The 288,358-nt window shown below is 44.6% G+C and overlaps 4 protein-coding genes across 10 annotated transcripts; 1 reads left to right on the forward strand and 3 right to left on the reverse strand.

The window, feature by feature from the left end:
• Nucleotides 1–19,512: 19,512 nt before the first annotated feature.
• KCNG3 (potassium voltage-gated channel modifier subfamily G member 3) lies at nucleotides 19,513–52,152 on the reverse strand. 2 transcript variants are annotated; one of them, XM_084901536.1, is made up of 2 exons: nucleotides 51,118–52,152; nucleotides 19,513–20,415 (listed from the first exon to the last, which is right to left on the reverse strand). In XM_084901536.1, exons 1-2 carry the CDS (start codon nucleotides 51,771–51,773, stop codon nucleotides 19,770–19,772), a joined length of 1,302 nt encoding a protein of 433 aa, XP_084757662.1. In that variant the 5' UTR covers nucleotides 51,774–52,152; the 3' UTR covers nucleotides 19,513–19,769. The 2 variants fall into 2 exon arrangements, with proteins under 2 accessions (XP_084757662.1, XP_084757661.1); XM_084901535.1 differs by having other exon boundaries at nucleotides 51,079–52,152.
• Nucleotides 52,153–53,241: 1,089 nt separating this feature from the next.
• MTA3 (metastasis associated 1 family member 3) lies at nucleotides 53,242–219,913 on the forward strand. Of its 5 annotated transcripts, none has more exons than XM_084901524.1 (17): nucleotides 53,242–53,395; nucleotides 106,496–106,563; nucleotides 112,888–112,981; nucleotides 135,270–135,396; nucleotides 147,780–147,843; nucleotides 150,605–150,722; nucleotides 158,985–159,087; nucleotides 161,122–161,221; nucleotides 172,164–172,352; nucleotides 182,229–182,303; nucleotides 184,060–184,118; nucleotides 187,989–188,113; nucleotides 191,522–191,673; nucleotides 192,594–192,816; nucleotides 200,612–200,698; nucleotides 203,805–203,951; nucleotides 216,121–219,913. In XM_084901524.1, exons 3-17 carry the CDS (start codon nucleotides 112,960–112,962, stop codon nucleotides 216,144–216,146), a joined length of 1,617 nt encoding a protein of 538 aa, XP_084757650.1. In that variant the 5' UTR covers nucleotides 53,242–53,395; nucleotides 106,496–106,563; nucleotides 112,888–112,959; the 3' UTR covers nucleotides 216,147–219,913. The 5 variants fall into 5 exon arrangements, with proteins under 5 accessions (XP_084757650.1, XP_084757647.1, XP_084757648.1 ...); XM_084901521.1 differs by lacking the exon at nucleotides 53,242–53,395 and adding an exon at nucleotides 104,441–104,550; XM_084901522.1 differs by lacking the exon at nucleotides 53,242–53,395 and adding an exon at nucleotides 104,441–104,550 and having other exon boundaries at nucleotides 187,992–188,113.
• A 5,772-nt stretch (nucleotides 219,914–225,685) lies between these two features.
• On the reverse strand, nucleotides 225,686–226,681 carry OXER1 (oxoeicosanoid receptor 1; the record flags this gene model as incomplete). Its single annotated transcript, XM_084900955.1, has 1 exon — nucleotides 225,686–226,681. One exon carries the CDS (start codon nucleotides 226,679–226,681, stop codon nucleotides 225,686–225,688), a length of 996 nt encoding a protein of 331 aa, XP_084757081.1.
• Nucleotides 226,682–229,348: 2,667 nt separating this feature from the next.
• On the reverse strand, nucleotides 229,349–243,892 carry HAAO (3-hydroxyanthranilate 3,4-dioxygenase). Of its 2 annotated transcripts, none has more exons than XM_084901541.1 (10): nucleotides 243,522–243,892; nucleotides 240,414–240,492; nucleotides 235,767–235,850; nucleotides 235,364–235,470; nucleotides 232,627–232,716; nucleotides 232,265–232,308; nucleotides 231,844–231,989; nucleotides 230,319–230,387; nucleotides 230,069–230,151; nucleotides 229,349–229,966 (listed from the first exon to the last, which is right to left on the reverse strand). In XM_084901541.1, the coding sequence occupies exons 1-10, from the start codon at nucleotides 243,602–243,604 to the stop codon at nucleotides 229,888–229,890; spliced, it is 864 nt and encodes a 287-aa protein (XP_084757667.1). In that variant the 5' UTR covers nucleotides 243,605–243,892; the 3' UTR covers nucleotides 229,349–229,887. The 2 variants fall into 2 exon arrangements, with proteins under 2 accessions (XP_084757667.1, XP_084757668.1); XM_084901542.1 differs by having other exon boundaries at nucleotides 243,590–243,655.
• Nucleotides 243,893–288,358: the final 44,466 nt, after the last annotated feature.

The raw sequence follows: 288,358 nt of genomic DNA on the forward strand, positions 1-288,358 counted from the left end.
TTGTCCTTCCTCTTTCATCATTTGATCTGGGTTCCCAGAGGGCCACCATCCAAGTGACAAATCATTCTGACCTTTCCAACAACTGATCAGTTTAGAAGATTTGACTTTAAAAACAAACAAACAAAAAACCTGAATAACCAACTATGTAAATCCTCTAAGTCCCAGCTTGTATCTTTAACCCAGACCAGCTATGATTCATGTGTGTGTTGTTAGAAACAAAGGGGACTGTTGCATGAATAATAGATCATCACAAGACTATACGCGGCCATGCAAAAAATGACTCAATCAGAGTGAAAAACAAACAACAAAATGGTAATATAAACTGACCTCCCTTTTGGAAGGAAAAGTCATTTTTATATACAGATATACACACAGAACAAAACCATAAAAGAGAATGCGCCACAATGTTTTTAAAAAGGGATTATCTGAGTTGATGCACTCAACTACTGAGCACCAATTATGTGCTGGCCTCTGTGCCATGTGTTGGTGGTACAGCCATTCATTATCCACATAAGGTGACTGCTCTAATGAAGTATATAGAGTTCAGGAGTGATTATAATAAAGGAAGCCAGTGAGATGACAGGAGATCTAATGAACCTACTCAATTACGGGTTCAACAAGGCCCTCTGAGAAAGGGACATGGACACTCAGCCCTGAGGGGTACGTGGACATTGGCTGAAAAGCAGGGTAAAGGTACAGTAACAGCCATCGAGATGCCTTTCGTTTTCTTCTGATTTTTAAACATAAACATAATACTTAGAGTCCTTATTGTTCTAGTGGTAATATCTTCACACTCCAAGGCAGAATGTGTTCTGCCCATACCCAAGGTTGGTCAATTTCCTGGTGTTTATTTAGGGCTAAGCTGATAGTCTCTACACTCGTAGGCACTGGAAGAGGCAAAGGGAGAACAAAGCTAAATCACCCTGAGTCTTAGAATTGGAAAGAACCTTGGAAAACATCGACTTAATTGTCTTAGTCCAGAAACAGGCCCAGCAACATTAAGCATTTAACCAGGACCACACTGCAAGAGCTGCTGCCAGCCCCGTGGCAATGGTCCACAGGACTCGACCTTTGTTTTTGTTTCATTTTAAAATCACCAGCCTTCCAATATGTGATTTTTTAAAAAAATTTTTTATATTTTATTTATTTTTTACAGAGAGGAAGGGAGAGAGATAGAGAGCTAGAAATGTCGATGAGAGAGAAACATCGACCAGCTGCCTCTTGCACACCCCCTACCGGGGATGTGCCCACAATGAATGTACATGCCCTTGACCGGAATCGAACCTGGGACCTTTCAGTCCGCAGACCGACGCTCTACCGCTGAGCCAAACCAGTTTCGGCTGATTTTTTTTTTTATCTGACTGGCTAGATACTGACTGCGTGAGACATGCCATTAGGAACCAAGGTATTATTGCAACCGACACAGTGAGAAGTCACTGCTCATTGACTGTGCTGGGAAAATAATGCTGATGAGGATGTGGTGAACCTGACGCCATCAGTTTATGGATGGTGATAACACTGCAAATTGTCATCGCCCCCAAGTGAAAATCAGTAGGACAGTGTATTTCAAAAGCCATAAAAACAGAATTCTTTGGCCCAGTAATTCCATTTGTACCCTAAGGAAATGTGTTCTGGTACATCCATAAGGAAAAATTAAAAGTAATGGCTATGGCCCAGCTGTCATAGCTCAGTGGTTGAGTGTCAACCTATAAAACAGGAGAACATGTTTTATAGGTTGACTCTCAGGGCACGTGCCCAGGTTGTGGGCTGGATCCCCAGTGTGGGGCGCATGCAGGAGGCAGCGATCAACAATTCTCTCTCATCATTAATGTTTCTATCCCTCTCTCGCTCTCTTTTTCTCTCTGAAACATATATATATATATATATATATATATATATATATATATATATATATATGGTAATGGCTATAGATATCCAATAAGAATGGGGGAAATTTACAAACTAATTTTGAAGCCATTCTATGTGTCCACTATATTTATTAACATATTTATGAAGGAGCCTATAGCCTGCATCTGTGCCCTAAGCCACCAGAGCAGCTTTCTCCAAAGTCCCCTAAAATTCCTAGTTGCTGAATCCAATGACTACCTTTCAGTTTTCCACTCACCTGAGTGTTGGGAGGTAGCCAACATCCCCACCTCCCTGCTGGGCCCTACAGCCTCTTTTCCTCCTCTTTCCCCGCTGGGTAGTCTCCTGAAACCAAGCTCAACTACTTCATCTGCTATTATTCCCTCAGCATTCTCTTTCAGAGGGATTTCCTGCATACCCTAATTCCAAACTAGCTTCTAGTTCATTTACATGCCAAGAATTCCCAAATTCTGACCATTTGGATAGCTAGATTGTACTCTCGCCAGGCTCAAGGCACAGGTCACTAGGCTGTTGCATATTTTCATGTGGCTCCTGACATTTAGTAAGTCTCAAATGGAACTAACTCTTCCCCACCAAAAGCTGCTCACTCTCCCCATTTCTTTCCTCTTCGCTACCGGATCCTCTCTCATCCCTCCCTCCTACAGGAGGACAACCACAACCATTTCTTAAATGATCTCCCTGTCCCAGGGCTCTCTCTCTACCCTTACCTTCCTTGAATGAATGATTCCCCCTTCAGGACAAATCCCTGCCAGGTCAGTCCCCTGACTTCGTCCTTCCATGGCTCTCTGCGTACAGCGGAGAGCCCGCCTTCTTGGTCCGCCTACAACACAAGGCCTTTCCTATTCTGGCCTCTGCACCCCCAATAGCTCCGTTCACACACTCTTTTCTCTGTGTCCCTGCCCGACCAAGTGCCATCGCCAGAACAAGCCACGCTCTATTGCTCTGGTACTTGCTGAACCCTGTGTCACCAATCCCTGTTTGTCCCTCTCAACTGAAATAAATGAAGCATCACTCCGCCAGGATGCCTTCCTTGAGTCCTGAGCTAAAGGAGGTGACGGCCCTCGGGGAACCACAGCAGCCTTTTCTCGCCTTTACCCTACTCCCAGACCTCTTTCCTGTTGTATTACTGTCTTTTTTTTTTTTTTTTTTTTCCCCACAAGGAGCTCTCTAAGGACAGAGTGTGTCTTCCACGTGCATGTCCAGAGCCCAGCTCAGAGAGAAATGAGGCAAGAGGGAGAAAATAAAAGCCAAGCAGTGACAGTAATGTGTTACACTGATGGGGGCATATGTTGCTTATTTTTCTCTTCCTGTTTTCTCTATTCTCCAAGATGTGGATTCTTCCACTATTTTTATACATTTTTAAAACTCAGCTCATTTCTTAAGATGTGTCCAATCTCTCCTACAGAACGCTAATAAAAGAATTCACTGCCTCAGTCAAATCCCTCTCTCCTGGAGACCTCTCTAGCTCCTCAAAACCCCCCACCTCAACCTTCAGAATTTAGCAAAGTAGAAACACTTCCTTCACCACTTTTAGCAGACAGAAGGACCACCCACACACCAAAAAATTCCTTGGCCTTGAAAAGGTTACATTGCTCTAGTAGCTAAGTGCCAAAAAACCATTTTTGGCCAAACGTTCCTTAGAACCTCACTGTATTTACAGCCTAACTCAAAGGAGGCAGGTTCACCGAACCTGCCCAAGATGTAGAGCAGCTGGAGATGATGCAACTTCTGAGAGATAGATCTTTCACCACGTCAACGGTGAGACATCAATGAAAGAAGAGAGGGGAGGTGTATCTGAAAATTCTTCCCATTTCTGGGGCGGTTGTTGTTTACCAAAACATTACCTTCTTGGGTATCAAAATTTTCAATCAAAAAAAAAATTTTTTTTTCTCAATCATACACTATGGCTTGTAATTCTTTGAAGTTTGTGAAAAACAATCCAACCATATATTATTTTTCAGGCGGACATTTGCTGTTATTTTTTCCTTAAAAAGAAAACAAAACCCTAATGATTAGTTAAAAAAAACCCAAAAAACAAAAAACCCCGTGGCTTAGCAATCATCACTCTCGTTAACAGCACGTAAGTGTTGCCTGACAAATGGACTCCCATCACAAATGCAATTAACACAATTTCCTTGTGATTCCCCACTGTCTTTAGAATCTGGGCCCAGCTCTTGGAGCAATGACTATAATTGCAGCAAATCAAAGGGATTTGGGCAGAGTACACTGTTTTCCACCTCAACAGAGACCCTGGACTGAAAGGTTGGGCCCTGGTTCAACAGCTGTCCGAGAAGGTACCTAACTCCTACCCTCAGAAGTCCTGGCATCTGCACCAGGAGGCGTGCTTTTCCCAATGAAGCCCATTGTCAGGGTCTACCGGGATCACCAGGACAAGCAGGGTCTCTGCCCTCAGGAAGTCCCTGCCTGAGGCACTGCTGGCCCCCATCCTGGGGATGGCTCCACCACGGCTGGTGGGGCCAGAGCAAGGCATTTCTGGCAGCAAGAATGGAACACGGTCCAAATTAAAGGGCCAGTGAAGTGCGAGAATGTCAAATCTGAGCTCACGGCCTACGGTAAGTCAGGGGTGTGGAGGAAGATGGGGGATGAAGGAAAGTCATGTGGCCTTTTCACTGAGAACATACCTTACACAGGCAGCCGCAGTTAGAATAGATGCTTTCCAAGGTTTTGATTTAACTCAACACACATTACATGCCTACAGGTGCCCATGATCATCACCTGGGAACTTACCTCACAGAGATATTTCATGTTCTTTTGACAGAGGAGTAGTTAAAAGGGAGGAAAAAGAGGATGTGAAAACAGGCCAGAGGAAGATGAAATGATTGATTCAAAACCACGTGATCATTGGAGGCACTGTCACAGCCAGGAGACACATGTCGTGCTTCATCCACCATTAGTTTATTGCAAAGTGAAGTTCTGGCAGAACAAAGGGCAAGTAAGTCCACTAAGAATGAATTACACTAATGAATGAAGTCAACGCAACAGAGAGTACTTGTATTTAGTATCAGCTGTAGGTGGTTTGCAAAGTCAAAATTTATTAACTATTCAAATGTTCAAGCTGTACAGATTTCTTTCCCAGATATACATACAACATATTTATAACATAACAAAGTTAAATTTTTATAAAATATTTCCTTAAGGACTGGAGATCCTAAAAAGCTTCAACCACCAGTGAATTAAATATCTGATATACATTTACAGGTACTATTAAAGATCTGACATAAATACATAATTCACACTGATGAAAAAGAAGAGCTGTGACTCATATGATTGCACTTTTGACCTATCCCATATTAAAGCAGAAAACAAAATTTTGCCACATAAATTGAGCTGACATTAATAACCTTTTTGTTAGGAGATAAAGCATCATTGTGTCCAATTAAACCATCACTCCTAAAAGAGCTACCAAACAATAAAATTATTACCTTCAATCCCAATCTACAGTACAATCTTGACTGTTCTAATTACCTTCCCTATTGGTTGATACAGGACATCTGATCCCTCCCTGACATACGCAGTGGCAACTAATGAGGACAATTAGCAGTAGTTTTGTATAAACAGTGGAAGTAGTAGAACTGATCCTATACACAGTTGAATCACTACTCCCACTGAGAATAGGGTCAATAAAAATAATGGTTAAAAGCAGTACACACTTTGCCTACCCGATCACTTGCAGTAAATCCCACACAACCAGCTTATTATTTGTTCCATAAAACCTTTCCATGTCAAAAATACTTTCTAGTTCAAGTTCAGATTATTAACAATGAAATACGTCCATCTTTTTTCTTACCTCCATGGACTTTAACTGCCCCTCATTCACCAGATACACAGAAAGACGAGTAACTGGTCATTTTGACCACAGAATGTTTGCAAAACAGAAATGCTCTATTTTAAGGCAAGGATCTTTATCACATACATACATAGCAATTTCTCCAGTGGTGAACTTTATCACATAACAGTACAAAATTCAATAAAAAAAAAACTGAGGTATAACTTTAGTTAACATATATACAAGTGTCAGAAGTGTTAAGACATTCTCAATATACTTCACATATTTTACCCATAACTAGAGAACTTTTCTCAAAGTTCTTATGTCCAGAAATACCCAAGATTCTGTATTCTAAAAATAATACTAGGAATTAAATACTCTAAAATCTGTGCAATAAGGCTCTCCACATAAGGCTAACCTTTGATATAAGGCTATGTCAACTTGGTTCCTGAAAACAGCACAAATGTGTGCAAAATTCAAGCTATTCTGAACTAAAGTGAGAGGACTTGGTCTCATGAGAGATAATGAACTGATGCGTTTATTGAGCAAAATTAAACTTATGCAATAAGCAAAGTTTAAAATACATCAAAAACTTTTCCTATCATATTTCACCATAAAACTGACCTAGTGTGTTATAAATATGGTTGAATATGTAAGGTACTTTTTAGTATAAAGCAAACATACATTTACTTCTACATAAATAATTTAAGTGGCTTAAATCCATAGCTTGGTATACATAATATACTTAAAAATCTACATTCTATGACCTTTATAAAAGTAGATCTATTCTTTACTTTCAAGTTAGAAATAGTGTAACAGTTGATCTTTGGATATGTCCAGTCAATAGCTATATAAAACAAAAGATAATACAAATCTAAGTCATCACCATTCAGTGCACTAATATGTAAGCCATCATCAGTTTTGGGCCCTGAAAGTGAAAAATTATTGACACTACATAAAGTGGAAAAATATAAACACCAGATTTCTGCTCTCATCCAGAAACTTACTGTCAATATGTATTTTTAATTATTGAGTAGTTTGATGCAATGATATTCAGTGAAAAAAATCTGATTACTGATTATACTCATGTTAAAAATGTTGTCCTTAAAATGAAGGTATTCATTATGCCTATATAGAAAGGTAAATTAATGACAAGGTAGATTTTTTTTTTCTAATCTTCACCCAAGGATATGTTTAGAGGAAGGGGGGGGGGGGCGGGGGGGGGGAGGAGGAGAAATATCGATGTAAAAGAGAAGCATCAGTTGCCTCCCATGCATGCCAATGCCCACCAAGGATCGAACCCACAACCTAGATAAGTGCCCTGTCTGGGATAGGAATCTGAAACCTTTTGGTGTATGGATGACACTCCGACCAACTGAGCCACCAAGCCAGAGCTAGATTTTCTTAAGTATGAAAATTACTGCACTCGTTTCCTTTGCCAACTCCCAGGAACATCAGGAGACCAAAAAAATCTAATTTTGTTTACCTAATAATTTAATCAAGCACTCTAGAAAACTATTGCTCTGAGGAGAAGTTAAGCAGGAATTGCTCATTAAATTTCCAAATGAAAGCAAAGTAAGGGATTCCAAAAATTAGACTCTGTAACTGAATAACTTACCACATCAGAGACAAATTGATATACAAAGATTTGGAGAACTCCAGAGCAAACATTTTGGTAACTTCATCCTTGTGATTGAACATGATGAAAAGGAACTCAAAATTGTAGGTGGGGAAATGGAAGTTCCCATTAAAACAGCCGCACACAGCCGAAACTGGTTTGGCTCAGTGGGTAGAGCGACGGCCTGTGGACTGAGGGGTCCCAGGTTCGATTCCAGTCAAAGGCATGTACTTTGGCTGTGGGCACATTCCCAGTGGGGGGTGTGCAAGAGGCAGCTGATGGATGTTTCTCTCTCATGGATGTTTCTAACTCTGTCCCTCTCTCTTCCTCTCTGTAAAAAAATCAATAATATATATATTTTTTTAAAAAAACAAAACGCACACAGAGTAACCAGAAAGATCCACCATCTGAACTCCACTCCCATGGTGATGTCAGGCAGCAGGCGCCCGTGGCTGTGGGGGTGCCTCCTGACGCCCACAGAACAGGCACGGAGCCTGACACGTTTTCACCAAACTCAGACCGTCGCTCCTTTGCAAAGATGTCCGAATGCGTTGGTTAATAGTGGAGGTGGGGAAAGAGCACCCGTGAGAGTAAATACCTGCAGGGCTCCTTCCTTTCGAGGGATCTAGACTTTCTGTTTGGTTACTGACTCCACACACCTGCCCTTCTAGAGACAGCCGCAAAGCGGCCCCAGCTCCTGCCCACAGAGCGAGGCGCTCTCGTGGTGTCTGTGACTAATCGCTAAAGCCACTGGGTGAAATCCGTTTTCTGCTTTGAGGACACCAGACAAGGCCGGGCACAAAGTCCTTGCTTCTGCCGGCTCATCGTGTCTGATCAGCCAAATGCCACACACTTAGCGGCCCAGGGGGTGGTTCTGTGCAATGTCTCTGCAAACCACGTCATGGCCGTTCCGACTTTTCCTTCTATAGCAGTGGTTCTCAACCTTTCTAATGCCTCGACCCTTTAATACAGTTCCTCATGTTGTGGTGACCCCCCCCAACCATAAAACTATTTTCGTTGCTACGTCATAACTGTAATTTTGCTACTGTTATGCATCGCAATGTAAATATCTGTGTTTCCCGATGGTCTTAGGTGAGCCTGCTAGCGGTTCCCAACAGTTAGGAAGTAGCAACGAAAATAATCTTATGGTTGGTGGTCACCACACCATGAGGAGCTGTATGAAAGCGTTGTGGCATTAGAAAGGTTGAGAACCACTGTCCTATAGACAACTGCCCTCCATCCCCCCACCTCCAAGAGATTGCTTGGAAAACTGTCCCCCGACCCGAACCGGGAGAGGGTAAGACTCGTCTGGAATTTGAATAGGCGAAGAAGAAGGAGAATCAACCAGTGGGTAGGAAGTGGAGAAGATCCTGGAAGAGGTGCAGGCAGCAGAGATGCCCACTGCCAACCGTGAGGGGCAGGAAGAGACCATCAGACCCACAGGCTGAGGCAGGCAGCTGCTGTGCTTTATAATAAACACCCATTGCCTCTGGGGACCTACATGTTCCCTGTAACACATGCACCTGTACATACCATAAGAATGGTGTACTTTTGAGTCACTGCTGGCTATACTTTTTTTTTTTTTTCCTCAGCAAATTTTATTTTTTAAGGATAACCAAAGAGGGTCAGATTTACTTTTAAAATTCTTAATAAAAGTATTAAGCAAAAAATAAATAATTATAGAACATCAGGACATTAATTTTAATGAAAAAGTTGCCATAATTTCCATTGCTCTATAAACTTTAGGAATTGGGACCATTTTCCAAGCATTCGATGAATGACTAGTAACGGGGAATCATGCTATTCCTAAGAATGGTTGCTATGAGTAGTACTGAATATACATTTATTTTATATTTATAACAAAGTATACCTCTCTTTGAAAGCTTTTTTCCCCCCTCTAATATTTTAGCAAAAATGTAGCATACCCAAATCTTGGATCATAACTCCTGTAGGCTTGAAGATTATGAACATTTGCATGAAAGCTTATTAATCTCCACCTAGCATATCCATGTGATTTATTTAAAATATAGCCATTAGCCAAGACCTTTGGGGTATAGGTACAAAATTAAAAAACAGTAAGTATTCAATCAAACTCTGTATTAGCAATACTAATGGGGGGGAGAGGGGGAGGAATACCAGTGGGGCTCTATCCATTAAAAGTTAGTCAGACAAAAAAACTCGATCTTGCAAGGTGATCTTCTAAGCCACTTGGGGAAGTGTTGTTTACAGCTAACACTGGATTTTTCTCCAATTATTTTAACTGACATACTTTCCTGGAGGAATTGCAGAATGATTCTTTTCATGGAGAAGGATTACATTTAAAAAAAAAAAATCAGGGCTTAGTATTTGTACAAAGCACCCTCGGGTTAAATCAAAGAATGGATCTTCTGCCTAGAATTTAGGAGGTTTTTCAAAGGGCATCCATTAGGGTGAGACCAGCCGGTAGTCATCTCTGTGTACCCCACAGCACTGACCTGTATTATTATAATTAGGTAAAGGCTCCTGCTGTGTGCACACAAAGGATTAATTTTTCCCCTATAGCAATACTAGGTTAATCCACTACCAAGTCTTGTGTTTTTTGTGGTTTTTTTTTTAGTGAATGGCTTCTTCGCCCAGAAATTCAGTGATATTTGCACTTTCCAGAAGATGCAGACTTTAAAACACTAGGAAAGCCAATTCCAGGGAGCTCAGACAGGCCCTGTGTTTCTCCAGTTTTTCTACCCAGGCATCTCCAAGACAGACAGAGAAGAGAGCTGACTGTCCAGAGAGACAGCTGCGTTTCTCCACCGCCTGGCATCCTCCTGGTGCTCCTGGGGGCATCTGAGTATGAGAAGCACAAGGTCAGGGAATAAAGAGGAGTCAAAATGAACCGACGAACAGAAACAAAGCATCTCATCTCTTTTGTGTCCGTGTGTCTCCGTGTCTTTAGGCAAGTGAATACAAACTTAAATTAACTTGGGTTAATGAAGAGGATCCGTTTAATAGTCTTAGAATCCATTAGATGTCTACCAGCCGACAAACTGTAAGAAACCACCCAAGAGCACTGCTGTGGCTTCGAGCTGAGTAGTATCCTGTCTAGATTTAGAAACGCATTTCAACGAAGTTTATTTCCTCACACACACACACACACACACACACACACACACACAGTACAACAACTCAACTCACCACAAAATCTGTCCATCTCTTCATTGAGACATTTCATTAGAGTCCAACATCCTTTCATGACGAAAACACTCAACAAACTAGAAATATAAGGAACTTCTTCAATAAGATCAAGGGCATCCATGAAAAACCCTCAGCTAACCTCATGCTTAATGGTGAAGACTGGCGGTCTTACCCTTAAGATCAGGAATAAGACAAGGAACATCCCCTCTCACCACTTCTCTTTGACGTTGTACTAGAAGTTCTAGCCAGGGTAATTAGACAAGGTAAAAATAAAGAAATAAATAAAAGAGAGGAATAAATAAAACTTTCTCTCTTTGCAGATGATAATGACCTTAAACATGGAAAACTGTAAGAAATTCTCAAAACTACTTTTAGAGCTAATAAACAAGTTCAACAAGGTCACTGGATGCAGTATCAATATACAAATACACTAGCAATAAACAATCTGAAAATAAAATTAAGAAAACAATTCCGTTTACAATAGCATAAAAAATAAGAAATACCTAAGAATAAATTAAACCCAGGAAGTGAGCAGTTTATACACTGAAAATTATGAAACACTGGAAGAAATTAAAGAAGACTTAAGTAAATGGAAAGACATAGTGTGTCTAAGGATTGGAACGCTTAATGTTGTTAAGATGCTAATACTTCCCTATCAAAATTCAAAGTGCCTTTCTCTTGTAGAAATGGGAAAACTACCCTACTTGGTTTGGCTCAGTAAATAGAGCGTCAGCCTGCTGACCGAAGGGTCCCCAGTTCCATTTTGGTCAAGGGCAGGTATCTCGGTTGCAGGCCCCTCCCCAGCCAAGGCCCTGGCTGGGCCTCGTGCAGGTGGCAACCAATCAATGTGTTTGTCTCACATTGATATTTCTGTCTTTCACTCTCTCTTCCACTCTCTCTAAAAATCAATGGGGAAAAAATCCTCAGGTGAGAAAAATAATAGAAATGAAAAATTTACATAAAAATGCAAGGGACCCAGAATAGTCAAAACGATCTTGTAAAATAAAAGCAACTCCCAGTTCCTAGACCCCTACCTCACACCATATCACCAACCTGAAAGAGCTAATACTATAAATTCTTTATAAGGAAACATAGGAGTAAATTTTGAATTTCTTAGATACAACACCAAAAGCACAAGAGAAAAAAATATATTGGACTACATTAAAAAGTAAAACTTGTGTGCTGTAAATTATATCATTAAGAAAATGAAAAAATAACCCTCAAACTGAGAGGAAAATATTTGCAAATCATCTATCTGTTAAGGACTAATTTTTAGAATATGTAAAGCAATCTTAGAATTCAACAATGAAAACACAAATAGCCCATTTTTAAAAAATGGGCAAAGGATTTGGATAGACATTTTACCCAAAGAGATATACAAATAATCAACAAATACATTAAAAAATGTTCAATATCATCAGTCATTATGAAAATACAAATCACAATGAGACAATACTTCATACCCACTACAATGGGCATTATACCCCCAAAAAGGAAAATAAGCATTGGGGAGGGCATGGAGAAAATGAGACTCTCACATACTAGTAATGGGAATGGTAAGTCGTCAGCTACTTTGCAAAATGATATGACCTTCCTCAAAAATTAAACTTATTGTTCCCAGTAACAGGTAATTCCATTCCAAGGTATATACACAAGAGAATGAAAGACGTATGTTCACACAAAAACTTGTATGTGAATGTTTATAGCAGCATTGTTCATAACATCCAAAGATTGGAAATAATCCAAATGTCCAACAAAAGAGAAATAAACACAATGTGGTATATCCATACAACAGATTATTTAGCAGTAAAATTAATGAATTACTGATACATGCTACAATATGGATGAACCTTGAAAACATGTTAAGTGAAAGAAGCCAGACACAAAAGACCATGTGTTTCCATTTATGTGCAGTGTCTACAGGCAAATCCATAGAGGCAGAAAGTCGATTAGTGGTTACCAGGGTGATGGGTGAGGGGCGAGTAGGGAGTATGAGGTACATTAAGCCTCCTGGAATTAGATAGTGGTGATGACTGCAAAGATCTGTGTATATACTAAAAGCACAGAATTGTACACTTCACAATGATAAATCTTATGGTATGTGAATTACATCTCTCTCTCCTTTTTAAAAATATATTTTTTCCATTGATTTCAGAGAGGAAGGGATAGAGATAGAAACATCAATGATGAGAGAAAAATCACTGATCAACTGCTTCCTGCATGCCCCACACTGGGAATCGAGCCTCCAACCCAGGCATGTGCCCTGACCGGGAATAGAACCATGACCTCCTGGTTCATAGTTCAATGATCAACCACTGAGCAACACCAGCCGGGTACTCTCTCTCTCTCTCTCTCTCTCTCTCTCTCTCTCTCTCTCTCTCTCTCTAATGCATTGTTAGGACTGCCTCTTATTTACTAAGTTTCATTTTTTTTTAACTTCCCTAAATGGTATTCCAAAATAGCCTAAAACTTATCAACAAAATCACAATACTAACAATTGATTGATCAATTTAGCCAAATATCCAGTAACTATTTCTCACTCCCTTCCCTAGCCACTCACTTGCCTTTTGGCATGGTGGAGACATACCTAACCTCACTTGTGTGGTTTTCAACAGAGTAGGATGTGGGTCACTAATGTGAGATAAGGAAAAGCAGCAAAGATCTAGAACAGGTAATAGAAAGAAGGTATCCATCTACCATCCCCAAATTACCCCTTAGAAAACTTTTGTGAGGACCAGAAAACCACACGTTTTATTAGTTGAAAAAAGCCTGGTGATTAGGACAAGTGTTATGATAACTTTTCAAATCTGATTTGATACATAGAAGCTTTTCAAAAATTTGATCTGATTCTGATCCCCATGCAGGTATGCCCTTCTCAAGAAGACATCTCATTCTTAGGTACTTGAAAAATCAAATCCAAAAATCATACACTTTAGGGGATAGTAACACAACAGAAGGATGGCTCACAGATTAAACGGATTCCCTAACTGAGATCTTGTATATAAAGTGTGATGTTTCCAAACCTTTTCTTTTTCATACAAATGTTTAGAAACCCATTAAAAAGTGGGATGCACCTAATTATTTCTGGCATGCCACATTATTCCTATCTCTGCCTGGTATTGCAGCACAGAAAAAAATCACAAATTTAAAAATGTTAAGAAAAAGACACATACATATATTCAATTTCTATCTGATATTTTGTAAATATATTTTTATTTATTTCAGAGAGGAAGAGAGAGGGGGAGAGAGACAGAAACATCATTGATGAGAGAGAATCACTGATATGCTGCCTCCTGCATGCCCCCCACTGGATATCGACCCTGCAACTTGGGCATGTGCCCTTGACCAGAATCAAACCCGGGATCCTTCAGTCCATAGGCCGACACTCTATCCACTGAACCAAGCCAGCTAGGGCTCATCTGATCTCTTAAACTGAGTTGACTGGAAGGTAATAAAAGGCAATTTCCCTTAATTACAAGATCACAAGCCATATCTTATCAAGAAGGGGACTATGACCCATTATCCTAACTTTACAACTATAATACTTATATTATTTGTGTATGTTTTTTTTTAAAAAAACAAACAAACAAAAAAACTTCCAAATGGTAAAATTTTCTGACTAAAGATACAAAGTTAGACAACTTATCTAGAAATTTAAAAAAACCTAAACTTTCCACTTCTGTCCTATGAACCAAAACAAACAGCTTTCACATGGACCTGGAAGCTAAGCTTCACAGTGATTTCATAATGTTGCATTTTACCTCCAAGTGTTTCATATGAAAGAGTAGCAATGGCTGAACACCTAAGACAAAAGAAATATGTGCACAGCTATGGACACACACATTTCTCTAGGATCAGAGTTTCAGTAACTCAAATACTGCTCTCTACGAAGGACGTGAAGGTCTGCTGCCCTCTGTCCATGGAGAAGGAAAGCACGGAACTCCATCACAGCTGCAAGGTCAAGCTTGTTAACATACAGTAAAAAGCAATATGTGAGCTAAAAAAAAAAAAGTCCTTTCTAATACAGAAAAAACACCTGTCATTACGTATGCTTCCTTTCCTTAAAAAAACAAAAGCACTTTATAACAATACACCTTACAGATGGCCTGCTGGGTCATGGGCAGAGTCACAGAATTATTTCAAAACAAATTAAACCTACGGGAGAAAAAACAAAACAAAACACCTACCTGATACAAAATCCTGGGAAATTTCAGTTCTAGTTTTAATACAAGGTTGCATCCATAAAGCAAGAGCAACGCTTCAGATATAAATGACATGGCATCACTTAGTCCTGGTTGGTGAAACCCAAATTATACTTATTCCCCCTGGCTTCTAGAATCCACTACATGTCATTTATGCTTTCACTGTACGTGTTACAGTATTGATATTTAATATAATAGAAGGATTCTCGCTAACATTACTTAAAATTAATTGGTTTCAATTGCAGCATAGGTGCAGATGATCAAGTTCAATCCCCTAAGTAATTAATAAACTGACAACTGCACCTGCCCTGATGGTCAACAGTAGAAGTGCTTATTGGGATAGAATTGGGAAAACCTAAATGTTTAGCTTTAGTGGGGAATTGCTAAAGGAAACAAACGTTAGTTCACAGAATGGGACAACATAACTGTGCTTTGCCGATGGCATTTCCCCGAGCCTTTGGAAAGCTTTGGGCACAGAGCAGTAAATCATTAATTTACTCTCAGGGGCAGCGCTGATAGGCCATGCTCTGAGTGCAGATGGGACTGGAAAGGCAGGAAGCAAAACACCATATGAAACACGCTGAACAAACAGAGAAGTGCATGCATGCTGACCAAAATGGAACTTCTCCAGAACATTCCATTCAAGCTCCAATCCATGTTATTTACCACTCAGCTATGACATTGGCTCAACCTGTGCCTTCTAAATGCTTCAATGATAACCAGCAACTGCACTTGTTTGTGTATATGTACATGGGCACATGACTGAGAATGTTTGCAATGTAAAAACTCTACTGCAAATTTGGATTCCCTGTACACTGGTCCCAAGCCCTCCTTCCTGTCTTCTAGGGTGCCTAAAAGCAACATCTGCTTTTTATTTGACCTTTAACAAGGTGTCCCAAAGAAAGTACTTTAAAACGTTAGTCACAGAATGAAAAACAAAAAAAGAAAGAAAATAATCCTATCTAATAAAAGGCTAATATGCAAATTGCCCCCTTGATTGGGATTTCGACCAGGAGTTCAACCTGGAGTTTGACCAGGGGGTGGAGCCAGCCGGCCAACTGCCCATGGCCCCTCCCCCCAGCTGTCCCTGCCCTTGATTGCCCCCCTCCCCCGCAATGAGGGGCGGGTCCGGCCCTCCAACTTCCCGTCAACTACCCGTGGCCCCTCCCCTCTTCTAGCCAGGCCCCATTGCCTGATTAGGGTTGGCTGGCTGGACTCCACCAGTGCACGAATTCATGCACCAGCCCTCTAGTATGTAATAAAATAAAATAGAAATATGTCCAGAGAGCACTGAACAAGAAGTCCAGAAGCGAGGTTTCTGGATCCTGCCCTGACATTAGGATGCCAGCTCGCCTTAGACTAAGGGGTTTCCCAGGGTGGGGCACTGTCAGTGCTCAAAGTCGCAGGCGAGCAGGGACAAGTTGGTCTCCCTGTGGGTGACAATGGCTAAATCACAACCCGTTGGAAACACAGTGCCCTCACTGCTAACATCTGGAGGGGACCAGAGATTTCCAGGGCCCTTTAGTCTAATTTCCTATGGCCCTGTGCAATGTTTACTCCCTATTTGATTGTATTATACATTGTATTCCGTAAGTGAATAAATATACCTTTATGTAGGGTCAGGGGGCTCTTGAAATACTTTGGGAAGCTAGGCATTGTTTGGCATTAAGCAAGCTTAATAGTAAACAGAGCTAGGAGTTTTCAGCTTCTTATTTTTCATTTCTATAGCAAAGAGGAAATAAGCTGCTTCTAGAAAATATCAAACCAACAAAGAAAATGCTTCCAACATCAGCATTCTATTTAATCCGTCCTCCCTCACCCCCTAGCTTCACTGCTCTTGGGAAGACCTTGGCAAGACACGGGGACAAAAGCTTAAAAACAGGAAATATCACTTTAATTTACTGACAGCCACTGTGAAAGGATGTATTTCTACATCTTCAAGAAAGTAAAAGCTCACAAAGGTGTGGCCACAAGTAACTGCAAAACCCAAAAGCAAAGCAAATGCAACCGTTTCACTCGCAACCCACAATGACAACAGTCATAACAGCGAAAGATAAATAAGCCCTTGAATACTTTCAAATGTGTTCTCTAGTTTTAGCTTTAATCCTGGAGGGGGGAAAAATATCCTATTTTAGAGAATAAACAACAAGTCCTACATAAAATCAGTACCATTCCGGCCTCCTCTTTCCTCTTCGGGCATTTTAATTAGGACACTATCTGACTTCTTGCTACTAATAAAGACCCTAAATGAAAGCACTTTGTGCCAGGAAAAATGTCTAAAAGCACAACCAAGAAAGAAGTCCTATTAAATGATTTTTTTTTTCAAGGTAATAACATGTAAGGGAAGTTCTAAAATGCCTCTGTCCTAAAAAAGTTACATTATCCATTATCTAGATTACTCATTAGAGAACTACTCTACCATGTTCTCGTCATCATCCTTAGTAAATAGGGAGCGGAGCTGTCTTCAGGATTTTCCCCACCTGCTCCTTTAGGAGAAGTCTGGAATTCCCCAACAAGAGATTTCTTACTTGTTATTTAAGAGCAGCCTCCAAGTCTACCTGTGTATCTTCAGGTACATGTGTAAGGGTTTGCTTCTCCTTGTCTCTCTACACACAAGCTTCTCCCCCCACATCAGTGCACAGATTCTGCCTGAATCTGTCATAGACTCTCTGGGAATATGAAATTGTGTGCAAGAAGGAGGATCCCAGTCCTCAAGACACCTCTAATTTAACGTGGGGAAGATAAGACATAGTATTCCCAGAGTTCCCTGTGCCAGCAAAATGGATGGCTATCATATCTTAATTAGGGATGCTGTCACCTGCATGTTATTTGTATGACTCACAAAGCCTTAATCCAAATAGGTATGGAAAAATAAACCCATGCCATGTATTTCAGATATATTAAAATACAATAAATGTACAATAACGAACGGACTTTATTTTGAGTAGCGACAAATAGCATACTACTAGTAGTAGGGAAGATGGGTTGAGATTCTCTTTTTTTTTTAATGTATTTTTATTGACTTCAGAGAGGAAGAGAGGGAGAAAGATAAAACATCAATGATGAGAATCATTGTTCATCTGCCTCTTGTACTCCCCCTACTGGAGATCGAGCCCAAAACCTGGACGTGTGCCCTGACTGGGATTCACACCTTGACCTTCTGGTTCATAGGTTGACGCTCAACCACTGAGCCATACTGTCTGGGTGGGGTGAGATCCTTAAAATATATTTTTTTCATTGATTTCAGAGAGAAAAGGAGAGAGATAGAAACATCAATGATGAGAAAGAATCATTGATTGGCTGCCTCCTGTTCACCCCCTACTTGGGGCTGAGGGAGGGCGGATGGAGCCCGAAACCTGGGCATGTGCTCTTAGCAAGAATAGAACCTGGGGCCCTTAAGTCCACAGGCTGACATTCTATCCACTGAGCCAAACAGGTTAGGGCTGGGTGGGGTGAGATTTTTAATGGCCAAAATATCACATAAACTCAGGAAAAGAAATAGGGAAAAAGGAACAGTTTTGCTATTATTACCTCAGTAATGGCACTGCCAAAGAATTGTGGTTTCTCAAAACCCAGAATGTGTTAAAAATAAGCTGCTGGACTCCATTTCTAGAGATCCAGATGTTAGCCCTCACTCCTTCACAATCATATCCTCTCTTGCCCTGGTTTTCTACCTAAACCAGATGATGGCTAATATCCCTTTAATGAACACTTCTGGTGATCCTTTCTTTGATAAATGTATCAAGGTCCCATCCTCTTCCTGCCCTCACCCTGATTTAATTACAGTGTACATTAAATTATTCAATAATCAATGACTTTAACTTTTGTGTATATATACTGACTTTTTTATGGCAGCTAATTAACAAAGCAAAAGTATTAACTCACTTTGCTAGAGTTTAGCACTACATAGTCATCAGTTTTACATCTAGGCCTAATAATCTGCCAAATTAATGTGGCATATTATTCAGTATTTATTGCAAGAAGCTTTGGTGTGGCCGTTATTTATGATGGTGAAGATCAGATCAAATGAGTATGTATTCATTGCTCTCAGCTGGCTTAAAATGGCTTAGCTATGCAGCAACCAAGAGTAAGAAAATATTTCATTTCTTTTTTTATGTTAATCCAGTGATAACATCTATGTATGACTTTGGTATATATAAATATCCTTTCACCTGACAAGACTTAACCCATGTTGTTTAGGTGAGGGCGGGGGGGGGAAGCAGAAGAAAAATATGGGTTGTAATATCAAACCACTTCTATTATTTCTGATGTGGAAATCTTGTTTGGACATCTGAATGTTAGGACAATTATCACCTAGTAACAGCAATGAATTCAAATACAATGAACTCCAATAAAATACTAAATAACACTAGCTCTCTTCATTCTAAAATTCTTGTTTAGTCATTTCAGCAAAGAGGTAAAAGAAAAAGTAAGGACATACTCAAGCTTCTATGAAGCTGCATGAATAAAGTGAATACTAGGAACAAAAATAAATCCGAGAATTGAGAAATGCTGGAAAAAGTTTTCCAAATATACTATTCTTGCTTGTATCTATTATAGCTCCGTTGTACAGTTTAAATTCAGCCAATTTTTTAAAAGTATTTGTTAAACAGTTCTTGCATGTGACATATGTTTCCAGGATACTTCTGACATTGATATGAGAGATTATACAACATTTAGAAACGAAAATGTTACTCTCCAACAAAAAAACACCATAACTCCCAAGACTCGTCCAAATTCATAAGATAGAAAAACATTTGGAAAATAGTAGCTTTTCATTTTAAAATGTTCAAATAATACACTTCAAAACAAAACAAAAAAAAGTGTGTCATTGTTCAAGGCAAGGAGGAGGAAACAAGTCTCAATAAAATCAGATATTAAAATCAAGTCTAGAAATCATTACTTTTTCCTTTGCAGTCTCAATCTTGTTTACTCCATAATAAGTAAATTGCTTTATCCCTTCAGCTGGGAAGGATAACGTTTACCCTACCAAGATGACAACAGTACTCCACTGCAGTGTGCTCACCGAGCAAGGAACACATGAATACGAAGCAGCATTAAGTCTTCCTAACAAACGAGGTGTATGCAAGACTCGGTGTGCAATGCATTAATTTAGGAACTCGGTGGAGAGGCTCCTACTATATCTAGCTGATCTAAATTTGAGCTCATGATAACACTGCACAAAGCTATGGTAGATGAAAGTGATAGGCAATGCCAACAGAACAATCCCGCTGACAACACAAACTCCTCCAAGGATTCTTCCAGGCATTGTGATAGGATACATATCTCCATAGCCAACTGTAGTCATAGAGATAATCACCCACCAGCAGGCAGCAGGGATGCTGGCGAAGTCCTTGTTGGATGCTTCCAGGTCCAACCCATGTTCAAGAAGCTGAGAAAGTGCGCTGAAGATTGCCATGGCAACACAAATGAAGACAAGTAGCATAACCATCTCTCGGTAACATCGTTTGAGAGTCAAACCGAGTGTCTGAAGACCAATGAAGTGACGGGCAAGCTTAATCACCCAAAAAATCCTCATCATTCTAAGCACCCTCAAGGTGACTCCGGCCCTCTGGAGCTGAGAGTTCTCGCCCGTAAACACGGTCATCAGCACGGAGATGTAATACGGCGTGATTGCCAGCAAGTCAATGATGTTCAGGGGTCTCTTGACAAACTCACACTTGTTTTTGGAAATGATGAACCTCACGATGCACTCTGCAGTGAACCACCCTATGCAGATGGCTTCAATTATCCTGTCAAGAGAACAAAAGGAGAATTGATCACTTTATTTTTAAGCGTTGTAATAGCTCTTTTGAGTTCTTCAGATAGTACTACACTGACATGTTAATTCACTTAACTTATTCCAGAAGACATGAAGGACGGCATCACCAACACCATCAGACCCACCAGGACGTAACAGAACAAATATCACCGTGCAAGTGACAACTGAACCTGATGAAGCTCTTATTTACATACTGCATTGCACTGTTTTTTTCGCTTGTCACTAATACTTAACATCTCCTACTTGGCGAATTGAAAGTGAGCCTGGACTCGGCGAGCCACAATGCGAAACGGGACGTCGGTTATGAGCGAGGTCAGAGGACTCTGCTCCCACAGAGCCGGCATACCCACGTTTTCAATCGTGTATTTCTCGGTACATTAGAGGGAACGCCACGATCATCTCCTAAAATGTGACTCTGCCTCCTTTTCTGGCTTTGTGTGGGAGACACTCAAGCTGAGCCTGCTCCGGGGGCTTTGCAGGGAAGGAGTGCCAGCCGCCTCCCCACACAGAGCCTCCATCCATCCTGAGTGTCACAGCGGGGAAAGGGCTGAGGAGCCAAACCATCACTGGAGTTTTCCCAAAGACCCCACTGGCTGGTTTGTTTGTTTATGGCTATTTTATGCAACAGACATTTTAAAAATACAAGGCCGCATTTTAGCCAGAGCAGTATTTCCCAACCTTTCCACATCACTGCACACACGGCACCGAAGATAATAGTATTTACACAATGTGTGGGCCTCGAGGGGTTCTATTCTGGAAGCGGAAGCCACCAGCCTGGGGGGCTCTGGCCACTCTCGCCCCTGACCACAGTCTCCAAGGCTGAGAAAAAGGAAATCTCAGCACACCGGTCAGGAAGCCTAGATCCACAAGGACAGGTAATTCAGAGGTAATTTTTTAATTAAATTGCATTTTTTAGATTCAAATGAAAAGTTATCATTATTATACCATCATTCACTTTTCTTCACATAACTCTTTTACCACCACTGACCTAGACCCAAACATCGGAAGTACAATGGAAAGAAGACACTGGCGAAGGCAAGAGGGTAAGGTCCGTGGGGCAACATTTTGGGAAGAATTCCTCAAAATGCAGGTCACAGAGCACAAGCTGTACCGGGTGTTACTCAGGGGAATAGACACACGGAATTAATCATATTCTCCTACTGTAGGATTCACAGGGCTGTAAAGATTACTTTCATTTATTCTTTGAATAGGTAGCACATTCACATAGTTCAAATTTAAAAGGTGAAAAATGGGGGATATAAAGAAAATTCTCACTCCCACCCCATTCCCCAACCATTGTTCCCCAGTCTTCACTCCAGCCACCAAGTCCTCCGGGCACTGGTTATAACAGCAAATAGCCACTGATTACCAAGAAGCTGGGAACCCGTCCTAACTGGTTTGGCTCAGCATTGGCCTGAGGACTCAAGGGTCCCAGGTTCGATTCCAGTCAAGGGCATGTACCTTGGTTGCAGGCACTATCCCTAGTTGGGGGTGTGCAGGAAGCAGCTGATTGATGTTCCACTCTCATTGATATTTCTATCTCTCTCTCTCCCTCTCCCTTACTCTCTGTAAAAAATCAAAATACATATTTTTTTAAAAAGAAACTGGAAACCCAAGTACATGCCTCCTATGGAAGCTATAAAAAATTACCACAGCCCAGCAACCGTGGCTCAGTGAGCATTGATCTATGCTCATAGAGCATTGATCTATGAATCAGGCGGTCACGGTTCTGTTCCCAGGATTGAGTCCTGGTGTGTGACGTGCAGGAGGCAGCTGATCAATGATTCTCATTAACGTTTCTATCTCTCCCTCTCCTTTCCTCTCTGAAATCAATAAAAAAATATTTTTTTTTAAATTACCATAAACTTGGTGGCATAAAACAACAGAAAATTACTTCCCCCTCGTTCTAGAGGCCAGACATGCAAAATCAATGCCACGAGGCCAAAATCAGGTGTTAGGAGGGCCACACTGCCTTCGGGGCTCTCAGAGAGAGTCCACTCCTTTTCTCTTCCAGCTTCTGCTGGCTGTCGGCATCCCTTGGTTTACAGCCATAGCATTTCAGTCTCTGCCTCGGCGGTTCCCCTGCGTCCTCCTCTCTGTCACTGTGTGACATGTCCCTCCCTCTTCTGAAGTTGTGACAGCATTTCCAGACCAATAACCCAGCATAACCCCACCATCTCAAGATCCTTAATGTAATCCCATCTGCACAAGCCCTTCTGCCGTGTACAGTATGTACAGTAACATCCACTCGTTCCAGGGATTAGGGCCTGCTATCTTGGGGGGGCCGAGGAGGGGCATTTTTCAACCGACCACACAAAGTAAACACACGATGTCAGCGGATGAAGGCACAGCTGCCCCCACGGTTCCTCTTCTCTGCCTCTCTGCTCCCGGACCCCTTCACCCTGCGGTTGGCAGCCGCTCCCCTGTCCCCACCAGACAATCAGGAAAAGCTGCTGCCCTCAAGGCCTCTGTGAACCTGGAGGCTTAGAAAACTGGGAGAGTGGTCAAACTTAATAGATGTGGAGAATAAGAAGCTACATTTCCACCCCCCCCCCCCCAATCTACAGTTTTAACATATATAGTACCATATTATCCCTCTCCCAGGAAACGGTCATCAAATACTCCATAGGTGCCCCCTGCCCCCCACAGTTCCAACCCCTTAGCGATCAAGAAGGTTCCATGACCATTTCTGACAAGTGAGCCCTGAGCAAAATGACTCTATCACCTCTGGGCAGAAGCTCAGAGGAGTAAGCATGGATCCCCCACCATAGCAACTGGGAGGCGTGTGTCCTAAAAGGCGACAAGATGCAGCCCAAGCCCCTGGGTGTCTGCATGGAGAAGAGCCTGCCTCGGATCAAACATGGTACGTGAGCAGCAGATACAGCTTTGTGGTGTGAAGCCACGGAGAACTCTCGGTGGGCTGCACTCCTGGGTAAGGAAGGGATGCACGCAGTCAGGTCCGCAGACAGACGTAGGAACATTCTTCTTCCTTTGCCTATGGCTAACAGGTCTCCAGGTCTCCGGCTCCCCCGGGCAGGAGCGCTGGCTCCAGCTCAGAAAGAGGACCCCACCAGTGGCAGAGTTGCATTGTCCTCCTAAGGGCTCTCCCAGCAATAAAATCCTAGGATTCTATTAAATTAAGAAGAGTAGCCGAAACTGATTTGGCTCAGTGGATAGAGCAGTCGGCCTGCGGACTGAAAGGTCCCAGGTTCGATTCCGGTCAAGGGCATGTACCTTGGTTGTGGGCACATCCCCAGTAGGGGGGTGTGCAAGAGGCAGCTGATTCTCTCTCATCAATGTTTCTAACTCTCTGTCTCTCTCTCTTCCTCTTTGTAAAAAAAATCAATAAAATATTTTTTTTAAAAGAAGAGTAAAAATAATGTTAATTGTGCCAGAAATATCAGAACACTTTCTGTTTAATTATTTCTACCAGCAGCCAACGTTGTTCAGATGGGGGGGAAAAAAGGAGGAAATCCAAATGGTGCAGAAGAATTCCTCAGGAGAGGGGATTTCAAAGTGGTGAACTCCTCCATAATGAGGCCCTCTGGGCTCCTCCTGCCCACCTCCCAGTCAGATGCAGTTTCGCCAGAATTCCGTGCGAAGGAGAGGAATCGAAGAGAAACCCCAGGCATCCCTCTCTCGCCTAGGATGATGCCAAGGCAGACGCCAACAGCAAACACCACTAACCCTGCCAAGATTCCCCATGTTTCCGAGGAGCGCTCTTGCCAATGCCACCACCGACAACTGTTGGCAAAATGAGTGCTTTTTACTGAGCGCTAGTGCCAACGATTGGGCCTTCCCAAAGGTCACTTCCATAAAAAACAAAAACAAACAAACAAACAAAAACAAGTAAGAAAAACTAAAGAAGGGCCGAAATCGGTTTGGCTCATGGATAGAGCATAGACCTGTGGACTGAAGGGTCCCAGGTTCGATTCTGGTCAAGGGCATGTACATTGGTTGTGGGTACATCCCCAGTGGGGGGGGGGGGGGGGTGTAGGAGGCAGCTGACCGATGTTTCTCTCTCATTGATGTTTTTAACTCTCTATCCCTCTCTCTTCCTCTCTGTAAAAAAATCAATAAAAATATATTTTTTTAAAAGAAGAACTAAAGAAGGTACGAGGGAACAACATACTTGTTGAAGCCCATGCTGATTCCTTTGAGGCCCAAACACAGAAGTTCAGGAATTCCTGGCTAATAAAAATATGTACCACTGCCGGGACCGGTTTGGCTCAATGGATAGAGCGTTGGCTTGGGGACTGAAGGGTCCCGGGTTCGATTCCGGTCAAGGGCATGTACCTTGGTTTCGGGCATATCCCCAGAAGGGGGTGTGCAAGAGGCAGCTGATCGATGACTCTCTCTCATCGATGTTTCTAACTCTCTATCTCTCTCCCTTCCTCTCTGTATAAAATCAATAAAATATATTTTAAAAAAAATATATGTACCACTTATTGAGAGCTTTCGTTTGGCCATGGGGCTCATAAGCACTTCACAGACACCATCGAGTTTCATCCTTTTCGAGAAGCCGATGAAAGGCGTGTGGCCCTTACGAGCTCCATTGTTCAGGGGACACAACTGAGGCTGAAAAGCTAAACATCTCTTCCAAGGCCACACAACTAAGAAGCTACAGAGGAGCCTGTCATGGAACTTGACTCTACTGAGCTTTGAAGTTCCAAGGAACATGTGGAAACGCTAATGATTTTATGACAGTGTGCACTGTTAATACTAAATGAAGTGTGTCAAACAGCAGCATTTTTCAACTGTCGGTTCTTAACCCACTGATGGATCAAAACCGACAATTTTCAGAAATGAAACAGAAAATATTAGAGTGCATCGAAGTATAGATTCACGAAGCCTTGTTTCATGTAGATGTAACTGTATACCAAGGTATGATGTAAAATGTATTCCTGCCAAAACTGGTTTGGCTCAGTGGATAGAGCCTACGGACTGAAAGGTCCCGGATTCAATTCCGGTCAAGGGCATGTACCTTGGTTGCGAACACATCCCCAGTGTGGGGGGGAGGTGTGTGTGCAAGAGGCAGCTGATTGATGTTTCTAACTCTTTATCCCTCTCTCTTCCTCTCTATAAAAAAAAAAAAATCAATAAAATATATATATTTTAAAATAAAATGTATTCCTTTCTGAGGTTCTGGAGGACCTCAGCAATGGCAATCATCAGTTACTGGAATTACTCTGATCCGTCAGGACTGAAGGTACATCTGGGAATGACTCAGAGGTTTACAAACAGGCTCCAACGGGGAACAAGTGCTTTTATTGCTAACCAGACCTTCTCCCACAACCTAACAACCTCCTCAAAAAATAAAAAAAAATAAAAAAGAGTAGGACAGGATACAAGAGGCCGTTAACTGGGCTGTGAGGGTCAGTCTCCCTATCTTCTCATCTTTTTCCATCAACATTTTATTATGAAAATTTTCAAATGTGAAGCAAATTCATTCACATTTTAAATATAGTTGCTTATCACCTATTCATCTCTCTCTCCATCTACTAACCTATTTTATACATTTTTAAATTGATTTCAGAGAGGAAGGGAAAGGGAGAGAGAGACAGAAACATCAATGGTGAGAGAGAATCACTGATAGGCTGGCTTCCACATACACCCCACACTAGAGATAGAGTCTGCAACCCGGGCATGTGGCCTGATCAGGAAGTGAACTGTGGCCTCCTGGTTCATAGGTCAATGCTCAACTGCTGATCCATGCCGGCTGGTTTAATCTATTTTTTTTTGGATGCATTTTAAAGTAAATTGTAGCCGAAACCAGTTTGGCTCAGTGGATAGAGCGTTGGCCTGCGGACTGAAGGATCCCAGGTTCAATTCCAGTCAAAGGCATGTACCTTGGTTGTGGGCACAGATTTGGGGGGGGTGTGCAGGAGGCAGCTGTTCGATGTTTCTGGATATCTCTCTCCCTTCCTCTCTGTAAAAAATCAGTAATATATATATATATATCCCTTTGCACTCCGAACCATTCTGGACATTGGCTACCAGCTACTCGACGTTACTTTGCGGCGGAAACGTGCGTTGAAATAACTCAATTCCCCGTAATCACTAATAAACTGCAATGTCCCCTGAGAGGGGACATCCGAGTGATATGCTAGAATTCCCATATTCTCTGAGAGGGGACAGCGGAGTGCAAAGCGATATATATATTTACTTTTTTTTTTTAAAGTAAATTGCAAACATCAGTGTACTTTCCTCTAAAAACTTCAGAGTACATACCATTGGCTAGTAATTGTTTCTAGATTCTTTTGATGCAAACCTTACATGCAATGAAAGTACAAACCTTAGTGTACATTCACTGAGTTTTGAAAAATGCATAACCTCTATAACCCAAACTCCTATGAAGCATTCACATCACCCGAGAGAGTTCTCTGCCTTACTCCTTTTTGTATCTCCTGCCCTTATTTCCCAAACCCATCGGACACTTAGCGAGTGCTTAATGGGTGCCTGTCCCGCACAACGTAAGTGACTTTGACAGAACCTAAAGCCCTGGGTTAACCACAGCCACCAGAAGCCTCCTTGTTCTTATGGAACCTTTAAGGGATCATTGAAGCCTGCCATTAACTCCAAATGGATTCAAGACCAATATGTAAGACCCAAAACTATAAAACTCCTAGAAGAAAACATTAGAGGAAGACTTCATGACATTGGTTTGGCAATGATTTTTTAAAATATATTTTATTGATTTTTCACAGAGAAGAAGAGAGAGGGATAGAGAGTTAGAAACATCCATGAGAATCATCGATCAGCAGCCTCCTGCACCCCCGACCCCACTGGGATATGCCCACAACCAAGGTATAATACATGCCCTTGACCAGAATCAAATCTGGGACCTTCCAGTCCGCAGGCCTATCCTCTATCCACTGAGCCAAACCGGTTTTGGTGGCAATGATTTCTTATTTCATTTTTCCAATGACTTCTTGTATATGACACCAAAAGGAGAGGAAGAGGGGGTGGAGTTTACTGACAATAGGCTGGGATGGGAACCAGACGGAGGGGATAGAGAGGAGGGAATGGGGGCATCTATCATACTCTCAACAATAAAAATATTTTTTAAATGTAATTAGACTAAAAGAAACCTCATTTTTCTACTTCATTCCCTTTTATGCTGTTAAATGCTTTGCCATGTCACATATTATTTTTTTAATTTTAAAAAAAATTTGTTTTTGAGAAAAAGTGAAAAGCATAATCAACTAGAAGAGCAATCACCATGATGGAGTTGTCAGCAGCTTGGATCAACCCCAGAAGTGCCACCACAGAAAACGTGACACCCTTTTACCCCAAACTTTCAGACTTAAAGGTACAGGCCCTTCCAATCACATTTCTCACAGGCACGTACAGTGTGGTGATAGATGGTGTGATAAAAATGCCCAGGAGGTGCGGCCGCTGTAGCTCAGTGCTGAGTGGTTGAGCGTGAACCCATGAATCAGGAGGTCACGGTTCCCAGTCAGGGCACATGCCCAGCTTCCAGTCTTGATCCCCAGTGGGGAGGGCATGCAGGAGGCAGCTGATCAATGATTCTCTCTCTCTCGTCATTGACGTTTCTATCTCTCTCTTCCTCTCCCTTCCTCTCTCTGAAATCAATAAAAACATTTTTTTTAAATGTCCTACCAATTGCACATCAATGTCCACCGCATTACCTTCAGCCTCTTTCATGTCCGTACCTGAGTTTTCTCCACAACTGTAAATTAAATGGGAGAAAAGGCAAGTTTTGTTTTAAAACTTGATTTTTTTTTTCAACGCACTTTAATGACCTTACAGAAAGAGGCCATACCACTCATCTTCCAATCTAGATCAATTACGAGAATAAAAACGCACATGAAGCATTTACTCCAGTACCAAGCATCTCTTCCTATAAGCTTACATGCATTCATTCAAGTCTCCCAACTGAAATGAATAGGCTTTGTTATTTCCTCCCCATTTGCATGAGGAAACTGCAGCAAAGAGAATTTCCTTGCTCGTGGCACACGGCTAATAAATACATGGCAGATTAATAATATATACTCATTGATTATATAATACACTAAACCCTGGCTGGGATTTATGTCTTCCTTGTAGTTGTAATCAAGTTGTTATTTTATGCTCCTTGCTTGATATATTTGGTTTGTTCACGGCCCTACGTGGATGGCCATTTCTTAAGGATAGATGTGTGCAGGATGAGGACACTGGGGAATAGAAAGGTCACCCTTCCACCATGGAGGACTGGCTGCGAGGACTCGGGAGTTTCTGCGGGGCTGCTATTATTCTGCAGGCTCTCTCCTCCCTATAACCACCTCTACGCGGCTGTGCTTACTTTTCTCACGGTCCCCTTAGCAGACAGGAACATATAGGTCTCCCCCTTGCCTGGGTGAACGGGGCTCTACCTCTTGACTGCGGTTCTTCTTCTGACCTCTGTTTCAGCAACACAGGCACCAGATCCAATGCGGTGGATATTGATGTGCAATTGGTAGGACATTTTTAAAATGGATATACAGGGACCGATGACCCTCTGCAGAGAAACTACTAAGTTCTTGACTGTACATCCAAGGACCACAACACTTGCCCTGCTAAGGCAGCGGCCATGCATAGAAACAGCCTTTAACACTGTCCTACACTAGAGACTGAGAGGAGTAGAGGATCTACCTAATACGTAGTTACAAACCCGGACACCCAAAATAAGGAGACAAAGAAAACCCACCCCCAATGAAAGAACGAGAGAATTCTCCAGAAGACGGGACAAATGAAGCAGAGATAAAAAATTTATCTGAAACAGAGTTCAGAATAATGACGGTAAAGATGCTCAACAGCATGAAAAAAGATATAGTAACTATGAAAAAAGAACAGACTGAGATAAAGAATGATATAACACAAAGAGCATATTGGGAGGAATACACAGCAGAACAGGGGAAGCTGAGGATCTAACCAGTGAATTAGAAGACAGAGTTGAAAACATCACTCAATCAGAGAACCAAAAAGAACAATTAAAAAACTGGAAAGACCAGCACAAGTAAAGTCATGAAAGTGCTGGGTAAATCTGAGGTAGCGAAAGCAGTTACATTTTAAAAGAAAAAAGAAAAAGAAAAAGCCTAAGGAAGGGAGCAGGTGATAAAGATAATAAAGATGGAAAGGTAAATTGGAGCCTGAAGTTGATTTGATGGCAATAATCATGGGTACCATTTATTGAAATAACTGCTTTTGAGGCTGATGCTTTAAATATATAAATATATACCGTGTCATATTTATAGGCACATATGTACCCTGAAGAAAAACCAGGTTATTGTTAACAGTGGTTGCTCAAAGAGAAGGAGGAAGATTAATAGGTAGAGCATTGTAAAGGTAGAAATCCTTTTTTTTTTTTTTTTTTTTTTTTTTTTAAGGATAAGCATCTATGAATAGTAGATTTTTCCACAATTGGAATGTATTCAAGTATTAACTATGTGGTTTTTAAAATAACTTTCAATTTTTAAAACTGCATTTTACAGAGAGAGGAAGGGAAAGGGAGAAAGAGAGAAACATCGATGTGAGAGCATAACATTGACTGACTGCCTCTTATACAGACCCTACTGTAGTCAAGCCTGCAACTAGGGCATGTGCCCTGACTGGGAATCAAACCAGCAATCCCCAGGTGAATGGGACAACACCCAGCCAACAGAGTCACACCAGCCAAGGCAAAAAAAGAAAAAATAACCTTTAAGTATATATTATTATTACTCTTCAGGGCCCACAAGTTGGTCACCACTATTCATTATCCCCTAACTTATAATCAAGCTCCAGGCGAAGCCAGCGGCATAAGCTGGGGTGCTGGGTTGGCAGCACGAACATTTCTGCTGGGGGAGAACCTGTCAACAGGTCTGGTTAGGGGACTACTAAAAAATTCAAACACGAAAATAAAGGACAGCCCAGAGCAGTGATCCTGGGGAAAGGAGACGAGGGGCCAGGTCAGAAAAGGGACCCTGGCAGAAAAGAATCATGGTGCTCAGAGGACATGGAGCCTTGCTGGGCTGCCAAGGGAGGTGTGCAGGGGTTACGGCTGGGTGTGTACACTGAAGCCTCAGGGGAAAGCGGATGGGTTTTGAGGGTCGAGTTACAGCTTTCAAGGCAAAGGGAACCCATTAGATTTGGTGACAGGTGGGTTCATTTTCTCAATCAGCATTTCTCAAAGAGGTTCCTGTGTGCCAGGCGTATTGCCAGGCCGGCCAGCAGCGAAGAGGCCAAGGGTACTGTGGAAATAGGCATCAGGCAGAAGTTTGTGGGATGGCTGGAAGGTGTGAACAGTCAGGAGGCTATGGCATGGGCAACAAAAATGGGCGGTCCCAACTGGTGGAGTGGAATGAATGGAATGGAATGAAATGAAATGAAATGGTGACACATAGAAGCCAGAAGCCTTCACCAAGACCCTGCCACTAGTTGAGAGCAGCCCAGAGCCATGGGTACAGGATGCAAGCAGACACCTAGCACTCAATAGACATTCCTCGCCACTTCACATCTCCCGGAGAGATGCGAGGGTCGGAGGGAACCAGACAGACACCCCCCCCCCCCCCCAGGGTGTCCCTAAACCAAAAGGCACGTGAAGAAAGGAAAACCACTCAGAAAGACCTTGTCATAAGAGATGGCCACTCTGCACCATTCTCTTTCCTTAGCGGCATCTTTTCGGAGTGAAATTACATAAAGAATGGCATCAGCCCTATACTCCAGTGTTCTGAACCATCCTCTCCTTAGCAGCCTCTTCTCTTCAGAGTGAAATTACATAAAGGATGTCACCAGCCCCGTACTCCAGTGTTCGTGTGTATTCCCCTCTCATCGGGGACTCTGACTCTGGGCTGGCTGGGAGGAAGCCATGCGTGGTTCTGTGTGTGACTCACATGAGGCTCTCAAAGTCAAAGCCATCGGGGTAGCTTCTCTTCACCAGATGTTGAGAAATTTGGTTTTAGAAGACTACCATCTTCTAGGTGGACATACACATACATGGGAGAGATGAGTCCCAAAATCTGGGGCCCGGACTGTCCCTTCTAAAAACTTCCCAGAGAGGTGAGCAACTGAAACCCTGTGACCCATCAGCATCTGCCGGCCATTTACGAGAGGTGCTACGATCGTGCAATCTCCACTCCAGGGGAGCCCCCCTTCCTCCTGCAGGGGCAGTGACCTCCCCCAGCACCTTCGCCACTGCCCCAAACTGACACGAATTCATGTAAATCATGCTCCGAGGAAATCAATCTCTTAGTGAGAATTAACCTGTTCCCAGGTATGACTATCAGACGGGTTCTACTCCCTGTTCACTTAATTGGCAATTCGTTAGTGAAAGAATTAAGAAACTAGAAGGAATATCAATAGACCATCCTCCAGCCCTGGCTGGCGTTGCTCAGCTGGTGGAGCATCATTCGTGTACCGACAGGTTGCCTGTTCAATTCCTGTTCAGGACACATGCCTGGGTTACAGGTTCAATCCCTGGTCAGAGTGTACAGGCTCCAACTGATCAAAGTTTTTTTCTCTCTCTCTCCCTCCTTTCCTCCCTATCTCCCTCTCCCTTTCTTTTCCTTTCTAAAATCAGTACAAACATATTTATTTTATTTTTGGTGAGGCTTTTTGTTGTTAAATATATTTTTATTGTTGATAGTATTACAGATAGCTCCCATTAGTACAAACATAGTTTTTTAAAAAGGCTTTTTAAAAAAGAGAAAGAAATGGCAAAGATTGGGCAACAGTACTCTTATTCACTACTGGTGAGAAAGGAAACCAGTACAATTACTCTGCAGGTGGCCTGGGCATTTAGCACCATCCAGGAAAGGCGCTCACACCTTTCCACAGAGCACCTCCAGTGCTAAGAGATACATCAAAGACACTTTCTCCTAAGTACACTGAGACATGAACAGAGCTATTCATCACAGCACTACATAATAGCAAATTTTCCACTGACAGAAGAACAAATAAATCAATGCTTATTATGTTATAGTTCAAATGAAAGGGCTATTGGTACAGATGCCGACATGCACAAATCTCAAAAACATCAAGTTGAGCCAAAATTCCACTGATGATACCATTTTACAAAACTGGTTTTAATTAACAAAACAACCCTACAGTGTATGTGCAGATACATACATGTATATGCAAGCATGCATAAAAAGTATTGTTAAACATGTGGAAATAAACATCAAAGTCAGGAAGGTGGCTATTTCTGTGGAAAAGGAAGATATTTCACTGGGAGAGAAGCTGAACTAAACTGTATTTTTAAATCTCTGATTTCTTGTGCGCCGGCACACAGGTGTTCATTGTACTAGAATCTATATTTCTTACATGCCTGAAAGACTTTGTGATGGCTTTATGAAAAATTTCCTCTCCTACCTTCGCAGACTATGTGTTTCTTTTATTTCACAGATTGATTTGTTCTGCTTCTTACATTTTTGGTAGTTTTAATCAAGGAAAACACATTTTGACTGGCATAAGGAATTCTACTCTTTTTTTTTTTTAATGCTTAAGTTTTGCTTTATTTGGGAGGGGAGATGACTTTGATTTTAATAGTCTCATAATTGGAAAAAAATTCCTCAGAGTATTAGCTGTAATACCTTAAAACACCAAAATTTAAATATATTAGACAGATTAATTGAGGAAGAGGGACAAATTATCTTAAAAGCCTTTTGTACCTTGTACTGTTACCCAGTAAAACTTTATTTTTATCTTTATAGAGACTGGAAAATTCTGGCTCTTTCATTTACTTGTTCTTCAATGACATGTGTAAAAATAACTATCAATTAAATCCAATGTGATCCTTAATTTAGTGCTTGGGATGCGAGTCAAAGTCCCCACACATCATCTACACGCTCCAAGGCTGAGTTACTGCCGCACAGAAAGCAACAGAGCTTCAGACAAGCACACAAGCTCCAGAAACAACCTCAGGCGATTCCCAACTCTGCCGTTCTGTGACCCACAGTAAGTCACCTGACCTCTCCACGGCCTTACCTGTCACCTGACAGACTAATAACCTCAGAGTGCTTTGTCTAAAGAGGTCAACTCATGTGTTGCCGGTTATATAGCAGGGAGCTCTGTGATATTTATTTCACCTGCTCCCATCTCCTGCACACAAGGAAAGACGCACCTATGCAAAGGGGCTCACGAGTCGACACGCAGACTAGTCACCCTGCTTCAGTTTCCTTTAAAGTGACACACATGAAAATGTTTGTTTTCCTTCAAAACATCTGACATCAGCTCTGACTGGTTTGGCTCAGTGAATAGAGCATCGGCCCGCGGACTGACGGGTCCCAGGTTCGATCCCTGTCAAGGGCATGTACCTTGGTTGTAAGCACATCCCCATTGGGGGAGTGTGCAGGAGGCAGCTGGTCGATGTTTCTCTCTCATTGATGTTTCTAACTCTCTACCCCTCTCCCTTCCTCTCTGTAAAAAAAAAAAAATCAATAATATATATACATATATATTTGGCTCAATGGATAGAGCATCATCTTGGGGACTGAAGGGTCCTGGGTTTGATTCCGGTCAGGGGCGTGTACCTTGGTTGTGGGCATATCCCCGGTAGGGGGTGTGCAAGAGGCAGCTGATCGATGACTCTATCTCATTGAGTTTCTAACTTTCTCTCTCTCTCCCTTCCTCTCTGTACAAAATCAATAAAATATTTTTTAAAAATAATATATATATATATATATATATATATATATATATATATTTAAATTTTATATCATATCATACAACCATATACTTGGTGACCATAAATTAATACACATTAATAGTAAATAAATAAATGGGTGGATAAAGTCCAAACTTAACGTTGCTCCCAGGAATTTCAGCATTGTTAGGGTTTAAATGCTTCCTTGGCACCATGTGTGAAGGTAAAGTTACTGTGTCACTTGGGTGGCTATTGCCCTGCCTGACACCCACTCCTGAGCATCTCATGAGACTTCATGACACTATAGCAATTCGGCCCCCCAAAACCATCCTAGCAGCTGTTTCTGCCTCTAGCCCACTTGAACACAGGGGTCCCCAAACTTTTGGCTCACATGACCCGAGTGTGATCATTGTATTGTTAGATGGGGAGATGTCCAGACTTTTAGAAATGCTTAAGTACTCAGAAATGAAGGGTCAAGATGCTTGTAACCAACTCCTAAATTTTTCAACAGTGTAGTAATAATTGTAGCTAGACAAATAGAACAAATGAATAGTAATTATGATTATACTAGTGGCCCGGTGCACAGATTTGTGCACATTGAAAGGAAATTAATTAGAAGAAATAATTTAATATTTAGTTGGCCTTCAGATACATTTTGTTGACGATGCCAGCTTCTTTCAGTTCAGAGGTACATTGTGCCAATAGCTGGTCTTCAGACATATTCTGTCCACAATTCTGCTTTCTTTCTTTCAGCTTCAGAATGTCAACAAAAACAACCAAATTCATGCTCAGCAATGACAGGTCGAAACACGTGTGCGATTGGCACCAGCAAGAGCTTTATATGTATTGCGCATGCATGAGTCAACGTTTATTTTTAAATTGCCAGTGCATGTCATAGGTACCAGCCAGTCAGACAGACGGATGGTTGGACAGATGGGTGGTCAGTCACTTAACCTTTTCTATAGAGAGATTATGATAGATGATAGAACAAATGAGAACAACTGATGAATCTGGGTGAAAGATATAAGGCTGTTCATTGCATTTTTCTTGCAACTTTCCTAAAGGTTTGGTATTTATACAATTAAAAATTGGGGGGAAATTATTTGTAATGATTTATCTACTGTGAAATCAATTACGTTCTTCCAACTTGTTAAAAGCACAAATTGACAATCAACTAATTTGCAATCAAATTTGTTGCCCATAATTAGAATTATCTACTTTCTCACCTCCTGCGAGGTACTGCATGATAAAAACAACACTTAGACCAAGACTTACCCAGTGACCGCTAAATATACCAGTTACTCTTCTACTCTGGGCACCAGTTCTAAATCTGATAATATTAGAAAAAGTTGGGGTATTAAAATATTTCAGTTCAACTTTGTCAACACAACGTTTTAAATTAAATATGTGTTTCTTATCATGTGCTTTCAATATATTTTCATCAAAACCTTGGAACTGCACATCTAGCTTATTCAGCTTGTGGAAAAATGCTCACCATGTAATTATGCAAAATCAATCCTCACTGTCAAACCAATCATTCAAATTAGATGTATTTTCTTAAGAAATAGACTTATTTATTTATTTTTTTCCATTCAAATGAAGTGTAAATATCATAGTACATTTCCCTATGACAAACCTTCTCATGTTTGAATTGTACCACGCAGAGAGAAAGAGAGGGCGACAGGGGTAGGGGGAGAAGAGAGAACTGAAAGAAAAAAAAAATGATTGATATAAAAAAGGAAAAAAGACAAGAAGGCAGTATTGGATTATCATTTCGAAAAGAAAGAAGAGAAGATTGAACATTGTCATGACTGCTGCCTAAATGAAATAAGGTACTTCTGGAAACTTTCTCACAGATCTTACTGTGTCTCTCAGTATTTCTTACCAAAGTTCTCTTTGTTTTGCTGTCAAATGACTCTGTCTCAGAGAATGGCAGAGGCATTATTATTATTTTTTAAAATATTTTGAGTGGTCTCTTTTGGTAGCATCCATAGGTTTTGACTTAGTAAGACTCAGGATGGTAAGAGGAATGCTCTTTTTAAAACGTCAGAAGGAGTTGTGAGAGAATATTGCCTCACCACAGGCATGTTCTCAAGCAGCCTGGCTTTAGGAAAGTGAACATATTGAAGTGGAGGGCTTGGAAACTGGTGCCTTTAAAATTGTGGTTCTCAGACGTTTTGCTCTCAGGTGATCCCTTTACACTTAAATATTGCTGAGGTCCCCAAGAGCTTTTGTTTTTATGTAGGTTATCTTTATCAATAGTTACCATGTTAGATATTAAAACTAGCAATTTAGCCCTAGCCAGTTTGGCTCAATGGACAGAGCGTCGGCCTGCAGATTGTAGGGTCCTGAGTTCGATTCCAGTCAAGGGTTCACACCTGGGTTGCAAGCTCGATCCCCAGTCGGGGGCGTGCAGGAGGCAGCCAATCAATGATGATTCTCATCATTGATGTTTCCGTTTCTCTCTCCCTTCCTCTCCGAAATTAAAAATAAATTTAATTAAAAAATATATATATACTAACAAATTTTAAAGTATTTATTTATTCAACTTAAAACAACAAATATATTATATACACATGCCATATTTTTATGAGAAATAAGTATATTTTCCACACACCAAAAAAAGCGAGTAAAGATAATCTTTTACCTTTCTGCAATTCTCACTGATGTCTGGCTTCATATAGGAAGCTGAATTATCCTATCTGTTTCCACATATAATATGTTGTGCTATGATATTTTAAAATATATGAAAAGAATTTAGCCTCACAAAAACAAGGCAATTGAAAAAGGGAAGAACCCCGTTAATAGCCTTTTCTGATAAATGTGGATACTTTTTTAGACTACACCAAAACTCATAAAGTGTTAGTTTCTTAAAGGTTAGTAGCAATGTGGAAACTGAAATCACATCACTGAACTTCTGATATTTGGTTACATTAAAGCCCAGGGTCCCTCTGACAGACTGGATCTTCTGCCCTCACATTGGTTTGTAACATCCAGTATCAGTCATTCAGGATGGCTATTGAATGATGGATGCAGACCTTCCGACGTTAACACATTTCATCCTATGATATTTTACAAACCACAATGATTCATAGCATCACCAATCACATAGGAAACGTTGTTAAGGACTGGGAAGCTGGCAAACATGCAATGGCAGAGTCAAGTTTTTTAAATGTCTATGTCTTACTTGAAATCTCAAGTTTTATCATTGGCAACCAATACCGTCCGTTGTTTTTCTGGAAGTGACAGATTCACCCAGTTCACTTACGAGAAGACGTCTGCTCTATACTCCGGTCTAAATAACCACAGTTTGTCTGTCATCCTTTCAAATGAAAATGGTGTTTCATGCAAAAGCTGCCAGTTTAGCTTGCACCTCACCCAATGGCACCCAGAGCTTTCCCCCGAGACAGCCTCAGTAGTTCTGTCTGCAGCAGAAGCGCTTTCTGCAACTTCCCACTTCATCACACAGAGGGATTTGCGATATAGAGTTAGAAGTCAGGGTGTGATACAATGAACAGTTTTGATTGCTTTGTCAAGGGCATTCTTAGGCGAAACTTTTTTTTTTTTTAACTGTAAGTGGTGGTGGAGAATACAACTCTGAACACGCTTTAGTGCCTTTGCCACATCCACTGGGTGGCTGTGCCTGGCACTGGGAAAGCAGTGCAGACTTGCATGAGGCTATACATCAGAAGCCCTTCCATGACATCCACCCACGGTTGCCCTGCGCCCACACCTGTGCTCTCCCCGTACAGCCGCATCACCTCACCTTTCCCTCATTCGGGATGCTGACCCTTCCTCCCGATGTACAGGAAGCTGCTAGAGAGGGAGGGCAAAGACTGTCTTGGTTATAGAACCTCAAGACGTTATTCGTGTGTCAGTAAATACGACTCACTTCCTACTTTTAAATGAACTTCCCGTTTTACTTCCTATAAAATCATGAACATTTAAATGTTAGAAAAAAACTCACTCCCCAATTTAATAGGACCTATCTGACGAATCCCAGTTTTGATGATCCATCCCGTCCCACCCACCTCTCACATTTAACAATTCAGAGTGGACAGGTAACTCTAAACCTGTAATCTGAAATCAATACAGTGCCTGATTTATAAGCACTTGATTTCCCACACCAACCGTAAAGATTGATAAAAGCCTCCGCTCACCATGACTGAACAGCACAATGGGGTTAGGGAAGGTTCTTGGGGAAAATAGGACAGTCTGCGTCAGCGTGGGCCTCACTGAGGCCCAAAGGCAGAGTCTGGGGCATCAAGCTGGTGAGCAGACAAGGATTAGTAATCAAATCCCGGATCCTCGGTTCTCAAAACAGAGGTACTGCCACCATCCCTATTCTACAAATAAAGAAACCCGGGCTCAGAAAGGCATGTGCCTGAGGGAGCACAGCTGGGAAGGCCAGGACCCGGTGACAGACCATTATACACCAGGGCGGGGGATGCTCTTCTCCTGCGAAGAACCAGATGTTGTAAGCTTTGCAGGCCATTCCGTCTCTGTTGCGACTATTCAACGCTGCAGAAGTCGCCGGAAAGCTGCCACCGACGGTATATAAATGAATTAGCGTGGCTGGGCTCCAGTGGAACTCTATTTATGGGACACGAAAATTTGAATGTCAGATAATTTTCACAAGTCATAAAACGGTATTCTTCTTTTGTTTCTTGGGTGGGTGTTTTTTTTTTTCTTCTTCTTCTTCTTCACCATTTAAAAATGGTGTTTACATTCTTAGCCCAGGGGCTGCACAGAAACAGGCAGAGCATCTGAACTGTATGCAGACCGTGGTCTCTGGACCACCCACCAGTCCTGCCACATCAGGGTGTGAGTGACAAGTAGGGACCCGAGTCATGGAATGATGTAAAAAAATAAGATAAAAATGAGAATGTCAGAGGCAAACTTGGACGATTACAATAGGATCTTTTAGGATCTTTACCCAGAAAATGAAGGGGAGATGCCTGTCCCCAGGACCCGAGGCAGCCCTGGGAGCGTCAGGGTGACACGGTGCCCTAAGGACATCCCTGGTGCCACAGCGGCCTCCACACCAGGCCACCGTGATCTTTCAAAATTAAGTCAAATGATGTCTTCTGCTTAAAGCCCACATTCATATGCAAATCCAAAGTACTTACCATTTTCTCTTTTAAAAAAGAAGACTATCAAAAATAAACCCTTTTAGCCGAAGCCGGTTTGGCTCAGTGGATAGAGCGTCGGTCTGCGGACTGAAGGGTCCCAGGTTCTATTCTGGTCAAGGGCATGTGCATTGGTTGCGGGCACATCCCCAGTAGGGGGTGTGCAAGAGGCAGCTGGTCGATGTTTCTCTCTCATCGACGTTTCTAGCTCTCTATCTCTCTCCCTTCCTCTCTGTAAAAAATCAATAAAATATATTTAAAAAAATAAAAATAAATAAATAAAAATAAACCCTTTTAGTTGGTGTGTCTCGAAGGCTGTACAAGATCTACCTCCCCCGACCTGGCCCTCAGTTCCCTACCACTTGCTTCCTTGCTATGAGATCAGCGGCACACCCAGCTCAGGGGGTGGCACCCTGTGCCTGGAACTCTCTCGCCCAGATATCTTCCCAGGCACCTCCTGCGTCCCTCTGGCCCTTGTATCCCCGTGTCAGGCAGGCCTTTCCTGACCAGGGCTCATCCTTAATCTGGAAACCCCTTTTTCTGCTTTATTTCTTCATGCCATTTATCTCCACGTATGATATATTTATTTATTAGAATAGCTGGTTCTTGCCGAAACCGGTTTGGCTCAGTGGTAGAGCGTCGGTCTGCGGACTGAAGGGTCCCGGGTTCGATTCCGGTCAAGGGCATGTACCTTGGTTGCGGGCACATTCCCGGTGGGGGGTGTGCAAGAAGCAACTGGTCGATGTTTCTCTCTCATCGACATTTCTAGCTCTCTATGTCTCTCCCTTCCTCTCTGTAAAAAATCAATAAAATATATTAAAAAAAAAAAAAAAAGAATAGCTGGTTCTTGAGGGCAGGGGCTCTGTTTTGTTCACTGCCATATCCCTAGCACCTAAAAAAACGAGGATGTGGTATATATGCACAGTGGAATACTACTCAGCCATGAGGAAGGATGAAATAGTGTCATTTACAACAACATGGATGGGCTTGGAGAACGCTGTGTCTGAAATAAGTCAGACAGAAAAAGCTAAGAGCCATACGATTTCCCTGGGATATAAAACTGAAACCTAGGAGCACAAACAGCGGTGAGGTGGTTGCCAGGGGATGGGGGGAGAAGAGGGTCCTCATATGAGGTGACAGGAGAAGCCTTGGCTTTGGGTGGTGGACATATGGTGCTATGTACAGATCTTGTAACTGACAAATCCACACAGGAAACCTGTGTGTTCTTGTTGGCCAATGCCACCCTGATAAAATTTAATTTAAAAATAAAGAAGATATATTAAATAATTCTATGTGTAAACAAGCATATTCATCGATAGTGTGAGATAAGGACACATTTTAGGGTTTAGTGACTCAGAAAGGGGCAAGAAAGAGGCCTCGGCATGCTGGTGGTGATCTAGTTCTGTGTTTGAGCCCGGTTACATGGATGTGTTTACCAAAATTCATTCAGCTGTACCCTTACGTGTGCATGCTCCTATAATTTATGTTTCAATAAAAGTTTACTAAAAAAACAAGCAAACAAAAAAACAACAACATAGTCTTAGATACTTAGTAATCACTCAATAAATGTTAGTTGAACTTAATGAATAAATGACTGGGGGGCGGGCATAAAACCAATTTCAATTGAGTTCTCAGGTTGAAGACAGTTTATGAGTTGTCTCCTATCAAAAATGAAGATGCTGCCGTATTTGCATGGGTATTTTCACATGTATAATCCATTTAAAAATATATGTGGAGCCAGTGGTTGAGCGTCGATCTATGGACCAGGGGGTCACGGTTTGATTCCAAGTCAGGGCACGTGCCTGGGTTGTGGGCTCAATCCCCACTGTGGAGCGTGCAGGAGGCAGCTGACCAGTGATTCTCTCTCAACATTGATGTTTCCATCTCTCTCTTCCTCTCTTCCTCTCTGAAACTTAAACAAATAAATAAATACCTATCCATGTTCAAGTGCCTATGCATTGAACTATGTGTTGTGAAGCACATAATTTCCTTTCTCAAGAGCTTCTATACTAAAAGGGAGCTAAGATATAATCATATGCAATCTGAAGAAAAGACCGACAGTGAGACAGGAAAAGACAAAGACCTAAGGAAGTTTAGCTTCCTATTGAGGGCTCATTCTTCATTCTTTCATTTGACCCTCGGTATGCTACCACCACTTAACAGGCGACAGGACAGGCCCAGAGAAGGGCAGTGAATTAAATGTCCAGGGAAGTCTCCGAACTTCGATTTCTGGGTTCTTTCCATCAGAGCCTTTTCCTTTTATATCTTTTTTTTTTTTTGTCTGATAAAGTTAGATGGTTGCCTCAATCGTATACCTCCTTTTGCAAGTAAAAGCAAAAGTTGAGGACTCCTTGAAATTCTTAAGCTAAGAAAATCTTAAATGTGCATAACTATTCCAAACACTCCAACAAAACGAACCAGCTCACAAATTAATAATTCAAACACAAATGTTTTGCCTTTTGCTTTGTCAGATTCACCTGCCCAGCCAAAATGCCCACATCCCTTTATTAGCCATTCATGTAAACATTTTATACTCCTTCAAACACACCACCAAACCATTATGTTTAAGACAGTATGGGTGGTGATGGCTATACAGCTCCATGAATATACAAAAAGCCACTGACTTGTGCACTTTAAAATGAGAGCTTGGTGGTATGTGAATTATATCTCAAAAAAGCTGTTATATTTTTTAAAAGGTTATTTCCAAATGTTTGGCATTAAAATATTAGTAATATTAGTATCCTATTCGGTATTAATTGCATGATTACAATGGCTATTATCTATAATAATACAAGCATAATATGCTAATTAGACCAGATGTCCTTCCAGATGACCTTAAAGATGAAGCTGGTTTATCAGTTTAAAAAATATGTTTTTATTGGTTTTTAGAGAGAGGGGAAGGAAAAGGGATAGAGCAATAGAAACATCGATGAGAGAAGAACATCATTGATTGGTTGCCTCCTGCATGTCCCCTACCAATCAATGATGTTCCTCTCTCATCGATGTTTCTATTGCTCTATCCCTCTCCCCTCCCCTCCCCTCTCTCTAAAAGTCAATAAAAAACATATTTTTAAAATGATAAATGAGATTATAGAATGATCCCAGTTATACATTCTTTTAAGTCTACATAATATGTAAATATAATTATACTAGTGGCCCAGTGCACAAATTCATGCACATTGAAAGAAAATTAATTAGAAGAAATATTTTACTATTGCTATTCACCCTTCCTCTATAATACAGTATCAACCAAATTCCCGACCAACAATGACAGATAGAAACACACGTGTGTAATTGGCACCAGCAAGAGCTTTATATGTATCATGAATGTGCTAGTCAACTTAGCCTTTTATAGATATAGAGTAAACTTGCTTAATTAAACCTGCTTTCTGATATAGCCAAACTTTTTCCAGCCCAATGAAGCACCAACCTTCTCTTTCAGGTAATTGTTAGCAACACAGCAGTAAATATCAACATTAAGCAGATTATTACTGTAGATCACACAGGGAGAACAAAGGGTAAAATGTTTAACTGCAGCAGTGTTTGACTATTTATCTGTGCAGTGAGAAAACCTGAAGTCATTTTCAAGGTCTACCATTTCTTACCTCTTTTCAGTAAGGTCAAGTTTCTAAGCTTTCTAAATTTTCATTTTCCAGCTAATGAAAAAAAAAAAAAAAGGATTCCACCGAGTTTCCTATCTACCTACTCCAGGACTTCTATGAGGCTCAAATGAGATGAGGCACGTGAAAACGCTTCACAGACATTTGGTTATAGTGTGAAATGCTTCCACCTGGCTATAAAGCAAGTCGTGTTCCTGGGCTGAAGAAACTGCATGGAGGCTAGTTGATAAGGGAGAGGAAGGCTGATGTTGCTACATGATGTGATGTTATTATCCGGATGGACACTTAGCACATTAGCCTTTTCTATACATAGATATGCATATGTGTGAAAGAGTGTGTATGTTTGTACGTGCATAGAACATTTCTGGAAGAATATTCAGAAACTGGGGAATGGGAATGAGAAGAAAGGAGTATGTTTACTCTTCACTTCATCACCCTTAGAACCATACTTTTTTTCCAATGAGCAAAGTTTTCATTTTTTTTTAAATCAAGAGAAAAATGTTGACAATGTCTTGCCTACTAAAAGAGAGGGGGAAAAACACTCTGATTAAAGAAAGGGTATTGACAAAAGAAAGCTTGCACGGAACTCTGAAATTGGCAGCAGCTAGAAAAAAATCTATCGGCATATTAAAAGAAACAGTCCACTGTGAAAGAATAGAATTTAACTGAGGTCTGGGTTATGTTCAATACTATCAGAGATCTTTTAATTACTGGCTTCTGAAAATATCCACCTTATCTGCAAAGTAAAAATCTCTAAGACTTCCATCTTCAGGTTCAAAGACTGCTTTTTATTTTTAAAGTACTTAAAAACCTATTGGATTTATGTAACACTGGCCTACAAGGCAACATAAATAATACGATTGGTTTTTTAAAATTTCCATCAGCTGGTGTTTCATTGTGATGATTTCATTTTCTTAAACGTGGGCTTGAAACAACATTACAAGAAATCTTAACATCTTTACATCTCCTCAAATTCTCACCACCACAACATAAAGCAATACAAATTAAAGATCAAAGTGCCAACACGAAGCAACTGTTGGAAATAATTTCTGGGGAAAAAACAGATTAAAACAACAGCAAGACCTTGCATGCTACAGAGATTTAAGACTCAAAAGAGAACACTGCCGCTGAGACTGACTGAGGGGACAGAAGTTCAGGGGCAAAACGGACCAAAAAAATAAAAAGGATAACTACTTTACATCTCACCCTCTTTCTCAGAGTTCTGACAAGCAAGCAGCATCTTTTCATGAAACAGGCAGCAATGCCTCGTCACTTGAAAAGATGACTATGTGTGTTCAAATACCAAAAGAACATTATTCTCCCTGACAGTGTTGAAATGATTACTCAAATGTTACTAGAAGGCAAATTGCCTGAATAATCTTTAGTTTGTCTTATCAATGAGATATAACATGAAGAGCATCGTCATTCTAAGATTGGTTGTCAGAACTGTACATGAAGGGACGCTGTGAGTGTCTTCACCGAACATCTTTTAAAATATATATATTTTATTGATTTTTTTACAGAGAGGAAGAGAGAGGGATAGAGAGCTAGAAACATCGATGAGAGAGAAACATCCATCAGCTGCCTCTTGCACACCCCCTACTGGGGATGTGCCCGCAACCACGGTACATGCCCTTGACCAGAATCCAACCTGTAACCTTTCAGTCCGCAGGCCAACGCTCCATCCACTAAGCCAAACCAGTTTGGGCTTCACCGAACATCCTTCACAGAAGGGGCCGGCAGTCTTCTCAATGAGATGCTTTTGGTGGTACAAAAAGGAAAACAGTACAGGATCCCTCCTCTAGCGCCTTCATCCCAAATGGGAAGCAGACTCTATTATATAGAAAAGAACTGGATTCCCAGCTCACTACATGTGGGTCCTAATACTCCTTCATCTTATAAAGGATTCCTGGCATGCTGTCTGGCACTGGCAAACGAGTCATCAATAGCCACATCCACATTTTTACCGAAATCCAATCACTCCTCACCACCTTCAGTGCTACTCCCCTTCTACCAAGCCCCACATCATCTCTACCTGCCAGAGCTTGCCACCTCTACTGTTGCCCCCCTCAGGGCATTCTCGACCCAGGGGTCACTAGTGTTTTTAAAACACTTCAGATCCTATCTTCCTTCTGCTTTAAAACCTTCCAAAGGCTTAGCTGTCACACTTGGAATAAAAGCCAAACTGCTTCCCAGGGCACATAGGTCCCTGCCTGATAGGTCCCTGCCTCCTTCAAATCTATCTCATCTACCCCTCTCCCATTCTTGGACTACATGCTGGCCCACACGGGCCTTCCTTTTCTGTTCTGTTCACAAGCCAAGCTCGTTGCTATCTCGGAGCCTGTGCATTCGCTGCTCCCTGTGCCCTGAACATGTTTCCTTACCTCTTCCATGGCCAGTGTTTCTCATCATTCAGATCTCAAGCCACGTCGCCTCCTCACATCCTATGCATTCTAGACTAGTTTTCTTTTACTATGCAAAACTCTTTTTTTAAAAAAATATGTTTTATTGATTGTTTTAGAGAGAGAAACATCAACATGAAAGAGCAACATTGATCAGGCTGCCTCCCCAACTGGATCAAGCCTGCAATCTGGTCATGTGCCCTCGCCAGGAATCAAACCAGTGAGCTTTTGGTACAAAGGATGGTGCTCAAACAACTGAGCCACACCAGCCAGGGCACTATCTGAAATTCTTATTTGTTTGTTGACTTTGTTGTCTCTCTCTCCTCTCATTACCACTAGCCCACCAGCTCCCATAGAGCAGAAACCCTGTCTTATGTACCTCTGTATCCACAGTTCCTGGCACAGGGACAGCAGTCAAGAAATTATTGACAGATGTTTAGAATTCACAGTTCTTAAAAATAATTTATGAAATTTTTTTCTCAGTGAATAGATATTACAAGTACAGCTACTATGTTCTAGGTAAATATGGTTTGCTTTTAATGGGATCTTAAAGTAGAGAACAAAATATTTGCAATTCATATAATAAACAAAGGGTTAATTTCTTTTTTTTTTTTTTCTTTTTTTTTTTTTTAAGCTTCTAACTATGAAAGTCAAAAATGAGCAAGAGGTAAAATAGCTCACCAAAAAGTAAGATAAAGGACCCCCTGAATAAGTGTTAAGATGCACAATTTGCCCTGACTAGTGGGGCTCGGTTGTTTGGAAATAGAGAGGTGGCTGGTTCAATTCCAGGTCAGGGCACATGTCAGGGTTTCTGGCTCTATCCCCAGTAGGGAGGATGTGGGAGGCAGCAGATCGATATTTTGCTTTCACATCAATGTTTCTCTTTCTCTTTCCCTCTCCCTTCCTCTCTCTCTAAAAGAAATCAATAAAAGTATTTTTTAAAAAAAAGATGTACAACTTTTATTCAAAATAAGGCAAAAATAAAGTATAGCTACTAGATATCATTTTTCACCTTTACAGCATGATAAAGAATAAAAGTATAATTGACACTATGTAGATTATGAAGAAATATGCTCCCTCACACATTACTGGTGGGAGTATAAACTGATATAATATTTTTGGAGAGCAATTTGGAATTACCTATGAAAATTAAAAGTGTATATGACTTAACATTCAGGAAATTAGCCTATGGATATACTTTCATGAAAGCAAAGTAATGCACATGCACAAGGATATTCACTACAGCATATCCTACACACAAGAAACAATACAAATTATCTAGAAGTTATTCTACACAAGGGAATATTATGCAGCTGCGTAAGAAAATCAGACAGCTCTTTATACTCATACTAGAGGCCCTCTCGTAATCCGAGACTCCTCATGGGATGTCAGATGGCTGGTTTTGGCCTGATCCCCGCAGACCAGGCCGAGGGACCCCACCGGTACATAAATCATATGTGCACTGGGCCTCTAGTATGCATATAAGATCTTTGGTTAATCGCTTCTTGTCCTCCCCGCTCCCCCCTTCCCTCTGAGATTCATCAGTCTGTTCCACGTTTCTATGCCTGTGCATTGAGCATCTGCCCCTGGTGGTCAATGCACATCATAGCTACCAGTTGAATGGTCAAATGGTCACTTAGGCTTTTATATATGTAGGTGGAACCAATTCCATGACATATTGGTTAGTTAATAAAGCAAGTTTCAGGACAGTGTTATCATTCTGTGAGGTTTTTTTTTTGTTTGTTTTTTGAAAATATATATGATATGCCTTGTAAATATATAAAATGTCTTTGAAATGACAGAAAATAACTTTGGTAGCATGAAAGAAGAAATGAATGGGTGGGTAATGGAGAAAGGCTTGCTTTGATAGCTTATGGGCTTCAAACTATTATTTATATGATTATTAATCATCTAAAACAAATCAATGTAAAAGACCATATCCACACACAAATGTTTTAAATTACTGATTTGAAAAACCTCCCAAGATTTCTTCCAAACTTCAGATTGTGTGCCATTCCACAATTTCAAAAGGCCGATAAAAAGAAATCATATTGTTATCTTTTACTTCTTTTGCACAGTGAGTACATCATAAATAACTGTTCTTTGATTTAATAGACTTTTCTCATCCTGGCACAGGATCCCACTGTCCTCAACTAAGACGTGGGCCGTCCGAAGGCCACAGCCCTATCCCACACAGCTCCTCAGTCTCTGAAAGTGAAGATATATCCCTGGAAGCTTGTATTCTGAAAAGTAATATAAACAGTAGTATTTATTGTGCTGGGATAATCATTTTTCCCCCCCTAGAAGATGCTATCATAATAAATAGTATAAGAGAATTTAGCTGCCTCCTAGGGCTTTTCAACTCTTCTAGTTTAGGAGCGAGGACGTGTTTATTTGAAAAAATAATGACCACGCTAGAAAGGATATTATAGATGCCAAATAAGTAGCACAAGTAAGCAATCCCTCAAGAAATTCAGGAGGAAAAATCACATTTACTAGGTAATCAGAAAAGGCTTCACAAGAGAAATAGCATCTGAGCTGGGCTTGATATATGATCCGGTTTCAATAGGCAAGGAAATGCACAGTAAGGAATGGCTTGGGAACAGGGGAGCAGGCCAGCCTGGACAAATGGAGCCTGCAGGGGGCGGAAGTGCTCCTAGCTCCTGGAAATCCATTTCACCAGTCCCCGAGCCTGTCTCCTTCCAATGCCCTAGATTAATTTTGAGCCTTCCTAATATCTCCCCGAGTTGTCATTTCGTCTCCATTTTCACTACCTCCAAGCAATCCAAGCTCTCCTTCCCCCCCTCTGGATAGATCTCTAAACTTATTCTCCTGTTTTCAATCTCCCCCACCTTCAATCAACAGTGCAAAACTCATGACGTTATTTTATACTCATAACCAAGTCCCCCCAAACACATAAAAGACTAACCACGGCTTGTAAAATAAAACTATCCACCCTCTCATGCCAGCCCTCCTAGCACCTGTTCTCTATCTACCTCTCACTCCTTCACTGGATCCATACCCACTAAGCATAATATGCAGATTTCAAGCCTATGTCCATGCCATTTCTTTCACCTGGAAAATTTTCCTTATTTTGTTCCCTGGTGGCACACATTATTTACACTAGTTTATATAATAAATAATACCTCTGCAACCTTCCAAAGACGGCTTGTGTCCATCTTCCCATCCCTTGAAGGCCTTCTCAGAACAACTCAACTCAAACAGTTGGTCAACTCTCTGCTTCCTACCTCACCAACTTGACACCTTTTCTTTAAAAAAAAAAAAAAAAAAAAAAAAAAAAGTTACTATATTTGAAACACCTATGTGCCTTGAACACAGCAGATACTGACAAGTTCCTTGCAAATTACCATGGGCTAAGTTAAAAAAAAAAAAAAAAAGACAAATTCTGACATAAAGAGCCTGGTAGGCCAAAACAGAAGTTTTGACTTTATGTGGTAGATGTCAAATATAACCAGTGATCAGAATGATGTGTTATAAAGACTAACTTCATCAACCACAAGCGAGCAGGAGTTGAGAGGTTAAACTCCAAGGGCCAGTTTAGGGCCCTCTTGGTTGGAGGAGGCTGTGGGAGTCTCCCTCTGTAATGTGCGACCCCTGGTCATCCCGTCATCCCTTGGTTTACCTGCCTGGAATTACAGATACTGATTTCCATATACCTATCATCCAAATGAAGCTCAAAACTGGGCCATTAAGCCAAGAAAAAGATGCTTTTGCCTGAAATATCTGCGTATCTAGGAAACAGTTCTGACTTGAGTAATTATATACATACATAAAATACTTATACACAAATTAAGCAGTACTCTTATCTTCTTTCTTCACTTCTTTTGCAGTCTTCTCCTTTTCCATCTGCCTCTTCCCTTTTTTGGTCTCTCTCTCTCTCTCTCTCTCTCTCTCTCTCTCTCTCTCACTTTCTCTCCCCCCCCATTATTATTATCCTTGTCTCCTATTTTTTCCAAATGCTTTACATTAAGATGTCCAGACTGCCCTTCCCTTCTCCTCAAACATCCCCCCCCCAAAAAAAATTATTATTCAGCTTATTTGACTGTTTGCTTATATACTGATTTAGCCAACTCCCCTAAATATTCGTAGTAATAACTCATTTCTCCTGCTTCCTTTGCTAATGTAGCTTAAACCTTCACTAACCGTAGAAGTCTACAATTACTAGTGAATCCTTTCAAGGCCAATTATTTTCCTATGGCCCACTAAAAGAATCAAAGGCAAAAAAAAAAAAAAATCAAAGGCACTTATGTATTTATGTGTCTAAATTAATTTAATCGTACTGTTGTAGTACCAGATAAGTAATTCTTATTGATAAACTCAAAACTCAAAACCTAATACATTAAACAAAATTAGTTTTCTAATGAATATCCTTCCAAAGCATGCATCTTGGATTTCATGCCAACGTGGCATAGCAGTAATGGACTCCACGGTACTGGACGATTTTATTTACTTCTCACATTTATAAGAAAACGATCTTTCCTCTCCAAAGGAAGACTATTATATGGAAAACACCCACTGCAACAGCAAGGCAGAGAAATGACAGCATTAGAAACACGCACATGCCTGTCAGGAGAAGATTAAAGGCGGCATTTTAAAAAAGGGTTGCAGGGGCATCTCAAAACAGTATCAAAGGTAAAACAAAACAAGCAATTTTGTATGGTGCCCAAACAGGCAGTCTCCCCTGAAAAGTCCACCTTTACCCAGGTAAGAAGGATCCAAGGAAAAGATTTCTATATTTCCCTTTCATCCTAGTAAAGTTTTTTGTTTTGTTTTTTAATTAACTATTCAAACACTGGTTCTGGGTCTGGAGCAGTTTAGATGTTTCTCCTCTCCCAAGGTAATAATGTTTCCCCCTCTCCATACGGAAGACCCCTCTGAGTGCCACAGGGTGAGTCTTTGGTACCCACCGGTGGGCAGGTGCCCCGTGAACGCCACACTTTGCAGGAAAGAAGGGGAGAGAAGGACACGACGACATCCATTCTTTAGATTGAGCCTATAGATAAGTCCATCTCCTCCACAATATAACAACCCCATTACGGTACATGTTGTGCAGCGTGCATAGCAAGTGCGGACAGTGTCGAGCAGACCTCCTTCACCATAGCAAGACCACCATCTTTTCAAATATCACCCCCAAAGGGCAAAGAATCCACAAACTGCTCTCGGGTTCAGTTTCAAATTGTTGCATACTTACCCGAGAAAAGTTTACAGAAATCTAACGCTAACCGGTTGGGAACTGCCCAAAAGTAAACTACAGCCGAAACCGGTTTGGCTCAGTGGATAGAGCGTCGGCCTGGGGACTGAGAGGTCCCAGGTTCGATTCCGGTCAAGGGCAATGGACCTTGGCTGCGGGCACATCCCCGGGTGTGTGTGTGTGTGTGTGTGTGTGCAAGAGGCAGCTGATCGGTGACTCTCTCTCATCGTTGTTTCCAACTCTCTCTTCCTCTCTGCAAAAAAAAAAATAATAAATCAATAAAAAATATATATTTTTAAAAGTAACTACAAAGGCTTGTCTCTAGCTACCCCTCTCCAAGCCTGGCGATTCACCCAAGAGAGGGGCGGGGTGTGTGTGTGTCTTAGTTGCACCAGAGCCGCTTGTGCCAGGGGGAAATGGGGATGGGGATGGGGAGTGAGGCTCCATCCACCTGTCCCTTGCCTTGCCGGCCACGCCTTGGGGATGTGAGGGGGCGGGGGACATCGCTGGGCCCCCAACACCTAGATGGGCCGGCCTCCCAGAGGCAAACAGGACAGAGAACGCGACCCGACCGACGACGACGACGACGACGAGGAACGGGGGACGCACAGACTTGGCGACAGGACGGACGGACGGACGCCACGGGCAGAGAAGCAAGTGCGTCCTACCCGGAGGGCTCCCTCCCAGGGCCGGCGGCGGCGGAGTACCTGCTCCGGTCCTCCAGGCTGCGGTTGTCGGCGGCCGCGGCGCGCCAGTCGGGCAGCGTGCTGGCGCACAGCACCACCATGGACACGATCACGAACACCACCGACACGCTGGCCAGCACCTGGGCGGCCAGCGACGACGTGGGCTCCTCGAAGGTGAGCCGCATGCGCTCCAGCCAGCGCCGGGAGGGCGCCGCCTGGCCGGCCCGCCGCCGCGGCCGCTCCTCCTCCTCCTCCTCCTCCTGGCGGGGCCCCGCGCCCGGCTCGTCGGCGGCCGAGTAGAAGGTGTAGGTGTCGGACATGCGGTCGTCCAGGCGGCGCTGGCAGCAGTACTCGAGGTGCGCGCCCTCCAGGCCCCAGTAGATCATCTCGTTGTAGAAGGACAGCTCGCACATCCGCGGCGCGAAGCGCAGCTTGCCGTGGCCGCGCACGTACAGCAGGATGAAGCCGAAGGCCTCCGAGTGCCGGTCGAAGAAGTACTCGTTGCGCTCGCGGTCGTAGTCGTCGCACACCTCGAGCACGTCGCGCTCCGAGCGGCAGCCGTGCAGCCGGCTCACGCGGCGCAGCGGGAAGTCCTTGAGCAGGTCCCGGGACAGCGAGTACCGGGCGCCGCCCACGTTCAGCACCACCGAGGCCGCCCCGCTGCGCCCCAAGGTCATGGCTGGCCGCCCCGCCGCAGCCCCGAGGCCCGAGGGCGCCGCCGCCGCCGCCGCCGCCGCCGATCAGGGTCTGCGTGTGCCGCGGGCCGGCCCAGGAGCGCGCCGTCGGGGCCCGCGGGCTGCCCGGTCCGGGCTCCTCCGGGCTCCGCTTCTGCGCTGCGCCGACCCGGGGACCCCTGGCTCTCGCCGCCTCCGCTGCCCAGCGTCGCTCCCTCCGAGGGCCGCTCCCTCCGCGCAGCGATCGGTACCTGCAAGGTGTCCCGGGAGCCCCCTCCGGTCAGCGCTGCACCCCGCTGGCGGAGGGAGACCGAGGCTGGCAGCCGCCGCCCCTCACGCCCGGGAGATGCCCCCTCGGAGGCCGGGGTGTCTGTCCTCTCCAAGGCGGGGTCGCTGTTCCCCCCGGAGGGGTGCGGGGGGCTCGCCGGTGCGGGATGGCTCCAGGTCCTCTGCGCTCCTTCCCTGCGATCGCGGATGTGGCAGCCGCCCCGCCGCCGCCGCCGTCCGTCCAGAGGCGAGGAGCGAAGTGAGCGGCTCCGGAGGCGGCGGCGAGGAGCCGGCTCGGAGGCGGGGGCGGGGCCTCCGCGGCTCCCGGCTCCGCTCGGCTCACCTCCCCGCGCGCCGCCCTCCCCTTCCCGCCCGCACCTCCCGGGCTCGCTCGCTCCGGCTGGGATTCCCCGGCGCCCCGCCCCGGACCGCGGGCTCCCCGCCCGCCTCGTGACGCCGTCCTCCCTCTCCGGCCTCCCTCTCCGTCCTCCCTCTCCGCCCCCGCAGCGGCCGGGAGGGGTCCGCGGGGCGGGGAGGGGGGGAAGAGCGGGGAGCCCCCGGGTGGAGCAGGGGAAGCCAAGCCCCGCGGCTGGGATATACCTGCTCCCGCGCGTCCCGCCCTGGGGGCCATCGGGATGACTTGGACAGAACCCCAAAACCCTTGATCAACCTCCCCCGCAAAGGGAGGTAACCCGGCCAGCGCGGGTGAGGACTAGGGGTGCGGGATTGGAGGGGCTGGGACAGACGGCGTTTGGAGAGCTTTTTCCAGAAACTGTCCAGAACCCAGCCCGGCGTCTGAGGCCGCCTGAAGGATGTCTCGGAGAAAATGCCCCAGCAGCTGCTTTTTTCTTGCAGACTCTTTGCTCTGCCTCTCCCGAGGAGATCACGGACCGCGTGCTCCGAGGCGGCCACACACCCCAATGTGCCCCACCTCGGAGCCACTCCCCCGCGGAGGAGAACGGCCCCAGCCCCCCGCTTTCTGGGGGAGGGGGTCACCGGTCCTAAGAGGGCGCCTACATGGAGAGCGCCTGGACCCCATCGGGACTCTGGGGCTAATCGCCTTTGCCACTGGCAACAACAGATTGCTCGTTGCCTTCGTCTGCATCCTCTCTTTTTCATAAAGTCTTGATTGCTCCCCCCCCCCCCCACGTGCACCCACCCCGCACGCTGGCTGCAGCACCGGCCTTCGGAGCTTTCAGAACCTCTGAAGCTACGCAGAGAGAACTGCCCTGTGCTCTGCCCTGGTCCATGCCTGGACAATGGGTTCCGCTCGGCCGGGATTATTTGAAAACGGCTGCTGCCAGCAAGTCACAGCGATGTCTGACACCGGCAGCCCAGCCCGCGCAGAGGTGGAACAGGTGAGTGGTAAAGGCACACTCTGTGACATGCAAAACAAATGCGGGAGGAAAAAAGAAGGGTGGAGCTGGGTGGGAGGTGCGGTCATCTGACCTGAGAGGAACCCAGCTGGGTTACTAAGGAGGGTTTTTGACTTGGCCCTTCACTTTTCGTAATTTTGTAGGATTGTCTCGTGCCCACTAGAGGTCACCAAAAAGAGTCATTTTGCTCTAGGTCTATTGATAGTATGGATCTAAGGCGGGGAGACACCTGAAAATGGGAGTATTCTCTCACCAAGTAAAAAACAAAATAAAATAAAATCACGGCGTGGTTTCTTCCCCCCCCCCTTTTTTTTAAATTAAATTATTGGGCATTGGTCAATAAAACCATGCAGGTTTTAAGTGCACAGCTCAGTGACACACTGCATACTGCATCCTGTGCTCACCGCCCCAAGTCTCTTTCTGCCACTATTTATCCCCCTGTGCCCTCTTCCACATCCCCCTGCACCCCCTTCCATTCTGACAACCACCATACTGTTGTCCTTGTCTGTGGGGTTTTTTGTTTGTTTGTTTTTCTAATCCCTTATCTTTTTCATCCAGCCTCCAACTGCCCCCACCCTCTGACAGCTGTCAGTTTGTTCTATATATCTATGATTCTGCTGTTTCTATTTTGTTTGGGTGGTTTTTCTTTCCTTTTATTATCTTTTTTTTTTTTTAGTTTATTGGTGGGTGTTTTCTCAAAGAATGAAAATCTGTAAGTTGTTTACCCCTAGATGTGAATAATTTATCCTAAAAGTATTTCATATGATTGAAAGCTCAAAAGTAGGCGTTATTTCTTTGCTAAGTAGCTACTAAACCAGGAAAACATCTGAAGGAAGTGAGTTTCAGGATGGAATCAAAGGAGGTGATGCTGGTGAGCTGGTGGAGAGAAAGAACAGAGCATTCCAAGGAGAAAGCTCCCAGATGGGAAGGATGGAAGTCTAAAGAAAGCGAATGAATGCATTCGCTTGGCTGTCACGGTGGGCATCTCAGCTGCACAATTTAGACCTCATCCTATAAGTGATGGAATCCTAGCAGGTTTTTATTATGTAAATGGCTTTTATCAAAGGAAGATTCCTTTGCCTGTTGGGTTATTCTGAGGAGACATCCATTTGTACAACCCAGGAAGGAAAACCCCATCCCCACATCTTCATAGATGAGAAAGGAAACAGGGAGGCAGAGGACTCAGCAGAGCCTGGACACTGATCTGTTATAACAAAGGAGGATGGGGATGTTTGCAGTCCTGACTGGTTTGGCTCAGTGGATAGAGCGTCGGCCTGTGGACTGAAGGGCCTCGGGTTCGATTCGAGTTAAGGGCATGTACCTTGGTTGCGGGCACATCCCCAGTAGGGGGTGTGCAAGAGGCAGCTGGTCGATGTTTCTAACTCTCTATCCCTCTCTCTTCCTCTCTGTAAAAAATCAATAAAATACATATTTTTTTTTAAAAAAAAAGTCTGCAGATGTGAGTTGAGAGAAGATTCGGGCTTCAACAAGAGCCAATTCCTCAGGGACTTATTAAAAATACTTTCTAGAAGCATCTCAAGCCACAGAACACAGACCAGCTATTTTGTTGATTATGTTCTGTATTTACTGTATTTATTTCCTGTGTTCTCCATCTATAAAAATCGCTCTAAACTCTGTTGATTGGTCCAGTTAAAGGAATATCACATTTTAAATTAAGTATGAGCTCAGAAAAACAAATTAATATGATGGCAATACAATTTGTGCCTGCAACATTTCTTAGAGATGGGTTTCCATCATTTCATTTGTTTCCAGAGTAATATTCCTATTTGATTCATCAACCACTGCGGCAGCAGCAATACCCAAATTATTTTCTTACACAGAGGAAGCGGTAAGGTGCAGAAACAATTGGCTTGTCTGGTTTAGAAAACCTTCTTAAAAGCAATTTTACTCTTTTGCACTTTGAAAAACTATGTTAAGAATTATGACATCTAAATTCTTTCTTGGATCCCAGATGATATTTAGGGCCTTGATATATAAATCTTTAGAATGCATTAAAATTTAAAGGCATCAGACAGAATTTTAGAATTTGAAAGAACCAAGAGATTTTGTCATCTCAATTTATCAACCCATTATTTAGGGATGGATAGGAAGGCTCCAGAGATGTGGTGCTGAACGTGCCTGAGGTACCCCAGTCAGCAGCTTCATGGTAGAGAGGGGCTGGAAGCAGGTTTCCTGGTTCCAAACTCTAATCACTCCATCTGCAGGGTCTGCATTGCTGCCACAACCTTCTATCTGATCTTCCTGCACTCTGGTTCTTTCCTCCTGTGAATCCTGTATTATGCCACCGGACAGCTCTTCCTTCTGTTCATTTTAACCAAGTCATTCCTGAGTTCGAAAACCCAAAAAGATCTATTGATCTACAAAATTACAATATTATCTATAATAATAAAAGCATAATATGCTAATTAGACCTGACGTCCTTCTGGACTAAGCAGCCTCCACAGCAGCAGCAGGGGGCCGATCCCCTTGCACGAATTTTGTGCACCAGACCTCTAGTATTACAATAAAGTCCAAACTAGTTATTTGGGGCCCTCCCAAGATTGGAATCCTGGCTGCACAACTTGTTTGCTAAGTGACCTGGATCAAGTTCCTTAATCTCCTTAAGCCTCCATTTTCTCCTCCAAGCAAGTAGAGATAATGATAGCTACATCAAAGGGGTGATGTGAGCATTAAATGAGATAATGTGAGTGTGGGCTATAGCTCAGTGCATGACACAGAAAAAATATCTCACTTCCTGTATGCTTCCACAAGCCCAAATAGGCCATTCTCATTCTCATTATAGGATTCTAAATAAATACAAATTGGACAAGTGAATTGATTCATCAAAAAATGTGACCAACCACAAATAGGTAACCTTAACCATCAAAAATTCAGTGTAATGCCCTAGCTGGTTTGGCTCAGTGGATAGAGTGTCAGCCTGCAGAGAGAAGGGTCCCAGTTCAATTCTGGTCACTGGCACATGCCCAGGTTTCGAGCTCAATCTCCAGTAGTGCAGGAGACAGCCAATCAATGATTCTCTTTCATCATTGATGTTTCTATCTCTCTCCTCTTTTCTCTTCCTCTCTGAAAACAATAAAAAAAAATATTTTTTAAAAGATGTTCAGTGTAAAGTTGTGACCCTTACCCTGCTGACCCTCCAAATTGAACACAGACTCCTCTATCACTTTGCATTGCAGAACTAGATGTGGTCAGGGACTCTGAACACCTTCCCGGAAGCTTTATAAATTGAAATACCCTGTGGGCACCGCTGGTCCTTGCAGCTTGCTTATCAGTTTTGCTTTAGAAAGCTGTCAATTCATATTTCCAAGTGTTAAACCAGTTTATTTCTCAGCATCTGCAGAAACAGTAGATGCTTTAAGAAGTTAGATTTTTAAATTTTTTTTTATTGATTTGAGAGAGAGAGAGAGAGAGAGAGATCAATTTGTTTTTCCACTTATGCATTCATTGGTTGCTTCTTGTATGTGCCCTGACTGGGGATTGAACCCACAACCTTGGTGTGTCTGGACAACACTCTTAACCAACTGAGCTACCTGGCCAGGGCCAAAAAGTTGGCTTTTTGAATGGAAATGGAAACTGCACATGTCTCTATTTTCATGTTTGGAAGGCTCTGTTGACATCACTCGCCATTACCCCTGTAGAAGGCAATCTTGTAGCTTTCAATCAACTGCCCTCAGAACCATCCCACCACATGGCCCCCATTCTTAAACATGAGACGCCTCCAGAGGGTCATGTCACCCCATCCCACACCAACGTCCCTGCCTTTTTCTCAGCTCCAGGACGCTGATTGCTCTTACTCAAGCGAAAGGGGCACTGTCTTCCTTACATTTCCAGCTCTGAGAGGGTCACTGTGTAATCATTCTAGGGGAGGCAACACTTTACCTCTACTCCCTTAGGGTTTTCAACTGGGGCCTAAGCATGAGATGGACACAAAACATATTAGCAAAAAACAAACAAACAAAAATAGTAGTAGGAGAAAAGCATACAAGTGCATTTTAATGTAAGTCTTATGTGACATGGCGCCCTCGTAAGGAAATGAAGACCCAAAGAAGTGGCAAAACCTAAATGCTTTTATACCAGGTTGAAGAAGGAGAGGCAATTGTAGAAAAGTAAAATAGATGGGAGACTAAAGGAAGGTAAATATTTTAGCAAGGTGTTTTTGTACAGAATTCTCTTTGCTTCAACTTCCCATATCTTTTTTTTTTTTTTTTTTAATCCTTACCCAAGGATATTTTTTCCATTGATTTTTAGAGAAAGTGGGAGGGAGCAGGAGAGACAGAGAGAGAAACAGTAATGTGAGAGAGAAACATCACTTGGTTGCCTCCCACGGAGGCCAGCCTGCAACCGAAATATGTGCCCATGATTGGAATCAAACCTAGGACCTTTCAATCCGAGGGCTGACGCTCTAACCGCTGAGCCAAACTGGCTGGAGCTGAACTTCCTATCCTTGATGATAGAACATCTTCCATGTGAGACTTTTACTTCTTGCTTTCAGGGGGGGAAAGGGAAGGATCAAAGTACCTTTTTTCTTCTTCTTTATATATATATTTTTTTTTTTAATTTTTTTTTTTTTTTTTTTAGTTTTTACAGAGAGGAAGGGAGAGGGACAGAAAGCCAGAAACACCAATGAGAGAGAAACATCGATCAGCTGTCTCTTGCACACCCTCTGCTGGGGATGTGCCCTCAACCAAGGTGCATGCCTTTGACCAGAATCGAACCTGGGACCTTCCAGTCCTCAGGCCGATGTTCTATCCACTGAGCCAAACCGGTTTCGGCCAAAGTACCTTTCTTATACCTGATGAAGTTCTTGTGATTGTAGCTCAAAATAAGCCTCATGCCGAAGTGACATGTTTTGTCCCTTTTGTGACATCATTCATTAAGAGCAAAAACATTCTGCGCCATTACAGAATGGCCCCTCTTCTTTGTCATCTTTACCCAAACCTCACTCCTGTCCTGCTGCTCTGCTGGATGGAGATGGCCCTTCTCCCCACCACCGCTACATGTCCCTTGCTCCTTGCAGTGACTAAGAGCCCCTCCGCCTTCCACAAAAGCAGTCTTATTAGAACCCCCATTTTCCAAATGAGGAAATGAGGCTTCAAGAGGTTAGACTTGCTCAAGGTCCCACAGCCACCGAGTGAGTGCCGGACCCAGTCCTAAAACCCCAAGTGCACAAAGCCCCTCTGGCCTCCCAGGCTGGTTCACTGCCAGCTGTCCTCTCTGCCAAACATCAAACACCCCTGGGGAGGGAGGAGCACGTTAGGTAACACCAGAGAAAGCAATCCGGCAACTCTTGGATGTGGGTCATTCTACAAGATAACTAATCTTCAAAAAGCCACTTTCATATCCCGAAATATTTGAGGAGATGATATAATATCTGATACTTGCTTCAAAATAATCAAAGGTAGCCCTAGCTGGTTTGGCTCAGTAGATAGAGGATCAGCCTGTGGACTGAAAGAAAGGTCCCAGGATTGATTGCAATCAAGGGCACATACCTGGGTTTTGGGCTCCATCGCCAGTAGGGGGCGTACAGGAGGCAGCTGATCAATGATTATCCCTCATCATTGATGTTTCTATCTCTCCTCCTCTCCTTTCTGAAATCAATAAAAATACTTTTTTAAAAAAAAATACTTTTTTTTTTTTAAATAGTCAAAGGCAGGGGCACGTGGATAGGGAGGGACATAGATGAAACAAAATTGGCCATGGGTTGATAATTGTTGAAGCTGAGTGATAGGGGGTTATTATATTTATCTCTCCCCCTTTTATTTAATTTAGGTTGTCCATAATTAAAGAGTAAAAAAAAAAAAATTCAAACCTTGAGCTTCATTTAAGCCTATTTTTAAATGTTGACCGTTATTCCTCCAGACTAGACCAAAATGAACTCTTTTACCATATCTGCAATGAAGATCCCATCCAAAGTGTTCCTGAGTGTAAGAAAGGTCAGCACACTTTTCTTTTTATCCTCACCTGAAGATGTGTTTATCTATTGATCTTTAGAGAGAGTAAGGAAGAGAGAAAGAGAAATCAATGTGAGAGAGAAATATCCATAATCAACTGCCTCCCATATGCACTCAGCCAGGGTGGTCAGCACACATTTGACCACAGCTATTAAAATCGAATAGTACACACACATCTAGTGAACCAGCAATTTTAACACCATAAATTTACTTTACAGATGTTGTCATATATTTCACAAAGATGTACATTTAAGGATCATGGTTTTGTTTTCATCACCAAAGCCTACAAACAACCTAAATGTCCATAATCAAGAGACTGGTCATTTAAATAATAGCATACCCATGGACTTAATGCTTTTGTCTATAAAGGCTCACAGAGAACCATTTTCCAAGCCAAACTGCTAAGCAGAAAGAGCCTAGGTCATGAGCTGTGGGCTAAATTATTCCTTCCTCATAATAAAGATATATGAATATCCTATATAATAAAAGGGTAATATGCATATCGACCAAATGGTAGAACAACCAGTCGCTATGGTGTGCACTGGCCACCAGTGGGCAGACACTCACTACAGGAGCTGCCCCCTGGTAGTCATTGCGTTCCTACAGGGGGAGCGCCACTCAGCCGGAAGCCCGACCCTTGAGTGGCAGCATTGAGTGGCAGGAGCCTCTCCCACTTCCACCTCCAGGGCAGGGCTAAGAACCCCTCGGGGAAGGCGGACATCCCCCGAGGGGTCCCGGACTGCAAGAGGAATGTCATGCACCAGGCCTCTACTAGACATATAATAAGACTTTTGAAAGGATACATAAAATACAGTTATGGGGTGGTTATTTGTTCGTTGAGGGACTGGGAAGGTTGGAGTAGATAGGAGACCTACTTGTTATTGGTTATTGTAAACCTCTTGTCCTTTTTATTTATTTTATTATTTCACCAAATGTAAGAATTATGTTCTCCGTTTTGAAAAAACTAGTTTGTTTGTTTGTTTTTTTAATATCACAGCACATACCATTCTACCAAATTCTCGTTCTCTCTTTTTCCTCTGCCCGTCCTCACGGTGGCCTGCCTCCTCCTCTGCTCAGCTACGCCGGGGGCCGTGCACCTGCTGCTCCCTCTGCCCGGAGCATGCTGACCCAGGGCACTGTGGCTGACGCCTTGTCAGTCAAGTCTCAATTCGAATGTCACTTCCTCAGGGAGGCCTTCCCCGATCATTCGTTCTAGCATGCCAACCTGTTTTCTTTACCCCCTTGCCGCTATTTTTGAAAAGTCATCTTGCTTGTGCACCTGCTTCTTGTTTACCATTAGTCTGCTCCCTCCGTTTGAGAGCAGGAACCCTGGGTCTCGTTGACAGCGGTGCCCCCAGCTCCTGGAGCAGCGCCAGGCTCCTTGGTGAAGCTCTGTCACTACTGGTTGAAGGGATGAGTGACGATCCCTGTGGACGGTCATAAAGTTCTCGGAGTGCTGAACCAACAGTACCCATGTATACGTATAGTGAGGCAGGAATTGATCAACTTGGGAAATCCGGGCTCTTTCTGAAAAACCTCCTCCATTATGTTCAATGGTTGGCAGAGGAGACCTTGGCACTGCTTTCCCTCTGTACCTGCTGTACATGCCAGCCTCCTGGCATTTAAAGGCTCTGCAGAGCCCTCCTCATCGAGTGGGGACCCTACCCTGAATCAATGAGCACCCCTTTAGTCCTGATCTAGCAGGTGCTTTAGTTAGAAACATTCCTAGAATCAGCGCCAGTGGTGTCTGGGTCCCCTCATCCTCTCCTTCTTGTACCCAGAGGAAAGAGACAACGCGGAGACAGGGCTACAAGGAAAGAACAGTTCATTATTAAATCAAATTGTTTCAAAAAAAAAAAAAAACCCTCACAAAACTGCCCTGACTGGTTTGGCTCAATGGATAGAGTGTCGGCCTGCATACTGAGAGGTCCCAGGTTCGATTCCAGTCAAGGGCATGTACCTTGGTTGTGGGCACATCCCCGGTGGGGGGTGTGCAAGAGGCAGCTGGTCAATGTTTCTCTCTCATTGATGTTTCTGGCTCTCTATCCTTCTCCTTTCCTCTCTGTAAAAAAAAAAAAAAAAAAAATCAATAAAATAATTATAAATAAATAAATAATAAAATTGTCCAGAAAGAATTGGATGTGGATCCAGAAGGTTCTGTGTGTCACAGCTCAGGAACTACAGGAACTATGGAAAGAAATGTGAAAGGTTGCCAAAATTGGTTTGGCTCAGTGGATAGAGCATCGGCCTGCGGACTCAAGGGTCCCGGGTTCGATTCCAGTCAAGGACATGTACCTTGGTTGCGGGCATATCCCCGGTAGGGGTTGTGCAAGAAGGTGGCTGATCGATGTTTCTCTTTCATCGATGTTTCTGACTTTCTATTCCTCTCCCTTCTATCTGTAAAAAATCAATAAAATACATATTTAAAAAAGAAAGAAATATAAAAGGTCATTGTTCCGGTGGTAGATTGACATCTCAGGGACCCAATAGCCTGACTGGGTGCTCCAGACCAAGAAGAGAAGCTTTTCAGCAAAGTGGGTCTTGAGCACAGGCAGAAGGAAGCGGGAGAGCCAAGCAGAGACGGGGATTCCCCCACTCTGCTCCTGATCACATCCAAGGGCAGAGTCAGACAGCCTGAGGGCGGGTTCTACTCACAAGAAAAATCAAAGACATTTTTAAATTATGGAAGTTGCCAACTCTGTTCCATCCATTCTGCAAAGAGGACAGCTGTCTTATCAATATAATGAACCAAAATTAACTACTTGAAGAGTCAGTTTTAAAAAAAAACACCCGCCGTTCTTATCCTTCTGTCCCAACAACAATCAATTTCCCTGACCTACAGTCCCCGTCCCACCCAACCCCCCATGCCCAGTGCTGTTATTTCTGTCTGGGGAAAGATTGGGGCTGGGGTTGACTGAAATGAAGCATAGGGTATTCCTGGAAATGATCTTCTCATCATAGATACAACCAAAATAGCACTGGCTCCACACTTAATAATTGATATACTCTTCAACAGCAATTGCATTTTTCTCCAAGATGTACAGAATTTAAAATACAGAGTTTTTTTCTCCAGTTCTTAACTGGAGATAAAATAATCCAATTCTGGTATGTGTGATCCCATTACCCTTCTATGGCAAAAATTCCAGGCATTTTTCTGTTTTTTCCTTCAACCCATGTTCTTACAGAAGAGAAAAAAATAAAGCAAAAAATATGCTTTCAGTAGAAAGCTGAGAGGTACAGCAATCTGGAAGATTTGTAGCTTTTAAAGGCAGTTTGAAGCAGAAACAGTTAGATTGGTAAAAGTCTGTCTCAGGCCTGGGTCAGAGAACAGAGCCAATGGCTCAGAAAAAAAAAAAAAAAAAAAAAAAAAAAAAAAAATGCTGAGCCCTAACCAGCTTGGCTCGGTGGATAGAACATCAGCATCTGGACAGAAAGGTCCCGGGTTCAATTCCAGTCAAGGGCGTGTACCTCAATTGTGGGCTTGGGATTGCTGGCCTCGGTCAGGGTGCACGCAGGAGGCAGCCAATTCCTGTGTGTGTCTCTCTCTGTCACCCTCCCTTTCACTTCTCTCTAAAAAAAACAATGGGAAAATATCCTCGGGTGAGGATTAACAACAACTGTAATTCCACGTGGCCACATGACCCAGAAACATCCTGCCCCCAGATAGAACCTTCCTTTGTCTTCAAGGAACATTTCTCTCTATTTCCCGTTTGCTAGTGTTGCGGGATACATTAGTGGGCCAGATTTCCCCGTCGCTCGCTCGTGGGGTAGGGGTTCTTGAGGCACTGCTGAAATGAGCATGAGATGTCATAAAGACTTGATTTGCCTGGAGTAACATTCCTCGGGTTTCAAAGTCCCATGTCCCTTAATCCAGTCTTGGAAAAGGTGCAAGGAACCCCAGTAGAGCCAAAAGCAAGGCCAGTGTCCAAAGTCTCCTTTCCATGTTGGAGCTGGGTCTGGCAGAGCATCTGGCTATATTCAGCCCACCAGTCCACTGTGTAAGTCCCACATGGCTGTGAGTCACACTGGGGGATGCAAGGGAATGCGCTCCATGCAAAGGGAGTCCCAAGAGAGCCAGAGGACCAAGAGCCAAGACCAAGAACTCCCTTTGGCCCAAAACGGTTTGACTCAGTGGATAGAGCATCGGCCTGCAGACTGAAGGGTCCCAGGTTCGATTCCGGTCAAGGGCATGCACCTTGGTTGTGGGCACATCCCCAGTGGGGGGTGTGCAGGAGGCAGCTGATTGATGTTTCTCTCTCATTGATGTTTCTAACTCTCTAACCCTCTCCCTTCCTCTCTGTAAAAAATCAATAAAATATTTAAAATAATAATAATAATAATAATAATAACAACAACAACAACAACAATAATAATAGAACTCCCTTTGTCTATCTAGGAGTTTAACTACTCAGTTTTCATGTCCATGCAGTGGCCACACCTATTCTGGCCTCTGACTTGTTCCCAGGTGTGACCGACAGGTAAACACCTTCCTGCCTCACCCGGACCTTACTGGATGTGCATCTATTGTCTAGTCCCCATCCATCATCAGGGAACAGACGCAGAGAGTGTGAACCACAGCTTTCTGGCAAAGCCATATACAATAAATGGCATTCCTCTATTATCTACTCTTCTCTTTGCTCCTTTCTTGTTATATAACCATCAGATTATTACAATAGTATCTATCACCAGTACTTTAGGTTTTCCAAGTAGGATTTTTCCCCCTTCCCGCAGGAAAGTCATCACAAATAAAAATCTTTGTATCAAAGGGCTCGGAGAAGCTTCTTATCCTTTCCCTAGCTTCTGTGGTGATGTATGAAACTGCAAGAACAATTAGAGCAGATGTCAGTGTAAATCTCCAAGGAAAGAAGAAAATAGGCTTCCCAAGTTTCCTTTGAGGGTGCCAAGGCATTCTCTTCTCTAGTTTCAGTGTGTGTGTGTGTAACTGAGTGTCCAGGGATTAGCAGACACTCAATGACTTATACCAGTGGCCTGTCTCAATAGCCACAGATGCTTATAGAAAGGAAGACATAGCGAATATAATTTTCATTAATTCAACATTAGTCAAGACTTTCAATTTATCCTCATTGTGATTCCACAATAGTAACCACCTCTCGAGTGTTGTTTGCATTCTATATAAATTACACATTGCTGAGACTTCCCCTTACGTACAGGACCCTTAAGGAAACTCCAATTTTAACGGTGTCACTCAAACCAACAGTTTTCTCCTGCTGTGAAAATGTGAGCTATACTAGTAATAGTGCCAATTCATTCGATGCCATCACTGTGGGATCCCCTAGATTCTAGGGCCTAGAAGAATGTTCACTCTGCCCTTACTTCTCACTTTCTAAATAGTCAAATAGACACATAGGAGAGGCTGGCATTTGTTATTCCTGCAGCGGGCACCCAATTTCATCTCTGCCTTAGCAAGTACCTTGCTTAATGCATTTTTTGGATGTCAAACTGTAGTGGTTTATGTTGCAAAACCAATTGGGGTCCTAGCTGGTTTGGCTCAGTGGACAGAGCATCAGCCTGCAGATGGAAGGGTCCCAGGTTCGATTCCAGTCAAGGGCACATGCCTGGGTTGGGGCTTGACCCCAGTGGGGGACTTGCATTGATGCTTCTATCTCTCTTTCCCTCTCCCTTCCTTTCTGAAATCAATAAAGATATATTAAATTAAAAAAAAAATTTGGGTCATAGGGATTTTAAGGGATAAAATGAGAACCGCTTGGAATAACTTGGTTCCTCTTCAGAACCAAGATCCTTTCAGACTGAGAAAGGATCTTGCCATCATTGAGCTTGAGTAGGCCAATCTTCTTAGTTCAACAATACCCTTAGAACTGAACATTTCAGGGGCAAAAAACAAAAACAAAAACAAACAAAAAACAAAAAAACACCTTCCTGAGAGGGACACTAGGAGGCATAGGGAGGAAAGGGTGGTGACAGCATCCGAGAAAGGGGATGGACTCTTAAGTTAAGAAGACAGCCACCTGGTATTCAATGGTGACACTGTACCTAAAGCTAGCAGGCCCAGCTCCATGAAAGAGTATAACCAGGCTTTTCAAGATCTTCAGAAACATTCTTTGGATCGTCAGATAGGACAGAGAAAGGGTAGAACTTCCAGGGCAGAGAAAGAGGGATACCAGGAGGGACATTTGGAAAACTAGACTCACCTGGCTTGAAGCCCAGAAGATGAGTGCTTCTTGAAGCCCAGAAGGTGAGTTGGGGAGAACCGGAGAGGGAATTGGGGAGAAACTGTGAGGACCAGAGAACCACCAGGGTGGGTCCACATCCTAGGCTAGTTTGAGGGGCAAGTGGGGGCTCAGGCCCAGGAAGGCCCAGGAATGATCTCAGATTCCTATCAGACCCAGCAATGCTGGCCCTCTCCTCCACATCAGGTTGAGAGACAGAAGTAAGAGCATGTAGAATCCCAGGTCTGCAATAAAGACAATTGGGCAAAGCATGGTTATCTGAAGACAATAATACTGTGCTTCATTAGCTCACCATTTCTAAGCTGCTTATAAAAAAAAATCTATATTTTACTTATCATTTGTGTGTATGTGTTTATTTTTAAAGATTTTTATATAGAAAGTTCAGTCTATTATATGTTAAGCTGAAAGGAGAAGGATTTGGGGTCATCGGGGTGGTAGCAGCAGATATAAATGATTTTAAAAACATAAATACGCCCAGGCAATGCAGCTCAGTTAGTTGGGTGACGTCTTGAGTACCAAAAGATTGCCTGTTTGATTCTGTCAGGGCACATGCTCGGGTTGTCTGCTTCATCCCCATTGGGGGAAGGGGCAGACAATTGAAGTTATGCTCTCACATCAATGTTTCTCTCTCTCTCCCTCTCTTTTCCTCCCTCTTTAAAAAAAAAAAAATAGGCTTTTTGTTATGCACAGAAAATAGACATATCTTCATGAGATTCAAGTCTTTTCTGGTTAGGATCACAGCTGACTCCAGTTTCATAGGTGGCTCCCTCTTTCCTACCCCAGAAATGGTTTCATAGAATTCTAATTTTTACAGAGTTACAAACTCAAGGCAAACGTCATAGTTTCATTTTACAAAATGTTGATACCCTACATTCAGAAGGGAAGAAATGGATGCAGGAGCTCAACTCTATAGACGTGAGACAGGAAATCTAGTGGTGACAACCGTTGGACAACTCCAACCAAAGCTGATGTAAGCAGCTTTAAATATGCAGAGACAGCAAAAGAGAGAATGAGTATCAAAGTACACAAAGAAATTAGGAAACCAAAATGGAAACAAAAGCATAGCACACTGTACCCTAGGTCAGGAAACAGTAGAGACAGAAACTATAGTTGAGCACACCCAGTGGCCAGATCCTGGCTTCTAGTGAGAAGTGGCAGATTCTAGGGCTGGGGCACAATGGATCTGGAGTATCTGACAGTGCCAGAAAGCAAGGAACTGCTACTGAAACAAAACCACCACAATGATGGCAGTCTGTCCAGGCAACAGAGGAGCCAACTGAAAATTGAATCTTTTTCCAATGGCCAAAGCTGGACTGTTTCAGCAAAAATAATTAAGTGGTATTGAATTATTACACAGAGTATAAAATACATATCCATTAGTCCATACTAATATAAATAAATGATTGAATGGATGAATAAAAAATTAAATAAATAAATAAGAGACAGGCGCCTCCAATCTTGGAGTGATACTACGTTGTCTCAGACTGTGGTAGTTTTAAGGCCCTATCACCTTGAATTTTGGCACTGGTGGAAGAGAAAAAAGGTGTGTGTTAAAGGGTACCTGCAGTAGCCAGGATCTGGCCACTGGGTGTACTCAACTATAGTTTCATTCTCTACTATTTCCTGGCCTAAGGTAAAGTGTGCTATACTCTTGTTTCCATTTTGGTTTCCTAATTTCTTTGTGTACTTTGATACTCATAATAATTCAATATCACCCTCCAGGCCTGATAGCCAAACTGACAGACCTACTATTCCATGACATACAAATGGATTACCAAAACCTGAATCCTCTTGGGTCTCTTAAGGGTGAGATACAGCAGGTGAATTGAATCCTTTTGCTTCTGAATTCTCATGGAAACCTGTCCTTTGCCACAGAAAAAGAATGACCATGTCATGTCAATCAATATTTTCCCAGGAAGCCAGAATTCATAGGGACTCTAAATACCACCTGAAGAAATCTGTAGCCAGATAACCCCACCCAGAATTAGAGATCAGTGCCCAGAATCACCAAAAAATTGAATGGAAGAGCGCCAGCTGGTGTGGCTCAGTTGTTTGGGCATTGTCCTGTGCACCCAAAGGTTGCTGGTTCAATCCCCAGTACGAGGTGTGTAGGAGGCAGCCGATCAAGGTTCTGCCCTCACATCAATGGTTCTCTTCCTCATCCTTGCACTCTCTTTAAAATTAATGAAGTCCTAACCAGTTTGGCTCAGTGGATAGAGCTTCAGCCTGCGGACTCAAGGTCCCAGGTTCAATTCCAGTCAAGAGAATGTACTTTGGTTGCAGGCACATACCCAGTAGGGAGTGTACAGGAGGCAGATGCTCAATGTTTCTCTAACTCTCTATTCCTCTCCCTATCTGTAAAAAAAAGAAAAAAATATATATTAAAATTAATGAAAACATATCCTCAGGTGAGGATTAAAAAATACACACACAGTAATGACAATTGTTTTAAAAGTAAAATATACTATGTTAGATGCTGATGAATGCTATGAAGAAAAAGCTGATCAGAATGATGGGGTACTCTTTTATTTTTATTTTTTAATATATTTTTCTTGATTCCAAAGTGGAAGGGAGAGGGAGAGAAAGATAGAAACATCAATGATGAGAGAGAATCACTGATGGACTACCTCCTGCATGGCCCCCACTGGGGATCAAGCTCACAATCTGGACATGTGCCTTGTCTGGGAATCAAAACTTGATCTTCTGGTTTATAGGTCAATTCTCAACCACTGAGCTACGTTGGCCGGGCTGATAGGGTTCTCTTTTAGATAGGGTAGTCAAGGAAGGCCTCTGGCCAAAGCCAGTTTGGCTCAGTGGATAGAGCGTTGGCCAACGGAACTGAAGGGTCCCGGGTTTGATTCCAGTCAAGCGCATGTACCTTGGTTGAGGGCACATCCCCGGAGGGGGGTGTGCAGGAGGCGGCTGATCAATGTTTCTCTCTCATCCATTTTTCTAACTCTATCTCTCTCCTTTCCTCTCTGAAAAGACCAATGAAATATATTTTAAAAAAAAAAAAAAAAAAAAAGGAAGCCCCCTGCGTTCCGCACAGACCTCAGTGAAAGAAAGGAGTAAGCTGTGAGGGTTTCTGGAGAACAGAAAAGGAGAGTGCAAAGGCCCTGAGGCAGCTACATGCCCAGTGTGTGGGAGGAATACTGCGGCCTGCTTGGCTTTGTCTCCCTCCCCGCCTCCATTTTTCTCCTTTCTTCTTCCTCTTCCCTCTTTTCTTCCTCCCTCCCTTCCTCTCTTCTCTGTCTTCCTCCCTTTCTTCTTTCTCTACTGAAAATATGTGTTTTCATGTTCAGTCTAGAGGGAGAATGGCTGGCTGTGGTCCTGAGATGATGCTCATGAGCAGGAGAGAGCCCTGTAAGACAAAGCCCTTCTGACTTCCATGGTGCTACAGACAGATGGATTCAGGCTTGAAGAGCCTGGGAAGGTGTTTTGACTGAAACATTTCAGTTTTTATTTTTCATAAAAAAGAGCTGTTTTTTTATTATTAATTATTATTATTATTTCTTTTTTTGGCATCTTTTTAAAAAATTCAAGTACTGGCCCTGGCTGGTTTGGCTCAGTGGATGGAGCTTCAGCCTGGGGACTGAAGAGTCCCAGGTTCGATTCCGGACTGGGGCACATGCCAGGTTGCGGGCTTGACCCGTAGTGGGTGGCGTGCAGGAGGCAGCCAATCAATGAGTCTCTCTCATCATTGATGTTTCTATCTCGCTCTCCCTCTCCCTTCCTCTCTGAAACCAATAAAAATATATTTTAAAAGAATTCAAATACCCTTCTGATCACCCATGGTCCAAGAACATTAAGATAACAAACCAAAAGGAAACAGGTATTAAAGATTGGTCTTTAGCTCAGTTGGTTGAACATCTTCCTGTGCACCAAAAGGTCACAGGTTCAATTCCTGGTTAGGGCACATACTCAGGTTGTGGGCTTGACCCCCAGTAGGGGGCGTGCAAGAGGCAGCAAATTGATGTTTCTTCCTCTCCCTTTCTCTCTCTCTCAAATCAATAAAAACATTAAAAAAAAAAAAAAAAAAAGATTGATCTTCAAACATTATAGCAAATGATGTCACTCGCTTTCCTATGGTTTTGCCGACATAAAACAATATCCACACTTCGGTGGTTACCAAACCATTCAGCAGAGCTTCCTTAACTTTGAGCATTGGAAGCTACCAGTTTGAATACTACTATTTTTTAAAATATACTTTATTGATTTTTTACAGAGAGGAAGAGAGAGGGATAGAGAGTTAGAAACATCGATGAGAGAGACTCATCAATCAGCTGCCTCTTGCACACTCCGTCCTGGGGATGTGCCCGCAACCAAGGTACATGCCCTTGACAGGAATCGAACCTGGGACCTTTCAGTTCGCAGTCTGACGCTCTATCTACTGAGCCAAACCGGTTTCCGCAACCCTACTATTTTTTCAAGCTCCGAATAGCTTTAGGGATCTCAGCAAGAGCTGGAGGAACCAGCTCAGCCTTGGCATAGTGCCAAAGTGTGGCCAGTCTACATTTCAGGTAAATCACAGCAGCATTTACCAGGGCAGATGCCTTCTCCATGAGCTTACCGACAAACAGGGCCGTGGTTCTAGGAGGGAAAGTCTGTGGCCTCGGACAACCAGCAGAATGTCCTAAGAGCTGTTTCTTAATATGTAAAAATGTCAAAAATTCTTTGTAGAGTCCTAAGACTTCTCTCCTTATTAGGGCCACATTCTCAACGGGAGTTCGTTACACCCAGATATTATCACTGAATGTTAAAGATTCATTCTCCCATCAGATACCAAAAGCTCTCTTCTTGGTCTCATGACTCTGTAGGAGCCAAGAGAACTGGCTTTTTTTCTCTTGTAAAAGGGCCTTAGCTTTAGGAAACAAGGCCTGGTCATTTGAATCCTGGCTTTACCACTGCTTAGCTGTGTGATTAGGAAAATCACCTACCCTCGGTCAGCATCGGTTTTTTTTCATCTATCTCAGCGATGTTCCATTTTTTGTTTATTTTAGGTAGAGCCACTAAAAAAAATAAACAGTGCTTGGCCGGCATGGCTCAATGGTTGAGCTTCAACCTATGAACCAAGAGGTCACACTTCGATTTCCTGTTAGGGTACATGCCCAGGTTGCTGGCTCAATCCCAGTGGGAGGCACGCAGAAGGCAGCGTATCAATTATCTAATCATTGATGTTTCTATCTCTCCCTTTCCATTCCTCTCTGAAATCAATAAAAATACATATTTTTTCAAAAGATATAGGGGAGGGTGGGGGTTAAGGGGAGAAAACAACCAAAGGACTTGTGTGCATGCATATGGGCCTAGCCAGTGGCCATGGACAACAGGGGGGTGGAGGGTGGGGGCATATGTGGGGAGGGGTTTGGGATGGGAATGGGGGGATGAGGACAATTATGTGATACCATAATCAATAAAAATTTTTAAAAAGATGAAAAAAATTAAATAGTGCCCTGGGGTTAGAGTGTCAGACTGAAAGGTTTCAGGTTTGATTCCTGGTCAAGGGTACATATCTTGGTTGCAGGTTCAATTCCCAGGCCTCATCTGGGTGCATGTGAGAGACAACCAATCCATGGGTCTCCCTCAGATGGATGTTTCTCTCTCTCCTTCTCTAAAAGTCAATGGGAAAAATATTCTTGGGCTAGGATTAAAAAATCCTATATAATAAAAGGGTAATATGCAAATCAACTGAACAGTGGACTGATTGGTTGCTGTGATGCACACTGACCACCAGGGGGCAGACACGGGGGTGGGGGTGGGGGAGCACACAGCCACAAGCCTGGCTGACTGTTGGCGATTGCAGGGGCCCATCTTCACACAGCGCCAAGGATGTCTCACTGTGGCTTAGGCCCGCTCCCCAGCGAGAAGCGGACCTAAGCTGTCAGTTGGACATCCCCTGAGGGCTCCCAGACTGCTAAAGGATGCAGGTCAGGCTGAGAAACCACCCTTTCCCACCCCCACCCCCGCCCCGCATGAATATTGTACACTGGGCCTCTAGTAAATAAATAAATAAGAAGTAATATGCAAAACCTCGATGTATAAATAGATTAAAGATACCCTGCTCAGGCTGAAGGGGAGCGTGGGAGCACAGATTTCTATCCACTGTGCCTCCCCTTTGTTCCCACTCTCTCAGACAGCCCCCAGAGGATCTCCACAAACCAGGGACCTCACAGGGCACTGTTTGAAGATCACTACTCGTCCCACAGGAACTGGCACAACTTTACCAGCCCCTAGTCTTGATCCCTCATGCTCCAGACCCTCACATTTCTTTAGGTGCCAACAGCCATGCGAAAGAAAGTCCTTCTGTACCTGCTTTTGCCCTATTCCCCAATTTTCATTTCTGATATGAAGACTTGTCAGTTTCCCAAACGATTGGCAATCAAGAATAACCTTACTCAATAGGTGACTCTCTCTCCCACTCTTTCTGTTTTCTTCCCAAGACCTTGGCTCTTGGCATTTGGGAAGCTGTGATGTGAAATTGCCTATGTGAAGTGTTATCTATGCATATGAGGAAGCACCAAGGAGCTTCACCCATCTGACCTTTTTTTTATTTTTTTTATTATTATTTTTTTAAAATATATTTTATTGGATTGACTGCTTGTCTCCCATATGCACTGGGGATCTGTGATTGAACCTGAAACCTAGGTATGTGCCCTGACTCGGAATCGAACCTGCAACCTTTTGGGGTACAGGACAATATTCCACCTGGTGGCTAGGGCTGTTCTTAAATTTTTTACAAGAAAAATATATTCACGGAGGATCCAAGATGGCTGCTCGGGTATACACCTAGCCGCAGCAGCTCACAACAATTTCAAGGGAATACAACTAAAATGTAGAGTGGACATTGCCCAGAGCTACAGGTAGTCGACTGACTGAAAACTCTACAATAGGAAGGAGGGAGAAAACCAGAAGGAAAATCAGAGGAGCTGAAAAAAAGCCTAAGGTACGGAGACATGTTGCGCGCTCGCACGCACGCGCGCGCGGAGAGGTCGCAGCCGGAGAGGAGGAGAGGGCTGGGTGCTGCCTGGCGTTCCCTAGCAGGAAGGAAATAGAACACCCAGCCTGGGCTGAACCCCCAAACCGGCAGCGCTGAGCCCCAAGTTATGTGCCAGACCCTGGGGACCCAGGCTCCGGCAGGGGGAGACAATCCCGGGGGACGGCGAAATGCAGGGCCCCCGGAGTCGCGCGCACATGGCGCGCAGAGGACTGAATGTTGACTCTGATGCTAGATTACCCTAGCCGGAAGAAACAAAGCCTCCGGTGGCAGCTCTGAGCCTCAGTCCAGACCGCCCAGAACTCCAGGTCTGGCCCAGTCCCTGGGGACCCAGGCTCGGGCAGGGGGAGACGGAGCTGTGAGGTGGAGTCCTGGGAGCGCGGCGAAAGGCCGAGCCCCCGGAGTCGCGCACACTGTGCGCAGAGGACAGTCTGTTGACTCTGATCCTGGACTCCCCTAGTGGGAGGGAGAAAGAAAGCTCCAGACTGGAGGAACGCCACGAGGAGCAGGAGCCCCTGCCGGACACCGGCCAGCCGGGCGCCAGCAAGGAGCCGGGCGACGGGGCCCCCAGTGGGGGGGGTGCCCCTGAGCCTTCGACTGCTGAGCGCTGGCAACGGAGCCAAGGACGGGGGCTGCTTCCTGGGCGGCGCCGACCCTGGCAACAGGCTGGAGCAGCGCGGGAGCCCACGGAGAACAAAGGGGTGCCACAGGCCAACCTGCTGAGCTCCCAGGACAAGGAGGAAGAAACCAAAGAAGTTCTCAATGTGAAGAAATCAAGTGAGAGCAAATGATAGTAAAATTACTTAAGAAAGAATACAAAGAAGATCTTGAAAAATCAAAGACTAAGTCAGAACTCAACGCACCAGCCAACATTGCAACATAAATGCGTTTTGTTTTGTTTTTTTTTAAAAAGAAAAAAAAAAAGGAGAAAAAAGGGACAGAATGTTGGAACAGCGGCGACCAGGCCTAGAGTGGCCAGGCACAAGGCAGTGGCAGCTGGGCCCGGAGCAGCAGTGGCCAGGCCCCAGAGCAGCAGCAGCCAGAACAAGAGCATCAACGGCCAGCACTGGAGCAGCCAGACCTGGGGCAGTGGCAGCCAGGCCTGAGGCAGAGGCGGCCAAGCCCAGGGTGGCCAGTCCAGGAACACCCAGACACGGAGTGGCCGGGCCCGGAGAAGCCCGGTCCAGAGCAGCCGGGTTGGGAGCAGCCAGGCCCAGAACAGCAGTAGCCAAGCACGGAGCATCCAGGCTGGGAGCGGCCAGGCTCGGAGCAGCCGGGTTGGGTGCGGCCAGGCCTGGAGCAGCGGCGGCCAGGCTGGGAGCGGCCAGGCCCGGAGCAGCTGGGTCTGGTGTGGCCAGGCCTGGAGCAGCGGCTGCCAGGCTAGGAGCGGCCAGACCCGGAGCAGCAGCTGCCAGGCTGGGAGCAGCCAGGTCCGGAGCAGCCGGGTCTGGTGCGGCCAGGCCCGGAGCAGCGGCTGCCAGGCTGGGAGCGGCCAGGCCCAGAGCAACAGCTGCCAGGCTGGGAGCGGCCAGGCCCGGAGCAGCTGGGTCTGGTGCGGCCAGGCCCGGAGCAGCGACTGCCAGGCTGGGAGCGGCCAGGCCCGGAGCAGCCGGGTCTGGTGCGGCCAGGCCCGGAGCAGCAGCTGCCAGGCTGGGAGCGGCCAGGCCCGGAGCAGCCGGGTCTGGTGCGGCCAGGCCAGGAGCAGCGGCTGCCAGGCTGGGAGCGGCCAGGTCTGGAGCAGCAGCTGCCAGGCTGGGAGCGGCCAGGCCCGGAGCAGCCGGGTCTGGTGCGGCCAGGCCAGGAGCAGTGGCTGCCAGGCTGGGAGCGGCCAGGCCCGGAGCAGCGGCTGTCAGGCTGGGAGCGGCCAGGCCCGGAGCAGCCGGGTCTGGTGCGGCCAGGCCCGGAGCAGTGGCTGCCAGGCTGGGAGTGGCCAGGCCTGGAGAAGCGGCTGCCAGGCTGGGAGCGGCCAGGCCCGGAGCAGCCGGGTCTGATGCGGCCAGGCCCGGAGCAGCGACTGCCAGGCTGGGAGCGGCCAGGCCCGGAGCAGCCGGGTCTGGTGCGGCCAGGCCCGGAGCAGCAGCTGCCAGGCTGGGAGCGGCCAGGCCCGGAGCAGCCGGGTCTGGTGCGGCCAGGCCAGGAGCAGCGGCTGCCAGGCTGGGAGCGGCCAGGCCCGGAGCAGCAGCTGCCAGGCTGGGAGCGGCCAGGCCCGGAGCAGCCGGGTCTGGTGCGGCCAGGCCAGGAGCAGTGGCTGCCAGGCTGGGAGCAGCCAGGCCCGGAGCAGCGGCTGACAGGCTGGGAGCGGCCAGGCCCAGAGCGGCCGGGACCGGAGCAACCGGTCCCAGAGCAGCCGGGTCGGGTGCGGCCAGGCCTGTAACAGCAACAGCCAAGTCCAGAGCAACTAGGTCGGGAGCGGCAGTGACCAGACCCGGAGCAGCTGGTTGTGGAACGAACCAGAGCAACAGAGGCCAGGCCCGGAGCAGCCAGGCCCGAAACAGCTTGCTCCTCGCCTGTACCTGCCCACGGCTGCCTCTCAGACATGGCTGGAAACTTTTGCGGGAACTTGAGGGTCTGCTGAATCAAGTGATGAAGGCTTAGATCTGGATGTGTTGAGTTAGTATAGCGCTGGGGTGTTGATCTGTGAGTGCCTTGGGTGGGGCCTGGATGAGGCTGGTTGACCTATTTGAAAATGTCTTTTGTGTGAAGTGTATCATTGGGCATGTGGAGGTATTATTGATATGAGAAAATGCTAAGTAACAGATTTACTATCTGAAAAGGGATTTACTATCGGGGAAAGGGAGGGAGGAAGAGACTGAACATAAACTGTGCACCTATGGATGAGGACAATGGGGGATGGGGAGGGGGCAGAGGGTGGGGTGGGAACCTGGTGGAGGGAGGAAGAAATGAGGAACCTTTGTAATAATATGAACAATAAAGATTGATTTAAAAAAAAAAAAAAATATATATATATATATATATATTTTATTGATTTTGTACAGAGAGGAAGGGAGAGAGATAGAGAGTTAGAAACATCGATGAGAGAGAGTCATCAATCAGCTGCCTCTTGCACACCCCTACTGGGGATATGCCCGCAACCAAGGTATATGCCCTTGACCGGAATCGAACCCAGGTCCCTTCAGTCCCTAAGCCGACGCTCTATCCATTGAGCCAAACTGGTCTCGGCTGACCTTTTCTTTTAGACCACTGGGGTCGTCCAGGCTAGGCACGGAATGGTGATGGGCTGGTCCGTGACTGTGGACCAGGAGAGAAAGATCCGAATGATCCAAGAGCATGCCAAAAAAAAAAAAAAGCACTAATCCAAAAGGGTCAGGCTGAGAGGCAAAACCTTACAATGAGAAACAGGAAGATGGACTGGCTGGCTTGGGAGGAGAAAAGAAGCAGATTTTAAACTTGCTCTCTACAATGTGCCACTAGCCACATGGAAGCATTGAGATGCACTGTCAGTGTAAAATATACACTTTGGATGTCAAAGACTTGGAACAAAAAAGGAATGTAAAATACCTCACTTATAATTTTTGATATTATGTTTGATCCAATCTAATTTATAATGATTCTGTTTATGTTCTGTTTATAATGGTTATATTGAAGATGATAATATTTTGTATATATTTGGGTTAAGTAAACTGTATTATTAAAATTCATTCCACCTACCTTTGTACTTATTTATGTGTTCGTTTGTATTTATTTTAAAACATGAGTGCTTCATGAATTTGTGTGTCATCCACGCACAGGGCCATGCTAATCTTCTCTCTATTGTTTCAATTTTAGCATATGTGCTGCCAAAGTGAGCACCCTTTTTACTTTTTTAGATGTGGCTACTAGAACATTTTAAATCGCCTATCCGTCTCACATGATTGGGCAGTGGTAGTCTAGACTCTAGGCTCTCAACTGGAGAGACATCCTAAGACAAGGAAACAAAGAAGCAGAGACATTATGGCACCTGAAGCCTTCCCCTCAATAAGGAGGCAAAGGTAACCAGCTCACCCCTCTCAGACTTCCTCCTCTCACAAGTCGCTAAGATGAAGTCTCTCTACCCACTTTGCTGGGTGAAAGGTTTAACAAGTTTGGGAGGGTGCTGAAGGTGGGATCAGATTCCCTCAGGGCCGTACCCTTTACTCACAGTGGGCCTGGAACCGGCCCCATCACAGACTCCAAAACACACTTCAGTGCCAACCCTAGGTTACTTAATTAGGTTCAGTTACATATAACGACAAAGCCTTGTGAAAATTAATAAGCAGAGACCTCATTTTCAATGGTGTTATGTGGCGGAAGGGCCTTGAGAAGACCATTTGCAGGCACATATCACTCAACACACACACTACTGACCCCCACAGGAAGAGAGGCACCTTGCATCTCTGACAGGAAGTGATACTACTTGTCTACCTCAGCAGGAGGAAAAAAAGATTCTTCCCTGCCCGGTAACAGCTCAGCTAATGGGAGACTTCCATAGCTCAAGCCAATGAAAAGTCACTATACTTTGACCTTTCAGTTTCCTTCAATGGACTCTACCTTTAAAATATATATATATATATCTTATTGATTTTTTACAAAGAGGAAGGGAGAGGGATAGAGAGTTAGAAACATCGATCATCTGCCTCCTGCACACCCCCTATTGGGGATGTGCCTGCAAACAAGGTACATGCCCTTGACCGGAATTGAACCTAGGATCCCTTCAGTCTGCAGACCGATGCTCTATCTACTGAGCCAAACCGGTTAGGGCAATGGACTGTACCTTTTACAAAAGCTCCTCCCAAGTCCACAAAAGAGCAGTTTCTCTGGACTTGTGAGTGGTTTGCCATTAGACCTGCATGTTGCATATTGCAATTCTTTGTTGTTTCTGAATAAACACATGTTGCTGGAGAAATATAGGGCAGTCTGTTTAAGGTCAACAGCCCAAAATAACAGTCGCATAAACAAGAGAGAACTTTATTTCTCCCTTAAGGAGAAAGAAAGAAAAAAAAACTTGAGAGAAATAAACTTCTCTTTTGTTTTGCTACTGGTGTTTGGACTTAGTCTATTATATGCAACTGGACCTAATGAGAAAGGAATGCATGAGTTTCTAGCAGTCACTTTGGACCAGTGAGAAATGAGCTAATGAGGACAAAGAAGCAAGAGAGAGGGAACTTGGGACCTGGATGACAGAGGAGCTATCATTGGATTATTGTACCATGATTCAGGAAGGCTATTTGGGTTCCATGTTCCAGGCAGAATAAAAGTGAAAAGGGCAGGAGTAAGACCGTTTCCTTCTTTTTAAGAGACTCCCAGGAGCAGCATACAACGCTCTATATTTCGTTGGCCAGAACTTAGTACAGGGGATAGGAAATGGTATTTAGATAGGTGAGTTGGTGTCTTGAATAAAATCAAGATCTACCACTGAGAAGAAAGGGGAAAAATGAATGTTGGCATGGGCAATACATTTGTACCCCTCGGGTACATGTGGATGACCTATATTACTCTGAAAGGGCCCACAGAATGGTTCTGCAGCTTCCAGCATGGGCATGCGGGTAAAAGATAAGCCATAGAGCACTGACTCTCCAAAGATCTCCCCCTGGTTCTCACAAATGAAGGGAGCATGGAGCAAATCAAGTCTGTGCACAGGGACAGGCGGAAGATCATCTCTAGAGCAATCCTACTTCAGTCGCAATTGGGTGCTTAGTAGTATTGGTTGTTTTTTTATTTTGTTTTTGTTTTGTTTTTAATATATATACATTTTATTGATTTTTTTTTTTTTGAAAGGAAGGGAGAGGGATAGAGAGTTAGAAACACCAATGAGAAAGAAACATCGATCAGCTGCCTCCTGCACACCCCTACTGGGGATGTGCCCACAACCAAGGTACATGCCTTTGACCAGAATCGAACCTGGGACCCTTGAGTCCGCAGGCCGATGTTCTATCCACTGAGCCAAACCAGTCAGGGCTTTGTCTCATGTATGACAGGTGTCCCAATTGGTGGCTTCATGGGCTCATGTAACCAAACTGCAAGAAGGGCAGGTGCAGCGGGCCTCAAGGGCAATTGCAGTCACTCAAATGGCACCGTCTCCCTGCATCACCTGCAGCTGCGGACTGGCTTCTGCTCAGCTGGGAACCAGTAGCCAAATCAGCCTCATATCCACCCCCAAAAAGGAGCTGCCCCTTCCTCCCTGTCTCCAGGTAGAAATTTTAAAAATGCCCAAGGGAGAGTTCTGATTGGTCCAGCATGCATCACATACCCTGTCCAGACATTAAGATTGAGTGGGGCACGAGGAAGGATGAGCCTGACTGTGGATGGACAAAATAATGCTTTGTAGAAACCTTTATTCAAATGAGAGATGAACCCTGACTGGTTTGACTCAGTGGATAGAGGGTCAGCCTACTGACTGAAAGGTCAAGGGCATGTACCTTGGTTGTGAGCACATCACCAGTGGAGGGTGTGCAGGAGGCAGCTGGTTGATGTTTCTCTCTCTCTCATTGATGTTTCTAACTCTCTCTCCCTCTCCCTTCCTCTCTGTAAAAAATCAATAAAATATATATTTTAAATAAATAAATAAATAAGAGAGATGAAAATACATAGAAAAAGTTTTGCCCTTTGTTGTGAACGTTTCTCCTCAATTTGATGTTTGCATTTTAGTTTGATCCATGCAATAAACACTGCAAAGCGCTCATTTTGTACTGGACTCCTGTACCCCTTGGTATCTTTTGGTCACGGTAGCAGATGATTAAGTTATAGTTTTTATTAAACCCGTTTCAGTCCTAAAGATATACTCAGCCTATTGATAGTATTTAGATCTCTCCCGAGTCCTCTCAATAATATCTATTCTAACTGCTGCTCTCCTGGGTTCCCTTGCCCAAATGGCTACTCCCAATTACTTAGGGGTCCTTGCTGGTAAATAATAGAAGCCTGCTTAGGTCGGCTTAGGGAAAAAAAGATGATAGAACCTGTGGGGTTCAAAAAACAGGTGTTGGAGAGATCAAAATCTGAAATGAAAGGCGGTAAGGTACCTAGGTAGCCATTGTCTCCGTTTTTTCAGTTTCTCTACCTGCTCCTGCCCCACCCCAATCCCGCCTGGGGCTATGCTGATGTTCCCCCTGCTTGGATGCACTTTCTCTGCAGATTAGCTTTTCTTTGTGTTCACGGGGAAGAGAGCTGCCTCACACCCACACCGTTCCAAAATGAGTCTATACTCCCACATCAAGTCCACAGTCTCCCAAGGACCCGTCCCACCCCCAGATAGTAACCGACCCACTTGAGCTAGGGGTCTTCCTCTATTTGTTTTTAGGTTCACCAACTTTATTTTTTAAATCATAAAGTGTTTATTTATTATTAAATTATTTTTTCTTCCAAAAGATCTTCCCTTACTCCAGTCGACTATGGTCAGGGGAATAGAGTCTCAAATGATAAACATGCCCCTGGACCCAGCTGTGCAGGGGGTGGGAATGACTGTTGTTAGAATCTTCCTGAGAACTTCCTGAGACGGATCCCCAAGTGGGAAGAGCGTGGTAATGAACAGCCAGGACCACCCTTTTTACTTCTTGCCTAAAATACCTGGCAACAGTTGGCAGTCGACAATCAATGCATATGTTACCGTGAACAAACTATTCTTTGACCAATATAATGGTTTATTTTGGTCCCACAGAGAGCAGAGGCCTCTAACACTTGGAGTCCAGGTGATGTTAGAAGCAGAAAACAGCTTGTCATGACACCATCAAGATTTTTTGTTTTTGTTAATTCTTACCGGAGGGTATTTTCCCACTGATTTTTAGAGAGAATGGGAGAGACACAGAGAGAGAAACATAGATGTGAGAGACATATCCATCACACATCGATTGGTTGCCTCCGCATGCACCCCATCTGGGGCCAGGGGATGGAGTCTGCAACTGAGGTACAGAGGTACAGGCCTTTGACTGGAATCAAACCCAGGACCCTTCAGTCCATGGGCCAATGCTGTATCCACTGAGACACATCAGCTAGGGCCCACCAAGATTTTTAATCCCAAAGAATGCTGTCCTCCAAGTGTAGTCTCAAGTAGATGAACTAATGTCACACGAATTTGTGACATTATAACAAGAAGAGACACGTGAAAAAATGCTAGTCTTATCTCCCTCTACAATTTTCCCTTCAGTGACCCTCTCCACTTCTATGGTTTTAACTGCCATAGAGTCTTCTAGAGAAGACTCATAAATCTATACTGTAGTCCTCCCCTCTAGACTCAGCTCTATATGTATTTCCAAGTGCACTGGGTATTGTTATAAATATTCAAAATTCATTGTGACCAAAACAAAACTATCTTTCCCCACAAATTTGCTCTCAGCACATTACCAAACAAGCACTCACTGGCATTTCCTTACAACTGCTGCCAAGCTCCACGCCTCCCTGCCTCCTCTCCATCTGTCCCTTTTGGGTAAACACTCATGTCTTATCTGGACAACTACAATGAACTCCTCACTATCTTACTTTTTCTCTCCCTGTCCTCCAGTCCGTTTTTCATGCTAGAATCAGATTATCTTTTTAATTCCAGACTCTGGCCATTGCGGCTCAGTTGGTTGAGAGTTTTCCATGTACTGAGAGGTCATTGGTTAGGGCATATGATTGCTATAGGGATTTCAAGGCTTGGTCCCCAGTAGGGGCATGCAGGAGGCAACTCATTAATGTTTCTCTCTCCCCCTTTCTCTCTCTAAATTCTATAAAAACATTAAAGCTGAGACCGGTTTGACTCAGTGGATAGAGCGTCGGCCTTTAGACTGAAGGGTCCTGGGTTCGATTCCGGTCAGGGGCATGTACCTTGGTTGAGGACACATCCCCAGTGGGAGGTGTGCAGGAGGCAGCTGATTGATGTCTCTCTCTCTCGTTGATGTTTCTAACTTTCTATCCCTCTACCTTCCTCTCTGTAAAAAAAAAAAAAAAATCAATAAAATATATTAAAAATAAAAATAAAAAGTCCAGTGTTGCTCCCCATATGAAAAGCTCCTGGTCACCTCCCAAAGCTGCTTAGCAATCTAAGCTCTTAAGATTTTTTCTAGCTTTTACTTGTCCAGCTGTATCCCCCATTATGTGCCAGGCCTTACACCTCAGTTCCTCTTTACACCCTATTAATGTCAATCTCTCACCCTTCCAGAAACAAGTGTTTTCCAACCTAGATGCCAGAATGCATATTCCAGAGCAGTGACCGGGAATGTAATGTGCCTTAATGGAGCCACGCGCAAATCCTAAGGGAGCCCGGAGCAGGAGCATCCATCAGTCTGGGTGCTGGGGGAAGAAGCATTTTAAGCCCGGAGTAGGAATGGCCAGGTGGCATCTAAGGGGAAAGGATCATCAGAATAAAAGGCTAGGAGACGGCAGGAGCACAGGAGCAGCTTTCAGTGCTTAGCATCTCACTGTAGGAGAGTGTGTGTGGTGGGGGAGGGAGGCAGGGCACTGGCAATTCCGGCCCAGCTAAACTGTAGACGGGGCGGTACAGCCTATTAGCGGAGCAGCCTCCAGAGATCTGCAGGACAAAGAGATCCCTCTGGAATATAGAAAGAACCTAACAAAATGCAAAGCTTTGCCAGTGATTTCAGGAGAGAAATGCTTGGGCAAGAACTAGGGCAGTGAAGGCCGTGGTCTCCTGAGAGAATCAATGAGTTGGATTTAATTTAAAAAAAAAAAAAAAAAAAAATGGGGGACGGGGTAGCCTTGCCCAGGGAGAGGTCAAGGAGGAATCTGGTTACCTATATATGAAAGGAATCTGGTTACCTATATATGAAAAGGAGGAATCTGGTTACCTATATATGAAAAAAATGCAATGTTTTTACTTAAAACTTTTATTGTTGACACTATTGCAGATGTCCCCCGTCCCCTCCCCCTTTGTCCACCTCCACCAGCTCCCGCCCTCTCCCCTCCTTGGCCCTCACCACACTGTTGTCTGTGTCCATGGGCTATGCATACATGTTCTCTAGCTAATCCCCTCACCTCCTTTATCAAACTGACATTTGTCAGTCTGTTCAAATTATCCACGCCTCTGGTTCTATTTTAAAAACAAAACTCAAAGGAGTGCATGTGAAGATTCGGTTGACCTTGTTAAGCATATCATGAATCGGGAGCATCGCATCGAGCCACTAAAGGGGCACTCCAGCCAAAACCGGTTTGGCTCAGTGGATAGAGCGTGGGCCTGCCAACTCAAAGGTCCCAGGTTTGATTCCAGTCAAGGGCCTGTACCTTGGTTTCGGGCACATCCCCGGTGGGGTGTGTGTATGTGTGTGTGTGTGTGTGTGTGTGTGTGTGTGCGCGCGCGCAGGAGGCAGCTGGTCTATGTTTCTCTCTCATCGATGTTTCTAGCTCTCTATCTCCCTTCCTCTCTGTAAAATAAATCAATAAAATATATTTAAATAGATAAATAAGGTTTTTATAGGCAGAAGGGCGGGGCAGGCTTCCAGTTAGCATAGGATTATTTTTTAGTCCAGGTGTGTGTGGGGGGGGGGGGGGGGCGGGAACAGTAAGGGTTTTATCATGCAGATTGCCTCTTCATCCTAAAGGGAGGTGGGGGGGAGAGGTGGATAGGACTCACGTGACAGATTACCTCATCAGTGTTGGCCAGGACATTTTAGACTGGTTGACGAAGATTGCATTTCTGGTAAGGATTGAAACTACCGTGAAGTGAAGCATGAAGTCTAGGTTTGGTATCATGGGCAAACGTGACACTATTTTGGGCCTGCGGTGTTCTTTTTAACAGTAGAATCTCTTCCCCGCAGGAAAAAAACAACGTGTAAAGCCTCTAGTTGTTTGTGCCTGGTGCATGGCAGGTTTTCAAGAGGGTTTAAAGCTTACAAACCATGTGGAATACATTGGGTGAAACGATCTCAGAAGCGTGGGATACCAGGGCAGACAACTTACCAGCATGAAAACCAAGGCCCAGGGCTTCCGGCGCTTCCAGTCAGAGGGGGGTGGAGCTGAGATTCCAGACAAGGCCTTTGGCCTGAAACCGGAGCCTTCCACAGTGCCTGGAGGCAACTGTAAGGACGTTCGGCCTGGTATTACGGCAGCTGGAATTCTTCTAAGCGGGCTCTCTTAATTCCCCGCCCCAGAAAGATTCCCAGAAATGAAAGAAAGGACATCAACATTTTAATGGTACACCGTGACACTCCTGAAGCCGAGATTGGCGGATGCGGGAATTCATCCCGCACGTAAGCTGGTGGGTGGGGGAGGGAGGCTGATTGTGGACCCTTACCTTGTAAATGGCAAACAGGAAGGCACCCAGGGTGTCCTTTGTCATATGCTAATGAAGTGGCTCTGCTCACACAAAGGCTGGAGGGAGATGAGAGAAGTGTGTTGCCTGTTCCCACCAGGGGCTGGCAGTCCTGGACCCGGAAGTAGGAGGTCTTCCTCTGCCCGACTTGGCCTTCTGACCTAGAGCAAGACCCTGGTTTCCCCAGACCTTTGTGTGTTTTTAGTGAAATGTATATAGTCAAATCTAGGGGTGGCTGCTGCCTACCGTCCACTTGGCAAACAGGTCATAGATCATCTTCTTTCCTAGTCAAATCAACCAAGAACTACCAGCCTCTAAATAGAGGGTAGTGTTTGCAGGAAACTTAGGAGCTTTTCCTGCTTTATGCATGTTGCAAATCCTTCCCAGGCATCCATGTTCATGGAATCTGTGGTGGTACATGATGGGGTCCCTGCCCTCAACGACTCACCTTTGGATATGACACAGGACTCGTGGGTAGACCGAAAGCTGGGTGGGCCATGTAGACAAATAACTATGCAATATGACAGAATGGGTCCCACGTCACACGGGTTCGATTGTTACCGGAAAATGGACTGAGCCTGAGGGGGTCTGCTTCAGGCCGGCCTATAGTGTGTGGGTTCTTGACTCTGTGCAGGAAACATTTCACAGCAGGTTTCCAAGTGACTTTGAGAGTATGGTTATTAAAGCCGGGGACAGTGAGACAGGAGAGAAAAGTCAACAGGAGAGCCTGCTTTGGCTCTTTAGAAATACTGTAGGAACTGAATCCGGTTTGGCTCAGTGGGTAGAGCGTCGGCCTGCGGACTGAAGGGTCTCAGGTTTGATTCCGGTCAAGGGCATGTACCTTGGTTGCGGGCACATCCCCAGTAGGAGGTGTGCAGGAGGCAGCTGATCAATGTTTCTCTCTCATCGATGTTTCTAGCTCTCCTTTTCTCTCTGTAAAAAAATCAATAAAATATATATATATATATATATATATATATATATATATATATATATATTTTAAATATTTTTCTGTAGTATGTTTTTTTAATTTTTTAAATTTTTTTAATATATTTTATTGATTTTGTACAGAGAGGAAGTGAGAGAGAGAGTTAGAAACATCAATGAGAGAGAGTCATCGATCAGCTGCCTCTTGCACAGCCCCTACTGGGGATATGCCCACAACCGAGGTACATGCCCTTGACCGGAATCGAACCCGGGACCCTTCAGTCCCCAAGCCAACGCTCTATCCATTGAGCCAAACCAGTTTCGGCAATAAAATATATTTTTTTAAAAAGAAATATAATACTATAGGAAAGACACGAGCCTAAGTGGGGCTGATTTGGTTCACTGAGAAGTCTGAGAAAAGGGGCCTTGGAGACAGTTACCCAGGACAAGCTGCCACTGCCCGTTCCTCTTCAGGTTGCAAGTCTCCGGGGTCCCTTAGCGTTTCGGAGTTGCCCACTTGTGGGGGAAGAGAGGCAGAGGCTAAAGGGTCAGGAGTGCTCCTGGAAGGGAGAGTGTGAGCTAGGTCCTCAATGCTGAGGGTTTTTAAAGGCTGGGGATTTAGGGAGGTCTTAGGGGAGAATTCAATAGAATATTGGTGGAGACCAATTCAGCTTCTCCAGGTGTGCCCTTTCAGGGTCTTATTCTCAGCAGATTCGTCTTTGCAGCCAGTCCTGGCCTCGCCAGCCTGGCTCTGCTGCTTTTCTGAGGCAGGTGCTGAAATACAGCTGAGGCGTAGAGGTGATTTCTAGGGAGGTGACCTTCTGTATCTGGCTGTAAATTCCTTTGCCAGTTTGCTCAGCTGTTTGCCTCAGTTTCCCCATTCTACCTGCCAAGGAATTTTCCTAGCTTCTTGCTCTCCTGCCTCCCCATCACAAGAGAGGTACAAAGGTGGGAACAAAGCCCTAAGGGAGGGGTTGGTTTGGGAAGCTTCACAGCGATGTGTTCTATGAGCTACAGAGGCCTCCCACTCCTGGCTGATGACTTCCAAATCAATGGAAGACTCTCTATACCACATGTGTCAAACACAAGGCCCGAGGGCCAAATCCAGCCCGCCAGGCCTTGCAATGTGGCCCGCACCGCGCTGTCATCACTGCACTCCGCTGTCAGTTTATGACATTGTCAGTTTATGACTGTTCAGTAAACCATTCGGCCCACGATTTAGGCTGGATTTTAGATTTTGGCCCCTTCTCTGATTGAGTTCGACACCCCTACTCTATATACAGATCGCTGCGCCCTTTCCCCAGAGACACAGACTTTGTGGATCTAGGGTAGAGCCTGGGGGTGTCTAGTAGAAAAAACAAAACAAAACAAAAAAAACAACAACAACAATGAGAAAGCAAAGTGTCCTGCCCGTCCGTGCTTCTGTGGAACAGCCAGTTTTGGAGCCTGTCGGTGCAGTGGGTGGACAGGCCCAAATAATCATGTTGTTACAATAGAACCATTGTTAGTGCTCTGGGGAGGAGGTTTGTGTACAAGCCGAGAGGGTCACCCAATGAGGAAGGAGGGTGGGCCAGATCCTGAGGATGTGATTGTGGAGACCAAGCCCCCCCCGCTAAAAAGGCCATGTCCTGCTCAAGGAGCAAGAGTGGCTCTGAGATGGTGGAATAGACAGAGAGAAGGAGGGCAGGACATGAGACTGAGAAGGGGAATTTGAGGACAGCTTGTAAAGGACTAGCCTTGATTATTATGCTAAGGAGTATGGACTAGATTGTGGAGATACTGGAGGACCAGCCAAGGTTATTTTTATGCTCATGATAACCTTGATAGAATACTATAAGGTCCTGTAGTCGGTGTAGGGATTTGGTTATTTCTTCCCTCACTCTCTTGTATAAATCAGTGAATAATTAAGAATTCCAGTGAATTTCAATCAGCAAATTTAGAGCAGAACAGGAGGAAGCCTGTCTTGAAACAACCTCTCACTTGGACTGTTGAAATAGCTTTTTGTGATTGGACACCTTGCTTCAGGCTTGTCTATCTCGGGTTGGTCCTCCTTGCTGCTTCTGAGAGGTACTGTTTCTAAAATGCTTGTCACATCCTTGCTTACAACCCTTCAGTGGCCCCCTGTGGTCTCCATACAATAAATTTTACGTTAGCCTGGGGACATAGGACACAGGCATTCGTGATGGATCTGGTGGCATCTTCTTATTGTAGGAGTCTTGTTTCCTTTTGGTCTATGTAAGCTAATTTAAGTTATTTTAACCAAAAGAGGGGGGGGGGGGGCGAGGGATTGTTGTTATTGTTAAGGAGAGGAGTGTCGCATGAACCTGGAGGTAGAATGAGGCTGTATCTCAGGAAGGCACTGGAACCGGAGGAACACTGCAAAGTTGGTGAAGTTTTCTGCCTTTCCCTCTGCCTCCTGCCTTCCTCCATGTTTTCTTTCTTTCTTTTTAATATATTGTATTGGTTTTTTTTTTTAGAGAGGAAGGGAGAAGGATAGAGAGTTAGAAACATCGATGAGAGAGAAACATTGATCAGCTGCCTCCTGCACACCCCCCACCGGGGATGTGCCCACAACCAAGGTACATGCCCTTGACAGGAATTGAACCCGGGACTCTTCAGTTCGCAGGCCGATGCTCTATCCACTGAGCCAAACCGGCTAGGGCTCCCTCCATGTTTGCTTTCTGCTCAGCAGACAGCCTGGTTGGCTCTGGGTTTGGTGTAAGCAAAAGGTCACACAAGACCCCCCAAGAGAAGGTGACCATCTCTGCACTGATAAACTTGGCTCCAGAAAGTTCTCCTCTTTGATTCTGTGTCTCTGTTGTTTATCCCTCGATAAAAATAAATAAATAAATAAACAAATAAATAAATAAATAAAAATAAAAAAATAAATGGTTTTGATGAAAATCTAACACATTCTCATTGGAAAAAATTGCAAAAACAGCGTTTAAGTACACAGAAGAAAATTAAATTTTTTTTTTTAGAAATATGTTTTTATTGATTTTAGAGGGAGAGGGAGAGAGTCAAAAGGAAACATTGATGTGAGAGAGAAACATTCATTGGTTGCCTCTGTACGGGCCAACCCACAACCTGGGTACGTGCCCTGACTGGGAATTGAACCGGAACCTTTGGGCGCATGGGAGGGTGCCCAACCAACTGAGTCACACCAGCCAGGGCAGAAAATCAGTTTTTCACGGGCCTGCCACTTCCTGCCCTCAGAGTTAAATACTGTTGGGCGCCAAGCTTATAGCCAATCTTCTCACCTCTGTATCCCCTACATGTTTATACTACTCACCTGGTAATGCATGGTAATATATTTTGTAGCTTTTTGTCAGTCTTTTTAAGTTATTTTGCAAATGTTAAGCCTTGTCTCTATGAACAAATTAATTTTTAAAATGTGTGTTTCTGTACTTGATTCAGGAAAGTGGATCAGAGCTTCACTACCTGGCATTGCAAACTCACCTATCTTTAGTGCCCACAGAGAGACAGCAGAGGGAACATAGGACCACATCCTTGGGACTATTATAAATTTTGGTCAACCATTACCCCTCATTTCTTTTCAAGCTGCTTAATGTTTCCTTTTTTATTTTTATTTTTTTAAACATATTTTATTGATTTTTACAGAGAGGAAGAGAGAGGGATAGAGAGTCAGAAACATCGATGAGAGAGAATCATCGATCAGCTGCCTCCTGCATACACCCTACTGGGAATGTGCCCACGACCAAGGTACATGCCTTTTACTGGAATCGAACCTGGGACCCTTCAGTCCGCAGGCTGACGCTCTGTCCACTGAGCCAAACAAGTTAAGGCAATATTTCCTTTTTTAAAAAATATATTTTTTATTGATTTCTGAGAAGTTAGGAGAAAGAGAGAGAGAGAGAGAGATAGAAACATCAACGATGAGAGAAAATCGTTGATTGGCTGCCTCCTGCATGCCCCCTCACTGGGGATGGAGCCCTCAACCCCAGCATGTGTCTAGATGGGAATCAAACCATGACCTCCTGGCTCATAGGCTGATGCTCAACCACTGAGCCATGCCAACCAGGCTCTTTTTTAAAAATTTACCATCTGTTATCTCTTCATTTAATTTTTCAAAGGCCTGGACAACTTCAATCTTCAGATTTTTCAAATGTGGATGATCCCAGGTTCCTAAAAAGCTCCAAGCTCCCATCATCTAAAAGTCTCACAAGCCTGAGTAACTACCTCTCTCAAGTTCTTCAGCCTAAATAATCTCCTCTCTCAGGAGCCCCCATATTTTCATCTGTTTCCCCTTGATAGAATTCTCTAGGTCCTGGGTTGATCTCATCCTCCAGGACTCCTGAAACCTCAGACATCTGGGATATCTGAAGTGGGGACCAACCTACAGGAGGGGTCCTCTGGTAATAAATACCACTTCTCCTCATGTCTGGGTCATTTTGGCCTTCCCCATAGAATGGGTGGCTTATAAACAACAGAAATATATTTCTCACAGTTTTGGAGGCTGGAAGTCTGCCATCAGGATGACAGCATGGTCAGATTCTGGTGACAGCCCACTTGTGGGTTGCAGAGTGCCAACCTCTTGTTGTACCCTCACATGGAGGAAAGAGTGTAAGAGAACTCTCTGAAGTTTTTTTTTTTTTTTTTTTTTTTTTAATATATCTTATTGATTTTTTTACAGAGAGAAAGAGAGAGGGATAGAGAGTTAGAAACATCGATGAAAGATAAACATCAATCAGCTGCCTCCTGCACACCCCCCACTGGGGATGTGCCCCCAATCAAGGTACATGCCCTTGACTGGAATCGAACCTGGGACCCTTCAGTCCGCAGGCTGATGCTCTATCCACTGAGCCAAACTGGTTTCAGCTGAAGATTATATATATAATAATAGAGAGAATATATATATATATATATATATATATATATAGAGAGAGAGAGAGAGAGAGAGAGAGAGAGAGAGAGAGAGAGAGAGAGAGAGAGAGAGAGAGAGAGAGAGAGAGAGAGAGAGAGAGAGAGAGAAAAGGAAAGAAAGAGAGAAAGAGAGAAAGGGGGGGGTGTAGTAACCCCATTCCTAAAGACTTCACCTTAATGTAATCACCTCTCAAAGATACCCCTCCACACACACACACACCTCCTAAGACCATCACAATAGTATTAGAGCTTCACATTGGAATTCCAGCATACAAATTATGGGGAAACACAAACATTCAGTCCATAACAGCAATATAAAAGAATGGAACTTTAGCTGTAGTTCTAATTGATCCCTTGTCTTCCCAAATACTTTTCTCTGTTGAAATTGTCTTGTTGGGAGCCTACCTGTTGTATAGGATGGCAGTATTTTTTTTTTTTTTCAGAGTCCAGCTCTTTTATTGAATGTGTTACACAAGAGGTTTAGTAAAAGAGACCAGAGTCCGTGTCATCATCAGACTCCTCAGGTGCATTTTTCTTTGCTTCCTCTTCTCCTCAGCTGAGGCCGCAGCGGTGGAGGGGGCAGGACCTCCTGCGGGTGTAGCACTAGCTGCGGGGGCAGGTCCACCAGCCCCTACGTGGCAGAAAAGGCTCCCAGTGTTGACATTGGCCAGAGCCTTTGCAAACAAGTCTGGCTGGAAATGTTCAACATTTACCCCGGCTGCTTTAATGAGGGCACTGATCTTATCCTCCCTCACCGCCACCTCATCCTCATGCAGGATAAGGCTGAGTGGATACAGGTGAGCTCCTAGATGGACGCCAAGGTGTGGGCAAGTGCTGGGCCAGGGTTGCCCTGAGCGGTGCTGGTTGCCAGATGAAGGGAGGGCCTCACCCCAACGTGTCCTTCGCTTCATCAGAGAACCGAGCACCTTACCAGCAGCTGGGGAAAGGGTGGTTGGCAGTATTTTAGCTCATGCTGTATTTATTGTCAGCTCTGCAGGTCTAGAAGCATGATATATTTATGCCAAACTCACAGGAGACTCTTACATAAATCAACATGCCACGTTAGCCACTATACTCTTTTTTAAAATTTTTTATCGATTTTAGATAGAGAGGTAGGGAGAGGGAGAGAAAGAGAAACACTGAAAGAGAGAAACATTGATCCTCTGGGGATTGAGCCTGCAACTCAGGCTTGTGCCCTGGCTGGGAATCCAAATGCAACCTCTCGGTACATGAGGTGACACTCAACCAACTGAGCCACACTGGCCAGGTGATTATACTTTTTTAAATTTTTTAATTTATTGATTGATTTTTAGAGAGAGAAAGGAAGGGAGGGGGAGAGAGAGAAACAATTTGTTGTTCCACTTATTTATGCATTAATTGGTTGCTTCTTGTGTATGTCCTGACTGGAGAGCGCATCTGCATTCTTGGTGTATTGGGAAGACACTCTCACCAGCTGAGCTACCTGGCCAGGGCACTACTATGCTTCTTAAATACAAATACAGGGTGTCCCCAAACTGTATACACACTCTGAATAATTAATTCCAATGGGTTAGTTCAGAAAAGAAAGACCTACAAATGAGCTATCCTCTGTTACAGTGTGCATACATTTTTGGGCGACACCCTATGTACTCTTGTTGCCTGTAAGTCCCTGTAGGCTTAGGTCACACTCCTTAGCTTGGCACTCCAGGCCTTTACAATCTGGCCTTGAACCAACTTGCTATTGGTTCTCATAGGTCATGCATGTACTACCACCTACATGCAGTTCCCTTTGTCTGGAATGTCCTTTCTGACACATTCCCAGACAAAGTCCATGTTTTAATTGAAGGTCCAGATCAAATATTACCTTTTTTTCAGTCCTTCTCTGACATACCCTGCCCTTACAGCAACTATATTAATTGCTTCCAGCTCAAGGGTATTATGGCCCTTATTCGGTTATATCTTATCTATCCTCATGCCTGCCTCTCCCATTGGATAGTGAACCCCTTGAGAACCAGAATGCTATTTCATCCAAGGTAACCCAGGGTACAGCACATTGACCAAGTACAAGAACCTCAAAAATATTGACCTGAACTTATCCATTTATATTTTCTGCAATTATTTTATTTTATTTCCCCCAAGTCCTTGTAAAAATTAATTTTGAAAAGGAGGGCCTGTCTCAGCTGTCGTTAGAGGAAAGGAGGGAAAGGGCACTTGTTCATGCTGGGATGAGAAAAAGGCATCTCTGGGGGGCCGGGGAAGGTGACGACTGTGGAAATGCAAGTGAGGAACCCCACGGGGAAGGAGAAAATGCAGTGGGAAAAGCTAGAGTAAACAACCGCTGTTTCTTTCCACCGGGAAATCTCCTTTTGGGATCTTGTCTTTCCTCAGATCGGGGGATTTCTGGTCTCTGTAAAGGGGGGCCAGGTGTCCTTGTGTCCTCTCTGGAGGGTCTCCTCCGTGTTTGTGTGCAGTGGGTGGACATCGTCTTCCTGACTGAGACTTGTCTCAGGTGGGATAAGAAAACGCAGGACAGCCCTGGCCGGTGTGGCTTAGTTGGTTGACTTTAGACCCATGTGCCGAGAGGTCTCTGGTTTGATTCCTGGTCAGGGCCCAGGCCCAATTGTGGGCTCAATCCCCAGTAGGGGGCATACAGGAGGCAGCTGACTGATGTTTCTCTCCCTCTTTCTTCCTCTTTTTCTAAAATCAATAAAAACATATTTAAAAAAGAAAAAATAATAATAAAATAAAAAATAAGAATCAAGACAAGAGTTTTAGTTCATGGTTGCCCAACATCCACCCATCCTCCTTCCAGCTAATCTAAAGGTAAGAGTGATAACGTGGGTGAATGCCATAGAACAGATCTTGTAAGACAAGGAAATGGCAGTCACTGGAGAAATAACAGCCAGAGGCACGAATCCAACCTGACTTTGTTCTGGTTTCTCCTAATCTCATTCCCACAGTGGCTATGACCATTACTCTGCCTTCCCTGTCTCCCCTCCCCTGTTCTGACTCCCAAGTAGCCTGCAAACCTTTCAGATCCGCTCAAGAGAGGGAGCTGGGTGGGACTGGCCGTGCAGGAGAGCCACAGATCAACTCTCCCAGCCTTTCCTCATCATCTGCGTGGTATTTACCAAGTCCCCAGCCTCGAAGACATTTGTGGCGCTCTCTGCCTTACTGAAGAAAAACGGATTTTGCCTCAATTCCTGATTCCTGTTTAAATATTTAGTTTAATCAGCACAGGCCCAAGTGCCTTTTCCATTTCCCCTGGTGCCTGGGAGCCATGCTGACACCAGCATCATAAATAATGCATCCACAGGCCGCCGGCTGGGAGTCGCTCCATCCCTCAAGTCTCCGGGCCTGCCCTCTGCTGCAGCTGCTGTGGGAGAGGCTGGACTAAAACAGAAAAGTCAGTCTTGAAGGCTCTGCCTCAAAGCCACTCCTGGAGGGTGCCATAGCGACAGGCAAGCAGTCCCACTGCAGCCCAGATCCCCATGGGGCCATGGAGGTGTGTGTGAGGGTGGGTGTTCAAGCTCTGGCTTCTAAGTTGCTCTGACCCGGTAGAGAGACCTCAGGGCCACCTAGAGAGGTCTGACCTAGACTCCGAGTGAGTGTGCATCAGAGGACAAGGACACCAGAGAGAGAAGGAGGCAGCTGGGTTCGAGGGCAGAGAAATGAGGAGACTTTATGAAATGCTGGAACCTTCTCTTCTCCCTCTGCCTCCAGAATTCTGGCCTTCACAGGGGCTCTGCCCTCTTGTCTAGGGGTGTCGAACTCAATCAGAGAAGGGGCCAAAATCTAAAATCCAGCCTAAATCGCGGGCCGAATGGTTTACTGAACAGTCATAAAATGACAATGTCATAAACTGACAGCGGAGTGCAGTGATGACAGCGCGGTGCGGGCCACATTTCAAGGCCTGGCGGGCTGGATTTGGCCCGCGGGCCTTGTGTTTGACACATGTGCTCTAGTCCAAGAACTTAGTTCAGATTTCATCCCATTACGTGGGGAGAAGGTTGGGGCTTCCAGGAGGTGGACACTTTGTCACCTCTTAAAGAAAAGAAATGATGATGACGGGATTTGACTGGACAGGTCCTGGGTGTCCTTTGCCAAAACCTCAAAAAGGTTAAACTGCCTCCAGGTGCCCTCTCCTTGGAGCAAGCTCCTCAGCACGCTGAGCCGTGCAATTAAGTGGGCAATGCTGTGTTGGTTGCCACTAACGATGTGGTCCTGGCCAGGCTTCATAAAAGTTTTCTTGGGACAGCTCTGTAATAGTCATGCTTTTTTCTTCCAAAACTTTGCAGGGATAAAAGAAGACTTAAACAACTATTTATTTATCCAGTAAATTCAAAGTTTATCTTCGAGTCCTCCAATATTTTCTGTCCTTTTTGAAATCAAGAGGACAAATAAACTCCCCTCTCAGTCCCTTTTTGAAAGTACAGCTGCTACAAACCTACAGATAGAGATAAAAGGATCTGATGAAAGGAGCAAATTTCTGGCCCTAGTCCGTTTGGCTCAGTGGCTAGAGCGCCAGCCTGTGAACTGAAAGGTCCCAGGTTCAATTCTGGTCAAGGGCACATGCCCTGGTTGTGGGCTCGATCCCCAGTGAAGGACTTGCAGGAGGCAGCTGATCCATGATTCTCTCTCATCATTGATGTTTCTATCTCTTTCTCCCTCTTCCTTCCTATCTGAAATGAATGAAATATATATATATATATATATATATATATATATATATATATATATATATATATATAAAATTCTCCAGCCCTCAGTCTCTGGAGTGTCATGAGCCCACCTGCCTGCCCTTGTAGTCATCTACACAATAAAATACATATTGCCAGCTGAAACTGGTTTGGCTCAGTGGATAGAGCGTCGGCCTGCGGACTGAAGGGTCACAGGTTCGGTTCTGGTCAAGGGGGTGTACCTTGGATGCGGACACATCCCCAGTAGGAGGTGGGCAGAAGGCAGCTGATCAATGTCTCTCTCTCAACAATGTTTCTAACTTTCTATCCTTCTCCCTTCCTCTCTGTAAAAAATCAATAAAACATATATTTTTTAAAATATCTATTGTCAGAACCTATCAATTAGTTTCAAGCTGCCTAGAACCTGGACAGTCAGGAGCCACCAAAGGAAAGGTGGCAGGGGAGTCGGTCTCCAATGACTGGCACTTTGCCATGCCCAAGTTTACTTGGCTTCGGGGGTCTGTATTCCTCTGGCTTTTCTCTGCCTCCCTCATTGCTCCCACATTCCCCCTTTGTGGCTCTCCTCTTTCTGGTCACTACATGAGTAGCTCTCCATCTTGGCTGCACACATGAGAATTGCCTGAGAGTTTTCTTTTAAAACTGAGAATGGGGGCCACTCCAAGCTAATTAAAAGGGGATGGGGCTCAGTTTTGTAATAACTCAGGTATAGACAGGGTACAGAGCCAACCTCTGTTCTCAGTGCTGGCTTGTCCCTCCTCTCTCCATCTACACTATCTCCCTGGTGATCTGACAAGTCCCCTGCTTCATAGACTGCTTACACAATGGTAACTCCCAAATTTGCATTTTTTTTTTTTTTTTTTTAAAGTTTGGGCCTCTGTGCAGAGCTCCAGAACCCAGATCCAGTTGTCTGTTTGATTCCTCTAAACAAATATTTATTTATTTATTTATTTATTTATTTATTTATTTATTTACTAGAGGCCCGGTGCATGACATTCGTGCACTGGGGGTGGGGGGAGTCTCTCAGCCTGGACTATGCCCTTTTGCTGTCTGGACCCCTTGGTGGACATCCCCTGAGGGGTCCTTAGTGCTGCCCTGGAGGCGGGAGAGTGCTCCTCAGCTGTGAGCCCGGCTTCTGGCTGAGCTGCGCTCCCCCTGTGGGAGCACACTGGCCACCAGGGGGTAGCTCCTGCGTTGAGCGTCTGCCCCCTGGTAATCATTGTGCATCATAGTGACTGGTCATTCTGCCATTTAGTCAATTTGCATATTAGGGTTTTATTATATAGGATTTTAAATTTGATTTATTTATACATTTGTGTTGAATTTACTGGGGTGACATTGGTTAATAAAATTACATAGGTCTCAGGTGTACAATTTTATCATACATCATCTCTATATGTATTGTGTGTTAACCAGCCCGAGTGTCCTTCCATCATGATTTATCTCCCCTATAAATGTCTCCTACCCCTTTTCTTCTGGTAATCACCATACTGCTGTTTGGTGAGTTTTGTTTTGTTTTGTTTTTGCTTAATCTCTTTACTTTTTTCACCCAGCCCCAAATCCCCACTCCCCTCTGATAGCTGTCAGTCTTCAAACAAATATTTAGAAATATTTAAATTTGTCTTCTCATCTCTTACATCCACTTCTTCCACAAGAACTGTTGGCTCTATCTTCAAAATACATCTCCATTGGCCATGACAGCTACCATTCTATTGGAAACCTTTGTTTTTGTATTTTAGGTTTTTTGTTTGTTTGTTTGTTTGTTTGTTTTTTGTTAATCCTCATCTGAGGATATTTTTTTTCCATTGATATTTTTAGAAAAAGAGAGAAAGAAGAGAGAGAGAGAGAGAGAGAGAGAGAGAGAGAGAGAGAGAGAGAGAGAGAGAGAGAGAGAGATTGAAGATCAAATCTGCAACCCAGGTACATTCCCTTGACTGGGAATTGAACTCTTGAGCCCTTGGTGTGCAAACCAAAACTAACCACTGAGAAACAATGGCCAGGGCCTCTCTTTTATTCTGTTTCAGAGTCCCTTAGTCTCTGCATAAAGTGCTCAGTTTTCAGGCTGAACCTATGTTTATTTAAAATTGAGTGGAGGATATATCCATACTAGTTTCCTAGGGCTGCAGTAACAAATTACCACAAAGTAGGTGACTTCAAACAACAGAAATTTATTCTCTCAGTTTTGAAGGCTAGAAGTCAGAAATCAGGAATGTTCCTTCTGGGGAGCTCTGAGGATTCTCTCTCTCTCCCCTTTATCTGGTGGTTGCTATGATCTTTGTCTGTCCTTACTTGTAACTTCACTAGTGACCAGGTGCATGGATTTGTGCACATTGAAAGGAAATTAATTAGAAGGTGGTTGGCAGGGTGGGACTGGGAGAGATGGGCCAGACACGCCCTGGAGCCAACCCCCTCAGTGGTCCCTCCCCAGCATCCTCAGAGTGAGCAGGGTCCCTCTGGCAGGTGAGGTCCTTCTGTCTGGCCTGCAGGGGTTGGATTGAAATCAGCTCTCTGACATCCCCTGAGGGGTCCCAGAGTACAAAAGGTCACTCTGCAAAAGTTGCTATCTTACGGGGTGTTGAATGCAAATGCAAGTATGCATTAAACCAGATTCGGGGCCAACAGTGCCCCAGCAACAACATAACCCACGACCTAAGATAGAATTCAGTCCCACGAAGAATTGGGCTCCCTCCTCTCTTGTTCTAGGACGTGTCGCCCAAGAACCCTCTGCCAAGTCACTGCAGCTTGGCAGCTCCTGCATTGAGCATCTGCTCCCTGGTGGTCAGTGTGTGTCACAGTGGCCGGTTGGACATTGGACACTTAGCATATTAGCCTTTTATATATTTAGATAATGTCAGTTTCTGCCTCAACATTCACATGGCCTTCTCCTCTTCACCCTGCATCTTTTCTTCTGTCTCTTATAAGGACACTTGTCATTGGATTCAGGGTTCAGCCTAATCTAGGATAAATTTATATCCAGATCCTTAATTTTGTCTGCAAATATCTTTTTTCTAAGTAAGGTCACATCCATAGTTCCAAGTTGGCATATCTTTTGGGATTCTGCCATTCAACCCACTACCATCTTAGAGGCAAAAGGGAGAGGTAGAAAAATAGATTTGCTTTCTCATGCTGTGTTAAATCCATTCTCCTGTTCTTTCTGTTTTCCCTCCTCCCTCCACCTTGGCTGCTTTTCTAGAACTGGGAGCAAAACTATCTTTGAGAAATCTGCAGGCCCTTGTGGGATGGTCAGCCTGGGGCATTCTCCCTCATCTTCACCATCTGTCTTGGTCAATGACTTGTATGCCTCTCTGCCCATGCCCTGCTTGTTTGCACATTTAGACCTGGTCTCTGATCTTCTGAACCCGGACCTGCTAAACCTGTTTTCACCAAGCTGAAGGACTCAGGGAACCTGCTTCTTCCCCTGGGGCCAGGGCTTGGCTTATTCCTTAGACAAGACAGGTTGGGTCTCTGTGTTGATGGTAACTCGAAGAGGGCATTTCCAGCCACGGTCTCTCTCCTAAACTTCAGGCCTGTTCACCCATCTCTTTCCTAAAGAGGAAATAGCTACCTGGGTGTTCTCAAAAGCATCTTGAATGCAGCTCATCTAACACTGAACCTGTTGACTATTTCTTTTCCCCCCCCACTTGCTTCCCTTTCTGTATTCTGTACACACTGAATTGAACCTCTTTGCACCCAGTTGCTTATAACTTGATATTACCCTTTCACTCCATCCCTCTCCACATTCACCGGATCCTGTAGCTCCTACTTCTTAAATCTCTCTCAAACCCATTTGCTTTTCTCACATTCCCACTGACTGTATCCTAGGTCAAGCCATCATCCTTTCTCACCAACCACTCAACTGATCGATCTGGCCTGGCCTCTCTGCTCTCTATGTCACCAGCGATGTCAGCTCCGGGTTCTTGAGTAAAGAAGGAATTCAGAGCCAAAATCTCTAGCACAAGAAGAAGTTGAAGAAGTTTATTTAGCATGAGAAGTGAAAATATCCTCAAGGGAAGATTTGAGAGGGCTGTTCAGAGAGTTGCCTTGGCCTTTTATTACTTATTAGAGGCCCGATACACAAAATTCGTGCACACGGGGTGTGTGTCCCTCAGCCCAGCCTGCACCTACTCCAATCTAGGATCCCTCTCACAATTCAAGACTGCTGGCTCCCAACTGCTCACCTGCCTGCCTTCCTGATTGGCTCTAACTGCTTCTGCCTGACAGCCTGATTGATGCCTAACTGCTCCCCTGCCAGGCTGTTTGTTCCTAACTGCCCTTCTCTGCAGGCCCAGTTGCCCCCAACTTCCCTCCTCTGCTGGCCTGGTCACCCCTTACTGCCCTCCTCTGCAGGCTTGATCACACCCAACTGCCCTCCCTTGCAGGCCTGGTCCCTCCCAACTGCCCTCCCCTGTTGGCCATCTTGTGGTGGCCATCTTGTGTCCACACGGGGGCAGCCATATTGTGTGTTGGAATGATGGTCAATTTGCATATTGCTCTTTTGTTAGATAGGATTAAATATATTTTAAAATATAATTTAATTTTTTTAAAATATATTTTATTGACTTTTTACAGAGAGAAAGGGAGAAGGATAGTTAGAAACATTGATGCTGATTCATCAAAATGAATGTATAGAGCCAAAACTGGTTTGGTTCAGTGGATAGAGCGTCAGCCTGCGGATTGAAAGGTCCCAGTTTGATTCTGGTCAAGGGCATGCACATTGGTGCCTGGTAGGGAGTGTGTAGGAGGCAGCTGATCAATGTTTCTCTCTCATTGATGTTTCTACCTCCCTAAAATATTTTCTATTGAAAAATGTTTCTATCTCCCTAATATATTTTAAAAATAAGTGTATAGAGCCTGGCCACTGTGGCTCAGTGGTTGAGCATAAAAAAATTCAATGTAGCCCTAGCCGGTTTGGCTCAGGGGATAGAGTGTCAACCTTCAGACTAAAGGGTTCCAGGTATGATTCCAGCCAAAGGCACATGCCCAGGTTGTGGGCTCAATCCCCCCACCCCCAGTAGGGGATGTGCAGGAGGCAGCCAATGAATGATCCTCTCTCATCATTGATGTTTCTATCTCCCTATCTCTCTCCCTTCCTCTCTGAAATCAAACAAACAAACAAACAAACAAAAATTCAGTGTAAAGTTGTGAACCTTATACTGCTGACTCTGGATTGTACACAGAGTCCTCTATCACTTTGCATTGCATAACTAGATGTGGTCAGGGACCCTGCCCGGAAGCTGTATATATTGAAATACCCTGTGGGCCCTGCGGGTCCTTGCAGTTTACTTATCAGCTCTTTAGAAAGACCTCATTCTGTTCTTTTTTTTTTTTTTTTTTTTAAGGATTTATTTTTTTTATTTTTATTTATTATTATTATTATTTTTTTAATGGATCTCATTCTGCTTTTAACTCATATTTCCAAGTGTTTGTGTTTACACTGGTTTATTTCTCAGCATCTGAAGAATGTGATGCTATAAAAAAGTTGTTTTTTAAAATGGAAGCATAGCCTACACAGGTCTCTATATTCATGTAAATGAAAGACTATTGACATTACCCACAATTAGTCCAGTAGAAGGCAAACTTGTAATTTTCAGTCAACTGCCCTCAGGACCTCCTACTACATGGACCCCTTTCTAAGCCTGGCCTGTGTGGCTAAGTGGTTGAGCATAGATCCATGAACCAGGAAGTGATGGTTTGATTTCCTGTGAGGGCACATGCTCAGGTTGTGAGCTCAATCCCCAGTAGCGGGTGTGCAGAAGGCAGTCGATCAATGATTCTCTCTCATCATTGATGTTTCTATACCTCTCTCCCTCTCCCTTCCTCTCTCTGAAATCAATAAAAGCATATATATATATATATATATATATATATATATATATATATATATATATATTTTTTTTTTTTTTTTTACAAATGAGCATATAGAGTCAGGGTCGTGGTCTCTACCAGTTGGGTTATTGCATATGTTCCTGATGCCAGCGTGGCGCTGTTTCATGTTTTTGCTGCCCTTCTGGGCCTGGATCAGAAACACAACTGAGGCCTAGATGTTATCTCTAGTTTGACAAAAACTCTGTGTCTGTGGTCAACAGACCCGAGGCTTTGTTCCTAAGGTTATTTGATGCCGATCAGATCCTCATTGTCCTGAGGGCTTAATTCTTAAGGGAGTGGTCATGCCGGGAGGAGGAGGAAGAAGGTCAGGGTGCTGGATGAGGCCAATTGCATCTGATATCTGAGTTTCTCCATTCCATTTGACAAGGAATTTTCCTAGCTTCTTAATATCCTGCTTCATCTCCACTTAATCCCTTTGCTGAAGCCTGAGTCATTTCTATTTATTTATTATAAACACTTCCTGAGATACCCCTTTAATGCTTTCCACTGCCCATTAGGATCATTTTTCCGGTCGGGTCCCACACCCTATACGGCCCAGCCAGCTCTCACTTACACGAAAAGCTCTACAAACGTTAAAAAAGGGAAGTGCCAGTTAGGTTAAACTTCCCGGGGCTTATCCATGCTCCCATGAGGACTTCTATCTAGTTCCTTTTCCCTACCTAGACACAGGTCACTAGAGAAGGGAACTCCTTGTGGTTGTAGCCAAAGCGCTGAGCTGGCTCCCTTTTGAGGGCATGAGGAAACCAAAGAACCCTAAAACTCACACTTTCAAAAAGCAGGACATTCTGGGGTTGGTCCCGGTTTTCCTGTGTTTAGCAGAGATATGTGGAAGGAGAAGCTCCATGCCTGGAGAAGCTTCTCCAGATTCTGGTTTCCTTTCCTTTAGGGGCTCCTTTGCTTTGATTCTTGCTGTCACATACCTGCCTTTCTCCTGGGACAAAATCCTCCTCCTTTAAAAAACCAGGACCTCCTCAAATAGCTGCAACAGGCTAACATTTTTTTTTTCTTCTGAAAGAGTTTTACTAAATAACAAAATGAGCTAATGAGAGAGAGAGAGAGAGAGAAAAAAAAAAGAGAAATCATAGAACACACAAACATTGGGCTTAAGATTACTGTTATTACATTTTAGACCCCTGAGCTCCTTTAGTAAGTCTGGCCACCAAGCTCCTAGACTTGGCATTGATAAAAAACCTACACCATCAAGTTGAAAAAAAACCAACTTGCCGTCTCATCTACAGCTCTCTTGCGGTCCACTCCTGTTTGGCTAAATGGTGGGACGCTAGGAGATTGACTCAGAGAACGTTCCAGGCTTTTAGGCAATCCCTTATCTAGTCCTTTAATCACAACAGCCATGTTAGGAAATTTTACCCCTGGGAGAGCTGGATTGGCCCTGGGATTCCTGGCATGGTCTTGAGAAACACTTCTTTGTAATAAGGATGGCTGGAGCCCAGAGAAGAGACCTAATAATTATGAAGCTCTTAACATGTGCTGAACACTTTATATATTTACTTTTTAGCACGGACATTTGCTGTAGGTGTCAATCACTAGTTGTACTTTTTAAAAAATATATTTTATTGATTTTTCACAGAGAGGAAGGGAGAGGGATAGAGAGGTAGAAACATCGATGAGAGAGATACATCGACCAGCTGCTTCCTGCACACCCCCCAACGGGCATGTGCCCGCAACCAATGTACATGCCCCTGACTGGAATCGAACCTGGGACTCTCAGTCCGCAGACCGACGCTCTATCCACTGAGCCAAACCGGTTTTGGCTCTAGTTGTATTTTTAAAAAATATACATTTTTATTGATTTTTTACAGAGAGGAAGGTAGAGGGATAGAGAGTTAGAAACATCGATGAGAGAGAGACATTGATCAGCTGCCTCCTGCACACCTCCCACTGGGGATGTGCACGCAACCAAGGTACATGCACTTGACTGGAATCGAACCTGGGACCCTCCAGTCCACAGGTCGACGCTCTACCCACTGAACCAAACCGGTTTTGGCTACTAGTTGTATTTTGTAGAACTTGAAACTCAGAGGGTTCAGGAACTAGTTCAAGATTTTAAAGCTAAACAGCTACGCTAAGAGTGAAGTTCGGGCTGGTTGATGATGTTTGTGGTCTGAACTAAGCAGCAGAGGAGGCTGAGGTTCCCTTGCTTTCTCTGAATGTACCGGCTTTCCCACCCTTATTGGTCTGGTTGGAGGGATTCTTGCAGTCTAAAAAACATTTGCTGAACTCCCTTATGTCCATACCTCTTTGCTATTAGGAGGTATAGAAGTTTCACAGACAAAGTCCTTGCCTGCTGCCAGTATACTGGGTGACTTCAACCCACTTACATGTCAGATTAGAAATGGAGTGATATCAGACAAGTCACAGTATACTTTTAGTGGGATCATCAGCTATGCTGTGTGCATCTCAGAACACTATTTTTTCCCCCCCTCTGAGTCAAAGAGGTGATGCAGGCTCACCATGGGACACATGGTCTAAAACTCCTGGGAATCTGAAACTTCCTGAAGTTATATATATATATATATATATATTATTGATTTTACACAGAGAAGAATTGAGAGGGATAGAGAGTTAGAAACGTCGATGAGAGAGAAACATCGACCACCTGCCTCCTGCACAACCCCCACTGGGGATATGCCCGCAACCAAGGTACATGCCCTTGACCAGAATCTAACCTGGGACCCTTCAGACCGCAGGCTGACGCTCTATCCACTGAGCCAAACCGGTTTCGGCTGAATTTCTTCTCTTAAGAAAAGCAACAGACATCGGTTATTTGCATAGTGCTCCTCAAAAGTGTTTTCAGATATCTTCACAACCGATTCCTCAACCCACCTGTGAAGTCTGATTCATGTCCTCATTTTAATAGATGAAGAATCTTGGGGTCACACAGTCCATCAAGGTAATTCCAAGCAAAGGCACTTAACCTCCTTTTACTTTTCAGTTCGCCTCAGTTGTTTAGAAAATTATTCTTTTGACCTCCATCATTTGTAATAATAGTGCACAACACAAATATCCCATCCACGGGCAAACACGCAAAGCCAGAGTCAACGCCACGGATCTGCAAATCACCAGAAACTCCAAACAACCCCTAACAGTGAGGGATCATCTTCATGTTTATGATACAACAGTGTCTGGGAGTAGTTTGGCACGGGTTGGCTTCTCTCGAGAAAGTTGTTTTGTGTGCAGTTGAGGGATATAGCCAGCTAAGATTCAATTTTTTTTTTTTAAATTTTAATATTTTATTTCGGTGAGGGTATGAAGGCCGAGCAAACAGGGATTTGTCTAGACTAAGAATCAGCATGGGAAAATAATAACCATAGAAAAGCTTTAGGCTCACACAGAAGTGAACAGTCCAACCATCAACAGCAAGCTGATTGACAGCATGCCCTCCTGGGGGTGGTGGTGGGGATGAACTGTGTGTGTGGGGTGGTGGTGATGAACTGTGGAGCCCCAGTTCCGCGGCGAACAAAGGGCACCCTCCCCCACCCCCTTCTCCCAGTGGGGCCCGCAGTACATTAGGTCTGTGGAGAGGCCAGACCTCCCGGAGTGGGGAGTGGGCTCGGTTTTGGGGTGACCGCGGGTAGACCTGCCCATGCAGACGGCCTGGCCTCGGAAGGAAGCCCCTCCTCCCGGGTCCCAGCTGGGCCTCCGCGCGGGGAAGCTGGAGGCACCTGGCGGCGGGGAGCCTCGTGGCCCCGGGCCTCGCCCCTCGTCCCCGGGAGGGCGGGCGCCCTGCCGCGCGCACCTCTTTGCAGCCGCGTGTTTGCACCCAGACCAGCACCTGCGTGCTGGGGGTCCCAGCTCCTGGGGCTCCCGGGGCTCGTGTGGGGGTGCAGACCTGTCTCGGGGTGGCAGGTGACAGGGTACCCTTGGGGGTACCCTGGGTGGGGCCTTCGGGGCGCCGTAGAGGGGGACCGCTTGCTTCCCCCCCCCCACCCCCCGCCATGCTCTAATGGCCCCGGGCCCACGCTAGCGAGTGCAGGCGTCCCGGGGTCAGGACCCTGGTCCTCGGGGCCGCCACCTCCAGCCAGCTTCCCCCCCCCCAACCCCGGGCCCCCCCAAACCCAGACCCCCCCAAACCCCGGCCCTTGCCCACCGCGCCGCGCCCCGCAGCGCCCACCCACCGCGGCGCCCGCTCGGCCCCGCCAGCCCCAGGCAGGGGGCGGGCACCTGACCCTCCCCTCCCCTCCGCCCTCCCCTCCCCTCCCCTCCCCCCGCTTCCCCCTCCCGCCCTCCCCCTCCCCCCGCGGCGGCGGCAGCGGAGGCGGCGGCCGGGCTGAGGCGGCGGCGGCGGCGGGCGGGGCTCGGCGCGGGCTCCGGGCGGCGGGCGGGCGGACATGGCGGCCAACATGTACCGGGTCGGAGGTAGGAAGGCTCGGCCCGGCCCGGCCCGGCCCGGCCGCTGGGGCGCGGGCTCCGGGAGCGGGGAGGGGGGCCGGCGAGTTCACCCCAACCGCGGGGCGCCGCGGGCCCGGGCTGGGGGGGGGGCGGGGGGCCGGGGGGAGCGGGACCCGGAGGGTGGCGGCCGGGGCCGCAGGGGGACGGGGCGCCCCCTCCCCTCCCCTCCCCTTCCCCCCCGCCGCTGTCCGCTCGCCCCCCCCCTCCCGCCCCGCGCCCCGGCCCGGCCTGCACCTGGGGGCCCGCTCCCGGCGCCCCGCCGCCGACTCCCCGGGGCCGTGGCCCCCGCCCCCCATACCGGGGCGCTCCCGGGCGGCCCCTGGGCCGGAGGGGGAGGGTGGGGACGGCGCCCCATCTCCCACCCGCTCCGGGCGAGGCGGGGTGCGGGCGTGGGGCCGGCAGACCCAGGCCTGCGGGCGGGGGACAGGCCCGGCACCTCCTCTCCGCCCGGTGCGCACCCTCCGTGTCCGGTCCTGACCCCCCCCCCCGCACCCCAAGAACGGGCGGCGGTGGGTGCGGGGCGCCGCGGCCGGGGGCGGGGGTGCGCGCCGCGCCTCGCCAGCCTCGGCGGGAGAGGAATAAGGTCAAACAAACTTTCTCCTGCTCCCAGCCCTCCCCCGCCCGCCCTGCCGCCGGGAAATAATAATTCAGATCTGTGGCTGTCGGTGTGCGGCGCCTCTGCTGCTCTGTGCTCATTAGCGGGCCCTGACGGAGGGGCCGCCCGCCCGCCTCGCAGAGGCCGCTCTGCAGAGACCGGGGAGCTGCAAGCCAGACCTCAGCCCCTTACACCCACACACACCACAAACACATACACACACACATATACACACACACACATTTACACACATATACACACACCACACACATACACACACACCACACACACACATACACCCACATCACACACACCACACACACACTCACACACACACACCACACACACACACACTACACACATACACACACACATCACACACACCACACACACCACACACTCACACATACACACACCACACACACACCACACATACACACACCACACACACCACACACATACACACACACTCACACATCACACACACCACACACACACACACACACACACACTCACACATTCACACACACACACTGTGGAGTTTGCAGGAGGCTTCTTAGGCAGGAGCCAAGAGCTACCCTTGAACAGTTTTATCCTTTTTTTGGTGGTGGTTGTTGCGAACCTGCAGCAATAATAATAATAATAATAATAATAATAATAATAATAATAAAAGCAAGATCCTAAAGTGGATCTGGAACACACAGGGTAAAAGATATTAAAGAAAAGGACACATGGAAGGGATCCCGCCACTTTCCCCGCATCTTCCTATGAGATAGAACCGTGGGAAAGTTTGTCAGTGTGTTTCCTCTCACCTGCTCCGCTCACCTGATGATTTTATTTTTTCCTCTTTTCTTTCCAAGTTGATGATTGAAATGCACTTGGAGCTGCCAAGCCTTTCAGGATGCTCTGAATTTGTCTTAGGTCAATAGTTTTTTTTGTGGGAAGCAAATTGGATTGGAGGGGAAAAGATGTGGAAGCAGTTCACAGTATGAGAGACACATGTTTTAGTCAGCCCTGACGACTCAATGATGACATGAGGTGTCTTTGCCATTAGAGAAAGGACATGTGTGGAACAGGCGTCTAGGAGAACTTGATAAGACACGAATTGAAATGAAAAAATGCCAGGGAAATAAGGGTCAGTGAATAGCAGGCACAGGAGAGGCTATATGAAGGTTGCGTTGCTAAATTTGCTTTTACCAGGGAATGAATTACAGGCTTCATTTTGAGAGTGAATTGCCCAATATGCAAAGTCACAGACTCACAGATGTGAACTTTCTCTTGAAAAGATTAAAGCTCTTTTACTTTCTTTAATTACAGATTATGTCTACTTTGAGAATTCCTCCAGCAACCCGTACCTAATCAGGAGGATAGAAGAACTCAACAAGGTATATTGCGTGTCCTTGATGCTAATATTAAAAAATGATTTTTTCTATCGAAGATAATTGGGTAAAGAGCGTAAGAGGTGATTTTACTTTCTCAAACGTTCTGGAATTAGAGACCTCAGATTACAGAATTATGCAGGATTCTAAATATTCTTTGCCTTTTTTATAATTGCCTCTGATATTAAATGTTATTGAATATTTAATGTCGGCAGATTTCTTCAGATTGCTCGGAGCTTCTCAGAGCAGGTCATTCCTGTAATTCAGTCCCTTTTTATAGTTAGGGTCATAATTTTTAGTGAGTTAATTTTTCCTCTTCCAGCTTTTAGAAGGAGGAAGCTAGGAAAGATAACGTTGAAGGGAATTTGTAAAATTCTGCCCATGACTAAGGAGTATAATACAAAGTGGTTTTGTAGCGCAGGTCCAAGTAAATAAAACTTTCTCTGATCACAGGTGTCCAAGGACAAGGGAAGCTTTAGGACTGTAGCAGATGAGCATTTACAAAGGAGGCACATGAACGTGGCCGTCAACGGCAGGAACCATAGATTTCTAATGATGCTCTGGTCTCCTCCACACCCCTCTGAGGGTTATTTGTGTAGCTCATGAGAAGTCACAGTGTTAGAATGCTTGGGGCTTTCTAGTTGAGAACTTTACCCCAAAATGCCATCTGGGGGCTGGTGCAGTTCTGAGTCTCAGGAAGCCAGGTCTGATCAAGGACACTCTCCTGTCTTACAAACCTTGAGGTCTTGGTTTTCTTTTGGGATTACAGCAGGGGCCTTGCATTAAAAAAATAAATAAATAAATAAAAAATTATATATATATATATATGTGTGTGTGTGTGTGTGTGTGTGTGTGTATATGTATGTATGTATATATATATATATATAGACTTTTTACAGAGAGGAAGGGAGAGGGATAGAGTTAGAAACATGGATGAGAGAGAAACATAGATCAGCTGCCTCTTGCACACCCCCTACTGGGGATGTGTCCCCACCTAAAGGCACATGCCCTTGGCTGGAATTGAACCTGGGACCATTCAGGTTAGGGCTAGGGGTCTTGCATTTTTAAAGCTTCTGTAGTATTTGTGACCACCGCCAAATGATGACAGTGGCTTCAGGGCTGGATCAGTCTGTGGATGGGAACCTCCACTCTTGCCGCTCTGCACCTCCCTCATTTGGCTCCAAGCATGGCAGACCACGCAGTCTCACTGCTTCTCACACGCGACAGTTTAGCTGTTACCATTCTCTTGTACTTTGCTCTTGTTTCCATATCTTTTATCACCTTTTGATACGCTGAATTAATGTGTCTATTTTCATTGCTGTTTCCCCAAACTAGAATGTGAGCTCAGGGTGGGTAATGATTTCCTCTGTTCACCCGTGCATCCCCAGTGTCTTAGAACAGTGCCTGGCTGGCCCGTGGTTACGGCATTAATAAATATTTGTTGAATTAATGGATTTCTCAAATGTCTGCTGTTAATAATTGTAAATAGTTTTATTGTTTACAAAGTATTTCGACTCACTTGTTTTACAGATATTTCTGAGAACCTGCTACTTGCCAGTCACTTTTAGACAGGCACTTTTAGGAATTCAGGGACGAACAAAAATAAAAAAGTGGAGGCAGACATCAGCCAGATAATCCTACATGAAGGAAATTGTAGCTGTGCTAAATTTATAAAAATCAGAGCATGATGCTCTGGAAGCAGAATATCCGGGGATTCACATTTGTTACCTCTGTTGAACCTCACAATAGCCTTAAACCTCTAAGGAAGATGCGTTATGCATTGTAGTCGTGAGGCACACAGTGGTTAAATGACTGGGTTATACATCGAGCTTGAGCATGGTCATTTTGCACCCCTTTATATTATCATGCACTTCAAAAGTACCCCCAGGTCCCCACCAGTCCTCACCTTCTCCCTGCCTCTCTGCTTTCAGCAAAGAGTCATTAATACAATAATTACCTTTTGGGAGCTGGAGATGACAGAATTGAGGAATGGGATTTTCTTTAATGTCAAGAATGGGTTTGATTGGATGAAGTATTGGTAAACAGAAATGGAGATTGGCTAGTTAAGTACTAAATATATATATATTTAGTACCTTCAGGAGATTGGCCAGTTAAGTACTAAATATATATATATTTAGTACCTGAAGCGGTGTGAGATATATATATATATGTGTGTATATATATATATATATTTTTTTATTATTATTATTATTATTATTATTATTATTTTATTTTATTTTTTTTAAAATATATTTTATTGATTTTGTACAGAGGAAGGGAGAGAGATAGAGAGTTAGAAACATCGATGGGAGAGAGTCATCGATCAGCTGCCTCTTGCACACCCCCCACTGGGGATATGCCCGCAACCAAGGTACATGCCCCTGACCGGAATCGAACCCGGGACCTTTCAGTCCCCAAGCCGACGCTCTATCCACTGAGCCAAACCGGTCTCGGCTTATTATTATTTTTTTTAATTTATTGTAATGGGATCCACCCCAAGAGGAATGGGTGTGAAGGGTAAAGATACCTCATTTTAAATAAGTCATTAAACCAATATTTCTTGAGCACCTATCATGTCCTAGGGGCTATGCCAGGCTCAGATACAATAGTGCAGCGTTTTTCAACCGCTGTTCCGCGGCACACTAGTGTGCCGCGAGATGTTGCCTGGTGTGCCGTAGGTGCAGACAAGACAAGAATTTTATAATTTTTCACTATTTTGTTTACTTAATATTTCATAATAAAGTAATTATAAAATACTTTCTTTGTGTTTATTTGATTCCTATTCAAGAGAATTACTTTATATATAGTCAATATAGGCACAGAGTTAAATTTTTTAACATTTTCTAATGGTGGTGTGCCTCGTGATTTTTTTCATGAAACAAGTGTGCCTTTGCCCAAAAAAGGTTGAAAAACACTGCAATAGTGAACAATATGGCCATGGTCCCTGCTTACATAAAGCCTGTGTTCTCATGAAGGAGATACATGAAAAGATGTTAACAGGCATAAAGAAAATAGTGATAGCCCAGCCAGTGTGGCTTAGAGGTCGAGCATTGACTTATGAACCAGAAGGTCATGGTTCTATTTCTGGTCAGGGTTGTGGGCCCAGTCCCCTGCGGAGGGTGTGCAGAAGGCAGCTGATCAGTGATTCTCAGCCATGTTTCTATCTTTCTCCCTCTCCCATTCTATCTGAAATCAATACAAATATATTAAAAAGAAAATAGTGATGAAGTGTTAATTTCTGAGAGAGAAATAACCAAAAGCCTTGCATAAGGAATAATAGAGGTCACTTCCTTTCGATAGAGAAGGAAGGATATTAAGGACCTTGAAGTTGAGGCCTAGAGGATGAGAAAGAGGTAGCTGTGAGAAAGAGACCACAGGAGTGTTCCAGAAGGCCTTGCCTATTAAGAGGTCGAGTTTGCAAAGTGGGGGGAAATTAACATGATTGGACAATCCAAATAATGATTTTAAGAACACTTGATATATAATTGATAAGCCAGAAGAAGAAGAGACATTAACCTATTTTATTAACTATCTAAATAGAATTAAAAAAAAACACACCAAATTCCTAGGATAAACTGTCAATCACCATTGTTATACAAAATGTACTTTTATATGCTGGCTCCTGGTTTTTAAAAAAGATCCTATTTAAAATGTTATTTGCTGCCAAAACCGGTTTGGCTCAGTGGATAGAGCGTCAGCCTGCAGACTGAAGGGTCCCAGGTTCGATTCCGGTCAAGGGCATGTACCTTGGTTGCAGGCACATCCCCAGTAGGGAGTGTGCAGGAAGCACCTGATCGATGTTTCTTTCTCATGGATGTTTCTAACTCTGTGTAACTCTCCCTTCCTCTCTGTAAAAAAAAAAATTTAAAAATATATATTTTAAAATAAAAAAATAAAACGTTACTTGCTTAGTTTGAAAGCTAGACTACAGGTTTTTGTTTTTGTTTTTGTTTTTGCTTTTAAATTACAGTAATATATTTTAGCCTCATTTTTTCTGGAAAAGTTTTGGGAACTTTTATACAATTATTCTCCACCTCATTTCATCCATGAAACTTTTTCTGTCTCTTCCGCAACAGGTTGTATTAGTACTTCCTGCCTCCATGGGTGAGTGAGAAGTGGAGTCTGGGGGGGAGAGGAGGAAATAAAGGGAAATTGTGCTGGGAATATTGTCAGGGAAGTTTTACCTTTATGTTAGTTGTGGGGAACTGGTGAAGGAGTCTAATCAGGCGAGGGACAAGATCACTGGGTTTTGGAAGATTGTGACAGGAGATGACAAGTGACCATGCTTGCTGGAGGGAGGCTTAGTGAGGGCAGGCACCATGTATCTGCAGTGCTTAGCTCAGTGCTTGGGCACATAGGAAGGGCTCAAAAATTTTGGGGAACCCTGGCCTGGTAGCTCAACTAGTTAGAGCATCATCCCCATTAGAGCATCGTCTCCAATACCCTGGGGCTACAGGTTCAATCCCTGGTCAGGGCACATACAAGAATCAACCAATGAATGCATAAATAAATGGAACAACAAATTGATATTTCTTTTTCTCTCACTCTTTTATTCTTTCTTCCTTTCTCTCTTCTCCCCTCCCCTCCCTCTCTACAATCAATCAAGTTAAATTTTGGTGAATAACCAAAGAATATGAATAGGATTTATTTAACCTAGGCCACAGAGCAGTGCTTTTCAAACTATTTGTGGTAGAGTTTTCACTATCTCAGACTGCTTTTGTAAAATTAAAAAGGCAGAAAAGTTAAATTTGAAATAGGCTTATAAAAATACAAGGTCCCATTTTTCATTGTTAGGTTCAACAGCTATAAAATCAACTCTCTAATGCTATAATACACATACTCTCAATACTGTACTCATTTTATTAGATAGTATATACAGTGTGGACTGGGTCTTGGACCACATTTTGGTAGCTCAGCTTTAGAGGGATGCTTGAGGGTGTGTGTGTGTGTGTGTGTGTGTGTGTGTTGTAGAGGAATAATGTAGTCTTAAACTACCTAATAGCCAAGTTTGTACATAGTCCAGAAGAGAATATTTATTTTGAACTATGCCTTTCCATCCCAAGCATGTTTAAATAAGAATTTTAATTAGCTTTGTAAAGTATTCCTAAGGAAGGAACTCACTGGTGATACAGAAAAACTATTCCTTGAAACTCTTGTTTTGGGTTTTTAATATACTTTTATGTCAAGAAGACAAAAATGATAAAGAGCTTATAATTGAAGTAATTGATAGATTTTATTTACTTGGAAATATTGGCTTGCTCTTTTAGCAGATTGCTGGATCATTATTTCTGGAGGATATATTCAATCACAATATTGTGAAATATAGAAACACTTTGGTTAGGACTTAATACGATTTCAATTTTAAGAGGCAGTATTTCTATAAGACTATTTTTCACTCTAAAACTGCTGCTAAACTTCATAAAATTGACAAATTTACTGCAGCAAGTATATATTCTTATTTCTTTATGTTTGAATATATCTGTAAGCCCAGAGAAATTCTGAAAATTTGTTTTTAAATGTGTTTGAAATCGGAAATCACAATAGCCTTTTATTGTACTCTATATGTTTTTACAAGGAACTTTATAATGAATGATTGACCTTCTTGAAAGCTCTCAGAATTCATAAAGAATAGGAGTGTTCGGGCCTGGGCCCCAGCTGCAGTAAATTACAACCTAACTGAATATTGATTGTATTCTAGACTGTAGTCAGAAAGAAATAAGAGCGTCAGTGCTCATAACTCAAGGTTTTTAATACTTTCCTGTGAGAAGGTAAAGTAAGTACCGCTAAGATTATTGACTATGATGGGTTCATAGACTCCCTCAGGCTGGACAGTGCTTTTCCAAGTCACCTGGCCCATCCTGCATGATGGCTGTGCTCTACCTACAGGGCTTCATCATCAGTCCATTGTGGGGTGTTCAGGAGAGGGCTGGGCGATTTTACTCTTCGCCTGTGCTTCTGGGAGTGGTTTTAAAGGAGATATGTGTAACTGTCTTAAATAAATTCTTTCATGGCTGTTGAAGTTTTTGGGATTTAGTTTCCTAAGGCTAATCAGATTTAACTGTGTCTGGCTCCATTTGTTAAAAACGGTCTGATCACTTTATAATTGATGCCAGAAAGTTATTTTATGTTTGACATATTAGTTCTACTGGGAACTGGAATAAATGTTGCTCATCCTTATTTGAGTGTTTTAGCTCTCTGATTATTCTGTAGTAGTGGTTGGCACAGTGTAAATGAGAGCGATCTTATAATTGTGCTGTATCTGGTTTTGTTTTATAAACTATTTGAATTTAATGCTCAGTACAGATGACTTTTATTTTTCTCGTTTCTTAGACTGCAACTGGCAACGTGGAAGCAAAGGTAGTATGCTTCTATAGACGACGAGATATTTCCAACACGCTTATAATGCTTGCAGACAAGCATGCTAGTAAGTTGGTTTTTTTTCTCTTGGATTAATTAAAAAAATGTTTTAAGTCTCTCATTATCCATGATGGGAGGAAAAACCCTTTTTTGTTACATGTAGGTTTTTGCTTTCTAATTTGTCTTCCTCTGTTAGTTTAGATGGGAGTGATTTTTTTGGGTGGTGCTTGGTTTTAGTAGTTTTTTTTTTTAGGTTGCATCATATGTTTCTTAGTCAAATGTTGAAGTAGAAGTCTTTGCAAGTAGGCTTCAGCAGACAATCAGGGCAGTGCTTTGCCATCTCTCATTTGTGATGGTGGTTTGAGTGTACAAATAAGGAAATTTATACCTCACTGATATTTTCTTGGAGGACTTCCCCCATCCCCTTAAATAACTGGTTAATGTTTACATTTTCAAAAATTCTTAATATTGTTTATTAGGCATGTGTTAAAAATTTCTAGGAAAAAGTAAAAAGTGATATTTAGGTTCTCATTCCTGTAGATAGCAACTCTGAGCTCCTCCTCTTCTCCTTCTTCTTCTTCTCCTCCTCCTCCTCCTCCTCCTCCTCCTTTTTCTTCTTCTTCCTCTTTCCTCCTTCCTCCTTCCTCCTTCCTCTTCCTCCCTCTTCCTTCTTCCTCCTTCTTCTTCCTTCTTCCTTCCTCCTTCCTCCTTCCTCTTCCTCTTTCTTCCTTCTTCCTCCTTCTTCCTTCTTCCTTCTTCCTTCTTCCTCCTCCCTCCTTCCTCCTTCCTCCTTCCTCTTCCTCCTTCTTCCTTCTTCCTCCTTCTTCTTCCTTCTTCCTTCTTCTTTCTTCTTTCTTCTTTCTTCTTTCTCCTCCTCCTCCTCCTCCTTTTTTTAAAAAATATATTTTTGCCTGGCTAGCATGATTCAATGGTTGAGTGTTGACCTGTGAACCAGGAGGTCATGATTCGATATCTGGTCAGGGCACATGCGCAGGTTGTGGGCTTGACCCCCAGTGTAGGGCATGTAGGATCAATGATTCTCAATTTATTTTTCTTTCTTTATATTTTATTAATTTCAGAGAGAAAGGGAGAGGGGTAGAGGAAGAGAGGTAGAAACATCAATGATGAGAGAGAATGTACTTCGTTATACATTTTAAAGTTGACATCTAAAATTTTTCTTCAAAACTTAAATAGTTGCAGAAATATTTCTAGTGTGTTGTAAATATTGACATTTAAAAATTGTTGATTCTGTTAAAAAATAAATTTTGCAACATTTTACCCATCATCATAGGTTAAAAAAAATGTATAAACAAGCTCTACTTTAACAGTTTGAAATCTTATGTGACCCCATTTTTCCCTTCAGCTCCTTTCCATTTGTTTTCTCCACAGAATTTTGGCCTGATGTAGTTTTATGTTTGATGGGTTTCATCATCATCATATCATTCTCAGTAACAAAAATGGATATGTAAATTAAAATGTAAAAACTGTTTCCTGTGTCCATAAGGCTCAGTCTTACTTTCTTTTGGACTTATCGTAATTATAGTACAAATATTATAAAATGTTTGATAATTACTCAACATAAAAAATACATTTTTACTGGAAATCATCTCTTAACAAGATGGATGGGACTTACTCTCCTCCAGATTAATGAATCCTTACAATACTGTCACTCGTTGCTAGAATGAGGCAGGGTTTGGCATTGATTCCATTCCCGATTTTTGTGTTTATAGATGTAGGTTCTGACAAACTTTTTAATTTCAGTAAGTAGATGAGAATAGTGGAGTTTTGTTCATTTTTTGATTTATCTAATACATTTTGAGCTCCTTGTGTGTTCTGGACGCTCTTGTATGTCTTGATGGTGAGCAGTGGACAAAGCAGCAGGAACCCTGATCTCAGAGCTTACAAATTATCTTGTTGTTTGTTCTTCTGAGTTGTATGTGAAAAAATGATGTAGCAGTTTTTCATCAAAAGTGATTTTTGAAACGATTTAGCAGCTGACAATTAAATTAGGATCTCCTTCAGTGTTGCTGAGAGCAGAGAATTTGAAACCATCAAGCTTGGAAGAGGTTTGTTAACCAGTCATTAGAGTCATTCATGGTTTCATTTTCTGAGAAGCTCAATAAAAAGGCTTTAGCAAGACCTAACAAATGACTGTTAATTATACTTCTTACTTCCACCTATTGGGATTGTATTACCTACAGTTCTATGAGAGAAAGATACATGTCTTTCTTATGTATACGTATACTCTCCTGCACATACACAGGATCTCCAACTGGTTAATATAAACATGTAAAGAGAGCCGAAACCGGTTTGGCTCAGTGGTAGAGCGTCGGTCTGTGGACTGAAAGGTCCCATGTTCGATTCCGGTCAAGGGCATGTACCTTGGTTGCGGGCACATCCCCGGTGGGAGGTGTGCAGGAGGCAGCTGGGCGATGTTTCTCTGTCATTAATGTTTCTAACTCTCTGTCCTCTCTCTTCCTCTCTGTAAAAAATAAATAAAATATATATTAAAAAAATAAATATGTAAAGAGACATACTGCACGTGACAGACTAAGGTTATGGGGTTGGCCAGGCGAGTCTGAAATCTGATGGTGGGGCCTTTCAGTTGACTGGATGAAGCCCCCCCAGATCACTGAGGATGACACCGCTTACTAAAGCAGCTGGAATTAATGCATCTATAAAATGTTTTCACAGCAACATCTAGATTAGAGTTTGAATAACTGGACTGTATAGCCTGGCCAATTCAACAGAATTAACCATCATTGGGACCTTATTTAAACCAATCCTATCTAATAAAAGAGTAATATGCAAATTGACCATCACTCCAACACACAAGATGGCCACCCCCATGTGGTCAAAGATGGCTGCCCCCATGTGGACACAAGATGGCCACCACAAGATGGCTAGCAGGGGAGGGCAGATGTGGGAGATCAGACCAGCAGGGGAGGGCAGTTGGTAGGGACCAGGCCTGCAGAGGAGGACAGTTGCAGGGGGGACCAAGCCTGCTGGGGAGAGGAGATGAGGGGGACCAGGTCTGCAGGGAAGGACAGTGGGGGGAACCAGACCAGCAGGGGAGAGCAGTTAGGGGCGACCAGGCTGGCAGGAGAGGGTAGTTGGGGGTGACCAGGCCTGCAAGGGAGGACAATTAGGGGCAACCAGGCTGGCAGGGAAGGGCAGTTATGGGTGACCTGCTGGCATGGGAGGGAAGTTAGAGGCATTCGGGCCGGCAGGGGAGCAGTTAGGCGTCAATCAGGCTCACAGGAGAGTGGTTAGGGGATGACCAGGCTGGCAGGTAGGCGAGTAGTTGGGAGCCAGCAGTCCTGGATTGTGAGAGGGATCCCAGATTGGAGAGGGTGCAGGCTGGGCTGACGGACCCCCCCCCCCCCCCCACCCATGTGCATGAATTTTGTGCATCGGGCCTCTAGTATACTTAGAAAGGTTTGGAAAAGTTGAAGTAATTTTATGTATGTCCTTAAAATTTATTTAAATATATGATATGTAAGCTAATACTAATATATAAAGTATTTATATTTTCATCAGATTGTTGGAACTGTGGATTTTATTTGTTCGTTTGTAGAAAATGACCACCATCATGACCATTAATGGCAAAGCGAGTCCTTATTGAATAAGTAGGCAGCTAAATAACTGCCCTCCCATGCCAGCAGGTCACCCATAACTGCCCTTCCCTGCCAGCCTGGTTGCCCCTAACTGTCCTCTGTCAGAAAGTCTGATTCCTTTTGCCAATTTTATTAAATTGAGTACTATGCATTTCCAAGGCAACCATCTTCTGAATTCTAAGATAAGTCTCCTGGATAATGCTCAAAGCCTCACTGTGATGGACTAAGGCATTCTGTTGTTTGTTTTTTTTTACAGATGCTTTTTTTCGTTTGTTTGTTTTCTTGGGACTCTTTTTTGGGAGCTATGCATTCTTTTTTGGACCACCATTCACTATTTGGAAACAGTGAAGTCTTTAAGTGAAATTATTCATATATCTCCCTATTGATTGATCCGTAGGTAGATATCTGATGTCATAGTCAAATATTTTTGAATTTATAACATTCTAACACTGGGCAAAATGCCTCAATTCTAACACCACACTTCTCTGTAACTGAAATATGTATAAGATACAAAACTCTTTCTGATATCTTGGTTAAAGAAACTTTGATTTTGTCACTGGTGGTCTCTGGTGCCCTGAGGGTTTCTACTCCCTTGAGTTGTGCTCCACTCTAAGATATGGGGCTTTGAGAGGTGGGTGAGAGAGGGGCAATGGGGATGAGAATAGAAGGATCGATCAGCCTGATGCCTTGAGCCTGTGCTAATTCTCAGGGAAGATCAGTAGGAACGAATACATGTGGAAGATGGTCTAAAAATTGACCTCCTTAAACCTGTGCTTCTGTGTACCCCTTGGGATGTCTTCCTGTGTCCTCAGAGAGGTTCAGGTTCTTTTAAGGACTTCCGATACACGGTACCACTTTTTCTGGGCCTTTTTTCCTTATCTTGGAGATTCTTTCATATCAGTACTTCCTTTTTAATGGCTGCATGATAGTCCACAGTTTATATACTGTGGTAATTTAATCACTGTACTGGTGGAGGGTTCTATTTTTTATCTTTTGTTCTCAAGCAGTTCTTCAGAGTACTTTCCATGTAGACACAGGTTTGAGTACAGCATCTAAATTTAGCATAGATTCCTAGAATTGTAGTTGTGGGGTTAAAATATAGTGAGTGGTAATTTTGATAGATATTGCCAAATTGCTGGCCTCAGACAGGGTACTAATTTATACATACCAGTAATGAATGAGTGCTTATTTTCTTCCACCCTAACCAATATATAGTTTACTACCACACTTTTGGTCTTTACTAATTTAATAAATGGGTCATGATATGTTGATATAATTTTATTTGTATGTTTCTTATGAAAATGAGATTTTCTTATGAAAGTCATTTATGTTTTATTTTCTGTGAACTATTTATATTCTTTACCTATTTTATATTGAGTTTTAACTTTGGCTAAATTAATTTGTAGGGCGAAAATCTTTAGTTAACTCAGTAGGGAATAAAGAAAAGCAAATATCCTTACATTTAAATAGACATGCTTAACCTTATATTCTTCCTCTCCTCTTACATATATATGTAAGTGACTGATTTTCTGTCCATCCAACTGGCCGGTACATATGATGCACACTGGCAATCTAAAAATAAATGTCGACTCACGCATTAGTGATACATATTAAGCTCTCACTGGTGCCAATCGCATTCATGTGTTTCGATCTGTCATTGTTGATTGTGAATTTGGTTTTTGTTGACATTCTGAAGCTGAAAGAAAGCATTGTTGTCAACAGAATATGTCTGAGGAGCAACTATTGGCACAACTATTCCTGTCTGACACTGGCCTCCCATTTAAATTATTTTGAAGACAGTTTCCTGTGATGCCAGCATTTGCGATGACTATTAATAAATCACAAGGACAAACTCTAGACAAATATTCCTACCTAAAGCCATTTTCAGACATGGTCAGTTATATGTTACTTTCTCTTGAGTTCAAAGAGTGTGTGATGTTAAAGTTGTAAATACTTCATCACAAGGGAAACTAGTCAAGCACTCTGAAAGTATTTGTATTCTTAATGTGGTATTCAGGGAGATATTAGAATAAGTTTAATCAATTTATCAGTCATTGTTTTTATCAATATTTTTATATCATGTTTTTGTTGTTTTACCATGTCTTTGCTGTTGTTTTATCATGTTATTGTTTTTTTAATTTATATACTTTTCATATACATTTTCTAATTTTCTTTCATCACTGACACTTCTATTATAGAGAAAGGGTGAATAGCAATATTAAAATATTTCTTCTAATTAATTTCCTCTCAATGTGCACAAATCTATAATTAGTAAGGAAATAAATGTGGGTCACTAGTAAGGAAATAAACGTGGGTCACATTTTCTTCCTTCCTTGCCCTCTCCCTTCCCTGTTAAAACTATACAGTGTTTTGCCGAAACCGGTTTAGCTCAGTGGATAGAGTGTCAGTCAGCCCGCAGACTGGTTCAATTCTGGTCAAGGGCACATACCTTGGATGCGGGCACATCCCCAGTGGGAGGTGTGCAGGAGGCGGCTGATCGATGTTTCTCTCTCATCGATGTTTCTAACTCTCTCTCTCTCTCTCTCTCCCTTCCTATCTGTAAAAAATCAATTAAAAATATATTTAAAAAAAAAACAAAAAACAAAAAAAACTATACAGTGTTTAGTTCTAGATTTTTACTAAATAACTTTCTCTCTGACACTCTTCTAGGTGCTTTTACATATACATTCATTATGTAGCTACTCTTTAAGATTTATAATTTTTTTAAAAAAATATATTTTATTGATTTTTTTTTTTACAGAGAGGAAGAGAGAGGGATAGAGAGTTAGAAACATCAATGAGAGAGAACATCAGCTGCCTCTTGCACACCCTCTACTGGGAATGTGCCCGCAACCAAGGTACATGCCCTTGACCGAAATTGAACCTGGGACCTTTCAGTCTGCAGGTTGACACTCTATCAACTGAGCCAAGCCGGTTTCGGCTAAGATTTATAGTTTTACTTGTTTGTTGCCTTTCCACTGTTTCTTGTATCTAAGTCATCTTTATTTTTAATAACATTTGTGTTTTGCCTTGCTGAAATATGTCCTCATCTAAATTATTTTTTTCAGAAAGCACCTGTGCGTGGTGAACTTATTAAATCTTTGCATGTCTTAAAAATGTCTTTATTTTACCATCATACTTCACTGCGGGTTTGGCTAAGAATTTTGAAGACATTCTGTCATTGTCTTCTGGAATTCAGAAGTCTGATGTTAGTCTCATTCTTATTCTTTTGTAAGTGACACATTTTTTTCTCTGGAAGTTTTTCTCTTTTATAATTGGCATTCTGAAATTATCATAATATGTTTACTTGTTGGATTTATTTAAGCAACCATTCTATGCATTTTTGGTGAATATGTTAGTGTGAGGAAGGACCTTTAGTTTTCAGCTCAGGGATGTTTTCTTCTAAGATTTCTGCTTCTATGTTTTCTCCTCTTGTCCTCTGTTTCTCTTTATGGAATTCGTAGTAACAAAAGTTTATGACTTCTGTTAACTTGGTCTCATTCTTTAATTTCTTAGAACTTTATGGGACTTACTAATAATAGACAAACATGTAAATTGACTGTAGGTCAGCTACACCCACAGCCAATCAAGAGTGAATATGCAAATTAACCCAACAAAGATAGCAGGTTAATTTGCATATGCAGACATGGAGCAGCCAGGAGGGGCAGGACGCTTGCTATGAGGGGAAGGGGAGGTGGTGGAGGGAGATACAGGAGCAGGCCAGGAGTGAGGACTTGCAGGCTCCTGGGCGGCCTGGGAGCCAGGATTTGCAGGATCCCAGGTGGCCTGGGAGCCAGGATTTGCAGGATCCTGGGTGGCCAGGAGTGAAGCCAGGGGAAGGAAGGCTTATTCTTGCACGAATATCATGCAACGGGCCTCTAGTTGTTTCATACAACACTCCAACTTATGTGATTAGTATCTTATCTATTCTGAGATTTATTTAGCCCATTTGTTGAAATTTATTACTTGCAAGAGGAATACTATTTAGAGAGAAGAGAAAATAAAGTTTTTCTAATTTCTAATATTTGTACTTTGACCACAGATTTTATTGGCAGGGACAAGGTTAAACATACTCAATTTCTAGATGTCTGTTGTATTTTTCTTAGGAAGTTTGACATTATTAGGACATAGCCCATAATTCTGTTTCTCAGTCTATAAAGTATATAGGTACGTAGATCTAAGCCTGACATGCTCCTTTCTGAATCCAGGGACACACGGGGCTAATCTGAGACACTGAGCCCTAACTCTGCCCCTGGAGACCCTGCTCTGTCCTTTCCAGGCAGTTACTGCCAGTTGGTACAAACACCTATTTTCTGTCACACCATTCAAAAAAATCAACATTCATTTATAAGAATACTTTTCTCTTGCTATTTTATGTTTTTATTTTTGTGAATGACATTTTGTAATTAACAGTTATGGCAAGTTTGTGTCTCATTAACCAGATTATTATCTATTGTAAATATAAAATGGTTTATTATTTGACAAGTTAATTATGTTTTATGATACACATTTTCTTATTAATCTGTAACTTGGAGTGTTAATGAGTGCTATTATCTTTTTAAACAAAGCAAGTACTATATTAGTACTTTAAAATTGATATCACATTGTTTATTGATTATTAAATGAGGCATTTCAATAATTAGTTTCTTTAAAGGGCTTTTATTAGTTTTACTTAATTTGTGGATTGGAAAGTTTTAGACTGATGTTTTATGTTCAACTAGTTGAATAAAAATAATTTTTGTAGTCAGAGTACCTACCTAAAGTTTTCCATAGGTTGTCTCTTTTTTCTTCTTAAATATAATTTTCTTTTTTCCATTACCATTTAAAAAAATTTATTTATTTATTTATTTATTTAAAAAAATATTTTATTGATTTTGTACAGAGAGGAAGGGAGAGAGATAGAGAGCTAGAAACATTGATGAGAGAGAGTCATCAATCAGCTGCCTCTTGCACACCCCCTACTGGGGATATGCCCGCAACCAAGGTACATGCCCCTGACCGGAATCGAACCCGGGACCTTTCAGTCCCCAAGCCGATGCTCTATCCATTGAGCCAAACCGGTTTCGGCCATTTAAAAAGAATTTTAATTAAAAATATTTTTATTGATTTCAGAGAGGAACGGAGAGAGTGAGAGAGAGAGAAACATTAATGATGAGAGAGAATCATCGATCAGCTGCCTCCTACACCCAACCTCCCCCCCCCCCCCCCTCCCACTGGGAATTGAGTCCATAACCTTGGCATGCATCCTGACCAGGAATCAAACCATCACCTCCTGCCCTAACCGGTTTGGCTCAGTGGATAGCACGTTAGCCTGCGGACTGAAGGGTCCCAGGTTTGATTCCAGTCAAGGGCATGTACCTTGGTTACGGGCACATCCCCAATAGGGTGTGTGCAAGAGACAGCTGATCGATGCTTTTCTCATTGATGTTTCTAACTCTCTATTCCTCTCCCTTCCTCTCTAAAAAAAACCAGTAAAAATATTAAAAAGCACACAAAACAAACCATCACCCCCTGGCTCATAGGTCAAGACTCAACCACTGAGTCACACTGGCTGGGCTTTCCAACTCCATTTTTCCCCTCTGTGTCCCTTTCTTCCTGCACCCCACTACCTTCCCTGTGATTTCTTTAAGTTCTATAGCAGAGGTAGGAGGTTATCTTCGATGGCTTCTGCCATTGCCCATTTATCATCACCTGGAAGGCTTCCAGGCCATACTTATTCCTTTCCTAAAAAGCCAGCAGGCATCTGTGGCATAAGGTAAATTCTAGGTGTAATGTCCAGAGGTTCTCTCTTCTTTTCCTTAATATCTTTGTTTTCTTCATCTAAGATGTTTGAAGGGACTTCTTACTCTCATCCTATGTGTGCAATAAACCATTTTAAGGCACTGAAGAGGGTTCTTATTTATCTTCCATTTTTCTTGACATCTAGGTGTGGTTTTCTTCAGTTCTAGAGGACAGAGATGGGGGGGAAAATTATAGCTCGTGTCAAAATTGCCTCTGCATTAGACAACAGATACAAATAATTTAAAAAATAGACTTACAAGTAATATCCTGGGAGCATTCATAAATTATACATTTTTAGACATTTTGTAAGATTATACCGACATTTTGTTTGGTTTTAATTTTGGGCAGTCTTTAAGCTTAATTCAGATGTCTTTGCTCTGTGTGTTGGTTGTAGATCAGTATAATTTTATCTGGCCTTTGTTCATAGGCTTTGCATTTTAGTAAATGTCATAGTAACATTGTTTGTCAAAAGAGATTCTACACTTTCACACTACAAATAGTTTATCTTGGAGAAGGAAGAAAAACTAACACTTATGATCTCTATGTTTGAGGCGCTATACCAGGTACTCACATACCCATTTTGTCATTTTAATGTTTATAGTTAAAATTTGTTAACTCATGTTATTATCTCTGTTTCTATAGTGGCCCAAAGAGAAGTCACCCAAAACCTTACTTACCCAAAACCATAGCAATGTTAAGTGGAATTAGGATTGAACTTTTTGAGGGTGGTGCCCCCAGTCTTCTTTGCATCTGTTGCCATTTTCTTTACCTTGTGGAGACTTAGATATTTGCTGATGAATGTCTCAAAAGCTTCTGCCTTTCTAATGCAGGGAGGATCCTTTTCCAATAGTTCAACCTTTAGTAATATTTTCTTTTCTAATTTCCCTCTTCCCCAAGTTCAGAGTCCTCTTGAATAAAAAAAAGAGAAAGAAAGAAAAAAGAGAGAGAGAGACAAAGAGAGAGAGATAATAGGATACATCCATATTTACAGGTGCAGCCCTCTATCTGCCTGCTTTGTCTACCACCAGGAATCTGAGTGCTACAGAGAGAGTTAAAACCCCCCTCTGGAAAAAGCAGGCCTGGCGGCATCATTTCTCTCTTTGGCAGGAGGTGGGGCGGCCGACTGGATATTATTTTGTCTTCAGTCACGGATCTTCAACATCACAGTTTTCCTCCAGAGGCTTCATCTGGGTCAGCAACCTCACTTCCTTTGCTAACACAACCATGCAGATGCTACACTTTTTACCTTATGACATGGCTCTCAATGTGCACGAAGTTGGAGCCATGGGCCGGGACCCCCAGACTTTTGGGGATATAGACTTTGAGGGCTTGATGTTGACATCCAGGCTGAATCCTAGAATGCAGGTGGTCAACCTTTAGTAATAATATAAATAAATGAAATAAGATGCATTGCTTTATATGTGTGTACCTCTCCCATCACTTCATGCAGAGAGCCATTTGGCTTCAAACACTTCCCTCTTTTCATACTTATGTTCCCCATTTTAAGGTCATAATACTTAGGTTCCATTATATCAGAAAAAGTATTAAGATAAAAATCAGGGCGGGGGTATACTATGAAGGGCAACAGAATGCCCCATGTGCCTTTGGGAAGCACAGCCCTAAAGACCAGTAGTTGGTGCTGTCTTGTGCTTCTCTCCTGTGGGGAATAATGAGTCTTCACCTTGTGCCTCTCCTGGAGCATCTTTCTCTATCACCTCCCTCCACCACCATCACCATCTGCATATTGGCCAGGGGTAAATAGTTGTTTTACTTTGTACATGCAGCGGTTACTGGTGGGGAAACATCGATTGGTTGCCTCCCTCAAGTACCCAGATTGGAGAATCAAACCCACAACCTGGGCATGTGCCCTGACTGGGAATGGAACCAGTGACCTTTCGGTGCACGGGACAACACTCAACCAACTTAGCCACATAGGCCAGAGCTCCCTGACTGTTTTCATTCAGCATCATACTTGTGGCATCTACCTATGTTATTGCTTATTGTTAGTTGTTCTTTTTTCCTGGCCCATTAGTATTCATTCTCCCATTGATGGACATTGAATGATTTCTAGTTTTTAGCTTCTATGAAAGAAAGCTGCTATGAACATTCTTGTGCAAGTCTTTTGGTGTACAGAAGCTCTCAGTTCCCCCTGGTGAATACGTAGGAGTGGAATTGCTGGTTTATAACAGGCTTCACATGTCAAATTGACTTCAGCATTATTGCCAAAGTGATTAAATCCATTTTTACTTCCTCGGTTTGATGTATGGAAATTCCATTCAGTTTATGTTCTTGATAAGATTGGTATTTTCCAGTCTTTGAAATTTTAGCCATTATAAAACCACAGGTTTTCTTTTAGTAGCCAAAGCATAACACTTAGGTTGAGTAATATGAGGGATAGATGACCAGCTGTACTGGTTTGCCTGGTACTGAGGGGTTCTCTGAACTTAGGAATTTCAGCTTTAAAACCAGGACAGTTCCAGTCACCCTGAATAAGATTCTCTGCTGATTTAGTCAACAGGACGTGAAGGTAAAAGCAGGAAATTCACAGTCAAGCCAAGCCCCAAGTACTGATAAGAAGCTGGGCAAGCTGTACCCACTCTTGTGTTCTCTAGTTTAAAAAGACAGGGACCCACCCACTCCACCCCCTTCCCCTTCAGGTCTCGCCTTAGACTGTGTTTCTTCAGGAAGGCCCCTCAGGGTACCTTGGTTTCCTCGGTCATACTTCTGGAGCACCTGCATATTTACAATAGTTCTGACGCTTGGAAATGTATATTCTTGTTTATAATCCTGGGTCAAGTGCAGTCTTTTTTAGGGCAGGACATTTGTCTTCCTCACAGAACATCCCCAGAACACATTGGTAGGCACTTCAATAAATTTTCTTTCTTTTTTTTTTTCCTCTTAGGAATGGGATGGGGTTAGGGAAGGAAATAGGTGAAACAAATGGCAGAGCAGGTTATTGGGAGATGTTTTTCAGCCATGAAAGTTTTGATCCAAATAGTGGTTGAAAGTTCTTGAGGTTTTCTTTTTTCTTTTTTCTTTTTTTTAAATCAAAGCAGGGGAGAATTGTGAGTTGTGTCCACATGAATTGCAGAGGATGATAGTCTGGTAAAATTTGGTTATTTCTAATGGTTTTATTTTGTTTCTTAAGTTTTAAAATTGAGATCAAATGGAAAAATGCATGGTGACTTGTTAAACCTGCATAAAATTCCGGATGGAATTTGACAACATTACAAGATTGGGCAGCCTTTGCCAGATGCAATATTCTTTGAATACATAAATGTAAAGCAGAAATAGCTTAAATTTCTGATGGGATCCTAATTTTCTGTAGAACAAGATATGAGTCACTGTGAAGATGAAATTTCTGAGCCAGATTTCTTAAACCGAATAAAGTAAAAAACCCTTGCTTCAGCTAGTTTGTTTTTCATTTCATGTTAGACTTTCAGTTAATATATCTTTTGCATAAATTCCTGAGTACCTTTTAGGGAGTCTGTGAGGACAAAATAATTTTCATAATAATATTAAGCTGCCATTTAGTTTTTTTGTCGATTTTCTCCTGAGTACAGTAGCAGAGTTGGTCCAGAGGCTGTATGACACATGATGACATCATTACTCTCAAGATAATGGATTGTGGGCTTGTGATTTCTTGTATTTCAAATATTTCTCCATTTAATTTCTAATATGGTATTGGTAGATATAACTCATATAAACAAAAGTTCTTTGAGGTCCTTGATAGGATTTGAGAGTATAAAGGGTCCTTAGATTAAAAAGCTTGAGAACAGCTGGTATAGGTGTTCTGCCAGAAAAAGTTTTAAAATTAGTGTTTTATAAAATGATTCTTAACTGACGCCTAACTGGCCTGACTCTACCCCAGAGTTTCTAAATCAGGATCTCCACGAGGGATCTGGATATCTGTTTTTGTTTATAAAAGTGAAAACATCTTTAATTTGTTTTAGTTTTAATATGGTTTGCCTTTTAAATTAGGAGCCACTGTTTTATTGTTCAGATTATTACAATTTCCTTCTTTTTTCCCCCCCATAGCTCCCCTCCACCTGGTCCCCACCCCACCCTCTGCCCTTACCCTCTCCCCACCCCCCATCCTCATCCATAGGTATATGATTTTTGTCCAGTCTCTTCCCCGTACTCCATTCACAGGCACCCCTTTCCCCCTGAAAAATTATCAATCTCCTTTCATTTTATGCCTCTATTCTATTATATTCACCATTTTATTCTGTTCATCAGATTTTTAATTTACTTGACTTTTAGATTCACTTGTTGATAGATATGTATTTGTTCATAATTTTTATCTTTACCTTTTTCTTCTTTTTCCTCATTTTAAAGAACACCTTTCAGCATTTCATATAATACTGGTTTGGTGGTGATGTACACCTTTAGCTTTTTCTGATCTGTGAAGCTCTTTGTCTGCCCTTCAATTCTGAATGATAACTTTGCTGGGTAGAGTAATACCTTAAGCTTTTGTGAGTGCTGCTTTGTGGCAGAGAGGAGAGGTGTCCTCCAGCTGGAGATTGACAGGAGCCTCATGGATCAGGCACTGAAATGAAATCTCAGAGGCTTCCTCCAGCTTTACAATTATCTCCGTACTATTGTTAACTTTTCATCCATTTAAATATTCTCCCTGTTTATCTCAGGCATTTCTTTATAGAAATAGTTGACTCTTAGTTGTTTCCTGTTTGTTTGTTTTTTTGGTAAATCCTCACTCAAGGATATTTTTCCATTGATTTTTAGAGGGAGTGGGAGGGAGGGGGAGAGAGAAATATCAATGTGAGAGAGACACATTAATTGGTTGCTTCCTGCACATGCCTGCAACCAAGGTATGTGCCCCTGACCAGAATTGAACCTGGGACCCTTCAGTCCAGGGGGCTGGTGCTCTATCCACTGAGCCAAACCCACTGAGGCCATTTTCTGTTTTTGATCTTCCGAGATGAACCACTTTAATATTCTACTAGAGGCCCAATGCACGAATTCATGCACGGGGGTGGGGATGGTGGGAAGGGACTGCAGGAGGTTGGCTGGTTGTGGGGAGGGATCTTGGGAGGTTGGCTGCTGGCTCCAAAGGAAGAAGACGGCCCTCGGCCCCCCTGGGAAAGGGGCCGCATCTGCTGCCACCTACCCTGGTTCCCCGTCCCAGCCTAGGGCCTGAAGGTCTCGGGCAGGGTCAGGAGAGGAGGCTACAGTCCGCGGGCCAGGTGCAGAAGGAATAGACGCTGGACACCAACGCCGCCCTGCCACTGCATGGTTCTCTGTCTCCCCTCTCCCTCTCCTTTCTGTGGTGGGCAGGCGGCCCCTGGGGAAGGGAGAGGATGGGAACGAGACAAACCCTTGTGTTGAGGGCTGACTTTCAATAAATCGCAGCGAGAGAACTGCTCTGCTACGGACAAACCCAGACCCAGAAGCAGGTCATCTACAAATGGTTTAGCACCGGGGACCAATGGCAGGAGGCTGGCTGGGGGGAGGGACCGTGGGCGGTTGGCTGGCCTCGGAGGTTGGCTGTGGGAGTGAACTGACTACCAGGTCCAGCATTGAGTGTCTGCTCCCTGGTGGTCAGTGCGTGTCATAGCGATTGGTCAAAAGGTTGTTCTGGTTTTTTGGTTGTAATAGTCACTTAGGCTTTTATATATGTAATTTTTTTTCTCTTGGAAACCAACATTTATTAGTGTACTTATAAATATGTAAACTTGTTTTGTTTAGTTTAGAAATTGATTAATGTTATGCAGAATGCCAGTTAAAATTTATATTTTGTCATGATGATAAAGATGAAGTGAAGGGAGATATGGTAAAGAAATGATTATCAGCTGTAGTGATTATCCCCATTAAAAAAAAAAAGCCACAGTTTAATGTGGATTAGAAGCGTTTATTTTCTGTTGGGTCCTACTCACATTTTATTTTGAAGTATTTTTAGTAAGCAGAAAAGAGAATAATGAATTACTAATTATGAACCTACTAGCTAGCTTTGTCTTAATATTTTGACATATTTATTTCGAATTCTTAGAGTGCTGTGTGTATCCCTCCCCAACTCCATTCCCTTCCTAGTTTCCCCATAGGTGAATTGCTGTCTTACCTTTGGTGGTTTTCCCCCATTCATGTTTTTATACTTTTGCCACATAGATGTAATATTTATATAGAGCACTGTTTTTGCATTAAAAAATGTTATTGTGTATATATGTCCTTCCGCAGATTGCCTTTTATTGCTTAGTATCAAGTTTTAAGATCTCTGTTAGTGTGCGAATTCACTTACTCATTGTAAGCTGCGGAGTGGAATTCCATTACATGACTATACAGTAGTTCCCTCTTATCCACAATTTCTCCTTTCGAAGATTCAGTTACCTGCAGTCAACCATGGTCTGAAAATATTAAGTGAAAAATCCAGAAGTAAACAGTGACTAAATTGTAAATGACGCACAGTTCTAGGTAGTATGATGAAATGTCACACTGTCCTGCTCCGTCCCCCCTAGGATGTGAATCACCCCTTTTGTGTAGAGCCTCCACGCTGCATATGCCACCTGTCCATTCGTCACACAGCAGCTGTCTTGGTTATCAGATCAGCTATATTGCAGTATTTCTATTCAAATAACCCTTGCATGACACATAACTTTTATTACAGTATATTGTTATAATTGCTCTATTTTATACATATGTTAATCTCTTACTGTGCCTCAGTTGTGAGTTAAACTTTATTGTAGGCATGTATGTGTAGGAAAGGAAACACAGTGTCTGTAGGGCTTGGTACTGTCTGTGGCTTCAGGCTTCCACTGGAGGCCTTGGAACATATCGCCCATTGATAAGGGGGGACTGCTGTACTGTAACTCATTCATTCTTCTTTTGGCTCTGCATTTCATTTGCCCTCACATCTCCCCCACCCCCTTTTTCGGGTTTAGCTTTTTTCTTTTTGATATAATTCACATATCATATCATTCACTCTTTAAAAAGGTATACAATTAATGGTATTACTATATTCACAGATTTGTGTAACCATAGTCATTATTTAATTCCAGAACATATTCATTACTCCAAAAAGAAACCCAGGCCCATTAGCAGTCACTCCCCCATTTCTCCCTCCATCCATCCTCTGTCAGCAACAAATCTACTTCCTATCCCTGTAGATTTGCCTACTTTGGACTTCTCCCATAAATGGAATCATATAATATGTAGTCCTTTGTAACTTTCACTTTCATAATGTTTCTTTAATATGTCTCAAGGTTCATCCATGGTAAAGCATAAATCAGCACTTCATCCCTTTTTATGGCTGAATAATATCCCATTATATGGATATACTATATCAGTTCATCCATTTTATCAGCTTGGGTTGGTTCTACGTTTTGGCTGTTAGGAATAATGCTGTGAACATTCATGTACAAGGATTCGTGTTGACATATGTTTTCACTTTTGGGTATATACCTAGGAATGGAATTGCTTGGTCATACAGTAACTGTAACTGCTAGCCTGTTTTATAATGCAACTACACATTTTACATTCCCACAAATAATGTACAGAGATTTTTAATTTCTCTATTTTGTAAATGCTTCTTATTATCTTTTTTATTATAGTCATTCTACAATAGTTGGTGTGAAATATCTGGAGTTTTGATTTGCATTTCCATAGTAACTGATGATGATGAACATTTTTTTCATGTGCTTGTCATTTGCACATCACGGAGAATTGTCTATTCTCATCCTTTGCCCGTTATTTCATTGGGTTTTTCTTTTTATTCTTGAGTTATATAAGAGTTCTCTATATATTCTGGATACTCGACACTTACCAAATACATAATTTGTAAATATTTTCTCTCGTTCTGTATTTGCTTTCTTGATAATGTCCATTTAAGCATAAAGATTTTAATATTAATTTCAATTTATCTATTTTTTTCTTTGGTTGCTTATGCTTTAGGGTCCACAGTGAAGGAACCATTGCCTAGCCAAAGGTCATAAAAATTTTTACCTGTGTTTTATTGTAAGAATTTTCTAGTTTTAGCTCTTACATTCAGGCCTTTGGTTCAGTTTGACTTAATTTTTATATGTGGAATGAAGGTCCATCTTTGTTCTTTGCTTGTGAATATCCAGTTGTTCTTGGCACCATTTCTGTAGAAAACATTATTCACTCCCCCAGTGAATTACCTTGGCACTCTAGTCCAGAATTAATTAACCATTAATGTATGGACTTATTTCTGGACTCAGTCCTATTCTATTGATCTATATGTCTAGACTTTTACCAATACCACACGGTCTTGGTTGTTGCGGCTTTGAAGTAAGCATTGACATCTAAAAGTGTGAGTTCTTTTATGTTCCCCCCCCCCCCCCCAAAAAAAAAAAAAGTTATTTTGGCTATTCTGGATTGCTTACCATGTTCATAGGAAATTTAGGATTACTTTGTCAGTTTTTGGAAAAAGGCAGTTTGAATTTTGGTAGGATTGCATTGAGTCTGTAAACCAATTTGGGGAGTATTGCCACCTTAGCAATATTAAATCTTCCAGTCTGTGAACATAATCTTCCCATTTATTTGGGTCTTCTTTATTTTAATGATGTTTGTAATTTTTAGTATTCAAAATTTGTCTTTTGTCAAAGATATCCCTAAGTATATTTTTCCTTTTGATGCTATTGTAAGTGAAATTGTTTTCTTAATTTAAGTTTTAGATTGTTCATTGCTAGTGATAGAAATATAATTCATTTTTGTTTATTGATCATTTGCCTCTAGACTGCCAAACATTTTTTCTCTTCATTCAGGTAGTTTCCTGAAATCGCAATTGTCATGAAAAGTCTGCCAATTTATTCAACTTGCTTATTCCTTTTTTGAGGACCTTTTTTTTTTTCTTAACAGGCAGGCTTGAGTTGCATCATTACCAAGCTATTTTCAGTCCAATATATGTCTTCAAACATTTGGGTACTTGTTAAATGCCTCTGTAAACAAATTGTTAACCACCTGCTTTTCTGTGTGGTCTGTATGAGCCAATATCTTATCACTGCGGGCAGATATTTCATTAAAATAGAGATCTAGGAAGCTGGAGAATAACCTGTGGAGAATTCTCCTCCTGCCAGCTCCCTGCTCCATCCCTCCCCACTAATAGATGGGAATTACAATTCGGGTCTGTTCTGAAAAACACCCAGTTTCAAGTCAAGTACTTACTCCTCTTCCTTACGTCCTGTCCCTGGTTATTCAGTTAATACGTTGCTTAGTTGCCTGCTCTGGTCTTACACATGTCCCATGCCCGATCTCTAAAGCTTGGCCCGAGTCCCTGATTGTAACCTGCTGCTCTGAGATTGATCTCCCACATCCCTGGGCTGATGCTTTGGTGTTCTGGACTACTCGGCTAGTCTGATTTCTTCTCTCACCGTGCCTCTTAGACATTATTTGTGCTGGTCTTATCCCATCCCCCCTCAGCTTGCAAGTGTAATAAGTGTTAGTGAGCTTTTTGGCCATGCTTTCTTTCTCATCCCGCAGTCTAAAACTTTGCAATTTGTGGAGCCTTGACGGGTCATGCATTTATATGGCACGTGCGGTGTTAAGAATAGTGATATTTATATAGTAGAGTCAGTGATATGGGAGGGGAGTGGACTGACTGTTCTCGGGGAAAGGGCGGGAGGAAGAGACTGAACATAAACTGAGCGCCTATGGATGAGGACAATGGGGGGTGTGGAGGGGGCGGAGGGTGGGGTGGGAACCTGGTGGAGGGGGGAAGAAATGAGGAACCTTTGTAATAATATGAACAATAAAGATTGATTAAAAAAAAAAAAAGAATAGTGATATTTATATGCCCCTTAAAGCTTCCTGCAGTCCCTTTTGCACAGGTTTCTCCTGTCCTCTGTCTCCCCTCCTTGCCCCAGTGCCTTCTTGCTAATATAACTGTGTACGGAAACTTTCCCAAGTGTAAGGAAATTACAGTAATTATCAGTCTTTTCTGTCATTGTGTATATTATGGGACCTCTACTTTAATAACTTTTAGAAAGTATTTGATGCTCCATCAAGCTTGGTGAAATGATTTTTAGAAAATTATTATATATTACTGTGTGTGTGTTTTAAAGATAGTTTATTGATTTTTATAGAGAGAGAAGAGAAACATTGATGTGAAAACACTACATCAATCAGCTGCTTCCCATACCCCTTCTCCTCCTACCCCCCCCCCCCTCAGAAATCGAGCCCCCAATCCGGGCATGTGCCCTTGACTGAGAATCTAACCGGCAACCTCCTGGTGCACAGGATGATGCCCAACCAACTGAGCCACACTGACTGGCTGGGGTCATATACCTGGTTTTTGATGATAATAATTATATTCAGTCTTTAAAAATTTTCATTGTCTGCATGCTAGTTTTTGCCATCGTGGCTGTTTAATGTTTTTAGGATGTTAATGGCATCGGAGTCATTCCTGTTCAGAAGCCAATTCAAATGTACAGAAATATGTAAATGATTTATAACTACTAAATTTTTAAAAATGGGTTTCGGATGCTCTTGTGATTTCTGTCTTTGGTTGGATTGGACATCAGAAATTTTAGTCCTTTCACCCTGATCCAAGAGGATGTATAAGCAAATAAAAGTTGCTGCTGTTACCATTATTTGTAGAGTTTATTGATTTAACTCTGTGGGGGACACATTAGAATGCAGTTAGCTGTGTTTTACAGAAGAACAATTTGTTAAAGCCTAAAGAGGTAAAGTGTAATTTTGTGTGTGATCTTTGCTGGTGCTAATAATGCTAGTGCACATTAGTTTCTACTGGTGAAATGCTGTTACGCTTGGCTCTTTTAGTGCTGTGTTTTTCTTTGAGTAGCTCACTAAAAAGAAAACTTTAAGAATTTTAAGTTATTTTATTCTATTTTTTGAGCTAGGTGAATCTTTCTAAATTAGTTTTTCAGGTTCATTTTCCATTCAGAGCTTTCAAAATTTGGAAGTAGAAAAGATCATTCATTGCCCTCACACATTTCAAAAGAACTGCCCAAACTAGGGGATTATATGTGATAAAAATCGTTTTATGGTCCAGGGTCCATAAATAAGAACTATTAAGAATTGTGAGGAACAGAAAAGTGTTGTGTGTGTGTTGCCAATCAGTGTCCCAGAATGAAGGCATTAGAGGTCTGAACTTGAGTTCTACTTTCTGTGTGAAGAGTGATCCCTCCTCCCGCCTCGGCTCACACCCTGAGCCTCAATGCTCCTACTATTCCCGTAGATGTACACGTCTGGTCTAGGTAAGGTTGCAGAGGATCTGTGAACCCCTAAATTAAGGAATTCTATTTACACATTTTTTTTGTATCTAAAATTATTTGCAATTATATCTATAAATGACACTTAGGCATTTTTTTTCCCCTTTAAAATGAATATTAGCCTGGCTGGTGAGGCTCAGTGGTTGAGCTTTGACCTATGAACCAGGAGGTCACGGTTCGATTCCCAGTGGTGGCACATGCCGGGTTTGTGGGTAGATTCCTGGTGTGGGCCTGCAGGAGGCAGCTGATCAGTGATTCTCTCTCATCACTGATGTTTCTTCTCTCTCTCTCCCTTTCCCTTCCTCAGTAAAATAAAAGAAAGTATTAAATAGTGTTAATCTGATGTAAAACTTTGTCTTCTGTCTCTTCCATCACTTCCTTCCAACCCTGCTTTCCAAAGGCAGACACTTTGAATTGTTTTCTCTTAGTAACGTGTTGCTCATTGCTTGTCTCTAGTACCTTGAATAGCGCCTGCTTGAACACCTAATATCTCTTGGTTGAAGGAATGAAAGGTGGTCCTTTCCCTGTTTCCATCTTGATGGTTTATTATGCAGTTGTGAGTTGAATATCAGATGGCATTACTCTGCCATCTTATCATACAATGTTGCTCTTCACATGTGATTCCACTAAGTCTAGTTTTTTTGCACGTGACCTATTTTTCCTTTCTGCAGATTTTTGTGATCCTCTCATGTTAGCACTTAAAACATTAATTATGCTGGGAATTAAGTCTAGACATTCATCTTGCTCAGTAGGGGGAAATCTTCTAGAATCATTTCTTTGAGAGGTCTTCCCACTCCCTTGTCCCCCCTAAAAAAGGTAAAGAAAAACGTTTTTTCTCTGTTGGTTCTTTCTGGAATCTTATTAGTAGCATGTTGAACTTCATGAATGTTGTTTATTTAAAAAAACAAACTATTATTATTAATTAATTTACTTTTAATCCTCACCCAAGGACACTTTTCCTTTTTATTTATTTATTTATTTTTTGTTTAGAGAGAGAGTGGAAGAGAGAGGGCAAGACAGAGAGAAACATAGATGTGATATTGATTGATTGCCTCCTGTATGTGCCCTGACCAGGGCCTGGGCCAGGGAGGAGCCTGCAACCAAGGTACATACCCTTGCTGGGATTGAATCCGGGACCCTTTGCTCTGCAGGCCAAAGCTTTATCCACTGAACCAAACCGGCTAGGGCAGTGTTTTTTATTTTTATTTTTTAAAATTTAAGTTATTTATCTCTTTGTCTTAATGTTATAATTTCTGGGAGATTTTCTTAGCATTACCTTCTAATCCTTCTATTAGTTTTTTATTTGTGTTTTCTAATTTGAAATGTGTTATCCTGTTTCTTGTTTTCTGATTATTCTTTCTTTTGGTGCATAGAAAAATGCTTCAACCAACCGAGCCACCCCAGCAGGGCTGATTATTCTCTACTTAAATAGAGTATCCTGTTGTTACTGTTCTGTAGACTTCCAACCCTCTCCTCTTGTTATATAGCTCTTGCCCACTCCTCTTTCTCACAACACTGGGTACCTTTTCTGAGCAACTCTGTCAGGGCCCATCTGCCATTTTTAAATTGCACCTCTTCTTCCTTTGAAGCTGTGTCACTTAATTGTATGATTGTAATTCAAATGAAACGTTAAATATGTACATTTAACATTAATGATATAAAGAACATATTGAATGAAAGTTTTTTTTCCCCTCTCTTAATATCCAGATAGATATTGTGCTGTGTATAATGAATTCTTTCAATTTTATTTGTGTAGAAGAAATTGAGGAAGAATCTGAAACAACCATTGAGCCCGACTTGACTGATAAACAGAAACATCAGTTGAAACATAGGGAACTCTTTTTGTCTCGCCAATATGAATCTCTGCCTGCAACACATATCAGGTAAGAACTTTTTAAGAGTTATTTGAAGTATTCAGTAATATCACGACAATTAAAAAACAAACAAACAACCCAGACAACCTCTTGGAAGCATTTTCCAAACTCTGCTCATGATCTTGCTCAAATTAGTTTACTAAATACTTCATAATGGAATATTATCTTGAAAATTTATAGTGTGTCTTAGCATATTAAGCCCTGAGAATGTTCTGTAGTAAAGTAACCAATTAGCTTTATTTTAATCCTGACTTTCCAACTTATTTGGATATCTGTTAGCATCCTGTATAAAAGTGTCTAAGAGCCTAACTGGTTTGGCTCAGTGGATAGAGCATCAGCCCACAGACTCAAGGGTCCCAGGTTCTGTTCTATTCCTGCCAAGGGCATGTACCTTGGTTGTGGGCACATCCCCAGTAGGGGGTGTGCAGGTGGCAGCTAATCGATGTTTCTCATCGATGTTTCTAACTCTCTATCCCTCTCCCTTCCTCTCTGTAAAAAAATCAATAAAATATATTAAAAAAAAATTTTTTTAAGTGTCTAGAAGACATCCTGCATTTTGGGAAATGCAGGTCTTTTTCAGAGTCCTTATAGAGCAGTGGTTCTCAACCTTCCTAATGCCTGTTCCTCATGTTGTGGTGACCCCCAACCATAAAATTATTTTCGTTGCTACTTCATAACTATAATTTTGCTACTGTTATGAATTGTAATGTAAATATCTGTGTTTTCCGATGTTCTTAGGCCACCCTGCTAGCAGTTTTTAACCTGTGGTAACATTTAAGCTATTTCTCAGTATAGTTTATAATAAAGAGTCCTAGAGGGTCAGTGCATGAAATTTGTGCACAGATGCCATCTTTAGGTCTGGCCAGTGATGGAAGCGTGAATGTCCTCCATGGAATGGCAGGTCCCAGCTGACCTTTGGGCCTTGGGAAGTACCTTAGCCCCCGGGCCCTAGCACATCCCCCTCCACCTGAGTCATCAGGCCCCCGCCTGGCTCCCTCAGTGCCTGGAGCCGAGTGGCAGCCCTGACCCCGCATTCCCCGCCACTGCTGCTAGTCACTGTCTGCGGGGTGATTGGTGGGGCTCTCAGGCTCCACTTTCACCTGCCTTGGCCTGGTGCCACCCGCTCACCTGCTCCATCATCCCAATGTGGTCCCGCTCTTGGGGCTCATTGGGGACCCATTGGGGCCAGCAGAACCTGCACTACTGCCTACTGCCAGGGCTGCGTAGCAGACCCCCACCGTGTTCCGCGCTGCCTCCTGGTGGTCAGTGCACATCATAGCAAGCAATTGAACTCCCAGTTGAGGGGGTAATTTGCATATATTTTATTATACAGAATAGGATTAGAATCCAACAACTAAAAACCCAAGTTCTGGTTCCTAGGCAGGTGACCTTTGACCCTGTAGAGTATATAGCCTTTTATTTTTCTTTTGAGGACCTCTGGGCTGAAAACTTTATTTTATTATTTATTTATTTATTTATTTATTTATTTAAAATATATTTTATTGATTTTTTTACCGAGAGGAAGGGAGAAGGATAGAGTTAGAAACATCAATGAGAGAGAAACATCGATCAGCTGCCTCCTGCACACACCTACTGGGAATGTGCCTGCAACCAAGCTACCTGCCCATGACCAGAATCGAATCTTGGACCCTTCAGTCCGAAGGCCAATGCTCTATCCACTGAGCCAAACCGGTTTGGGCTGGGCTGAAAACTTTTTGTTCTTTATTACTTGCATCTGCTTCGTGCATTAATAGGTTGTAAACGTGAGAAAATTCATTCTTGGTTTGTAGTTTGGGAAGTTGTGGAGGAATGATGGTGGTTTTATATGATCTGCTGATAGTGGTAAACATTTAAGCCTTCACAGTTAAGCTATTTCTCAGTATAATTTATAATAGGTGCATCTTGGCGTTATAACAAAATGTTTGAACTAAAACAGGCAGTTACACACCTTCAGGAACAGGAAAGCTTGGAGAGTTGGCATTTACTCAGCCTTTGAGATACTATGGGGCATGTTTCAGGTGGAAGAAACAGGTGGCATAGATGTGGAGGGAGCAGAATGTGTCCAGGGTGATGGGTGTGAGGAAATGCATCTTTGACCACATGGGGGCAGCCATCTTGTGTGTTGGAGTGATGGTCAATTTACATATTACTCTTTTATTAAATTCAGATAGGATTGCCCCTCCTCTTTAGTCTCTAATTCAGTATTGAATTTAAATCTGCCTTTTTGGGATTAGATAGACTTGATTTGGCCCTTGTAACCAATACACACACACACACACACACACCTCTCAACCCCAAAAACCTCTTTTCAAAGTAGACATAGAGATCTTTTAAGGCAGGACATGTATGACAAAGATACTATAATTCTTTCCCCCCAAGTCTTTTAAGAAATGTCTTGATTACCCCCTCAATATAATAAGTTAACCTTTTATTTTTGGTTTATTTAGTTTTTGGTGTTTTTATTTATTTATTTTTTATTTTTTTAGGGAACACTGTTGAGATCGGCTACAGTTAGTATATTCTGTGTCAATTAGGTTCTTTGCTGAAAAAGATAATTAGGCCAGGTAATTTGGGTAGTCATTTTACCCACCAATTAGGGGTATTTCAGGAATTAGGAGAGTAAGTTCATTTTTGCTCAAAGAGATGGAATATTGAAAACATTTAATACATTTCTTACAGATGCTAAAGAGCCATATGAACTGATTATTTAATTGGAAGAAGCTAGAATGTAGAAATTCATTTTAAGCTTAAGAAGATATGTGGCCAGTTTTAAGAATTTTGCCAGTACAAGAATGTGACAAATGGTTTTTAAAATGTAACCAAAACACACAAGTATATTTTTAATTTACCCTCCTGATAGCTTAAAATCTGTTAACAAGTAATGCTAGTTTCCTTTAACAGATTGCTTGGAATGGAAAAAGTGATGTGTTTTTCATCTTTCATAAGAACTGAGAGAGTATATTGAAATATGATTTTCAAGAAACTTCTGTGTTGAGCATAGAAATTACATAGTATGCGTGATCAGTCACCGTTGAACACATTTCCTGAGCATATTCTAGATTGGGTAGTTTACTAGGTGCTTGGTAAGTAAGACAAGGTCCCTAGCTCATAAACTCGAAGGAGTTTATCAGGTGGCAATTCTTTTGAATTATGATGGAGACACAGGCATTTGGGGCTTTGTTTTCTTCCCCAAGTTGAAAGGGACATCTGTGGCTTTCATCTTTGAACAGCTGGTGGGGTTCGGGGCAGTCTCTGGCCAAAGCATGGGCTTTGCTGACCAGCCCGCATGCTGATGTGGAGCACGGGCACGGCGAATGCGATCTTGACATTTTCCTGCTGTTGAAGCATGCCCTGTCTACTGTTACTGCTATAACAGGAGGAAGTCACGGAAGCCCCATTGTTGTTTGGCAGCAAAGAGGGCTCATTTGGTGAACGTTGGCTTTTACTTCTCAGGGACATTATCACGTGCCCAGATTTTCCTTGTGCCGTATGGAGCATCGGAGAAAACCTGACGGAGGCATTCCGGTGGTTCTTGGTGGTTTGTGAGCTATAGTACTGTCTTGTGAGATGCTGTGAGCTTCTCAGAGTGACAGGGAAGCAGCTCTTTGTTCCTTCTGACTCCATGATTTCCCTGGAAGAGAGAGATCCAGGCAGTTCTGGGTAGAGGTAGTGTTCCAGCTCTTGTTGTGAGGTACGTAGGACTTGAGCAATGAGAATGCTTTGGGAACTTCTTTGTTTTGACAAAGGGAAGAGGCAGCATGCTTCACACAGTATCTTAGGCCATTCATAATAAATTATATATGCTGCATACACCAATTTATAAAGCACTATAAATGGATTGTTAATATCAGCTACAAGACCTGTTGTAAGTATATATACTACTATATTCAGTTATATATAGCCCATGTTTATTGAACTTGGCTTTTAAAAAATCTAACACTTATTGAACCTTTATTATCACCATTATCTCACTTGCTATACATATATATCTTCTTTAATCCTCACAATGACTTTATTAAGTAGGTGCTGTTATAACCCCCATTTTACAGGTGAGGAGACTAAAGCACAAAAAAGTTAAGTAACTTGTTAGACTCATAGCTTTTTAAAAAAAAATATATAGTTTTATTGATTTCAGAGAGGAAGAGAGAGATAGGAACATCAATGATGAGAGAGAATCATTGATTGGCTGCCTCCTGCCTACTGGGGATCAAGCCTGCAACCAGGCATGTGCCGTTGACTGGATTCGAACGTGGGACCGTTCAGTCTATAAATCGATGCTCTATCCACTGAGCAAACCCAGCCAGGGCTGGACTCACAGCTTTTAAGTGGCAGATTCAGAAACTGAACCCGGACTGCCTGGTTGTGGAGGTACAGCATTATGATGTGTATGACTTGTAAGTGTTGAAAAGCATCAGACATGGAAAGAAGCTATTAATAACTTGTTGACTAGGTAGGCTCACCCTATAATTCCTCCACCCAACAGGACCAACATATTGGTGTATCATTAATACTTTTTCTCTTCTAATCTTAAATGTGTTGGATTTTGACCACATGTTGCTGGAATTTACTTGGAGTGACAATGTGTAGCTTCCTCTCTTGCTAAGTAATGCTTATCCTTCTGCACCACTATGTCATCTTTGCTCTTTCTAGCTTCATTGATTTGTTTTTAAATATGTGAGAAGTATGGCTGGAAAATGAGTGATGGAACAGCAGGAGGAGGGGAGGACAGTTAAATACAGGAAGGTTGTTCATTCTAGAAAGAATCCAAGTGTCACTGGCTTGGAATAGGCAAAGATTTTTAAGATTGTGAAGAGAGTCTATGTTTTCTTGATGTTTTGCTATTTCACCTTTTGTATTTACGTTTGTTTTATGTTATATGGTGTGAAGAGGGATTAGTTAGAAAACTAAGTTTAAAAAGATAACCATTTACAATATCATCAAAGAACACTGAATACCTAGAAATAAATTTCAAGATGTTTGAAAAAGGTGAAAGATGTGTAAAAACTATTATAAAGTACTAGAGGCCCGGTGCATGAAAATTCGTGCACTTGAGGGGGGGGTCCCTCATACCGGCCTGCCCCTCTTACAGTCCAGGAGCCCTCAGGGGCCGGAGGTGATGCAGTGATCAGGGGAAGGTGATGCTCCCATCACACCTCTGCTGCTGCCACTGCCGGCAGTGCAAGCCTTGGCCAGCCCTGGTTATCTGAGCCTCGTACGGCTCTGGGCTGTTGGGTGGCTGCCATTTGAGGCTTGCCTGCGCCTCAGGCCAGCCCTGGGTGGCTGGGGGGGCTGAGGGGACTGGGGGACTCTGGAGGCAGGCGGGCCTGGTCTTGCCAAGTGCCTGCCTCCCCAGTGGGGCTGAGGAGACTGGGTGCCACCATCTTGTGGCTGTGGGCGCCGCCATCTTTGAAGGCAGGGCAGCAATTAGCATATTCCCTCCTTATTGGCTGTGGGTGCCGCCATTTTGCGATGGCGTGATGGTTAATTAGCATATTCCCTCTTTCTTAGATAGGATAGCTGAAGAAATGAAAAGATTTAAGTAAATGCAGGATAAGTAAATGCATGACAGTATGTCAGTTTTCTCCACACTATTCCAAAGATTGAATACAATTCCAAAGACAAGCTCAGCAGGGTTTGGGTGTGTGTTAGGTATAAGTGTGTGTAAATTAAGCTGATTATAAAATTTATGGTGATGTAAAGGATTAAGAAAGGTGAAAATAAGGAGTTTTAAAAGCACAGTTCATGTACTGTGGAGTATCCCTCTAAACCAAGCATGTGCCCTGACCAGAAATTGAACCATGACCTCCTGGTTCATATGTTGAGGTTCAACTAATGCTCCACACTGGCCAGCAGGGCTCTTTGTCTTATGTTTTCTGTTTTTGGTTCTGAGCTAAGTCTGACTTTTATCTTCCAGCCCATCCACTGATACCTTAATTACTTAGTGTGCTTAGGCTCATAGGGTTGCTAGTAGCACAAGTAGAGGAAAAATATAGTAAGTGGGGAAAAATCATATCCCAATTTAGCATTTTAAAGTTAACATTTTTATACACACTTAAAAAAAAATATGGTGGTTATACTATGTAATCTTTCCTTTGAAATGATCAGTTTATTCCCTATGGGATGAAATGCTTCCTTATCTAACCAAAACCACAATGCAGAAAGGCCCTGGGCTAGATGACAGTACACACTGCATATTGTCCCTAGTATGGGCATTCACACAGTCATGGGAATGCCTGTGATTTTCCTGGCAATCAGAACAAATTGTCATCCTGTTCTGGAGCAGGGGAACTGTCTAGTACCCTACCTTTTGGACATTTCACTTTCTCCTAGCTGTAAAAGGCAAAAGTGGCACCCAGGGAGGGGTAACCTCCTCCCTTGAATTTACTTGCTGACAGTTTCTTTCACAATTTTATCAAATCTCCAGAATTGTGGATTAAAGTCTTAGTCTTCAGTACTCTTTACATGCCATAGGCAGATGGTCTTTCCAAAACACTGCTTGTCATTTTTCTTCACAAAATCCGCAGTAAGCCCTAACTTCTCTTCTTGGTTTTTATTCCTCTACCTTACTCAAACAGATGTTCCAATTTTTTCGTGTGTGGTTTTTTGTCAGTTTTGTTTTCTTTTCTTGATCCTCCTTTTATTTTTATTTCTTAACATCTGTTAAAGCAATATTAACAACAAAATATATCTCTGAATAGAAATGCTTAAAGGTTTCCAGATTCCTTTGCCTTTTTTGTCCTCCTCCTCTTTTTTATAATCTATAAAATCTTATTCCTTCAATTAATGCTTGTTGCTAAGATTTTATCTACATCAATAAAAGAGTGAGATGCAAATTGATTGTACCTTTGTGATACCCACCAGCCAATCAGGAGTGAGTATGCAAGTTAACCCAACAAAGATTGGCCCTAGTGACCAGGAGCAGGGCTGGCCACTTGCATCGTCGCCATGGTAACGATGCAGGCGTTCTGCACCGCCCCAGCTGTTGGCCCTCTGGGCAGCGTGGAAAGGCAGAAAGGCGGCTCTGGGCCGGAGCGAAAAGGCGGCCCTGCAGCCAGGGGAAGGAAGGCCCATTCTTGCATGAGTCTTTGTGCATCGGGCCTCTGGTTTAACAATACAGAGCATTGGTTTTTAACCAGTTGTTCAGCAGTTTTATGTCCTCGGGGATTTTTGGCAAGGTCTGGACAGTTTTGGTAGCCACAACTTGCTGTGGGGATGCTACTGTCATCCAGTGGGGTAGAGGCCAGGAAAGCTACTTAAATATTACCCTACCAGGATAGCCCCCACAACATATGTCAATAACATTGTAATCAATACAAATTTATGCACTTTATCTAATGAGGATCCCCCTTTTGCTTTAAATTTATTTTTAAAATCAAATAAATGTCTATTGCTGTCTAATAATATTGAATAGTCATGGGCCCTGTTCCCCCACTGCAGTCATTTTCAGGTTCTCTGGCAGTGGCTTCTGCATGTTTACCACTCTGACACCGCTGCTATTAATTTTTCAGTTTTAGAAATCTCTCTTTACTTCCTCTTCCTTCCCTTCACTTTCCCTTCTGTTTCCAATATATCACAACTTTTATTTAACTTAATGATCAATCTTTGTATTTTATGACTTGTAAATATTCCTCACATACTGGTACTCTTTCTTGTACAACCTTCTGTTTTCCTTAGAGTATGGCAATTGTTTTGCTTTTTCCTTTCCATTAGTCTTCTAAAATGTAACAAGTTTTTAGTGTTTACTTACCTGAAAATGTTTTTCACCGTTGAATGGAGATTTTTTTTTTTAAGCATAGAATTCAGGTTTAAAAATAATTTTCTTCAGAATTTCTAATCGTTCTGAAGAAAGCATGGTGGATCTTTGAGCTTCATTATTTTATTTGGTTGTCTATTGTACTTAATGGATACAATGCTTCATAAAACTGTCTATTTGCTGAATTTCCAATCACAGAACCTAGCATGGTTTTTTATAGGAAAAAGTCTTCAGAGCAAATTTAAACTCATAAGGCCAGCAAGAAAAATGCCTTTAAAAAAAAGAGAAGAAATAATGGCTTTCGTTGAACAAGGACTAAGTTTAAAGCAGACCTTGCACCTGTAGTGGTGCTCCAAGTTCAGCGTGTCTTCAGGTCACTGGCGATGCTTGTTGATCAGGTAGATTCCTGATCCCTCCCCAAGATCCTTGGATTCATTCAGACTGGTGTGCCTAAGAAATTTGGATTTTTTCCAAGCAGGGATGGTACATTCTGAATCATTCCACAAGCTGCAGTTGTATGAAACTGAAGGAAATTCTTCAGGCAGTATGGAAATGGATGCTAATTTAAACTTTCTTTTTCACTTATTCAGATTGATAACATCTTTAGGTAAAAGAAAATATATTACCTGCATGCACGCTTTTACATACGGTTTTTGAATTTCTTGGATTATACAGGACATCCTGATAAGCAAGCAGTAAGGTGATCAGCACCTGCCATTAAACATGGCACCACGCTGTGTTGTGTTTATTCACCTGTCCATCTATCCCAGCGCAGTTTCTGAGACAGTATATTTTAAAGACCTTTTTGAATGTTCTGTGAGATAGTATGTTATCTCCATGGAAATTCCTTGCTCTTGCATGGTTCCCTGTAGAAAAGCAGTATGAATAATTATATGGGCCTGGAGTGTCCTTTCTTTGTGTATGGTCTTTGATATATTTTATCGTCATGTTTGGGTATCTTTATTCCCTAAGAATTACAGTATTATGGAAGATTAAAATGAGGATCATTGCTTGAGATTTAGCATAAATCATATTCAGAGTTTGATAATAATTCCTTTAGTTTGGGGTTTGCTTAGAATTTAGCATGTGTTTATGTGCCAACATTTGTTCAGCATAAAGGAAGACAAGACTTTAAATCTCATTTAAACTACTTTTCTCAGCAACTCTTGGCTCGTAGTTCGTGTTTATTATGTAATCATACTTCATAAAATAATTCTGACTCAACATCCTGCTTTGTTAGCTGTTAATACGTGTACATGAATATTTTTGTGTCGGATTTTCATTTTTAATTTGGGAAAAGTGCAATATAGTTACAGTAAAGAAAATTTAAAACTAAAATCACCTATTACCCTTTCATTTTTGCATAAAAGCTGTATTGCCCCAAATAATTTATATTATTTAGATTGGCTGAGGTATCCTGTTGGTGTTTTTTTTGTTTTTGTTTTTGTTTTTTAAATATTTTTTTATTGATTTTTCACAGAGAGGAAGAGAGAGGGATAGAGAGTTAGAAACATCGATGAGAGAGAATCATCGATCAACTGCCTCTTGCACACCCCCTACTGGGGATGTGCCCGCAACCAAGGTACATGCCCTTGACCGGAATTGAACCTGGGACCTTTCAGTCCGCAGGCCATCGCTCTATCCACTGAGCCAAACCGGTCCTGGCCTGTTGGTGTTTTTTAATCATGTGCCTATAAAACAGTATAACCAGTATTTCCTGTCTCCTAATATAATTATGAAAATAATGATTTAATTATTCAGTTTAACTTCTCTTGTCCTTTCAGACAGTATGGAGGAGACTTTAAGTATGCTATATAGTTTATATGAATTTCTAGTGACTATTAAAGAAAGTGGAATCTATTAAGATAACATTTAGCAGATTTTGCTCCTCCCATTAAAAAATACTCAACTTTTGAAAACTTAACAAAAACGAGTTTATTTCTTCTAGGTAATGTATTAATTGTTACAAATATTGCTTTGTTAACAGTTATTGAGGCAAAAAAAAAATGGAGCTTATTTTTGGAAAGCCCATTTATTACTTAAGCATGCTGCACGGGGGAGCACATACCCACAGGTCAGAAGCTCTGTGGCTGCTGTGGATGTGCTTACAGCAACAGGTCAATTTCCCACTTATAATTTTGTCCTTTGTGAAAGCATGTCAGGTAGTTGTTGACTTTTGAGTGTTATTATGTGTATTGAAGTAATAATGTTAATTTTTCTGCTTCAGTAATATGCATGAATAAAATATATTAGAAAAATAGAAAGCCTTTATAACTCTTGGTAACCAAAATAGAGATTGGATTTATCTTTTGAAGTGATGTTAATTAACCTAAGGTGATTACCAGAAAAAGATGTTTTTATGAGGAGAAAATGATTTTAAATTTGAGAAATATAGAAGTGTTGCAAAATGTTTAGAAAACTATTTTTTTTAAACCTATGTGCTAGTATTTTACTTGTATTTTTTTCCTTTGAATTGTTCCTTAATTTAATTTTTTCTAATACAGCTTGCAACAATATTATTTTAATTGGTTTCAGGTGTATACCATAGTGAGTAGACAATCATATACTTAAAAAACTTTTAATTGATTTTTTTGACAGAAGAAGAGGAGTTTGGGGGGAGGGAGAAAGAGAGAGATGTGAGAAACCAACAGGTGCCCAACCAGGGATTGAACCCTCAACTTGGGCATGTGCCCCAACTGGGAATTGAACCTGCCACCCATTGGTGTATGTGATAATGCTTCAATCAACCCAGTCACCCTGGCCAGGGCCTATACTTTCCTACGAAGTGATACTCACACCCCCACCCCCACTCACCTGGAGACATACATAGTTAATGTAATACTAGTGGCCTGCCCGGTACACGGAGTCGTGCACATTGAAAGGAAATTACTTAGAATTCTGGGGCTCGAAGGGCACCTGTGGAGTGAGTAGGGGGAGAAAAAGAAAACTCAAGCTCGGGTCTTCAGGCTTGCCATGCTGGCTTGCAGCGCTGGCTCGAGGTGCTGGCTCTGGTGCAGGGACTAATGCAGGTGGTGGCCAATGGGGCAGGACTGGGCAAGGGAGGCCAGACAGGCCCTGGAGCCAACCTCCCTCTGTCCCTTCCTAGCAGGCTGCACCTGGGGCTGCACCTGGGGAGGTGCTGCAGCTCAAGGGCATCTGCAGAGTGAGCAGGTGGGGTCCCTTGGCTCTGCCTGTGGGAATCGGCTGAAACTGGCTCTCCGACATCCCCTGAGGGTTCCCAGAGTGCAAGAGGGCACTCTGCAAAGTTGCTGTCGTACAGGGTGTGGAATGCAAATGCAAGTGTGCAGTAAACCAGATCCAGGACCAACAGAGCCCCAGCAACAGCATAACCCATGGCCGAAGGAGGAATCACGCAGCCCCGCCAGGAATCGGGCTCCCTCCTCTCTGGTGTCAGGGTGCTTCACCCAGAACCACCTCTGCCAAGTCACTGCAGCTCTGCAGCTCCTGCATTGCGCACCTGCCCCCTCGTGGTCAGTGTGCATCATAGGTACTGGATGGTCAGACAGTCACTTAGCCTTTTATATATATAGACGGTGGACTATATTCCCATAATGTGTTCATTTTTGCTTGTTATTTTGTGGGGAGCAAGTTTGAATTGTTTAGAAAATTAAATAACATCATATTTAGAAAATATTTTTGAGACCTGATGAAAATCTTTAACTTGAACAGTCAAAATTCAATGGTTGAGCATCAGTCCATGAATAAGGAGGTCATGTTGCCCAGTGGGGGTCCTGAAAGAGGCAGCAATTGATGATTCTCATTATTGATATTTCTATTCCTCTCTCTCCCTTCTTCTCTGAAATCAATAAAAATATATTTTAAAAATCCTCCTGTCACATATATAACTATGTTGAATTTTTCAAGCTATTGAGGATAATTTTTAAAATGCTTTTCCAGGATAACCTTACTTTTTGTCAAGTCTAGACCAGCCTTTTAAAATTGACATAATTTCCAAACTCAGACGCAGAACTTAGGATCAAAGGTAATTGCTATCAAACTTCAAGGTCCGCACAAGCCTGTTGATCGTTATTTTGCCCCTTGCTCTGTAGAAGTTCCTAGTGTTTAAATTTTAACTAGTATTTAGAGCAATTTCAATAAAGGTAAGTTAGTTAATCCTGATATGAATGTGTATTATTTTAGGTTATCATATGCATTGGCTTCTTTAAAAATCTGGATGTTATATGAGATACTGGCTTTCATTGTTTATATAATGTCTTTGCTTGGAAAATATAAAACCTCATATTTATCATTATAAACTCAGAAACTGACTTAATCTGAAGGTTTTTCATTGTACTCTTTTTTTCTTGAATGATTAAGAAATAACTACAAAGTGCTTTATGATATAAGCGTTTGCCGCCTAACAGTTCTTTCCATTTATAGAGGTTAGCTTCTCTATAAATGTCTACAAAAACAGTCTTATGTTTTAGGTTATGCAACACAGGATTGTAAAGCCAGTCTTACATATATACATTTACAAATACTCCTAACTGCCATTTGGGTTTTTAATAGCAACTTTACATTTTGAATATTCCTTACTTGGCATACGTCACCACTATGAAGGGGGAGTGGCCTTTCTCAAACGCTCATTTGTTCATTCACTTTTCCCCTCTTTCAACAGGGGGAAATGCAGCGTTGCCCTTCTGAATGAGACAGAGTCAGTATTGTCATATCTCGATAAAGAGGTAATTCACAATTATTCTTGTTTTCTATGTGTTTTTCTTTTTTTTTTTTTTGCATAAAGCCATATCTTTTGAATTAATTTCTTTTTGTACCAAATTATTGCACCACCATAGCAGTATTATAGTAAAAGTATAATCACTAAAATGCATTTGGATAATTTGATTTTTCTGGTTGAGGCAAGAATTGACAAAAAACCCTGTGTCTGTCTGTCCTCTCTTTTTCAGTCGGTAATGAAAAGCTGTATAAAGTACAGCACGTGATTTAGCTGGTAGAAGAAATATTTTGGCTTTATGAAAACATGACTTTACTGTAATTGGTCTTCCTTCCTGCTTTCTGTTTGTTTGTTTTGTTGCCAGCGTCGTTATTAACAAATAGCTTTTCTTTTAGACTCTTTAGATGAGATTTTGCCATTGGTGGTGTGCTTTCTTTCCTGGAACCCTAATAAACTTAGTCAACTAAAAATATTTCTTTCTGTAAACTTCAACAAGAAAAATTTTATCTATGTTTAGCAGGTTGAATTCAAGCATGTGCTTAAATGAAGGGAGGAAATGCTTATAAACAGAATATTCCACTGTTGTGTGTGACTTATTAGCGTTTGTATTATGGGGAAATGTTTTACTTATGGTGTTGCTTCAGTATTTAACCTTTATATATAGTTTCATGGTGTTTTTGTTTCCCCGAAATCTGGTGTGTGTGTGTGTGTGTGTGTGTGTGTGTGTGTGTGTGTATTTTTAAAAAAGAATTAAAGGGGCATATTTCTTATCATACTCAAGTATTGTCCTCTTATCTCAAATGAAAGAAACATAAATGAAAGGATTGATAAAATATGTGGATCTACTCTGTATTAGAAACTCTAATAAAGAAAACTAAAGGGAAATTAATATTTAAGGCAGAAAAAAGGCTAAGAGTCCTTATAACTTCTGCTTGTGAAATTCAGAAAAGGAAAAGAGTGCTCACATCAGACTGTCCACCAGAATGGTTGATAATAACGTGGAAAATGATAACGCTAGAAATGAGCACAGAAGCAGAATTAAAAGGAGGAAACATTCACTATGTTTCTGTGTATTTTATTGGTATATTTGATTGTTGAGTGGGTTTTTAAAAAATGTTATTTTTTGCCTTCTATGTTATTTTTAGCAATTTGGATATGCTAAGGACTGTAATAGGTGAAAGTTTGCAAAGGTGTTTGTTTTTTCACCACTTACTCCTTTGTCAATCTTTGAGATAGGATCTGACCTGTAGCAGTATGTTTAAGGAAACTTTAACAAAAAGTTTTAAAAAAATCTTTACTCAATATCATTGATTTTAGAGAGAGGGAGAGAGAGAGAAACATCAATGTGAGAGAAAAGCATCAATTGGTTGCCTCCCATACACACCCCGACTGGAAATGGAACCAGCAACTTTTTGGTTTATAGGATGATGCCCAACTAACTGAGTCACACTGGCCAGGGCCCAGAATCTTGTTTTTATGGAATACTATACTAACATTTCACAGACTGAAAGTGACCTGAAGTGCCTCTACTTTTAAAGCTGATGGTGAGCCGGTGGTAACAGCTTTAGTTACCTAGTAACATTCGTTGTTGCTCCCGTCTTAAAAAAAATAAAGGAATAACAATTCTGATTGTGTACTGTCTGTCTTTGCCCTGCACCCCCTAATCTATTAAGCAGGTTTATATAACCTGCAGATTTTTTTCTTTTCCTTAGCATTTTTTACATGCATAGATTGCCACATAATGGTGTAACTTTTGAACAGTTTTACTGTTTAATCTTTTTTGACAGTCAAGCATGATTAAAACACTGCAGAATTTCTTAGTATCTCCTTTCCCGTATCACAGCCTGTAAGACCTTGAAGGGAGAAAGCTTTATCATCTGACTCCTATTTGCAGTTTGCTTGGCTGGGTCTTGGTAAAGTGCTGATGGTAATGATGGGCCCTTCCAGAATATAATAGAGAGGTTCACACAGTAAGTGACCCTCAAATCACAGCCGAAGGCAGGGACAAGACTTTACTGGCTCAGATGGCCAGAATTCAGCAAAGGACTGGTGGCTGGGTCTTCTTATCTATTAGGCTCAGTAACTAGGGCTCTATTGCATTTTATGGGACCACAGATAGTCAGGTGGGTGTGCTGATGGTGGTGGTATGCATGTATGTTAATATACCTACCTATGTGTGCATATGAATGCTTCAGAATTTAAAGGAGAACTACAGAATTATAACTAATAAATGTTTAATTATAAATTTTTACAGTGTGACACTTTAAGTAGTAAACTGTATAAAAGCTCAGCTCTTCTATAGTTTATTTAATGTGGGTGTGTGTTCATTTTAATATTTTAATAAAATGGCGGATGGACACTCGAAAAGTAAGAGTGCCTATTATCTATGAAGGCATCCATATTGTTTAGTGTGGACTTTGGAGGCTAAAGTGATTATTTTAGGTGTCCTACCTTTGATTTACATGGCTTAACTTTGCTAGCTTTTTAAAATCCTGTTTTAGAGCAGTTGAATGGTTTTCTTCTAGACTAGAACAAATAATAAATCTTTATAATATACTTTTATTCTAAGCTATTTGTTTTGGCTTGATTTAATATTGTACTGTATTTCATAATGGCAATAACTTCCTGTTCTCCTTAAACATTTATGATTTTATTCATCAAAGTGAAATTTTATACACTCTCTGAAGTTCTCTGGTTTCAGGATTATGACATTGGATTTATTGTATATGGAAAGTTTACCCAGATATTTTCTGTCTTTTTTTTTTCTTCAGGATACCTTTTTCTACTCATTGGTCTATGACCCCTCTGTGAAAACACTATTAGCTGACAAAGGTGAAATCCGAGTGGGACCTAGGTATCAAGCAGACATTCCAGAAATGCTCTCAGAAGGTATGTTTTTCTTTGGGTTGCAAGTACTATGAGAACATATACTGTATCTCAAAACTCAAGCATTGGTTTCTTCAGATGGGAGAAACCACTTTTAGGCTAAAGTTTAAAAGGGTTCTTCCAATTTTAGAATTGCAGAAAAAGCAAGGGATAATAATTTATTTCATCAATTATTCATTTTCGATTTTATATTTTTATGAGTGTTTTGGCTGTTTTCTCTCTTTTTTTTTTTTTTAAGGGCAAATGTAAGAACATTCATATTGTTGAATTTGTGTTTTAATGTGGCATGCTCGTGCCTTGAGATCCTGAGCGCCCATAAGCCATCTATCAGAGGAGGCCATGAAATCTAGTGAACAGCTACCTTTTGGTGGAGATTTTGGCTCAGCTGAGTAGCTTTATGTAACAAAGAGATTCCAAGCTTTGTATTTTAAAAACATCTTCCTAGCAAAACATATATTATAACTGCATACTTCAAAACTTTTATTTTCTGATTTCAAAAGTAAAACATTCTTACATTAAAAAATGAGACACAAAATAAAGAAATGTATAGCATAGGAAATGAATGTCATCCCCTTTTCTTCATTTCAAAACTCTGATTAAATAGAGGATGTTTATTTTGTTCCCACTTTGGCTTATACTTCACCCAGGAACGGTCCATGTGCAGTGTCAGGTTGCACATTATATTTGCAACTTCTTCTTTCAATTAGCAGTGAATCTTTAGCATCTTTTCCCATGAATAGAGTGACTATTCTTTTTAGTGACTGTACAGTTCTCACATTTGCATAGAGGTATGGTAATTTCTTTTTCCAGTCTCCTGTTGATAGACTTTTAGATGTTTAGGATTTTTTTATCTTGATCATTATAAATGATGCTGTTAGAAAAGCTACACATATATTTATGCTGTGTAAATAGTTTTCAAGCATAACTCCTTGGAAGTGAAATGGAATGTACATTTTAGATATTGAAAATACTTCTTTGCCATTCAAAAATACTGTATTAAGTTATAAATGAAAGAACCAGATGCCTTCAGCAACGCTGTGATTATGAGGGATTTTTTCCCCCTTCACATTTTGAATTCTCATCTTAATTCTCAAAAAGATTTAGAATTTGAGATTATGCTTGTCTTAGTTATCTTTAGCCCTTCTGTAAATTCCTTGTGCATTTTCTCCTTGGTTATATACCTTTTTATGTACTGGCAGGAGTTCTTTGAATATTAAAGGTAAACAAATACAGAAGTATAATATTTGTCCTTTGTCTACAAATACTGTAAGCACCATTCCCCACTTCATTATTTTATTTTTAAAACATTTTAACAGTGATGTAAATATATTTTATTTTATTTTTTGTCATGTAGAAGTTTAGAACTTACTAATTTTTTTCTTTCAGACCTGTGTGATTTGCATTATTCACAGAAATTTTTTTATTTTTTCCCTCTGATTATTAAAGCATATGAGCTCTTCCATAGGTTCGTCTCTCTACCTTGCCTTCCTTCTAGAATATGCATGCAGAAAAGTTAGATCAGCAGGTACTCAGGATAGAGTTTGTGAACCGTAGGACTCATTGATGTCAGTGGTGGGTAGGTGGGATGGCTGTGAATAATGCAGGCTGCAGACTTTCACATCTTCATGAACTTCAGTATCAGGTAAGGTCAGTCAGTAATGATTAAGGTTGGAGAACAGAATGCTGTGTCTGTATTCAGTTGTGTTGGGACATGTGTGTTTTTTTTAACTGGACTATATCAATTTATTATAGCTGGGAGATTGCATTTACTTACATTCTGATTTGTGCAAACCAGCTTGTCTTCCAGAAACAATTTTTGGATATTTATAGTCCTTAATGTTTGATATTAGACCTACATCATTTAGTGTTCACTGAATTATTATTAAAAAGAATACTTGATTTTAAAATGTTACACATAGTGCTATAGTGGTATAATGAATAATTTTGTACTCTGGATATAACTGGAAAATATGTTCCTAAAAGTGCAATTGCTAAATCATAGGGCACGTGTGTTTGAAATTTTTACAAAATGCCATCTTCCAGGTAATCATTTATAGGTGGGCTTTTTCCTTTTGTAATTAAGGTATAATTTATATGTAGGAAGTACATTTTACCCTTTTAATATTCAGCTCTGTGAGTTTTTGACAAATGTATATGCTCCTAGTGAGATAGTTTAATAAATCCATCTGTGCACAGGCCAAAAGCCAGGAACATCCTAGTGCTCATGTGTGTACAGACACCCAGCCCAAGTCCTCCAGATCCTGGGCTGCCCCTTATTACCCCTCCCTGAATTCTGACCTCTCCCTTCTTCAAACTGTGCAGACCTCATGCTCATGTAATCCTTAATGCTATTTATTATTTGACTTTTACAATTTTGTACTGCCTGAGTCATTGATTGTGTGGTTCTCCCTTGAGGACTGAACATAAGCCTAAGTATTTAAAAAAGTCTAGGAATCTTGTGTATTGCTCATGTAAATAAACATGCTGAACAAAGGAATGAAGCTGGGATTTTTTAAGTAACAATGGGCAGAAAAATAGGTCATGCAATCTCATGAGTTCCCATTTGTCCAAAAACTATTTAAAATATAATATTTGCCCCTGAAAAGCAAAAGTCTAGTTAGAGTGATGTAATTTGCAAAATATATTCACCTAGCTTAGAATTTAAAAGATATTATTTTAGGAAACAATAAAACATAAAATGCAATGATTGATTCTATAATCCTTCTCAAAATGGACTTGAGGTTCCTCTAAGTAAGAGGAATGATTCTAGACAGCTATCAGTCAGGCATCCCCTGAGCAGGCCTAAACCGGCACTCGAATATCGCCCGAGGGGTCCTTAGTGCCGCCATGGAGGAGAGGCTCCGCCCCGCTGCTGGCCAGCTGTGAGCTCGGCTTCTGGCCAAGTGGTGCTCCCTCTGTGGGGGTGCACTGACCCTCAGGGGGCAGCTCCTGCATTGAGCGTCTGCCCCCACTGGTGGTCAGTGCATATCACAGTGACCAGTTGTTCCGATGTTCGGTCAATTTGCATAGTAGGTTTTTATTATATAGTATAGTCCAAGCAGTTTTATGTGTTAGAGATTCAAGTTTATTTTATCTATCTCTTATTATATGTTTTATGACAGGGCAAGTTTTCCCTTACTTTTTAAAAAATTTATTAGTGGAAAAGTCTCATCTGTTAAGATTCAACACCCCCCCCCCCCCAATACTGTGGTATTTTATTATCAATTTGTCAATTTCTTCTTTTCCAGATTTATTAGGGTTCTGACTGAAATTGTATTAACATTATATATTACTTTGGAAGGTGATTGATCATTTCATAATATTGAGCAATATGTGGGTCTGCTTTTGAGGTTTCTGTTCTGTTCCACTGGTCTATTTGTCTGTTCCTGCTCTAGTAACTCACTGTTGTAATTATAGAGACTTTGAGATATGTGTTAGTATCTGGTGAGGCTAGTCCCTGTATCATTTTTTTAAAATGAGTTTGATTATCAGCTTGACAAACACCAGAGAGGAAAAATAACAATTTTCCTATTTTAATTGGGATTGCAGTTAATTTTTAAGTTATTTTAAGGAGAACAGGCATTTTGATGAGGTTAAAACATCTTAATCAGAAACAAGGATGTCTTGCCCTTTGTTCAGGCCATTTTTGGGTCTTGTGGGAGTTAAAAAATATATAGGTTTAGTCATGTAGATTTTGTGCATTACTCGGTAAGCTTATTTTTAAGTGTATAACTTACTGGCTTTATTTGTAAGTATTCAACTTTAACATAGAAAACCACCATATTTTTTTTTTTTATATAATTGAAGAAGTCACTTTAGTCTCTTATTTCAGCTTAAAGCATTTAACATATACTAAATGTTTCTTTTCAGTAAAAATAAGTAGTCAATTACTAGTACATACAAGATTTAAAGGACCCCTTTCTTTTTTCTAATTAATGTTTTGTCAAGGGAGGTGTGTTGGGCTGCAAATAGGTATGCCAGTGGTTAAACCACACTTGAAAAACATGGATATTGTCATTATAGAAACTTCCATATATAGCTAGTTTCCCTGTTTGCAGGGAAATTAAACAGTAGAAAATATCATATTCAAGAAAGATATTTATGGCCGGGCTGGTGTGGCTTGTTTGGCTGGTTGAGCATCAACCTGTGCACCGAAAGGTCACTGGTTCAATTGCCGGTCAGGGCACTTGCCCAGGTTGTGGGCTCCATCCCCCGTTGGGGTGCATGTAGGAAGCAGCTGATGGATGTCATTGATGTTTCTCTTTCTTCTTCTCCCTTCCCCTCTCTCTAAAATCAATGAAAACATTTTTTAGAAAAAGAACAGATATTTACTTTGAAGCTCTTGAGTGGGTACATTTGATCAGTGGCCAGATTCCAGTTTGCACTGGCATGGGTTGCAGAACTTGAATTAATATCCTGAGGAGGTGGCAGCATCAGCACCATGCCAGAATATATTACAGGCTTACATTCTTTGTGAACATATCTTAATGGATTCTAAGATATTGTTGTGGCATTTGTCTTGCTAGGGAATAAATCTTTTTGTGACTTTAGAGTTTTGAAATTCATTTGTGACTGCTCACCATCTTACAAACTCCTGAATATCTGGATTGGTATGTAATTTGCAAAGGAAGGTAAAGGGTTCTTTGAGATTTTTAAATCTCCATTGAGTTTGAATAAAGCACCTAGAGAATTTTCTGTAGAAAAATATATTATAATGTGCAAATTTTTGAATGATTAATTCACTGTGTTGTAACACTGAACATTTAAGAAAGAAATCTACATATTAAATTAAAATTGTGGCTGCTAAAAAGTATAGTAACATTAAATTATTAAGCTATACTGAGTGGATTCACAGGTTTGGGTAAAACCTGGCTGGCTATGTTTTAGCTGAATAACCTTGGAAAAACGCCTTTAAGTCCCATTTCTTCCCCTTCCAAAAGGAAATAATGTATGTACATATATAGGGGGCATAAGTAGGTCTACAGTTGTGAGTGTGGGAAAAAGCTTATTCTTATATTCTTACTTATTAATTATTGTATTATTTACCACACGAACAATTGTAAACCTATGTTTGCTCCACCCTGTATGATAGGGTTGTGATGACCAAATGAAGTAATTTATTTAGCGCAGCTCTTAACACTCATTGCTAGCTACTACAGTTGTTTTTCTCCTGGTCACCACTGTCTGCTGTACTATATAGTTCAATACTCTTGTCAGTGTTTGAGAACTTGAGGAGGTCTCTATCTTTGAGAGTTAAAGAGTTACATTAGTATAGTCTCTCTGCTACCACATATGCGTTAAGTCCTTGAATTAGCTCACGCGGGTGCAGTAGGTAAGTAGAAAATGTCATTATGGTGTGGAAGTTCGTCTAAGACTTTCTCCCATGATCCGGAAATCTCCCACGATCCCTGTATTCTCACAGGGAGCTTAAGAAAAAGAAAAAGAAAAAAAAAGATGGACATTCTACAGAAATGTCTTCCTCTAGTGCAAGTAGTGGCTGATTTAGTGGCTTCAAAATCTGTGGCACTTCCTACTATGTTAAAACTATATGTCTGTCTAAACACTATATTATACAACTAAAACCAATGCAAAATACTAAAAGAAAATTATAATTGAAAAAAACACACACACCCAACTATGGAGAAGCTTAGAATTATGGATGAAGGGGCTTATGAAGATATTTCTCTGTGTTCAAAAACATCTACACCCTGGATTCCATTTTTTATTTTGTTGAAACTGTACATATGATTTATATCTCAGTGGTGGAAGCATTAGTCCAGGGTTTAAGGAGACAAAGGATTAACTGACCTTTGTCCCTGTTGCCAAAATAGGATGCTAATTCACAATTCATACAGTTTGTTGGTAAATACATTCAGTGGGAATCCAGGTATTAGGGAGATCTTCATGTACTGGATGATTTGATGATGTGAGACTTGAGCAGATTATCATAAATGGAGGAGGAAAGTCAGAGTATTGTGATGACTGGAATGAACAGAAGTAGAGCGTGGAATTAATCAATCTTGGTCCACCCTCTGGCTCAGACTACAGTTACCAAGACCATTCTAAGGAATACTCCTGACACTTAGCTGAGAATTTAGTTATATAGATTCCAAATAAGGTTATTCAAGAGCTTCTTAAAAGTTTTTTTTTAATTGTAAAGTGATCAAACTATTAAATAGATGTCATTATATGTTGAATCCAAAATGGGGAATCCTTATTTAGTTTAGAGTGACTGTTTGATATAGAACATTTTTATCTTCATTTTGTTGTTGCTATTTTTGTTCTTATTTCATGGTATTAATCTGTATCTTAGGTGTTAGCATAAGTGCATCCAGGAGTGTTTTCTTATTGTTTGCAGCGAATTTATTTTAGAATGCTTATATGGGATTCTCTTTCTGCTGTGTGCTGCCGAATGGATGGGTGGGATTGAAATATCAATTTTACTAGAATTTGAAAATTAAATGTCAGTTTTACCCTTTCGTTCTGGAGTATATAACAGAGAGGGGCTCAATATTGAGTAACATTGTCATTTTATCTGGTATTATTTAAAAATTAAGATCTCAAATTTTTATTTTCATCATAACTATCTTTTTTAATCATTACTATTTAACTTACTTAAAATATATTACTGGAAGATATTAGGGAAGTGTAAATGTGACATTCTCCTTCCTCAAGCTTTACACAGTTTGCAATTTTTTTTTGTTTTTAACTATGAAACTAATGTTGAATGTCTTGGCTCAGCTGAGAATTGTAAACAGTGAAAAATGAAACCCTTCCCTGCACCTTAGATCTATTTGGCCAGTACTCTTTCTACTCTGCTTGTGTTTCTTTATGTTGGGGGTGGCGATTGGCTCTCTGGTTATCTGCCTTTGAACAGGGGCAGGATGGGCAAGTCCCCAGCCTGGCAGCAGTGGTTGACTTAAGAGACTACAGGTAGAATGGCTGATTCTGTCCTCTTTCTCTGTGTGAGCTATTGAAGCTTGCTTGCCCCTATACCAGGACTGAACACATTAGAAGCCCGTAGCCCGAGATTGTCAGGGATGTTTAGCTTCATAGTATGTCAGTCAGTGCAAGGCACTGCCTGATTTTGTAGATGGAGTGATTCAAAAGCAAAGCAAAGCCGAAACCAGTCCCTAGCTGATAGGAAACCCATAGCTGTAAATCAAAACTTCAGTCAACTCCCAAATCTGTTACCCTTTACTACCCTTCGTCCTCACATTGAGTCCTGCCTGATGGTTGTATCTCCTTGTGAGCTATTTCTAAAAGCTTCCTGCATCATCTCAGTCTTCTTTCTGTTAATGCCAGCACCATCCCTGTAGTTTTTTGTGTTTTTTTTTTAGGCTTGAAATCTACCCTCTCCTCCAGTCTGTCCCTGACATCCCTAAATCTCTCTTTGCTGTCTGTTATCATTGTCAATACCACGTCGTTCTGTCTTCATCGGGTGTGTCCATAGAGCAAATCACATGCCATTGTTAAATGTGAGATGAGAAGTTTGATTCTGGTCTTGTCACCCCCCTACTAAACAGTCAAGGGATTCTCATTACCTCCTTTTTCAGAAAATCGCTGAGGCATCTTCAATAACATGTTCATAGTCCACTTTCTTAGCTATCTCCCCGGATTCCCCTTAGTGTACTCCTGACGAAACAAACTACTTTTCTATCACATTTGGAAGCCCCCTGACTTTGCTCATGTTCCTTTCTGAGTCTTATGTCCTATGAACTCCTTTACCTTTTAGTTCTTAGCAGAAATGCCACCTCCTGCTTGACCTCACTCCCTGACCAGCCCGAAATGATTTCTCTAATCTTTGGAGCTTTACAGCCATATCTGTATGTCTCTTATGACATCTAGGGTTGTGGGGTTTTTTTTTTGTTTTTGTTTTTTTTTCATTTGTAGCATAGTTATTTATGTGTAAGTTTTATCATAGTTTAAGCATCTTTCTGCAGTAGTGCTTTTTGTTTTTATATCCTTTAGCATGAGGCTAAAGGATATAAATACATGCCATTAACATGTATTTCAGGAAATACATGTTAATGACAAATGAAAATACCATATGGTGTGGTTGCATTTTTATCAGTGTTCACTTTACAAAGTGTTCTACATTTGCTGTCTGAAAGAATCCACAAAAAAAAAACAAAAAACACACACACAAAAAAATGAACGTTTACCGTACATTTTTAGTGCTGTGGTTATCGCAGTCATTAGTCATATGTGACAGTATATGTGCCTTATGGGTAATAAGACTCCATTTTCTTTGCTCTCGGACAGGAGAATCAGATGAGAGGGAACAGTCAAAATTGGAAGTTAAAGTTTGGGACCCAAATAGCCCACTTACAGATCGACAGATTGACCAGTTTTTAGTTGTAGCACGGTGAGTATGACACTATTGAGTAAAAATATCTTTTCTCTCTATAAAAGAATTGATACATATCATCTTTTCTTTGTATTCTGATTTTTTCTTTGGTTGTATTTTTTTCTAATTATGTAAGAAAGCCTAATATATATCACACCACTTCCTAAATAAAATGGTTTATTATAATTAGTTACTATTTTAAAAATGAAATAGATTTATTAAATTTTATAGATTAAAAAAATAAACACACCTTGTAAAAATGTAAGCACTGCACAAAAGTATAAAGAGGAAATTCAACTCCTGAAATCCCATGTCTTTAATTTAAAGCAGTGATTATTCGTGTGTCAAGAATGACGCGTGCCTCACATTCCTCTTACCTGCTCCCATGCGTGGGGAAGGCCTTCTGCTCAGCGCCTGGCTCTCCTTTGAGAGCTCTAAGCCTGACTGCCAAACTGGCTTCCTTCCTCTCTACCTGACCTCTTTGCCTTTTTTCTTGATAAAATGAATGGGATAGGAATTTATTTTTATTTTTTTTACTTATGAAAGTGAATAATGTTTGCCTGGGTGGTATGACTCGGTAGTTGCGTGCCAATCCATGAATCAAGAGGTCCCTGGTTAAATTCCTCCTGCAAAGCAGAAGGGAAATGAGTGATCATAGCATTGTAATAGAAAAATTGGAAAAAACCTAAAAGTACATCAGCAAGCAGTAATACTTAAAATGGAATATTACTTTACAACAATTAAAATGAATGAATTAGAGCTATATGTAACAGAGAGAGAAATCTCAAAAATAATGTTGAGCCTGGCCAGAGCGTCATCCAGTGTACCAAAAGGTTGCCAGTTCGATTCCTGGTCAGGACATATACCTGGGTTGTAGGTTTGATCCCTTTTGGGGAGGGTAGCGAGGGCAACCAATTAATGCTTTTCTCTCACATCAGTGTCTCCCTCTATCTCTCCCTCATCCTGTCGGTGGGAGTATGAGTTGGTATAGCTGCTTTGGTAAACTGCTATCATCTAACCAGAAGGCCCATATAGATGGCATAAAGATCACTATCCAAACTGGAAACAAATACCCAACATCAGTAGAGTGGCGTGAGGTGGGGGAGCATCATGCAGAGGATGCGCCATAGCAAGGAGAGTGAATGAACACAGCTACAGCTAGCAGCATGTGTGAACCCACAAACATAACTTGGAACAAAAAAAGGTGGACACAAAGAGAGTACATAATAATACTTAGTTCTATTTAAGTTCCCAAATGAGTAAATTGAACCTGCCGTGTAGTGTTAGAATCCAGGACCATGGTTCTTTTGGAGGAAGAGGGAGGGGGGGGAGTAGTGTAGGGTGCTGTCATCTTCAGTTGATTGACCATGGATATCGGTAACGTGGATGCATTCACTTTGCCATAACTTCATAGCTGTACCATGTGTACTTTTTTTGTTCACGTGTTATATTTTAATTACAACATTTTAAAACCTTTTTCTCAGCTAACATGTTTAAAAGAGAGATAGACAAGGAGCAAGTCATTGTCGTTTCATGCTTTATTTTTTAAAGTTAGGGTTCATTACATGTGGGAAGTCTTTCTAAATCCTATGATAATCCGTATGGTAATTCTTTAAAATGAAAATATATATTGAGGCCTCATAAGAAGAGGTTGACTATATTTCAAGGAAAAATGTTACTGGGATTTCACAATTTGGGCTAAAAAAGGGGGTCAGAAATTGCTTTGCAGTAATAGTTGAATTCTAGCTAATTTACTTCTCGTTTTTTAGCACATTTGAATGCCAAATTGTTTACTCTGTGGCGTTTCAAAATAGATCTTTCCCTCCGTTATGCCTCACAACCTACTTCTTCTTAATTTAATGATAATGACTCATATATGGTAAATTGGCTTGTCAATTCTTAAATTTTATAGAAAACGCTATTTTTATTTGGTACTTGATTTTCAAACATCCAAAAACTTGATTTTTCATTCACTACCAAAATGTGTCTCGTTAAATATAAAAAAATTAACAGTGTCTTGATTTTCTCTCTTTGTTTTTGTGGTTTATTTAGTGCTGTTGGGACATTCGCTCGAGCCCTTGATTGCAGCAGTTCTGTACGGCAGCCGAGTTTGCATATGAGCGCAGCTGCAGCTTCTCGAGACATCACCCTGGTAAGCTGCTTTTTGAAATCTTAGGGTTCTTTTTTCTGCTACTTGTTTAATTTTAAAGCCAAAATAGCAGTGTGGCCGAAACCGGTTTGACTCAATGGATAGAGCGTCGGCTTGGGGACTGAAGGGACCCGGGTTCGATTCCGGTCAAGGGCATGTACCTTGGTTGTGGGCATGTCCCCAGTAGGGGGTGTGCAAGAGGCAGCTGATCGATGACTCTCTCTCATCGATGTTTCTAACTCTCTATCTCTCTCCCTTCCTCTCTGTACAAAATCAATAAAATATATTTAAAAATAAATAAATAAATAAAAATAAAAAAACAAAATAGCAGTGTGGTAGACATAAGAGCATATCTTGGCTATTGTGTTCCTTCTAGGCAGGTACTTTCAGATCCTCCAGTGTTTTCATCTCTTTTGTTTTCTTTAGTATTTAGCAGTCTGGAGGTCACTTTTCTATTACATCTAATATCCTAAATTATTTATTACTGTAATTGTTATTTATTTATTTAATTATTTTTAGCAGAAGTATACTCAGAGGCTCAAGAAATTCTGTTTTGGTCCGTTTATACAGCTGGTTTCAGAGATAGGATTTGGATTTATTTCTTGATTCCTACTGAGGAGTTCTCACTACCAGATTAGTCTTATGTTTCATTCTCGCTAAAATGGCTTGGATTGAAATATTATTATTGTTATCTACCTTGGATTAGGGAGCACCGAAGAAGATCTACAACATTTAAATGCCTTCTTGGTTTCCTGCTCTACCTACTCTAAATTCAGCTTTACTTGGACTCTTTCTATATGTTGTTCTTGTGTTGAAATTATGTTTTTTGGTGCCATGAAATGGACATCTTTGAGAAGTTTCAAAAGATGCATTGGTCTGCTTCTTTAATACCGTTTGCCCAGCAGTGTCAGGCCTTCCACTTTGATGTTAAAATATAAGATCCTGAGGGATTTCTAGAAAAATGAATGGGGCTGGTTAAAAATTGATTATTAATATGTTGATGACATGAGTTTTGCTGATTGTTTTCCAAAAAGAACATGTGAAAGGCTAAGTTGTTTTGTGCTTTTAAATGAAAATTGATTTATCACTCAGCTGAATTTGGAAAGTCAAGTTCTTTCTTTTCTTTCAGTGTTTGCAGGCAGGTAAGAGATGAGCTAGTACCTTTCTCCATCAGGTGACCAGACCATGCTCCTGAAGACCTCCCAGTGCAGAGAGGGCAGGTTGGGGAACTGCAAGAACCTGGGTGGCCTGTCAGGTGGTTTTCTTGTGGCTTTTCCTGTGAGGACTGCAACTGAGCTCTCAGCTCTCCTAACCTGACACATCCATTTATCCAAGGCAACCAATGTATGCCACTTGTCAAATCGCCAGTAATTTTTTAGGAGCAGGTACTTAATCTATAAGCAGATTGCAAGGTCTAACTTCCTCATAGCTAGACTGTGAATTTCAAACACTGCTAGTCTAAGGCATATAATAATATAATTATTAGAGTGTTGAAGCCATGGAGGCTTCATAGATTTCACCTACGTTTCATTAAAAAGTAAAGTGAAAAATAAAGAAAAGAAAGGAAAGTGTACTTTGTACAATATGCAAAGGAAAAAACCATCAGTTTACAACAATAACTACATTGACCTTTCCTCTGCCCCTTTGAGGAAACAGAATTCCTTAGAACAAAGTAAACCTTAAGGTGGGTAGTAAGTAGTAGTTGGTGGATGCCCTAGCCTGTTACTTCCTGTTTGTTGTCTGCACCCACGTGGCTGCAGGGCGGAGTGCCATGGACATTGTTAGGGAGGTATGGCGGGCGCAAAGCCTCAGTCTCAGAGAATAGGCGATTGTGTAGGTACTGGGTTTCTCTTTTGCCTGGACTCTGAAGACTAAACAATTTGGAAGGTAGGATCCTAGAAAAAGAATTTTTTAAGTTGTTTGAGGCTTTAGAAATCGTCTAGGTTAGACTGTGTTAGAGATAATGGTGAGGTAACATATAAAGATTCATATTTAATTAGTGACAGAATCAGGACTAGAATTTTAGGTCTCCCAGTGCTAAGTCTGATTCTGGGAAAGGTCAGGATGTGTTGATTTAGTAGGGAGGAAATTTTATCCTGAAACCTCTCTAATTCCAATATTATGTGTGATCTTTTAAAAATGCAACTTTGGTTTTGCTGTCTCCCATCTTATATCCTTTCAGTGGCTTTTGATTGCATTTAGGGTAAAAAAACAAAAACAACCACCAGTCAACAAGACGAGGGGATTTTCGTCTGGCCTCGTTCTCCAGTCCCTCGCCCACACTTTCCTCTGTGTCCTTCCGGCTCTAGCCAGGCTGTATCCTTGCTTTGGTTCCATGGTTTGCCTCCCTTTGCATGTCCCGTTCTCTTTACCTGAATACTCTCATAGCCCCACCTAGGTAACTCTCAGTCTTGTTTCAAATCTTATCTAATCCATCAGTCTGGGGCAGGCTTCTTTGTGATGTGCTCATGCAGAGACCAGCTATGTTCCTCCATGTTAGTGTTTATGCTAAAACACTCATTTTTGTATTATCTGCTTAATGTCTGTTTTCTCCTTCCCATTCCCCACATGTCACCTTGTAATATTCATTAATGTATGACTATCTGTTTTTCCTCATTGTTGAATCCCTAGCAACAAACATTTTCCCTGGCATATATTAGTACACTGGTGTTCAGTAAATATTTGAGAATGAATAACTTAATTTCTATTTCTGGGACAGATTTTTAAAAAATAGGTCATTGGAGCCGAAACCGGTTTGGCTCAGTAGATAGAGCATCGGCCTGCAGACTGAAGGGTCCTGGGTTCGATTCCAGTCAAGGGCATGTACCTTGGTTGCGGGCACATCCCCAGTAGGGGTTGTGCAAGAGGCAGCTGATCGATGATTCTCTCTCATTGATGCTTCTAACTCTCTATCCCTCTCTCTTCCTTTCTGTAAAAAATCAATCATATATATATATATATATATATATATATATATATATAAAAAAATAGGTCATTGGAGTATATTATTTCTATTCCATTATTGTAATCTTTTACTGAGTGCATCTCATCACTAAGATGATATAGATTTGAATTCTAATATTGTATCATCAGAATCAGAACTATACAGATAATCTGAAGACCAGGAGTCATACAGAGATTTAAGTACAAACTTGATTTAAAATTATAGTAAAATATATACAACATACCAGTAAAATTTATCATTTAACCATTTGTAAATATACTGGGCTCTGGAATTAAGTAGCCACATTGATGTACAACCAGCCATCAGCACCAACCATCTACAGAACTTTTCATCAGCTGAAACTCTGTACACATTAAATAGTAACTCCCCATTGCCTGTTCCCTAGCCCTTGGCAACCATAATTTTACTTCCTGTCTCTGAATTTGGCTATTGTAGATACCTCATATAAGTGGGACCATACGCTATTTGCCCTTTCATGACTTGCTTATTTCACTTAGCTAATGTCATTTAGTTAAGTTTCATCCATTTTGTAGTACCTTGTATCAGCATTTCTTTCCTTTTTAAGGCTAAATAATAATATTGCATTGTGTGTGTGCATCGCATTTTGTTTATCCATTCACCCATCAACAAAAACTTGGATTGCTTATACCTTTGGCTATTGTGAATAATGGTCTGACTTATGCAAATGGATACAGTTTTATGATTCTATGGTTTTCCTCCCCTGGAACTGTAGCTTATGATCCATATAGTCTTTATGCAAGTGACTTAACCTCCCTGTGTCTGTTTCATCATTTGCAATGGAAATAATAATACAACCTACCCACCCTGCGTCAGAGATTATGTCTGACAAGAAGAGGTATTATAGCCAGACCTCTGTAAGTTGCTAGTCAGTGTGTCCAAACTTATAGAACTTGATGGAACTGTAGTAGCTCTCCAGAACATGCCTTAGGCTGATTTTCCTGGGCCTGGGTTTCCTGAGGGGCATAGAATTCTCTGACATTGGCTGTCCAGGCTGGATGGAAGATATCTGATTTATAGCTGTGTCACAAATCTTTTTGAGCTTCCATCAACATTCCAGAAGAAATTAGAACCAACAGTTTATACTCTTCACTTAAGGTAGTGTTCACAAGCACTGGGCTTTTATGCCTCTTGAAAGCCCATTTCAGGCCCCGTCCTCACTGGGAGAGAAAGCAGGCGATGTCTCAGTGTCCTGAACAAGACCTTTGGCATCCTTTCTCCAGCCTCCAGAAGGGTCTGTCTCTGAGTTACTATGCAGCATCAGCTTGAGGATTAAATGAGATAATGCTTGTAAATAATTTAGAACAGTGTCTGGTACCATGTAAGAGCTCAATAAATATTAGTTATTATTTTGAGATGATGATGATGACGACGACGACAATGATGCATTTCCCCCACAATCTTTGTTGAGTCTCCTTTACTTCTGATTTTGTAGCATTATAAGGGACTTTGTGATGCCATTTTTACTGTCATTGTAGTACATTATCATATTTGAATATGGTCATTAGGCCATGATTAACCACACTTTTTATGATTGTTACAAGAATATCACTCTATAATTTCTCCTTACAACAAGGTATAATTTTTATAGTAAAAACTTCCCATCAAGAAAAACTTAGAAAAAAGAGGAAGTTGATTTAACAAATAATAATTTTAGTCATCAGCTATTAACCTTTATAAAAATGGTAGCCATCAATCTTGTGCATGATTCTCTTTATTTGTGAGTCCTATTCAAATCATATTTTTCACTTAGGACCTTGAGGATACTGGAGATTTGAAGAGAGCTTGAAAATCACAGTCATCACATTATTTAAAGAAACTGTACTCAACAGAATATATAAATCTTTTGGTTAACATTTTAGGCATTAACTTACTAGTACACCAGAAATCTAGTCTTCAATATGAATACAAAATTGATAAAATGAGAATTCATATAATTTTTTAAAAGTCATTTTGCTTATGAGTACCATCTCAGAAGCAAAGCTGTATAATTAGAACTAATGGACTATCATTGCAGTAAAAATATGCAACTTGAAATTCTTCTTCTAAATACTTCATTAAGGCAGTAATATTCTATATTATGCACACTTCTTTTTTTCTGATTATCACTAAAATGATACTAAATGAGCTTAGAAATACTGCAAATTGTCCTCAGAGAATTGTTTGTGTGTGTTAAGGTATATTTATCCACCTTTTTCTTTCAAATTTAAACTTAAATTATTTTTTCTTTTTGGTATATGTAGCCTTTCACTCTACTTTTTCTCCTGTGAATTTAAGAAGCATCAGAAAAATCACTGTAGATCTGAGCTGTGGAGAAATATAATGAAAATTGTTTTAAGTTTTTTGCCTAGGCTTAGTGGCTAAGAGATGTGGATTTATAAGTATGAGTAAATGAAGGTGTGGGTTTATAGTTTTTAAAACTTAAATCTTTGTATTTTGAGATAACATAAAAGTAGTACTGAGATTTCCTATATTTCCTTCACCCAGCTCGCGCGCGCGCGCGCGCTCTCTCTGTCTTTCTGTCTCTCTCTCTCTCTCTCTCTCTCTCTCTCTCTCTCTCTCTCTCTCTCTCACACACACACACACACACACACACACACACACACACACAGGATTTGTGCATTGCTGGGGGTCATGGCCGGGTTCGATTACCCGTCAGTGCACATGCCAAGGTTGTGGGCTCAACCCCCAGTGTATGACATGCAAGATGTAGCAGATCAGTTATTCTCTCTCATCACTGATGTTTCTGTCTCTCTCTCCCTTCCCCCTCCTCTCTGAAATCAATAAAATAAACAAACAAATAAATAAATGTTAATAAATTTGAAATTTAGGAAAAATCTTCTAGACTGACATATCTGACCAAACTGATCTTAAGTTGGATAAAATCTTATTTTAATTACAACCACAACCAAAATTGAGGAACATTCAATAATAATAATAATAATAACAACAACAACAACAGTTATAATGGCCTGTACTTTTCAAAATGTCATGATTATGAAAGACAGAAAGAACAAGGAACTGTTCCTTCAGAATTGAAGCAAATTGAAGAGATATGACTACTAAGTGCAATAAATGATTCTCAAGTAGACCTTAAACCAGAAAAAAAAATTTTTTTCTTTTGTTTTAAAGGACATTTCTGAGACAACTAGCAAACCAGACTAAAGCCTTTAGATTACATAATGGTACTATAGCAATATTCATTTCCTGAATCTGACTATTGTACTGTGGTTATAGTATTTATAATCTTAAATATTGATTAAGTAGACTAATAAAATTAGTGGGTTAAAAATTGGTCTTAAAAGTCTGGAATAAGCACACCAGAGTAAACCCAGAGAAATATAAAACAAAGAAAATAGTAAAGAACAAAAATAAATAGACACACAATACAGAAAATCAAAATCCACTGGTTGACTATTCTGTGTATCAGTTAGCCGTCATCAAAATAATGTTACATGATACAGATTGGGTTCCTGGGAAACAGACCTTGAAATGGAGATTTGCGTGCTGGAAATTTATTAGGGAGGACCCTTGGGTAAGTACTTGGAGGACTGAATAGAGGGATAAGGTGGACTCTATGGTGCAATGTGAAGGAAGGCCTCAGCTGACTCCATAGGTTGCTCTGAAGAGTTGTCCCAAGTCACTGTGGAGGTCTAGGCTTTGACATTCCAGAATCACTGGTTGCAGGCTGTCCTAAGAAGAGAGCATGGCCTTGGGTGATGAATCTTTCTTAAATTGAGATCATTTCAAAGAGGACCAACAGCTGAGGACTATCTGTTCACAGCACTTCTAGCACTGGCTAAGGAAGTTCTTTATTTTCAAAGGGAAAAACACAGTATCCATTAAACTGCCCAGAATTTCAGTGGCTTACAACAACAAGCATTGATTTTTTGGTACACTCTTTGTCTAGGATTCGGCTGAACTAGACTGGGCTGATATAGGCGCCAAGCTACAGGTTGTGACCAGATCTCCTTCATGGGTCTTCTTCTGTTGACCAAAGTCAGTAGCACAAGAGGGCCAGTCCAAATGTAAAAACACATTCAGGGCTCAGTTGAGTCACATGTCTAAGCATCCTGTTGGCCAGTCAAGTCACATGTCCAGGTCCAACTTCAATGGAGTAGAAGAATACCCTCAATGGAGGTCCAGGGGAAGAAGCGAATATTTGCTAAAGAATAACCCAGTCTACCATAGTGTGATTCTGCTTAACGAACAAAAGATGAGAATTTCACTGCCAGGATTTAATTGTCAGTCCTTCTCTTAAAATATTTCTATTTGTCATCTCCATCTGTTATGAATGAGATGAAATGTGACAACACCTTCAGTGCTATTAGGCAAAGAAAACAGCTTGTTCTTATGATCTTTAAAATTTATATTTGAATGGATCTTGTATGTTATTTGTATAGCTATTGAAAAGATGGCAACTTCGTATTTATCTGGAGGGAAGACTCAGTTTTTTTTATGTTTAGTTTTTAAGTTCTCTTATTTTAAACTAAGCTATTTATAAAGTGTATTAAGTATCGTATATTTTAGGTACACAGCTTATACATTTTTACGTATATATACATGTAACCACCAGGTGTAGATTAAAAAAAACACCATCCTGAATCCCCAAAATTCTCACGCCCCTCTCCTATCAGTGTCCCCAACTTCCCTTCTGAAGTAATAACTGTCACACTTACCTCACTATCAGTTAATTGTTACTTTTCTCGAGGTCCATATAAATGGAATCAGCCAGTATGTTCTCTAGTATGTATGTCTAGCTTTTTGTTATCTTACTGATAAACCATAGTCATTGATTATATGTCAAACTCCTATGTCTTTTTTTTAGCTTACTTCTGTGAATCTTTACTACTGGGCTTTGTCTCTCCTATTATAGAAAGTGTCTTTCATGTTTTACGAATACATTTTCAGTGTAAGATTAGGCAATAAAAGTCCATTTAAAAAAATGCTATGCTGGAGGAGGTCAATGGGAAAAAAGGGGGACACTTATAATACTTTCAACAATAAAGATAAATTTTAAAAAAGAAACTGTTATCTGTGCCAGAAAGATAGAGTTAATAATAGGAACTCCAAGCAAATAATATGATCTGCTTTCCTTTGTGAAATTAGTTATCGATTTCAATAGAATTGTTCCCTAGGAATTCCACAGTGCATGTGCCTGATGGGAATGTGCATATTTATTTTGTACATATACTGATTATTATTGCACTCTCTTCTAAGCTGTGGAATAAATGTGGGCTTTGGAGGTTTCATAGCTCCTGGTGAGCTTTGAATGGGTGAGTTTGTCCCATTCTTTCCATTTGAGTTGTGGCACAATAAAGGAGCTAGTCTTCCAAAAGCAAATGCTAACTTCACAGTTTAGTAACACAAACACTCTGTTATCATTGAGATTTTGGTCATAACTACTTAGAAAGGTTGAGAAAGTACTTTGGTTCTTTGGAGTCTTATTAGGTAATAGCTCATTATCAGTTTTAAAAGTGACTATAAGAAGAGCATTTTCATTCATCTAATGTGAGCAAAAGACAGAAAATCCATTTATGCTTTGAGTGGTTGGTATAATATCAGTTGAGAAAAACTCATTTAATTCTGTCATTTCTGGTTTCATGGCACTCGTTAATTATAAAAATTACTTCTACCTCCCAAGGAATCTCAGCAACATAATTAATTTGTATAATTATTGATTTTGAGTACCATTTAATCTTTTTTAGTTTTGTTATTCATTATAAATACTAGAGGCCCGGTGCACAAAATTCATGCACTTGGGGTGGGAGGGAGGGTCCTTCAGCTCAGCTTGTGCCCTCTCACAGTCTGGGAGCCATAAATGATTATTTTAAAAACTCCTATATAATAAAAGGCTAATATGCAAATCGAAGAGAAAAGGAGAGAGAGAGAGAGAAACATCAATGATGAGAGAGAGTCAGCATTGGCTGCTTCCTGCACTTCCCCGTCTGGGGATTGAGCCTGAAATCCAGGCATGTGCCCTGAAGGGGAATTGAACCATGGCCTCTTGGTTCATGGGTCGACACTCAGCCACTGGCCGGGCTATCTTTCTTTTTCTTTTTTTGCAGTTGTGAATGGGATTGTTTTTAAAGTTCTCTTTCTGATTATTCTTTATCTATATAATCTATATAATAAAGAGATAATATGCAAATAGTCCGTTACTGCGTCACAGTAATGACTGTTCAACAGGCTGCACGTGCAGTAGGTGTACTTGCATGAAGCTCGCTTCCCTGCCCCTGGGCATGGGCTGGGGAAGTGAGGCTGCGTCCCCTGCCTGGCGCCAGAGTCCTCTTTTTCTCCCAGGTGCAAGCACCCAACAAACCCCCCATGACTCCATGCCCTGCCCAAGAGCACTCTGCCCGGGGACGCCACTAACTCCCCACCCCTGAAGTGGGGGTGGGGGGGACAGAGCGAGGGGCAGCACCCACATGGCAGGAAGCTGGTTCTAGGGTCATGGTCAGCAGACACCAACCAGGGGGGTGTGAGCATCAGGGGTGACCCTCGAGAGATTGTGGACCCAACATAAAGGAAGGGCCCCGGGCACGACAGGGAGTGGATGTCGAGTTAAGGACAAGCCACCTGGTAAACAACGTGGGAATCCCATGGCCTCAGACACACAGGGCGGCCCCACGATGCCGGGGATGCCAGTCGATCCTCCCAGCGCACAACCTCAAAGTCTCCTCCGGCCGTGCAGGCCTGGCCCTGTTACCGTGGGGGGGGGGGGAAAAAACCACCATGTTTTTCAAATCTTAAAAGTTCTGAAGTTTTGGAACCTAGTTTATTCTCTCCTCTTAGGAGGAAAATGTTACACCCAAGGTACTTTTGCAAAAAGCCAGTTATATCATTGTAAACTATATTTTCTCCTTTCAAATTATTCTTCAAATCACTCTTCCTTGAAATATATATATCTCTTAAAAATCTCAACCAAGTTAACTCTTAACATGGATAAGTATTTTGTTTGTTTGTTTTATATAGATGTGTAATTTTGTTTTGTCTTACTATCATTCATTCTCAGTTCCATTTATTTCTTTCTATTTCTCCTTTCTTAGTCCATCATTTTCTTAATCCAGTCTGAGAAATTTTTTTCTCACTCTCAGACATATGATTTCTCCCCCCCCCCCCGATATATTTTTTTTTAATTGATTTCAGAGAGAGATAGAAACATCAATGATGAAAGAGAATCATTGATCATCTGCCTCCTGCACATCACACACTGGGGACAGAACCTGCATGCCGGGCATGTGCCCTGACTGCAAATCAAACCGTGAACTCCTGGTTCATACATAGATGCTCAACCACTGAGCCATGCTGGCTGAGCAGCATGATCTATTTTTTAGGATCTTCTTCAGGAAGGCTGTGCCAGCCTTCTATAGTAGCTGAAGTGACTTTGGCATTTTTAACAGAAAGGATGATAAAACATACAGGATTTTCAATTTAATGCCTGGAGGTCCTGGATATCCATAGTTAGGTTGCTATATCAATTGAATTTATTAAAAAAAAAAATAAAAAGGTACAAATCAACATTTTCTTAAAGCAGTAAATGATGTTTTATTTTTAAAAAAATATATTTTGTTGATTTTGTACAGAGAGGAAGGGAGAGAGATAGAGAGTTAGAAACATCGATGAGAGAGAGTCATCGATCAGCTGCCTCTTGCACACCCCCCACTGGGGATATGCCCGCAACCAAGGTACATGCCCTTGACCGGAATCGAACCCAGGACCCTTCAGTCCCCAAGCCGACACTCTATCCATTGAGCCAAACCAGTCTCGGCAGTAAATGATATTTTAAATAATTGTTTAGTAATCTGTTGTTCAATTTTTTCTTAATTTTGTGAGAAAATACTACCTCAGTATATGGTTGTTAATTAAGTACATTATGTACTTTAGTATCTGTTCTTAAATAATCTAGGAGGTTTGCATTTATGCCTGATCTTTTCTCTCCATTTTGTTTGTTTTCTTTAGTTTCATGCTATGGATACATTATATAGACACAGCTATGACTTAAGCAGTGCAATAAGTGTGTTAGTGCCACTTGGAGGACCTGTTCTGTGCAGAGATGAAATGGAAGAATGGTCAGCCTCGGAAGCTACTTTGTTTGAAGAGGCACTGGAAAAATATGGCAAAGACTTCAATGATATACGTCAAGACTTTGTAAGTAGAAAATTGTGAATGATATAAAATGTTGAGGTTGGGGATATTTTATTTGTTTTAGAAATCTGTGACTCAGTAATTTTTATCTGCTCAACATAGAATGAAGGCCAGTATTATAAAGGGAGAAATTGACATTTATTCTGGGAAGTAATTGTGAATAAGACCCAGGAGTCCTTGCTGTAAACCTTGGCAGTATGAATTCATCCTCTTCACCTTTCTGAGGTCTAAGTTTAAAATATGGACTGATTGTCTAACCATTTGCAGTAAATATATCTAAGTCCTGCCTCTGAAGCTTGTTGCCCTCCTTTAGACCTTCAGTGTTTTTCTAGTTGTCTGTTGAGCCTAAAATTTTGGAGTGGACCTTTAATGTGGAAACAACCTATAAAGCAGAGTAGGATAATTTGCTTGATAGGCTTTCTATCTTTGACTCCTTTTAACGATATGCAGTATCTAATTTGCCCTTTAAATATTAGATAGTCATTTTCCCTATTATGTAGTTCCTTTTGTCTTTGTGGAATTGCTTTAATTAAGTTTATAGTCTCTTCGAAATGGAGAAATTTCCATTTGAGAAGTCTATAAATAGATTTCTATGGCAGCCATTCTTTATAAAAATTATGAAAATAGAATCTTTATAGACTATGAAGTATTTAATGCGAGTTAATATCCTGCCTTTTATGTTGTTGAATTTTTGTTTGAATTATTCCTTAAGAAAAATTATTACTATCAATATGGATACATTAAATTCCAAACATGATAATTAAAGCTGTTAATGTCACTAACATCTGTTTTTTTGGCAAAACTTCATTCATAGCCAGATTGTTATATGTCATGATTTCAATTTATAGGAGGTGCAGGTGAGGATTTAAAATGCATAGGTGGCATTTAGCTTCAGATGGTCAGTATAATGCACCAGTGTGAGGTTATTTATTTATTTATTTTTAAAAATATATTTTATTGATTTTTACAGAGAGGAAGAGAGAGGGATAATTTCTAATGATCTGTCTTTTAGTTCACATATTCTTTTTTTCCTGCTTGATCAAGTCTATTGTTGATGTTCTGCATTGTATTTTTCACGTAATTAATTGTATTTTTCAGTTTTAGAATTTGTTAGGTTCCTTTTCACTTATTCTGTCTCTTTGTTGAACTCATTTTATTTGTATATTGTTTTACTGATTTTATTGCATTGTCTATCTGTACTTTCTTAAAACTTATTGAACTTCCTTAAAACAATATTTTTTTAAAATTCTCTTTCAGGCAAATAGTAGATATCCAGTTCTTTGGAGTCAGTAACTAGAAAGTTATTGTGTTTCGTTGGTGTCATCTTTCCTTAATTTTTCATGTTCCTCATGGGCTTGTGTTGATGTCTGTGGATTTGCCAGAGCAGTCATCTCTTCCGTAGTTTGCAGACTGTTTTTGGTGGGGAAAGGCCTTCACCAGCAGGAGGTGCAAGGGCACTGGCTGATTGGGGCCTGATGTTTCCAGCCCCCACGTAGGTCAGGTGGTGTGGACACATTCAGCTCCATCAGCTGAAGTCAATGTTGCTAAGGATTGCAGGGGTCCTCAGGGTCTCTGCTGTGGTGGTGAGAACTATCACAGTCTTCAGTGACAACGGCTGCTGGGGAACCTCCTGATCTCTTTTCTCTCAGGGACTATGTCATAGCCGTGGGATCCCTCCTGGCAATGGGTCTGGCTTCGGAGGGACGTTTGGTGGTATTGGTGTGAGGCATGGACACAGTTGGATCCGTCACGGAGCCAGGAGTGGAGCGTCTGTGCTCTCTGAGTGGCAGCATAGTGTGGGTGCTGGCCAGTTTCCATGTCTCTGGTACCTGAGATGTGTGTACATGTGGAACAGCTATGGAGCCGAGGTCTGAAGTACAGGTACATGTGGAGCAGCCAGGACTTTGGGGCCCAGGGTATGCACAGAGTTGGAGGTAGGGGTTGGCATTCCTGTGACAGGAATGGGGGCACAGCAATGTCTTCTGGGAGTGACCCAGCAGCATCTCCTCGCGGCAGCAATGGCTGTTGGTTACCTCAGTGTCAAAAGGTGCTAGCTTCCTGCAGAGCAGGCTGCTGTGGTCCATGCCAGCACGCACTGCGGAGTCCTGTGTTGGGAAAGCTGCAGGAATTCTGTCCTGGGCTCTCTGTAGGGCAGGTTGTCTGGGATCTCAGTGGCACACACCTCCTGGCTTATATTGATAGCCTCCACCCTTCTTCTTTGTACTGAGACATCCATTTTAAGATGTCTTAGCTAAGCCATCTCCACAGTGATCCTTTCTGTGTGGTAATTCATTAATTGCTCCACTGAGATGCTGTAGGTTCTTGAGTTTTGTGCCCTCTCAGAGCTGTTTTTGTTTGTTGGTAGCTATCATTTACTATTAGTTTTTCTTGGAAAGGGGTGGGGTTAGGGGGTGGGAGGCAGACCAAGACTGGTAGTTCCTATTCCTCTATCTTGCTTCCATCCACTTTAAGTTGTCTAGTTTATTGTCATAAGGCTGTTCAGTAGTCTTATTACCCCTTTAAGGTCTTATATGGACATACGAGCTAATGTGTCCTCTCACACTCCTGATGCTGCTGATGTAGCTCTTCTCTCTTTTCCCCTCATCAGTCTGGCTTTAAGGCTTTCTTAATTTTATTGATCTTTGCAAAGAACCAGCTTTTGGTTTGATTGACTTTCTGTTTCATTAATTTCTGTTTTTATGTTTATTATTTCCTTCCTTCAGCTTGCTTTGAACTAATGTGCTTTGTCTTTTCCTAGTGTCATTTTAAGGTTGAATGTTAAATCATTTATTTGAAACATTTCTTGTAATGCAGTCATTTATTGGTAGCATATGTTTAGCTAGTAATGATTTATTTCAGCCTTGCCTGAAAAACATTTTACTGTTGCCTTTAAAAAGATATTTTATTCATTCTAGGATTCATTTATTTTCTTTCACAATATTCTAAAGATGTTTATTTGGCTTATGGAGTTTCTAATGAGAAAGTTCCTCTTTATGTAAATGTTTCTTTTTCTTTGTGTTCAAGATTTTTCTTTACTCTTTGGTTTTCAGTAGTGTTACTACTACGTTTTGCCTGGGTGTGTTTTTCTTTGTAATTATTCTACCTGTAGTTCACTTAGTTTCCTAGAACTGAGATTTTTCTGTTTGTGTGTTAGTTTGCATAATTTGTATTGATTTATCTTCTAGTACACTAATGCTTTTCTTGGCTATATCCAGCAAACTGATTAACTTGTTAAAGGAATTCTTCAAACATGATAGCATGTTTTTCCTCACATGTATACTTCATTCTTTTTTATGCTTTCTCTCTGTGTTTGAATTCGCCACCTGTTTGTGTTGTCCACCTTTTCAACTGGATCCTTTGTTATAATTATCACAGTTTAACAGGTTAAGTGCCAAGCCTGTTTTGTCTTCCTTTCCGATTTCACCGATATGCTGGCTGCACCAGTGACAAACCGGTCCTGATGGAAAGTATAGTGTCAGTTACTGATGACTGACATGGTGCTTAACGTGTTAATATCTGATACTTCCAATATTTGGGTCACATTGGAGTCTATATCTGTTGCCTGATTTATTTCTTGAAAATGGGACATTTATTTTCATGCTGTTTTTTAATGTCTTCTATCTTAGAGTGGATATGGAACATCCTGTGTAAACAATATAGGCTGAGTTAAGCAGTATTTGTATTCTGAAATGAGCATGCCTCTTCTAGGTCATTATTGTAGGGGATTGAGTCTGCTGGTTAATAGTGGGCCAGGTTTGGGTTTTCCTGTTGTTGTTTTTTTTAGAAAGTGGGAAGAAGGGAGGGAAGAAAGGAGGAAGGAAGGGAGGGAGGAAGAAACATCAATACCTACCCAGGAGAGAGAGAGAGACATCTAACGGTTGCCTCCCACATGCACCCCAAACCACAACCTCCTGGTTCTCAGGTCGACGCTCAACCACTGAACCACACTGTCTGGGCTTATGTTTTGTTTTTCCCATATATTTTTTTCTGTTATTAAATTCTGGTTTAATTCTGTTCTGATCAGAAAACATATTGGGTAAAAACCAAATTTTACATTTTTATGACTTGATTGCTTCTGACCCAGTGTATGTATGGCCTGTTACGGTGAATGTTCTGGAAAGAATAGATATTTTGCTGTTAGGTGGAATGTTCTGTAAATGCTACTTAGATCAATTTTATTGATAGTGTTGTTCAAGTCTTCTGAAGCCTTACTGATTTTCTGTCTACTTGTTCTATTACTTATTAGAGAGCTATTACTTATTGAGAGAGTAGCATTAAAAGTCTCTAGCTATAATTGTGGAATTTCTATTATTCCTTTCAATTGTAATTAGGCTTGTGCTTTAATTATGTTGAAACTCTGTTATTAGGTACATGCACCTTTAGGATTGTTATGTTCTCATGGTGGAATTGACCGTTTTATCTTTTAAATCATGCTTCTCTATTCATGGCGAAGTCTACTTTATTTTCTATTAATATAATTACTCAAACTTTATTTTTTTTTTTTACATGATATATCTTGTTTTCATCCTTTTATTTTTACCTTATTTATGTCTAAATGGGCTCTTTGTGGACAGAATACAGTTGTATTTTTTTTAAAAAAGTAATATGACAAGCTTTGCCCTGTAGTTGTAGTGTTTAAAACTAATATAATTGTCAGTTTAAATCCATCATCTGAGCACTAATTTTCCATTTGTCCCATTGTTTTTTCTCCTTTCCTACCTATTGATCAACTTTTTATGATTCCCTTTAATCTCTACTAGTAGCTTACTAATTAAACTTTTGTTTTATTTGTTTAGTGGTTTACAGTATGCATCTTTAATGTACCACAGTCTGCCTTTCAACCAAATACCACTTTAGATTACATAGATTATAAGAATTATGTAACAATGCACTTCTAGTTCCTCCTTCACATTACTGTGCTTTTGTTGCTGTACACTCTATGATCACTATTTTTTGCTTTAGATAATCAGTGATCTTTTAAAGAGATTTAAAAAATACTTTTTCCTAACTATAAATATATAAAATATATTTGCTTATATTTATTTGTTATTTATTTATTACTTTTTACCATTCCTGTCTCTGTTCATTGCTTTATGTAGATTCAAAATTTTATCAGCAGCAGCGGGGGCTTTCTCGGGCTTCCTGCTCAGGCCCAGTTCTGTCTGAACACCCGATGGAGACCTGTGGCAAGTGTGTGTGGGCTCCCCTTGTGTCTAGAGCTTTCTTCTGTTTAACAGTTGTTGTAGCCCACAGTTCACCTTTGGTAAATTTTTTGTGTTCTTCTTACCTTAATTTTTATTGGTCACCTGTTTCTTTTATGCTCTGCCAAAGTGAAGATTGTTCATGAATCCTGTGTCTCCTCAGAATGATTTTGGAATTCAGTTGATTGACTTGTAACCTTAGCTTTTAGATAGACTCACAAATCATTAGGGTTTTTGTAGAGTATGTTTTCCCCCCCTAATTTTTAGGGCAGGAATGACATTCTCTTGTGGATTTCTACATCCTAAACGGAAACAGAACCTGAAATACGTAAAGTAACCTATAAAGGTCAAAGTTCAAAATAGTCAGGTCTTTCTCTCTTCATGCAATCAAGTCAGTTTAACAAAAATATTTCCTAGCTGTTTCAGATAACAAAAACACAGTAGCTATTATGAATAGAATGGGATATAAATTTGGAAATTTGTTGCTAAAATCATTTGAGAGGGTTGGAGAAGTAGGCCCCAGGCTAGGTATACACTTATGTACAAATACGGTACACCTGATTGGGAGAAATAAATCACAAGGGAGTCTTGGAAATAGAGTTTGGATTTCTGATCTTCACATTAGAGGAAAGTGAAACTGCAAGGAAGTTGGAAAGGATACTGAACAAACTGTAATTGGAAGCGACAGAATCCATTTGAGTGAGCTAGTTTAAGGAGAAAGACATGTATTACAGGGTGTTAGAAGGCTTACAGAACCTCTAGGAGTTTCCAGGGATCCAAGTTTAGATGCTTCACAGCCAGGACTTGTGAAGCCAAGCGCACCCCACAATGGCAGTATCCTAACAGGAACCCCACTACAAAGACTGCTGCCCCTGCCACCAGTCTTGCTCAATTTCTGCTCCGCTTTGGTTCTGTCAATAAATGCCACATCTCCAAGATCTTTTCTCCAAGTACTTCACTTCTTACCAATTTTTGTATTAGAGTGCTTTTGATTATGGGTGAGGGAAACTCATCTTCACCTAGTTTAGAATAAATGTATGCACTACATTAGAGTTCTTAGTTGCTAAGTACAGAATTCACTATATCTAATATCAGCAGAAAGGAGAGTTCTCGTAGAACCTTCAGTGGACAATAGAACCAGGCTTGGATGCTGTACTTTTCAGGAACATTGGAAACACCTATGCCCTTTGTTGCTTGGCATCTATGATTTCAAGCTTTAATGACAGAAAGGTCAACAGAGATGGCCCAGAACCGTGGTCAGCAAACTGCGGCTCACGAGCCACATGCGGCTCTTTGGCCCCTTGAGTGTGGCTCTTCCACAAAATACCACGGCCTGGGCGAGTCTATTTTGAAGAAATGGCACTAGAAGAAGTTTAAAAGTAAAAAATCTGGCTCTCAAAAGAAATTTCAATCATTGTATTGTTGCTATTTGGCTCTGTTGACTAATGAGTTTGCCGACCACTGGCCCAGAACAACATGATATCTCAATCATTGTTCTTGCCAAACTATCCAGTCTCCCTGCATGCAGCCTCATTTTGATGTTGCTCACTTCTATATCTAAATGTCATTCAGGTTTGTCAGCGTGGCTAACATAGCCCATTATTCTGCACCTTTGTTCAAGGGTATCTGGGGAAAATGCAGGTTAGGATTTCAAGGAAGACCTGGAAGTGGTTTGGAAGTGCATGTATAGTATCTGCTGCCTTCGACTACTTATCATCCATACCTGCTTTCTGTATCTGCTTCCTTCCATATATCAACTTTTAAACAGTGGTAATTATTCCTGAATCATTGGAAAATGTGGCACCATTTCTTCAAATGGGGAGGCACAAATTTACTATTATAGCATCTCTGGTTGATGTTTAGTCTTCCTCTGGTTTTAGTCACAACCAGCTTGTAGCTTCTACATTAAAGTATAATGGTAAAATAATCAACAATAGACCTCATAAAAAATAGAAAGGAAATTGGGGTGCAGAAGGAAAATAATTATACCAAGCAAGGAAGGATATATGAATGGCTTCTTTAGTCTTCTTTTTCTCTGTTTCTGAAATTCATTCTGAAGCCTTCATTGGCATTCAAAATCGACTTCCCTCACTCTTCTTTTCCCCTCAGTACTTTCAATAATCACAGTTCTTAATCTGGTAGGGTGACCCAAACTTCATTTTTGAGGGTTCTGGGCCCTCGTTAGAAGCAGTATTTTGTGGGAATAAGTCTTTCATAAGTCTGTGAACGGTTTGTTAGCTAATGCATTATCGGCAAAAAAGGCAAGTCATATTTAGAATAAAAGTCTGTTCAATGAGAACAGATGGCTGCTGGTCTATGATGCTGAGAGTGTAGTGTAACTGACACGTTACCAGGAATGGGAGGCCCAGGGAACTCTGTTCCTTGCAAATTGGACACCTGGAGTAATTGGATCGGATTTGGTGAGAGGACATCCTGTGTAGCACCCATGTGTGATCTCTGTCTCCTTGCCTCTGTGTCCACTTGTTTATATATCCTTTGAGTACTGGTGTGGTTAGGAAAAGAATCTGGTTGATCACCATAGAGGAGATAAACTTATCCACCTGATATTAATGAGAATTTTTCTGCAAAGAAGACCTTATGAGTAAGCATGAGGATGCAAATATCCTCACACTCAGGCCCATCCTGGGTGACTGTTCCAAAAACCTCTTTTCTAAGCCTTATTGTTACCAATATTCTAATCTGATTTCTTTCAAATCCCTGATCATTGTAACAAGTAAATAACCACTGCCCACAAATGAGTATGGATTAGTGATTCTGGCCATTTCTCCTTCAACTCAAAGTAGAAAGCCAGATTAAGTTTACTCTACTATTCCACCCTCCAAAAGGACCTGCCTTCTTTACTGTGCTTCAGAGCCGCTCCTGCTTGGGGCTGAAACGCAGGAGTAGGCTAGTTCTGCTTGTTGCCAGTATGTCGAGCAAAGCCACTTGCCACAGTCAGATTTCTTTCCTCTTAAATTGACATGTCGTAGGGAACTCCCATGAAGCCATAAACAATACTGCATTAGGAGTAGACACACTAGGGCATGTTTTCATGTGTCCACAACCTCCTTTTCCTCTCGATAAGGGAGTAGTGGTGCTGAACATGCCTGGTTAGGACTTCACGGCTTACCATTAGGCAAAGTCTGGTTACCTGGTCCCTTGGTTTCCAGGTATGTCAGGGAGTTATTTTTCAAAAGAATAATAATTAGCAGATGAAGAGTTTTTTAGCTTGCTTAAAACCTTAGGGGACTCTGCCAATAACTGCCATGCGGTCTCACCCTATGAGGTCATGTCATAAGCTCCTTAAACCATCCCTCAGACCCTTTCAATTCCATGGATTGCTTGTTGGATTGGAGAAAACTGCTTTAGTTGTAATGCAAATGCCAATAACCGAGCAGATTTGGTCCTGCAAGGAGACCATATTTGTAATTACTGTTGTAATTGCCACCCAATTAAACATAAAATAACTTCCTTTCCCTAAACTCCATCTGCCTGCATTTCAGATCAGATAGGTGAGTTAAATGTCCGGTAATAGGAGTGGCAGAGATGCGACTCAAGCTGCAGTGTAGTCTGGGAAGTGCTATATTTTTCTCTCTGACTAAATAGTTTTTTTATTTTTCAATTACAGTTGGAATGCAATATTATATTGGTTTCAGGTATACAACCCAGTAATTAGACATTATATAACTCACTGAGTTTAGGAAGTGCTGTTTTAATTCTCTCACCCGATAGTGCATTAGGGATGGCTAGATGGAGTCAGAGGGAATGCTGAGTCACCTATCTGTAAAGGCTGCTGCCACAGCTAAAAGTTGGGAATGTTATCAGTCATTTTGTTTGAAATTTGATCTGCCCTGATTTGCATCTTGAATGACTAATAAATCTTCCTTTACAGAAGGACATACTGAATATATTCTCTGGTTGTGGGTCTCAGGTGTGGGAGCTCATGTGACCATTTCTGAATAATGAAAACTATCAAAGATAAGCTTTCTGTTTTCCTAGTATGAACCACACTTGGCTATGTTTTTCTTCTGAGATTTGTTTTAATTTTATTTTACAACAACAAGTCAAAATAGAGCAGCTTTTTTTTTTTTTAATTGATTTTTTACAGAGAGGAAGAGAGAGGGATAGAGTCAGAAACATCGATGAGAGAGAGACACGGATCAGCTGCCTCTTGCACACCCCCTACTGGGGATGTGCCCACAACCAAGGTACATGCCCTTGACCGGAATCGAACCCGGGACCCTTCAGTCCACAGGCCGACGCTCTATCCACTGAGCCAAACCGGTCTGGGCTAGAGCAGCTTTTTAAAGGATGGGAAGTATGTCAGAGACCACACGCCACCCCATGGTAGTGGCATCTTTGGAAGTTTAAGTAACTCCGGCTAGATCTATTTCAATATCATTTCTAAAATTTGTATTCCTGGGCAAATCATAAAATAATATCAGTCATAAAGTTTATAATATTTAGCAAAACGGGAAATAGAAAGGGAATGTGTTATATTAGTCTTAACTGTATATAACTTGTTTGGGATACCCTTGGCTAAGAATTAATTTCAGTTTTCATAAACTAGATGAATCTTCTATGTGGATATTTGACTCATTATTTTAAAGTAGAGGTTTTAAAGGAAAGCAGTTGCTATAGTAGCTTGTTTTCATTATCATGTTAAATATATTTTCAGCTCCCTTGGAAATCATTGACTAGCATCATTGAATATTATTACATGTGGAAAACTACTGACAGATATGTTCAGCAGGTAATTTTTTTTTATATCACTACCAATATGATTACATTAAAGTGAACTTCCTGTTTATATTTTAATATTTCTTAGCAATGTACTTAATTTAAAATTTGTCTTGTTTGCTTTACCTTTTCTAGACTATTTTAAACTGCATGATTTCATATCCTTAAGATACTATTTTAAGATTTTAGTCTTAATATTTTTTTTTTTACTTCAGAATTTATTATGATAGCTATTTTGGAAGGACAACAGGGAAGGTACCACTAGAGAGGCAGTGTTTTCCTTGCAGGTGCCTGGTGCCTCATCTCTTTGTGAGTATACTTGAAGGGAATGGCCTAAGATATGATGTTAGCACACACCTTTTGAGCAACTTGTTTTTACATATTGAAAGTTTAGACCAATGCCATTTGTGTGGATATATCTCCTAAATCTTTTATCTTCACTGGAAAATTAGTCTTACTAGTTTGATGCCCTGGTGTACTGTATATAAATTTTTATCCAAAATTATTTCTGAAAGCAGGGAATGATTTGTTTCTGACTCCTTCCCACATGTCCCAAATTGAGGTAACTCTCTCAGTTACTTATTTTGAGCACTATTTCCTGGGAAAAGGCACATTTTCCCAAAGTGACCCCAGTCAGTACTTGTTTTTATATGCTTCTAGTCTCATGACAGAACTGGTAAGGAAAATATATTTAACATAGACATTATTTTTCCTAAGTATGTGATTGCACAGTGGCAAGTGTTGGATGCTATAAAAATACTTTTTAAGAATCAGTTTAAAAATTGCCAGAGTGAGTTGTTGAGATCATGAATAAGGAATAGCCAGACACCCATGGCTTATTGAAACATTTCCAGAATCAACATTATGTTTAATTTAAAAAGTGCTTATTTGAAACAATTTAGTAGGTAGAAATGAAGACCAGGTGTCTGAACTGTTTCTCAAAGCAGAAAGAGTCCCCAAAGATGGTGGAGATGATGGCATCAAGGATGGTTGAAAATATTTGGATAAAATTCTTTTCGGAAATTTCAACTCCGTCCCTGAAAGTTTTAAGTTGTCCCCCTCAATGTTTTTGTTTACTTCTCATTGAGAAAATGAGGAGAAATAATTTGGTTTATCTTATTTTTTATATCTACCCTATATTATTTTCCTTCCCTATTTACATTCATGTTGTGTTGATCAGTTTCTGGATTTGACTACATAATCTTTTTCCCATTCCTTTTCCTGCATTTGGCTCCTAATTGGTTCCTAAAATCTGATGTGAGTTCAGCCAAGCTATAAAGTATACTGCATACCTCCCAACATTTGAGGGTAAATGCTTATTTAATTGTACTTAGAATAGTTACTATCTCTTTCTTTTGCATGGACTTTGAAAACTAATCACCTCTGAATATTTTTCTAAAAGTAAAGATGATGTGTGTGTGTTTTTTTTTTCTCCCAGAAAACCAAAAAGAAGAAATACAGTAGAAAATAAATTTGAAAAGTAAAAACAGTTACTTACAAGTCCTGTTTATTCACTCATGTGAGGGACGGAGTTGTTCATTGCTTTACTTTTAAAATCTATGTCTAAAACGTTATTAATACTTACAGTTCTGTTTCTCAGAATCTAGTGACTTTTCTTAGAAATTACTGCAGCTTATATGCATATTTTAAAATGGCAACTTTTGAATTATGCTTTAAATTCATATTCTTGTGAAATTTTTTTAAAACAACGAAGTGGTAATAGTTGCTAAGCATTGCATGTAAAATATCTTATCTATCTTTTGAATTAGAAACGTCTAAAAGCAGCAGAAGCAGAGAGTAAACTGAAACAAGTGTATATCCCAACTTAGTAAGTAATGGAAATCTTCTAAAATAATTGTCATGGTATTAATTCTATCAAAACAAAATGTGTCATTTTGGTCAGTTCCAGTCAAATTTGAATTTCATTGTGCATCTTATTTTCTCCCACCACAAAGCATGAGGCTTGCTTCCCGTTATATCACTATCATAATATTTTTAGAGAGAAAAATGGCTGGTAGGAAAAATGCCACGTAGACAATGAAAGGACTAGAGAAGGACTGTCCCTAAATTGTACTTCTGTCACCACTGCGGGGAAAGTGTCAGGAAAGTAACCTATGAAACTATTGTTGGAAGCAAATGTGCTTCAGAAAGCTACCAGCTCATGAAACTTGTATGTGGTAGAATGGAATTTTTTTTTTTTTTTTTGTAATGCACATTGCCCTTTTGAGGCATGTTGTTTATCTGGTTGTTAATTTTGTATTATTTGCTTAGGGCTAGGGTTAGGGAAAGTAATTGGAATCCTAGTTTGTGTATGTAGGATAAATAGTGAATAAGTTTATTGTTTTGGTCTAGCATTCTATCATTGTTTTCCTTTGGAGTTAGAAAACATTGTTATATCAACACGGATGCCAATTTTCTTTTCATATGCTATGTTTTAAATGAATTACAACCTTTTTCTTGAGATCTTTGGATTTCAGTCATTCATTTGTTCAGGAAAATTTAGTTTGTTGAGCACCATATATCTATATCGATATCGATATCTATCTATCTATCTATCTATCTATCTATCTATCTATACAATATATATAGTGCTATCCTAGGTTCTTTGGGGTAAAAATGAAATGAACTACAAAGTTCTATGTACTGCCCCAAGATTTTTCTCACTCTATGAGCTCAGTACAGTTGTTTTATACTTAGCCTTTTATTTACTGAATTTTGATACATTAAGACAGTTTTATACTAATATAAGAGGCCTCATGGGAAATGAATTGTAATATTTCTTACTAATCTTTATTTTTAAATCCTCACCCGAGGGTATGCTTTTATTGATTTTTGAGAGAGAAGCTAGGGTGTGGTTAGGTGGAGACACACACATGCACACACACATATTGATGTGAAAGAGGAGACATAACCTACAACCCGGGTATGTGCCCTGACCTAGAATCAAACTCGCAACGTTCTGGTGTAGGGTCAACACTCCAAACCACTGAGCACATTGGCCAGGCATCTTACTAATCTCTTATCTCAAGACAGATAATATGTAATTTATGGGGCCCATAATTTTTATTCAGAGATATAATGTCCCTTCTGCAGAGTGGTTTCTAATATTTTAAAATTTTATATATTTTATTTGACTTATTTACAAAAGAATAACTCCCAAAGGAAATCTGTTGTGATTCATCTGTCTCAGATTTTCAAAAGCAGGCATACCAGCTTTCTTGAACTTTACAATGTTGTCATATCAAAGGAAAAGTGTGTTCACCAATCTAAGAAACTGTGGTGGAGAACCAGGTTAGGTCATTTTGAGTTTGTTGTGTCCACAGAGGTGTTGAATATATTGCTGGATATATTGGTCTTAAACTCAGGGGAAAGCTCTGGGCTAGAGATACAAATTTGAGCTTCATCAACATATATCATTGTGTCTTATAACTATGTATGAGATTTTATAAGAGAATCAATAAGAAAAAAAAATGCCTTGAACCAAGCTTGAGGAAATCCAGTATTGGTATGTCAGATACAGATAGAGACTGAAAGTTAAAAAAGAATAGCACGGTGAGTGCATTATTATCATTAAAGCTGAGAGAGGAGTGGGTTTCAAGGAGGGAAAGAGATCAACAGAGAGAAAAAATAGCCAGGGAACTTGGCATCACAGAAGTTATTGGTGATCTTTAATGCAGTGGTGAGGGCTGCATAGAGCCAAGGTGCTGCAGACACTGAAGATTGCAGCAAAGGGCAGTTGAGAGAAAGTTCTAGGCTTTGGGTTGGGATAGAGAAATGGGAGAGTTTTTAAAATAGGAGAAATACTTTACATGCTAATGAGGAGGGTCCAGGAAGGAGAATCAAGGGAACAAAGATCTCAAGAGGGTGGAGGGGTAGAATCTGGAGCACTGATGGGACAGGAAGGATTTGGGCATCAGATAAAAGGGCATTTTCATATAATGTGACTTTAGAACATCTTTCATGCTTTTCTTAGAGTAAAAGTTTATTCGGATGGTCACATTGACCTCACTCATTTGTGCCCTGAGAATTAACCTGCACGTACTTGATTTTGCAAAAACATAGTTTAAGTGATCCACGTGTCTATGTTTAGCCTTTGATCACTTGTTTCTCTTTTGTAATTATTATAATATTAAGGTCAGTAGTTTATTCAGTCAAATAACGTTCTAGATTCAGGTGAAGAACTAAAGTTGTATCCACTCTTGTTCTTTTTTTCAGGCAGTTCAACTGTAAATTTATATTAGATCTTTTCAACACATATATTTTAGCCCAGGGTTAACTGTCAGAAATTTTCATATTTTGGGGAAGCCGTTTCATTTCAAGGGGCCATCATGTCTATCTAGCTATAGTAGATTTTTAAAAATCAGAAATATTATATCCCTTGGACATCTTAATCATTCTAAATTACCACTTTTCATTGTGTACATTTCCAAGTGAAAGCTGTAAGAAGAGAAATACATTCTTTCTGGCTTAAAATGTGTTTTTAAAACCAAATTGTCTTCAAAACACATTGCTGGCACAGGTTAAAAGTGTAAATAATAGCTCTGTTTAGAGAATAGGGACCTCAGAGCACTCAGAGGTTAAATGATTTCACCTGGGGGTGGTGATGGGTATCACCAAGAGTTATCAAAACAATGCCAGGAAGATCTCTTAATTTGCTGCCAGGCCAAATTTACATACTAGGCTTTTGCTGGTAATTGGAACTATGGGAATGAAAAACAGCCAAGAGGAAACTCCTGAACCAACTCTGTGTGGAAACGCCAAGTGTCTTGATAGTTGTGACCTCTCATTACTTTAGTAATCATGGGAAGATATAGTCATTCGGCATTTATTTCTCCCAAATCGACGTGAAAGCTCCTTGAAGTCAGATACTGAATAAATACACGTTAAGTGAATTATGAGTTTATTGAGGACATACTATGTATACTTGTGCAGTATTCTCAGTCATGACTTACAAGCTGGGAAGTTAGCCTATCCTAGACAGGGACAAGTTAGCCACGTCTGCACAGCAAGTGGAAGATAATCTGGGGTGCAAGTTTCTGGGGAATGATGGCCTCTGGGAAATTTGCACATACACTTCTGATGATGTCACTCTTTTCCTTCTAAAATCTTTTCTTGAAGAGAAAAACCTCTACCTCTACTTTCCAATGCTATGTAATCTTCATAAAAGCTCAAACATAATAGAAATTATTATCATGAGCAAAGTCTACTGAAATGCTGACTTAACTCTGGATATGCCCCATTGACTCCCAGTGTTTGTGTTAATCATGGTCTTTTGTAAGTTCCCTCGGCAGTCAGCAGGACCGCGACAGAGCCCTCCTCTGAACACAGCACTTCGCCTTCGGCTTCATTAACATGATTCATAAAAGTATTTTATTTCCTCAGGAGACTTTGTGATAAGCTGATAGAGCTTAATGACTTGTATTTTTCAAAATAATCAGAGGGTGTCCTAAGGAAATTGTATTTGTGTGGAGAAGAGAGATGGCTCTATTCTGTGAGTGCCAGGCATAAGAGATTGGTTTGTACGTAGCCTTGTTTGTAAAGATGAATGGTTTGGGTCCCCTTTTACCAGTGTACTTCTTCTTCACCAAGCATTCAGATTTATTTATGTGTAATTCAGATACATCAGTAATGAAGCGTAGAGCCTTTGCCTTGTTTGTACAAGTCATTTTTATGACCTTACTTTACCTTTCATTGGAAGCAGCAAACCGAATCCCAACCAAATATCCACCAGCAACAGCAAACCTGGTACTGTGAACGGGGCCGTGGGAACCACATTCCAGCCGCAGAATCCCCTCGTAGGGCGAGCCTGTGAGAGCTGCTACGGTGAGTCTTCTCTAGCGGGGCTTTCTCTTCGCCTTCGAGGCCTGTCGCAGTGCAGGGCGTGGGCCTGTGCTGACACTGTGGGAGGGAGGCGCATGAGGTCAGGACTGCGCAGAGGGCAGAATAATGCTCATCTTCCACCTGAACAATGAGTACTTAAGTCTTGGGTTTCCTTTGATTGGCTTTTGTGGGGTCCTGTGTTTGTTGATACAGAATTGTTAGCTGAGTTTCATTTATAGTTGTTATTAGCTTTGTGCAAGCCATGAGCCCATGAAATATTCCAAATCCCCTTTTGGAGTTTCTCAGTATACTCTGACAACTTAAAGGCTCCAAATAAATCTGTAGGAAACACCTGTGTGCGGGTAAACTGCTGCTTATAGTCCTCAGACCAGATTCCCTCAGAGCACTGGCTTGGGAGAGGCAGTTCTATGATATTTGTTTTTTACCTCAGGATCCCAATTTATTCATTCCTGTCCAAAATCTCTACCAGAGGCTGGTAGTATTATGTTTGTTGGGTTGGTGAGATGAATTGTTACATAGTTGATATACTTTTTGTGTTTATTTAAAATCTCATACAACAATATCATATCTTAATGGAGTATTGGTGACATTATCATCTGTATTTTCTACCTACCAACCAGAGTATGCTTGGTGGGAGAGGGAAGAAAACTATTAAAAATCTACTTGGTCCCTAGTGTTTGTCTCTCAGTAGCTCTTTGAGGGTAGAAGCAGCCGGCTGCCCTAAGGACATATGAATGAGGGCGTTTCAGCATTAAAAAGGCTCTTAAAATCAAATCATAAAATTTCTCTTCTGAAACCAAGGAAGGTGTGAGCCAGACAAATTGTGACTTCATAGAATGGTACATATCTACCCATTTTCTGCACCATGGAAGCACAAAGGGAAGCAGTTTGTGGAAAATTACCTTCTTTTGGTCAAGATTTTACGTGAATTGCATCACAAATACTTTTGAATTGGGATTTCTTAGATTTCGAAGTGCATTTATATTTAAATTTTAAAAAAAAGTATCCTGGAGACAAATACCATGTTTCCCCGAAAATAAGACATCCTCCGAAAATAAGACCTACTTACAGGTTTCCTTCTGAGTGAAATAAAAGGCATCCCCCCAAATATAAGGCCCCCCAGGCTCTGTCTCAGAATGAAAATTAATTTACCGTAAACTTTGTGAAACCTAAACTGCAAGAAGTTGTGACTTGGGTGAAGAATTCATGGGAGAAAATCACTGACAGTTGCATTGCAAATGCACTGCGAGCAGACTACCTTGACAAGAAGTACTCATTTAAAGACAGTGCTATTGCTAAACATGAGAGATTTGGTCCACTGATTCAGAAAGAAATGGAGTCACAAGAAATTCACCAGGAAATTCAGGAATTGGATTGTTATGATGATGTTCCAGAAGATGATGACATGATTGTCATTGAATAAATGAGTAAATCCTTGATACTATAGGATTCACAGTTTGTCTGGTACTTTATACAGGTAATAACTTTCCTTTATTTTCATTTAACAATAAATGTGTACCGTATTCTTCTTCATGGAAAAATAAAACCTAGTGCATCTTTGGGAGCAAAAATTAATATAAGACACTGTCTTATTTTCGGGGAAACAGGGTAGTAGTGACTTAATCTGTCTTATCTTTTATTTATAATCCCCTTTACACATAAATAACCTCACATATACCTTTAAATAATCTGTCATTTTTCTGTATGCATGCCAAATAAGCACTCTTAATTTTATAATATTTATTTTTGGTTCATATTTTAAAATAATTTCTATCAAAATTATATGTTTATAAGGTGAACGTGTACCATTATAGAAAAATTGCTCTTTTCTATTTGTCATTTGTCAATTGAACATGAATTAATTATGTGTGGAAAGCATTTGCTAACAAATATTAAATGACATGTCTTAGTTTGGGTAAAAATTTTGTTTTCAGAATCTAAAATAAGTTCATGCCTAATATGTAAAATTCTTTTCATTTGTGTTTTTAAAAAACCAACTTAAGATTTGTTTTTAAATTTTAAGAGGAAGATTTTGGGGCTGCTGCTTGCAAGGAGTCCTCCAAAAGTAATACATGATGAGTTGCACAGTATTATTCTCAATGAACTAGAAAGGCAATTTGATTATAACAATCACCATATCTTCTTTTTTTGACATTGGCTGTGAAGTGTTAGCTGACTCCTGGCTGTGCTGTTTGAACATTATCTGCTATAGATCGGGAGGAATATTCCGAGGCAACTTACAGAATTATAATGATGATTTTTATGCATCTCATTAACTTAAATGTGTCAGTGTCAATGTTTTCAAACCTCAGATTGGGATACTTTGACTGTTACGTGGCAGTAATTTAAACTGCAGAATAAGACTAGCACAGGCTTGCAGTGTGTAGTATGTGATAAATCAACTATGTTACTAGTTCTTAAGCATGCTGTGAAGTCCACATATGCTCACTGAATATATAATTACAGTCTTGAAGGAATTCTGTTTTTTAAAGGAAGAAATTTAAAATAATTATTTTATCTGTTGATTAAGGAATAAAAAACAGATACCTGCTTCTGTCACATTCCTACCTCTGTCAGTGGGGCCCCTCTGAGTACTGTAACTGAACTATAGGTTTGGGAAACTGGCTTTAAACTTTAAACACTGCTAGCATTAGTAATTTTCTGCTAGCTTATTTCCAGAAATGTACATGATAGAATATTTGTAATTAAGAAAAACTCCCTCAGCAACACAACATACTGTGTAGGATACGTCACCTAATAGCTTCTTTTAGAAAGATGCCACGGATATTTGGGGTGTGTGTGTGTGTGTGTGTGTGTGTGTATATATATATATATATATATATATATATATATGGTTTTTAATGAATTCTGAGTCTTGAAAACTATATGTATACTAGAGGCCTGGTGCATGAACTTTGTGCACTGGGGGTGGGGTGGAGGGTGGGTCCCTCAGCCCAGCCTGTGCCATCTCACAGCCAGGGGGCCCTTGGAGGATGTCTGACTGACGGCTTAGGCCTGCAGTCGGACATCCTTAGTGCTGCAGTGGAGGCGGACCCACCACCGCTGCTGCACTTGTCAGCCATGAGCCAAGCTTCTGGCTGAGCAGCACTCCCCCTGTGGGAGCTCACTGACCACCAGGAGGCAGCTCCTGCGTTGAGCATCTGCCTCCTGGTGGTCAATGTGAGTCATAGCAATTGATCATTCCACCAGTCGATTTGCATATTAGCCCTTGATTATGTAGGATATTAGACTTTCATATATGGTTTGTAAGTTGGAGGGAGAAAAATGACATAAACAGAGTGGCTTTGGAATATTTTTCGAAAAATTTGAATATATATTGATGTTACAAACTCTATAGCATCTTTGTTTTTCTTTTTTCTCCATCTTTAGCTACACAGTCTCATCAGTGGTATTCTTGGGGTCCACCCAATATGCAGTGTAGATTATGTGCAACCTGTTGGCTCTATTGGAAAAAATATGGCGGCCTGAAAATGCCCACTCAGTCAGAAGAAGAGAAGTTGTCTCCCAGCCCACCTACAGAGGTACATGAGCACTAGTCCTTTTAGCCTTGACGATGGTCGTATTTTTCAATGGCTGGATCAGTCCTTGAAAATAGAAGTACAGTGTTAGGTAATTTAAAAGCAAACAATTTTTATGGCTAAACATAGCACCACAATATACAGGGTGAGGGTGGAGAGAAGGGCAGGGACAAGATCCAGTCTTCGCAGGTATTCAAAATATTTGTTTTGTGAGAAGATTACTGAGACAAAAGAACAATGTGTGTGGGAGGCCTTAGCATAAGTAGAAAGCTTACTGATTAAATGTTTATTTTAATTGCTTTTTTTGGGGGGGAAAACAGTTTGCAGCCTTTAGATACGATTGAAATTGTATCTTATTACATAAAATAACAACTTGGACATTTCTTTCCCCCACTCCTTGGCTCTCATAGGAGGCACAAGAACGTGTGGACTTAATTTGAGGTGAACAACAGTTGAAATAGGATTTTGGAAAAATTCTCATAGCAGATACCCAGCACCCCGGGCTATTAGAGGGAGACTATTATATTTGAGGACTCACAGGATCTCAGAGTCCTTCAATATTCTTTTAAACAACACTCAGAATAATCTAATTAACCCCTTGGCATCAATGTTAAAATTTAATTTAAAAAATATGAAATAAAACTATTATGAATATAGTTTGGGATTGTTAGGATCAATCTAAAAACACATACACACTCCCCCACCCCACACTCCCCCACCCCAAACTTGGTTTTCTTCTCTACTTCCCCACCTTCTTTCCAAAGGCACACACTTTGTACTCCTGTCTTTTGGGGCAGGATGTTAAGTTATAGATGATTCCGTGGAAGGTTTAGAAACTGCACCGTTGTCTGAGCATGACGCCAGCAGTGCTGCACGTTAACCAGCCCTGTTCCTCACCCGTTTGTTGGTGTCTGATTCTGCAGGACCCCCGCGTCAGAAGCCACATGTCTCGCCAAGCCACGCAGGGGATGCCCGTCCGCAACACCGGGAGCCCCAAGTCTGCGGTGAAGACCCGCCAAGCTTTCTTCCTCCACACTACATATTTCACAAAATTTGCTCGTCAGGTCTGCAAAAATACCCTCCGGCTGCGGCAGGCAGCGAGACGGCCGTTTGTTCCTATTAATTATGCTGCCATTAGGGCAGAATGTAAGATGCTTTTGAATTCTTAACCGTATGTGTCGTGCTTCTGACCATTTTCTCTCTTTCCCGCTCTCTTTTTTTTTGTTTCGTTTTTGTTTTTATTTGCAATAAACATAAGTTCTTGTGTACAGCCTTTTATTTGGTTTATTTTTTTTTAACATTGTTTTTGTCTGCTGCCATTTGCATTATGCCAACCTGAAAAGAACACATTGCCCCTCCTCAGTCTTTTGCGTAGCGTTGAGCCAACGGTGATGGGAGGTGGTCCCGTCCAGCAGGGCTTTGTGATGGATTGCCTCACGTAGGTCTTCCTGAGGCACTTCTGCCCGGAAGGGAGAGTCACAATGGAACCCCCAGCGTGGCGGCACAGGGAAACCCCGTACCGGAGACATGCAGGCCAGTCTGACATGACTTCATTAGGTTTGAATAAAATTTGCCAATTTAATGGAAAACTGTATGTCATTATAAATTGTATTGTTTTCCCATGAACTTTTTACAATTATACCACACTTTGGAAATTCACAGTGCTTTATCATAAACACTAGATTTATTGGAAAATTTAGCAAATTACAAGTGAATTTTAAAGTCTTTTGGGTGAATTTTCTGAAAATACACAGTTTTTACAAACTCATGTCCGAATTTGTGGTTGAGCATTCTTTCTATTGTCCAATTTGGTTTCCATTTCATAATCATATATCATATATATTTCCACAAACATTTACATGACTTTATTACTCTCATTTGCAATGCATTCATTCTTGCTTGTGTTTCATTTTTTGTTGTTGTTAGAACAAAGGTCATATGTACCAATGAATTATGGATTGTTCTGTTATTACCATATACCCTTAAATGTGCCCATAAGTTATGTGTTAACTCTGATTCTAGACATGCTCCTTTCAGTCACATTCCTGGCTAGCATGTGAGAGCCATGCAGCTTTCCCCTAAACAAGGATGAGAAACTTGCTGTCAGGCTTAACATAGGAGATAGGAAAGATATTTAGTAGATGTTTTTTCTTTGTCCTTTAGATAAGAAAATTCTTACTACAGGATGTTCCCATTTTGATTTAAAGAGAGGGTATCCATAAAAGGAATAATGATTGAAAAACATTTTGTTCCTAAAGATAATTTTCAGCATAATAGTTGAAAGGCTTTAAAATTTTACAGATAAAAGCTTTATAGGAAGAGAAGTGCTCTGAAAAGGGAGTGGAAATTGATAGTAATCTCTGGGTCCCCTGGAGGGGAAATTTAGCTACATTAGATTCATATGTATTTGAGAATTCAGGCTTATGTTGAGGTTTCGTTGCTAGCATTTCCGTGTTGAGGGATTTATGCTGTTTTCACTTTTTACAATCAATTTTAAGGAACTGGAATATTTATATTCATCTAAATTGCTTAGTTGATTTAAAACACATACTTTTATATATAATTTCTTAAATAAGAGGAAAAACATTTGAGAAAGAAAATGAATTAAATTTATTAAAATTGACTGGGATCCAATATCATCTTTGTTCCTATGAATGGAAAAGAAACCATCACCAACTAAATGGGCTGCTTGAGAAAGCTTCTGTTTCCTGTGGCTTTTCTGTCCATTACTCAGTGAATTTTCAAATTGTCTTTATTTTGATGATTCTTCAGTGAAGTATATTTTTCTGTCACCTCATTTTATCCCCTCCCCGAGTTGGAAGCCCATAGTGCTTTTAAAAAGTTAAGATCAAATTACCTGTATTATTTCTACAAACATAGATATATAGTAATAATAAAAGAACAGTCACTTGTGATGAGATTCAAGGAACATTTTATTCTGTGGTTAGCTTCATTGGGTTACATATATAATTAGATCCTCAGAATAATTAATTTTACCTTGAGATTTAAAATGGCAAAGCTTCAGCAGGCATCTGCTCAGTTATTTTTTCAGACAGCCAAATGAACTCTTCGTAGGATGTAATTGATTCTTGCATCATCTCCCTTATGTGTACCGACCGTATTGCAGCCTCTTCAGCAGGTCCCTTCATCTTGGCTTGTTAGTGAGAAGTTCAGGTGTTGATAACCTGGTGTCTGTAAGCAACCATGTCCCTGGTCCAGGAAGAACATATGTGTTTTTTGGGGTGTACGCTTTTCTTGGTTTCTCAAAGGCAGTGGTGATCCTGTTATTCCCCTCACAAAGTTAATCACTGTGGTGCAATGTGAATGCTCTTTTAGATCAGGTAAAAGGTTGTAATTCTAAAGATACTGGTAAATTAAGAGCTCTAATTAATGCATTTTAGAATACTTCATCATAATATTGGAAAAGGGAAATAGTTTTCCCTGAGAACTTGAGCATCTTCCTCTTACACGCACTATCAAAGTTGACCCCTTCATCAGCACCGTCACAACCAGAATTGAAGGGGTTACAGACTGCATATGACTGAAAAAGAGGGGAGCTAAGTTCTGAGTTAGATGGGGGAGACCATACTCTTAATTACGAGTTCTTAAAGGGGAATCTTTGTTTGCATGTGTGTAAAATATCCCAAGGGAAATGTAAGAGGTAGTGTGGGAAGGGAATTTGGAAAGCTGAAAGGTGTTGGGAAGGAGACTTGACCACTCCATTCTTCTAGACTTTCAATTTTGAACCATGGGAATATAGTTTCTATTTTAAATAATATAAGAGCAAATAAGTATATTTTATGACCAACATGTATGTGAGTGTGTGTGCGTGTGTGCGTGTGTGTGTGTGTGTGTGTGTGTGTGTGTGTATGATATGTGGAAAATGATTTTTTAAAACAAATTTCTCCAAATATCTATTCATTTTAATAATATACTTTTATGTGTGACTATATAAGTCCATGCCCCAAATTACTAAAATTAGTAGAATACCTGAGCCAATATAGATAGTGCTTATTAAAAAATGCATTGCCAGCCCGGTCAATTTGGCTCAGTGGTTGAGCATTGACCCATGAACGAAGAGGTCCCTGGTTCGATTCCTGGTCAGGACACAATCCCAGGTTGTAAGCTTGATCCCCAGTAGGGAGGATACAGAGAGCAGCCAGTTGATGGTGTTTCTCATTGATGTTTCTATCTTATCTATCCTTCCTCTCCAACATCAATAAAAACATTTTTAAAAAATGCATTGCTAAACCCTAATCCAAACATTGCATAAAAGTACTGTGTCTTTGACAAGATTTGCAGACTGATGTCATGGTTGTAACAGCATCAAGTTTCAGAGAGACTAGCCTGTCCCTTCTCCCTTTTGATGCTACTCGCCTCAGTTAAAAAGCCACGATGTGATAATGGGGTTCCTCCTTTGTTACTGCCATCAGACATTAAGTTGCCAGATGACTTCATCAAAGATCAGTAAAATCACCTGATAACAGCTGAGCACAGGGTTACTATGAGATTCAGGATCCTCGGGGACTGAGGAAGAAATAGGTACATTAGCAGCGTCCTGTACATGAAGCTGGGCCTTAGAAAAGTGGATCCAAAGGAGTTACCTGCTACCTTTGTAACTTGCATGGGTCAGTAAGTGGTTTCTGAGCTGATAGCATACAGACTTCAATGACAGCAGTATCCCCAGAATGAAATTCAAGAGGCACCTGGAGCCATATATATATATATATTTTTTTTTTTTTCCTTGTTTGAAGCTGCTAATTCAACTTGGAATTATCCCAAGGCCCCATATTCATAAGAAATTTGTAACATATTTACTGATTATTTTTTAGAGATGGATCAGCAAAATTAATTGTATAAACTGTGAAATTGTAAGCTCTAACATTAGGAGAGAACAGTTGGGTTTTATATTTTGGCATTTTTGGTAATAAATTTGTTTCTGAATGGATACTTCAAATCTTTCTGAAGATACAAAAGTGGTTGCAAATCTCATCACCGATCCCATCCTACTCTTCAGAGGTAACCACTGTTACCAGTATCTTAAATATCCAGAAGTATTCTGGATTGCTTTTTTAAAAATTAATTTAAAAAATTAAATTAGGTTAATTAACCTAAGAATTCCTAGGTTATTTCCAATCATTTTCTATTAGAAGTAAGGTTGCAACGAATATCCCTACATAGATACTTCATACTGATGAACATGCATTTTGTTTTTTATTTTTTGTCGGTTTTTTTTTGCAAGCAAGAATTGAAACTTTATTGATTGACATATATATTTTTAAGATATATTTTATTGATTTTTCACAGAAAGGAAGAGAGGGATAGAGAGTTAGAAACATTGATGAGAGAGAATCATCAACCAGCTGCTTCCTGCACACTCCCTACTGGGGATGTGCCCGCAACCAACGTACATGCCCTTGCCCGGAATCGAACCTGGGACCTTTCAGTCTGCAGACCAACGCTCTATCCACCGAGCCAAACCAGTTTCGGCTGAATGTGCATTTTGAATTTTCATAGTTGCTACTACCCAGTTATCCTCAGAATAGGCAATATACACTCCCACCCCAGTGTCTAGAGAGGCCTGTTTCTCTAGGACCTCGCCACCAGTGTTGCCCATCTTTCAAACGCTTGGCTAGTGGGCGAGTGATGTGAGCTTGCATTTCTGTCTTTGAGTGAGATGGAAATCTTTGCATATATTTGCACATCCCTTTTCTGTCAACTGTTTTTGCCCCTCACCTATTTTTCTGTTGGCTAAAGTCTTGATTTGTGGGAACTTTTTATATTTTAAGGAAATGAGCTCATCTATGATATGTGATGCAAATACTTCCCCATTTTGTCTTTGACTTTGTTTATGATGTATTTACCAAATAGATTTTTTTTAAAACATAGTTGAATTTACCTTTTTTTTTCTTTTTTTTTTTAATGGCACCTATATTTCATGTCTTGTTTAGAAATGCTTCTACAATTCCTAAAAGAAAATTCTGTGGTTGGTTTTATTTTGACAGCGATCTCGAAACCTATGTGAGAGGTTTTTGTGAATTTTATTTTATTTTTTTAAATATATTTTATTGATTTTTTTACAGAGAGGAATTGAGAGTCAGAAACATCAATGAGAGAGAAACATCAGTCAGGTGCCTCCTGCACACCCCCTACTGGGGATGTGCCTGCAACCAAGGTACATGCCCTTGACTGGAATTGAACCTAAGACCTTTCAGTCTTCAGGCCAACGCACTATCCACTGAGCCAAACCAGTTAGAGCAAGGTTTTTGTGAATTTTAGTTCAGTGTTTCCTTTTTGCCATTTTCCCATTTCATTTATGCCCCCTAATCTTTCCAAAGCAGTTTTTAAAAAAATGGCCATCAGCTTCAATAAAAGTAACTGTTTTTCCAGGTTTACCTCAAGGAGATGTAGAGCATCCTCTTGGAAGCCAATGAAAGGTGCCTTGTGTTCAGTCAAGTAACTTGAGTGAGATGCGGAGTTCGCCCCGTCCCTGGGCAGATTTTGATTCCTTCCAGGTTCTTCGGGCATTTGTCAGCTTGCTTCCTTTATCTGTGTACTTTTACTGCACACTAACGAATGATCTCTAAGTAGTTGGGAGAATAATTTGGGAGTGAGGACTGACCCACACTGGCCTGGTCTTATCCGAAGATGCTAATTCAACTTGGAGTTAGATTCTACTTAACCACCTCAAGTGCGGACCTGATAATCCTGTTTATGATCATTCCCTCAGGGTGGAATGTGTCTTTGACTGTGTTTATGTTCCATTTATATAACACTGAATGGCTGCCATTTTTTATGTTAAACAGCAACTCATAGTTTTGGCACCTTCCCAATTTCTTTATAGTTGAGACTGATAATTCGTGTGGGGTTAGCAACATGGATCTTTCTTAAGAGCTTTGATCCCCCTTCAGGTGCTCTGTAAATTGTCACTTGGAACATCACATAATTACTCCAACTAATTTAGAGAGAAATTAGAAACATTAAAGTGAAATATTTTGGGGTCTTGTGTTGTTGACCCCTTTGATGGATTTGTTGATTCTTGTCAAGGTGATGGTTAGATGGGAGCCCATCAATTACCAGCCATACTGGTAGTTTTCCTTCAGACCTTATAGACTGGAATAAAGAGCAAAGTTAGTCTAATCACTAGTAATATAGCGATTGCCTTTGCCTAGCACACTAAGGAAATAACCAAGAGGATTTATTCAAGCTTTATTGTAGAAAGGAGAACATTTTTCTCTTGTCCTCATCCTAAATAGAACTTCAGAAGAATTAAAATATTAGGAAGGAATTACTATTTAGTATTAGCTCACAGTGATTTCACAGGTGTTTGATCCTTGTAGGATTTGGGCTGCTTTTTAATGTTTAATTAGATTACTCTTCAAAAATGTGCTGATTATATTTCCACCTGTGTCTTCGCTATTAACAACGGGTGAAAAGCTTCATTGCTTAGTAAGCCCCCCCCTCCCCCCCAAAGGAAATCAGCTGAATAGTAGAAAAAGAAATGGAATCAACATAGTTGCCAGTGGTTTCATAATAATTAGCCAGTGTTTGGGATACATATTCAGATTCCTATTACTTGAAGATCTCTGTAGTATGTACTTTGTCTATTTTAATATTTTTAAAATGCTATTTTCCCACCTTTTACTGTTATTAGAAAAGAGTTTCCTTGGTGAAAGAGTAGGCTAGAGCTTATGAAAAAGTTAATTTTTTAACTTTAAATTACTTGAGGTTTCACATAGAATTGTATGGGTTTGTTTTGTTTTAGGCTCTTAAATGATTATGTATTTCTTTTTTTATTGTTTAAAGTATTACACATAGTAGTACATATGTCTCATTTTTCCCCCTATTGATCTTCCCCCAGCTTCCCCTACTCCCCAGCCCATGCCCCCACACCCCTCCCCCCTCAACCCCTAGTGTCTTGCGTTAGAATTGTATGTTTTAATAGTGCAGAGAATTCCTATGGATGGCAAAAGAAATGTCTTGTATGTATGCCTAGAAATGTGGCCTCAGCCTGTGAAAGAGCAAATTCTTTGAGTCAGAAAGCCTGTAGGACATTTTTGTCCAATATTTGAAGATGGTGAAAAGGGATAGATATAGTAGAGTTACCTGCCAGAGCCACTTGGTTAAGATTTATGGCAATATATGCAAATTTAAACAACTTCAATGCACTTTTTTTGTCCCGTCAAACTCTATTTTTACAACAACTCTGGTATGAGAGGCAGCCGTGTTCCACATCTACTCTTCTGTCCTAATGACAGCTCATTAAAATGCAGAGCATTCGTGGTGTATGCTTTATTTTTCTCTGACTGAAATGCCTGCGGCAGGGTAGGAGGAGTGTGCTGTGTGAGCTCTTATCAACTAATACCCGTCCTCACAGTACCTTACTGATTCTGATTAGCGGATAAAATACCCTGCATACAGGTGACCTTTTAAATCTCAGCACGAATGACATCAGGGTGCGATAGGAAGGATAGGAAACCAAGCGATAAAACCAAATGACCCATTTTCGTCCTTGTCAGGCTGTCGTCTAACGGAACTGAGTGTCACCACGCTAGACAAGTGCTCCTCAGTGGAAAACCACTGCATCTGAGTCAGGGGTGGCTCGGGGGGTTAGTTACCTTTGCCAGCCGTCACTTCCGCCTTCCATGCCAGATTAATCCTAATTAGGATGGACTCAGCCTCGTACTTCATGGAAAATGTCCTGCTTTCATGTAGAGGAGCTGTGGCTAGAAAGGAAGCATATTCCCACTGCTTTTCAGTATTCCCACTGCTTTTCAGATGGGCACACACAGAATCTCAGATGGTTTTCTGAAACCCGAAAGGAAAGGACAAAGGAATCTGGTGGATATTTTGCACTTGCACCTTTTATTTCTGTGGTGTACGTAGTACAGGAAGAGAAATCGGCCTCATTGGGTGTCTCCATGTTTCTTTCTCTCCTCAGATGCAGACAGACATGCTGAACTCTCTGGGAGCCCACTGAAAAGCAAAAGCACCAGGAAACCTTTGGCATGTATCATTGGGTATTTAGGTGGGTACTTTCTAATAGAGGAAGAAACCTCAACAACGTCTGTATCTTAGAAACATTTGGCCATCCTAAATGGACATACCTCAATTAAATTCAAGCCTTTTGAATAGCTGAAATTGGATACCTTCTCATGTAGAGTCAATTTATCTTGTTTTGGAAACTTCCTTTATTACCAAAATATTCACAGCAGACACAGTTACGGATTTGTTTACTTTTTTCCAAAAAAGTCATTGAATAAAAATGCAATGTGTACTCATGTATATAAATACAGATTAAGCAATAAAATGAAAATAAGAACCATTAAATTATTAATGAATGATCTTAAGATTGTAGATTCTTTTTAAATATTTTTATTGATTTCAGAGAGAAAGGGAGAAGTAGAGAGAAATAGAAACATCAATGAGAGAGAATCATTGCTCTGCCGCCTCCTGCACTCCCCCTACTATGGATTGAGCCAAATACCTGGGGATGTGCCCTGACCAGGAGTTCAACCTTGACCTCCTGGTTCACAGGTAGGTCAATCACTGAGCTACACTGGCCGGGCCTAATATTATGATTTCTATCCTTCTAGTACTTCAGTCCTCCTCCTTCCCTTAAATAGAGAGAAAAGGATTGGTTTATTTACCTTTAAAAAAAAAAAAAAAGATAAAACTGATTTTTAAGCTACCTTTAAAAAATTTATAGTTTTGATGTGCCAATCAAGATTACTTTGAAAGAGGAGCATTTATATTGCTTTCTGAAAGTTGCCAAAGGTGATGGTTCCATTTACATGTTGAAATATTACAATTAACGATAGCGTAAAAAATTACTGGGCAATGAACTCTTTTCTTTTTTGGCAAAGGCTTAAGATAATTTGCAAAATAATGGTTCCTAATGTACCTAGAAGCTATAATGGCGTATTTCTAATAGTCTTGCCTTTTCATTTTCTCAGTAAATGAAATATGTAGTCAGAGTTGCACTGAACCGTATTGCTCTGTCAGAATTTGTGGTTATGAAGTGTTCAAACTTTAGACAGCCAGTCACTTAAATCAAAGTGTAGCCTTGAGCCTCGTATATTATCTGATCCTCACCGAGCATGCTAGCAGCAGTCAGAAGCTCACAACTCCCTCTTTGATGCTAGTCTGCCACCTTATTTCTTGTTTTATTCCTCGGGGGGCTAATGAGTTGCTTTGCTAGCCCCTGCACATATCACATGATTATCATAGGCATGGCCTAGATCATGGTGGTTAAATCCTTGAGGTCTGCTGTCTGTCTTCCTTGCAAGACCTAATCCTAGAAGACCATTCTCACCTGTAAGGCAAAGTTTCTGATCATAAAAAATAGAATATAGCGTTGCACATTCGTTGGCCTCCCCACAGGTAATTGTGTATCCCTCCTGTGGGTAAACTGGTGTGGGTTCCTCCCAGGTATGCTCAAAGCTGAGCTGTCCTACTAGCGAATTTATATCCCTACATGACATAGTTCTGAGTATTTACTATGTACAAGACACTGTACTAAGTGGTTTGGGAACTCCCAGATGAGTAAGACCTTGCCTTCAAAAACCTTAGTCTCTCCTAGGAAAAGTACACAGGTTAAGACAGTTAAGGATTCTGTAAAGGAATTACAGGTAATATGCATTGGACACTTGGAGGAAGGAGTAGTTATTTCTGATGAGTATTAAGGCAGCCTACATGAAGAAAGCAATATTTGAACTCAGCCTTGAAAGATACATAGGATTTGAAAAACAGGAAAATAATATACTTTCCCTTATGAGGCCAAGAGAACCGGATAAGGGCCTCAATGAGTCAAGGACCCGGAAAGCTCAGGGCATGCAGGTTTGCCTGGTCTGGATGGAGTGGAGAGTGTGGAGGTTATAATAAAAAATAAGGTTAGCATCCTGGCCGGTGTGGCTCAGTTGGGTGTTACCTCCTGCACCCGAAGGTTGCCAGTTTGATTCCCAGTCAGGACACATTGCCTGGGTTGTGGGCTCCATCTCCCGTAGCAGGTGTGCAGGAGGCAACTGATGGACATTTTGCTCTCACATTCATGTTTCTCTCTCCCTCTCTTTCTAAAAATCAATAAGAAATACATATTTTTAAAATGGGGTTAGCAGACCTTCCATGTTATTTTGGAAAAAGAAAAATCAGCGCCATATTTTGGTTAGTACTCGACCCAGTTTCGACAAGCGTAGGATTTTGCCCAGAACAAGATACAGTAATTCTAATAATGCTAAAAGCTCTTTCTAAATTTCAGTAAACGAGACTGTTATCCTGGCCCTCACCTGAAAAGAAAAGTGGCTTGTGCATGGTTGGCACACTGGGTGTTAACTCAGAATCAGTGAGCAAGTTTAGCTTTGGAGAGGAAGAGGTGGCTCAGTATCAGCACTAGACTGCGGTCCTTAAATTCTAATTCCTACAGTATTGCAATTGCTGTCCCTCTACTCTGTCCAAAAAATGGTTGGTTCTGGGCTGTGTGCCTGACAACAACATGCTTCACTTAAACACACATATACCACACGCACATGATAGTTCTGTGCTATGTCCTCTTTTCTTCTTCTGCTTCTTAACTCTAGTAGTTGAAGTTTGGCGTCAGATTTCATGTATATCAACATGCTCTGGGCGGGGAGTGATTGAGGCTGGTCCCGTACCCTGAGTGCAGAACCGGAGGAGGAACCCTGTTTTTCAGAAAGCTCTATGCACCGGATCTGGGTACTTGCTAAGTTCTGGTTTGATAGAACATGGAGGTCGTTTTCTCTGAGGCTACCTCTCCAGATACTTTTTGGATTGCTAATAATCCCTTAAAATTCCCTTAGTAAAGCTTGTATTTAAGTGACCTTCTATAGTTTTCCCCCTCCTCCTTTTTTTTTCTTACTTGTACTGACAACATGAAGCTAGAGCTCCAGCTAGCAGGAGAGAACCAGCTCACTTTTGATAAGGAAAGCAGTCATGGCAACAGCACTTGAAGCTGATTAATTATGCAAGTCCTTGGGAAAACAGGCTGGCTCCCAAGGAAGTGACTCTCAGCTCATTAAGAAATAAGATGTGTGCCTATTAACCAGGGAAGCTCCACACACATATTTTTCATACCATGTTCTGAGTTGAGAAACCTTTTCTCCCCGCCCCCCCATCAGAGATCCATCCTTCGAAGAAACCTAGTGTGATTCGATCGACACCAACTCTACAAACGCCAACCACCAAGCGGATGCTCACCACCCCGAATCACACGACTCTGAGCATTTTGGGGAAAAGGAACTACAGTCATCACAATGGGCTGGGCGGTAAGTAAGCCCACAAATGCAGGGGCTGTTCTGATATGCCGGGCCCGTGGCCACTGGTAGCACCCTCTGCTCCAGTTTAGAACGTATAACTAAAAGTGTGGTGAGGGGAGTAAGAGGGAAGGTGGCCGTGTGCCATGGCGAAGACGTTTGCCAGGTGATAGTCCTCCCCTTCAGGAGGGACATGTCTGCTCCCACCTCCTCTTAGGAGGCTTGCTCGGAGATGGAGTGTGTATTTAGCAGGCTGCCTCTGCTGGGTAATAAGGTTCTTGCTGGGATGCACACTCACTGCTCATTTATATTTCCGTGAGCAGAAGGATGATTTCGCCTTCTCTCTGAGACAGCAGTGCTCTCTGGGGTTCTTCAGCCTTCTGCGGGCTGTTCTGAATTTGACATTTGTCCCCTACTTCTTTCATCTGATAATTGTTTTTAATTGCTCAAGAGTACTGTAAGTCACGAACAGAATTGCCCGAGTGATGTCCTAAATGCAGAAATAACAATTTGTTTCTAATGGAAAAACAGAACTATCGCCTCTTATCCATTACTTCTCTTGGGCTTTGGCCATCTGATTTCAGGTGGAATTGAGTTATGTTCCCAATGGAACTATAAAGCATCCAGGCAATATGCAGTGTTCATTTCAATAGTCCTGGAGTTTGAAACGGTCTTGATTGTTTAAATGCTGGCATTTATTTGTGAATTAAACCCTTTCCAGGCTTTTCATGTCTTATGGAGCACTAAATTCCTTCAGTGACAGTGAATTTTTTATAATGAGGCCTTAGATCAAGGTGCAAAATTGACCTTCTAGTAATAATTTTGCATGGTGTTCTTTTTTCCCCCCAGAATGACTTTTGGTGGTCATAATGATGTCAAAATGAATAAAAATTTGAGGGTGAGCAGTTTAGTTTGCATTTGTAGGCTTATCAATGGTTGTAGATATGGCTTTCAAGAATTTGGCTACACAGTAATCTGGCAGAACAACTTCCTCGCTCATGAGAGCACTAGCCATCATTGTCACGATATGCCTAAACACCACAAGACGGGGGAATGATTATGTCAAAATATGGAGATGGGATTTCTTTCCAGCTTTTCCTTGCCCGCAGTCTGGGGCTCTTGCATTCAGGCTTAAGTGGAATCAGGAATCTTTCTTTTCCATCTCATCACTTCCCTGGCCTCTCTAGGCTTAGAGTCTCACTGCAGAAAGCAAAAAGTAAGTTCTGGTTATTTGACATATATGTATCAAATGAATGTATATACCTGTACACATATTTTCTTTATGGAGAAAGGTATATTTTCCACTCACACCCCTTGGTCATGGTCATTTGGGTCCCAGTCCTGCATTACAGTTCCTGTTGCTCTTTCCTTGTATCATGGGTAACTGTCTCTTTGGGAATTCTAGAAAGAAAAACAAAACAAAACAAAAACACACACACAAAAAAACTACTTATAGTGTTATCTCTCTATGGCTGTTTGTCCCTTTTCCTTCTGAATGAATGCTGCTACAAGGTCATTGTTTCTCTGAACAGGAGGAATGGACAGGGCACATAATGAATCCCAGGTGTTATGTTGACTGAGACCTTCAGCCTCATTGAGGAAGGGACACTTGCTTCATTTTCTGAGAGACCTAGCTATTGAAACCCTTTTTTCTTTAAGATCCATTTGTCTTTGCTCTCCTGTCATGGTACGGAGAGAAAGGCTGGTGACCTGCTGTACCTGTACGCTCTCATTTGATTCACACAACAGAAGGCGCAGGTCAGGGAATGTTACTGTTTTGTATAACATTTAGCTCTGTCTGCCTAGCACAGTGCCTGGAAGGTAGTAGGCACTCAGTAAATGCAAATCGAATAAATGAAAGTGATTGAGAAAACAAGACCTAGAGAGATGCATTAAAGTTTTCACAATTGCTAGGTACTACATAAATAGATTGTGATTTCCCTGCAGGTGTGACTGGTAGGAGCGTCTGTTCTTTTTTTCTTTTTTTTAATATATTTTATTGATTTTGTACAGAGAGGAAGGGAGAGAGATAGAGAGTTAGAAACATCGATGAGAAAGAGTCATCGATCAGTTGCCTCTTGCACAGCCCCTACTGAGGATATACCCGCAACCAAGGTACATGCCCTTGACCGGAATCGAACCTGGGTCCCTTTAGTCCCTAAGCCGACGCTCTATCCATTGAGCCAAACCGGTTTCGGCTGTTCTTTTGACCACTGTTGTAAATAAAGTTGTGGCTCCCAACTGCACTGTATTTGTCAGCAAAATAGAAACTACGTAAGCTAATCCAAAAGTCAATATGGCAGATGTTGAGGGACAAAAGAGGTAAATGGGGACCATGAGGTTGGTGGTGGTGATGGCCTAGGAACAGCCACCATCCCCAAGGTTGGAAGAGCAGAAGGAAGAAGTTGGGGTTTTCACAGGTAGAAGCTCAAGGAGGGCCCTGAGGAGCTGGAACTCAGAGCCCTCGGGAGGCCCCCCTTAGGTGGGTGCTGGCACCTGTCAGGTGTGGTGAGGCTGGTTCTGTGTGAAGTTATGCGGGGAACTGAAGCTGTTATTGGGGTGATGCTGACAGGAAGAGGAAAAAAACCAGTCTCTTCTCCATCCTTAAGCCTTTCATGCTCCCTCTTAGCACCCCCTACTGGTGTGACAGGGAACCTGGTGGCTAAGGAGAAATGTGTCTGCAGAGTCCCAGCCCCAGCATCACTGCTGCCTAGCACTCTGCCTGGAACTTAGCAGGTGCTCATTGTTAATTGAACAGAAGTGAGTTGAGATGGATGGGTGTGGTGCTAAGAGACGAGTGTAGCAGAAATACACATTTTGGAAAATGTCCCCATTTTTGTATTTCCAGTGGACCTTTTTCTTGGGATAATGCATCTGTTTCTCATTTCTTTGGGATATGGAATGCTGACTAACCTGAATTTACGAGGCGACCTCAAAATACCAGAACAAATGTTAGGCTAACAGTGAGTTTTCATGGGATAGTTGATGCTGTCATATGCTAGCATTGATAGATACAAACTCATGGGGAAGCCAGGCCCCTGTGTGATCCAATAATAAAATCAATTAGCATTGCCACTTAATTATCAGCAAGTCAAAACAGGATTTTGATAGACAGAACTAATTTAAGGAAATGAAACCTGACTGTGCTGAAATATCCAGGACTCTCTGCCGCAGGGCTTCCTGGCCCTTTCTCAGGGGCTTGCCTCCTTCGCTCACCCTCTGTGTTTAGGTGGAGGTTCTAGATGATGGGAAGAGTCTGGATTTCTGCTGGCAGAAAGGGTTTACCTGACATCTTAAAAGAAAATGATGTTCAGGGACTCGTTGTCTTCCTGAAACACACTGTCTCCCACCTGCCCTGGCCCAGCCCTTTCAAGGCCCTGGTGTGACCGGTGACTGGGAGCCAGCACTCGGGGTGCCCTGCAAGCTTACCCATGCCACCGGGCACACGCAGACTCCGTGCCTACCCTCACAGACTTCAGTTCTGATGGTGAAGACAAAATCTGCATGCATAAGATGCCCCTTTCTGGGGGGTCAGTAATGATAAAAAAGAAGAGTGACATTTTAAAATACAGACATACCTAGTATCTTGTCAGTCCCCTACACTTCAGTGTCCCCTCTGCCCTCCCCCCTCCCCCAGCCGTTGGTCCAGTGGCGTGCCACACACAGTCACCGTGCTTTCCAAATCCTGCCCCTCCTTTTCAGACTTACAGAAGCTTTGGTGACATTTTTATTGCCAGCAAACCAACCCACGTGGCCCACTTGGTCAGCTCCAAGTGGCTGTGAGTAGACAAGGTCCTGAGAGCAGGATGGAGGAGACTTCACTGGAAAGCCTTTCTGTGCCCAGGAGCCCAGAGAGAGGGCAGCAGTGGGAGGGAGGCGGTGCCTGGACGTCCGAGTGTTTGCAGTCAGACGGGACTCATTGCTGACATCTCTGACTGTTTCCTGTGCGGATGAATCACTTGGTTCCTTTAAACCTGTTTTTTTGCCTCCGTGATGCACAGAATTTGTTTGCCTTAGGGAAGTTGTTACAATGATGAAAAATTCTTCACTTACTTTAGATGACCAGATTTTATAAACACTTTATGAGCTAAGTGTTATAACCTGCATTTTATTATTTTGTTTGTTATCTTATTTTTTGAAATATATTTTTATTCATTTCAAAGAGGAAGGGAGAAGGAGAGAGAGATAGAAACATCAATGATGAAAGAGAATCACTGATCAGCTGCCTCCTGCACGCCCCACACTGGGGATCGAGCCCGCAAACTGGGTTTGTGCCCTGGACTGGAACTGAACCCAAGACCACACACTCTATCCACTGAGCCAAACCAGTTAGGTCTATTTGCTACTTTACATTTTTTTTTATTTGTTTTATTGTACTAGTGATTAGACATTTAAGCCTAACTTGTGAAGTAATCACCCTTATAGGTCTAGTACCTATCTGGAACTGGCATTTTAATCATGAAAAAACTGAAAAAGGCTCAGAGAAGTTAAGGGATTTGCCCAAAGTCACACGGCTAGCCAGTAGCAGGGAGGAGACTGAGACTTCAAGGTCGGTGTTGTTTCCCTTGGCCCAATAAGGACCCAGATTGGTGTGTTGAGTGCAGCATGTGCCTGGGAGGTGTTTAGTTTTCTGTGTGTAGGAGATGGGTGTGTTTGTAAATATAGAGAGGAATATAGAGGGTGTTTTTCTTTGTTCAGACTATGAAGTATAAGCCATCATCCTATATAATAAAAAGCTAATACGCAAGTTGACCGAAGGGTGGAATGACCGGTTTCTATGACTTGCACTGACCACCAGGGAGCAGACGCTCAACACAGGAGCTGCCCCCTGGTGGTTAGTGTGCTTCCACTGGAGGAGCACTGCTCAGCCAGAAGAGACAGTGCTAAGGATGTCCGACTGCTGGCTTAGGCCCACTCCCCATGCAAGTTACATCCCCCGAGGGCTCCCGGACTGCAAGGTGGCTCAGGCTGGGCTGAGACACGCGCCCCCCCCCCCCCCGCAACTGCATGAATTTTTTGCACCAGGCTTCTAGTTGTCCAATAAAAGCATTCACCTCTTTTCCTGCCTCCCTGAAACTCCTCTGCCCATATTATGCCCTCTCCTTTTTTTTTTTTTTTTTTTTTTTTTTTTGGAACTTAGGGCATAGAAGCTATATTAGTTTCAGAGAAAGGAAAGAAAAAAGAGAAAATTCACAGAATCACCTTTAGGTGAAATGTGTTTAAACTAAAGTATATGCTATTCCCAGCACTGACTCTAATTTGTAGTAGATGCTAATTAAGTGTTAATATTCCATCCCCTCCTTTAAAGGAGAACTGTTGTTATTTTAGAAATTTTAGGATATCAACCAAAGTTTTTTTATAGTTGTATGTGGATTGTATATAAATAAAATGTCAATTCTTTCCTTATAACTACATTGCTTCCTTCCCTCAGAGTATGGTTCTCAAAAATGACGCATGCGCTTGCTTGAAGGTAAATGGTTGCACATCAGAGGAGGCCAGTATCTATAAAGAGAAATTGCCCTTGATTAAGTTATTCAGAGGCTCATTGAAGACTGGGAATTAGGATTATAGAGAAGACTCATTTAGCTTCTTACAGGCCCCTGTAATTAGAGACCCTGCAGCAGAGGGGGTGGGACATCATGATCCTGAGACAGTGGAATCTTTTTCAGAGTGAAGGCTGAGTCGGGAAAAACAAAAAAAGACAAAGTGGAGAGGGACAGATGAGCTGTACAGGCATCTCATCCTCTCCTCACCCACTAAGAAGATGTCCTTGGTTGCCCCCTGCTGTCGGAAGCTTGAGTTGTGGTCAGTCAGCAGATCTTTCATTCTGCTGCGCAGGGACAAGAGGACTGCCTACCATGTCCCCATCAGTGGGGACCGCTGAGAACAGACTGTGCTGTGGAGTGAGTAGACCAGGGGAGCATCGACTGGAGGTGCCCCTAAGCCTTTTCAGAGATAACGGCTTTGGTCCCAGGGGTCCTACTCAGTGTGTCAGGAAAACCAAAGCAACAGGCTCAGAGGAGAGGTATTTTCAGTGGGACAGAGTCCGGGCATCCGAGCCAAGGAAATTGATGAATTGTACAATAAGCTTCTTTTTAATCTGCTCTCCTCTGGCTTATTTCCCCTGGGGTATGTGAGTCCATCGTAAATCTAATTTTTTTTTTTCTTACTTGCTTTCTACATTGAGTAATATTATTTCTCCCAATCTCCCATGTAGAGAGAATATCTAACATGGACGTCTCTAAGTACAATATTATGATCTGGGGTGTGAAGACTGTCCTTTTGATGACTTGTTTCTGAAATCAGTGACTCAACAGTTCCAACTGTTTGCATTCCAACCCGGGGAGATGGGTGGTGGTGAGGACCATGGTACCAGGGAGAGAGCTCAGGGACCGCATCTGCTGCCTTCACAAATCCCAGTAAAAATAGATGGCCAGGAACAGCTGATGGCTCTCCTAGGCATGCTTCAGCCTAGCCTGCCTTCTGTCAAATTTTTAATGCCATTTCCAAAGACTATAATATTTTTTAATTTTCCAAAACATTGTTTATGGAAGAACATTGAGTACCCTAGACTCACCTCTGGTCTTCTTCTCTCAAGGTATAATGTTATATAACCTCGTTAAGTACATAAAGGTACCTTCAAGGTGTCTCCCCCCTCCCCCTGCCACCTTCCCCAGTATTTTTTTTTAATGGGTCCTTATGGCTGCAGGGTTTACTGAATGTGAAGCAATTATAGCAGAGTGTCTAATGTATCTAGGAGAGGTCAGGATAGTTGAAGCATTATCTGAGAGCAGTGGAGGGATGTTCTCTCATACTGTGTGAAGCTTTGGGTGGGGGTTGTAGAGGAAGACAGACTCAAGTACGTTAGGCATGAGTCATCCACAACTTGGTGTTATGGTATATTCTGGTTTTTTTAAAAATATATTTTATTGATTTTGTACAGAGAGGAAGGGAGAGAGATAGAGAGCTAGAAACATCGATGAGAGAGAGTCATCGATCAGCTGCCTCTTGCACACCCCCTACTGGGGATATGCCCGCAACCAAGGTACATGCCCTTGACCGGAATCGAACCCGGGACCTTTCAGTCCCCAAGCCGACGCTCTATCCACTGAGCCAAACCGGCTTCGGCATGTTATGGTATATTCTGGTAGGATGCCAAATTAGCCACCCCTGGGACCATGCCTGGGTTTGCTAATAATCGGATACTTCTTTCCTGTCCTGAGGGAAGTACTAGCATGTGAGCCTATAAGAGGTCTATACCAGTGACCCTCTCAGTAGTGTGGAGATCTTAGAAGGGTGACAGAAGTCCATGGTAGTTACTCAAGGGTCCTCAGCTCTGGACTCCTTGAAAAGTATCTCTGTTTACCTGCAAGGGTCATTACAGGAAACTTTTAAGCCTGTAATGGTCTATTCCTGTGTCCTTCCATTCTCAGTGACACGTAGAAGGTGAACCTTTGAGAAAGAAAGTGAACCTTTGACTTGAAAGCTGGGTCCCAGGGTTTTTTTTTTAGATGCCTGGGAAACAAAAGGGAAGAAACAGCAGAGGGAGGGCTGGTCCCTGAAAAACACTCTCCTTTGGAATAGGTTCAACTCCTCCTTCAAAAGAACAGGCACAAGCCGGGACTGGTTTGGCTCAGTGGATAGAGCGTCGACCTGCAGACTGAAATCCCGGGTTCGATTCCGGGCAGGGGCATGTACCTTGGTTGCGGGCACATCCCCAGTGGGGGGTGTGCAAAAGCCAGCTGATGGATGATTCTCTCTCATCGATGTTTCTAACTCTCTATCCCTCTCTCTTCCTCTCTGTGAAAAATCAATAAAATATATATTTAAAAAAAAGAGAGAGAGAACAGGCACAAATGTCTGAACAAGCTCCTGGGACATCATATTAGATGCCCCCGGGGCAGTGAAGACCAATCCCCCAAACCAATGGATTTGGGCACCCCTCTGAGCAGTCAGTCTCTCTGGATCCCAATGAAGGAGTGAGAAGTCTTCTGAAACTGCAGAGTCCCCAGAGCAATGGAAATGGAAAAATTTGTCACAGTCTAGTTGATACGGGTCCCCCACTGGGTTCATTTTAAGCTGCTCAACCTTGCTCTCCTCTGTTTCCTGTTTTCCCTTCCGGATGGTTGAGCATTCTTTAAGCTCAGAAACCATCTGAGTTATAATCTATGTGTTCTTCTCCCTCAACCCAAAATTTTTTTATTAGCAACTATTTCCATATTAATGAATATGAAAAATAATTAATGTAAAATGAAGAGCAGGCTTGAAGGGAACTTTGTTAGATGGCGGTTCCTAGAGGATATCTGAGAAGACTGTTTTCGTGACCTTCCCATGGCAGCTTTACTGAGTGCCTACAGGAGCCTCTTCGGGGCAATCAGTGAGCAAGGCCAAGAAGGAGCGCTGGGAAATATGGCCGACCACCTCAAAGGCGCCTGAGAGCAGTCAGCAAAAAAGTCATTCAGACGTTAGGTATTGGCCCTCCCGCACTGGTCCTCGGATTTTCTTCTTGTTTCTCCAGTTTTCTTTCTCTGGGTCTTTTTACTCTACTTTCTGGAGACTTTCTCAATGTTATACTCTAAGCAGACTTGTCTATTTAGCTTGTCAAATTCTGCTTCATCTATTTTGAAGTTCTGTTATTGAATATACATTTCTTTTATTGTATATGTATTTAGAATTTTTGTCTTTTTAAACATTTTATCATTATGAAATGATCTTTCTCTCTGTTAACACTACTTGTCTTGAAGTCTGTTTTGTCTGATGTTAATATGAGCACAATAGTTTTCTTTTCCTCTTGTTTTTATTTATTAAAAAATTTAAAATATATATATATTGATTTCAAAGAGGAAGGGAGAGGGAAAGAGAGATACAAGCATCAATGATGAAAGACAATCATTGATTAGCTGCCTCCTTCATGACCCCTACTGGGGATCGAGCCCACAACCCAGGCATGTGCCCTTGACTAGAATTGAACCTGGGACCCTTCAGTCCATAGGCCTACACTCTATCCACTGAATCAAACCAGCTAGTGCTTCCTCTTGTTTTCATTTTTTAATGATTTTTAAAAAATTTATTAAACTCAAAGTAGAATGATTCTTATAGTATCTGTAAAGGCAGCGCATGCTGCTCCAGTACAGATTTTTAAAAAACCCTAAAGAGCCATTTTCCATTATCATTTCTTCTTAAAATAGCTTTACTGAGGCATAATTGACCTTCAGTAAACTATACATATTTTTAAATATACAATTTGACAAGTTTAACATTATATATATATATATATATATATATATATATATACCATCACCACAATCAAGACAATAAACTTAACCATCACCCTCAGACATTTTCTTGTACCCTTTATAATCCAGCCTCCCTTCCTCCCCATCCCATCCCAGGTGGCCATGGATTTGCTTTTGATTACCACAGATTAGTTTATGTTTTCTAGAATTTTATATGATGGAGTCATATGGTTTGTACCCTTTGTCAGCTTGAATAATTTTTAGAAATCTATCTTCAAGTTCACTGATTCTTCCATAGTATCAAATCTGCTTTTAATTCCATCCAACAAATTGTTTATTTCAGATTTTATATTTTTCAGTTTTAGAATTTTCATTTAGTTTTTTTTATATTCTTCTAAGATACAATCATCTTGTCATCTATTATATCCAAATTTTTCTATAGATTCTTTAAAAAAAAAAATAGTTTAAGTTCACATCTGCTAATTCTAACATCTGAATTATCTGTTAATCATCTTCCAGTGACTTTTATTTTGGTTATGGGTTGCATTTTCTGGCTTCTCAGGTCTAATAATTTTAAAAATATATATATTTTATTGATTTTTTTACAGAGAGGAAGGGAGAGGAATAGAGAATTAGAAACATCGATCAGCTGCCTCCTGCACACCCCTTATTGGGGATGTGCCTGCAACCAAGGTACATGCCCTTGACCAGAATCGAACCGGGGACCCTTCAGTCTGCAGGCCAATGCTCTAATCCTGTGAGCCAAACCAGTTAGGGTGAATTTTTAATGAATGCTGGTCAGTGTGGGTGTAAGGTTGTAGAGACTTTGGCTTCTGTTATTTTCCTCTGCAGAGTATTGAATTTTGTTCTAGAAAGCAATTAAGTTGGCAGATCACCTCGACCATGTGGAGGCTTGGATTAAAGCTTCATTAGATCTGGTTTATTTCCGTTTTGTTCTTAGTCTCATGAGCTTTCAATGGAAAAACCAAATTGTTTGCCCATCCCCTCTAACTTTGCAGAACTTGAATCCTAAACTCTGTCTTCTCAGCACTGGATAGCTGCTGAGGTTGCTGCTGGCCTCTTTTAGCCTTCCAGCAGATGTTTCCACTGGGCTCCTGGGAGTCTCACCTGCACACAGTAGTAGTTCAAAACTCAGCCAGCCCTGGCCGGTGTTTCTCAGTGGTTAGAGTATTAGCCCGCACACCCGAAGGTCTCAGGTTTGACTCCAGGTCAAGGGCATGTACTTGGGTTGGTGGGTTCTCTCCCTGCCCCCAGTAGATCTTTTCCTGGGGCCTCTGCCAGGGCTGCCCTGCTGGGGACCTCTGTGTCTGCTGCGTGTGGCTCTCATTTTTTGCTTCAAGGCAATGCAGTGAGGCCGGGGTACTTCTGAGCAGCCGGGAGTGAAGCGATAGCCTTCCGGGGGGGCAGGTGATAAGCATTGGGCTTCTTCAGCCTGGAATGCAGAGAGGTGGCATATCTCAACGTAAAGCCATGGCCGGTGTGGTGAAGGCTGGTGTGAACCCTGATGCCAGGTCCCGAGATGCTGGGGGGAGAGGGTTGCTTTGGAAACTGGTAAGTTGAGTATAAAGAGATGAAATTTACCATGGCAGACCAGACACTTGAGAAACTATTACAGGTAGCTCTTCTGGCAGATGGCTTAAGTCCATTGGGGTTTGGACAAATAAATGAATAACAGAACTCACCTCTGCCCTCCCCTTCCCCCCCCAAAAAAAGAGAGAGATAGAGGCTTCTAAAATGTAATGACACAGGTATAGCCGTTAATTCATACACCAGAGAGAATGAGCATGCTCTTACTGGGCTGGGTAGAGAACAGGCAGCTGGCTGTAGTAGGAAAAGCTTGACCTGAATTAAGATCTAGGTTTGAATCTTGATTCCTCAACTTAATTTGCTGTGTGACCTTGAGCAGTTTCCTCACCTTTCTCACCCAGACAAGGTTCTGATGAAAGTTATAAATAAGTCCATTACATAATTTTCAGTAGACTCCATAAAACAAAGGTTAGCCCGAGTCCTAACTGAATCACCTGGGTTTTTACTGAACACGTATTTGCTGAGCCCTACCAAATACCAGGCTGTGTACACATATCTCCCCTGTTCTGGAAAGGCTCCTGAAGTGAAGGCGCAGCTCTGCTCCGTCCTGCAGACCTTCCTCAGGAGGGCGGGAGGCTGTGAAGGTGAGCGTCCCCGTGTCCCCTGCTGGTCGCAGGTGGCATGCATGGTGGGCGCCGAGTGCCACCTGGGCCGGCCGGCCTGATCCCCGTCTCAGCAGACAAGCCCCGCTTCCCTCCACGCCACTTTGCTAATAACCAGGCCACAGGTTTCACAGCCCACTGATAATGCCAGATGGTGATGATATGGGTTTCAGCCACTTCTGCTTTTCATTTACTCATTTCTACTGAGAGTCTGTAGGTGCCCAGCTCTGGGACGGGAGAGTCGAAGGTCTTTGGGGGAAGTGGAGAGGGTGAGAACGAGGGACCCTGTGGGGGTCTGAGGTTTATTCCCCTCCTACAAAAAATCGTGTTTCTAGCATCTGAGTGCCCACATCCTTCTGATTAATTAAACTTACCTCAGAGCCAGCCATTGTGCTCCCATTCCTTAGCCTCTGGTCACAGAGGCTCCGTGATGTCAGTCTGATAAGCAGATAAGCACTGGTCATTGGCAGGGGGGTGGGGGAGGGGGGGCGTTACACCTGCAGTGGTGACTAAGTCTGCCCACCCAAGACCCAGCAGTTAACACTCCAGGAATATTCACATGTTTTCTTGCCTCAGTGAACGTTTCCCTTGGTCCAGCCTTTAATTGCATTGTGAGCTTTTATTTGAGTTCCCGCTCAGTTGCCATGTTGGTGGGAGGCCTGATTCCATCCCTCCTCATGTTGCCTCTGCCGTCGGAACTCATTTAACTTCGACCCCTTTTCTTTCCTTTTCCAGAACTCACATGCTGCGTGTCAGACTGAGCTACCCCCGTTTCATCCTGTAATCCAAGACTGGCTCCGCTGCCCTGCTGACGTCCATGGCCGTGCCCAGGAAGGAGGTGGCCCCGTCCCCAGCACCCCATGGAGACTCGATGAGGGGGGAGGGGGATGGAACTGGAGGGGTGCACGTCCAAAACGCCGAGTCTCCCCGTGTGAATCCGTGTCACCTCGCTTTCCTCAGAGACCTCTCTGTCCCCCGAGAGACCTGCCTGAGCATTTCGGGAAAGAGAGAGCCACTCCGCCTCCTCCCTGCTCACACCCTGCACCCCGCACAGCAGCTCTGGGGGCAGGGGGGCGGCTGAGAGCTCCGAGCCATCGCTGCCCTGCATGCACCAGCTCAGCTCTGTTGTCAGCGGTTCGACTGTGTACGGGAGGGACATGGCATCTTTCTGAATGGATTTTCCTGAACAGATGTGCCAGTGTTTATGCAATTCACAGTATTTCCCTGGTCCTCGCTGTTCCTGTCACTGGCTTTTTCTCACTTGGCTTCATAGTGATTTTTTTTTTTTTTTTTTAAACGGGGAAATTTTCCTCTGTGCCTCCTGCATCCTATATTTGATCCCTTCCCTACCTTCCAAGGTACAGACTCACCTGAGGTTCTGACGAATGATAAGAAAAGTGTCTTTGGGAAGCCTGTGCACTCTTCCTATTGTCTGTATTTTGTCACCGAAGAGAAGCTGGCGTTCTGCGTGGTCCCTGACAGCTCCCGCTGGAGCAGGTGTTTACACTGAGCCAAGCATGTCTATCACTGTGACAAGCCGCTTGTGTGTTGTCCCGTTTGCTTACGGCCAGATCAGCCGGCTGGGCACTGCAGCCAGGTTGCTCCTTCAACACGGCTCTTTCTTAAGCAGATGGAATTATTTGGCCACGGAAGGTGAAGTGGGAGAGCTGGGTGTGCAGGTGGGTCTGTGACTAGGACACCTTGAGCCCCCACCCTTCCTGCCCAAACGCTTCTGTGCGCACCTGTGCCTGGGCCCCAGGAGACCTGCCTGCAGCCTGGTTTCCACCGGCTTGGGCTCTGTCTGCTGTCAGCACCAGCCCTTGGCTTGGTGGCATCACAGGCTGTGCTCTGTGATCCGTGCATACAGCTGGAGGGCCAGGAACTTGGTGCCGCCCCGGCTCCCCGAGCAGATGTGAAGTCTGGCTGCTCCCCTGCCCTCCGTTTGCAGGTTCAGGCTGCTGAGCACCCGGTCGCAGCACCAGGAGGAAACCGAAGCCTGGCCTCCTGCTGTCCATGAGGCCTGCAGCCGGGAGGCAGCGGGGCGGCTGAGGGTCGTGCCCTGAACAGCCAGGCAGTTGGTTGCAGGACAGAGTGGCTGCAATTGAGTGGATCCCACCCCCCTCAGTCCCCAGGCAGAGTGAAGTGTCACTGAGATGAGCGTGACATGCTGGTGCCGCTCTGCAAAGAGGATGTGATGATGCATGCTGCTGACGGCGAGGCTTGGGGTCTGAGCTGCCTTTTCCTCTTCTGGTTTTGCAGTCCCGGTGGCTTCTCTCCGGAGGAGGAGTTGGCTCTCAGCTTAGGCTCCCACGGGGGTGACCCAGGGACATCCTCACCACTGCCAGCGCCTGGGCTATTCTGGGTCTTGGCTTGGGGCTCCGCGGGTGGGCCTGCGTCAGAGGAGCTCCGTGAGCGGGAGGAGGTGGCAGGTCTTGCCCTGAGGGGTTCCCAAGAGAAGCCCCTTCAGAAAAGACCCCGACTCGGGGGACAAAGGGGACAAACTGGCTCCACAGCACACGCCACGTGTGTTCTTGAGAGACACGGGGAAGCTGCCTCTCCGTGCCCTGCCCAGGATTTATTTCCTATTTTTTAAAAATGTATTTTATTGATTTTTTACAGAGAGGAAATGAGAGAGACAGAGAGCTAGAAACATCGATGAGAGAGAAACACCCATCAGCTGCCTCCTGCACACCCTCCACTGGGGATGTGCCAGCAACCAAAGTACATGCCCTTGACCGGAGTCGAACCTGGGACCTTTCAGTCCGCAGGCCGACGCTCTATCCACTGAGCCAAACCGGTTTAGGCTGTGCTGAATGTATTGTGCCTCGTGGATGGTGAATGCTCCCCCTCGCCCTTCCACTCCTCACCCACGTGAAACGTGCCTGTCGGTTAGAGAAGCAGTGGGCTGCCCGTGACGCTGCTCCAGCTTCATGCTCTGCCTTGTTACCAGCCCAGGAGAGTGGAGACGGGCCAGGCAGGGCCTGAAGGAGGAGCGGGGAGGCCCGGCCCAGGTCCGGGGCACATGTGGCTCTGGCACAGGTGCAGCTCCTTTGAGCCACGTGTGCCAAGCAGGCTCTTCCTCCGCCTTGTGGCCAGAGCTGCTCCGCAGCCGCCGCCTCCTACGAAGAGGATGTTGAGTCAGAGCTCACGTTCTCACTTCACCTCCGGAAAGCCCCGCAGCGTTCGAGTGAACACTTCCAGGGAAGCGGAAGAACGCCAAGAAGCCCCCGTTGTTGGCCTTTGCCGGTTCGAGCACTCGGTGCTGACAGGCTTTCTCAGCCACCCCCTTCCTGGGGCCGCCCTGTCACCATGTGTGTGTCAGTGTTGTGCAGTGAGCTTGCGGGCGGACATAGATCCTGCGTGTGTGTCCATGCGCAGTGGGTGCTCGCTGAGCCGGGTCTGCGCTCCCTAGGATGAGATCCCAGAAGCTCTGCAAGTCACCTCCCCCTCCTCCTCTCGCATACCCCTCCGAGCCCCCAGTTTCCTATCCGGAGGGGGCGCGAAAGAGGAGGACACCAGGCTGGCTTGTTAGCTCGCCTCTCACAAGTCCACCTTGCCCTCAGCCCAGTTTCTGTGTCAGTGTCCGACCAGGAAAACAGAAGCCTCTCTAAGTATCAAAACAGGGGTTTTACTGCAGGTAATCGTAGCACAGAAACCAGAAAAGCTGAGAGGCCGAACGGGAGCAGGGAGCAGTCCCGAGGTGAGTTGGAAAGCTGAGGGGACACGGGAGAGGCCATGTTACAAAAGCCCGGGCGCAGGAACGCTGGGAGGAACCTGGGAGGAACCACAGGGGCCTATCCCGCGGGAGCTGCAGCCACAGGAGGCACGGTCCTCGCCAGAAACCCCGCAGGCAGAGACGGGAAAGACGGTCCGGCTTCTCCGTAGCGGGTCCCTTCCAGATTTCTGCAGGTGCCTCTTGTTAGCTACCCCCAGCTGGAAGCTAGCCCGCCTGGGGGCCTGGGACAGGCAAGCTCAGTGGTCAGCTCCCCACCACTCAGCGGATCCAGGGAGGGCGAGGAGCAGGTCTGAGGGTAACCAGACCACGACATGTGTGGCCTCCGTCTGCTCTGTATCATGCCCGAGCCTGGGGTTCAAGCCCCATGCCATCCTGAGCTCCTGGTGAGGGGAGATGGAGGAAGGGCCCCGGCGTTTCTATAGATTTTTTTTTCTTTTTTTCATTCTACCCAGAGAGGAAAGTGCATTTGGGAAGGAGGAGGGAGGGAGAAAGCCTTTATTCTTAACGGTTGTCCCTGTCTTCCTTTGGGGGACTTTGCCCATGTAGCAGCCCCCCTCACCATGCCCCTCAGGAAAGCTGTGACCCCGTTATCCGTCCACCCCTGCCCCACGTCGCTTCCCCGATCTCTGGTTTCCCTGCCGGAGAACAGTGACCAAGAACACGCATCAGTGGTCATGTGTGTTCCCCCAGGAGCATTCATTCAGAGAGAGATTAGTGTGCACCGTCTGTCTGTAAGTAGATGCCACCTACTAATCCATTTGTATCATGTTTCCAATAAATGTATGGAAATGACGCCTGGTTATGCTGTCCTCTGCTGGGACAGCGGCTCAGCTGTCGGGGTGTGTGCGCAGAACCCTGGTCTCCGGTGCTGCATCCCCCGCATAGCTGAGGGCCTGGGGGAGTCACAGGCCAGGCCAGCGACCTGACGTCCCCACATGCTGAGACCCTCCGGGTTTGCATTTTCTTCCGCTGTCCCATAAGCCAATGGAGGTTTTGGGAGGCCAGGTCACTCCCATAGGTGGCCTTTGACCCTGTGTCCCCCAGACCCTGTGAGGAGCAACAGGCAGACGTTTGCCCATCAACCACTTGGCACTGCTCTGCCCGGTGTCGGCCGCGGGGGGGTGGGCTGAGGGCGGTGCTGAGCCTGGTGCCTGGGGAAGGCTCCTGTGCAAAAGGAGTGGCCGCAGGAGCTGCATATCCCACAGACAGAAGCCCGGCACCCTTGACTCAGACCGTCCCCCTGGGGCCTGAGAGGCAAAAATAGCAATGTCTGAGTTGACTCAAAAGGCAAAAGGAACCTGATCAAATGCCCTGCATCCTCCCTTTCTTTCCTAGGCGCCTGCCTGGTAGACGTTATTCTCTGTGCGGATCTTACTGGTTCCAGCCTGTCTGACCGCTGTGCACACTCTGCCTCAGTTGCTGTGCTGGGCCATTGCAGTCTCACTTGGGGCTCCTCCAGCCCGTGTTTGGGAGGAGCACCTGTGAGAGGGAGAGAGAGAGAGTTCCCCCGACCCCCACCATGGAATCTCTAAGGTGCCCCGTGGTTCTTGGTGTCTTTTTATCTAGACTTTTCATCCTGACTCGAATAATTCCTTCTTTCTGGAAGCTGATCTGTAGAGCTCAGAGTGTCCCATGCCCTACCTGCCAAGGTGTACAACCTTAAGTTCCATTGCCGAGACTGGGTTTTTTATGGTCAAACTTCCTCAGGAGGTTCCGATCTTGCTCCTGGACTGCAGGGGTCACTGGAGGAAACCATGTGACCTGTAGGGGTTGTTGCTGCCCCACAGCTGTGGGTGCCGACTCCCCAGGGGCCTTTGTGCTGCTTGCTTAGTGACCTTTCTACATGTTCGCTAGGAGCTTGTTTTCTTTAAAAACAAAACAACAACAACAACAAAAACCACAACACCACGTTTTTATTTATTTCAGAGAGGGAGGGAGGGAGAGAGAGACATCAATGATGGGAGAAAATCATTGATCGCTGACTCCTGTACACTCCACACTGGGGATCGAGCCTGCAACCTGGGCATGTGCCCTGATCAGGAATCGAACTGTGACCTGGTTCATACGTCGACACTCAACCACTGAGCCACGCCGGTCAGCTGGTCAGGAGCTTGTTTTCTCATTTTCAGAACCAGCTATTCCAGCCCTTTGTCACTCCCTAAGCCCTCACACACACACCAGAGCCAAGCCATCTAAGAATCCCTTCACCTGTCTTCCCCTCCGCCCCAAGGCCCTCTGTATGCAATAGTCCCTCCCCAACAGCCCAAGGAGGCACCCGGCGCCTCTAGAGGACCCTTCGGGCACCCACATGCTGAATCCCTCCCTTCCTGACCCCCGCACCGCCCCCCCCTTTTTTTTTTCCCGGTAGAATGTCCTGACTCTGACCAGACTGTCACTTACTAGCTATATGACCTTGGGCAAGTTATTAAGCCTCTCTGTGCCTCAGTGTCTTCATCTATAAGATAGGATAATGGTATCTACCTCATAAGGACTACATAAATTGTACAGTGCTTAGCACAGGGCCTGGGCAGAGTGTTTGTGTTTGTTCTATCATCATTTTCTCCCCTCTCCCCTCATTTTCACTTTCTCTCCCCTCTCCCACCACTGGATTTAAATTTCCCCATCTAGTCAACACAACAACCAGAACAATCCAACCACCACAACTTCTGTTCTCTACTTAGCTTCACCTGCAGCTACTGGCCTATCTCCCTGTGCTGGCAGGCACATTGGGAAGAGGGAAGTGTTGTCTCCATTGCTTCAAATCTCATTAATTTCTCAACCCATTATAGCACTTTATGGCTTCCATCCTGCCCCTCCTCCCAGCCACTCACTGAAATTGCTGTCGATAAAGGCATTAGTGACCTAATTGCCAAACCCGACACTGTTTTCAGTCATCGCACTTGAACTTTCTTGAGCATTGGAAGCTGTTGTCATCCTATTACTTTTCTTAGCTCAGGACACTGACCCCATCATTCGCTACCCAGAGGAAAGCTAAGTAACATTCAGATACTGCTCATAGTTCTTTCCTCCAGATTTTTTTACAAAGACAATTTCAGTTACAGTGGTGGGTCACCTGTGAACCCCGTTCCCATGTTCCTCCATTTCACGAGCAAGCATTTCTCTTTCATTTGGTGTTTATAACCCCGAATGTGTGATTTTACACAATTAATGCATATCTATGAATCTATAATCAATACAGAACATGTTTTGCATATTATTAAATTTTATCCAAAAGACAGTCTATCACTTTTTAAAAAAATTAATCCTCACCCGAGGACATTTTTCCTTTGATTTAGAAAGTGGAAGGGAGAGGGAGAGATGGACAGAAATATCAATGTGAGAGAGACACATCAATTGGTTGCCTCCAGCACATACCCTGACCAGGGCTAGGGAACCTGCAACAAGATATATGCCCTTGATTGGAATTGAACCTGGGACCCTTCAGTCTGAGAGCTGATGCTCTATCCACTGAGCCAAACCAGTTAAGGCCATTCTATCACTTCTTAAAAAGCTTGTGTGAAGAGTACCAGACAATGGTTTGTTAATCCAGGTTTTCAATCCAAGATACTTGAACAGACTGTCAAACACACGCTTTTGTTTTCATTTAAAAAAAAAAAATATTTTATTGATTTTGTACAGAGAGGAAGGGAGAGAGATAGAGAGCTAGAAACGTCAATGAGAGAGAAACATCGACCAGTTGCCTCTTGCACACCCCCTACAGGGGATGTGCCCGCAACCAAGGTACATGCCCTTGACCGGAATCGAACCCGGGACCCTTCAGTCCGCAGACCGACGCTCTACCACTGAGCCAAACCGGCTTCGGCTTTTGTTTTCATTTTTAAAAAATATATATTTTTATTGATTTCAAAGAGGAAGGGAGAGGGAATGAGAGACAAACATCAACGATGAAAAAGAGTCATTGATCACCTGCCTCCTGCACACCTCCTACTGGGGATCAAGCCCCAAACCCGGGCATGTGCCCTGACCGGATTCGAACCACCACCACCACTGGTTTACAGGTCAATGCTCAACCACTGAGACACACTGGCCGGTCACATCCTTTCGTTTTCAGATCAGCTTTCTTCAGCATGCAATTAGGAGTTCTGAAAGTGCTTTATTTTTTTAATGAAGCACTTTGCAGCCTGTCTGCGTATTTTATGTTTGGCTTTCACCTCGTAAAAGGTGCCTCCGTTCTGCTCTTTTTAATGGGCACTCTCTATACTCGAGCAGAGAGATTGCCTTGCCTTTTTATGTTCTTACTGCAAAAATCCTTGGTTTCCTTCCTATTAGAGGTTTCTTCTGGGCATTTTACTTCTGGGTCTTCCTCTACGTGTCTTACTTGTGGGGATTTTTTAAAAAAAAGGATGATTCTTAGTCTTCTTCACTCTTTCCTCAGGTGACCCCATCCATTCCCATAAGCTCAACTCCGAATTAGTAAGAGGAAGATTTTGAAATCCTACTTCCAGCCGGAGTGATGACTGTACATGTTTACCTGGAGGTCCTCCGACTTGTCTTCACTCTACCTGCTCCTCCCAGTCTGCTCTGCTACTTATGTGCTCAGTGTGTCACCATCCATCCATCACCTACAGTCCCCTGCTTCCTTACCTAGACTGTGCCCCATGCTGTCCCTTCACAGTCCCCCCACCCCACCCCACTGCCTTTATTCAGGTCCTTGCTTGGAATACAGACCATTTCCTATGTGGGTCAACTCCGCCTCCTCCTTCCCGGTCTGTCCACAGCGTTACCAGAGTTGGCTGATCAAAATGCCTAACAAATCATCTTTGACTTCTTAAAAACCCACACATATTCTCCTTCCTGCCATATTGATGGTCTTGGGGCCAATCCAGGCTCCTGAGCTCGCAGGGCCCAGCCTGCGGGTCCTGTCTCCTAACTCAGTGCCTAGGCCGCCTCCTTTCTTGCCTCAGTGATCTCCTCACCCCTCTCTGCGCACTGAGTCACTTCACAGCTCTGTGCCCTTGTCCATGCTCTTCCCCTCGTCAGGGACGCTGTTCCCTTCACTCTTTTCCTCATCCTCCAGGACTCACTCCCACGCATCGCCTCGCTGACACGGGGCAGAGTTACTAGCTCTGTCTGTGCTCTCAGGCGCATTGCTCCCTCGGGTACCCTGGGTTATCCTGGCTTGGGCTGCATTCGATCTGTTTGCAGGTCTGTCTCTCCCAGAAACTCACAGATGGAAGAACCCAGCCCAAGTGATAGAAAGGGGTGTCACCTGGGCCCTCCACGCTATCTCCTCATGTTTCTGTCCCCCGGGGCCTCCTGCTCCACTCCTCCACTCTTGTTGCTGCCTCTCCCAGGGACGCCCTCTGCTCCAATGCTCCTGGAGGCTGGGGACTGAGCACTTGTTCGAGCAGCCCCACCCGGGGCATACGGCCAGAGCATGAGTGAGGGAGGCAGTAATTGGGGGGGGGGGGGGGGGAGAAGAGGGCGGGGAAGGGGAGAAAACATGGGGGAGAAAGCAGGCTGTTGAAGTGCAGGATTGTCTACAAATGAGAGGGCAATTCCCCGGGGTAGTATGAAGTGAGCTGAAGGCAGGCTGAATAAAGGCCCCGTTTCTACATCCGGGTTCCAAATAGTGTAGGTCCCTGGGCGGGCTGTCTACTTGGTGTGGATTTTGAACAGCGCCCTATTCTCTCTGAATGTCAACTGCTGTCACTCAGAGGGACAAGCAACTGGAACCCATGACTCTGCTCCTGGGACTTCTGTGCCGGGACAGGGGGTGGGGAGGATAGCAGGCAGGACTGGGTTGATGGGCCTGTGGCCACTAATCATCCAGCATTTACTGGGCACCCACCAGTAGCCAAACACTAAGCTACAAAGGCAGACAATAAACTCTGACCTTGAGCCCCCCAGGCCCAGCAGGGCTGTAAGACCTCCCGGGGGCCCAGTGGGCTTTGGGGCCTTGTGGGGGAGGGGTTCAGCAGGGCTGTGGGGCCTCCCAGGGGCTCCGCAGGGGTGTCCTCCCAGGATCCTGAGGACACTGTGGGCTCCAGTAGAAGCCCGGCACTCCGGATGGCTTCCTCACACTGTCCCCAGAGTTTCCCTTCACCGTGGGGCATTCCCTTTGACCCTACTGGTGCCAGGACCGGATGGACCCAAAGACATTTACTTTACTCAGGTTCCTTCAGAAAGCCAAGAGAGGCTTGCATTTTCAAAAGGAAGTTTATTCCTATTGAAAGGGACACAGGAGAAAATGCAGCTGCTCTCAGCCATCAGCTCGGACCCGGGCCCGGGCGGGATTGGGCAGCTGTGCAGCCAGCCCTCTATCTGCGGGAAAGCTCCTGCCATCAGACTCCTCCTGCCCTCCGGGTGGCACCAGGGATTACACACGTCTCGGAAAGGCCACGACTGCTCCTCTCCCTGCCACCCACCTGGCTCCTGCAGGTGTCCCCTGTCCAGTTGGTGGTGGCAGTCTCTGCGGACAACAGTCCAGGAGTGACCTCGTCCCTCCGAGCCAGGCCCGTGCAGAGCCGCAGACTCCAGCCCCTCACTCCAGCGGGACCTCCGGGGAGCCCTGCACCTGCAGCTTCTACCTCCTGGAGGCCTCTACCTCCTGGAGGCCTCCTGGGCGCGGGCAGGGGGCTGGCTGGAGCTCTCATCGCTCCCAGGGCCCTGGGAGCCCCGGCCGAGGCCCAGCAGGGCCTGGCACTGGCGGAAGAAGCTGGGGCTGGAGAAGCAGTACAGCGCGGGGTCCAGCACGCTGTTGAGGTAGGTGAAGGCCAGAGAGCCGTGGAAGAGCTGCGAGCAGACATCCAGGGCGCGGCAGGCGCGCAGGCGGAAGGCCACGAGGGACGCGGCGCCGAAGAGCACGCTGGGCAGGAAGCAGGCGGTGTAGACGGCCACCACGGCGGCTAGCACCCGCAGCGCCCGCCGCGGGCCCGCCTGGCCACCCAGGCCCCGGCGCCGCCGCCGGAGGGTCCGCCAGATGCTCGCGATGGCGAAGAGGATGAGCGCCAGGGTCACGAAGAACTCCGAGAAGTACAGCGCCTGGTGCCAGCGCAGCCAGGCCCCGGGACTGTCGGCCAGCTGGTAGCTGATGCAGGACCCCGCGGGAGGGGTGGCCAGGAGCAGGTGCCCGTGCAGGAGCAGGATGGCCGCCCAGATCCCCCAGGCCACCCCGGCGGCCGCGCGCCCCGAGGCCCGGCTGAGCGCGCGGTGCGGCCACACCACCTTCAGGTAGCGGAGCAGCGCGATGGCCGCGAGGAAGGCGGCGCTGGCCGAGCGGTTGGCGGCCAGCAGGAAGAGGCTGGCCCTGCAGGCGGCCGCCCCGAAGCGCCAGGCCTCGCCGTGCAGGTAGTAGTCCACGCGCAGGGGCAGGCTGGCCACCAGCAGGAAGTCCGCCGCCACCAGGCTCGCCAAGAGCACCACCGTGGCGGTCCAGGGCCGCGTGCGTGCGCAGAAGACGAAGAGGGCCAGGCTGTTGCCCAGCAGGCCCAGCACGAACTCCACGCCCAGCACCGGCGCCAGGACCGCGGCCACTCGTGGGGAGGAGGAGGCCGGGAGGCAGCGGGGAAGGGGAGAGCTCAGGTTATGGGATTCCATGGGCTGCTGCCTGGGCCGTGGAGCTGGAGAGAAGGGTGCCCTCTGTCTGCTTCCAGGAGGGCGCGGGGATGAGTGCTCCCCATCAGCTGCCGCCGCAATGAGTCAGGATGCCGGGGTTTTCATCGGTATCCTCGAAGAAGCCACGGAGAAACACCCAGGGTTCCTGTTTGATAGCAAAGAGGAACCCCAAGGCACGCCTTCCCTTCCCTTCCCTTCCCACACTGGCTGATGCCCCGCCCCGGGTCTCTGATCCCAGCCTGGAGGGGGGCATCGGTGCTGCCCCTGGCAGAGGAGGAAGCAAGGCTCAGCAGCGGGGAGACCCTGAAGTGGGAGGAAGTCCCACCTGGTGGGGACAGTGTATGTGGCTCTGCATGGTCAGACACCTGCTTGCTGAAGGCAGAAGCTGGTTCTGGAAAGCCATAGCTCCCAGGGTCCTGCAGATCACCCTGGACAACTATCCCTACCGTCTATCATAATTACAGGCTGGGCAGCCGTCTCCCTGCCCCCACAGCTCCGGTGGGGGGACTACAGGCCCAACAGGATGTTGTGCAGAGAGAGGGAGGTGGGGCACCCATACACCTGACGGTGCATGGCCTGTGGGAACCAGCCCGCTTATGCCCTGCCAGCTGCTGGAGTTACTTCCAGATTCCTGATGATTCCAAAGCCTATGATGGTCCCTCGTCCAAGTACACGATGAAGCACATCCCACAGGCAGAAGGCTCCCCTGCTGTGATCTGGGGACCTGGGGGCTTCTCCCCCGGAAACAGAACAATCCTGGCAATACTGGAGTTTCCCTGTCCACTGTCCACTCCACTCCGCCTCCACCCAGCGTGCGCAGAAGAGCGGGGAGTGGGAGGTTGGGGCTGGCGTTGGGCCAGGTGCAGGTCCTGCTATCCCACGGTGAGGTGTTCTCATGAGTCCGTGTGGCCAGGCCCGAGGGCAGAGACGAGAGCCTAGGGCGCCTGACAACCTGGGACAGCACCACGGGAGGCTGTGGTTCCGGGTTCCAGGCCCTGACACCCGCCCTTGCCAACCGACCGTGGTCCGCAGTGTGCCACGTGCTGCCAGCCCTGCCTAGGCCTCTGGGTTTTAGGCATTGTGGCCACTGGCTCCTCTCCCACGGATGCCCCTGACCTGGACGTCCGTCTGGCCAAGGCCAAGGGCAGTCAGGCTGCGTCCAACTGCAGGATGCAGGGTGGTGAGACCACCAGCCTGAATGCTGAACGCAGGCAGACCTTGGTCGGAAAGAAAGCGGCCTGCTTTCCAAACTTCTCTGAGCCGCATCTTCAAAGCGGCGCTACCGCCTTCCTGGAGAGTTGTGAGGATGAAATACGGCAACGTATGTAAAAACTTCTAGGGAATTCGCTGGCACAGAGCTGGTGTTCAGAAAAAAGCAGAACATCGAATGTTCGTTATTTTCTGTTTTGGATTAGGCCCTAGGGAGGACGCCCTCCTCTCCTGGCCACCTGTACCCTCCCAGGGCCTCCCTGGGACATTCCTGTGTTTCGCTGGCTTCCGCATGTGCCAGGCCTCTGCCCTCACTGCCTTGGGCTGTTTGCAAGTTTCGGGCAGCCTGGGGGTGTTTTTCCTTTGCTTCCAGGAGAGGAAAGCCCTTGGGAACAGAGAGGTGGGCAAAGGTCCTTCCATCCCTCAGGGCCAGAAGCTCCTCCTGCGAAGCCAGGCCCGTCTCTGCTCTTCAGCGGAGCGAACCGAAGCAGCGAGCGGCCGGGCTGGCCTGGGGAAGGCGGGGCTCAGACTCCCGGTGTTACACAGGGAGCTGTGACTCTAACCGGGGACATGTTCTGTCCAGCACCACCTTCTCTTACCCCCACCCGAGACCCCTCATCCACGTCTCCTTAAAGCCCCAGGAAGACTAGATCTCCCACTACAGGCTTCATGTTTCATTCCTACCCACGGCTGCTCCTGGGGCGCCCAGCACCCCGGCCCCCGGGGCCTTGTCTGTGGTTAGGGCGCCTGTGAACAGCAGGGGGAGCCGGGGAGGACTGCCACGCTCCTTAGAGCTTCCTGCCCTCTGTGGGCTCATCACGGACTGCATGTATGAAGACTGGGTAGCTGGAATTTTACGTGTTTCTACATGTTCTACAGCTAGCAGAAATCACGCCTGTTATGGGGAGGAAAACCCTTACAGATGCTATTTTTAAAATGATGTTTTTTTAAAAAAATACGTGGGGCCAAAACCGGTTTGGCTCAATGGATAGAGCGTCGGCTTGGGGACTGAAAGGTCCCGGGTTCGATTCCGGTCAAGGGCATGTACCTTGGTTGCAGGCATATCCACAGTAGGGGGTGTGCAAGAGGCAGCTGATCGATGACTCTCTCTCGTCGATGTTTCTAACTCTGTATCTCTCTCCCTTCCTCTCTGTACAAAATCAATAAAATATATTTAAAAAAAAAATACGTGGGAAAGAGGCAGAGACAATATCCGCTGTCCCCCAGGACAAACCCCTGGCCTGCCTGGACCAGGCCACAGGCACACCGTGATGAGAGCCCCTCTACAAGCAGGGGCGCCCCCTAATGGACCCGCCACGCGTCCAGTCACCGGGTGCCCGGACACTGCAGACAGCACAGTCACGTGAGCACGTGGGGTCAGCCGTTGACCCTAGCCTGTGTCCCTGCAGACCCACGGGCATTCATCCACCAGGAAGCCTTTTTAAAAAATATATTTTATTGATTTTTACAGAGAGGAAGGAAGAGGGATAGAGAGTTAGAAACATCGATGAGAGAGAAACATCGATCAGCCGCCTCCTGCACACCCACTTCTGGGGATGAGCCCGCAACCAAGGTACATGCCCTTTCCCGGAATCGAACCTGGACCCTTCAGTTTCGAAGGGTCAGTTTCACTGAGCCAAACCGATTTCTGCCACCAGGAAGCCTTTATTGAGGGCCCTCTGGGCAGCAGACAAGTACTGAGCTGAGGCCGTGAGGACAGAGAGTCGGAGAGGCAGCCTGGACCCAGGGACAGACCGCCTGGCCGAGCTGTGTGGGGCAAGGACTGAGGGCTGCAGAGGAGAAGGGGAGAGTCTGGGAGGAGAGGAGGAGGACGGGAGGAGGATGGACGGCAGTGATGTCCAGGGCCCGGCCCGGGGAGGGGGCGCTGAGGCCCTCAGCAGCAGTAGACGGAGAAGCAGTGGAGGCTGGGGAAGCGGTAGTTTCGGCCGGGCTGGCGCTGAGCACACTCTGCAGGATAGTCACCCCAGGGGCTTCTTGCGGGCGGGGTCTTGCATCACCGCCAAGGCCACAGAGCCTTGCCCTCGCTCCCAGGAGTACCTGTGGAGACACGGGTGGGCAGGGGTGAGGCAAGGCTGGGCCCCGCAGATCCCAGGGGAGGAGGGAGGCCCACAGCCGGGGAGAGGCCTCCCGCGGACTCACTCGGTCCTGGCGGGCACCAGGAGGCTGTCATCGGGGGTCAGGCTCAGGGGCTGCCCCCCCATGGTCACCACCGAGGAGCCCTCCTGGAGGAGAAGAGCAGGAGGGTCAAATGGAGGCTCCCCGGCCCCCACAGCTGTCCGAGGGGCCTGAGTCGGCCTTGGCAAGGGGGCCCTGGGAGCACGAGGCCCAGGGGCAGCCCGGCCCCCGAGGGCGGGAGGTGGTGCCACCCCCTCCGGTGGGCCCCACTTGCCAGCTGCCACAGCCACATGTCCACGTCCTGCCTCCAGCCTTTGCTGCTGCCTTGTCCGTGGACGATCACCTGGTGGGAAGGGATGCAGATCTTTTTTGATGCTTCCTGCCCCCTGAAACCTGGCCCCCAGACACCAGGCCTGTGTGGGCCAGGGGCAGGGCCTGCAGTGGTCGGCAAACTCAGTCAACAAAGCAGCAAACCGCGGCTCGAGAGCCGCAAGTGACTCTCGAGCCGCAGTTTGCCGACTACTGCCCTCTGTGATGCAAAGGCCAGGGCTTGGGGAGAAGGAGGCCCAGGCTGCAGGCCCCCCTGCTGCACCTCCATCATGATGGGAGCTGCCCACCTGCCATTCCGGATCATGCATGTCTGCCCTCCATACACACATGCACATCCGGTCCCTCTGTAGCACGTCACAGCTATTATTGCTGGCGCACGGGAATACCGGCAGGGGCACACACATGTGCACGGTGCAGTGCAGACCCTGTAGCTCCCCCACACACAGTTCCCCAAAGGTGCCCCCCTCCCTTACTCTGGAATGCCGGCCTGCAGAGCAGGAGGGAGAGGGGAGGGCGTGAGCGAGAGGGAGGCTGGAGCTCTGTGCTCTCCATCAGCCTGGGAGCCTGCAGCTAGTGTGCTGGCTGTGCCCCTGCGAGCCCGGAGGGGACTCGGTGGGCATGTGTTGGTATGAGCCGAAGCAGGTGGGAGAAGGGATGAGGAAGGCGGAAGGTGAGGCCATGGGCCAGCTCAGCGCTGAGTGATGCTGCCGTGAAGGGCGGCCGGGGCTTTGGGCTGTGCCTGCTCCCACAGCCCTGCTACACTAAGGCAGGTCTGCATCCAGCGAGCATCTCTCGGGTGGCGGGGGTGGGTGAGTGCTCTAACTCAGACTGCAAGGATGTGCCAGTAGACATTGGAACGCACAAGGGAGCACAAGCCTTCCGGCAGGTCTCCGGGCCTCCACACTCGCCCTCCTGACCCCGCCCACACGGGGTGCAGTGGTCTTCCTAAAGCAGCCCTCTCCTCATCATCCCCCGTCTTCAATGCGTCGGCGAAGCTCTGTTGTCTCCAGGATAAGTCCCGCCAGGACCCAGGCACTGCCTGCTGCTCTGACCATCTAGCTCATGCCTGTGGCCCCCACTCCCCCAGCCTGGCTTTGTTGGGGTCTCGGTGTACCTTTCCACCCGACCCTCCCCTCCAAACGTGCTTCTCCCTTCCAACTCCCAAGGCTGTGCCTGGCCAAAGGCTCAGGAATTCCTAGCAGGGGTGGAACCCCAGACCCCACAAACCTATCGCTGGATGAGGCCACACCCCACTCGGAAGGCAAAGAAAGGTTGCTTGGGACCACATAGCCTCCGCAGGCCTCTACTCAGAGCAAAACCATCATTTTTGGAGTCAGGGAAGAAGCAGGAAGGCCAATGCCCATGTCTATAACCTCCAAAATGCGGTGTGTGTGTGTGAGTGTGTGTGTGTGTGTGTGTGTGTGTGTGTGTGTGTGTGAATGTGTTTCCCATTTCCTGGGCTGCCTTACCTGGGTCTCATAGGTGTCCCCAAACAGGTTGAGGGACGCGCCCCCCTGTAGCTCCTTGCGGTGGCCAGCCAGCCAGGCCTCCAAGGACATGGGCTCCATGACGGATCGTGTGCTCAGGGGGAACGGCGTGTCCATGAGCAGCTGGTCTGCACCCACACACAGCCCCGCTGTGGTCAGTGTCCTCTGGCCCAGCCCTCCCAGCCCAGCAGACCCAGTTCCCAGGGGCCCCAGCTCTCAACTGCAGGAAAGGGCCCAAGGACCCAGCAGCCGTGTGGGGGGTACCATTTGGTGCCATCTTCCTGTACGTTGAGTGCTGGGCAGAGGACTCAAAAGGGGACTCCCTAGCACCGTGGGCTGAACCCCATCCTGCTCTGGGAAAGGAGGGAGGGAGGGGAGAGGAGGGCAGTTCCTGTGGCCTCACCAGGGATGGGCTTTCCTGTCCTGTGCTGCTCAGAGCTGAAGAACCTGCAGGGACAGAGGGGAGGGGGGAGAGGGACCAGCTTTCCCCACTGAGAGGTCAGTGACACACACACACACACACACTCACACACACACATGTGGGGCCCTCATATGACTCATACCACCACCCGCTCCCTCCCAGGCCCATGGGGCAGCCTCCTTTCCTCCCCGGGAGGGGTAACTTTCTCCCTAAATCTGACCACCCCAGGCTGGCAGGTGCTCCGTGGAGCACTTCTCGGAGGGGCTGCTCCTCCAGCCAGAGCACGGGGGTGGGGGGGTGGGGAGGGTGGGGGGAGCCTCGGAGAATGAGGGGCGGGGCCTCACTCCTGGATGATGGGGGCCAGCTGTGTGCCGAGGTCCTCGCAGTAGAACCACTTCTCAAACAGGACGTCCGTGGTGTTTCCGATGTAGTACCTGCCGGAGCAAAGGGTGGGCAGCCAGTGTCCCCTCTGGGCAGCCTCAGGGTCGCCTCCCCCAGGCCCAGCTGTGCGTGCTGGCTTCTGGGTCTGCCTGGCTCCGCGTCATTCACCCTGTCAGTGCAACCCCGAGGCCGCAGCCGGCTCTCCCAGCAGCAGTGTGCACCCCCAAAGCGAGGGGGCTGTGGCCCGCCCCATTCACACAGCTCTTCCTGGTTCCCCAAACTTGGGGAGCTACAAAGTGGACAGGACTCTGAGGCTCAGAGAAGCTGGCAGTTCGGCAGGGATCTCGCAGCCTGTAAGTGGCAGAAGCAGGACAGACAGAGACAGACGTCGAAGCACAGAGAGCGTCAACGAGTGTCTTCATTTTCCCCAAAGCGGAAGCGGAGGCGGAGGCGGAGGCGGAGCCGGAACCCGGGGCCTGTGCTGGATGCCCCGTATGCCTGCTGGCGCTCCAGGTCAGAGCTCATGGGACCGTAAGGAACCAGCATGTGGAAGATGCCCCCGGGACGGAGATCCTTCTCCTTTTAGGGATGCCTTTGAGCATTGGAGCAAAGGGCTGGGCCTCTTCCCGGGAGGAAGGTCCGTATGCATGTGCACGCAGCCTCCACTGGACTCCCTGAAGCCCACCAAGCCCCCAGCCCGGCCTGGGAGCTGGCGTGAGGAGCACCTGGCAGACAGGGCTGTGCGTGCCTCAGGGCCTGTGTGTACCGCACCTCTGGTGACTGGAGGCCTAACCCCCAGGCTCAGCTCCCAGGGCCGGGCCAGCTCTGCGTGCTCTTCCCCCAAAGGGAAGTGGTCCCGCCTACAGACACACAATGACACCCCTCCCTTCCCCCCCCCCCCCCCACCCCCCGACCCCGCACCCCAAGTTCCATCCTGGGATGGAGCTGGCCACTCCAAAGCTTCATCACTGGACCGTGATGTCATCCAGAAATTGCCCTCGGAGTGGAATTTTAATGCAGAGTCCCTGGCTTTTATGAAAGGTCAGAGCGGCCAGATGAAATCTCTTATTGAATTTGCTGTGAAAACGTTATTGAGGAAGCCTTCCTCTCCATCGCTGAAGACTCCCCAGATCGAGCCCGAGGGGGAAATTTCTTTCAGAGCCTGAGGCCAGGCATCTGCGTCTCCCGCGGACTGTTAATCTGCCGCAGATCAGCGTGCAGCCATTAGCGTGGTGCGTTTGACAAGGAATTTAAAAGTATAAGAAATACTCAGGAGATCTGGTATAAGAAGCAAAATTCCAACCCGTGCTCCCAATGAGGCTGCGATGGTTGGGAGGTGCAGATACACAGAGAAGGAAAAGTTAAGATGGAAATTTAAGCACGTTGTTAGGTTGAAAGGGTGGGATGACAATTTTTGTGTGTGTTCTCTTTTTTATTGTTGTTGTTTGTTTGTTTTGAGATCTCATTCACATACTGTAGCATTTACCCTGTTCCTGACAGGTCATCTTAATTTTGTTCATGATTTCGTGTCCTTTTCCTGATTCCAAGGATGAATATGTTGTATGATTTGGGAAATTAGAAGAAAAAAAAAAGGGGGGGGGGAGCATTAAAAAAAAATGTCCACTATGGCCTAGCCGGTTTGGCTGGTGGACTGAAGAATTTTGGGGTCGATTCCGGTCAAAGACACGTTCCTCGGTTGCAGGCTCAGTCTCCGGCCCCGGTTGGGGAGCTGTGGAAGGCAACAAATCGATGTCTCTCTCACACCATCTTTCCCTCCCTCTCCCTTCCACTCTCACTAAAAAATCAATGGGGGAAAATGTCCTCAGGTGAGGATTAGCAAAGACAAAAAAATGTGCATTGTAGCAGATGTTAGTAACTTGCTGGGAATTTAAAATTTTCTTAGCTAAAACATACAAAACGTAGTTTAGCTTTTGTAAAAATCTGTTTCTTCCCCGTCACCCCCCAAAAAATCTGTGTCCCCTGAGCCGCAGGCCGCGCCCTCCTTTCGGAGGATAACGACTGGGTGACTGTCGGAACCAAACTGGAACTCAGCTCTGGAAACAGTGCCGTCTCTGCACCAAGCTGGTCCCCTCTCCGCCGATGACTCCCACCGCTATCCCGACTGTCCTGGCCCTGACTGTATTCATCATGCCAGCTCTGCCATCTTCCAGGAAACTCAGCTTCCCGGGCCCCGTCTCAGCACCTGTAACGTACAGCTGGCCATGGCACCCGCCCCAGAGGATCATGGTGAGAGCGAAATGAATAAATACATGTAAAGCGCTCAGGCGGGCGCCCAGCCCATGGCAAGTGTTATACAAATGTCAGTGCTGGTTGTGGAGTGAGTCACAGAGGAGGGCGCTGGCGGGTGACTCTGGGGACAGAGGCTGGGGGAAGCAGCAGTATTCGGAGCTGCCCTGGGCGGGGTGGGCCTGACTTTGGCAACCACCCCACCCCAAATAGACGGCAGTATAGACAGCACAGGCTCTGGTCTCAGAGGGTCACAGAGAACACCCTACCAGCTCCATCATCAAACCACCCATCACCTACCCTAACCTCTCCCCGCCAACCAGCAAATCCAGGGTCCCCACTGCCTCCTCATTCCTGCTCGATGGCCAGGAAGAGCTTTCGTGATCTATCCGATCCTTTCCCAGCTGCTTGCCTACCCCTCCCGCCCCATGTCTGCCTCAGACCCCCGTTTACCTGAGCCCATCCAGCTCGGTTTTCAGCCGCCTCCGCTCAATCACCAGCCCCACCGTGTTGGCAAACCTCTGTGGAGAGTGGGGGATCCCAGCGGGCAGGAGGAATATCTGCAGGGGTGGGTGGGGACGAGGTGTCAGTCAGGCTGTAATCCCCCCATGGGGACCTCAATGCCTGCAGCATCCAAGGCTCCGGCTGACCCATGGGGTCCGGCCCATCCCACAATGAACAGGCTGAGCTGGGGATAGGGCAGCCCGGAGAGGAAGTGCCCAAGGATGGGGTCGGGGCAGGCCCAGCGGGCAGGAGGGCAGGAGGACAAGACCTTGGCCAAAGCCAGAATGAGTGGACCCCAAAGGTTCCTGATCCGGCGACCCTTCACCTCCCAGCCCCCCGGAGCTCCCCTCACCTCTCCCTGCCGGATGACCACACCCCGGTGTTTCCCTCGCTCCAGGACTTGGAGAACCATGTCGCCCTGCAGCTGGTAGAACACCTGAGGGACAGGACAGCACACAGGCTCAGACCCGCCCCGTCACTTCCCCCAGCGACTTCTCACTGGGAACCCTCAGAAAGCTCCTGAAGGCCTTGGAGTGTATGAGCAGCTCTGTCCCTGCTGCCCGGAGGCCCCAGTCTCCCCTGACACAGGCCACAGGCAGTGCTAGAGCCACAGGGATCACATCTTGACATGTGAGCGATGACCAAAGTACCCAGGATGCAACAGCTGGGGTGTGGCTTGGGGCAAGAGGCTGGTTGAGATGCTCGCTGGAGAATTCAATGACCCCTCAGCCAGGTAAGGGGGATCACCTGGCTGGGTCCCAGGGGCTGTGCAAGCACTCTCCTGTCTGTGATCAGACATCTCTACTACCTCCAAAGCTGTTATTAGCCCCATTGCACAGAAAAGGGAAGAGAAGACTGAGGCTCAGAGAGGAAAGCAACTTGTCCAAGAGTTACTCCTGGAGCCACAGTTGGGAGCCGAGCCTGCATATACTAGTAGTTCTGCAGACAGAGCTGGCTCCTCTGGCCCCCGGGATGCCCTGGCACGGGGCTGGGCTGTGCCTGTCCCGATCCCTCAGAAGCTGGCTGTGTAATTGGGGGACTCAGTGATGCTGGAAGCGGGGGTGGGTTGAAGGTTGTGGGGATGGGAGTACAGGGATGGAGCTAGGGGGCTCCTGCATATTCCCAATGCTAGCCTAAGTCCCTACTTAATGTGCTTACTGAGATCACCCCATGGAGCTGGGAGGAGGAGGCAGACACATTTTCTCTCTACCAGTCACACATTGGTGGGTGCTAAAGGCCCCTGTCAAATAGGTTAGGGGTATTCATAATAAGGATGATGATGATGATGATGTAAGGAGTTAGAGGAGATAGAGGTCCTTGTCACAGCATCTACTAAGAGAAATCAGCCTTAGCTGGTTTGGCTCAGTGGTTAGAGTTTCAGCCCGAGGCCTGAAGGCTCATGGGTTTGATTCGGTTAAGGGCTCAGATCTCAGTTGTAGGCTTGATCCCTAGTCCCGGGTTGGGTTGAGTGTAGAAGGCAACCAATCGATGTGTCTCTCTCACATTGATGTTTTTCTCTCTCTATCTCTTCTCCTTCCATTTACTCTCTCTAAAATCAATGGGAAAAATATCCTCGGGTGAGGATTAACAAGAGAGAGAGAGAGAGAGAGAGAGAGAGAGAGAGAGAGAGAGAGAGAGAGAGAGAGAGACCAGGCTGAACTCAGGGAAACTAGAGGAATTAGAGGAATGTGGTTTTGCAGTCTGCCACAAGGGACTAGTTGACACACCCCTCTGAAGGACATTTGGCAACGGGCAGGAAGAGCCTTCTCAGCTGACACTCCTGTAGGGTGGCCAGAGGGATTTCTTAGGATGTAAGACCTTCAGGATAAACCAGGACAGGGGTCACCTCTTGAGCAAGTAGTTGCATCTCTAGGCAGGTGGCAGCAGTTGTCAGTAATGCACCTTGTTCAGGCTGGGCATACATGGCTGCGTCACAGCACATGGCAGTGAAAAGCATGGATTCCATCGTCACCTAGCCCTCACTCAGCCAGGTCACCGCGGGCCCTTGGTCAGCTCAGTTAGCCTTCCTGTGCCTCCGTTTCCTTGTCTATAAAATAGCAGTATCCACTCAGAATGCTGCTGCCTGGGATGCTGCACACAAACCACGGACTCAGCACTCACAGACCTCCGGCGATGGTGGGAACAGCAAAGCAAGTTAACAGTAGTAACAGGGGAAATGTCACTATTTTATGATAGAGTCAAAATGTGGACATTATGCAGCCATTAAGAACTATTTTTGAGCCCTGGCCATTGTGGCTCAGTTGGTTGGAGCGACCTTCCATACACCAAAAGGTGGTGGGTTCAATTCCCGGTCAGGGCACTTACCCAGGTTGTGGGTTAGATCCCCAGTCAGGGAGTGTGTGGGAGGCAATCAATTGATCTCTCTCTCTCTTTCTCTCTCTCTCTCCCTTCCTCTTTCTAAAACAAAAATAAACATTTTTAAAAAACACAAAAAACTATTTTTGAATAACTACTAGTAAGGTGGAAAATGGAAAATGCTAAAGTTATCATGTTAAAGCAAGATTCAGAATTACACCCAGCAGGATCCTAATGATGTGACCAGACCTGTGTGAATGCAGGCGGTGCGGCCAGTGGAGGGATGCCCTGAGTGGTGGGATTATGAATGAGGCATACATTTCCCCCCAAATCTCACATATTTTTTTTTTGTGTTTTTTTTTTTTTTTACAATAAGCAATATTTACTTGTATATTAAAAATAACCCATGCAAGTTATTTAAGACAAATAAGAAAAAACTTCCCAAGGCCTCTTAGGGGGAAATTCTCCAACTCCCCCTCACCCTACCCCCCAGCTGGGAGGAAGCGTGTGTGTGTGTGTGTGTGTGTGTGTGTGTGTGTGTGTGTGTGTGTGTAAGGGGGTCCTTCCATGGTAGGGAGGAGGAAGGAGGGGCTCAGAGAGTGGCCGTAGCCCTGAGGCCCTGCGAACATCAGGGGCAGCTGGAGTGGGTAGGGGTCTGGTCTGGGCCACGTGCAGACCCTGGTGCAGGCAGGTGAGAGGTATCAGCAGCCATCAGACCAAAACCCAGAAAGGAAGTGGAATTTTCCTCCGCCTTGTCTCACTGCCCAGAAGCCGCCGTGTGATGAGGGACAGGCCTGGCCTGGGGCAGAGGTGCAGATCCAGAGCAGCAGAAAATCCCACGCAGCCCTGGGCGACGCAAAAGGAATTATGCTCCATTGGAAGTAAATGATATTCGGGGCCTGGTGCTGGCGGGAGGATTAACGGTCCCCGTGGGCAGAGACTGAATTGAGTCAGACCTCTGGTGCCTGGAAAGGCCTGGCGGGCAGAGCAGGCGGGGGAGCGGCCGAGGGTGCAGAGAACAGATGCATCCTAAGCACCGCCTGTGCCGGGCTCTGTGCACACCCTCCACAGACACTGCCTCCCTCCACCGGGCAGGGGCAGCGTCCGCAGGAGCCGCAAGGAAGCAGGCTCAGAGAGGGGTGTGATGGGGCCTGTCTGAGAGCACATGGTTAGGGGGACTCGGAGTCCCACCCGAGCTGGCTCATTCCCAGCCCCTTGGTCCCTGGGCCGGAAGAGAGGGCCTGGGCTTCTGGAATATGTGCGGTGGGTGAGCCTGGACCCCTGAGGGGCTGTTGCTGGGGCCTGAGCTCAGCGAGGAGGCGAGTTTGGCTCAGTGACTCCCCTTCTCTCACCAGGAAGGAGTCTGGACCCTAAATCATAAGCCCAGAGTGGGGACACCTGCTCAGGCCAGTCCTCCCCATCGGTCAGTCTCCCAGCTAAGTCGGGTCTTGGCCTGGCCCCTCAGTGGTCACCCATCCATCAGAGCAGCGCAGGGAGCCCCCGAGGCGGGGGTGGTGCAGAGGTGATCGGGGACAACAAGGGAGGGAGACAGAGAGCTGGGCACTGACAGCAGGGTTAACAGAGTGGAAGCCTCTGGAAGCCAAGACTGGTGTGTGTGTGTGTGTGGGGGGGGGCACGGGGGGAGGAGCTGAAGCGGGCAGGAGAGACCTTGGCCACCATGGCCACTCCCACCCAATCCCGTCTTCTCTCTGCAGTTTTGGGTTTTTCTGCTGTTTTTTTGTACAGAAGAAAATGGTCTCGGTGAGGTGGGTTGTGAGAATCTGGGGGGAGGTGCAGGACCTGGAGGTGTGAGAGGTGCGGGGCTGGTCGGCTCTGCCTGCTGGATCCTCACATTTGGTGCTCAGCAAATATTTGCCCAGTGAGCGATTCCTCTGTGTTCCCTCCGTCCGTCCGAGCTGGGGCAGAGCTGCCAGCAGGGGGAGGGTGAAGGCTGGAGACTAAGCTGGACTCTGGATCTTGAACCCCAGGGCCAGGCCCCCAAAAGGATAGGTAAGGGGGCCCCCTAGTGATCCTTGGCCAGCAGAGCTTCTGATAACTGGGGTCCCATCTGGGTCCTTCCTTGAGAGGCCCCATCTTTTTCTCTTAATTTTTTTTTTTTTTTTTTTTTTTACTGGTGTTTATTTACTTTGGGGAAGGTAGCACAGAAACAGTCCAAAATTCAAGGTACAAAAGGGTATTCAGGGAAAATTGCAAATACACCCCCCCCCCCCCCCCCCGCTTTTCTCCTACCAGCACTGATGTAGGTCCTAGATTAGGAGGGGCCTCCCAGCCAACCCTTCCCAGAGAGCTTGGCTCCTGGGGCCAGAGGGGAGCACCAGGTCCCCCTCAGCATTGGGGTCTCATTTTGGAGGCCAATCTTGCACATTCAGGCTCAGAGGAAGGAGATCAGGGCATCCCATCAGCCCCTGTGTCCAGGGGGTGACGCCAACAGCTAGAGCCTCTCGTACCCGCAGAGGGTGGGCTCTTTCTGAGGACGGCGCTGCCACAGGGGTCGCTGGGTGCCCACACCTCCCAGGCAGCTGTATTGCACAGTGATTTCGTTTGAGCCCCTTCACCCTCAGCCATCTGACCACCCGTCTCCTGTCCATGGCTCTGGTCCTGGCGTGGGGAATGTCCCCTTGCCCCAGGGCAGGGGCAGGGGAGGGGCAGCCTGCAGACCTACCTCCTCACCCTCCTCGATGTGGTAGTCCTTCCTGATGTTAGGGCCGCCAATGAACATGACTTTGAGCTGCTCCTTATGCCTGCAGTGGAGGAGAAGGAAAAAGTGCTGAACCAACTCGTGGGAGAGGACAGGAGGGGCCTTGGGGGGGGGGGGGAGGTAGGGGGACCTGGAGGGAGCCTGGCACACCTGGGAGAGGTAACAGGGCTGTTCTGTCAGTCTCTCTCTTTTTTTTTTTTAATTATTATTATTTTATTGATTTCAGAGAAGAATGGAGAGGGAGACAGAAACATCAATAATGAGAGAGAATCATTGATTGGCTGCTCTCTGCACACCCCCCACCAGGGATCGAGCCCGAAACCTGGGCACATGCCCTTGACAGGAATCAAGCCAGGGACCCTTCAGTCCACAGGCCAACACTCTTTCCACTGAGCCAAACCAGCTAGGAGTGTCCCTGTCAGTTTTTCTACTCTCATCCCAGGGTGCCTGTGTGTGTCTGAGAATCTGTGTGTGTCTGAGACTTGTGTGTCTTGCTGTGTCTGTGTCTTGCTGTGTCTGTGGCTTGGTATATTATCGTGTGGGGGTATGTCCCTCTGTGTGCGTCCTCCCCATCCTCTGACCCAGTAGGGGGAGTGGCATGGTGGTGGATCTCTCTCTTCTTCAATCAGGATGCCTGGGCTGTGCTCAAGATCTCTAAACTGCTGGGCTGAAGCTGCGAGGCACCTGCTTTAGGACGTGGAGGGGAACTGGTACAGGGGCCCTGAGAGGGGGTCCTGGAGCCATGGGAGTGGTCTTGGGGAGCGATGGAGCGAAGACTGGATCAGGATGGGGCCAAGTCAGTCTAGGCCTTGAGAACCCAGCCAAAGAGCTTGGTCTTGGCCTGAAGGGTGCTGGAGAGCCCAGGCCTTATTTTTTTCTTTTTTAGTCATCTCTTCTAGAGATATAATCTAGGACAGCAATTTTCAATCTTTTTCATCTCATGGCACAAATAAATTAATTACTAAAATTCTGTGGCACACCAAAATATATATATATATATATATATATATATATATATATATATATATATATATATATATATATATATATATATTTTTTTTTTTTGCTGATCTGACAAAAAATAGGTATAATTTTGATTCATTCGCATCGGACGGCTATTGATGTTTGTCTTTCTTTATTTGATAATCTAAAGGAAAAGAGGTCAGTGCCCCTGACTACACAGTCAGGTACTGCATGTTTTAACAATTCTTGCGTCGCACCGGCTGAAGATCGCCGATCTAGGTACCTATGGAAAGTTCTTGAAGGAGCCCACTCCAGAACTATTCTAGCCCATCGGTCAGAATGCTGAGCTCAGCGAGGAAGCCAAGATCATGTCCTTCCTCTGCTCACAACCTTCCAGCAGCTTCGTCTGCCCCGCCTCCCACCACCCCAAATTCATATGCCGGAGTCCTGGGCCTCAGCTCCTCAGAAGGTGCCCCAAGTTGGAAACAGGTCATTGCAGGTGGAGTTGGTTAAGCCAGGATGAGGCCATCCTGGATCAGGTGGACACCTGCTCCTCTCCGCCCGGAGTCCTTACAGAAAGGGAGATTTCGACACAGTCACACAGGAGAGCACCACGTGAAGGTGAGGGTAGAGAGGGGGGATGCCAAAGAAGCCGAGTGCAAAGATCACCACTCAACCGCCAGGAAGGAGCCAGAAGAGGCCCAGAGCAGAGTCTCCTCACAGCCCTAGCCTGCCCTGTGGCCCCAGCTCTGCCTGGGCCCCCGCCCCCTCTGGTTTCTATTGAGTGGGGCCTCCTCAGTTCCCGGAGGAAGGGACTCTGGCCCGATGGGTTCCTGCTGGGTCTCTAGTGTCCGGGACAGGGCCTGGCAGACAGCAGGGGCTCAGTGGACAGCTGCTGGGTGACGGAAGGCAGGGCCTGCGAGGTGTGATCACTGCTATTGGGGCGGTGCTGGAGGGCTGCGGGGGAGAGGGGTGCCTGGAGGGGGGTCAGCCCACACTTGCAGGCTGGAGGTGACAAAGCTGGGGGCGTGAGAGGAGACACCATTCGGGGCAGGTGGGTCTGAGCCACCATTAGGGGGGAAACTGGGGGAGTGAGAATGAGATGGAGTGGGGGAAGAGCGGGGCGATGAGGCTGTGTGTGGGGGTGCTGTTAGCCCTGGCAGCGCTGCACAGTGACCACGAGTGTGCACTTTGGAGTCAAACTCTCCCATGGGCGTGAGCCAGGACCCAGTCCCACACCAGCTCCGTGGCATTGGGAAAGTTCCCTATTAAACGTCCCCCCTACCCCCGCCCCTGGGGCTACTGTGACAATGAAAGGAGATGGTGTTAGAGCCCTGGGCACAGTCTCTGGCCTGTCACAGCCTCAGCGGTTGTGTCTGCTGTGAGGTGTTGGAGGTGTCCCGTGGACACCCCAAGGATGGGATCGTGAGCCCGGAGCTGGGAGCCCGGGGAGGGGAAGGGCTCCAGGGGAGGGCCTGAGAGGTCTGCTGGGGAAGGACGGCTGGACCCTGGACCGGGATCGCCCCCTTGGGTGGCCAGGGAAAGACTGGGGGAGTGTGTGTGTGTGTGTGTATGTATGTGTTTCTGTGTGTGTGCGTGGGCTCACGCCTGCCAGCAGAGGGGAACTGGGAAGAGCAGTAAATCACAATCCTCCCAGAGGGCTGATCCTCCCCCGTCTGCCTGTGGTTTCCTGATAGAGATGGGGTAAGACTGGGCTGTCCCCAGGCCTGGGCTCTGCTGCCACTCTGGGGCCCAACTTCTGAGACGCCCTGGGGGTCGGAGAGCTGTCTCCGGCCTGGAGGGGAAGGGCTGCCTCTGCCCTCTGCATCCCTCCTGGCCTCAGCTCGCCATCCTCAGATGGGGAGGCCACAACCTCCGCCCCGGAGTCGCCAGAAAGAGGAACAGACAGGTGGTGGGACCCGGAACAGCCTGCCCCTCCTGCCCTGAAGACACCGTGAGGATGACAGCCCATTTCTATGCTCTGGGCGCAGAGCTGGGAGCTGGGGGTGAGGGTGAGGGAGAGGGTGCGGATGGAGGAGGAGGGGGTGAGGACAGAGGAGGGAAGGGGGGAACGGGGGAAGGGGAGAAGAGAGGCTGCCTGGCACTCACAGGAGCTTGTTGCAGACGGGGGGCAGGAAGGAGGCCCGGTTCTCCTCCACCCAAGTCCGCACTCTCACCGGCCGCTCCATCATGCCTCCCTCCCAGGAGCGCTGCTCCCCGCCGCCGTGTCCTGCCTTCGGAGGGGCGCGGTCTGCCCGGCCGCCTAGGGGCCGCCTGGTTAATCAGCACCCCGCGGGTCAAAGGGCGGGGCAACCCCCAGGGCACCCCGGTGGCCGTGGTGGGGACCCCCGCGGTGGCCCCTGACCACCTCTGGTCCCAGATCCCTCGCACCTCCAGGTCCCAGGTCCCTGCCAGGCACGTCGGGGGTCACACCTGCGCGGGGACAGGCCAAGGCACAGACCCCCTCAGAGCCATCCTGGTCCCCTGTCCCCAGACTCTCCCCCTGCGCCCCAAAGGGATGCGGTGATGGATGGGGCGCAGGCGGCTGGCAAACCCCAGGTCTGAGTGCACGGGTGCAGGCACTGGGTGGAGGCCTCGGTTTCTCATCTGACACACGGGAAAGTCCATCCCCCCTGCCTCCCCAGGGTTACAGGGCGGCCAGCGCGGCCCCCTCCCTGCGCCCCTTGGTCTGGTCACGAGGCCGGAGCCAGGCCAGAGTCCACGGGCTCAGAGTGTCGCTGGCTGGCCGCCCTCCTCCTCCGGCCGGTGGGGGGCCCCTGGCACCCACGGCGACTCCCTGGGCCCTTGTGTGAGGGCACGGTGCCTGTTCTGAACTCCTTCCACTCTTATAGGACCCACGGGGATTCACTGAGGGGTTTTCTGGGTGAAGACCCGGGCTCTGGGGTCTGAGGCTTCAGGAACCTGGGTCCCGGGCTGGGGAGGAGGAATATCCTGTGCTAAGGTTGGGAGGTTCCCTAACTCAGTTCCCCTGGGGCCCAGGAGAGACCTGGCACCTGGTGTGAGGCCTGGGGGAGGCGGAGGGGCAAGGGAGGGGAAGGGAGGGAGGAAAGGGGAGGGAGAGAAGGATAGCTGACCCCTGCTTGCTGCTCCTCTTCTGGACTCTGAATTCTTAGGGAAATAGCTCGAGGAGGAGGGAGGGATGGGTGGGGGGAAGGGGAAAACTCAGGCTCTGTCACCAGAGTCCAGACTAGAGTTCACAAATTTGAAACTCCTCCAACTCCGCACCCTCCCCCGGGCCCCTCTTGTCCCCTCCCTTCCATCTGGGTTGGCCAGATGCAGAGAAGGCCCCCACCCAAATCAAAACCCAGACAAGGAAACAAGATTCTCACCTACCTCTGCTTGGCAGGACCCTCCTGTTTCCTCTCCATGCCTCCCCCACCCCCACCCCCACCCCGTTTCCCCTTTCTCTTTTTAGTCATTTATTTAGAACTTTTTTTAACTGAGCATTTCCTTCTAGAATACTGATTGGCACCCAAATAACGGAACCCATATTTACCTTTCTCATCGACAAGTAATCAGTGACAGTGAGACAGCAAGGGTTGAGGATAATTGTTAGTAGACTGGACGTTTGTTACATGGATGGATGGGGGTGGGGGTGGGTGGACAAAGGCATGAATGAATTCACATTACAAGGAAAAATGAATGATTTCTGTTACATAGTACAGAGGAAAGAATGACGGTTGTCCTGCGTGTTTATCTGCCAGGTCAAATAATGTGAATCGTTGATGCTGCAAGTGAATGTTTGGGGTCTGAATTACCCAGGTGAATCCTAAACACAGGAGCCCCTGTCAAACTGCCCTCTGGTTAGTGCTGAGTAAATGCATTACCAGGTCTGTTCAATTGGTAAGCCTTCCAACTTGGGTGTTGGGCACCATTTGACTGTATTCTAGAAATATTCTTCAGCCTAATTGTCCAGTTCACTGTTTGTTTTAAATTGAGTTGAGCTCATCTTCTGAGTGTTCTTTCTTTCTTTCTTTCTTTCTTTCTTTCTTTCTTTCTTTCTTTTTCTTTCTTTTTAAAGAGAAAGAGTGGAAGGGAGGAAGGGAGGGAGGGAGAGAAACATGGATCAATTGCCTCCCTTATGGGCTCCAACTGGTGTTCGAACCCTCAACCTAGGTATGACTGGAAATCGAACCCGCAACCTTTTGGTGTCCTGGATAACACTCCAATCAACTGAACCACCCGGCCAGGGCCAAGGAAACAGTTCTAAATTGTAAACGCTTATCAGTGAAGTATTAGCTGCTGTAACAGGAAACTATATTTCAATCCAAACTCAGTGATTTAGCACACGGAAGTTCACTTCTCATTTGACAGGCGATGACATAGGATCTTGTCTCCTTCATCTTGTAACTCCCAACATCACCCTGGGCGCTGAAACCCAGCTGGCAGAAAGAGGAAGAGAGAGAGTGGAGGCACTTAAAGGATGCCAGACCCGACCAGAAGTGATGTGCCCACTTCCGTTCACTTTCCACTGCTGAATGAAGCTCAGTCAATGGTCTCACCGAACCTCAAGGGAGTCTGGGGAAGGTTCTGGCTTATCTCTCTTCGATGATATTGGTTTCGCGCAAATGTTTAATGATCCTTGCGCAAGCTCATCTTTATGGTCGACATTCTTTGCACAGTCCACTGAGGGGGACGAGGCAAGAGTTGCACTCCTGTTATTTTCACAGTTGGGGGAAGGCAAGACCTGCCAGTGAGCAGGGTATCTCAGCAGCTGGTCTTCTGGGCTTGGGCACTGCCAGTTTCTCCTGGGCGATCCTTGCCACCTCAGGACTGCCTTGTCTGTCTGCTCCAAACTCCCACATTCCTCCACAGCTGCCTGGGTTATGGTGGGGGTGCTACCTGCTCCTGCCTCAGGGCCCCAAAAATGACCCTGGCAGTCGTCCCTGGATCTCTTCCCACATCTTTCCTCCCTTTGGGTCTGAAGCATCCTAAGTGCTGCTCCCAGAACCTTTGAAAATACTCTCTTCTTGGCTCCTCTACGCACTGTGGACTGAGATTTCCTTCTTCAGTCTAATGTTGCCTTCTTTTAACCACTCCTTGCAGGCTCAGTTCCAGGCCTGTTGAGACCTCCTCTTCCTGTGTTTCAGTGCATGTATTTATTTATTTTATACTTACATCTTGCATTTATTGGATTTGGTTAAAAAACAAAAACAAAAACAAAAAAACAATGGTCAGACTATTCCCCAAAGTGGCTGCACCATTTTATCTCCCCATCAGCAGTGTGTGAAGATCCTGGTTTCCCCACACCCTCACTCAGGTTTGCCATTGTCTGACTTCTTGGCCCCAGCGCTCCCATACTCACCTCTCTGGGAACTCAACAAGGCACTCTCGGCATTCGGACCTGCAGCTACTACGGCTACTTTCCTCAGCCAGTTCCCTCTTCACGTGATCACGGAGGAGCATTTTCTCCCTGGGGTCAGAGTGTGGTGTGAGGAATCTAACTCGCAGGAAGCCACCCATTGTCTTCACTAACAGAGAAGTGTGGACAGAGATCCCGGAAGGCTGGTGACCTTTAAAGCTCTGGCAAAGGTCAGAGCTATGCACCCACTGTTTGGACAATGGTAGCTGAAGCAACTTCCCCACCAGACAGTCATGTAAATCCTCATTGATGCGATAGTCTGCGTGTTACTGGAAATTGCCTGCCTAAGGGGGGCTATAGGTGGATCCCAAACCAGAATAAAAGGGATGGCAAGGCCAGAGCAAGCGGAGTTCTCCCTTGGGCTTCCGCCTGGCCCCCAATTCCCAAATGAGTATGTCTTGTATTGTCTCTTTTATTTGCATGCAGCCTCGAACCCTGAACCTGCACCCTGAACCACGCGGGACGTGGGTCACTCACACTAACTACAACAACAGCAGCAGCAGCAACACCCTCTCTGCTTAACACTTACTGAGTGATTACTACGTGGCAGACCCTGTGCTAACGCCATAGGTTCTCTCGTTCAATCCCACTTACAGATTATAATAGAAAACTGACAATGAAGTTTAGGGCTGAGCTTGGCATATCTTGTAGTCCAGGTGTCATGGTGGAATTCATACCTGCTACCTACAGATGAAGAAGCTGAGAAATATCAGCCAACCCTACAGTTTAATAAAAAAATATATAATAAAATACCAAAAAAATGATGAGAGAAACTGAAAAAGCACCCACCAACAAAACAGTGGGCTAAAGATTGGGAGAAATATTTCACAAAGATATACAAATAGTCGATGCTCAACACTATTAGAGATCAGGAAGATGTTAATTAAGTCTACAATAAGATACTACTATGCACTCAGTAGAATGGCTAAAATAAAAAAGATTGATAACAGCAAGTGTTGACAAAGATGTAGGAATACTGAATATCACTGGTGGCAGTATAAAATGGTACAACTACTTTGGAAATAAGGGGCTGGCAGTTTCCTAAAAAAAATTAAACATAGGACTTCATAAAATTAAAAGCATGTGCATCAAAGGACTCACTCAAAGGAGTGAAAAGGCAACCCCCAAAAAAGAGGGAAATATTTGGAAATTATATAGCTAATGAGGGATTAATATCCAGCATATACAAAAAAAACTCAACAACAAAAAAACAAACAACCTAATTTAAACATAGGTTAAAGATTTGAATAGACACTTCTCCAAAGAAGATACACAAACAGCCAATAAGCACATGAGAAGATTGCTCAATATCACAAATTATTAGGAAAATGCAAGTCAGAACCACAATGAGATACTACTCCACACCATTAGGATGACTATTACTCAAAAACTCCCAAACATAAAACAAGTGTTGGCAAGGATATGGAGACATTCGTGGTGGGGATATAAAATGATACAACTTCCGTGAAAACAGTGTGATATTTCCTCAAAAAATTAAACAGAATTATCTTATGATCTAGCAATTCTACTTCTGAGTATATATTCAGAAGTGAAAATAGAAACTTGAGCAGATATCTGTGCATCCGCATTCATAATACCTAGAAGGTGGAAGCAACCCAAGTGTCCAATGACTGATAAATGGATAAATAAAATGAGATATACATAATCTATACTAAAAGTAGAGGAATATGCAAATTTCCCAGAATGCTGTCACAGTAATGACCAAACAGCAGGCTGCATGGGGGGACAAGGATGGCAAGGGGCTTAGTGAGGGACAACCAAACGACTGAACAGCAGGCTGTGTGGGGTGACCAGGCTGTGGGGGAGGGGCAGTTAGAGGTGACCAGGCTGGTGGGGGGAGGGGCAGTTGCGGGTGACCAGGCCAGCAGGAGGGGGCAGTTAGGGACCACAGGCCAGCAAAGGGGGGCACTTGGGAGTGACCAGGTCAGCAGGGGGAGCAGTAAGGGGCAACCAGGTGGGCGGGGGAGAGCGGGAGGGGAGGGGGGGCAGTTAGGGGCGACCAGGCCAGCAGGCAGGGATGGTTAGGGGTGATCAGGCTGACAGGGTGCGCAGTTAGGGGCAATCAGGCAGGCAGGCAGGTGAGCAGTTAGGAGCCAGCAGTCCTGGGTGGTGAAGGAATGTCTGACTGCAGTTGGACATCCCCTGAGGGGTCCTGGATTGAAGAGGGTGCAAGCTGGACTGAGGGGTACCCACCTCCTCTCCCCTGAGCATGAATTTCATGCACTGGGCCTCTCGTACAATACTATTTAGTCTTAAGAGAAATTAAATTTTGATAAAAGCTCTAACACAAATAAACCTTAAAAATAGTATACTGATACAAGCAGACACAAAAGGCAGATATTGTATGATTCTGGTTGTTTGAAGTACCTACAATAGTCATTTATAGAGACAGAAAGTAGGAGAGTGGTTACTGGGGCTGAGGGGAGAGGGTTATTATTATTATAGAGGGTTATTATTATTGATTTTAGAGAGAGACATGAGAAAAACATTGGTTGGTTGCCTCCTACATGCACTCCAACTACAGATCAAACCCAAAACCTGGTATGTGCCCAGACCAGAAATCAATCCTGGAACTTTCAGTCTATGGGACAAGACTCCAACCAACTGAGCCACATTGGCCAGGGCTGGAGAGTTATTTTTTTTAAATATTTTTTTAATTGTTGATAGTATTACAGATATCTCCCATTTCCCCCCTTTCCTACCCTCCTCCAAGCCCCTTGGAGAGTTATTTTTTTAAAAGGTACAGATTTTTAGTTTGGGATGGTGAAAAAGTCCAGGAGATGGATAGTGGTGATGGTTGTGTAACAATGTAAATGTACATAATGCCACTTAAATGTGCACTTCAAAATGGTTCAAGTTACCGGGAAAAAGCCCAAATGCTCATCAGTAGATGAATGGATTAAACATTTGTGGTTCATTTACACAATGGAATAATATGCAACTGTAAAAAGGATCTCTTACCTTTCATGACAGCATGGATGGACCTGGAGATTATTATGTTAGGTTGAAATAAGCCAATCAGAGAAATGCACATATCACATGATCTCACTAATATGTGGAATCTAATGAACAAAATAAACCGACAAACAAAATAGGTCCAGAGGCATGAATGGGTGGAAGAGACTGATAGATCTCAGAGAAGTGGGAGATGGGAGGATGGGAAAAGATTGACCAAATAACATGTATGCATATATGCATAGCCCATGGACATAGACTAGGGGTGTCGAACTCAATCAGAGAAGGGGCCAAAATCTAAAATCCAGCCTAAATTGTGGGCCGAATGGTTTACTGAACAGTCATAAACTAACAATGTCATAAACTGACAGCGGAGTGCAGTGATGACAGCGCGGTGAGGGCCACATTGCAAGGCCTGGAGGGCTGGATTTGGCCCGCGGGCCTTGTGTTTGACACATGTGACATAGACAATAGTATAAGGAAGGCCTGAGGTGGGGGTGGAGGGTGGAAGAGGGGCGAGATGGGGGAGAGACCTCAATCATACTGTTAACAATAAACTTAAAAAAATGGTAAAAGTTGCAGACTTTTAATTATGTATATCTTACCACAATATTAAAAAAAAAAAAATCCACCTCTGCATAAACTTACCTTATGACCCAGAAATTTCACTTCTGTATTTACCTACAAGGAATGAAAGTCTTGCACAAGAATGCTTTTAGCAGCTTTATTTATAACAGCTCCAAACAGAAAATAACACGAGATGTCCACAAATACAATGATTAAACCAACTGTGATGTACGAGAGGAATATAATCGAGGTCATTCGTGTTGGCTAAACAGATATGAACGAAGGTTGTTTTACTTGTTCCTCGTCTTTCTTCGACCCCACAGGGTGAGCTTTCCTACCCACCCCAAAATTTGACCTAAGGACATCCCTGCGTGTGACTGAAACCCTTGAGGCCCGTGGCTCCCTCTTCAAGCACCCTCTTCTCGAAGGGAAGACTCCGTCATTATCTATGCATTCGTCTCTAAGACCTGCCACCCTGCCCCTGGTCCAGTAGGTTTGGGTTCAACTAGTGCCATAACTGACAGAGGAACCACCCCGTTTTTCTCAGCAGGCGTGCCTGGGGCATTTGGGAACCCCTGCATAGCCAGTCCCCGTTTTCATCTCTCTGCTAGTCCCAGTTCTATTTCGTCTTCCCCATATTTCAAGGTAGGACCCTTTGGCCACCGTCACTCTGTGAGCCCTGATCAGTGCCTTCCCCGAGGGTAAAAGGCACTGTCATAGGTCTCCCTGCCTCTCTTGTCAATGGCAGACTGAGCACTCTATTCGCTAGTGTTGAGGGCATGGACCTTTAAGTCACATAATTCATATTTGAGTCCCAGCTCCACCACTGACTTAGGCCACCTCACTGTGCCTCAGTTTCCTCATCTGTAAAAGGAAATAAAAATGCTACTTACTTCCTAGGCTTGGCATGAGGATTAAGTTACTAGTTAAAAAGGTGTGACGTTCTTAGAACTTCACCCAGCATACAGTAAGCAGTGAATCATGCGTTATTTTTATCCACTGACCGCTATGTTCTCTCTCTTTTCTTTGAAAGACCCTAGTCTCAAATGAGAAGTGAAAGAAGTAATTAACGCATCCTGTATCAGCCAGGATCCTGCCAGGATGCGGAAACCACACCAGTCCTTTGAACAGGGAGCATGCAATATAAAGAGTTGTTCATTAGGAAACGAGAGTTAACCACCAAACCGGGAAAACAGAACTCTACAGAATACAGAAAGAACACACACAGGGAGCAGCCACAACCTCCAGAGATGACATCGGAAGCCCACGGGAGGAATACATTTGGAAATGGCCCTCCCTCCTCGCCAGAACCCACTGGTGAGGGTGTGGTGGTGGCCCACAGGTGGCAGAGGGGTTTGCTGAGGTGCTGCAGGCTGCGGCTGGCAAGCAGGGACCTGTGTGCTGGGTGACTGCACAATCTCATTGGGAAGCCGCCCACGGGCAGCTGTGCTGTAGGAGCCCAGAAAGAAAGTTCTGGAACTAGGAAGAGAAGCCCGCCCGTGTTCTTCTAGCACCTTCCTGGTGCGAGGACTGACCAGGCCTTACGCGTGGCACTGGCTGGCAGGACCACAGAGCTGGGCAGAGAAGGGTGCATTTGGAGCAGGGAAGCACTAAGTTGATAACACGCACACACCCCATCCCTGTCCTCAGGTGCTCCAAGCCAGCAGCAGGCGGTGCTCCGTGGGGTGCAAATGGCCCAGGCAGGTCAACCCGGGGGAATGCCAAGTGGAATAAAACCCAGCATCAAGTCTGCTTCAGTGCATCCCCACCAGCGGCGAGAGTGGCCAGCAACCTCCGCTCCCAGGTGCTCTTTGCTGAGCTGAGCAGTGAAATTGCCTTCTGCCCAAAGCTGACCTAGATGGGCACAGTAAAAGAACAGGGCTGCCGAAACCTGTTTGGCTCAGTGGATAGAGCATCAACCTGCGGACTGAGGGGTCCCAGGTTCAATTCCGGTCAAGGGCATGTACCTTGGTTGCGGGCACATCCCCAGTAGGGGGTGTGCAGGAGGCAGCTGGTCTATGTTTCTCATCGATGGTTCTAGCTCTCTGTTCCCTCTCTCTTCCTCTCTGAAAAATCAGTAAAATACATTAAAAAAAAGAAAAAAAAAAGAAAAAAAGAAAAAGAACAGGGCTTTCCACTACAGACAGATCCCAGCTCCACCGCTGACCAGCTGTCAGACCTGGGGCAAGTGACCTAATTTGTCTGAGTTTGTTTTCTTATTTGTAAAAGAGGTTGTTGTGAGGACTGAAATGAGAAAATGAATGTAAAACCCTTAGCACAGTAGATGAAAAACTGGTATTCCATAAATGATAGTTTCTACAGTCAAAAACCATCTAACAGGGCATCTGTCCTGGTTTTGTTTTATGTATTTGCAGTAGCACAAAGGGGGGTACCATTAGGGTGGTCACGTGTGCCTGCTTGTCTGAGACCGTCACAAGGCATGCTCGGTGATCCAGTGTTATTAATAGTGCCCCCTCTCACGCTCAGAAATGTCCTCGTTTGGAGAATAAATTACATGGTCACACAAGATCTTGACAATTCAGTGTCTATCAAACTACTCCCACTGATAGTAGCTAGAAATACAATAAGTACAGGTGCGCTCAAGCGCGCATACACACACACACACACACACACACACACACCACACACATACGCACACACACCTGTTTGAAAGCAACGAAGAGCTATGTACTAAGGCAGTCCAGTGGGTGAGGGTCCAAGATTTCAGGGAGAAGAGAAATGCTGTGAGGTAAGTGTGACACCCCAAACTGCTTTCTTTCCTCTTCGAAGTGTTGGCTGGTTTGTAAGTGGAAGAAACAAAGGGGCAGAAAAGCTGAATAGAAAACAATAGTTCTCAAAAGGAATATATTACTTAAAAAATATATACTGTGAAGTCTTTTAATAAGTATAAAATAAAAGGCCTAAGTGATATGAAAGCACGGTATCATAGTAAAAGTGGCAGTTTTTTCCTTTTAAAATTAAAAATATATTTTCATTTATTTCAGAGAGAAAGGGAGGAGGGAGAGTGAAACATCAGTGATGAGAATCTTTGACTGGCTGGCTCCTGCACTCCTGCTCATCCCCCCCACTGGGGATTGAACCCACAATCCAGGGATGTGCCCTGACCCCCTAACCCTGACTCCCTGACCCAAACGAGCTGTGATCTTCCCTTGTTCATAGATTGACGCTCAACAGCTGAGCCACACCAGCTGGGCAGCAGCTTTTTCTTCTTAACGGTACATGTTACAGTTTAAGGCATCTCAGGTTTGATGAAATATGGTATATTTGCTCACGTGTATGAGTGTCTCTACAGGAGAAAGGTTATATGCATTTGGTAGATTCTGCTAAAATGTCGTTGAAACAATACTGAATAGTGTCCGTTTCTGCACATTCTTAAGAACACTGCTGTCACCAATCTTTTGATCTTTAAATGTTTTTCTCATCTGATAGGCTCTCACCCAGTCTTCCTTTAAGCTTCAAATCAGAATGAAAAAGATGAGAGCTTCCCCAAATTACTAGTATCATCTTATGTGTGATTGATTCAGATCTGCATCACTATTCCTTAGAGCTTGGCCCCAGGCACCTGCACATCTTTCTCTCCGGAGGGAAAAGAAAGGTCGCTTCCTGGTGGTGCTGGTGAGGAACAGGGACCCATGAGATAGGACGGGGTCTTAGGTGCTGCCCAGCCCCAGGGGTTCTGAAAGGCATTCAAGATGGTTTGCCTTGTTAGAACTGGCAGTGACTTGTTTTAAATTTCTATTTAGAAAAATAATAATGAAAGTAATTATTTAGACAAACTCTTGCCCCATTATCATAAGATCACTTTGGGAGTCTCTTTCTACTAGTTAAAAGTATAAAATAAAGAGTTTACTGAGATGAAGACCGTACAATGAAGCTTCTACAAATTTGACTCAAGAAAAATAATAACGAATGTAACAGTAAATCCAATAAATCCAGCCTGGATTATGTTTGTCTTTATTCTGCTGTAGTAAAATATAACTTAAAAGAATTTAATAAGTGTCCCACATAGACAAAAAAATAAACAAAAAAAAACACTCAAAACACTGGATAGGTATAATTGAACCTTGGGGGCAGTTCACATTTCCTGGTGTTTAAAAAAGAAAGGATATCCAGGTATTTGTATGAGACCTCTTGATTTTTAAACATTAGGAACTTCGTTTTTAAACATTAAAACAAACTCGCTGTGGCCGCACTGAGACCCGCGCGGCTTAGCCCGCATCCTCCCGAAGGCCCGGGCGAGCATCGCGCCCCCGGAAGGCCGGGCGCTGGGTTCGATGCTGGGGACCCGCCTCCTGCCCGGGGCGCCCCCGGCACCCCGCTCCGGAGGGAGGGAGAGGCGGCGGGGAGCCTCGGGGTTCCGGGCTCCGACGCCCCCTCGCCCGGCCGGGTCTTCCAGCTCCGCGGCTGCCCCGCCGGCCAGCGCGGGGGGCGCCCAGCCCAAGGCTTTCCGCTCCCACGGCTTCCCGGGCCCGGTCCACCGCTCGGCCCGCCCGCCGGACGCCCGGACGGTCCGGTCCGGCCCGGGGCCTCGGCCACGCGAGGTCGCCCCGGGGAGGCCGCGCTCCACGGCGGGCGCGGAGGTGGTTTCCGAGCCCCGCGGCCGGACTCCTCCTCCCCCCGCACCGCCGGGGGAGGCGGGCTCCGCTCTTTCCTAGGCCCCCGCCGCCCGTCCGCCACGGCTGGCCCTGCCAAACCGCTCTTTCATCCCCGAGAGAGGGAGAGCCCCCCGCCGCTGCCCCCCGGTTTGCTCTTTTGGGGGGGGCGGCCGGGCCAGAAGGCGCGGGGAGACTCCGACCCCGTCCCTTCCCGCCGCGCCGCCGGCCGCGAGTGCGCATGCGCGGCGGGCCGCCGCCGCCGGGTGAGCCCTGATAGAGCCATCGCGAGGCCCGCTCAGCGGAGCTCCAGTGGCGCAATCGGTTAGCGCGCGGTACTTATACAGCAGTGCTTGCAGAGCGATGCCGAGGTTGTGAGTTCGAGCCTCACCTGGAGCACGACCCTTTTGGATGCCGGAGGCCTGCCCCTTTTATCTCTCTTTAGCCCTCCCGGTTCCTGCCTCGGCCCGGAGCTCGCGGACCGCTCAGCCGCGGGCAGGAAGCCGATAGCCGTGGCGCCTCTAACCTGCTTTCCGAGCTACCAGTTCCCCGCCCCCTCGCGCACCCCCGATTACTCACTGCTCCTTCCCAGTTCTCCCCTGGCGTTTCCCTTCCCGGCACCCAGAGGTCCCGGGGTGCAGCGCCCGAGAGGGGGCCACGCCCTAGGCATGGAGTTAGGAAACCCCGGGCGCCCCACTCTGCGGGGCGTGCCGAGCCCTCGGCGCCGGACCTGCCCGGGTCCCGCTGCTGCTGCTCGTCCCGGCCAGGCTCCGGAGCCGCAGCGGGAGCCGGGCTACATTCCCCGGAGTTGGGGCTGAGGCCCCGCGCGGGGGCGCAAGTGGAGCCGCCCGCCCTGTTCCCTTTAAAAATAGCAATAACTGGCCATCCATCCCCCTGGCTCTCCTCCGCCGGCCGTCCCTGCCCTCCCCCCAGGCGGGTTGGTGGAGTTTGGGAAGGTGCCCCAACTTCTCTCTCCCCCCACTACGTGTCTCTTCTCCCCGGGGTAAGTCAGGAGAGGTGGGTCCCCTGCAAACCCGACGGCAGTGCAATCCGAGGGGCTGGAGCCCTTTGTGCAGGCCGCAAACCCAGGGGCAGGGTCCTGGGGGGTGCGTGGTGGAGCTGGAAAGGGCTCCCCACCTTCCCCCAGCAGCGGCCAGCTGGCTGTGGAAGCCGGCACCCAGCGCGCCCCCGAAGGCAGGGGCTTGCTTGCTTTGCCGAGGGGTGGGTGTCCCGGGTCGAAGGGATGTCCCATGTTCCCAGGAGGTGTGGGTGAGGGAGGGGACCAGTTTGGTTGGGGTGAGAGGCCTCCTGGACGTGTTCTTCCCCAAGAGTGGTTTCAACTGTTTTTATGAACGTGATGGAAGTTACATCTTGGGATGGAAATAGGATCTGAAGTGGTGTGAGCAGCTACACCTAGAAAACTCAGAGGAAGTAGGTGGTTGGGTGAGCTCTTATTTGTCTTCCGGTCTTGCTAACCCCAGCCTCAGGCTCAGAATGGGGAGGCTCAGGCCAGCCCTTTAAAAATCTAGCCCAGGCCTGGAAACAATTGTCTATTCATTAAAAAAAGAAAGAAAAGGGAAAAGGAAAGGGAAAGGGAAAGGGAAAGGGAAAGGGAAAGGGTAGAAGGAAAGAAAGAAAAATTTTTTTTTTGCTTAATTATAAAAAAAGCTTTGTTGGTATATAATCCACACACCACACAATTCAACCCTTTATAGTGTACAATTAAATGGATTTTACTATATTCACAGATATGTGCAACCATGACTACAATTTTATATACTTTAATTCATTTATTGCATACTCTTTTTTTTCCTGTTTGTTAAAAAATCAATTCAGCCGAAACCGGTTTGGCTCAGTGGATAGAGCATCAGCCTGCAGACTGAAAGGTCCCGGGTTTGATTCCGGTCAAGGGCATGTACCTTGGTGTACCTTGGTTTCGGGCACATCCCCAGTGTGTGTGTGTGTGTGTGTGTGTGTGTGTGTGTGCAAGAGGCAGCTGATCGATGATTCTTTCTCATCGATGTTTCTAACTCTCTGTCCCTCTCTCTTCCTCTCTGTAAAAAAATCAATAAAATGTATTTAAAAAAATCAATTCAGCAGATATCTCTTAACTACATGTTTTAGAAATTGTTTGAAAGGAATATTCTGATTTCTGAAAGGCCATTTAGTAACTACTGTGATGTAATATCAAGTGTAATTAATTAAATTATTAACTATTAAACATTTTGTAAGTTATTTTTCTCAGACATCATCCTGGTAAAGATGTAAATCAAGATCCAACAAAACACTGTGTAAATTCAGCCAGTCTATAACTCACCCATATTGCTCACAATATGTCTGGATCCGTATTGTTAGCATCATCCATTAAGGCAGTAGAGTTCCTGTGCTTAGTTTGATTATTAAATAGATATTAAAAAACATTTTTTTAAATCCAAAAATGGATTTTACTCCACAGTTTAGGGTAGGGGTGTCGAACTCAATCAGAGAAGGGGCCAAAATCTAAAATCCAGCCTAAATCGCGGGCCGAATGGTTTACTGAACAGTCATAAACTGACAATGTCATAAACTGACAGCGGAGTGCAGTAATGACAGCGCGGTGTGGGCCACATTGCAAGGCCTGGCGGGCTGGATTTGGCCCGCGGGCCTTGTGTTTGACACATGTGGTTTAGGGAGTCATAAAAGCACCTTTTATTGCACCAGTTTTTTCTTCCAGGTGATTCTGCAAATGACCAAAGAGAGCACTGAAGAGCTTTGTTGATCGCTGATTTACTTCATTATCTTGCTTTCAACTTAGACGTCTTGTTTGTACCAGCACCACAATTTTAGGACATTTTAATTACTTCATTACTGTATCCTTTAGGCCCCCATCCCAGCCTAAAGTAATCACCAATCTAGCTTCAGTCTCTCTAAATTTCCCTGTGGTGGACACTCAGTGAATGGGATAATATAATATGTGGTCTTCTGTGACTGGCTTCTTCCAGTCTGCCTAATGTTTTCACGAGTCCTCCATGCCTACCGTCTATCAGCACTTTATTTCTTTTTATGGCTGAATAATATTCCAAGCAGTGGATTATCTCTCTTTTTGAACAATGGGGAAAAGGTCGGCATGTTAAAGAGAAAATTTGCTGAAAACTGCTTTTACAAAGAGAACTAATTTTTAAAACGTAGGAAGTATAAAAATGATCAGACTTGCCAAAGGCCCGTTGCTGACCTTCAGAGTTTACTTACTGCAAGAACTGGGGGTTCACATGCCCAGCCGAAGGGGAAAGCCGGTGCTGCCATATGGGAATAAGGGCTCCCGAGAGCCAGGTCTGGGTTTTCATTAGAAAGTTGAAATCTGGGCATTTCAGGCAAATCTCCCAGATTTGACTGAGAGCCGAGCCCAGAGCAGGTTCCCCACCTGGACAGGAATAAATGACTGAAAGATCATCCCGCCCTACTTCTACCCACGTTGAACCCTCTTCTGCAAAACCCAAGCTCCTATTGGAAAGCTGCTGGCAGCCAAATGTCATTTCTTCACGAGGCAACCCATCCCATGTTCTGTCAACGCTCACTGCTAGAACCTTCTTCCTCTTCAATAGAGTTTCTGTCCCTGTTGGTTATTGCTGGAATGGCGATGGTTCGGGGACCTGTTTTTCTGATGAGGGGGGAAGGCAGGAAGACAAATTAATTAGTTGCCCTGTCTCTATTTATTTATTTAAAAAATATATCTTTTTTTTAAAAAAAATATATTTTATTGATTTTTCACAGAGAGGAATAGAGAGTTAGAAACATCAGTCAGCTGCCTCTTGCATACCCCCTACTGGGGACATGCCCACAACCAAGGTACATGCCTTTGGCCAGAATCAAACCTGGGACCTTTCAGTCCACAGGCTCTATCCATTGAGCTAAACCAGTGTTGGTGCCCTGTTTCTATTTAATCTAGAAATCTCCAGCTAGGAAATTATTGGTGGGTGACAGACAGACCACAGGCAAATTTGTAGTCGAACATCTTCATGTGCCAGTGATAGGATTTTTTTTTTTTAAAGTTGCAATGGGTGATAAAGATCAAGTCACGATTATGGGAAAATGGTTTAAAAATCATCATGTCCTATACAGCTGCAAGGAGGTGACATTATTATTACCACAAGACTGGTGTGTCTACAGTGCATGGTAAATGCACTGTAGGAAAATGGGTAAATATGAAATAAACGAACTTTGAGCATAGAATGAAGTTATAGCTGATGTCAAGCAGGAGAAAAGCCTGATATAACCCAGGCAGACAGCTTTGTAGATGGTGTGGATGGAAACAGGCTTATTAATACTGTATGCGACACGAAGCCAGAGGGAGAGCAGATTCGGTAGAATTTGGAGGGACGGAGAGCCAATCCAGAGAGACAAATGTGTCTGACAAATGACAAGACGCAATTGGGCAGAGACAATGGTAAGCCTGTGCTCCGTTCACAGTTCAGGGCGGGGAACACGCCTGGCTGGAGAGCTGTTTGCGTGCCAAGGGTCTGGGGATTTCAGACGTGTGCGGCCTCCGTTGTCCCGGCCTTGTGACCCAGCGGCTAGGAATGCCAGCCAGTTATGAATGCATCACTGTATCACCCATGGCAGGGCCTGAGGTCGGGGGTCACAAAACAGCGGTCTGTGGAACAGATCTAGCCTCCAGACAGGTTTTGTTTGGCTTTCTAGCACTGACTGGCAGTGTGTGTTTAGATTTTTTTTTTTTTCATTTGCCTGCAAGCTGGGAGATTTGACTGAAATGCCCAGATTTCAACTTTCTAATGAAAACCCAGATCTGGCTCTCCGGGGCCCTTATTCCCATATGGCAGCACCGGCTTTCCCCCTCGGCTGGGCATGTGAACCCCCAGCTCGGAGGTGGGTGTCGGGAGCCACTGCTTCCCTCCTTCTCCCCCCTGGCTTGCTTTGTGCGTTTCTTAACCCCTGACTCATTTCTCTCATTTTTTTTTTTTTTTGCCCTGCAGATGCTGAGCATGTGGCCTGAGTGTGGATAAGGGCGGGGGATACTGTTGAACTCCCAGTAGGTCAGAACAGAGCCTCGGGGCTGTGATCTGTATGAACACAGCCCATTTAAAATTCAACAAAAACAAGCCCCCGGTTCTTTATTGTGGAAGATTTCCAACATACCCAAAAGTAGAGAAAATAATATATTCAACCCTCCCTCCCCCATGTAACCATCCATCTTGACCTTTAAGAATTGCAAATGTTGTTCACCCGTCTCCTTCCCTCCCCCTGCCCTATCACTGGAATATTTTAAAGGAGATCTCGGATACGGTTTAATTTAACTTGTAAATACTCCAGTATGTATGCCCAACAGGTAACCACTTAAAAAAAAAAAAAAAAAAAAGCATGACCACAGTGTCATCATGACACCTAACAAGATGAATAATAATAATAATACCTCTACATCAGCTAATACCTAGTCTGTTCAAAATTTCCACTCCTCTCTGAAAGGTGTTTTTACAGTCGTTTGTTTGAATCAAGATCCAAAACGAGGTTCACACATTGCATTTGATCAATCCATTAAACATTTTTGTTTTAAAAATGTTTTTATTGATTTTTTTTTTTTTTTAAGAGAGGGAGAAGGAGAGAGATAGAAACATCAATGAGAGAGAAAAATCAATCGTCTGCCTCCTGCACTCCCCCTACTGGGATCAAACCCAAAACCCAGCATGCGCGGGGCCAGGAATGGAGCTGGCTGGGCTGATCAATCTATTTTTTAAGTCTTTTGTAATTTATACAACAGCTTCTCTTTCTACTCCCTTTTGTGGTATTTATTTGTTGACCTATAGAATTTCCCACAGTATTTGGCTAAATGCATCCTTAAGGCATTCTTTAATGAGTTCTTCAAACCTCCCTACACACACACACACACACACTTAAGATTCCTAAGCTTGATAATACTCAGGTCCTTTTCTTTTTTGCAAAAATAATGTTCTAGAAGGTTCTAGTCGTTCCACATTCAGTGATGTTAATTTTATTGGTGATTTCAGATGTGATCAGACAAATCCATCCTTACAAAGTTCCACATTAGCTTCTAACCTAATAGTTTTAGCAGCCATTGGTGCTCTTTGTCCAGATTTATTGTTTTATTCATGATTACACAGAAGTGGTTTTCTAATTCTATTATTCCTTCTGAATTTATGACTGAACCATCGACTATTTGGTTTTCCTAAAGCATAATTCATATTTAAAAAAAAAAAGACTAGATAATATTGCTTGACTCTTTTCCTTTTTTCTATTAACCTTTAGAATAATGAGTTAATATCCCAATCATTCCCAAAGGAGATGAATTTGTTTTTATTTTACACCATTTTTTCATTATATTTGACATACAGTGAACTGCGTTAATAAAGTTGAGTAGCTTTGTGAATTCTTTTTGGATGTCCATATATTTCCTCTTCCACATTCCTTATCACAGGGCATAGTACTCTATTCACATGGATGTACCACCATTTATTCAACCAGTCCTCTACTGGTGAACGTTTGGACTGTTTCAGTCTTCTGGTTTTGTAAATAGTGTGGTAATGGAGAGGTAAGTTCATATCTTTTTAAGTATTTTGCCTGTATATCTTTGAGATAGATTCTAAATGTGGGATTGCTGTCCAAGGGATGGATATCTACTATATATAATATAAATTTATATATAACTATGCATATAATAATTTATATGCTATGTATAAAATGTAAAATATTACACACACACACACACACACACACACACACACACACACATGTATAATTTTCCAGATGTGCAAAGAGGGATGGATTAGATACATTGGGAGCAAAAGGGCACAATCAAGGCTGCCTCCTAAGCTTAGAGGGAACCCAGGTGAATGGCTGAAAGGACCTTTTTGTGGGATGGGAAAGGCTAGGGGAGGGGCAGGTTTGGGAAGGGAAAAAAAAATCAAGTTTAGGCTTTGAATGAGTCATCCAAGTGGAGATGGCAAATGTGCTCATAAGAGCACTGGTTGAAGGGCCTGGCTGACTGATGCTGGATGGGGCACGTCCTCCAATTCCAGGAATGGCACGCAGGTAATTGAGAAAGAGGCACTTCCTGAGGCTCTGTCTGAAGGCCCAGCTGGGCAAAGATCTCAGCTTGTAGGGATGCCTTGAAGAGAACCCCAGGCTTAGAAAAGGCTCATGAGACCCTCCCCCCCACTCTCCCATTCTGGTTCCTCTGGCCCTTGGACTCTGTCCTGCTGACCTTGGCTTAACTGGTTTCCATTTTATCTATTAGTCTTATAATGTTTAAAGTCATTTTAAATATTTTTATTTTGTTTAAGTGGTTATTATTTTATTAACTGAATATTTACTGATTATTATCTTCAATTTTTTTTTTCTGTTCTGTCTTAGCCATTTCATTCCTTTGACCACTCTTGTTAACAAGTATATTCTTTCCCTTTAAAATTCCACTGTGTCCTTAGTCTTTTCATTTATTTCCTCTTAATCTTCCTTTAACTTTTTCTCCCTGGACCGGGAGAAGGAAGGCTACATTTAATGAGAAGCAGGGTCAAGAGATGGAGAGGTCTGAAAGCATCTGAGAGTCCAGTTCTCTTTCTGCAGTCTGATTGTGGGATCCAAAAGAGTGCTCTTCTGCACTAGCCAGTTAGACTTGGGTTTCTGTCACTCGTGATCAAAAGGAGTCTTGGCTGATGCAGTTGTTTTTGTACAAAACATCACTTGACACTGATGACCAGTTTTCCAAATTCCTTACTGAGAATTCCTTTCAGAAAGAAAAGGCAGCATCCATTTCTGGCTAAACTAAAAACGACTATAACCTTTCAAAGCATGGAACTGGCCGGGGGATAGAGGTAATAGATACTCCCCTGCCTTTGTGCAAAGCCCAGTCGCCTCCATGAGCACATCTGCCATCGCCACTTGGAAGACTCATTCAAAGCATTCAAACTTGATTTTTTGTCCCCTTCCTAAGTGATAAAGCTTAGGAGGCAGCCTCAATGGTGCCCCTTTGCTCCCGATATGGCGAATCCATCAGCAAGCCCCGCGTCTCCCTCCAGTATGTATCCTGGGTCCTTGCACTTCTGCAGGTTCTGTCATCTCCTGCTTGGACTATTGCAGTAGCCTCTTAACTGATTCCCCACTTCCACTTCTTGCCTTTCTCCAGTTCCTTCTGCACACAGAGTCCCAAAACGAGGTTTTAGTAACACAAATCAGTTCCTGTCATTTCCTCGCTTAAAACCATTGACAGCTTTCCATTGCCTGCAGAATAAAATGCAAAGGTCTACCGTGGTCCAGAAGACGCCAGATGTCTAAACTGGCCCCTTCCCATCTCTGCAACCTCAGCTCCTGTCACTCTGTCCTGGCTTCCTATACTCCAGCCACTCCAGTCTTTCTGCTCCTTATTTCTGCCTCAGAGCCTTTGCAATGGCCATCCCTTCTCCTGGAACACCTTTGCCCAAATCTTAGTCTGACTGGCTCTTCAACTTTCAGGGTTTGACTGTTACCTCCTCAGAGATGCCTTTGAATGTAGTACAGTAGTGTTTACTACTACCTAAAATCACTTTGTATATAAGTGGTAATTGTTTATGTCCCATCATCCTGTATAATAAAAGGCTAATATGCAAATCGACCAAACGGCTAACCAACTGGTTGCTATGATGTGCACTGACCAACAGGGAACAGGCGCTCAACATAGGAGCTGCCCGCTGGTGGTCTGTGCACTCCCACAGGGGGAGCTCCACTCAGACATAAGCCGGGCTCACGGCTGGCGAGTGCAGTGGTGGTGGCAGCACTAAGGACCTCTCAGGAGATGTCTGCCTGCAGAGAGTCAGCCTAAGCCGGCAGGCAGACATCCCCTGAGGGATCCCAGACTGAGAGAGGGCACAGGCTGGGCTGAGGGAATTTCTCCCCACCAAGTGCATGAATGTCGTGCACCAGCCTTTAGTTAGGACACAAATTCCAATTGTGCCAAGCCAATAGGGGTTCAACACGTATTCAATGAACGAATGGAAGAATGATAGAGGAGCAACACATGGGCACAAACTCTAAAGCTGAGGAGGGAACAGGGGTCTGCTGCTGGTTTACTTTGCAGATAGACACCTGGTGCCGGGTGTTTAGAAAGTTCTTCAAAGTCTTCCCAAGGTCACGTCACTGAGTGTGCTTTGCCTCAGCGGGCTGCCAGCCTAGTTGAAGCGCAGTGCTCCCACCAGAAGCCGAAGAGAAAACACGGAGGGTGCAGGGGCAGTGACTCGGTGTTGGTAAGAATCGTTTGGGGGATGTTATGGTGCAGCTTCCTGGCCTAATGCCCAGCGACTGTGAAGTTCTAGAGCTGGACTGTGGGGAAAGGGGAGGCCAGGTGACCACCTCATCCAGGTTGGCCTGGGACGTCACCAGCTCTAGCGCGGAAGGCCCCTCACTCCCTGGAAATCCCTTAGTCCCTGGCAAACCAGGTGAGTCGGTCACCCCCTAACCCAAGGGGTTCAGAGAGGCAAATAGGACAGAGTAGCTCAGAATGGTTTCTCGGAGGAGCTGAGGTAGCAATGCTTCTTATCCTTGGCCTTGGGATTGGCTGTCCTTTGAGCAAGTCTAGGTTTCCCAGACAAAAGGGAACGGAAACCACGGCTCCTCGAACACGTGGAGTGAGGCAGCGCTGCTCTGGGGCTTTATTACCCAGTCTCTTTCTCTGCAGCCTTTTCATTGCTCCCATTTTAGAGGCAGGGCACTGAGGCCCACGAGGCCGAGTAATTGCCCAGGCTCAGAGGAGGCAGGAGTGACAAAGTCGACCTGACACGGAAGGCCAGGCCTTTTCTAGGTGTTTTGCTGCAGGGAAGGCCAGAGCGATGGCTGGGACCTCAGAATCTTACACTAGGGAAGATCTAAGCCTGAGGCCAGACAGTGAAATCCTTAAGGGAGAGGCACCCAGGAAGTTTCTTGGATTGGTTCTGGCTTGGCTGCACAGATGGCACTCCACCACAAGGTGGCGCTGTGGCACTGCCTTAGGAGGCCTCCTTTCTTGCACTGTATCCGGTGCAGGGAAACAGACCCAGGACCAGCCACTAAGCCTTATTTTATCAGCAGCCTGTAGGGCAGCCTGGGCCTGTTCATAGTTTCTTGCTTTTCCCTGACTCTCCCAGGCCAAGCAGAGAGGGCAGAGATGGGCAGGAGGCCTGGAGAGGAGAAGGCTGTAGCCAGTGCAGAGTGCTAGCAGTGAAGGTGACTGCTGAGCACAGCTGTCAGGAGGAGGGGCAGGGAGGCTGCTCTGGGACGGATGGGCTCATAACAGGGGCCCAGTCCTCTCCCAGCATGTTCAAAACACGCCAGGAAAACCGGACCTGCTCCCCGTGGTGGGTGTGGGTCTGGAGGGGCTTGGGCAGAGAAGAGGCTGCAGGCTGTTTTGCCAAGTGAAGGTCTGGGCTGGAAAACGGGGAGACAAAGAGGAAATGGGAGTCCTGGGTGCCCCATGTGGGGGAAGAGTGAGGAGAGGGCAGCTTTTGAAAGGGGGGGGGGGGGGCGCTGCTTGCATGCAGGACAGAGAAGCAGAAAGCAGAGGGTGGGGCTGATGGAGGCAAATTTAGTCAACTTTACTACTCTCTTTCCCTGACCTCTGGGCGGAGAGGGCTGTAGCAAAAATTCCCCTGAGGAATGCCTTTTATTTTAAAATTTCACTCGTCATTTATATAGAATCCATTAAAATATTTTGATTTACATTTAAAACGTCCTTTGGAAAAAAAAATTCAGTAAGCCATACACTCACAGGTTCCAAATTCAAGGGGTTCAAAATAAGTAACCTGCTCTAGTTACGATATAAATAAACAAACATCCCAATCCTCCCAACAGAAAAGCAGCAAGGACAGTAAAAGACAATTAGGGGAAAATGTGTTAAAGGCGTCAATTCACTTAAAAATGTGTTAAGTGCTGAATTTCTATTTAGTGTTGCAAAGATGCTCCTGAGGCCGGCTGGCCTTTAGTTTTGAGATATTTTTCATGTGCAGAAGTTTCAGCGTTTATGAAACCATGTCTTTCCCTGTCTGATCTGATCTCTTCGTTGCCTGGAAGGTCACTGCTCATCCTGAGATCAGTTCCACAGTCTTTTTCTTCAGTGCTTTTTTCCTGGCTTCCTCGTTTGCCCTCCAGACCACCTCAGGTAGCTTTCTGTGAGTGATGTGGTTCCTCGAGGAGCCGAGCGCTGGTGTGGCTACTGAGGGCCGTGCCTTTGGAGGCCAGTCGGCCTCAGTCCTCAGCCCCAGCTCTGATCACCTCTCCATTTGGAAGTTTTCAAGGCAGGACAGGCAGGCTGAGAGGCCCCTGGAGTGGGGCCTTCCCATCTGGAGAGGAAGGCCTGGGCGAGCTAAGCCTACCATGGGGACTGGGATGGGAGTGGGGCAGACTGTGGCCACTGTCTGGGTGTTCTTGTCAGGTGTCCCCAAGCATAGATGAGCCAAATGTGGGCCATAGGGGCTGTTCTGGAGGACAGCCTGCCCACTAGGTGGCAGGCAGAGCTGGAGCCCACACTGTGGACCGGGGAACCACGCAGGCTAGATGGCTGAGAACTCTTGAGCAGGGTCTGGGTGGGGTGGGCCTTCTGGAATATGGAAGAACCCAGGGAATCAGGACAGGCATTAGCCAGGTCCCCCTGGCAGCCAGCCTGCCTTTGTGGCATTTTAGAAAAGGGTACCCAGGAGGCTGCAATAGCCTGTGTGTGTGTGTGTGTGTGTGTGTGTGTGTGTGTGTGAATTCTTGAGTCAACTGTAGCACCATTATTACTGCTGGTGACTTAGTCTCCTCAGTCCCAGCGGGAGGATGTAGATGCCCCCTGCTCCCCTCATACCCTCTCCCTAGATGTTGGGGATAGCCCTATCAACCTTATTTCCCAAGACACCCTAATCTGAGCACTGAGGAGATAGTGGTACAGCTCTTGTCTGGGAGGCAAGAGACTAAAGGTTGCCTTCAAGCAATCCCCAATCATGCGGCTTCCCATAGCATCCTGCTCTTTTCTGGGGTATCGGTTTTCTCATCCATAAAATGGGACGATGATCTTTGCTCCAACCAGCAAACCAGATGAGCACGAGAAGGAATGGGTGAGATGCTGCTCTGGGATAAAGAAAGGGAGTTATCTGAGTGTAAGATTCCGAAGTGGTTCCACCCAAGACCTCAGTCCATTTCCCACAGTCTTACTTCCCAGGGGAAGGAGGGTCTCAGTGGCCTCTGAGGCAGCAGCCAGGACTGGGAACCTCAATGACCTGGATGGGAAGAGCCCAGCAAGAGAGCTGAAACCTTGTTCTTTCCCTCAAAAAAGCGCAGATCAGCCAGGGGGAGGGGACCCAACGTGCATGAGCCCCATACGGCTGAGTGAGCACTTGGCTGAAGGCAACCTTCTCCTGATCTGCCACGACCTGTCCCACACCACCTGCAGGAGGAGGCAATTTGGGGTCCAGAGGCCAGGACTGGTTCTCTGCTGGAGTCATCGTGTTTAGTTGGAAATATATTTCGGGGGGGGGGGGAGCAAGGGGGTCCTGTTGACAAGAATGAAAATGCAACTCACACTTGGATTCATCTGTGCAGAAGAAAACCCCCAGTGCTTCCTTATTTATTAGTCTAACACGAATCTGGCACTTCTCCCGTCCCTACCGGGTGAGCAGTGAGGAAAACAGTGAAGTGTTCAGCTACATGTGGACGCCATGAGACCCGCGGCTTAGCCTGTCCTGTGACGTGATGCTTTGTTTCTCTTGGGTAAAAGGGCTCAGCTCTCCTGTCGCCTTCCCCAGCGTCTCCCACCAAGACGGTGCTGAGGTGTGTGGGCAGACACGGGCACCCTTTGCGGCATCTGGCAGGAACTGGCTGGGAGCTGGGGTGTGGCGTCCTCATGTTTCCAGGCAGATCCCTCCTCCCTGTGGCCATGAATTGCACTTGAAGCTGAGTTGTGTAATTCATGGTACGGTCCCTCCTGGTCTGGCCAGGGTCCCTGAGATGCTCCTGCTGACCAGCTCCCTGCACCGGGGTGCTTCCTGGCTGTCTTCCACAGCGCCCCCTCCTGTCCTGTGGGTCTCCTCGCTGTGCCGGTGGCCCCGGCTGGCCTGCTGTCTCACCACCTGGCAGCCAGGCCTGTGGGAATTGCCGTCAGTTTGGCTTGGGAAGCTGAATGTCTGAGATCTCTCTGCCTTTCCCGGGAGCCCTGGGTTGGAGGTGGAGGCTGGGTGGGTTCTGCTGGCCGGGGCAGCCTGAGACGCTGTGTCCTCCCAAACTGGGGCAGAGCCCTCCCTCCCGGGCTCCCTTCCCGGAGCAAAGCCCGGTCTGACTGCTTGGCTCCTCTTGTTGTCCTCCTTCACGTCCCTTCCCATCATCCTCTGGGCAGGAAGGAGTGAACTGAATCATGTCCTCTTCTTTCCTGGGGCATCCATTGCGTGAAACTCCAGGTCACACCCAGGGAGAGACTCAGGCACCCAGAAAACGTGCTCTCTGGAGAGTAGCTGGTCTGGAGGCTCTGGTGCCACACAATCCTCCTTTGCACATCAGATGCCACTCTTTTCTGCGTATTTTTCTTCTGCGCATTCTGCCAGAGCCAAACCTCATTCCAGTCTCTCCTCAGGCAGAAAGGGATGCCTGGGGCCCTGGGAGACGAAGGCCATGCCCTCAAAAAGGCAGGAAAGAAACGCACATTCATAAGATGTCGAATATTCTCTTATGCTTGAAATGTTACCAACATTGGATAATGGAAGCAGAGGAAACGTAACAGGTAAAATGCGAAGGCTTAATCCGCAAGGGACATCCACTGTCTGGCTCCTGTTAGGCCCTGTCCTTCCAGGGAGGATAAGCACAGAGCCAGAAACAGATGCCACACAGAAAAAAAAAAAAAGAAAAAAAAAGAAAAGAAAAAGAAAAAAAAGCAAGCACTGATAAAAGATGGCCCCACCCCGGAATCCTGCCTGAGCTCTCTGGGGCCAAGGCAAGACCAGGGCTGTCCTAGAATGAAGGCAAGGCTGTGATTGGGCTCCTCTTCAGGCTCCTCATTTGCCGCCCTCTCCCGTGGAGAGAAAAGAGACCCGGGCGACTCCAGCTGCCGGGGAGCCCGGGAAAGGCAGTGGGTCATGGGTCTTCCCTGCCCCCTCCAGTGCTGGGGTCAGGCAGGCCATGGTCTGAGTCTTCCTCTCGCTCACAGCTCACTGAGGGGGTCTCCCCACGCAGGGCCAACACGCCCCACTTGCAGGCACTTGCCTGCACGTATCTGGACACGTGCTCGGCTCTTCACAGGCACGTGTGTGTCCACGTGAATACCTGTGGAACTCTCAGAAGAGTGCCCGACGCGGTAAACATGATATGGGTGCCAGCTGTTGTTGTCATTGGATGCCCAGAAGAGTCTCCTACACCCAAACACACACAGAGAGACACAGACACGCAGACGCGTACATTCTCAAGTCCAGAGACAGACACACACCCATCCGTCTTTCCATAGAAGCGTGTGAACCTGCCCTTGTCGATGTGGGCATCCAGTCACACACAGAAGGTGTAACTAACACCTATTGGAAATTCACTACACAGTAGACATTGTTCTAACGTTATACAAGAGGATTAAGCAATTGAATCCTTACCACACCTTCATGAAGTATGGATTGTAATGGGTGAATTGAGTCACAGAGAAGTGACAGCTCACGGTCGCAGAGCTGGTGATTGGTAAACTTGGGCAGTCTAGCCTCCGCGCCTGTGCACGCAATCACCTGCCGTTCTGCATCTTCTTCACAAACACCCATGGTCTTTCCAGTAAAATGCTGTCTCAGGTAAAGAGAAGGATGAGGCTGTTGGACCCTTTGGTCAGGCCTCAGGAAAATCAAAGGGCATGCCTTTAGATCAAGCATGTCAAACTCCTGGCCCAAGGGCTGCATGCGGCCCACAAGGAATATTTTTTTGCAGCCAGCCCATATAACAGTATGCAAGAAACATTTTAATAAAAATTTCGTAACTTAATTTTTACATTATCCCATTATACATAAGTAGAGGCCCAGTGCACAAATTCGTGCACAGGTGGAGTCCCTCTGGGTGGCCTGCAGGGATCAGGCCAAAACCTGCAGTCCAATGCTGCCTGCAGCTCCTACCTGCCACTCCGGCTTACCTCAGCCCCACTGTGTCTGCCACAGGCTCCATGCCCACTCAGTCCCAATCGGGAGAGGCTCACATTGCCACAGCCGAGCTCACCAGCCATGAGCCCTGAGTCTGACACCCTCCCAAGGGGAGTGGCCTGCAGGATCTGGCTGAAACCGGTTCTCCAACATCCCCTGAGGGGTCCCAGATTGTGAGAGGGCACAGGCCAGGCTGAGGGACCCTACTGGTGCATGACTGGGCAGAGGAGGGACCCCAGGAGGTCTACAGGGTGTGTCTGGCCCATCTAGTCCCAATCTGCCAGGCCCCTGCAGCAAGCTAACCTACCGGTTGAAGCATCTGCCCCCTGGTTGTCAGTGTATATCATAGCAAGCGGTTGAGCAGCCTTATCATATCATTAGCATATTATACTTTGATTGGTTGTTAGGTTGTTCTGCCGTTATTTGCATATTGCCCTTTTATTATATAGGATTATTAATGAACTATAATGTCTGCTAATGACTGATTACTATAATCGTGTTGCATTCATTTCCCTTATGAGCCTTATGTGCAGGCGCACCATTTCTCTCCAATAATACGAGAAGCAAATATTTTAGCAGCTGATTGCCACACCATTAGTCTTGGACTGACTTGTTTGGTGTGCACAACAAGAAATATTTCGCTTTCGGAGAACGAGAAAAATAGGTTTATTTACGTTATGTTTATTAATTTGTGCAGTTATTCAGTGTCTGGTAAGTTAGTGTTCAAGAAAAAATATTAATTTTTAGTAAAATGTTCTATTATTTTATGTTAATGATTACTCCTTTATTTAAGCCCTTTGTATTTATTCAGCATGTCTCCATTGAAATCAAGTGGTAGTAAAGATAAACGAAAAATTGCTGACAAACATCGGAATTTCCAAGAGAGGTGGGAATTGGTGTATTTTTTGCTGTGAAGTAAAAAATAAAATAATCTGCTTGATATGTAATAATGCTATTAGTGTACCAAAGTTATACCTTGGAAATGGAAGCTTTTGCTTTTTTTCTCGGCCCACATAAACTTAAACCTTGTTTACTTGGCCTGTGTTAGCCTTTGAGTTTGACATGCTGGCTTTAGACCCTTTGGATAGACACAGGGCTTCTAAGAAGGTTAAGGGGATACTTCCTAGATCCTCCCTGCTGGACAACAGGACTGAGAATCCCACAGCAGCCTCACCGGCGGCGTAAGGTGAGAAGGGGCGTTCTGGAACAAATGCGGGTGTGACTTTCGTCTGTGGAGTAGATTACTATGACACATTAAAAACCCACACATTTTTAACAGAATTATATCAGTGTGGATGAAGAGAATTCAAAATGAAAAGAAATCTACGTTCTGGGCAGGAGGCAGGCTGGGAAGTCTGTTTGGCTGCTAATACTGACCCTTTCATCCGGGAAGAGAAGGGTAGCTCAGAGTCTGAAGCCAAGAGCCACGGACAGCCACTCCCCGAGAGCAGGACCAGCTGCCCAGGAAGGGACTGGCATGCTTTTAGAATTGCTCTGCACACTTTTTTCTTTCTTTCTGAGTGGGAATATCTGTTGTTATCCTGTGCCCACCTTTTTGTTGTGTGTTGGGTTTATGGGAAGGTCTCTTGAGTTCACAGACCTTTATTTATAATTTTTTTAATAAAAAAAATTTTTTTTATTGATTTTTTTACAGAGAGGAAGGGAGAGAGAGAGAGTGTTAGAAGCATCAATGAGAGAGAAACATCAACCAGCTGACTCTTGCACACCCTCTACTGGGCATGTGCCTGCAACCAAGGTACATGCCCTTGGCCAGAATCGAACTTGGGACCCTTGAGTCCGCAGGCTGATGCTCTATCTACTGAGCCAAACCAGTCAGGGCGAGTTCTCAGACCTTTAGATCTAGCGGAACCATTCTCCAAGGGACCACACCGGAGGGGCCTCCTCTGCACCAGAGACCTGATTTAGAAGTCGAGGTCCTGGATTCGGAGCCGAAGCCTGGTGACTTCGCAGATGGATTTTGGGTGTCTTGGAGGGTAAGTGTATTTTTGAATATGTGAGGGTCATGATTCTTCGGGGACCAGCAGGCAGACAGTGGTAGCTAGTCTTCAGAGCTGGCACCCAGTGAACCACATCTCCTGGTATTCCTGGCCTTGAACCTTGCTGTCCTTGCCACTTACTTTTGGCCAATAGAACGCAGTGACAGCGATGCTTCATGATTTCTGAGGACAGGGCCTAGGGAGCCTTTTGGCTTCTGCCTGGTTCTCTTAGAATGCTTGCTTTGGGATGGCCCAGCTGGCATGTGAGCCGTCTGGTTTCTCTGAGACTGCCATGCTCTGTGGGAGCCAAGCTAGCCTTGTGGACAGGTCACCTGGAGAAACAGTATGGTCAGCCAGACTGCACATGTCCCACTGTCCCAGTGGAGGCCCCAGCCAGGTGAACCTGCATTTGACTCTAGACCTCACCCCTATTGTGCCGCAGTCACACGAGAGACCCCAACCACCCCCAAGAGATCACCAAGCCAGCCAGTCTGGAGAACTATGAGAAATAAAAATAATTTATTTTAAGCCACTAAGTCTTAAAAATGTGTTATGCTGCAACAGATAATTAAAACAGTATAAAAATTACATTTTGTTTTACTATACTTAAAAAATGCAAATTAAATAATAAAATATCAAAACATCAAACTACTTTTCATATGTTTTTAAATAGCTATTTTTCTTTAAAATATTCAAAATTACCTATTAAAATTAAAAGGCAACCATCACTCATGTATAACTAAAAATTTTTACCTAATACCTACACAATTTTAAATAAAATATTTAAATGAAGCTGAATTTTTAGGTTTTTGAAGACTTAATGAAAATCTCATTATTTTTCTAAAAATAATGTCATGCACAGTTCCATCACTGTTCCATGTCTAATTGCCAATTGAAAGAATTGGTGTCATACTTCGTGCATGTTACATCTTGACCTGCATTTGCGCAAACGTAGGAGAATTATGAATTATTTATATTGGAAAACGTTCCTTCGCTGCCACGTGCAGCTGTAGCAAGTGCTGTGCTTATCTGCGAGTGCCTCTGGAACCACTACGAGAAGCAAGACAATTCATGCTTGCCACTGTTGGGACGTGTTACTTCCATTGCATTCTTGCTGTCTGAGAGGAAGGATTATTTGATCCATTAATCTCTCTTCTCTTATTTCAGTGCTTCCACCATTCAATCTCTCCTCTCCCTCCCTCCCCCGAGAGCAAGGCCCATCTCTGAGGTCAGTAGCAGCAAAACCCTTGCGTTTCGACAGCATTCAGACACAGTCTCCTTTTGATTCAAGGACAGAACGCCAAGGCTTGGAGGAGCATTCCCTAGCGCCTGAATGGTGTTATCCATCTGCATGGATGTTCCCAGTTAGCGATCATGCTGTGCTAATGCTGAGTGCTGGACCCCAAGGGACAGCGGTACCCATGTGTGCTTCAATGGCGCAGTGTGTGTGCGCATGCAACGTGGGCCTTCCAAAGTGTGGGCCTCAGAGCTGAGTGTTATTCCCGGGAAGGAACTTGGTGGGCTCCTCTTGCCCACCTCTAAGGTAGGGGTGTCGAACTCAATCAGAGAAGGGGCCAAAATCTAAAATCCAGCCTAAATCGCGGGCCGAATGGTTTACTGAACAGTCATAAACTGACAATGTCATAAACTGACAGCGGAGTGCAGTGATGACAGCGCGGTGCGGGCCACATTGCAAGGCCTGGCGGGCTGGATTTGGCCCGTGGGCCTTGTGTTTGACACATGTGCTCTAAGGCATCACTGCTTCCAGGTGCCTCTGGTGCCAGCCTGGCCAGGGCCTCTGGTGCCTCTCTCCTGAAGGTCCATGGTCCCTTGGGAGACTCATTCTCAGTCTGAGTTAGTTCTTCGGTTTGAAGCACATGTGATGGTCAGTTATTGGCCTGGGGTAGCAACTGAGTCCTTGTCAGCTGCAAGTGAATGGCCAATGCATAAAGCCTACACAGGGATCCTCCAGTTTTCGAAAGTTTGCGTTACACACTTTGCTTTTACGAATGATCTGTGTTAGTTAAAATAATGTTTTGATTACAGTTGATGTACAGCATTCTATTCATTTCAGGTATACAACCCAGTGACCAGACATTTTTATCTCTTACCAAGTGATCACCCTGAGTTAGATCTAGTACCATCTGACACCATCTATGGTTATTACTGGTTACTACCTGTTTTTGATAACCGAAAGAAAGCTGAAGGAAATTTTTGCTTTCATGAAATAAGGTGAAAAGCATTCAACTTTCGTTTTGTAGCAGCTGTTAAAGGGGCAGTGCCCACCCGGAGCAGCGAGAGGGCCCCACCAAGTTCCTTCCAGGGGAACTACACTCAGCATCTCGGCATTGAGTCCCCGTAGCTTTAAACTGTGTCTCGATTTATTTTGTGCACATCTCTTAACAAGATGTGTCCTAAGATATCAGAAAAGCCAAAGAGCTCATAAGGGAGTAATGAATATCCAGCATAAAACTAGACATAAGTGCCCTGGCCGGTTTGGCTCAGTGGATAGAGCGTTGGCCTGCGGACTCAAAGGTCCCAGGTTCGATTCCGGTCAAGAGCATGTACCTTAGTGGTGGGCACATCCCCAGGAGGAGGTGTGCAGGAGGCAGCTGATGGATGTTTCTCTCATTGATGTTTTTAACTCTTCCTCTCCCTTTCTCTCTGTAAAAAATCAATACAATATATTAAAAACAAAAAACAAAAAAAAAACACATACCAAAAAACTAGACATAAGTGTTTTGATCGTGGCGGGTGAAATAAAGACACAAATTAATGGTAATTGCTTCTCATCCTGCCATTTCAGCTTAGGAAAGGCTGCATAGGAACACTGCTTTCGGAGATCGGGGGAAAGCTGTATTGGGCCCCACAACGGGAAAGTCCAAGGGCAGAGATGTAGGGCTCAAACTGTTTTAGGGGTGAGGGCTGGGGAGGTCTGGGATGGACAGATGGCCCACCAGGCCTCCTAGAGTTGGGGTTTGGGGAAGCGTGCATGGTTAAGGAAGGGAGGGAGCCAGTGCGTAGCCCCCCCCCGCCACACCCGGTTAAAACCTTTTGCGAAATTCAGCGATTTAGTCTGTTGTGCTGGGCCCCCCGGGCCGGATTTCTCAAGCAGCCCGGCTGGTAGGCACTATCTCCCCGGGCCTGTTGCTGCCTGAGCAGATTTTGCACCCACTCCTGTTTCAAAGCTCGCAGTCCCTCGCCAAGGCCCTGGTGCAGGTGTGACCTGCCACCTGCAGAGCAGAAACGTGGGCGAACCCTGACATCACATCTGCCAGCGACCGAGGAGGGCCGTTTCCCCACCCCACTCCCAGCTCTCCTGACGGGCTGGCCGTGGGTGGAGACCCCTGTGGTTGGCCCATCGGAACGTTTCACTTCACACAGCTGCTCCTTCACGGGCAGGTCGGACAGGTGACCCTCCCAGAGATCCCACAGGGGCCCTCCCTCCATCCCCTTTCCCCTGACCCTCCCCGCTGCACAGAGTGCTGCTCCTTCCTCCTACTCCCCTCGTCAGCCCAGAGTCCCCCGTGTTTCAGGACACACATTCCCGGGGCCTTTTAGAGTTGGCTGGGAACTAACCATCTGAGGAAAGGAGGGAGGGCTGGCCAATATGTCCTCAAGGCTGCATGCCCAAGCCCCGTGAGGCCTGCAGCCCGCCGGCAGGGAGCCTGTGGGTGTGTGGGGGCCACACCTTGAGCCAAGACACAGGTGGCGATGGGCTGGGAGTCCTCCTGGAGGCTCAGCCGCCTGCTCTGGTCTGAGTGATGCTTCCTCCCACTTTCTTCCCTGTCTCTCCCTCTCCCTTTCTCCTTTCCCCTCATGAGATCTCTCTATTTCTCTCTCCTCTCCTCTGCTCTCTCTCCCCAACCTAAATGAGGTCAATGAAACAAACCCTGGTAGATACACACTACGGACATATAAGCCCGATCACGTTTTTTAAGAACGTTCATTGACATGAAACTCCCTGTGATATGTTGTGGAGGAAAGAGAGCTCAGAAGGCATCGTAAGCAGTACGAGCTCAGTTTTCTAACCTTCTCTCCCCCCCCCCCCCCCCGCCCCAACACACACACAAAGACAACACAAATCACACAACACCGAGTCATGTATATAACACTGCAATGCCCACTTCCTTTCAACTATGCTCTTTGGGGTCTAGGCCCGAGTCCCTGGGTCAAGGCCCTTTGAAGACCCCAAGAATGGCGGATCCAGCCAGGGCCAGGAATGCATTTCAAAGGCTGCCCATCCCTCCTCCCCTTGGCCCACTAGGGTGTTTGTCACTTCCTTCCCTTGGGAGCATCCGGAGGAGGGCCTGGCCGAGGGGAGAGATGAAGGCAGGACTGTTGGATCAAAGTCCAGGCCCATAATGCAGGCACCTCCGGGTCCCACCTAAGGACACGATAATATGCGTTTATTCACACACACAAGCGGAGGGCAGTGGGCTGGCCTGCCATAAACCGTCTCTTATTACAAAGCCAGAATCTTTTCCATCTGTGTTTAAGCTTCAGCCTATGAAATAATGTCTATAAAAATGAGATTGGAAACGAAAATATTGAAAGCAATAAATTATGGCTACACTGTGTTCCCTCCTGAGGGATGTCCTGGCCAAAGAGCCTTCAATATTTTTATCTAGGGCCGTGCTTTGTAGCGTTTCCTCATAAAGCATTCCATTTGCTGACGGGAAGAAGGGGCCTAGACGGCGGAGATTTATTCAATAGAGCTATGGTGCTTGGCTGTCGGTACCTGCCTGGCATTTAAATTTCTCTTCCAAAGCAGCTCAGCCCTGCTTGTGGTGGGACTGCACAGTGAAAGCCAAGAGTGGGGCTTCTGGCAGGGGAGACTTGTTGGCCAGTTCCCACCACGACGCTGTCTCCCTTCTCACAACCCTCCCCCGGTCCCCCACCCCATCGCGACCATGAATCCAGACACCATCATCCAATTCCTTCATCGATTCAACACACCTACCATTTCCCAGGCAGAGGCCAGGGCTTGGGAGGGACGAGTATGACACAGATCTGAGAGTTAATAGGCCAGATAAACAAATAACTTAGAACGAGAAGGGAAGTCGGCAACAAGATACTGAAAAGTTCACCCAGAGTTCAAAGGAGAGGAAGACGAGATGGCTTTTGAATTGAGTCTTAGAGGGTGGGCTGGATCTGAACCTGCAGAACTGAGAGGAAAAGGCCTTCTCAGAAGAGGAACTGATGGTAAGAGAAAGCATAGAGTTGTGACACATGGAGGGAGTCCAGTCAAGCTGGACCGTTGGGTTCATGAGGGGCTGAGAGGGAAATCTGGTGGAAGGCTGGGTGGGGCTAGATCAGGAAATGTGACGGACAAAGGACAAGGCCACTCAATCCGGGGCTTCTGGCTTTTTATATGGTGGAAAGGGGAGGACCGATGGGGAGTGAATTGAGCTGAGGGAGGACGGAGCTGGCTTTGAAGCTTATCCCTGTAACGTGATCTGGGGCCAGATAACATTGTCTTTCTCTCCATATTCCCTTTCCCGACTCTTCCCTTCTCTTGGCTGCCTCAAAAACTCAACAACAATGTTGGGCGTTAGCCATTGGCTCAAAATCCTAACCACTCCCCACTTTGTCCCTTTCCTGAAACACCGGTGACGGGGAGGGGGGAGAGAGAGGAGGATGAAGCACACACGGCCATTACCTACTTGCCATGCCTTCTACAGAGTGATGCCATGTGGGAGAGGTGTGCAGGAAGAGGGTGCCAGTGCTTGCTGGGTTGGCTGGTACCACAGAAAGAGAGAGGACCGACTGTGTCCATTCACAGGATCTGTGTTGCCCTTCTTTCTGGGGTCAGCTAGACAACGTGTTTCTGGAATGTTCGACTCAGAGGAGAGGAACCCAGAGCCAAGGCGAGGGCATCTCCAAGAACCAATGGGAGGAGGCCTAGGCTCCTCATGCCTTGGGTGGATGGACAAGGCTGGTACCACCTCCTGCGGCCTCTGTCTTTGGAGTGAGGGTGGGGCTGCCCTCATGCCATGTTCGAGATGTATCCAAGGTGGCATTTCCAAGCTCTTTTTAAATTCCTCACTCGGCTTTCTTCAGTAACCAAGCCTCCCTTGCAAGGACCTTCCTTATTCTCTCCTATTCTTCTATTCCGTGTAGAGGGAGGAAAGTCGACCAGTTGTCCCACTGGGGCTGGGCCTCTTCTCTGGCAGTCATTCTGGATGGAGCTTGGATCTCTCCCTCCATCCCCCAGCTCACAGAGCTTGAGTCCAAAGAGTTGGGACTATGGGAGAAAAGGCGCCTGTGACCCCCTGCCCCCCCCCCAACCCCCACCATTCCCCGCCGCAGTATTCTCTGGGGACACACCGAGAGAGGGGTCTTCCAGGCCAGCGGCAGCAGGGCCAGCATTTGTGGTAGGCGGTGTTTATGTGAGCGCACAAATGTTTATGCGAGATTGCCAAGAGGTTATTTATGAGTCTCCCGGCCCTTCCCCAATAAAAGCTGTTCCCTCAATGTTCTGACAGGCCCCGCATCTGTAACTAATGTGTCACTCGCTCAGCTAATGCAGTTCACTTGTGTTTATTTTTGCTCAAAAGCAATTTATCCAGCCGCCCTGCAAAAAAACAGCCCAGTCAGGAGCCTTCTCTGGAGCCGCGTGTTTTTCCTCAAAGGAAACTCCAAATGGCTCTCAGGGCAGGGCAGGCCTCTGGCCTGTGTGCCTGACCGTGTCCGTGGGTCTGTCCCGAGTGGGAGAGCCTGCAGGGTGTCCGTTCACACGATGGCGTGGGCCCTTGCTTCGTCTCTGAGTCTCTGACATGCATCTTGGTGCCTGTTGTCTGGGACTGGGTGGGTTTGGGTGCCTCGGACTCCGGGAGTTCTGCCTGGGTGTGCTTGGGTTGCTTTTTCAAAAAGTATTGGGGGTGGGGCTGGATCTAACTTTGCATTCCTTCTGGTGGAGATAAATCAAAGTTGGGAAAGTAGGCAGCTGGCAGTTAAAGGGCCTGGAGGAGGGTGTTTGAGGAAGGAGGGGAGAAGGGCGAAGGTGAAGAGGGAGGATGGCTGGCTTCAGGGCAAAAGGAGCATTAGCCCTGGCCGGGCTGGGACCGAGACTATAAAACTGCGGGGGAAGGCTGCCCACATGTCCTCCCTCCCCGCGGATGTTAATTTCATCACTCCCACTCTGTTTTGCTTCAGAATTGGCAGGAAACCCTTGGAGTGAAAAGGATGCTCCGTGGGCTTGTTTTGGGATGCCGTGAGAGAGGAGGGAGCCAGGGAAGTTATTTCCTGCTGCACAATCAGATTTCTGGGGAAAGGAACCAAGCAGTGGGGGAGGGATGGGGGGAGGTGGGGTGGGGTGGGGTGGGCGTGGGGCCAGTGACCAGGGGTGCCAAGGGTCAGGCTCAGTGCTTGGGGTCTGCCAGAAAGAAAAAGAGGCACTGATCTGGGGAGAAGGGGGGCCTGGTGATCTCTGTGGCCCTCAATCTCATCCCATAGACTCGTAGGGGTGTCGAACTCAATCAGAGAAGGGGCCAAAATCTAAAATCCAGCCTAAATCGCGGGCCGAATGGTTTACTGAACAGTCATAAACTGACAATGTCATAAACTGACAGCGGAGTGCAGTGATGACAGCGCGGTGCGGGCCACATTGCAAGACCTGGCGGGCTGGATTTGGCCCGCGGGCCTTGTGTTTGACACATGTGCGGCATAGAGGGTGCCTCTGGCCCTGGCCGGTCTGTGACCCAATCCGGGCTGGGCCGGAGAGTCCAGCAGGCCCCACACAGACCCCTTCCACTGCTGGACAAGCTCCCAGGCCCTGGCCACCGGGCACGAAAGGGATGGCTCTGATGGCAGATGTCACTCATGTCATAACCTACAGGGCCCAGCAGTCCATCAGGACCATGTTAGGACCGTGGTTCCTAAGCCACGTGTCCGAGGGACCTTGGCACTCATTAGCTAAGACAAGCTGTCTCTTCACAGCTCACAGCAAACCTCGGCTGCCTCGTCCCCATTTGCAGGAAATTAAGTTAACAGTCTGAAATGGTTCCACCTCGTGCTTTCCTCCAACAACATTTCATTAAACCTTTGGTGTCCGCCGCGTGATAAGCCAGTCAATATTTGTGCAAACGTAGATAAACAGACCATTGTGCTTTGCCCGAAGGCTCGTTTTTTATGCACCCGGCTGTTCCGATGGTGATTTTCTTTGGCATCCCTCGGCCGGCCGTGCGGAGGGGAGTCGGGAGCATCTGTCTGTCCGGCTCGCGGTTTCCCAGGCCAGGTAACATTCCTGGTCACTCCTTCGTCTCCCCGTGACCTGAGTGAGTTTGACGTAGGGCTTTCCTTTTGGCTGGGGTGTGTGCCCATAGGAGGAAGGCGAGGGGCCAAAGGATGCCAATCAGTTCTGTACTCTGGTTTCCAGCGAGGGAATTCACACTGGGCAGAGTTGGGGGTGGCGGCCTTTGCAAAGCTGGGATTTGCTCTTTGGATCTAACACCCGCTTCAAGCACTTGCTCCTGGCTCCGGGGCCTGGGCAGCAGCTTTCCTTAGCCCCCACCCTCAGAACCTCTCCCTTCCTCCTGCCTCTGCTTTCCTCTCTCCCTCCCCGTCACCAGGGATTTTTAAACTTCTTGCTCTTGACTTTGTTCCCAGGCCGGTGGCCCTCCCTGGGTGGTGAGTGAGCTTCCCAGCCTGGAGCTCTCTGGGGGCAGGCTCAGGTCCCCAGTGTGGGGGCCAGGCCCCAGCCATTCCTTCCCTCTCCTACGGTGCTGTGAATGGGGACAAAGGGGAGAGCTTTGGGTCTGGGGGTTGTGGGGGCAGACGGATAGAGGGAATGATCTGGAGTTATGGGAAGAGGCCTAGTTTAGAATCTAAAAAGAAAACCGCCTGCCCACCGCCCTGCCAGGTTCAACCATCAATCACTTCCCATCTCTAGCCAGCTCGGTGCCCGATGGTGAGGCTCCCTCAGCCTCTACTCCCTCCTGGACCGCAGCTAGCTCGTGAGGACAAAGCGGTGTGGCCTTGAGGTTGCCGCTGTACCCAAGCTCTCTTTTCTTTTCCGGGCTCTCGCCTCCCACCTTGGCTGCTGAACACGTGCCCTGAAGCCACATTTCCCGCCAGCACAGCTGCTCACAGGGACTTCAGACTGCGGACCTCCAGACCTGTACGATGATAAGTGTGTTGTTTTAAGTCACTCTGTTTGCTGTGATTTGTTACAGGAGCAGCAGGAAACTAAGAGGCGACAGCCAGCAAGCCCTCAGGCTAGTCCAGACCCCAGTACTCGATCCCCACAGCACCCAGAGGTCCCAGGGCCTATCCGGTTTTGCTTCTGTGGGACTCCGCCTTCATTTAAAAAAAAAAAAAATGTTAAGCCCAGCTGGCGTAGCTCAGTGGTTGAGCATCGGCCTATGAACCAAGAGGTCACGGCTCAATTCCCAGTCAGGGTTTGATCCCCAGGGTGGGGCGTGCAGGAGGCGGCCGCTCAATGACTCTCTCTCACCACTGATGTGCCTATCTCTCTGAAGTCAGCAAAAATATATATATTTTAAAAATGTTAAAAATTGGGCTTTATGAATGTGCTGGTGTAAAGATGAATGTTATCCAGGCTGACTCAGACTCATTACCTATTCATTATTATTCTATTTGTGTGTGCTTTCTGATTTTACAAGGTGTGAAAATATTTTGGGGGGGCCCTCTAAACGAATTCTAGGCCCTGGCCCCGGTGCCTGCTGGGCTAATAGACATCTGGCCCTGGTGGCTGCCGGGGAGCCTCTAACACCTTCTTTATGGTGACGGGCTCCTCTCTGCTTGAGGTCACCTGCCCTGCTTGATTGGTGGTGAGTGTTGGTGGGTTGGTAAGGCTTCCCTTAGTCCCACCCTCCCCAGGCTTCTTCCAGTATCTTTGTTTGAGCGCCTCCTGATGGAGTGTTTGGGCTGCTTGCAGAGGTGAAAGGGAGTTGATCTGGCCTGAGTCGTCTATTGGTCAGCTGATTTGAGTCGTCCCAGCTTGAGGGGCCTTTGCTTGGTGCTGAGTGGGTGGTGGGGAGCCATTGGCCATGTCCCCGGATTGTTAGAGGACTGGCCTGTGCTGGCAGCCCACCCCATGCTTGTCCAGGGTGGAGATGTGGTGCTCCTGTGCGCAGGGCAAGGCTCGGTCTGCGTGCATTTTCAGAGCCCTCGGTTTGTCCCCCCTCCCGGGGAGTTTCTTGTGAGGGACGCCCTGGGTCTGTTGGGGAGGGGAAGGGCGAGGAGGACAATTGCAGCAACTCAGGAAGGGGCTGAATTAGCTCAGGCAGCCACAACCAGGTGCCGCCAGCCGGTGGCTCAGACTGCAGAAGAGACACGGGCTTCCTCACGGTTCTGGAGGCTGCAAGTCCGAGACCGAGGAGCTGACGGAGCTGGTTCCTCTGAGGCCTCTCTCCTTGGCATGCAGGTGGCCGCCTCCTGCTGTGTCTTCCACGGCCCTTCTGTGCACGCACCCCTGGCGTCTCTGTGTGTTCCCATAAGGACACCAGTCAAACGGGATGAGGCCCCATCCTAACAGCCTCATTTTACCTTACTCACCTCTTTACAGGCCCTGTCTCCAAAGACAGCCTCATTCTGAGGTGTTGGGGTTAGGGCTTCAATGACCCCCTTTGAGGGGTGGGGCAGGAGCCACACTCCAGCCCGTAACAGGGGTGATGAGGCCACGTGCAGGACCGCCACAGGGTGGCACCACACCTACGGGGGTGCTAGTCACATTACAGGCACTTGTCATATTTGGAAATCCTTTTCATCTTTGGATAATGATTTCATTCACTCCAAAGGTGGGGAGCTTGTGCATTTCTTGTGGCAGACTTCCTGCAGAGGACTGTAAAGTGCTTATTATAACATTATCAGGAAAAGACAATTTCCTGACCGGCGGAAAGGAAGTATGTGGAGAAAGGAGTGTCTTTTTCGGCACAGGTTTCCTATTTTTAACGGGCCTTGTGCAGGCCCCCTGACTGTCCAGGGCTCTGGGCCGGCGTGGAGGAGGCCAGTGACCTCAGGCAACCATATGGACCAAGTCTGAGGAGGGACCTATGACTTTCACAGCTTCGTGGGCTACGTTTAAGGAGGAAGGTCATGTGATTCCAGCAGCCCTGTAAGCTGGGCTGGTCATACGGCTGGCTTCTTTTGATCTTGTGGTGACCATGTTCCCTCTAACTCTGATGGGATCTATTTTCAAAGCCTGCCCAGTCTATGGGGGAAATATGAGGGGCCGTCTTAAACTATCCCTCTGGACACAGTCTGGGAGCCCTGTGGCCAAAACTGGCCTGAGCACCTGCCTTCCTCCCAGCCTCTAGGCTTCTAGAACCTTCCCTGCCGCACAGCTCTATCTCATTGACCTTCTCTTGCCCTGTGCACAGGACCTGACATCCCCCAAATTAGCGGTGGCTAGTGGAAGAGATGCTGGGAGAAGAGAAGACTGTCTACCTCTGGATGGGTTGAAGTGGCTGATGAGGGTGTGTGTGTGTGCTTGCCAGTGTGTGCTGGCGTCGGTGCAGGTGTGTATTTACGTGTGTGTTCGTACATCTTTCTTTTTTTTTTTTTTTTAAATATATTTTATTGATTTTTTTACAGAGAGGAGGAGAGAGGGATAGAGAGCTAGAAACGTCGATGAGAGAGAAACATCGACCAGCGGCCTCTTGCACACCCCCTACCGGGGATGTGCCCTCAACCAATGTACATGCCCTTGACCGGAATCAAACCTGGGACCTTTCAGTCCGCAGACTGACGCTCTACCACTGAGCCAAACCGGTTTTGGCTGTTCGTACATCTTTCAATGTTCACAGGTATACTTGTGTCTGAACCCGTGCACATCCATGAATGTTTATGTGTGGTATGTGTTAACATGTGTGTTTGAACCTGGGAATAGGTGCATGCTCACATATGTTTGCATGTGCATGCCTGTGAGTTTGTGTCTGTACATGGGTGTTTGTACATGTGTGCATGTTTATGCCTCTGCGTTTGTGTGCATGTCTGTGTCTACGTACATGTGTGCACTCCTGCTACACGGCAGGATGTACTCTAGGCAGGAGGAGGCTGAGGGTGGTCTCAGGTTTCCCAAGGGCCCCAGATGTGACCTTCGCCCTCCCCTGGGGCTGGGGAGGTCTTTGTCCCTGGAGACCAGAGAACTTTCTTTGGGAACCACGTGGCCTCACTGCCTGCGGAGGGCGGAAGGCTACTTCCAGAAGCAAACAGGACCATGGTCACGCCGGCCAGGCCGGAGCCGCGAACCTTGTTTAATTCCGAAGGAATGAGTGTGGGTTCCTGCCCAGCAGAGCAGGCCCCCGGCCTGACCAGGAGCCGAGGAGCACCGGCAGCAGTGGTTGCCTTCGGAACAGGGAGCTTGCTGGCCAGGGACAAGCCATTCCAGGGACAGACAGTCACACAAATGAGGGGCAGAGTAGGTGTGTGTGTGGGGGGATTGGTGGTGAGAGGCCCGCGGTGCCTTCCTTAGAGCCGCACTGGGGTACCGCATCAGCGGCCTGGGCTTCCTCATTGGCTCTGCACTGGCCCTCCTCCTGCCCCAGCCCCCACCCCCAGCACACACACACATACCCGTGCAGGATGGCAGGGGCCTGGGGGAGACCGGGGCCATGACTCCACCTCGTCCTTCCCCATTGTCGCCCGGGCCTCCTGCACCCGTCCTGAGCTCAGTGCTTCCTGCCATTGTGAGGTGAGGCAGAGAGAACATCCTGGAAAGGGCCCTGGCCTGAGGGGGCAGTTCCTTAGGAAGGTCCTGGGGTGATGGGGGCAGGAGTGCAGGCTGAGCAGACCCGGGCTTCCCTTCTGAAGCGGAAGACGGTGTCAGCCTCGGAGAGGCAGAGTCTGCAGGGGCTTGAGTTCCTCCCTCTGAGGCCTGAGGGCCAGAGCCAGGCGCCTACACTCCGGGGCCGGGCCTGCCACACAGGCCAGGCTGGGGGGCTCCTTGGCCAGGGCTCCCTGGGCTGTGGGCCTGGGCAGCCTCTGGCACCTGCCCCTTCAGTAAAGGAGTCTGCAGAGCCAGCCACCCCCATGGCCCTGCGGGACATGGAGGTGGCACTGGCATTTGACACCGGAACTTAGCATCTCATCCGGCCCAGCCACGCTTGCGTTTGCAGGCCAGCCTGCTGAGCAGTGCGGGGTGGGGGGGATGTGGGAAGGAAAGACAGCCAGCTGCTGCCTGCCTGCCTCCAGATTCTCTGCCTCCCTGTCCCCTTCCTCAGCCCCCCTCTCCGCTCCCCCTCCCTCTGCCTCTCCTTCCCCAGTGCCCGTGGAAGCCAGAGGGCCAGCCCCCGTCTGGCCACCTGACCCATATCTTTCCAGGTTCCGCTGCTCCCTGGGCCCGGCAGGGAGCCGAGCTCTGTTCTCTCCTGGGTGCTGCCAGGCGGGGCGCCCGCTGCTCACGCCCCTGCAGAGCTCAGACCTGGCCCATCACGGAGGCTTCTCAGTCTCCTCAGCCTCCCTCTGAGGCCTCCCTTCCTGCTGCGATGGCCTTGCCTAGAAGAGGGGTTGATGCTGAGCCGAGCAAAGGGAAAATCAGTGCGATGGATCCTGTCTTTATCCCAAAATGTGATATTGAAGGCATCCATCCTGGATGTTTTGCGTTAGTTTTGATTTTTAAAAGTATTGCGTTACAATGCAATTTGCCCGGCCTCCCGAGGGCCCTCTGAGGGCAGGTGTTTTACATTTTACGCCCCAGGCAGACGCAGAGAGAGGAGCCCTGCGCTGCCCTGCGGTGGGGAGTGGACAGAACTCCTCCCGGCAGGAGGGGTTTTGGGGTCTGGTGGGTGCGGCTGGGAGGGGGCAGGGAAGGAGGGGGAGAAAGGTGCGAGTTCCAGGGCTTCTGCTAATGTTTCCAGGGAGCCGAGGGGCAGGGGCTGGAGGAGGGGGCCACGCCCCTGGGTGGCGTAGCCCAGCAGGAGAGTGAGTCTGGAAGGCGGAAAGAGGAGCAGGGGGCAGAGCAGGGATGGAGGGAGAGAAAAGCAGCCTGTGAAACAGCGGAGAGAACCCCTTCCTGAGGCGCGGGGCTCCTGGGAGAAAGGGACCTGGAGGCTTTGAAAGGGGGCAGGCGCCCGAGCCACAGGGGACCGGCCTCCATCGGCCCGAGCTGCAGTGGGGCTGTGAGGGGTTCTGGGGTTTGAGCCTGTCCACAGGGATGTGGGGCTCTCAATTCGATCTGCTCATGAGCTGTTCAGCGGGAGCCCCCGCTCAGAGGCAAAGACGGTGGGGAAAGTGAAAGCCACCGAATCTGGGCCAGATGTCCCGGCATCTCCACGGGGCAGGCACCTCCGCGTCTGCCTCTGCCTCTCGGGAGCTGGAGAGTCCCAGGGCCCTGGCTTGCTGCCCCCTTTCTGGGATCTCTGAACCTCTTCTTTCTCATGAGCTCCTCTCCAGGGGGACAGGGGGTGTGAGCGGGGAGCCACAGGTTGCTGCGGAGAGGAGCAGAGCGGCTGGCTGGGCCTGGACAGGCAGTGCCACTGTGGGTCCTGCCTCCTGCCTCCTGCCTCCTGCCTCCTGCCTCCGCCGGCTCAGCACCTGACCCTGTGGGGGCTGCGCACACAGACACTCCCAGGGCTGGGATAAGGGAGAGGTTGGAGGACACCCGACCTCTGCAGTCCACTCCCTCCTTCCTCTCTCCTTGTCCGCCTTGGAAGGGCTGGAGTCTTTGGAGGGGCCCAGGGCACAGGGAGCCACGCAGCTCCCAGCCCAGCAACCAGCTAAGCAGAGGTCGCAAAGGCTGGAGGCCGGGCCATGGAGAATCCAGGGGGCTGACTCCCACCCCCTCTGGCTGGGGCCTGAGCTCACCGTCATCCAGGTCACCCACCCAGCCCTTCCACCCGAGATCTCCCCCCTCTCTCCCTCCGTGTGGGGGCCCCTTCCTGGCTGGGCCAGAGGGGGAGGGGGGACCCCTTTCTCCCTCCACCCCGTAGCCACCCTGCTTGTTGGGGTGCAGCCAAGGAGCCCGCCTCTCGCGGGCTGCAAGTTCAGGCACATGCTCCGTCGCTGGTCCACACACTTCCTGCCTGTTGTTGACTCTGATGTTTCCCGGGTTATAAAGCCCGCTCATGCTAATTGTAGGAAGCATGGGAAACTCAGAGAGCGGCAAGCAGAGGATCTAAGGGGCTTAAGCCTGGCACTTAGAGATCAACACGGCTGCCTGTCCGAACTCCCACGATGTCTGAGTTCCTTTCCCGGTAACCGCGCTGTCCTGCCCCTCTCACATTCCGTCGTCGCACAGCCCGAGAAAGGCCGTCAGCGGGCACCTCTGCACCTGTGACAGCTGTGGCACCGAAGCCGAAAGGTGACCCTTGTTTGCCTGTGCCCTGCATTGTCCCAGGAGGTGGCTGGGACGGCACCCCAGGCCTCCTGAGTGCCCTGTCCCACCAGCTGCTCGCACCCCTGCCTGCACAGGGCTTCCTTGGGGGCTGGCTTTGAGCTGGGCCTGGTTTCCCCCCCGAGGAGGCTGCGCGGTGCCCGGGGCAGAGGGAGGGGCAGGTCTCCACGGCCTGCCTCCTGGAAACCACATCAAACGGTGCAGCTCGGAATTCATAAATAAATTTGGCAGACGTGTCAGCTACCCTCCCCCTGCACCCCTGTCCCCGGGGGCGAACAGCGGCATGTGGTTCCCAGCCTGAGCACGCCTCCCCAGGGGCAGTCCCAGCCCGGGCTGCAGCTGGCTTCTGTCAGATTAGCTGGGCGAGACGTGACAGGCCCCTGTCCTCTGGGGAGATGGCTCCCTTCCTGGGAGGTGGGGAGGACATTCCCAGGTTGCTCCGCTCCTGCTCTCTCCCTGCACCTCCTGTCTCACCCGCCTCACGGCCGTCTACACCGCCCCTCCCACCACGCGGTCTCCGGCGCAGCCAGCCCACGGCACGAGGCCCAGCACAGCGGTCACATGAAACTGCCATGGCTGCTGAAGGTGCCTGTTAGACGCATTACTGGGGGGCGGGGAGAGGATGGGGGAAGCTACTTGCTAGTCTCTTCCAGACACATTAGCACTATTATTACGTTAAAAATCAGACAAACTACTTGTGGCCTTAGAAAACATGATTTACTCAGTATATCTTTTTATTTTTATTTTACTTTACTTATTTTTTTTTTAATCCTCATTAGAGGATCCGACCAAGACTGGGGATCGAGCCTGCAACCGAGGCACATGCTCTTGACCGAAATTGAACTCGGGGCTCTTCAGTGTGAGGGCTGATATTCTATCCCCTGAGCTGAACTGGATAGAACAGTGGTCGGCAAACTCATTAGTCAACAGAGCCGAATATCAACAGTACGACGATTGACATTTCTTTGGAGAGCCACATTTTTAAAACTTAAATGTCTTCCAACGCCACTTCTTCAAAATAGACTTGCCCAGGCC

This window comes from Pipistrellus hanaki, assembly GCF_964339955.1.
Source record: "Pipistrellus hanaki genome assembly, chromosome: 12".
Taxonomy (NCBI): Eukaryota; Metazoa; Chordata; class Mammalia; order Chiroptera; family Vespertilionidae; genus Pipistrellus; species Pipistrellus hanaki.

Coding starts and splice junctions, on each gene's coding strand:
- KCNG3 (XM_084901535.1), bottom strand. CDS start 51,773: ATGACCTTGGGGCGCAGCGGGGCGGCCTCGGTGGTGCTGAACGTGGGC. Junction 20,416..51,078: donor CCTGGGAGGGAGCCCTCCGG/GTAGGACGCACT, acceptor TTCTCTTGACAG/GATAATTGAAGCCATCTGCA.
- HAAO (XM_084901541.1), bottom strand. CDS start 243,604: ATGATGGAGCGGCCGGTGAGAGTGCGGACTTGGGTGGAGGAGAACCGG. Junction 240,493..243,521: donor CCCGTCTGCAACAAGCTCCT/GTGAGTGCCAGG, acceptor CCTCCACTGCAG/GCATAAGGAGCAGCTCAAAG. Junction 232,309..232,626: donor CTGGCCCCCATCATCCAGGA/GTGAGGCCCCGC, acceptor CTGTCCCTGCAG/GTTCTTCAGCTCTGAGCAGC.
- MTA3 (XM_084901521.1), top strand. CDS start 104,523: ATGGCGGCCAACATGTACCGGGTCGGAG. Junction 147,844..150,604: donor TGTCATATCTCGATAAAGAG/GTAATTCACAAT, acceptor TTTTTTCTTCAG/GATACCTTTTTCTACTCATT. Junction 200,699..203,804: donor ATGTATCATTGGGTATTTAG/GTGGGTACTTTC, acceptor CCCCCCCATCAG/AGATCCATCCTTCGAAGAAA.